At 37.7% G+C, this 288,358-nt stretch overlaps 7 protein-coding genes, 2 long non-coding RNA genes and 2 pseudogenes across 17 annotated transcripts; 6 read left to right on the forward strand and 5 right to left on the reverse strand.

Annotated features, from left to right (window-relative positions):
• Positions 1 to 2,963: 2,963 nt before the first annotated feature.
• On the reverse strand, positions 2,964 to 6,705 carry LOC113077631 (uncharacterized). The gene is made up of 2 exons (XM_026249949.1): positions 5,120 to 6,705; positions 2,964 to 3,919 (listed from the first exon to the last, which is right to left on the reverse strand). The coding sequence occupies exons 1-2, from the start codon at positions 5,765 to 5,767 to the stop codon at positions 3,386 to 3,388; spliced, it is 1,182 nt and encodes a 393-aa protein (XP_026105734.1). The 5' UTR covers positions 5,768 to 6,705; the 3' UTR covers positions 2,964 to 3,385.
• Positions 6,706 to 8,364: 1,659 nt separating this feature from the next.
• On the forward strand, positions 8,365 to 13,800 carry LOC113077643 (uncharacterized). The gene is made up of 2 exons (XM_026249957.1): positions 8,365 to 11,084; positions 13,427 to 13,800. Exons 1-2 carry the CDS (start codon positions 10,731 to 10,733, stop codon positions 13,766 to 13,768), a joined length of 696 nt encoding a protein of 231 aa, XP_026105742.1. The 5' UTR covers positions 8,365 to 10,730; the 3' UTR covers positions 13,769 to 13,800.
• Positions 12,935 to 16,340, reverse strand: LOC113077649 (uncharacterized). The gene is made up of 5 exons (XR_003281377.1): positions 15,814 to 16,340; positions 15,179 to 15,306; positions 14,781 to 15,002; positions 14,541 to 14,667; positions 12,935 to 14,261 (listed from the first exon to the last, which is right to left on the reverse strand). It is a non-coding gene; the product is annotated as an uncharacterized LOC113077649 (long non-coding RNA).
• Positions 16,341 to 25,661: 9,321 nt separating this feature from the next.
• LOC113069171 (uncharacterized) lies at positions 25,662 to 28,858 on the forward strand. Its single transcript, XR_003279663.1, has 5 exons — positions 25,662 to 25,797; positions 27,015 to 27,185; positions 27,304 to 27,512; positions 27,769 to 27,796; positions 27,960 to 28,858. It is a non-coding gene; the product is annotated as an uncharacterized LOC113069171 (long non-coding RNA).
• A 1,407-nt stretch (positions 28,859 to 30,265) lies between these two features.
• LOC113077658 (C-type lectin domain family 10 member A-like) lies at positions 30,266 to 44,722 on the reverse strand. Of its 2 annotated transcripts, XM_026249970.1 has the most exons (13): positions 44,590 to 44,722; positions 40,126 to 40,215; positions 39,740 to 39,835; positions 38,991 to 39,086; positions 38,795 to 38,890; positions 38,599 to 38,694; positions 38,403 to 38,498; positions 38,207 to 38,302; positions 38,011 to 38,106; positions 37,414 to 37,485; positions 37,067 to 37,221; positions 36,857 to 36,972; positions 30,267 to 30,945 (listed from the first exon to the last, which is right to left on the reverse strand). In XM_026249970.1, the coding sequence occupies exons 1-13, from the start codon at positions 44,693 to 44,695 to the stop codon at positions 30,807 to 30,809; spliced, it is 1,350 nt and encodes a 449-aa protein (XP_026105755.1). In that variant the 5' UTR covers positions 44,696 to 44,722; the 3' UTR covers positions 30,267 to 30,806. The 2 variants fall into 2 exon arrangements, with proteins under 2 accessions (XP_026105763.1, XP_026105755.1); XM_026249978.1 differs by lacking the exon at positions 38,991 to 39,086 and having other exon boundaries at positions 30,266 to 30,945.
• A 4,854-nt stretch (positions 44,723 to 49,576) lies between these two features.
• LOC113069181 (uncharacterized) lies at positions 49,577 to 54,497 on the forward strand. The gene is made up of 12 exons (XM_026242199.1): positions 49,577 to 49,596; positions 50,523 to 50,624; positions 50,798 to 50,896; positions 51,067 to 51,168; positions 51,463 to 51,534; positions 52,226 to 52,292; positions 52,399 to 52,596; positions 52,690 to 52,889; positions 53,194 to 53,286; positions 53,459 to 53,503; positions 53,973 to 54,036; positions 54,143 to 54,497. Exons 2-12 carry the CDS (start codon positions 50,562 to 50,564, stop codon positions 54,160 to 54,162), a joined length of 1,023 nt encoding a protein of 340 aa, XP_026097984.1. The 5' UTR covers positions 49,577 to 49,596; positions 50,523 to 50,561; the 3' UTR covers positions 54,163 to 54,497.
• Positions 54,498 to 72,694: 18,197 nt separating this feature from the next.
• Positions 72,695 to 73,931, forward strand: LOC113077722 (interleukin-8-like). Its single transcript, XM_026250021.1, has 4 exons — positions 72,695 to 72,856; positions 73,141 to 73,276; positions 73,526 to 73,606; positions 73,717 to 73,931. The coding sequence occupies exons 1-4, from the start codon at positions 72,793 to 72,795 to the stop codon at positions 73,721 to 73,723; spliced, it is 288 nt and encodes a 95-aa protein (XP_026105806.1). The 5' UTR covers positions 72,695 to 72,792; the 3' UTR covers positions 73,724 to 73,931.
• Positions 73,932 to 74,038: 107 nt separating this feature from the next.
• LOC113087675 (CCR4-NOT transcription complex subunit 6-like) lies at positions 74,039 to 85,697 on the reverse strand (annotated as a pseudogene).
• A 227-nt stretch (positions 85,698 to 85,924) lies between these two features.
• Positions 85,925 to 88,571, reverse strand: LOC113087691 (CCR4-NOT transcription complex subunit 6-like; annotated as a pseudogene).
• A 32-nt stretch (positions 88,572 to 88,603) lies between these two features.
• Positions 88,604 to 196,203, forward strand: LOC113077671 (extracellular matrix protein FRAS1-like). Of its 7 annotated transcripts, none has more exons than XM_026249999.1 (74): positions 88,604 to 89,003; positions 89,882 to 89,913; positions 123,431 to 123,538; positions 123,880 to 123,972; positions 124,415 to 124,574; positions 125,746 to 125,879; positions 126,063 to 126,146; positions 127,618 to 127,719; positions 129,268 to 129,459; positions 132,293 to 132,454; positions 133,090 to 133,128; positions 133,237 to 133,384; positions 135,778 to 135,924; positions 138,074 to 138,208; positions 140,457 to 140,600; positions 141,840 to 141,980; positions 142,608 to 142,748; positions 145,844 to 146,011; positions 148,905 to 149,045; positions 149,149 to 149,292; positions 152,190 to 152,345; positions 154,258 to 154,404; positions 154,480 to 154,626; positions 156,326 to 156,466; positions 157,277 to 157,417; positions 157,585 to 157,725; positions 157,838 to 158,108; positions 159,317 to 159,401; positions 161,024 to 161,344; positions 164,492 to 164,651; positions 164,775 to 164,950; positions 167,050 to 167,166; positions 167,693 to 167,807; positions 168,124 to 168,261; positions 168,748 to 168,780; positions 170,053 to 170,184; positions 170,512 to 170,640; positions 170,733 to 170,980; positions 171,075 to 171,226; positions 171,715 to 171,877; positions 171,974 to 172,106; positions 172,662 to 172,843; positions 173,368 to 173,524; positions 174,037 to 174,300; positions 175,226 to 175,414; positions 175,516 to 175,635; positions 175,734 to 175,913; positions 178,063 to 178,187; positions 180,004 to 180,144; positions 182,229 to 182,474; positions 183,355 to 183,468; positions 183,605 to 183,755; positions 184,202 to 184,361; positions 184,448 to 184,610; positions 184,708 to 184,954; positions 185,583 to 185,927; positions 186,634 to 186,794; positions 186,910 to 187,057; positions 187,142 to 187,347; positions 187,497 to 187,653; positions 187,845 to 188,045; positions 188,150 to 188,337; positions 188,864 to 189,139; positions 189,341 to 189,573; positions 189,879 to 190,039; positions 190,423 to 190,637; positions 190,768 to 190,918; positions 191,029 to 191,136; positions 191,675 to 191,834; positions 191,922 to 192,038; positions 192,192 to 192,358; positions 192,439 to 192,644; positions 193,322 to 193,468; positions 194,498 to 196,203. In XM_026249999.1, the coding sequence occupies exons 1-74, from the start codon at positions 88,937 to 88,939 to the stop codon at positions 195,071 to 195,073; spliced, it is 12,090 nt and encodes a 4,029-aa protein (XP_026105784.1). In that variant the 5' UTR covers positions 88,604 to 88,936; the 3' UTR covers positions 195,074 to 196,203. The 7 variants fall into 7 exon arrangements, with proteins under 7 accessions (XP_026105784.1, XP_026105790.1, XP_026105805.1 ...); XM_026250005.1 differs by having other exon boundaries at positions 135,781 to 135,924; positions 172,659 to 172,843; XM_026249990.1 differs by having other exon boundaries at positions 88,605 to 89,003; positions 172,659 to 172,843.
• Positions 196,204 to 198,121: 1,918 nt separating this feature from the next.
• LOC113077738 (BMP-2-inducible protein kinase-like) lies at positions 198,122 to 229,555 on the forward strand. Of its 2 annotated transcripts, none has more exons than XM_026250022.1 (16): positions 198,122 to 199,043; positions 213,153 to 213,271; positions 213,352 to 213,457; positions 213,951 to 214,093; positions 215,234 to 215,355; positions 216,180 to 216,261; positions 217,211 to 217,343; positions 217,598 to 217,701; positions 217,793 to 217,872; positions 217,968 to 218,116; positions 218,202 to 218,401; positions 219,756 to 219,881; positions 220,829 to 220,989; positions 221,619 to 221,773; positions 221,922 to 222,041; positions 227,045 to 229,555. In XM_026250022.1, exons 1-16 carry the CDS (start codon positions 198,899 to 198,901, stop codon positions 228,421 to 228,423), a joined length of 3,324 nt encoding a protein of 1,107 aa, XP_026105807.1. In that variant the 5' UTR covers positions 198,122 to 198,898; the 3' UTR covers positions 228,424 to 229,555. The 2 variants fall into 2 exon arrangements, with proteins under 2 accessions (XP_026105807.1, XP_026105808.1); XM_026250023.1 differs by having other exon boundaries at positions 198,123 to 199,043; positions 227,048 to 229,555.
• The last annotated feature ends 58,803 nt before the right edge of the window (positions 229,556 to 288,358 follow it).

Raw genomic sequence — 288,358 nt, forward strand, 5'->3', positions numbered from 1 at the left:
TTAAAGCAGGCAGGGTTAATGTTACATAAATACAGATTTAAAATCATTAGATATAGTTGAATAGCTATGATACTGTTTTTGAAATCAATGTTTGTATAGCTATGACAGGAAACATTGGCATCTAACAATGCCTTGGAAAAAAGGCAGTTAATCTAAAAATAAAATAAAATAAATAAATACATATTAACTTCCAGGACGACCCTCACACGAGCTTCCCAAAGAACTCCTGCTCAAGCTCGCCGTCTCTGCAAGTTTAACGATGGCAGTTTTCACACACAGCTACTAGAAGATTTACATCTGTCAGACAGGTTGCTGATGTCATCAAGCTTAGTTTGAGTCTGCGCATCAGAAACGGAAGTGCTAAAAAACACAAAAAATGGGCTTCACTTGTCTCAATTGAGTTCCAATGGGGTTGCTGTTTCCATTTCTTTTACTGTCTATGGAGCTGAGCGGCATTTCATCAGATTTTAATTCCTTCAGGAAGCGAATCATCTGTTGCCCATCGGAAAGAGATTCTTTTGTTCTAAGCCATCTATTTATACAGAGCAGTTGACTCCTCTAAGGCGGATACAATGAGTTTTCCGGTATGTATCGACTCAAGAGTCCGCTTTGCGGCCTTTATCTATTGTTGTATCCGTGATATCTGTGTTTGAAAATAAGTAAGTTGCACTCTGGGCTCGCTCTCTTTCTGAGGAAGGAGAGATGTTCGTTCAACCCCCGCTGTTCTAGTTTTGCGGTTGCTGAGGCGCCGCACGAGCTCGGCGCTTGGGGTGATGGCGATGAGCCCGAGTGTTCAGTGAGTGAGAGAACGGAATTAATCCCCCTTTTCTCTTGCTCTATTCCCCGGACCGTGCGCTCAGCAGAAGAGTGCCTCTTGAGTCAGGTGGTTAGTCATATCTGTTTCCCACTCCGGAAGCTCGTAATCGATTCTGTCGGCTGCGGATTGGATGACGCCAGGCGGGAAGGAAGTTGACCGGAAGTTGAAGTCGGCCAGGTGCCGCCATCTTGTAGCAGAACTTCACTTGCGTTAGCATTCCTATTGACTCCCATTCATTTTGGCGTCACTTTGACAGCGAATAACTTCACATCTGAGGCGTTTAAAGACTCCATTTGTCCATTATTTATTTCTAAAGATACACGACAATGTATAAAGGGCTCCATTACCTTCTATGTTACATTATGGCCCCGCAGAAACAGTTTTTTGTAAAAAATAGGCTAACGATTGCGTCATAACCACTCAACTCTCTGTCGCACAGTAGAGAAATTACCGTACTGACAGGAGGAGAAGCTCACATGGCAATTAACTTGATATGGCGTACTGGCATAACATTTTAAAATACTATACAAAATAATTAATCAGAATACTTACTCCTGCTCACTCATGCCAAAGAACTCCTGCTCAAGCTCGCCGTCTCTGCAAGATTAACGATGGCAGTTTGCACGCACAGCTACTAAAATATTTACATCTGTCATACAGGTTGCTGACGTCATCAAGCTTAGTTTGAGTCTGCGCATCAGAAATGGAAGTGCTAAAAATGGGCTTCACTTGTCTCAATTGAGTTCTAATGGGGTCGCTGTGTCCATTTCGTTTAATGTCTGTGGATGACGCATACTCTACAGCAGCCCCTGGCTCTTGAGCTCACAGGCGACACAAGCTGTAGATATAAGCTATGGGTTAAGGGGCGAGCTTACTTTATAATATTACTTTTACTATTTATTTCAGCTCCGCTGCTGCATTGAGCAGAAACAAATAAGTGGAAGAGCTTGTGTGTTTCAGAGTATTTCTTATAGCAAGCTATAACAGTGAGCAGGCATTTCCCCCCTTTCTCTCTGTTATCTGCTTAGCTGAACTAATGCAGACAGATTCGTTTGATTTGGCGCTTACGCTTCCAACTCTTGTTCGTGTACTGTTTTTAAATGCAGACTCTAAGGAGTCCTGCAGCAGGTGTTTGTGCATTATGATTTTGCCGCTTCAAGCTACCAAACATTATTTTGCCCGACTAATTACTATTTATTTCAGCTCCGCTGCTGCATTGAGCTGAAACAAATAAGTGAAAAAATTCACGTGCTTCAGAATATTTCTTATAGCAAGCTATAACGGTGAGTAGGTGGCTAAAATTCCCCTTTCTCCCTTATGTTACCTGCTGCACTGTACTAATGCAGACATGTTCATTTGATTTGGCGCATAAGCTTCCAACTCTTGTTCGTGTACTGTTTTTAGACGCAGACTCTGAGGAGACCTGCACGGATGTTGTTATGCACTGTGATATTGGCGCTTCTCCTACCAATAACTTGTTGCCTGACTACTTCCTTCAGCTCTGCTGCTGCGTCGAGTTGAAACAAGTTGAAGAGCTCACGTGTTTATAGCAAGCTATAAAGCTCCTTTAGGAATAGCCTCCATGACAATGGAAAATTCTTTGGGAGTTATTACTGGAAAATTAAATTTACATAAAAATTCTTTGTAACTTAAAAGAAGACCTTCTGAGTTAAATAACTGGGAAACAATCAGAATGTTTTCTCAAACCAAATACTAAAAAAACAAAGATTTTCTCTTATATAAAATTTCTTGATTGTTCCAAATGCCCGTAGAAGCATTTTTTTTTTGTAAAAAATAGGCTAACGATTGCGTCATAACCAGCGACTCTCTGTCGCACAGTAGAGAAATTACCGTATGGACAGGAGACTGTCTAAGAGGCTATTGCAGGGTTTGTGCACCATTTTAAAAGTAGAATTTAATGCTTTTTAAGACCTTTTTAAGACCTCAACAAATATAATTTAAGACCCAAAAATTTCATAATTTCTTTGGAACAGGCTACTCAATTTATTGCCTCCTACAAGAGAAATCAAAATTTTTCCATTTGGTATCAATTATGTGCAATGTGTAAACTTGGTAAGTAAAAAAAAAAAATGAGTAAAAACTCTTTTCTTTGAAACCTTTTTATTTTCTTTTTTTTTTTGTTCCTTTGTGATGTAGAACAGAGAGAAGGTAACATAGATAAGTTGAAATACACTAAACAACACAATGCCTTGTATGAAGGAACCATGTAGAATAGAATACTGAAAATAAGCTCAATAATGAAAGTCCTCAAAACAGCCTTTCACAAGCCAAAAAGTTGACAAATAATCTACTTAACTGTTAGAAAACACAAATGTTATTACATGACTTTTAATGAGAGAAACCCTTTGTTTTGTAACATCCCAAATTCTCCTCAAGACATGTGCCGTAGCTCTGCTGCTCTCTTCTCAATTTCATGGTCTAGGTCCACCAACTCTCTTCTCTTTTCCTTGCATCTTTTTCTCATGGAATTAGATTTAGTGATAAGTTCTGCCATCTTGGTACCTGCTGTATTCTCAGCCTTCTCTGCAAGGCCATCTGCATCCTTTTCTAGAGTTTCACACACAGTTGAGATTGTTCTTCTTTTCTTGCGTAGCTCTTCAAGCTCATCTTCAACCCCTTTTTCTCTTGTTCATCGGTTTTGTCTTTTCCTTTTTCATATGATGATGACCTTGGATTGGGGAGCTTCTTGGCTTTGACCTGATCCACATAGTTGACAATATATGGCCAAATTTCAATGACTCGCTCCACTGCTGGAAGGTTTTCCAGCCATCGATGTATGCAAAATGGCAGAGGAAATGTATCACACTTTGTCACTACCACAAAGTCCTCTCTCCTTGCAGGAGCACAATGAAACAGGTAGTGCAGGGCTTTCAGGAGTTTCTCAACTTGCCACACTGCGAAGCCGTTCTTGAATGAGTTGTGCATCGTGTGAATGCCACAACTCCCAATTATTTGTAGTTGGGCTCCACCACACTGCTCTCTGTGTTCTTCTTGTAAGAATTCAACAAACTTCCAGTTTACAGCGGGCCCATCCATTGATAGTGAGAGCATGTTGTTCAGATTCAGCTCCTTTGTACCTTCCTGCACATTTGAAAAAAAAAGAAAAAAAGAGAAAAAGATCAATTCAATGTGCCAAGTAATCCAAAACAATAAAATGCAAACATACACAAACGTAATTATAAACTAGGGGTGCTCCGATCACGATCGGCCGATCGTTAATGCGCATCTCGTCAGTAAAGCCGGTTTTCTAATCAGCGGTTAATTCCATCAGGTGCCTGATTTCACATAGAGCAGCTGTTACTACACAGAGCCGTTGTTAACTGAGAAGATGCGCCAATAAACGCTTAAAATGAAGTGGATTTGCGCATCTTCTCTATTAACAACGGCTCTGTGTAGTAACAGCTGCTCTATGTGAAATCACGCACCTGATGGAATTAACCGCTGATTAAATAACCAGCTTTACTGACGAGATGCGCATAACGATCGGCCGATTGTGATCGGAGCACCCCTATTATAAACATGATTAACGTTAATCATTATATAACTGGTAACATTATATGGGTATATGTTCAGTGAGTTCAATTCAGATTTGTTTTATTACAAACGACAGACATTAGTTATGATACAGGATGCCTTCGTACATTAAAAATGTGAGCTTTGACATTAAAATACTTTATGCAGATTGTAACAGTAGTACTGGTTAATATGTGCTCTTTTCAAGTCAGTAATTATATGGTCACAGTGTTCTTTCTATGTGCATGGCCTATAAATGTAATGGTAAATTTTGCCAATTAAATTAATTATTTTCTATAGGTTTACTAACTGGTAAAATCATGTATTTTGTTGTAAAATACAACATATCTAATGTGTATTTACAAACATAGCTTGTTTCTGCATCTCTATTTACAGCTCATTAACCCTTAAGTGAATGTTTACTGTTGCTATGGCATTAAGTGACACCCTACATTAGCAGCTACATTTGCCCAACAGCCCATAAAACCACAATTTGGCATATTTAAACTATAAACCACATATACCAACAGTTATACCCCTTAAACTCTGAGCTAAGTGTTGTTACCTGTTAGATTGTCAACGTGACCATAGACCTGTTACCTGACTGGAGCACATAACCAGTCCTCTGCCCAGAGTGGGAACACTGAACACCGGGGGAGTGTTGGTGTTTACACCTCTAGCATATGAGCTTTAAACCGCACTAACATTACACCACACTTAGTATGAATAATAGTATGCGATTTCAAACACAATCGTAACGTTACTTACATTGAAATGACCCAACATGTCCTCGGCTCTGGAGTGACTCATGAACACCGACCCATAGTAGCGGGAGATGACGTAGTGTGTGCCAGTCTCATCATCAGTAGTCCAGAATCGCAAATGAAGGTCCATTTGTTGGTTCTTTGTCGTTTTATTCAAACTTTCGTCAAACATGACGACATATGGCTTCTCACTAACGCTGCACGATAGCTCCTTCTTGATGAATGAAGCGATGCCATATTTGGCGACATATGCAGTTTTATTTTCACCACAGGTGAATGACTTGGCAAGCTGCGAATCGGGGAACATGGCAGCAGAGATGTCACGTATGTCCTCGTTAGATTTAAATGAATTGTGCCTCGTCACAGTATGGAGAACCCACAGTACCTCTGCCTTTTGGGTGTCAGTTGGTGAAATGAAACTTGTTATAGCCGACTGTGAGGTGGCGTCTGAACTAGTAACATCGTTAGGTCGAGCTGCAAACAATGCAGGGATTGACCTGGACCCGCTATGACTAGGTGCTGCAACGTACCGCTGGTGCTTTCCTCCTTTCATGTGCGACTCGACGGCTTTGAGCCCCATGGTCCCTAACAAAAAGGTCTTTTTGCAGAATTTACACATTGTCGTTAAATTTACACTTTCCCATCTTTGCATTTTGAACCTCACCTCGACAACCAATTAATGGCAGCACGCAGGCGCAGACCCACGCCAGCGTCTGTAAGCCGACCTACCGTAATAAGCTAATAAAATCGCGGAGACTGTCATTTCACACCTGTTTCACACATACTAAATTGATCAACTATTAGATGTTTTGCGGTGGATCACTGTGCTTCCCTATCATCATTAAGCACACCGGCTGAAAATTTAATACCTACAGCAACTTTACGGTAAATTTAAGACAATTTAAGACCTTAATTTCCCGGATTTTAATTTAAGACATTTTAAGACTTTTTAAGGACCCACGGGAACCCTGTATTGGGGGAACGTGGACGCATAAAGTCAAGGGAGATAATTAATCAAAATACTTACCAAAATGTGCTCCTGTTCACGCTCGCCTTCTCTGCAAGTTTTGGTGGGTGATTCAGATTTCTCTTGGCACAGCTGTTAGAAGATTTACAAGTTGCTCAGGTGACATCTACGTCATCAAGCTCAGTTTGAGTCTGCGCAGTATGCCCGACCCCCAGGAAGTGCATGCTCCTAATTTACTTCATTTTTCTCAGTTGAATCCAATGGGGTTGCTGTGTCCATTTCTTTTACTGTCTATGAAAAAAAAATAGGGTCCTAGAAATCCGCAACTGCAGGATTATTATTAGAAATGGCGATTCTTGACCTATTCTCATCGAGGCCTATGGAATGATATTCCGGGCTTTATTCAAAAGGAATTGCAAATTGTATGCAATTGCGTTTTCAATTCATGGACGCATAAAATGTGACATAATCCAAACGCAAATGCAAATCGCACATTAACGTTTGCATCTTCGTTTAAGCGAATGCACAGTGTCTGCCAAACTTAAAATGGAAATGCAAAGTCTGTTTGCAATTGTGTTTCCCATATCTTACGAGCTATGAGCCGGTCATATTTAAATAGCAATATTAATAACCACATTTGCCTTTTTTTCACTCTCTCTGCACTGTGCATGTAAACTGCCAAAACTCAAATGGAATTGCAATTCCTTTTGCATTTGAATTTCCAATGTCTACACGGAAACCTGTCAATCAAGTGACAGGGGTGGGGCCATTTTATTGGGCGTGTTTGCATTGGGAAGTGACGTCACTCACAGTCGACGGTAATAAATAATTATTAATTAATTAGTGTGGACTTTGTTATCTAAATACTTAATAACCAATAAGGTTAAGGATGTGTCTTACAAATTACTTCATCTTTTCTATCCTGTGAAGCTTTACTTGAAAAAGATGTTTCCTGATATTGACACTTTATGTTGTTTTTGTGGTGCTGAACACGAATCCATTTCTCATCTCTTCTGGGAATGCAAGGGACAGAAAGCGAGGGACAGAAAGGTTGTTGTGCGAGGCACATGTTTGAGAAATGTGAACGAACCGTGAATTGTTGGAAAGTGGAGGCAGATAGGAGAGAAAGGAGAACAATGCAGAAAGAATTAGCAAGTAGAAAGGAGGAAAAGAAAGTTGAAGAATGCAAAGAAAGTGTAAATGCCTCACATAGACCTACTAACCGCTCTGATGTTTGTGTTTCTAAACATGTACCTCCGCCATACACACATTTCCCGGTGACTGAGGTGCAAGCTGCGAAAATGGACCCCGACCTCGACTGCTCTCCACCGAGAAGACCAACAGCACCGTGGCCAGATCCAGAATGGAGACAAGAAACTGCGGAAGACCCAGAAATCATTCCTGAAACCCCCAACAAGGAAACAGAAGAGGAAATAGTGTGCAGAACACCCCTGACAAAGAAAAGAAAAACCAGACAACCAGCGAAAGAAGAAAATGTGAGTATAACAACTCCAATGATTGAGGTTTCAGGCCCTGACGGCCCTATTATGGTCTGTAGACCATGGACTATAACGGACATGAAGGAAGTGATGGCTCACTTTCCGAGCCCTGACGAAGCAGGTGATAAATTTTCTACCGAATTAGTCACCTTTTGCCAAGAATTCAGCCCCACCGTGTACGAACTGAGAAGGCTGCTGGCAGTGAAACTGGTGGCTACAAGCAGGCATGAAGTGAGTGGAGAGCTGCAGAAAGAGGACTGTCGGAGAGGACACTGTATATGGAAAAGTGGACAGCTATCTCCTGTTTTAGCACACGCTTTGCATGCAGGGGAGATACAGACGGCGAAGAAGGAAAGAGTTAAAGCTGTGGTAGGTAACTTTTGACGCTCTAGCGGTTAATAAACAGAACTGCTTGCGTCTTGCGGAAGAACATCGTAGCCGGAACTACTTCTCTCTGTTTATCTCTATGAAGAATCACAAAGGAATTGGGTTACTAAAATAGTCCGAATATAAACATTTATTATAGGTGCACCCTAGTGATTCAGGACAAGCTAAAAACAAGGTTTGGAAAATGGATTCATGGTGTACTCGCTTATTATATACATTTTTCTACATTTTGAACACAAACAAAGTTACGGACCGCAGCTCTGATTGGTTGTTTTTTACCGGGAGCGATGGAGTTTCTGCAAATGGCAATAGGACCACTGGGAGGAGCCAGAGGAGCTTGATTTTTTTCACAGATTATCTGTCTAATATTCTACTGTCAGGACATAATGACAGGTTTAACAAATATGTAAAAAATATTTTTTTACAAAAGTTCCCTACAGCACCTTTAAAGCCAAGACCAACAGAGAGTGGCAGCTGGCGTTTGTGCAAGCCGTGTCGAAGACTGGGGGCTATTCTGCGCAGCGAAACCAGCAATCGAAAGGGGGAAGATGGAAGAGAAACTCTGAAAGATGGGGTTGTTGGATCTGCGAGACAGATGAACATAAGACATTCAGGTGTACAAGATGCAGACGGTTGGGCAGAGGATTGCCCGGAGAACCGGCAATATCAACAAGCAGACTGAAGCGAGGGAGACGGAGAGCAGAGAGGAGGGGTCCAGGCCGAGCAACCAACGGTCACAAGTGAGGGAAGTGAAAATTTTCTGCTCTCTGCAATGAAGAAAATGCTTGCTTTCCTTTGTGTATGTCTGATTCTGTTGATAAGCATTCTGACAGATGTGCTATTATGTTTAAGAGTGAAGCTTTTATGAAAATGCCTAAATATCCTATGTTAGTAGAGGGGATATTGGTTGAGTTTTTAGCTGATTCTGGGGCCGCACAGTCACACCCCTGCATGTCCAGTGCCTTTGATGGGGAGAGATTTATTGTGCAAACTAAATTTGACACTGATTGCAGACTCTGGGGGTGTCTGAGTGGCAGAGAAAGAGCAGATTTGTTGTCTGCAAGCAGAACCAAAATAGGCATATGAATGGCACATCAGAAATTCTGAATGGGCTGGAATGATGTGTGAACTGACAAAAAATCGAGCAAAACCATTTGACAGAGAAATCACGTTGCCTGACAAATTGCATTGCACGTCACATGTTGTAGTACAATGAGATGACCAGTATGAAAATGACTGGTTTGAAGGAGGAAAAGGAGAAACTTTGCGTTTTGAGAAAATGTTTTAGACAGAAAATGTGTGTGCAGTTTCAGTTTGCCTGACAGAAAAACAGCTTCAGTTTTACTCAATGGCAGAAGATTCTGTGCCTCGCTCTCCAAGGCCAGCAGACAGGGCCCAGATTAGAACTGTTTGTGAAAAGCTGTGTTTGTGTTACAGACAGAGACAGATAGGGGAGGGAGTGAAACATAGTGAGAGTCTGGGAGCGTTTATGTCAGAGTGCAAGCATGGAACAAAAGGAAAAGGGAAAATCATTGCATGACAATTATTTGTGCCTCAGATATACATCAAGCATTAACAGAAGTGCCATCAGAGTTATGGGCAAAACACAAATATGATGTGGGTTTAATTAAAGGATGTGAACCAGTTGTTGTCACCCCAAAATCTGATTACAGACCATGTCAACGTCAATACCCTCTAAAACTAGAGGCAATTCTTGGTATAAAACCAGTATTTGAGTCACTATTAAAAGAGGGAATAATGGTGCCATGTAATGATTCTCCAGTTCGCACTCCAATTTTTCCTGTAAAAAAAATAAGGGATGAGGGTCAGCCCACAGAGTGGCAATTTTTACAAGATTTACAGGCGGTGCTGTCATGCAAAGAGCTCCATCAGTACCAAATCCATACACAATTTTATCACAAATACCACAAGATGCAACATTCTTCTCAGTGGTAGATTTGGCAAATGCATTTTTTAGTGTGCCAGTTGATAAAGACAGCCAATTCTGGTTTGCATTTGAATTTGAGGGCAAAGGTTACACCTGCGCTCGAATGCCACAAGGGTATTGCAATGCCCCTAGTGATTACAACGAAGCCCTAAGGAGGAGTTTGGAGCTTTTGACCCTGACAGCAGGCACAGCCTTGTTACAGTATGTGGATGATCTTTGCCTGTGTGCTCGTGATGAGCTCACATGTGTGACTGACACTATGACCCTCTTGAACCATCTGGCTTGGGAGGGCCATGAAGTCAGCCTGACAAAATTGCAGCTCATAATACAACAGATTACATTCCTGGGGCATGTAATAACACCAAATAGCAAATCACTGTCTGAAAAAGGGGTTAAATCTACAAGAGAAGTCCCAAAACCAGTAACAAAGAAACAAATGCTTATTTTTGGGGGAATGTGTTCCTATTGTAGAACATCTATTCCAAATTATGCAATTTTTGAGCTGCCCCTGAGAGCCCTGAGAGGGAAGGGGTTGAATTTATATGACAGGATTGAGTGGACAGAGGAAGCGGCACAAGCATTTCTGAACATGAAAGTTCAGCTGTCTGTTGCGCCAACTCTGGGCTAACCCAGGCCGAAATAAACCCTTTATTCAGATGGTTGATGAGGAAAAAAATGGGTTTATGACTTCTGTATTGTTGCAACATCATGAAGACAAGTTGAGACCTGTGGCATATTTTTCCAGCAAATTAGACCCAGTTTCAGCAGGCCTGCCACACTGTCTGAGGGTGTGGCGGCTGCTGAGAAGGCCGTAATGGCTTCTAGAGAATTCGTAGGCTACTCTGATCTGACATTGATGGTGCCTCACGCAGTGTCCATGATTTTGCAGGAACAGAAAACATCACACTTATCAACAGCTCGATGGTTAAGATATCATACTATTCTGCTTGATATACCTAATATCACTGTTAAGCGATGCACAACCTTGAATGCTGCTACTCTCCTTCCAACAGATGAGGATGGGGAGGAGCATCATTGTTGTTTAACAGCACTTGAACAAGTGTGTACACCACATCCAGACCTGTCTGACGTGCCACTTGAAAATTGTGAAAATGTCCTCTTGGTGGATGGTGCAGCTTTTAAAGATCCACAAACAGGCCTGAATAAGGTTGGTTATGCAATAACAATAATTATTCAGCACAAGCAGCTGAGCTTGTGGCATTAACAGAAGCATGCAAACTAATGACAGACAAATGTGTAATGATTTACACAGATTCACACTATGCAATCGGGGTTACTCATGATTTTGGTGCGCTGTGGAAACACAGAACGTTTTCAGAATCAGAATCAGAATGAGCTTTATTGCCAGGTATGTTTACACATACGAGGAATTTGTTTTCGTGACAGAAGCTCCACAGTACAACAGAATGACAGCGACAGAACATAAAACACATAATAAAAGAATAAAAAATACAAATAAGTAGATAGTGAATGACAATATACAAATAGACAATTGTAGGCAGGTATATTACAAAATGCAGTTATGTATGTACATGCGTATTATGTGCAAAATGTAAGTATATACTAAGTATGTGTGTTAGATAAATAAAGTGTATGTGTATATAAATATAAAGTGTAGTGTGTTCCACAGTTATTATCAGCTGTTCATAAGATGGATTGCCTGAGGGAAGAAACTGGTCCTGTGTCTGGTCGTTCTAGTGCTCAGTGCTCTGTAGCGTCGACCAGATGGCAACAGTTCAAAGAGGGAGTGTGCTGGATGTGAGGGGTCCAGAGTGATTTTGACAGCCCTTTTTCTCACTCTGGATAAGTACAGTTCTTGAATAGAAGGGAGGGTTGTACCGATGATTCGCTCAGCAGTCCGGACTACCCTCTGTAGTCTTCTGAGGTCAGATTTAGAAGCTGAGCTGAACCAGACAGTTACTGAAGTGCAGAGGATGGATTCAATGATGGTGGAGTAGAACTGTTTCAGCAGCTCCTGTGGCAGGTTAAACTTCCTCAGCTGGCGAAGGAAGTACAACCTCTGCTGGGCCTTTTTCACAATGGAGTCAATGTGAATGTCCCACTTCATGTCCTGAGAGATAGTGGTGCCCAGGAACCTGAATGACTCCACTGCAGTCACAGTGCTGTTCATGATGGTGAGTGGGGGGAGTGCAGGGGGGTCACCGTCACCGTCCTGAATGAGGCCAATGAGTGTGGTGTCGTCTGCAAACTTCAGGAGCTTGACAGAGGGGTCCTTAGATGTGCAATCGTTGGTGTACAGGGAGAAGAGCAGTGGGGAGAGAACGCAGCCCCGGGGAGCTCCGGTGCTGATTGTACGAGTGCTGGATGTGTATTTTCCCAACCTCACTAGCTGCTGCCTGTCTGTCAGGAAGCTGTTGATCCACTGACAGATGGAGGTGGGCACGGAGAGCTGATTTAGTTTGGGCAGGAGGAGGTTTGGGATGATCGTGTTGAAAGTGTTTACTTTTGAAGTCAGATGGGCGACCAATATTAAATGCACCCCTCGTGGCAGATTTGCTAGACGCTATTTTACTGCCAGAAAAGAAAGCGATTTGTAAATGCGCAGCGCATACTAATAACAAAGATTCTGTATCTACAGGAAACGCCAGAGCAGACGCAGCAGCCAAGGCTGCGGCATCTCAGCAGACAAAATCATCAGAGTGTACTTTGTTATCTGAAAATAACCCTGACATTTCTTCATCTTTACAGGGCATGCAGACATTTGCGACAGGACAGGAGAGAGAGAAATGGAAACAGTGTGGCTGTGAAGTGGTGAATGGAGTATGGATGAGCAGAGATGGAAAGCCTTGTTTACCTAAACACTTCTTTCCTCACTATGCTAAGTGGATGCATGGGAAAGACCATGCATCGAAAGGGGGAATGATTATGCAAATTCAAGAATTGTGGTTTACAAAGGGGTTCAAAAATTATGCAGAAAATTTTAGCAAAAGATGTGTCATTTGTAATACACATAATGTGGCAAGAGGCATAAAAAAAATGTCTCAGGTATTCCAGCAAGCCCCGATGGATTTCATTGAACTGTTCCCATGTGAAGGGAGGGAAACATGGTTTGGTATTTGTGGACATGTGGTCCAAATGGGTAGTGGTCTGCCCAATGTCCAAACAGGATGCAGCAGCAGTAGTAAGGGCTCTGCTGACTGAAATAGTCCCGAGATGGGGAAATTCCACGAAAAAGCAGTTCGGGCATTGAAACACATTTTGTGTAGGGGCAATAAAAATCTAATTGGTTAAGTGTTGTAAGAAAACTGGACTCACATGGGTTAAGGTGCTCCCAATCATTCTCATGTACATGAGAATGAGAAATAGATCCAGAGTAAACCTGAGCCCTTTTGAAATTCTCTTTGGCAACCCACCATTTGTGAGTATTGAAGGGGGTTAAACAACAGCTACCATCTACAGGTGTGTGAGCATGACACGTTGAGTTATTGCAAGGAAATGTCTTCTTTATTGTCTCATGTCTGTGTTCAGGTGAAAGCTGCTCAGGGGAAGGTTGCTGAAACACCGCTGCACGAACTGAAACCAGGAGATTTCGTGGTGGTACGAGATCTGAGGAGAAAGAGCTGGAAGGCGAAAAGGTGGCTGGGACCGTTCCAGGTGCTTCTGACCACTCACATGGCTGTGAAGGTAGCAGAGAGAGAAACGTGGATCCAGGCCAGCCACTGCAGGGAGGTCCAACAGAAAAGATCTGGAGACACACACGTCAATAAGGCCAGAATCCAGCCTAAACATCAAGCGTCCTTATCAGCGGGAAGAGCAAGGTTAAGACTGAAAAACAGCACCGAAGTAGTCTGTGCGCAAGTGAAAAGATAAATATGAGCATCATAGTTGGGTACATCATGTTGTTTTCATACTCCAGACTACAGTGAGAATGGCCGTAAAAGAGCCTGAACGTACACATAATGCTGCTAAATGATTTTTGCTGTTATTATGTCTACCATGTATTTTTTAGTTGATATCCAGCTCAGTACAGAGACTGGTGAAGTCTAGTGTTACACATCAAATGGTTCAAATGACTGTGTACAATGAAGACGCTATCATGGATTTGAGTAGGGAGAAAACTACTGATGAAGGGACAAACAGTAGTGGAAGCTACAGTGAAATGTGTTAAACTTGGCATTAAAGAAAATGCTCGCACTGATGCACTGCAGGCCAAACAGAGTCAACATTCTTAATGTCTGGGTGGCCAAACATCCAGTGAACTGAATGGCCCCACTTAACAGGAGGTTGCAGGTCGGCATGTTCCTGTGGAGCATTGGTTGGTTTGGTTTTGCCAGAAACGGTGGTAGCCACATGATGCACAGACCTAGATATGTAAAAAAAAGAAAAAGAAAAAGAGTAATCAACAGTATATCAGGATTCAATATAGATTAAGTACTGTACATTACTGGTTTCATGTTTTCAATGAAACACACATGACCAATACAGTATAACATTCAAATATGATGCCATCACAAACCAACAGACTAAAGCCAGCCTGGTACATACATTGTAAATTATCTGGCAAGACAGTCAGAGCTATCAAATTGTAATTAGATATTCTGATTTTCTAATCAGATGGCCTGCTGCGCAAAAAAAAACGTACCTGCTTGATCTTAACAAAAGTTCCTTCCTGCTGCACGATGCTACTATCTGACCTCTCACAACAGGCCGGACAGATGGCAAAAAGGCCCATCAGCTCCTCTTGGCAAACAATGAATTTGTCAATGCCACTACAACAACAAAAAATTAGGGAGGGAGGGAGGTGTCATTCAAACTACCAAAGCTACAGTACACAATAAAATGAGCATTCAAAATGGTCTATGTTGGTTTTAAATTATCTCACTTGTGGTGGGGGTCACACACGCGTAAGGTGGCTCCTCATCAAACAAGTCCTCCTCATGCATCGGCTCTTCGGGCACCCACGATAAGTCACTAACGACAGAGGCATTATCATCATCTTCATCATCTGTCTGTTCAGGACTAGCGATGGGAGTGGAGGTTTGTGGGCTGAAAGACATCTGTGTGCCCACGCTGACCATCTTGGGCTTCAGGTTAACCTGCACAGCTGTGGAGAGGCAGTAAACATACCCAAACATGTGACAATCATGGCAAATCTAAGCGGCTATGTTTTGGTGTAGGCTATGTATTAATATAATCGATTTGTATGGAAATGTCCTGCTTGCATAGATACTGGCAATGATTTAGACAAAATATCTACCCCTTAAAATACCCAAGACTTACCGCGAGACCATCGGGGGGAGGGGCTTCAAATAACACTGTGTCACAGCGTCAGAAGTGGAGGAGGGCAAGGGCTGATCCCCAGTATCTACACTGTGCACGGTCTCCTGCTGTGAGGTTTCTTTCATCATCTTGCGAAAACAAATATAATAAGTGTTTATAAATGTCTAGAGTACATGTGGTGCATAAACTCTATGAGGTAGTGAATTTACTGAGAGGTAGCTAAACTTTGAAGTGAGAAGTGGATAAACTGTTTCTGACATTTCAGAGGTGGGTAAACTGTGTTTACTTGCGTTTAGCCTCCACTACACGGTCACGGTCAAATATATGTGAAAGAGAACCGTAGCAGTCTAACACAAAACGCAAACACACTATTGTGAAAGCCGCTTGATTATCATCACCACTGATCCAAACATTAAACGATAGCCATGAAGCTTTCATGACGATTCCCGATGTCCATATTATGGACATTTACTTTTTGTTTTGGCTCATATTCGTGAATCACGAAATATGCTCTTCTAATGTCAGAGTGATCATGCTTGTAGTAGAGGCTGTGTCAAAGGGAACACGGTATGCAAAATACACACAGAGCTAGCTAAAACGCAGCTTGTAAACATTAACGTTAGCATGATGCTTACCGTGGCAATATATCGCTTGCGGCAGACGGTGTCTCTCGACCTCGGGACAGGACAAGCAGAGAGGTTTGCATTCACAGACGGCACGGCGGTAGGAATTAACTTAGCCATCCTCATACTTTTTAAAGAAAGTGCGACCATCTTGGCATCCCTTGAGTGGTAATCCTCCTCCTTGAAATGCGCGCTGCATATTCTCGAGTAGGCGGTGACAGAGCTAGCTGAAAAATCTGCCTGCCTAATCTTGACAAATTGCACCCAGCTTCGGAAGATCCCTTTGTCCTTGGAGAAACAATGGACCCTATGTCCAGTTTTGCTGGAGTTCTTGCACCCGCCACAAACACAGTAATAAACCATGTTGTCTATTTATTATCTACTCTTTCTCTAAGCTATCTGTTATGCTATGCTATCTCTCACTATCTATTTATGCTATGCTATGCTATGATATCTATCTATCTATTTCACTAGCTACTACTCTCACTAATCGTCTCACTCTCTCAATGGTAGCTGTGTCCAAATTCAGGGTCTACATCCTTCGGAGAGGACGCATTTGAAGGATGTTACGTCACAGCGCCGCGACGAAGGCTGTCCAAATTCGTAGGATCCTTCAAATGCGGCCCACAAATGCGTCCTCCTTTTCCCCGAATTCGAAGGATGGGTGTGGTGGATCCTTTCGCGTCCTACCTATCCCATAATTCTTTTCGGCAGGACGAAGCGAGCGGTAGCGGAGTGGGGGAGGAGTATTATTTTCGATGTTTTTTAAAAACTGGCTTTTCAAAAATATATATTTTCAGTGGTTTTCTAGTTAGGCATTTTGTTTTAGCGTTAAGCATTTTTTTTTTACATGTGTACGTGTATATGTAAAAAAAAAAAAAAAAAAAAAAAAAACGTTTACTTTTGTAAACTAGCTTCTTCCTTACTGCCTGTGTGAATATCCCCTTACACACAGCTTATTTGTTAGTGATTGAAGCTGTTTTTAACGCTTCTAAGGACGAAAGAGCAGACAGAAGTGTTTATAAAGCTCCGGGGAGAGAACGATGAGCTCTTCACCGGCGTCTTGCTTGGCGCTGTCACGGTTGCTAGGCGACAGGATATGAGCAACGGTTAAGGGAGGGAACTGAAAGAAGGGTAGGCTGTCCAAATTCACAAACACCGACTTCCGGTTTTTGCGGTCGTCGGAGGACCCATCCTCCTTCAACCGAGTAGGAAGGATCCTAAGGAGGATGCAGACCCTGAATTTGGACACAGCTGGTATCAAGGCGGGCGTTCTTCTTTTTCTTCTTTGTTTCGTTTAATGGCGGGTGTCAACCAGCATTATGGTGCATTACCGCCACCTACTAAGTTGGAGTGTGGGCCAGAGTTTTCCTTCCCTTGAGTAAAAAAATAAACACATCTAATAATAGTACTAATAAAAATAATAAAATATTTCTTGCCCCTAAATTCTATTTATCAATCCAGTTTCTCTCAAATAACAGAATAACTTCCCTACTTCAATATCAAACACATTTTTTAAACTTAATTCTTCCTGATCAAACTTTCTACCTTCCTCCCTTAATACTTCCTGCTCTCGATAGAATTTTTGACAGTGAAGAATTACATGCTCGACTGACTCCTCTATTTGGCAGTGTTCACACACTCCTGAAGGGTGCTTATTTATTAGGTGCAAAGTTTGTTTAAGCCTAGTATGTCCTACCCTTAGCCTTGTCAAAATGTTCTCCTCCTTATTGTTTCTTCTGGCTATCCTTCCTGTACCCACATTTTGCTGTAATATATAGAGATGTCGCCCTGTGTTTCCTGTATCCCAACTGTTCTGCCACTCCTTAATGATGTTTCGTTTAATTATTCCTTTTGCTTCAGACTTACTGAGTGGAACGTACAAGACCTCCTCCTGCATCAGCGCCTGTTTTGCTAATGTATCCACATCTTCATTTCCTTTAATCCCTCTGTGTGCCGGAATCCACATAAATGTTACCTGAATGTTCATATTTTTAATTCTGTACAATATTTCATAGATCTCATTTACTATATCTTGTCTGCTGTTAGATGTAAATGACTGCAGTGACATTAATGCAGAGCATGAATCAGTACATACAATAACTTTTTTAATTTGTAATTCTTCTACCTTCTCTAATGCTATTACAATTGCCAACATCTCAACTGTATACACAGATGGATGATCTGAAGTCCTTCTCTTACCAGCAACATGTAATGTAGGAATACTAAAACCAAAACCTGCTTTCCCTGTATTAGGATCCTTGGATCCATCTGTATATATTTGAACATATGTTTGATATTGTGTTTGTATTCTATCTTCCACCTGTACTGCTATATTTCCAAATCCTTTTTGTCCCTGCATTTTTTCCAGGAAATATAAATCTACTGACACTGGAGGAAACAACCAGGGTGGTGTCACTGATAATGGCACTGTCGGGATATATCCACCTTGATTTAATGTAATCTCTCCAGCTATTTCTTCACATCTCCATGCAAAGCATCCCCATTTATCTCTTTCACTCTCCCAACATGGGAGAAGTATCTTAGTTGTAGGATGTCGATCCCCAGAATGCCCCTGTAAATTTATCCAGTAGTGCATCATTAACTGCTTACGTCTAATGTGCAACGGCATTTCCCCCATCTCAACCTGAAGAGCAGCCACAGGAGTTGTTTTCATAGCCCCACAGCATAGTCTTAAAGCTTGAGCTTGCACCACATCAACTTCTTTAATGACGTTTTTGCTGCCGATCCATAAGCGATGCACCCGTAATCTAATACTGATCTTATCAATGCAATATACACATTTTTACTTGCAGGCCTACTTGCCCCCCATTCTGACCCTGTTAAGCATCTCATCACTTTTAGTATCTTTTTACACTTGGTATTTACCCTTCTGATATGTTCATTCCATGTTAACTTGTCATCAAACCACATACCCAAAAACCTAAAAACTTTTACTTGCTCTATTTCTTGCCCATACATCTTTACCTGAGCTTCAACCCCTCTGTTTCTAGTGAAAAATACTGTCTTGGTTTTCCCAATTGCAAACTTAAATCCCCATGCAATTGACCATCTCTCCACCACATTAATTGCCTCTTGTATTTTACCTTTAATATGATTAATGTTCCTTCCCCTTTTCCATAAGGCTCCATCATCAGCAAACAGTGACTGTCCGATATCCCCCTGTACTTGCGAAAAAACATCATTAATCATTATGGAAAAGAGTATAGGACTAATAACACTGCCCTGAGGAGTACCATTCTCTACCATGTATCTTCTTGAAACAGCTGTCCCAATTCTTACTTGTATACTTTTCTCATCCAAGAATCCCTTAATCCAATTATATGTCCTACCTCCTATTCCTATCATTTTTAATTTTATCATTACTCCCTCCTTCCAAACCATGTCGTAGGCTTTTTCTACATCAAAGAACACTGCCATTATGGATTCTTTATTAACTTGAGCTTTCCTTATCTCGGTTTCCAAACACATAACAGGATCCATCGTTCCTCTACCCCTCCTAAATCCACTCTGATGAGGTGATAAAATTTCTCTACTTTCCATATAAAAAGATAATCTATCTGTAATGATCCTTTCCATTATCTTTCCTACATGTGATGTAAGTGCTATTGGTCTATAATTCATTGGGCTTGATAAATCTTTCCTTGGTTTCCTGATAGGAATAATTACTGCTTCTTTCCACCCAGCTGGCAATTTCCCTAAATCCCATACTTTATTATAAAACCCCAGCAACTTTGTAGATGCTAAAACACCTAAATGTTCTATCATTACATAGCAGATATCATCTTTACCCGGAGATGTTAATCCAGATCTTTTTATTGCCCTTCTCATTTCTTCCATTGTAATTGGTGCATCCATTATACTGTTACTATCCTCCCTTCTTTCAAGTAAATCTCCATATGCTAATCTTGTCAATGTCCTTCCTCTCTTGCCCTCCTCCGTTAAGTTATCGGAACTATGAATAAGAGTAAATGCCTTCGCTATCATCTCTGCCTTCTCCTGGTCAGACACTGCTGCTTCCTCCCCCATCTTCAATATTGGATACTTCCATTCCCTTCGAATTCCTTGCATACTCTTAATCATGTTCCACACATCTCCAACAGGTGTTGCTCTACCAATTTTGTTACAGAAAGTCTGCCAGCTTTGCTTTTTTGCTTTTCGTATAATTTTCCTAACCTTTGCTTGTGTTTCTTTATATTTAATCAAATTAGGAAAATTATGTGTTTTTTTAATAATCTGAGTGCTTTATTCCTTTCTTTCACTATTTTCCCACACTCCTCTGTCCACCAGGGAACTGCCTTTCTTTTCATTTTCCCTTTGCTTTTAGATATCGATTCTTTAGCAACTTGTAGTATTGTTGTTCTAATATTTTTATCAATCTCCTCTATTTCCTCATTAAGATCTATTTTATCCATTTCTATCTCACACATATATTTATATCTTTCCCATTTTGCGCTACTAAATATCCATTTCCCCACTAATTCCCTTTGATCCTTATTTATTTCCAATAAAACACTACACCATACTGGAAAAGGATCACTACCTACCAATGATTCTTCAGATAGATCCCACTCACATATTCCCGCTAAATTCCTAGAAACTAAAGTTAAATCTAATGCTGAGATGTTCCCTGTATGTACATCTATTCTAGTCCCTCTCCCATCATTTAAACACACCATGTTTCTCTCTTCTAACAATTCTTCTACAACCACACCATTTACATCTGTTTTTACTCCTCCCCATAACGTACTATGTGCATTAAAGTCACCACATACCACCACCTTGTTACCATCCAACCCTACTATTTGTGTTATCTGCCCCAACTCTAATTTCCTACATGGATTATAATAATTTATAATTACACACTCTCAATCATTGTTCCATATCACTACACTAACATATTCTTGTTCGTTCCCCCCTACACTCACTTCTCTGAATGAAATATCATTTCCAATAAATGTAGCACATCCTCCCCCTACTCCATCCCCCCATCACACCTTACAGAAGCATATCCATCTATCCTGAATTCTAAATGTGGTCTCAACCAAGTTTCCTGTACACAAATAATGTCTGGTTTATTGGGAAGATCATCAATGTACTTTTTAAATTCCTGTCCGTTGGCCATCAAGCTCCTAGCATTCCATTGTAGCAAGAGGACCATTATTAATACTATCCAGTCCCTACTTGCTCCTGGCTTGCTTGACTGTTTAGCTCATTCCTCACCTCCTCCCATGTCAACTCCCTGATATCTAGGTGATGAACTGCTGCTTTTACAATTATTTGTATTCTCTCCGTTTTAGATTTAACCTCCATAGTTGCATTTATCACCCCTGCTATGAAAGTGACTAACTTCTTTAGATCAACCGTTACTATCTCTTCCTTATCTTGGTCTGGTACTTTTGTATTTTGTCTTTCCTCTCGGTTTCTTTCATCACTCTTACTAACCATTTTCACAGCTTCTGCATATGAGATCTTATTTTGAATTTTAGCTCGTTGTACTTCCATTTCCCTTTTCATCACCTCACATCCACCGTAAGCCACACTATGACTACCCCCACAATTACAACACTTTGGTTGCTCGTGATTACAATGACCATACTCATGATCATCTCCACATCTTGCACACCTTCTTCTGCCTTTACATGTTATCGCTGTATGTCCAAACCTTTGACCGTTATAACACCTCATTGGCTTTGGAACATAATCTCTTACACTATAACTCAAAAAACCTAGTGTTACATTCTTTGGGAGCACTTCCTCCTCAAACTCCAGAATCACAAGCTCACTGTCCTTCCTCACTCCGTCCCGAGTTATCTGCATCCTTCGGACACCTTTTAGATATCCTCCTTTAAGATTTGCTTTGATTTCCTCCATTGTAACCCCGACTGGTACCCCCCATATCACTCCCTTACTCCACATGTTTCCTTTTTTAATTTGACTTGTACTTATTACTTTAAACCTCCCAATTTATTTAATCCTTCCAGCCCGCTCTCTCTGTTCTTCATTTTTACAACCGATCATTAGATTACCATCTCTCAAAACCTTGGCTACTATTATATCCCCGATCTGGTTTCTCAATACAGTTGTTAATTTCACCGGACTTATTGACGAAATTCCCCTCTCCTCACCAAATCTCAATATGATTTTAAACTCTATTCCTTCCATACCATTATCGTTTATTACTTTCCCATAATCCTCATTACTCCTTGCCCTCTTTGTACTGATCCCAGCAAAAGTATTTCCTCTTTTGTCCCTCTTTTTTTACCTTCTTGACTTATATCCATACCCCCCTCACTATCACCCATATCAGTCCACTCTGACCCATTCTCAACATAGTTGTGCCTACCCGCTGTCTTCTCCCTCTTCTCCATTTTTAGTTGACCTCTTTCCAAACTCCCACTTCCATACGCTCCTTTCTCCCAGGATCATCCCCAACCAGCGTTTCCTGTAGCAGGTCGCGCCAAATTTTGACGCTTTGTGTAAACGTCACCTTCGCCTTCCTCCACACAGAAACCCTGGAAATCAAGCAGCGCGAAAAAAAAAATCCAAGGCGGGCTTTCGTTTGTCGTCCAAAAGCAAGTACCTCATGTGACGTCATGCAATGCATTGTGGGAGAAACAAGATTCATCGCTAACCTGTAGCTAACCGCTAAGATATCACCTACTTTTCCTTATTATATTTCTTTTTTGTAATACCCTACAACATCAAATACAATGGATAACTGTTTAGATGTTTATTACCAAATAGAAAATTGCCAGAAAAGAAAAAAAAAAAACCTGCAACATAGCCTTTAACAACTTTGTAATGTAAACAAATGACAGGCTACAATTGTTATTCATTTCCTTTACACTGCACTTTGATGTCAGGTATATTATGCATTTTTTATTGACATTGATATTTTTACATTTATTTCCAGAGAGATATTATTGAGTTTACAGGCTAAAGTGGTCTTGCTGTTGTAAACACTGTTGCGATTGTAGAAAAAAAATATTTGCGTCACATTTAAAATATAATTCATTTCTGAATTGTTTTTTTTTAATAATGATAATTCAGAGAATTAGAAAATCTGAAGAAGCCTTACCAGTGTTGTGATAATAATTTTTAAGGCACTCAACGTGTTAAAAAAATAAATAAGCACTGTAATATAATACAAGTTTAGTCAAATAACATAAAAAAGACCAGACGCCTCGATGCCTGTGAAACTTTTCTCCCTCAAACAGCACTCTAGTGTTACTTCTACACTACAGGCTGCACACAGCAATATAAACAACATATCTGCATGTTCTCACATCACGTCATTCTTGTAAAATAATAAGTAAATAAACATCAAAATCACTTCGCTGAGAATGAAACACCACTTACCAGCTGCCATGGTGTTGAAAATATCTTTTAGCAATTAAAAAATGGCAGGCGATGAATTTTCCCAGTCAGGTGAAAGGTCATCATGTTGGTCATTTTATTTACGGCTAAATTATTATTAATAAATTGAAATAATATTATGATTGGGTGTGGGCAGGCATTCACAAAAGGGTATGTTATTACAAAAAAAAATTCGAGGAAATTTTGCTTTGACAAAAGGGCAGTTAATAAGGGGCAAAGGAGCAGGTGCTCAAGTGAGCCGGTTCTTTCAGACAATTCGATCAAATAAACCAGTTGAAAAAAAAAAAAACGGCTCACCGGTTCTTTTGCGTTCGATGTAATGTCATTAGCGATGACTGCCCTTAATTCAGTTCAGAATCAATATGCCAAAAGAATCAGTTCGGTTCAGACGAGCTGTGAGTCAGTCTGCTTCACACCGAATCACACATGCGCAGCATCATCGGCTCCTCGGTTCTCGAATCAGACGCGTCTGACAGAAACGGTTCTCGAGGTTCAGTGTACGAATAAATGTCAAAATAATTATTATTTATCATTATTCTGCGTAGTTTGAAGATATTTTTTTTAAATCTTTATCCCGGATATATATATATATATATATATATATATATATATATATATATATATATATATATATATATATATATATATATATATACATATATATATATAAAAATCAGGAAGAGGATGGGGGGGGGGGGTCAAATGGGGGGTAAGAGCGTTTTTTTGCAGGGTCAAGAACCCCCCCACCCACCCCCCAAGCGCCACCAATTGGTAGAAAATAATATTTATTGTTGGTTTCCTGACGCTGTATCCCTTCTAGATACAACCAGTGTTCGAACTATACCGTGTCCTTTGGGGGAGCCCACTTTTTTTTTTTTGGGGGGGGGGGGGGGGGGGGTTGGGGGGGGGGGGGGTTGGGGGGGGGCGTAGAGTTCGTCCACATGCGCATGCCTCAAATAAGGACTTACAACAGCTACAAGTGTATGCACTATTGTACATTATCGACACGAGTGCCTCAAAAAAGGACTTATAATGACTTACAAAGCTACATAACAGCTACAATATGCACTATTATACTTTATCGACACAAATTGATAGGTCAGGAAGACAGCCTTGAATGATGTTGCGGTCTCCTCCATTAATTTAGACCTCAATTACTTTATTTGGCAGAATCGCCTTTTGCTTAGTTAATGCCACTTCAATGGCCATCTTGTGTGCAATGCTGTCCCTGTATTTATATATAATTTTTCGCGACTGGTTCTGAGCATTAATCATTAATCCACTCCTCAGACAAGTGCGTGCCAGGTACCTTGTCAGACAGAAGAAGGTTTTTTGCGCCCTTACAAGTTGACGAGTGGGAAAAAATGTGGCCCCTTTAAGAGCTGCGCGCTCCCTGTAAAACGGTATGCACTCTGTATGATAATGTATACAAGCGCGACTCGAATCGCCCATGTATACGGGTAATCTCTGTTTGGAAATCATTTTGTTTTAATCTTGTTTGTTTTGTTTTGGTTACGCTGTGGACGGTGGAACATGGGACAGACAATTGCCCGAGTTCGATTGGAGAAATAAAACGCGAGTCGTTGTTAAATGTCAATCGCCTCCGTGAGTTTTGTCTGGCCTAATAACTTTGTGAGCTACTCATATTTTTTCCCCCTCCTGACACAACGCGTTACAAAGTGATGCACCCCAAGCTTCCATCCTTAACACACAGCCATGTATATTGGCTCTTCCAGTCTCTCCACTGCTGGCTGTTCCAGTTTAACGCGAGAGAGGACTCGAAGCAAGAGGGTTTAGGATCCCAGAGATTACTTTTCTTCAGCTTCATGCGTTTTCACAGTGGGCTTGGCTTGAGGTTTACCAGTGCTTGCAGCAGGTGAATCAGTCGTGCGTCATCACTACACAATTTCTTAATAAAACCAAAATTAATTGAACTAGCTTGTTTTCTTTTTGCCCTAGCTATGATGCTATAACTGCATAATGGAAGGACTTTGCGCACGATAAATGGCCTCCAACGTTTATTTTGTTTCTACGAACCTATGACATACTAACATGTGGAATTTGCAGCGCAGCGCCCCCACACCTTCTGTAATCTTAATTGAAGTTAATTAGGTTTTAATCGCCGTCATGCATGAATGAATAATATTTTGCCATCATAATCACATTTACAAAACTGAAATTGCACTTAAAAATATTCACATTGTCAGTATTTTTTGAGACCCCCCAAAATTTCAGATTTCTCGTTTTCAGGGGAGCCCATGTCTTATTAAGGGGAGCCGAGCTCCCCCTAGCTCCCCCGTAGTTCGCACTATGGATACAACCGCGAATATAACACATAATTACTGTATTTGCAGTACTGTAAGGGTATGATTAGGGTTGTGGTAGGTGCAGACGTTAATAAACCATAACTTTACAGTAGCATTTTTCGTTGTGGATACCCACTGTTTTAGTGGGAGGTGGGAAATTTTTACAGCGTAGGAGATGAAAGTGAAAGAAGGTTGAGCTTTTATTAGATGAAAGGGAAAGTGTTGGACAGTGACTCTTGATTTGAACGACCAAGCCGCAGCACTTAAAGCCTCTGAAGAAACACTTACGGTGAGTAGCCTATACGTGTTACTGTGTGCCCAGGCTCAATTAATTTCCATTATTTACAGAGAAAGGTCTGTTAACGTTACCCTGTAATTTGTGCGTGTGTTTATTAGTTTTTAAGTGCATAATCACAGAGCGTAGAGTGAAATATCAAATTAGGGGTGTTTATTAGGCTATACGTTGAATCTGTAAAAAAGGTTAGGCTAAAAATGTGGGAAAATTATCGACAGTGTTTTAGAGTAGGCTAAATAAAATATACTTTAGATACAAAAACAATTATGGGATTGTTAGTGCATAATCCCAGAGCCAAGAATTAGGCTAAAACTGGTGTGATCACACATCAGTGCTTACATCAGTGCTTCGCTTACATAAAAAAAATCTAAATATTAGGTCAAGATGAAGTGAAAGCATTACGCGGCGCTTAAGCAAGATGACAAAGCGAAGACACATGTGTGCTCGCCTTGAAGCAGCGCGAGAGCGATTCTAAAGTACAAGGATCCTTTTGCTGTACTTTAATGTCATACAACGATCGGACCAACGCCGAGAGATAGCCAATAGAGTCTGTAGGAGGACTCTCTCTCCCCTCCCTAATCAGAACGTGACGAATTTCAAAAGCAAAAGTGAAAGCGATTTAGGTGCCCTGGTCTCGACACTGCAATCAGCTCAGAAAAAATGTTTTTCGCTTTCGATTCGTCATGATCTTTTGCAACTATAGCCTACGCTGCAACAATCTTTCGACTGCGTCTATCTAAAAGCAGAGGCAGCATTTAAAATAAGGAGGCCTGTGTCAAAGAAAAAGCTGAGAGATCTTTTTTCGAGCGAAAGCAGAGTCTTCTTGCGATGTATTTTCAGCTGAAACGGGTGAAACATAACAAAGGCAACTGATTCAAATCAATTTAAAAAAAAAATGTGAAAAAATGCCTTCAGAACTGGATCAGATGAAGGCAAGGAAAATATGAATAGACAGGACGTGACAAACTTGAAGGCACTTGTAGGATTAGAAGATTTCCTGCCTTTTTAGATACAGCCCTTTACAGTATTTTGCAGTTTAAACAGATGTTTTTTTTTTTATTAAACATATAGTTTCTGTTTTGTAAGGCACTATTTGAAGAATTTGTCTAATAAAACAACGTTTTAAGTTTGTATCCTTAATGCAATATGTAGAATCCATTTTAACCATTCTTCAACCATTTTATGTTTTTTCCCCCTAATTTTGGATTCAGGACATACAATGAATCGTGCTGTATATGACATCAAGACATCTCTTAAAAGGAAAGGCTTCAAGGAGGTCTCTTCCCTTCAGCAATGTCATTTCTTACTGTTTTTCTGCCCCATTATTTCTCGTGCTGGAACTGATATTGACGCTGCAGTGAATCACATCAATCAAGTGAAAGGTCATTTACAATTGTGAAAAGCTAGATTAGGCTAATGATAAAACATATTTAATTAAACTTATTAACCAAATTAGTTTTTTATGATCCAGTTAACAATCCACTTATAATTGCCTTACAGCTTCCAGTTTTCACTTATCATTGCCAGTCATCATGGTGGTGCTCCATCACACTTTTGACCCAGAGAAACTTATACTCGACAGCAACAATGTTATAGCGAGCGAGCACATATCTGCAGTGGACTGTCTGTTTGATGACAATGGATTACTGAATGGATGTCAGAAGAATACGAATGCAATCAGTAAAATTGCAAATGACTCAAAATTAAAGGTACCTACAATGCCCTTTACACAAACTGATGTGTTTCCACAGTTATTAACAAAAAGAAAAGTAAAAAAAAATTAAATGTGGGTTTTTCTAATACAGTGGCTGAGGAAATTAATGTGAATTTGTCAAAAAAAAAAATTTCTGTCTGCTGTAGTATATATATATATATATATATATATATATTATATATATATATATATATATATATATATATATATATATAAATACAGATATATTGATTTATTAATTTCCCTTTCAGAACTGGACTTTATATCATTGCCTGAGAGGTAAGTATTCCAAACCTTACATTCTTCATTATTCAGTGAAATTTTCACTTTTACAATCTGACACTGTAATTAATAGTTACAATTATAAAATAAATATAGGCATATGATATCATATTCTTTAGCATTTTTGCAGAACATAATGTAAATCTACGTCTATCTACAGACCAGTATGCAGAAAACGAGCCCTTAATCCATGAGAGACCAGTGCGGGTTCTGAGCACAACCATTAATTTATTAGGGCATGATGTACCCATAATTTGTATTGCTATTGTTGTTGTTTTGGCTGTGATTGTTCTGATTGTCCTGCTACTAAGTTTTCTTTAGATTTAAAACAAAGAATGAAATGAAAATTTTTGTGATTTTCAGAAGTAATTGTTCAGTGGTAATTGTAGTAATAATGCACTGCATGAAGATTAATTAAACGCTGAATATAAATAATTAACAAGTTCACAAAACACTTAAAGTAAATTTAATGTATAGGCTATTTCCCCTATATAATTATGTTTTACTTACCGTATTTTCTGCACTATAAGGTGCACGTAAAAGCCTTTAATTTTCTCAAAAAACGCTTTATAATCCGGAGCGCTTTATATATGGATCAAGGCACTCTGTCAAAATGTTGACATTCCCTTTAGCACAGTTACATCTAGTGGATGCATAACGCAAATTCAGTCAAAAGTTTGACTGCAGTATATTTCATTCCATGCGCTTTATAATCCGGTGCGCCCTATATATGTAAACAGTTCTAAAATAGGCCATTCAATGAAGGTGCGCCTTATAATCCGGTGCACCTTATAGTGCGGAAAATACGGTAAGTAAAACATAATTATATAGGGGAGATAGCCTATACATTAAATGTACTTTAAGTGTTTTGTGATTAAATAGTGTATTGTGATTAAATAGTGTATTGTGATTAAATAGCCTAGTTTATTGTGATTAAATAGTGTATCACACACACTCAAATATTTGCATGTCAGTCTAACAAAAATGTTGTTGTTTGCAAAACATAAATAAACAGCTGTTTGACCCACTTCTGACAATTTTTCAGTGTTTGTATACCACCCCAACTTCTCATCTTTTTATTTAAATTCATGATTCTTTCCACACCAAAAAAAACAAAAACAAAACAAAACAAAAAAACGTTTAAGTACTCACATTATTTTAATATATACAAATAAGGTTTATGTGACAGTGAAGACTGTATGGCTGATGAAAATTTAGCTTGCCACCACAGGAATAAATTATTTTTGAAATTATACAGATAAACATTATTTTAAATTGTAATAATAAAATAATTCAGAGATATACATGCATATAAATGTGTGTGTGTGTGTGTGTGTGTATACTAACATGCAAACGTTTGGGATCAAAAAGGTTTTTAAAGTCCAAAGATGCATGTACATGAATATAAGTTAACTCTTGTTTAATACTTCATATTTCTTACTTTTCATATTTCATATCTGACCATAGCAAATGCAGATAAAAACTTTTACATACAAAGAACAAAGATAATAGACGCACAGTTATGAAAGGATATGGTTTGTATGTGTTTTGCTTGAGATTTTAGGGATTTTTGAAAATCATAAAGAATATTTACATATGAAATTCTAATTTGTGCAGGGATATAAAAGGCTATAAATAGCATATTTTAACATGTGATGGCAAAAGGAAGTTATTGCAAACACTAGTTGGTGGTTCAAAGTGAAATTTGGGTAAAAGTGTAGGCTACTTATAATTTTGTATATTGTCGTATGTACCTTGATGCTAACGTTAGCTCTAATGCAGCTACTGTACATAGCAGGCGTGGTTCTTCTTCCAAATGCATTTTGTCATAATAATTCATGTGAGGTCGTAAGAAAATGTTTTGTTGTATTTTTATAGTCAGGCTTATGATAACAGTGGGGTAAATGTATACTGGGAAAGAAACGATGTGGCTTGGTAAACCTTGAAATAACGGAACAAAGTCTAATAATGGCGGAATAAAAACAAAACAATAATGATAAAGAATAAAGCGGATTATATCTCATACTGGCTGATGTGTGAAAGGCTTGATTTGTAAGAACAATAGAATCATGAATCGGGCAGTTTGTCAAGCTCACAAAATAGCACACAGGATTACAATAGAGCACAGTAGCACAGTAGAGTTTACAAGGGTCATAGATCAATTTTGTTAGCCTTTTATTAGCCTTCTCTAAAAACACACATGACATGGTCTTAGAAAATGTTTCATAAAATTCACAGTTTTAGAAATTTGAATTTTCAAATGAAGCATTAATAAACTTCTGGCTTTGCTTCATTACGTTTCTAAAATGATATCCTACATCAATCATTATTTTTATACATTTTTGTTTTCAAGTTTGAGCTTTTTGAGTAATTCTGATTCTTGAACAGTAAACTTTAAAGTGTCAGCTTTGTGAACATATGCAGATTATGTATCTAGTCAGAAAGACTCATGCAGCAACCTTTTTATTTTGGGTGTGTAATTTGTGTCTCCATTCTGAAAATGTGGGGTGACAGGTAAGGGGTTTTAATATTTTATTTTTTATGATGCTGTATTTTAAAGCCAATTTTTAAAGTTAAATAAAAATCCAAATTAGCTTTAGAAATCTTTATTGGAAAGGGTTTAAAGAATTTGTAATGCTTGTACAATGAAACATAACACTTATTGCACATGCACCTTTGGAACACAAACAGGCAGTATGTAATCAAAGTCACAGTCATATAACAGTAAGCAACCTTTCTACTGACTCGGGAAAACACTAAAAGAAAAATCCCCAGGGCTCCTGCTCTCCTGTGTGAACATGCCATAGTCCTGCTGCAGTATAGCAGGTTCAAACATTGTGTATTTAATATAAAAGCCCCCCCACCCCGCTCACTTATTTACTTATAAGTTGTACATTCAATGTCATATACTGTATTTAAAAATCTTCCACTGTCCCACTTGTGCATATTTCTCAGAATATCAGCAGGCCTACTTTCCTACTGTTTATAACAGAGCCACATTAATAGGTTAGTTTTCACTGGCTGGTGCTTTACAGATGAATCTGAAATTCTTTGAGCAGTTGCCATCATTCAGTTTCCCAGATGCTGTTAGTTCTCCACAGTCCTCTTCACCCCTCCAATTATTTGGTTCTCCTGGTTCCCACTGACTGCAAATAAATAAACAAATAAAATCAAAAAGTAAGTAAAATAACATACAAACATACATGCATACCTCAATAACATTTTGCCATTACAAACAACTGGTAGTATGTAATGCCCCAAAACATTTTACTCACCCTCATGTGGTTACAAACCTGTATGAGTTGCTTTCTTATGTTGAACATAAAAGAAGATATTGGCCTAGTGGTTAGAGAGTTTGACTCCTCAAGAGTCAAGAGGCACTTATTTGTCATTTGCATAGTTAACACTGAGGAAAACTGGGCATTGAAATGCTTGTGAAGAGGCTCAGACATACAGTGACAATAACAAGACATAAGACATAGACGTACATGAAGAGCACTGAGGTTCTTGAGTGACTACAGTGCCCATAGACAGAAAGACATGGACAGAGCATTATATGCCCATAAGTGGAAGTAACAGGTACAATAAAGGTAATCAGTGTTTAGAGTTGTAGTGTACATAAGAAGTCCTGAGGTAATATTATGATTACTGGGATAGAACGGTGTCTAAAATGTCATTGTAGAGTGACGTAGAGCTACGTGGAGAAAAATTAAAGTGGCAGTGCAGATGCAATAAATAAACTTAAGAGCAGCACACATTCAGATGTATTCCTGAGTAGAGCAATGTCCAAAAGTCATTACAGAGTGTCACAGAGTAACACAGTGCAAGTATAATGAAAGTAAACATAAGAGCAGCATGTATTCCGGTGTTTTTTTTTTTATTTTATAGATGGAGGACAGCTGATTGTTAAGTAGTCTGATGGCTTGGAGATAGAAGCTGTTCTTCAGTCTGGTTGTCCGTGATCGGATGGATCGGTAACGTCTGCCAGATGGCAGTGTGGCAAACAGGTGATGAGCAGGATGAGTGTGGTCCTTGATGATGCTGCGAGCCTTTCTCAAGCAGCGAGTCTGGTAGATAGCAGCGAGTCTGATCCTAACCCTAAGGTTGTGGGTTTGACTGGGGCCAGCAATATCATGACTGAGGTGCCCTTAAGCAACACAAATGGCTGCCTACTTGCCTACTGCTCTGGGTGTGTGTGTGTGTTCACTGCTGTGTGTGTGCACTTTAAATGCAGAGGTCAGACAGATATCAAAATATATAAAAAAGATACTTTGTCTTTTTTTGAAACAATTGATAGCAACATTTTGGAAGAAATAGTGCATTACCTAAAATCATCAACCTGTTATCTTATTACACTTCCCACATCTTTTTTTCAAAAATGGGCTAAAATGTTTAGAAACAGATCTCTTAAAAGTGGTCACTTCTCATGCCTCACTTCTTTCTGGGAATTTTTCAGACTTTCTGAAAACTGCAGTTGTTAAGCCCCTTCTGAAAAAGAGCAATCTTGATACCACCATTTTGAGCAATTATAGACCAATATGAAATCTTCCTTTTATAGGCAAAATTATAGAAAAGGTAGTTTTTAATCAGCTTAACAAATACTTTGTCACGATCATCAGCTGGGGTGCCCATGAACTCCAATAGAGGGTACTCCACTCACTCCACTCTGGCATCTTGTATTTCCATTTCGGATATCCCCTGACATACCTGACGCTGTTTTCTCATCTCTGCCTGTTTTGACCATTCTCTTTAATAAACCACTGCATATGGATCCGACCGTCTCTGACTCCTTTTTAAAACCAGGATCCTTGCCAAACCAGGATCCAGCAGCCTTAAGGAATACATCAAGGTCAGTCATACATCCAGTAGCACGACTTATGTGTCTACGTCAAGGAGATCGGCCCATCGAGGACTATTTGATGGACTTTGTTGAACTGGCTCATTTAATATCTATGGATGAGATATGCCACATGCTATTTTTCAAAGGAGGCCTAGTTGAACGGCTGCAATCGATAGACAAGATGGCCTCCAGCCCAGTGCCACTGCACAAGATGGGCATGAAATGGCAGCTGCAATTGATCTTCCAGAGTCATGTCAGGTCCCCGCTGATTTTCCAGAGTCAAGTCAGGTCCCCGTTGATCTTCCAGAGTCAAGTCAGGTCCCCGTTGATCTTCCAGAGTCAAGTCAAGTCCCCGTTGATCTTCCAGAGTCATGTCAGGTCCCCGTTGATCTTCCAGAATCAAGGTCCAGTCAAGTCACCGCTGACCGTCCAGAGTCATGTCAAGTCAACACCGACCGTCCAGAGTCAGGTCAAGACACCGCTGACCGTCCAGAGTCAGGTCAAGTCACCATTAACACCCATGAGACAAGTAAAACCACAGTTCAACTTCATGAGTCAAGTCAAGTCACCGTTGATCATCGTGAACAAGGAAAAGTCACTGTTGATCTTCAAGAGCCCAGTCAAATCACTACAGATCTTCCAGAACTTCATCATATCACAACAGATTATCCAGAGCCTCGTCATGTCTCAGTTGAACTTCAAGAGCCTTGTCACGTCTCAGCTGAACTTCCAGAGCCTCATCACATCCTGTCTGTTGGACACTGCAATGTTCTCTCAGCCTGTTGTGTTGCTGTCAAGGAGATTGTTACTGCTGTGGAACCTCCAGAGGTGGCAGCAACTGCTGCAGAACCTTCGAATGTGTAAGTAGGATCCATCCATGAACTCTCGTCCTATCCTGTCATGGCAATGGAGACCATCCATGAACTCCCCACCTGTTCCGTCACGGCTATGGAGGCAGTCTATGAACTCTAGTTCATTCCTGTCATGGCTATGGAGGCCATCTGTGAACTTTCTACCTGCCTTATCACAGCCACAAAGGCCACCACCAATCTGTTTATATCATCTGTTCCAGTCCCACCTAACCACACTTGCTCTCCTGTGCATTGACTCCACTGTGGTGGTCCTTTGCTGCGCCCTGGTGGGCTTCTGTCTCATATGCTCGGCTGTGGTGGTCCTCTGCTCTGCCCTGGTGGGCTTCTGTCTCGTCTGCTCGCCTCTGGTGGTCCCGTATGCTCCGCCTTGGTGGGCTTCTATCCTGTCTGCTCAGCTGTGGGGGCTCCTTGCTCTCCCCTGGATGGCTTCTAATACCATCTACTCAGTTTAGGGGCCATTGCTCCACCCTGGTGGGCTCCCACGGCACCTGCTCAGCCCTGGTGGGCTCCAGCTACCCTTGCTCCACCCTGGTGGCCTCCAGCCCCACCTGCTCCGCCTGGTGGGTTCCAGCTCCGCCTGCTCTGCCCTGGTGGGCTCCAGCTCTGCCAGGAAGGGCTCCTGTTCCCCATGTTAATCACAGAAAGGGCCACTGTTTCATTCCTGGGGGGAGGGGGGGTCTTGTTTAGTTCTGTGTGGCTTTTTCAAGCATTTCCTAGTGTTTGTTCCTTCCGTGTTTGACTTTGGATTGTTTATAACGACTGTGATTCTCTGCTGCCTGCCCCGACCTCTGCTTGTTACTGGTGCTGATTTTGGATATCCCCTGACATACCTGATGCTGTTTTCTCATCTCTGCCTGTTTTGACCATTCTCTTTAATAAACCACTGCATAAGGATCCAACCATCTCTGACTCCTTGGTACATACTTAAACTCAAATGGATACCTGGATAATTTTCAATCTGGTTTCCAACGGCATCACAGCACAGAGACAGCACTAATTAAGATATTATATCTTATAGACATTATATTTGCTTAAATTCTGATTCTGGCAAAATATCAGTGCTAGTATTACTAGATCTTAGTGCTGCGTTTGAAATTGTTGATCATAACATACTTCTACAGAGTCTGGAAAACTGGGTCAGGGTTTCTGGGATGGTACTCAAATGGTTAAGGTCATAATTAGACGGGAGATGTTATCATGTGAGTCTAGGAGAGCATAAGCCTAAGTGAACGTCCATGACGTGGAGTTCCACAAGGCTCAATTCTTGAACCGGTTTTGTTTAGCCTGTATATGCTCCCACTAAATCAAATAATGAGAAAGAACCAAATTGTCTATAACAGCTATGCTGATTATACCCAAATTTACCTAGTCTTATCTCCAAATGACTACAGCTCCATTGACTCCCTCTGGCAATGCACTGATGAAATTAACAGCTGGATGTGCCAGAACTTTCTTAAGTTAAACAAAGAAAAAACTTGAAACTGTGAAAGTCATTGCATTTTGAAACAAAAATGAAGTTCTCAAGGTGAATGCATACCTTGACTCTATGGGTCAAACAACCAAAAATCAAGTCAGCAATCTTGGTTTGATTCTGGACAGACCTTAGTTTCAGTAGTCATGTCAAAGCAGTAACAAAATCAGCATACTATCATTTAAATAAACATTGCAAGAACTAGATGTTTAGTTTCCAGTCAAGACTTGGAGAAACATGTTCATGCCTCTATCACCAGCAGGGTGGACTATTGTAATGGTCTCCTCACCGGCCTTCTCAAGAAGACAATTAGAAGGCTGCAACTAATCCAGAACGCTGCTGCCAGGATTCTGACTAGAACCAAAAAATCAAAGCATATCACACCAGTCCTCAGGTCCAATTACATTTAGGATTGATTTACTTTTGCTCGTCTATAAGTCACTCAATGACCTAGGACCGAAATACATTGCAGATATGCTCACTGAATATAAACCTTAGAAATACCAAGGGGTTCAAACAAAACAAGAGGAATCTGCTTTTAGTTATTATGCCACTCGCAGTTGGAACCAGTTTCCAGAAGAGGTCAGATGTGCTAAAACATAAGCCACTTTTAAATCTAGACTCAAACCTAATCTGTTTAGCTGTGCATTTATTGAATGAGCACTATGCCATGTCCGAACTGATTACACTATATTTTATACACTCACCTAAAGGATTATTAGGAACACCTGTTCAATTTTGCATTAATGAAATTATCTAATCAACCAATCACATGGCAGTTGCTTCAATGCATTATGGTGTGTGGTCCTGGTCAAGACAATCTCCTGAACTCCAAACTGAATGTCAGAATGGGAAAGAAAGGTGATTTAAGCAATTTTGAGAGTGGCATGGTTGTTGGTGCCAGACACGCCAGTCTGAGTATTTCACAGTCTGCTCAGTTACTGGGATTTTCACACATAACCATTTCTAGGGATTAAAAAGAATGGTGTGAAAAGGGAAAAACATCCACTATGTGGCAGTCCTGTGGGCAAAAATGCCTTATTAATGCTAGAGGTCAGAGGAGAATGGGCTGACTGATTCAAGCTGATAGAAGAGCAACTTTGACTGAAATAACCACTCGTTACAACCGAGGTATGCAGCAAGCATTTGTGAAGCCACAACACACACAACCTTGAGGCGGATGGGCTACAACAGCAGAGGACCCCACCGGGTACCACTCATCTCCACTACAAATAGGAAAAAGAGGCTACAATTTGCACGAGCTCACCAAAATTGGACAGTTGCAGACTGGAAAAATGTTGCCTGGTCTGATGAGTCTCGATTTTTGTTGAGACATTCAGATGGTAGAGTCAGAATTTGGCGTAAACAGAATGAGAACATGGATCCATCACGCCTTGTTACCACTGTGCAGGCTGCTGGTGGTGGTGTAATGGTGTGGGGGATGTTTTCTTGGCACACTTTAGGCCCCTTAGTGCCAATTTGGCATCGTTTAAATGCCACGGCCTACCTGAGCATTGTTTCTGACCATGTCCATCCCTTTATGACCACCATGTACCTTGTTGAATCAATGCCACTTAGAATTAAGGAAGTTAAGGAAGGGGTCAAAGTCAAACACAGTATTAGTATGGTGTTGATATATTAGTATCGTCACCCCTATATATAAAATACATCTGTATTTTAGCTGCTGTATTTTATCACCTTTGTTGCAGTTCACTAGTTTGATGGCCAGACAACACTAACAGTCGTCTTGTTTTTTGAAATGGCAAAAGTTAACAAATAACAACTTAAATAATCAAAAACAGTAAAAGCTGTGATAAAATTATACTTTATGATCTTACTGATAGGCTAGGGAGGAGCTACAAATATTTACATGCCTGCTGTTCATGGTGTAGGGTGTTCCATCAACCCATCTCCAATGTCCAGTTATCATATCTGTAAGACCAATCCAGTAGGATTCAGATGAACGAACAGCGTGTTGCACAATAAAATCCTGATTGAAACAAATGAAACAGACATTACATACAATTATATTCAATTACTATACTGTGTATGTGATTGTGACTGTGTGACTGTGTATCACTAACCCACTCCCTGGAGTCATTCCCCAGGATGAGCATCAGAGTGCCCTTTCCACTGCAGTATGAGCGTGCCTTTTGCCAGCTCAATTTCTGACTGGAAAATTCATAGCAGTTGGAAAGAAATGGTTGCCACCCAGCTTTACAGCTCAGAACAGGTTTATCTAAGAGAGAGAAAAGTTTTATATATACAAAAATCTAATACTTTGACATTATATTGTGAAAGTCAGTTTTGCCTCGTCAGCTACATGTATAACACACACACATACACACACACACACACACACACACACACACACACACACACACACACACACACACACACACATATTATAATTTATAATGATACTGCTTACGTTGAGTCAAATTTGTTATTCTGCTATCCAGATCAGCTTTCAGTTCACCGACCATCTCCATAAATCTGTCATCTAAACACACAAGAACTGAGCCTTCACATTTTCATGTTCCTTTTTGTTTATACCATAAATAGGCTTTAAAATAAATTTGTTACCTCCCTTTATGGACTCTTTGGGTTATGAAAATATAATTTTGTACATATATGTAGTAAGTTACATGATACACCATTAGGTAACAATAAATGACTTGCTGTCTTTATGAGTGAATCACTGAGTCATTATCAACCGATTCATTCAAAATAAGCAATTAAATCAGAAAGAAAACTCCACAAAACTGTGTTTTGGTCATAAAGGCAAAGGTTGTTTCTTGCTTTGACTTATTTTAGTTATGTATTTGATACTTAAAGTACAAAAATACACAAAATTACTGGCAACATGTCTCTGAAATGCAAACTTTAATTCTTGTCCATTGCCCTGCAATATTATATTAATTAAAAAGTATGTTCATTTATGTTTGAACGTGGTTTAGTATTTAATTAACAGTCACAGTTATTATAAAGTTATTTATGAAATATAAACCATTAGGTAAAATCTCACATGTATCTTGTTGGTTTGAAGAAAGCAAAGCTAAAGAAGAAGTCAGATTGGCCACTTCATTCTCTACCTCAGTCAGTTTACTGTTTTGGTGTTGCACTTTGAAGAAGAACACACATAAGTTTAAGCAGTATTTAATGAACAGTTACAGTCATTATAAAGTTATTTATGAAATATAAACCATTAGGTAAAATCTCACATGTTTCTTGTTGGTTTGAAGAAAGCAAAGCTAAAGAAGAAGTCAGATTGGCCACTTCATTCTCTACCTCAGTCAGTTTACTGTTTTGGTGTTGCACTTTGAAGAAGAACACACATAAGTTTAAGCAGTATTTAATTAACATTTACAATCATTATAAAGTTATTTATGAAATAGAAACCATGAGGTAAAATCTCACATGTATCTTTTTGGTTTGAAGAAAGCAAAGCTAAAGAAGAAGTCAGATTGGCCACTTCATTCTCTACCTCAGTCAGTTTACTGTTTTGGTGTTGCACTTTGAAGAAGAACACACATAAGTTTAAGCAGTATTTAATTAACATTTACAATCATTATAAAGTTATTTATGAAATAGAAACCATGAGGTAAAATCTCACATGTATCTTTTTGGTTTGAAGAAAGCAAAGCTAAAGAAGAAGTCAGATTGGCCACTTCATTCTCTACCTCAGTCAGTTTACTGTTTTGGTGTTGCACTTTGAAGAAGAACACACATAAGTTTAAGCAGTATTTAATTAACATTTACAATCATTATAAAGTTATTTATGAAATAGAAACCATGAGGTAAAATCTCACATGTATCTTGTTGGTTTGAAGAAAGCAAAGCTAAAGAAGAAGTCAGATTGGCCACTTCATTCTCTACCTCAGTCAGTTTACTGTTTTGGTGTTGCACTTTGAAGAAGAACACACATAAGTTTAAGCAGTATTTAATTAACATTTACAATCATTATAAAGTTATTTATGAAATAGAAACCATGAGGTAAAATCTCACATGTATCTTGTTGGTTTGAAGAAAGCAAAGCTAAAGAGGAAGTCAGATTGGCCACTTCATTCTCTACCTCAGTCAGTTTACTGTTTTGGTGTCGCGCTGTGAAGAACATACACATAAGTTTGCAAAACAAGGTTAAAACAATAAGTATTTAATTAACAATTAAAGTTAATATAAAATTCTCTATGAAACATCTTAATTAATCACTTACCCCCATGTCGTTCTAAACCCGTAAAAGCTTTGTTCGTCTTCGGAACACAATGTTAGATATTTTGGATGAAAACTGGGAAGCCTGTGACTGTCCCATAGACTGCCAAATAAATAACAGTGTAAAGGTCCAGAAGGTATGCTCTTCTGTGTCAGCCGTGTTGCACTGATGCGCTGTTTTCTTTCAAACCAAAGCGCAAACATGTGTAGAAAAATATCCTTGTGTCTCGGCTGTCACAGAAGAGAGTATATGTTTCACCTGTGTACTGCTCAGATTCTCTAAAATGGTGTTACACTGATTTGGAGAGAAAGAGAGGAGATGAATTATTGAATAACGTTGTTATTTTTGTTTTCTTCATGACAAAAAGTAATCTTGTCGCTTCATAACGTTACGGTTGAATCACTGATGGAAGATGGATTTTCTTACTATGCTTTTCTGGACCTTGATAGTCTAACATACGGGTTTGGAATGACATGGGGGTATAAGTGATTAATGACAACATTTTTATTTTGGGGTGGAGTATCCCTTTAATGTTAAATCTCACATGTATCTTGTTGGTTTGAAGAAAGCAAAGCTAAAGAAGATGTCAGATTGGCCACTTCATTCTCTACCTCGGTCACTTTACTGTACTGGTGCTGCACTGTGAAGAACACAAATATTAGTTTGCAAAATGATGTCAAAACAATACAAAAACACCAAGCACATAGCTTAACTTGTGCAAGGCCTTAGACATGTTAATTCTGCACATGATTTTCCTATTTACACTTAGTAAATAGACAGTTTTTAATGACTAATTTTCTCATGATCAAAATCACAACCACAAGAGCTTCTGGAAAGAAAAAACAAACAAAAATAAAAAACATTCATGGTCTGGCTGCTGTATTTTTTGTAGATGATTAAGCTTACAATCAAAGCATCTGTGAAACTTACATTTTACAGATACTGTAATTAACAGAGCCATGAAGAGTATGACAGTGCCACACATCAGAAGAAAGCAAAACTTTTTATTCCAAAAGCGACCTGCAAAAGATAATATGGAGAGGTGAATTACTGTTCATGTTCTGATTAACAATCAGACTTATTATTGCTCTTTGCTCTCCCAATAATATATTACATTTTTAATGGAATTGTGATTCCCTGTCAAGGGAACTTCGAACTGCATCCTCTGAAGGGACACTATGGGGAACACCTCGCCGTGACCCGTGTCTGAAGCATACTTTGAAAAATGCCAACATGTTGGCCGGTGACAGCCTCTGACGTTGCTACCGGCATGACTATAAATACACGCCGTAGGACCCGTCACTCATCTTCTTCGTCTTCATTTACTGCTTTGTTTGAAGCGTGTATCTGAGAAACGACCAGAACGGTAAGAGCGATCTATTATTGTAATCATGGCATCCACTAGCAAGGCGTTTAAACAGTTTGTGCATCCGGGGCGGCGTTATTTGACACCTAATGACATACACAGATGTCATGCACTCTTTGCATCTCTCGTTTGGGCGAAGAGCACCCGCGCGATGTCCTTGAGGGGGCAATCTGCGCGCACTGCGAGCGTTTTTCTGTGAAAAAGCTCCGCTCTTGTTTGTCTCTCTTTTCGAGGAAAGAGGGACAGCCATCTGGATCTCGCGGCTCAGGACCCACCGTTGCCGAGGCACGGAGGAGAATGAGCTTGTGGGGATCACAGGTGGATCTCGCTGAGGAGTGTAGAGAGGGACTTTTCGAGAGCGAACTTCGGGAGGAAGATGCGTTGTCATTAACCCATTCTGACACTGAAGTTAGTGCTCTGCGGGGTTCTACCCAGAAAGAGCAGGAGATATTTGAGAGTGGCGAAGAAGCTGAGGCTGAGCCGCTCATTTCTCCTGCACTGCGTATGGGGAGCTGTTAGGGGTAAAAAAAAAAAAAAAGCTTGCCATGGAAACATGCCAGAAAGGTAATGTCGCGAGGACGCCTTGATGAGCGTTATTTGTCTGACCATAGCCCGCCAGCCCAGGTGAGCCTCCCATTCTTGCCTGACTTACATGCAGAAGTCGTAAAGGAACGGAAGAGGCCGTTTTTCTCTCCCATCCATCGGTTTCAGCATACGAGTTATGCTGATATCGATGGCATGCACGAGAACGGCTATGAGAGGATGCCCCCTGTAGAAGAGATGCTGGCTAGCTATCTCTCAGTGGGGGAACATCCTCTCTAAAATCTCCCTCTTTGCCATCTAAGCCCTTCCAGGATACATCCCGCTTCCATGGTAAATCATACGCAGCAGCAGAGCCCGAACAACAAAGGGGTCCTGGCCCATCTCGATCTGAGGATCGAAGACGGGCGCAGAAGGCTAGTGCCATGGCTCGCGCTCCCCCCCCCCACCTGAGGGCAGGGGCAAGAGGAATTGCGGGTCACGAAGAGGTAAGCAGGGTCTGAGGGATGTGATTCAGACGAAACAGCGTTCTCGTCCGGATCAGAGCGATACCTAGGAGTGAGTCACTTCTTTTTGGATGTTTTTAACTTCTGTTTTATTTCTCCCCTGCCTAATTCCCCTGTAGCCATCAGCGCTCCACCTGATCGGGGTTAGGTGGAAAGTTTCTCACATAACAGTCTCCTATCCTGGACCTGTTATGTTTTGGTTGGTCCTATTTTCATAGTGACCACCTTACTGACGGTCCGGACCAAAAGGGGGCGCCCCGTAAAGCGGGACTCCAGTACAGGAGGGTGGGTGAGTATGTAACCCTTTCTGCTTATGGGTGTTATGTTGCTGGTGGTTATATGTCTACTAACAAACTCTGTGCTCAGTTCCAGCCTCGTGCTCTGGCCACGATCACAGGCTTTCAGCAGGCGGCCGTGCTGCATGGGTTCGCCCCCCCCCCGGGTCGCGACACCCACCGCGGAGCGAGTCCCGCATGCGGGAAGCAAGCGCTCTGCGGTTGCTCGTCCCACACCCCTTCTTGAGGAGCCTGGCTGAGACCACTGGCACAGCACTGCAGGGAATTTCATGGATGTCTGGCCAGGTCACCCTGAGGGGCCGCCTGGCCGCTAGGCGCATCCGGGGAGGTGGTAGTTACGGAGTCCTTCTGTATGTACTGCCTCAGGTGATGCTCCCTTCGCTTGAGGGTTGGAGCTCGCCTCTCCTGTGCGATCCAGCGCCTCTGCGATGCTTAGGAACCTTTCTGTACACACGCTAAGCCTGTGTACTTTCTCAAAACCACATGGTGGTCAGTGTGCATGTGAACACTTTGCGCACTGTCTCAAATCCACGTAAGTGGTAAGTGTGCACGCAAGGCTCTGCGCAATTTCTAAAATCCTGTACGGTAGGGGTTACGCGCTCTGCTTTGTTCCCTTTCTGAAGATGATTAGCCCTGGGGTCCATGGGCTTCATTCAACCAGTGTGTATTTGTTATACACCCCAAGCATCGCTTCCCTCAACATGAGGAGCTGTGTGGACTCCCACATAGTGTGGTTATCAGGTAGTAGGCCTCACCAGGCCTCCCTGGAGATTAAGCTCCCATATACTTTGCGTTTCCACTAAAAAACGAGCTCCCACGGTTTGTGGTTGTCAGGTAGTAGGCCTCAACAGGCCTCCCTGGAGTCGAGTTCCATATTACCTTCCACTGAGGTGGTTATCTGGTAAAAGGTAGTAGGCCTCTCTGTAGGTGAACTCCCACATATTGTGGTTATCAGATAGTAGGCTTCACAGGTCTCTCTGAAGGTGAGCTCCCACATACTGTGGTTGTCAGGTAACCTTTCAGTACACACGCTAAGCCTGTGCACTTTCTCAAAACCACATGGTGGTCAGTGTGCACGCAAGGCTCTGCGCACTTTCTGGAATCCTGTACGGTAAGGGTTACGCGTTCCGCTTAGTTCCCTTTTTTAAGATGATTAGCCCCGGGGTTCCTTGGCCTTCATTCAACCAGTGTGTATTTGTTATACACCTCAAGCACCACTCTTCAACATGGGGGGCTGTGGGGGCAATTCTCGCTGTAGTTTAGCAGTGCTCCCCTTTTCAAAAAGGGTCGCCTATGAGCATGCTGCTTGGAGCTCGGAGTCCTCTTCTCATGGGAGACTGAATTCTCGTTTTTTTCAACAGAACGCTCCAGTACTACATACTGTTTTGAGACGCACTGTGTGAGCAGAAATCCTGCTGAGGCAGGGGCTGAGGCTCGGGGAATGGCACCTTCGCACCAAGGTGTTGAAGCAGAGTTGGAGAGGTTGGCCAGACCTGGGTGGATCGGTTTTGCGGCTCAAGAGAGCGTCGCACTATCCCCTCTGGCTTCCTCTGACTCATCCAGCTCCATTGGGGCTGGATGCCATAGTACAGGCATGGCCGAGGCTTCATCTGTACGTTCCGTCCTCTAATTGCTCTGCTCCCGGGCCATTGCATCTACGAGCTGCTCTATCAGAGTGCCACGAGAGCCCCTCCTTTGTGACAGGCAAGACTTGGTAATAATCAGTGCTAGGTTCTTAGCCGTATCCCTTTTAAGGAATCTTTCGTGATTCCAAGCCTTCAGCTTTACCCCGGGTTGAGGCCCTACAGGTAAGTTGGGTATGTAGCTTAGGCCTTTGGCCATAAGGGATAATGTCAAGGACAGCTGTCGAACCATCCCAGGAGCAACTCCCGGTGAAATGGTAGAGTTGGTACTTAGTGTTTGCCATGATTCTGGCCTGCACTCCCCTCAGCATGGCGGCGTGGGTATACTGTTCCCCATAGTGTCCCTTCAGAGTACGCAGTTCGAAGTTCCCTTGACAGGGAACGTCTCAGGTTACGAATGTAACCATGGTTCCCTGAGAGGGAACGAGACACTGCGTCGTCTAGCTCCCTGCCATGCATCGGACGCAAGCTTCACAAAGAAGATAAGTGACTGGTCCTACGGGCGCGTATTTATAGTCGCGCCGGTAGCGATGTCAGAGGCTGTCGCCGGCCAACACGTTGCTGTTTTTCAAAGTATTCTTCAGACACGGGTCATGACGAGGTGTTCCCCATAGTGTCCCTTCAGAGGACGCAGTGTCTCGTTCCCTCTCAGGGAACCATGGTTACATTCATGACCTGAGACATTTTCTTTTTTTTTTTAGGAATATATTATTTGTTAAAAATCTGAGATTTTTGATTAAATTGATTTGACTGAACAACCCTGAATTCAACACACTGTTTCAAGATGTATTTCTATTGATATGATTACAAATACAGTGATATGATTACACCACCAGGTTTAAAGGCTATCACTTTATCAGAGGAAAAATCAAAGCCTTCAACTAAAGTCCAAAACATGAACAATATTCACTCTATAACTGTAAGAAAGACATAGAACAACTGTGAGGTCTTCAGTAAGCACTTAAATAAGTTTTTTTTTTTTTTATCTATGAACTACAGGTAAAGCTTTCATTAAATTTAATGCAGGCTGGTATAAGCCATACCTTTCAGTTTGTGTGATGGTTTCTTGTTAATGTCCTCATTTAGTACACAGAAAAGATTGTTCTGTGAACTGTGCCTGGAGTCCTGAATGTGCATAAACTCTGCCATAGCTAGCCTCTGAACGTGAGAGGAACTGCGGAGAGTTTATATAGTGAGAGAATGATGCGGATATCACACACAGGGAAGAATAATTCTTTCATCATCCCAATCCTAAATAGGAAGTCTGTACATGAAATAAGGACTGTGACTAACGACAAAATATAATGGCTCCATCTGAAACAGCACATCTGAACCCAATGGTCATCACATTCTGTGTACAGAGCAGGCAGCACACTGTATCCGTTCCTATGATATTTTGCTATCCAATGCACGTGAATCTGTAGTTTCAGTTTTTTTTTTTTCACTTTTGTCTTGATTTCTAGCAAGACAATATTTTTGGTAATTAAACATTTGCTTGGTTATCATCAAAGCTCTCACTATTTGGTTAAAGATCATTAAACCCTTATGCTGCCTCAGAAGCTTGTCTGAAATCAGTTCTGGGAGGTACCTTCCAACACAAACATTGCTGTAAATCATTGGCTTATAGGGCAACAAGTCAGCTTTCAGGCTGTGTGGTTGATGCATTGCCTTATTAAACAACATACATGAGTAAAGTGCAGGACAATGCACAATATCTCTGTCTGTGGTCATTATAGTTTCTAGAAAAATGATGGGAAAAAAAGGGAGAAATGAGAGCTTGCTTGCCACAAAATACAATACTTCTCTATTAAAGAGAATTAAAACAGCTTATACAGCAATTCTTCAAAGTTCTTCAAACGAAACTATTTTATAAAGATACTAGATGAAAGCCTTTTCACTGGAACAAGTCCTGAAGTGTGAAAGCCACAGGCGGTCTTGTTGTCATGAAAACAACATTGCAAAGTCTTGTGCAGTTAAACCTGAGTTCAGCTTATAAAACTGTGAAGTTATTAATATAACATCTGCTTTATATTTGCATTTTTACGTGACCTTACAACTGCAAGGCAGCTATGCAAGCTATCGATTTTACATGACCTTACAACTGCTAGGCTGTTATGCAAAGTATTGGAGGTTGGGTTGAATACAGCAGAGCATTTCCAAGAAATTGAAACCGAAAATATTATACTTCATCTTACAGATAGAAATAATATGTCTGAGTTCCATAAAAACCATGCTTTGGAAATGATACATTGGACCTCAATGGTGTTATAAATAGCATTTTATTTTCATTAATATTAGCACATTAGTATATTTATATCATTCATATAGAAAGTATTATGAATTTTATTTGTATATATTGTTTATTAATATAGATTTTTTCACCCGTCTATCTGCCTCATCTTATAATATCTTTCAGCCTGTATTAGTGTTTATCTTTAAAAATAAAACATCAACAACACCACAGTTTCAATTAGGTACTTTAATTTTGTTAGTTTTTTTACATGGCATAGTAGCAAAAATGACAGTGCTCTAACAAAAGTTACAAGCACAATAAATTAATAAATGACAATTGACATTGAATATAAATAAATACTTAAACAGTAAAACAAAACAGAAAAAGAAATTAGTATAATGAAGTCCAAGTTCTAGTGAAAAATTGTCTATTAACAATCTGACAGTTTTAAGTCCATCATTCTGTGTATTTTGATGTGATTGAGTGGCAGCTTCTCTCTGCAGATGACGAGGTTGTGGGATGTGATGCATCTGAAATACACAATTAAGTTTAGTTACAGTAAGCCTCTTCCATTTGTTTATGTATTTATGTAAAAACAATTATGTTCATTGAAAGCCAAAAGTACCAAAAATGTACATAATGTGGCGTTTACAATCTTCAAATGATAAAAGTGATAGAAAGTCAGCTTTTTAAAGATAGCTTTAATGTTTTTGTGACCAGGTATGTCTAGGCATAAACCCAAGTAATAATCACAAATATATAAAAAAAATAAATAATAATAAAAAAATAAATCTAACAATATGGATAATAAATTCATTGTAATTTGTAACTTACTAAGTGGAGAAGAGGAGAAAAGTAATCTCAGCTTAACAGAAATGCTCACGCTTACACGTGACCAAAAAAATTAAAAAGAGAAAAGAACATGTTTGAGTGGAAAACAATTTAAATTTGTCTTTCAATTTTAGAAAGTAATCTTTTACCTGTTGGTTGTCTGTGTATGTGAATTTATGAGCTCCAGAAAATCAATAATGAGGTGCTTTGACAGCTAAAGGGGAAAAAAAAAGAAAAAAAGGGGGATTAAAGAACCCTAAACTCTATATAAATAACTATTTCACCATAAAGGTGTTCTTCTCCAGATAGCACACGCAGGTCTGCAGGATGTCTATTAAAGATTGCTTCACATGGAAAGCATCTGCTGTGTACAGACATCTGATTTAACATTAGAAATTCTAGATCATAAACGTCTTCTAAATATCTATTTGACATCTGATAGGAAACATCCTATAGACGTATTGCAGATGAGCAAACAATTTAATAGCATGACTCCCGTCAGCCTGGTCATGGGGGAGGTGCTGCAACAATATATATTGATATTCTCAATGTTACCCAGAAAACAGGTTTAACTCATTCAAAATACTTCTGCTTAATGTTACACTGTTAAATTGTCTCTCTTGCTCTGGCTACTGTGTAGACCACCAGGGCCGTATACAGAATTCCTAAAAGAATTTGCAGATTTCCCATCAGACCTTTTGGTTAGCATTGATAAAGCACTAAGGTCACAAAACGCTGGACTTTTGGTAGCACCTTTGATAACAAAGTCCACTAAAGGAAGTACAGCTTTTACACATTTGGCTTCCAAACTCTGGAATATCCTTCCTGATAATGTTTGGGGTTCAGACACACTCTTTGGCCAAGCATTCAAATAATGCATCTCATCTTGTACTGCAGTTATATCTGATCAAATTTGCATTATTATTCTTTAGCTTGGGTTAAACAAATAAATTTTCCTTGGTTGGAACCGCAGCTACGGTAATTATGTCTCTATTTGTCTCTCTGTTTTGCCAAGGATGTAACTAAGATTTTGAAAAGCTTTAGTCTGGATCCAGAACACCTGAGAAGAGATGATGCCAACCCCTCAGAGGACCTCAAATGAGGCTAACCCTGAAACAACATACAGAACAACTAAATTTTTGCTATACATTTGATTGCATAATAATTATTGCTGCTGATAGTATTCATCGTCTGTTTGATTACATCTTTTATAGATTTGTCCGTACATTTCTGCCAAATGAATCTGTACAATACAAATATTAAGGAGAACAAGGTAGGTTGGCTTAATTTATTTGCTATATTCTTTATGTTTATTATTATCAAAAATGGTAATCTATTTAAGGCGAAAATAACCAGTCAACATATATTTTAATATGTAGTTTTAAGTACTATAATATAGTTTTTATGGTTGTTTGCTGACTGTAAAATGTCCTGATAGCAGTGAACTTCAAAGGGAATCAAAACTATTTATTCAGCATTTCTTAAAACCAATGAATGAACTCAGGATTTTATCATGAATTTACAGGTTTTGTTTAAAGGAAAGAGGAATTTGCACGGTGTGTTACTTAATACTTAAAGGGGTCATAGACGAGATTACAAGTTTTCCTTTCTCTTTGGAGTGTTACAAGCTGATTGTGCATAGATAAGATCCCTGAAGTTGCAAAGATCAGTCAAACCAAAACCAAAGAGATATTATTTATCAAAGTTATGACTCTGCCACCCCCTAAAGTGCATATGTCTTTCTTATCTGAACTGTATAGGATAAATGTTATCTTTTTATGTTGTGTATATGCACATTGAATTCACATTTATGTGCGAGTAGGTGTATGCACGCGTCAAGTTTATATGTATACGCAAGTTATTCACAAGTGTGTATGCATTCATTGCTAAAATTATACTATATCTGGTATATAGTATATAGTATACTGGTATCAATTTCATATTACAGTTTTTTTCGATTGCTAAAGACAGTGGGCACAACTGGAGTCAAATGTGCAAAACTCTAACTACAGTCTGCAGAGCAGCAGTTCATGTGGACCAAACTCTAGTTCGTTTTTCATTGCTTGAACACGGTTTTCAAAACTCTACACACTTATCCCACGACTTTAACCACAACCTGCACAACACTGTGGATTTACAGTACTTTGTTTAACACACTGCTGTCAAAACTGTGAACCACACATTCAAAACAGAATAGATTTCAGCCTTTTGCCTTTCAAACACTGCTGATTGCAATTTCAGGATTAGCCCTGAAAATTATTTGTTCGAATTACAGTATGTACTTTTAGTTTCTACCTTTTTTTCCTCATTACTGTAACTCTGTAAATTACTGCAGACTATTGAAGCAAACTGCTAATTTTCATTTACCTTAAGAATTATGTTCTAAAAATGTAAATAAATCGTGTGAAAGAATGTCACTCTTTTTTTTTGAAGAAAATATGACTTTGTATTAAGTGACTGAAATTGTTCAAACTGTAAAAATGAAAAGTGAGTATTTTCTGTATTGTTTGATGCCAGTGTTTTTCCTCTTAGTGTGTTGTGAGTAACAGTGTTTGTTATCGCTGTGAGGGTGGTGTGTGTTCTGAGCCTGTTTTGAGCCCTGTGTTAAGAGCTGTGTTGCTTGGAATGAATTTTGCAGGTGATGTGAACTGTTTAGCTCAGGTGACTGTTGGTAGTGCAGACTGTAGTTAGAGTTTTGCACATGTAGCTCCAGATGTGCTCACTGTCATTTAGCAATCGAAAAAAAACTGTAACTGTGCACCCGTATCTTATATTAGTATTTTTGAACATCCAGTAGTATGCATGTAAATGTACGTAATTTATAGGTGTATACGCACTTGGTTTATGCATGTATTCATAAGCGAAGTTTGATTTAAATCCTACGCGGCGCCATAACCAACTGTACCATGTGATCCCGTCGACCAACAGAGCAAGAGCAACAAAGTGAAAGGACTTTTACTCAGCGAGACAGCGAGCAGAAGGAGCGGTAAGTAGACCCAATGCAGTCTGCATAGTCGAAAACTTTGACAGCTCCTTTAATAAATCTTGGTCTAATTATCGGATTTTAAAAATGTTATTTCATTTTACAATACTTATTATATTATGTTATCTGGTGTTTTTAGTAAAAACGAAAGTGGAAGCGATAAAAGCACAAAGCAACATATAGTCTGATTTACCGTTTTAATGATTTTTCTGATCATTTACCCTTTGAAGTGTGTATATTAATTAATGGCAATTTGTTGAGTAAATGCTATAATGCTGTATATTGTTTATTTATTTATTTTTAATAAAATGTTTAATAGTTTTTTTAATAGACTTGTTTTAAAATACTTTTTAGGGTAATATTCGACTAGAACACGCCATTCTAGTTCAGTATAGAAACAATGCTTTACATTTGATTTTAAGCAACTACAAGAAAACATTGTATGTTTCTGAACAATAACTGAAATGTGTTATATCTGAAAATTGTGACATAGAAAGTATCAGTTGTCGGCTGACAGTGCTAATAGTCAACATGAATACATCTAATCAACCTGACCATGCATTCAATCACTGTACACATCTAGCAACACCTAAATGAAAATTTTAATTGCTTCGGTTACCTCATGTAAAGGGTAAAATCAAACAATCAAGTGATAATCAAGAGTGAAAAAAAATACTGAGACTAAGATGACCGTACAAACCAGTACAAATGAACAGTTTTTTCAACAGGAAAAAGAAGAGAGAAAAATACCAGGTCCAGAAAAGTAGATGGTGTTATTAAAGTTTTGCATAATTTTAGAAGGCTGTGTATTTTTCCAGATTGAATGGACATGTTTGGGTGGACCATGCAGACAAAATTAAGCAATGCTGTGCAGTGAAAAATATTTATTTGAATTTTACTTAATAATATATTGCTTGTTTCCCCTTCAGAACCATTTTCTTGAAATTGTACAGACGTCTTTTAGTAATATGTGGCACATCTTCCCAAAGGATCTGTATCGTGGATGCTGTTGGATATTTGACAAAGTGATGGTGAGAAAACCTGAACACAATAACTATGACAAAAATAAATAAAATGTTAATGTTAAAGTATTTTTCCATTTTATTTGGGTGGACCATGCAGACAAAATTAAGCAATGTTGTGCAGTGATAAATATTTATTAGAATTTTACTTAATAACATATTCCTTGTTTCCCCTTCTGAAGCATTTTCTCGAAATTGTACAGACATTTTTTCATTATATGTGGCACAACTTCCCAAAAGATCTGTATCGTGGATGCTGTCGGATATTTGCCAAAGTGACGGTGAGAAAACCTGAACACAATAACTGAGACAAAATTAAATAAAATGTTAATGTTAAAGTATTTTTCCATTTTATTTGGGTGGACCATGCAGCCAAAATTAAGCAATGCTGTGCAGTGATAAATATTTATTTGAATTTTACTTAATAATATATTCCTTGAATCCCCTTCAGAACCATTTTCTTGAAACTGTACAGACGTCTTTTAGCAATATGTGGCAATTCTTCAAAAGAAATCTGTATCGAGGATGCTGTTGGATATTTGCCAAAGTAAAGGTGAGTAAACCTGAACACAATAACTGTGACAAAAATAAATAAATAAAATGTTACTGTTAAAATATTTTTCCATTTTATTTGGGTGGACCATGCAGACAAAATTAAGCAATGCTGTGCAGTGATAAATATTTATTAGAATATATAGTGCACAAGAGAAAATAATAGCTGAATTTGCAAAAAATTACCCTGCTCAAAAGTTTTAATACATTATAAAATGTAATGTTATTCCTGTCATGCAAAGCAGAATTTTCTTCATCATTACTCCTTCTGAAACATTTTCTTGAAATTGTACAGACGTCTTTTATGTGGCACATCTTCCCAAAAGATCTGTATCGTGGATGCTGTTGGATATTTACCAAAGTGATGGTGAGAAAACCTGAACACAATAACTGACAAAAATAAATAAAATGTCACTGTTAAAGTATTTTTCCATTTTATTTGGGTGGACCATCCAGACAAAATTAAGCAATGTTGTGCAGTGATAAATATTTATTTGAATTTTACTTAATAATATATTCCTTGTTTCCCCTTCTGAAGCATTTTCTTGAAATTGTACAGATGTCTTTTTGTTATATGTGGCACATCTTCCAACAGTATCGATATCGTGGATGCTGTTTTTTTTAAATAAAATGTTTAATAGACTTTTTTTTTAATAGACTTATTTATAAAATACATTTTTAGGGTACTTTAGGGTATTTTAGGGTACACAATACTAGTTCAGTATAGAAACAATGCTTTACATTTGCAACTACAAGAAAACATCATATGTTTCTGAACAGAAACTGAAATGTGTGATATCTGAAAATTGTGACATTGTATTGCTGACAGTGCTAATAGTCAACATGAATACCTTAATCTAATCAACCTGACCATGCATTCAATCACTGTACACATGTAGCAACACCTGAATGATAATTAAAAATTGCTTAGGTTGCCTCATGTAAAGGGTAAAATCAAACAATCAAGTGATAATCAAGAGTGAAAAAAAAGACTGAGACTAAGCTACTTTTAGATGACCGTACAAACCAGTACAAATGAACGTTTTTTTTTTCAACAGGAAAAAGAAGAGAGAAAAATGTACCCGTACCAGGTCCAGAAATTTGAGCCATTCCAACCCAATCAAGGTAAAACCATTCAAGTTCAGATTTTGGATTAGTAAATTAAATAAATAGGCTTATTGGTATATGGTTTTCTAAGTCACACCTTAATATTCTGTTCTTTGTCTTAAAGGAAAATACTATGTAATTGAGATGGGCAAGTCAGGCGATTTGCGAAAGCAGATTTTAGGTCATCTCCAAAAGAAAAGAGCTTATTTGGAGGAGGTGCACAGTGTGGACGATTGTAATGTGATTCTGGTTTTCTGCCCCATTGTTTCACGGGCAGGAACTGACATTGATGCTGCACTGAATGAACTCAATACATGTTCAGGTAACTTTAAGTTTGCGCACCAGATGGTTACTTAGCTATTAAGATATGAGTAATACTTTTCACACATTTTTGACTTATCTAATTGTTTAATAGAAACAGCATCCAAACCAGCTATTTTGATGGTGTTCCATCACTCATTCGACTGTTATAAAACTGTACCAGACAGCAGCAGATCTATAAACAGGAGAAATACACTCACAGTGGACTGTCTTTTCAATGAAGATGAAGGATTGTTGGCATGTGAAAGGAATGATGAGGCACTGGCAAAAATTGTTCAGTGTTTCAAAAATCAGGTATTGTCTTCCCTCTTTTTTTTAATTCATTGAGGTGTGCCAACACTAATTTTGCAAATATGATTTATAATTGGTAACTTGGTCAGTTTATGTCCCCGTTTCACCTCAATTACTACATATACATGCCAAATCTAAATTGATGGTTTTAATAAAGTTTTGCATAATTTTAGAAGGCTGTGTATTTTTCCAGATTGAATGGACATGTTTGGGTGGACCATGCAGACAAAATTAAGCAATGCTGTGCAGTGATAAATATTTATTTGAATTTTACTTAATAATATATTCCTTGTTTCCCCTTCTGAAGCATTTTCTTGAAATTGTACAGACGTCTTTTATATGGAACATCTTCCCAAAAAATCTGCATCATGGATGCTGTTCGTTATTTGCCAAAGTGATGGTGAGAAAACCTGAACAAAATAACTGACAAAAATAAAATGGTGCCCCTAAAATATTTTTCCATTTTATTGATCTTTGTTGTTACAAAACTGTTGCTCAGAGGATTAATTATAACCATAGAGCATAAGTCTGAAATAGTTTGTTACTTGAGTGTTGCTGGTATTATTTCACAGACAATATGGCCAGGAAAAGATAGAGGAACGTATAAATCAAGTACAGTAAGTACAGCTTTAATTCTATAATATGAGAAAAGTTATGGTAATAAAAAAAGCAATTTGGTACTATGTAAGTTTCTATCTCTACCGTGAATTGGTTAGAGGTTAGTTAGGTTAGGATTTGAACCCATTGTTGTTGGGTCACAAGCAAAGAGCTTTAATCACTGTGTTAGGAAACCGTATAGGTTCCTCTCAGAAAGCAGTTATCGTCCATGGAGGTATTACATATATTGTTTGTATAATATACACACAACTATTATGAAGAATCCCCTGTGACAGAGAGTTCTTACAATAACAGATTGAAGATATTTTCAAATATTTCCTCCTTTCTGGAGTAATGCTGGCTGTATATTTAACTGTTTAGTGAGATATAAGATTATTAATAGCCTAAATGATGGTCAGATTTGCAGATCTGATAAAAAAAAAAAAAACACAGTAGAGCCATAAATTGTTCTTCACTTTGTTTCATCAGTACACTGAAAGAAGCAGACTGATATATGCAGATGAAGAAAGTAAGAATGAAAACCTAAAGCATGGTAAGTATCACATTTTTTGACATGCTTACTTGTGGAAACTGGTCTCTTCAGTAGTGAAAGTATAAACAATTAACTGCTAATTAAAAATCTGCATTTTTCCCCACAGATGTTGAAAAAAATGAATGATCCAATAAAATAAACCAATCGACAAAGAAGTAAAATGATGCTGGGAGATTGCATCTTTTTAGTATGATGAGTGTCATTGCAACTTTAAACTATAATAAGCTCTAGAATGTGTTAAGTTCTAATTAGATACATGCAAATAGATGATTGTTGTGCTTCATAGCCTGCATGAACATTAATATTGAGACTTTAGATTGAGAAGTTCAGCATGACAATAGAATTACAGCTGCATTATTTTGATTGTGGGCTACTGTTCCATTGTGTTGGGACATCAATCTATGATACCGATCCTTGTAACATCACTCGCTGACATGGATATGTTAATAAAAAAAATTAAGGTACTCTTGACTGTGAATGTGTAGCTATTGGTCTTGTCTATTGTCTTTGATCTCAGAAAAAAGGATTGAACTTGGATCCAAAATTTAGTTTGGTGCATTTTCCAAAAGCATCATTAAAAGCATCATTAGCTAACTTTGGTTGTTAGTTCCATTGAACTCTATTGGTAACGACGGAACTCATGACCTTTGCTTTTGAGAAACGCACCCCGGTAAATCCTCATGCGTGGAGAAATGAAACCAGACAAGGAAGAGAAGTGGAGAGTAAGTGCTCTTATGCAGGGCCGTGCAGAGACCTTTGGAGGGGCAGGTGCTCAAAGTATAAAAGGGGCACATGGAACAAGGCTTTATAGCGCGGTTCAAAATAGCAATACAGCAATATATTGTGATGCATTCCTTGCCAATTCGCATATCGATATGGATGATTATGTATTGATATGGCAGCAAATGCTGTGATGCAGTTTTGAAAAAGAAACAGATTAGAAGAGACAATTTTAAGTTTAAAAGTAAGAAAAATATATATATATTTACACCTAATAATAACTCTGGGATTAGAAACTGAAATGTCTTAAATTCTCCCAATCTGAAGGCTTTTTCTTATCTGTTCTACAGAATAATTAAGAACAGCTGTTATAGTTAAAACTATAGAAAATGCTCATGCCTCTACATTTCCCTCTTTCTCACCAGCGTCTGTCTCCTGGCTTGCTGTTACCTGCTCTTTCTGTCACTTGTGCCTCTACATTTCCCTCTTTTTCTTCCTCTATCTCCATCTCCTCATCTGATCTATTACTTTCCACTCTCTGTCCATCTAGGAACAAGGCACAATCAACTATTTCAGCATCAATCTATTATTTTAACCATCACTATTATTCTTGCACCTAATCAATAAGTCCACCTTAAATATTGATACAAAACAATAAACAACAGTCATGCTACAAAAGCACTGTATAACCTATATAGGCTTATGTTTTATTTATTTTTCCTTTTTATTCAAAACAATTCCAAATATGCTTAATATATCAGGAAATATCTTGATTCTCAAACGTGTAAGTAAACGCGTTTTGCACCTTTATAGATTGTTATTTGATCAATATATGGAAAAATAGTGTAATCTATTAATTACACATAAAACCCCGACTTTTTACTTAAGTGCCATATCATGCCATAAAATATTTTTAAACGACTGAATTTGCATTTAATGTAAATTTTAATGACAATATTTTAAGTTACTTATTTCAACACTTTCATTTTACAGAGAGTAAAGAACAGTTACATTATCAAAGAACATTTTCATTCAGTCTAGCCAGAGTTCAGAAACTCTCAAAAACTACCATTAAAATCACTGAAGCACTTTACATTACATTATGCACATCAGGATTTTTTTTCTGATAAAAGAATTTGCTAAATAATTCAGTCAGCGAGCAAGTGAACAAAACTCTGCCTTTCAGTGATGACTCTTCTGCACGTCTCGCGCAACAGAACCGTTGATTGGTTATCATGAAGCTTTGTACCAAGGTCTCTGGCTCATTGCCAGCCAGCGAACACAGATTTGAATTAAGCAGCTGATGCTGCACTGAACAATCTATTCACAACAGTGTGATTATATCAAATATATACAAAATATTATTCTGCAATTTTTTTTAATTTTTTAATTTTTTTTGTCGTTTGGAAGCTGAATTTAAAACCCACTTGGCTCAGAAATCTTTGAATGGGCATGACGCCTCTGCCCTCGATGCTTCTGAAACGTTTCTCCCTCAAATAGCACGCTAACCTTACTTCTACACACAGGCTACACACAGCAATATTAACAACATATCTGCATGTTCTCACATCACGTCGTTCTTGCAAATTAATAATAAGTAAATAAATATCAAAATCACTTCGCTGAGAATGAAACACCACTTACCAGCTTCCGCGGTGTTGAAAATATCCTCTAACAATTAAAAAATGCGCGTGTGGCGTGACGAATCGTCGGATGAGGAGGTCGTCGTCGTCAGGTGAGGTCATGTGGATCATCTTATTGACGGCTAAATTATTATTCAAAATGTTACTAATATTTAGATTTGGCATGGGCAGGCATTCACAAAAGGATACGTTATGACAAAAAAAAAAAAAAAAAAATTGAGGAAATTTTGCTTTGACAAAGGGGCACTTTGGGCACCACCAAGGTGCAAAGGGGCAGGTGCAACGTCTCAGGACTCTTTTTTTTTTTATTAGACTGAAGGGATGGATCAAACCGTGTGACTTTTCTGCTTGATATGATTTGACTTAAATAAATTAAAACAAGTTCTCAATTCTGGTCCTGTGAATCATCGCTCTGCACATTTTGTATTTTTCTCCTTTATGTCACACTAAGCTGAGTTCATTGAGCCCGGACATAATGAGCTGGTGAACTTAGTCAAGTGTGTTTAAAAAGGGAGATATACAAAATATGCAAATGGATGGATCCCAGGATCAGGATCAGGAAAACCACTGAATTAAGTTACTTTATATTTGCCTACATAAGAACATGTTTCATCTTTATGTCTTAAATGTCTACAAACAAAATTCAGGTATACATTCAGGTAATTTCAAAATCACACAAGGTCCCCAGATAATGCGAATAGTGTTTTTGGTATAAACTGGTAAAAAAAATTCCTCCACCTCATATTTTCCCCACCACTATGTCCCTTTAGGGGGTCTCTGTATGTTTTAAAACTAACCAAGAGAAACACAGAATTAAAATCTTTTTCATTACAGAATTAGCATATTAACAAATATTACAAACGTATACCGTTATTTATAGAACATAGAGACAGGGGCGCTGGACTGGAGCTAAAACCAGTACTGATTACCCTTGCCCCAAAGGAAGAGAGGGCCCTGGAAAAGTCTGGAATGTATATTTTCAAGGGGAGGGGGCCCATTAGGACTGCCTATGCATAGGGCCCGGGATCTTGCAAGTAGGTGCAGCGCCCCTGCATAGAGAAGAGGTCATTTAATCATATTCAAAACAAGAGAAGTTGCGCCCTATATGTGGTGAGTTTGCGTTCAACATTTTTACATGTCTGCAGCTCTACATTCCTGCTTTGCAGAGTTGTGACGTTATATGTTTCTCACTGAACATTATACTGTATTTTCTTGTATATCCTGTTTCTGAAATAGTGAAAGTGAAAGAAACTGGAACATGATAGAGCGCCTGAAAGAAGAAAGTGAAAAATTGTTATTGTTTTAGAAAATAGAGAGGAAGGCAGTTAGGGTGCCTAGCAGCAGATATTATGTTTTTATTGAGCAACATCCACCATAAAGTTATTATAAATATTATGTCGCATTAGATTTATTTGAGTAAATGCACGCCTGATAATCTGTTGTGTAGGTTATTAATATAGCCTTTCATGCATAAAGATTATTTTCATAAGACTAACTATGCTTAATTAATATAGGCTTAAATATGTCGACATCAGAGGACGCATTTTTCGTACACATCTGAAGGACTTGTAGCTCAATACAAACACAGCAGGGTATATTACTGTTCAAAAGCACATTGTATTTGGACAGTTATAAAGGCAATAGTATTTGATTATAGTGTAGCAACGTCTATTGGACATTTTGACGTCACACAACCGACGTCACATAATTGAATAATTTGAGTATATTTTAATGTTTTAATTTTGTCCAAGATCCAGGCTATTAAAATGTAAAATGCTGAAATATCTAAGAAACGTACATATTAAGAACAATCACTCTTTTCTGACACAATAGGGTGGAACAGATACAGGGACGTCCAAAACATCTTCCTGTGAGTATAATTTTTACATTCAAATAAGATTTTTAATACTATACATTTTTTTTTGTTAATAAGTTAAAAATAGAATATAGTGTACTTGATTTCAATAGTTTTTATTATATATGATACAGAAAAAGAAGAAACCCAAATTATCCATAAACCTTTTTAGGTATCAGTATATTTGAACAAATTTTTGACTCATTTTCATTGTCAAAATGAATTCCTTTTTTTGGTTTCATAATGACTTTGGTTTGAACCCTAATGATTCATTCTTTTAACAGTTGAAACAGATACTAAAGCTGCATCAGAACTGACACTTGTCCTGCTGGGCATGTCTGGGCCTGAGAAGACCGAAGTTGAACAGATGATATTTGGTAGAGAGGGGAGTCAAGCTGATACTTCTCCAGCCATCCAGAAGAAGATCACAGCAGATATGGGAGTGGTGGATGGGAGGCAGATGGCTGTGATCAACACTCCTGACTGGTTTAGCTCTGGGCTCTCCACAGAGGAAATACAACCAAAAATATAATTCTGTATCCGTCTGTCTTCTCATAGACCTTATGCTTTCCTCCTAGTCATACCAGCAAAGCAGTCTATTGAAGAGAAGAGAGAGTTAGTGAAGAAAATGGAGATGATTTTTGGAGAAAGGTGCTGGAAGGTCATGATGATTTTCACTGTTACTGATGAACAACAAAAGCAGAATAGTGAAGAGTTCAATAATGCAAGAGAGAGCCCAGAAAACAGTGAGTCTTTTGTATTTTTAGAATACATGTTATATTAAAAGATTCCAGATATAAAAAACTTAGGTAAAGGTTTAGTAAAACTCAAATAAGCCAGCCAATTTAAGTTTATTTGCAAATTATACAAATTTATGTGTATAAAAAACTATGTCCCTATTTAAAGTTTTTGCTGTTAAACTGATTGTGCTATAAGATGTATGTATTCAAATGTTACGTTATAGCAAAATTCTTAAGTTCCAGTGTAGGTATATAGCAGATGATTGTTGTGTGAAATTATCTAAGAACATCTTACAAGTGACTTTTTTAGGGGCACTATACATTCTCCCCTTTGTGATCAAAAAAATGTGTGTGTGTGTGTGTGTGTAGTACTCTCAATCCATACATTTACTACATATATTTCCTGTTAAGCAGCAGAATATAGTACACAAACCCTGACACGGAGAATTTCAGAATATTGAAGGCTTAGTTGACTCAAAGTGAAAAATTTGCTATCAAATAATCCACACTAATATGACATTATTTTTTCTTTTTCTTTTTTTTTTTTTGTGCAAATCCAGTGTATTTGAGCCTAACTGTTTTTGTCCGGACACTGATGTATTAAAGGACCTATCAATCTTTTTGGCAGAAACTTCCTGAACTGAGCACTAGAGTCTCTTTAAAGCATCACTGTAAAACAACAATCATATACATTTTCTTTTTAAATGTACCAGAATTAATCAGTGCATTATGTGTATTATTAGGGATCATTCCTCAGTGAACATTAACGTCTCAAAAGGTTACTGAAAAGGCCTATTCTGAAACTAGTAACTGAAAACTGTTTTCTCTAGTCCATTTAAAAACAACTGCCTTGTGACAGAGCTTCTCTTTACATTTAAAGTCTTCAATTTCTCAGTACAGATGAAGGAAGCTTTAATGAAACAAAAAGTGACAATTACCTCAGTTGCTGAAATCCCATTATTCATGATATCATCCATCCAGACATTTGAGAGATTATACAAGATCAAAAACAAAATGAAAATTGCTACTTTCATTGATCTCGTCTTTCTCCTTCTGGTGGAGGTGAAAGGTGAGCTCTATTATATAAATTATGTTTTATGTTTTATATTTATGTTTATGAGGAGCAGGACAGTGCTCTCTTCCACCCTCAATATCACATGACTGAGGGGAGACCCTTGAGCAAGGCAACAAACCCCCAACTGCTCCCCAGGCGCCGCAGCAAAATATAGCTGCCCACTGCTCCGGGGTTAAATACAGAGCACAAATTCCGAATATGGGTACACCACACTTGGCCAGACGTCAATTTCACTTTCACTTTTTGAAAAGGTACTATTAATTCTGTCTTCTCTTAGCAGAAACACACTGCAGTATGACTCAAGGATAGAGCATTTGTCCTGATCCACGGACCGGTCTGTGTTGACTGATCTTGAAATCAGTAACCAAATCTCTAAAAATCATCTGCTTTCAATCCATAGTGCCTGAAAAACTGGAGACTAAATACTTTTATTTAACTGACCTCTAAATGATCTGACATATTCAATTATTCATATTTGACATTTGTAATCAATGCACTCAACTGCTGTTCATGATTTGTTCTCAAATTCGCAATTTATCCTATTCTCACAATGATGGATATACTGTGAAAAAGGAACTGTTGAGATCATGTCAATCACGTCATGTACTTTCCCATCTGAGAATCGAATATGAAATAAAATATCAGTTTCACTTAGCTGTCTACATTAAAAATTACTTTGATGGGAGGCACTTCTGTCTTGAACATTATGTAATAACTGTAATTAAATATTTTCTCTCGCTCTTTCTTTCCATTGCTCTCTCTCTCTGAAAAGTATACTGCCTCTTTATAATAAAACATAGGGGTTCTCAGAAGTACTTTGTTCTAGAAGAAGTCTCACTTTGCTTTGTGGTCAAAATACTGCAGCAAACACCGAAAGACATGCATGAAATTCCTGTCCTGATTTCTGCTCTGACTATATAAGTGTGAGTGCAATTACAACTCTGATGCAGAGCCTGTTTATTGATCTTGTGTGTTTAAAGGGAAACTCCTCCCCAAAATGAACATTTTGACATTGATCACATACCACCATGTCGTACTGAACCTGTAAAACTTTGTTCATCTTCGGAACACAATTTAAGATATTTTGGATGAAAACTGGGAGGCTTGTGACTGTCCCATAGACTGTCAAGTAAGTTACACTGTCAAGGTCCAGAAAAGTATGAAAGACATCATCAGAATAGTCCAACTGCCATCAGTGGTTCAATCTGAATTTTTTGAAGCGTCAAGAATACTTTTTGTATGCAAAGAAAACAAAAATATGACTCCTCTGTGTCTCTCCACCTCTCTGAAGCACCATTTTGGAGAATATCTGCTTAACGTAAGCAGTGTATGCACTTCTGTGTCTTTTTTTTTTTTTGTCTTGATTAAAGAACTTTAGGAGTCAGACTCTGAGCCTCTTGGTTATTTCCTCTGCATCTGGGTTTGACCTAGAGCAGTGGTTAGTGCCAAGGTTATACACGCCACATACCCGAGTTAGATCCCCATCTGGATCATAACAGTAGGACTGAACTATGGATACAAGCCCAGCAGAGGAGAGTCAACCTTTATCAAATGCAGAGCACATCCTTGCTGCTGTTTCAAGCCAGGCAGCCACCATGGAATGACAAGAGCAAGTCCTTGCACAACAAGAGGTGGTGGTTTCAAAGCTGGGTCAGGCGATCACAGAAATCCTACAAACCCACAGCAGGAGGCTGAGTCTCAACCCCAGGTCCCACCAGCACCTATCACTGCAATGCAAAGTTCAGATGTCCACCTTCCTCAACCTGAAAGGTATGATGGAAGCCCTGGCAGATGTAAAGGCTTCCTCTCCCAGTGCTCCTTGAACTTTGAATTGCAGCCAAATAGATTCCCAACAGTTCGTAGCAAAGTGGCTTATATTATTACTCTTTTAACTGGGAAAGCCCTTGCCTGGGCAACTGCCTTGTGGGAGCAGTCTCCACAACCAGTAGTTTGTTCGGATTACAGGCGCTTTATTGAGGAGAGGAGGCGAGTGTTTGATCATCCTGTGTGTGGACGTGAGGCTGCTAGCTGCCTACTTCAGTTGACCCAGGGTTCTCAAAGTGTTGCTGAACTAGCTGTGGAATTTCGAACCCTAGCTATGGAGAGTGGCTGGAATCAGGAGGCACTAACTGTGGCATTCACTCGGGCACTGGCTGATGAAATTAAGGACAAATTGGCAGCCCAGGACCCTGTGACAGACCTAGAATCCATGATTGATATGGCCATTAGACTAGACAATCACCTTAGAGGGAGGCGTAGAGAGCACAAGGAAACGTCTAGAAATGTGTCCAGTCAAAAATCCTTGGCACTCCTCATGTCTCCTGACCTCCCTGCCTTGTATGAAACATGCACTGAGGAACCCATGCAGCTGGGCCGGTCACGGCTCACCCGTTCCGAGCGGGACCACAGAATGAAAGAGAGGTGATGCCTGTATTGTGGTGTGTCTGGCCACTTTCGAGCTTCCTGCCCAATTCTTTCGGGAAAAGCCAACTCTCGTCCAGGGAAGGGAGGACTGTGACAAGAGAAGCAACCTCTCCCCGCTCAATTTCTTCTGGGGCTCTCATGAATACTCATCTTTTATGGAAAGATCAGTCATATCCACTAAAGGCCTTCATAGACTCTGGGGCAGCTGGTAACTTTATACAGTTACCCAGGACTTCTCCAGAGTTTTCACATGTGCCTCTAGACTATGCGGACCTGTTAGAGGTATTCCGTAAAGAGAAGGCCTTGTCCTTGCCACTACACAGACTGTACGATTGTTCCATTGACTTGTTGCCTGGTACGTGCCCCCCAAGAGGGAGATTGTTTACCCTTTCAGCACCATAGAGGAAGGCCATGGAGTATTACATACAGGAGTCTCTGGCATCTGGATTTATTTGCTCCTCAACATCACCAGCAGGAGCTGGATTCTTTTTTGTTGCTAAGAAGGATGGTGAGCTCTGACCTTGTAAAGATTACAGGGGTCTTAATAAGATTACCATAAAGAACCGTTATCCTCTTCCATTGATGTCTACTTGTGATGGTGGGGTGAAGGAAGGACTGGAAACAATAGCGAGTTTAGACGATTTAATGAAAAATAAATAAACAAACAGAAAAAGACAATGAAGCTGGGAAGACAACAATCCAAGATGGTGGTGAGGTGGTGAGGAATCCGGATGATGACGGTGAGAAGGCAGCAGGAGAGGATGGCACAGGAACTGAGGGGAATAGAGCCAAAGGTAAGTATTTGTGGCTGAGTGAAAGTGCGTAGAGTGGATGAGGTTCCGGGAAAACACGAACTTCCAAACGCAGACAACACTAAAGCCAACAAACAGAGTAAACGACATTAAACAACGATCTCACAAACACAAGACGTGAGACAAGCCAATATATAGTGAATGAGTAATGAGTGACAGCTGCTGCTGATGACAATTAATGGAGACGTCCACAGACTAAACAGTGCAGACGCGAAACATACAGACTTCACCACAAAGTGCAAACACCAAGAGATCACGGTTTACCAACCGTGACACTACTGCTTTGAGTTGCTCCTGGGGGCTACTATATTTACTAAACTGGACCTTCGCAACGCATATGGCAAGGACAGAGTTTTTTTTTTTTTTTTGTCTTGAGTAAAGAACTTTAGGAGTCAGACTCTGAGCCTCTTGGTTATTTCCTCTGCATCTGGGTTTGACCTGCTTCAGTGGAGCAGTAGTTAGTGCCAAGGTTATACATGCCACATACCCGAGTTCGATCCCCATCTGGATCATAATACAAGCAGTAATTTCTAGAGGTTGCTGATATATTGAATATTAGTGGTGGTTATAATATCGATTATGTAAATTAAATACTACAAGATCAAGAATTTATTTAACTTTACCTGATTCGTCGTCTGCAGGCTGCAGTACATAATGTCTCATCTGTAATCATCCAAATGTGATGCTCTGTTGTCCTCTTCTTGTTTGTCTCCTCTCACATCGCGACGGTTACACAAACATGGCGCACGGCGGATTTTAAAAAAACTGATAGTGTGCCGTTGTGACGTAATATTTTGGCTCATGTGCATTAAACAAAAGAGACACTGCGTGGTTACGTATTATTTCAAGCTTTCCGTTTCTACTCAAGTTTAAGTTGTTCTAATTCATTGGTTAGACTCATTCACCTTACTAAATTTTTACAGTGCATTTTAGCCTGTATTAGAAACCAAATGTAGGCTATTTGAATCCAAATTACACAAATGTAAATTATGGTTCTATTACATACAAATACAGAACTTTCAGAAAATATTCTATAGGAAATGTAATTTATAGAATTCATAGAGCAGGAGCTGGTGATGAAAATTTCAACAATTCAAAGTTTTATTGGAATATACTGTATAAGTAAGTGTATTGAAGTTTATTTTTATTAATTGCATTAATGCACACAGTAGGCTATATACTGTATTATAGTCTAAATAGTAATACATTTAAAATACATTAACAAATGTAATTTTGGAGAACACACTTAAGTTTAAATTAAAATCAATTATTTTACAGGTGCTTTAGTTTATTGATAAATATATATAAATAAGTTTACTTATTTAAAATACAATAAAATCATAATTATGTCAAATGTATGTTTAAGTAATACTTAATTAGACCTTATCATAAAGTGCTTTTTTTATAAAGTGCACTTAAGTATGTTAAGACCTATTTTGATTTAAGTACACTTAAGTGGCCTTTAATTTAAACTATATGATATTATCTGCAAATGCACTTTTAAAAAACTATACTTTTAAGATCGGAAGTACACAACAAGTACACTTTTTTAATACAATTAAGCACACTTCTTTTTCACGAGGGTTGACCCTTAATGTAACTAAATTATAGTGATAGCTGAGAAACTGTTTTTACAGAGCTGTTACTTACCAAGAATTTCTATTTACAATTCATAAAAAAAAAAAAAGTTTAGATTTAGAAAAAAAGAGTTTAATTCTTTATAATAATATAATTTATAGCTAATATGAAAAAATAAATAAAGTGGTTATTGCTTGTGAATTCCCTTTTTGAGGTCAGTTATTTATTAGACATCTATAATATAAAAAAAACAAATAATTGAAATATTTTCTAAAAGCGTGAACATTTTAATTATTTTACAGTTTTCGAAACTTCCCCGTGTTGTAAAGTTTCACACTACTGTAAATGTCTCAGAGTTTCACCCGTTCTCCCATCATCTGCAATTTCCATCACTTAATCGTGACACTCTTCTCTACGTTTTATTTTACGTCTTTGCGTTTGCGTTGGCTCTCGTGTTGAGCTACTTCCTCCACAACAATTAAAGTGTTCGATTTATACACCATGTTGCCAACTGATTTTCAGAGAAAGTTTCTAAAGGAAGGTCGATTTGTTGCTAAGTCACTTATAAATGATGATAAATGATGTTGTGATGCCATTGCTCGATGACATAAATGATTTTACCAAGTACAACATGTTCCTGGATCAACATCCTCGTTGATCCTGGAACAACATTCCAATAAACAAATCAGAATTGAGGGATAACTTTTCAGGAAATATCTCTTTTAGGTTTACAATCATAGTTAGGTGCTTCTACAGCCTTGTTAATCAGCTATCATTTCACACTGTTTTTAGGAATAAATTATGGATAGGGTTTAAGTAGATTGGGTTTAAGGGTAGAGATTGGGTTTAGTCTTTATATTTGGTCAGTAATGTTGATCCAAGATCAGCAAAAGATGTCGATCCAGGAACATGTCTTGGCAAAAACATGGCGACCTCAATCGCACGGCTTTCCCAATTAATTTTTTGCATCTGTCCTGTGGGTGGCATATTATTTCTACTGCACATCGATAAATTAGAGGGAAAATTGTTGCATAATTTCAATTAATAACTCCTATTGTCTTCAAATATGATTTAATTATAGATCCAGGGTTTAAAAAAAAACGTAACTAACTAAAAAAGTAAAGTAAAAAAGTAACTAACTAACTCTAAGTAAACTAACTAACAAAAATGTCTGTAAGGAGTAAAAGTGACCATAAATTAGCAAATGACCTATGCTCCTATTATCTAAAAATTGTTTGTTGTACATTAACATAACATTAATCTAATTAAATTAAATATAAAACAAGCCATTTGTCACTGCCAGGACATTAATGTTTTTATAGAAAATATTTTATAGTTTGTTCTAGAAAAACAAGTTATATCGACGTTAATCAATTAATGTGATATATATAATGCACCTAAATGCTGTTTGTTACATGTATCAGTAGATGGCAGTGTTTTATAAGGTGTCAAGGAAGGCAATGAAGAACCAGACGAGAAGAACAGTTATCTTAAAGGGGTCATATGATTATCTCTTTGGAGTTTACAAGCTCTTGGTGCATGAAGAAGAACTGTAAAGTTGCAAAGACTAAAGTCTAAAACCCAAAGAGGCCACACTCTCCTAAAATGCCTTGTTTAACTTAAGCTCTCGTAAACAATCACATGTTCCCTGATATATATAGAATTGATATGCATGCTGACTAACTAGTTCTAAAGTTTCTTACTCTTACTAACATTTTATTCACTTTCACTTTACTTTAACGACTAACCTTGACATTGAAGAGACTGTCAATCACATTTTTACCATACGTGTAAGACATAATGTATTACAAATTAAGTTTCTCAACTGGTTTACTCACTCTACCAGACCTTGTTACTCTCCATCCTTCACTAATCTGTGTAGGTAGTGAGTCATTTGTTTGAAGGGAGTCCTCATCACACTTTGTTTCTGACTGTCCCTATTGGCATTAGCACTGCTCTCAGAGGGCCTAAGTTGTAGGTGATGCCGATTTCACCTTTTCATTCCCCCTTACGGACTACTGATCATGTAGGAGCGCTCGGTTGCACTTGGTCTCACTACCGTCGCTGGAGTCCTCCACTGTTTTTCCTCCACTTTTTTTCCTCATCCAGCTTAACAAGGACTGAATCCCCAGGCCTCAGTGGAAGTAAGTTTCTCACACCATGCCTTCTATTTAAATAAAATGTGTTGTTGCATAGCAGCAGCATCTCATTTTTGTATAAGTCTCAGATCCGGCCACTCCAGACTGAGGATGCTGCTGTCCAGAGTTGGTAATGTATTTCTGGGACTCTGTCCCATCAAAAGCTCTGCTGGGCTTACTATAGTGCATGTGCAAAAGCATGTGGGGTCGTTCTAGCTTAGCAATGCTAATACTGGGTCTTTTTGCCGTAGGATGGTTTTTGCTGACTGGACTGCACGTTCTGCATGTGCATTGCTTGAGGGGTGATTTGGACTTTGATGTTACATGCATGAAGTCAAACTCACGGCTAAATGACTGGAATGTTTCACTCGTGAATTGAGGGCCATTATGCTGAATCGTGCAAATGTTGCTTTGAGCTTAATGACAACTTTCTCAGCTGTGGTGTTCGATAAGTGTAGGATTTCCAAGAATCTGGAATAATAGTCAGAGAGTACAATGTAGTTTTTCCCTTTGTACTGACATAAAGGAGTTTCTCGATGTATTGCAACATAATTTATCGCAACCCCGGTACTGTGATATGTGTCGTATTGCCAGATTCTTGGAAATACGCAGCCCTAGAATGTTCTGAAGTGAAGTAAACTCAACAGATTTCCCCTGCTCAGGGAGTAGGAAGCAATGATCACTGTGTAGGGACCATGTCTATGGGAACACAGTTCATGCATGGAGCTCACTTCTAATGAGCTGATTATCTGAATTAGGTGTGTAAACAAAGAGAGACATGCAAAATATGCAGAGCTGGGGGGGGGGGGGGTACGAGGACTTGAATTGAGAGCCACTGAGAGTAGAGCTTGTTAGTAATTTCTCAGATCACAAATGCAGACATGGTTTTATGTTTATGCAGCGCTATGAAACACCAAGTCATTATAATGTCCCCACTTGATTGTTTTTGTCTTGTGCCGCTGGTGTTCTGACCGTGACATGCATCACAGTATGGTGAGGGGAACTAACATTTACATCACATGCTTTTAGCATTTGACCAATCAGAACACACCTCGTTTCTCAGAAAGATGAGCTTTTGACACATTTAGAAAGGTGGGGCATAGAGGAGAAACAATAATGTACAGTATGTGGAAATGAATGTGTTTTTTAAACCTTAAACCACATAAACACATTTTATTACACCGAATACACAGAATGTTCTTTTTACCAACATCATATGACCCCTTTAAAATGAGGAGAGAGACAAAAGTAGTTCATAATTTGTAAAAGGCTTTATATTTGGGCTGCTCATGGTTACAAACGTGCATATGACTATGACGACAATAACAATGGGGGAGTGAGAACAGAATTTGGTATTAAGTAGCTTAATCTCATAAAAGACCTTTTTGTTTATTAGGTTCCTGATGAGTAATCTGTGAAGTATGAGTCATATGTTAACTGGAGAGATGAGTAGAGTCTCGTGTGATCAGAATCCATGCACCTATTGCGCCCCCACATTCTATTCAGCACGAAACCTTGAAGGCTTGCAGCATCTACAGTATTTTGTGATCGGAAAGGAACAAAAGCCTCAATAGGCCTAGAACCCACATATATGGTCTATTAATGAACTTTTTAAACCACTTGGTTTGTGCTGTGGATATTGTGGATGTTTTTGAGAAAGTGACTGAATGTCAAACTGCTATTTGCGATTCTAGCTGGAAAACCCCGTTTGTGATTATTCTGTTAATGCCAACTGAATAATTCCAGGTTAAAGCCATGTTTTAATTTCCCTGTCGTACTCTATAGCCTATAGGAAAAAAATTAATAGAGGTAAGAAATGGCTATAGTCTGGTTAAAAAAAAAAAAAAGGGGAAAAAAGGGATCAAGAGCATTTCAAAATCTTTGCAGATATGACAAAAAGTGTACAACAAACCTGAACTGTAATGTCTTTTAGGCCAAGGAAAGATAGTTCTACTTTTTTATCTGGTTAACCTTATAAAGATCTATTGGAATCAGCTTAATATGACAAAAGAACTGAAGAGGAATTGAAAAGTGGAGTCACAGCTGCAACTTTAAATGTAAAGAATACTTCGAATGAGTGAAGAAGTAACCAAAATAAGCAAAGTATTACGAGAATAAAATATTAAAAAACTGTTTCCAGGATGTTGGTGTTCATTTTACAAAAACTAAATTTAGATCTGTTATATGAAGGTCACATTCAAACTTTCTTGACTACCTTTCAGATGTTTTGAATGTCTGGGTTTTTAAAGAAAATGTTTTCCCTGAAATCCATCATATAAAAAAAGAATATTTAACATTTTACTTTTTTAAAGTGTTAAAAAAATTATTCTATTTTGTAGTTACATTTGTCCCACAGTTTTTCAGCATAAGACATTTGAGACATGATGTAAAATCAAGGTAAAACTGTTGCTGTTGTGCATGATAGCTAAAAAAGTAACAAAAAAATAAATAAAATATTAATAATCGGGAAGAGGAAAACCTCCCTCAAAAATAGTTACAATGTAATCTCCACCACAATTTTAAACTAAACATATAGTACATAATTTGAGATATGATAGAAATGTTCATGACTTTTAGAAAAATGTCATTTACTCAAAAATGTATAATTGTTCACAAAAATCGGCATACACATTTGGTTTACAAGAACAAGTTGCACATGGAAAACAAATGTTCTTTTTCAAGAAAAACAAAACCAGATGTAAGCTTGAATTCCGTCATTTGTATTTCCATTCTAAAATACACGAGAGGATGTTTCTTTTTCCTGATAGATTTATAAACATGGAGACAAAAGGGTTACTGTAGGTCAAGGACAATTTAAAAACAAGATATCTCTTGGGAACCAAAGACAAAGACTTTAGAGAATTTAAACAATCAGGATATTTAAAAAGTATTAATTTTACAGAACTTTTATGATCCTTACTAATCAAGTAGGCTAAGTGTAGTTATAATTAAACTAATATAAAATAATGTCACTCATTGAAATCCTAAAATGGCCTGTGTAGTATTTGTTTGTGCTGTACATTTAAAGGTCCCAAATTGTCAAAGTTGAAATTTCCTGGCTTTTTTCACGATAACTAAGGTCTAGGGGCGATTTTACTACCACATACATTTCAAAACAGTCAGTCCACAGTAAAATGCACACAGCCTGCATAAAGTAGCTGTGATTTTTCATGAACCGTTGTGACTTCTGTAAAAAGTTGACATCAGGACTACACAGTTCAGTCACCACCCTTAGCCCATCGTCCCACTCTCCTTGACCTTCTGTCAAAACCTCAGACAACATCACATTTGTGCCATTGCAAAGCAACAACAAAACGGAAACATGTCAAAAAGGTTAACTTAACCACGAAACCAGATCGGCCGAACTGTAACATTACACTCTCACTCAACGGATGGATGATCTGACAGGATTGTTACTATGAAGTGGATCACATCTAACTTGTATAGTAAAGACACATTTCATCATTTCTAACACCTCATGTTGAAGATGTATTTCAATTTCAGCAGGCAACTATTTTTACAGCTACATTATTGTTCCAGCCACAGTAAATCAAAACAATGTATTACCCCATATATACAGTAAATCGTCAGTTTATTGCTTTACACACATGCTCAGACATTTTTTCATACACAACATCAGATGCAAGAAACACATGGCAAGAAATCCGTAGACTCGTCCATAACAACAACAAAAGACAATACTTTTCAATAAGTGTGTGCTGCAAACACAAGCATTTCTGACGATTGTCCAGTCCTCTCATTTTACCGCATTTAACCATAGCTGTCATCGGTTTGTTTGTCTGACAGTGGCAGCAGATATGCGATTAAAATTTCAAATATGAGGCTGTATTACGTTGATTCTGGCACCCAGCCTCACAAGATGATATTTTAAGCTCCTTACGTAGCTGAATATGCGCTGGTTTGAGTGGGCTGCCTCCAGCTAGCGCCGTGACGTCGGCTGACCCTAGTTACCTGTGGTTGGCCTGGCCGGGCATCACTCAGAAAAGAACAGGCCAAGCAGAAGAGAGACTCACGAATATTAATTAGGCAGGCTAAAATCGATCTGTTCTTAGCAGACCTCCTGAGAAAGGAGCTGTAAAAATATAATGAGATGGTTTTTGGTAATTATACTGCAAATATATATTCTTAAGGACATCAAAACCTAAAATAAAACTCCAGAAAAGTTTACAATATGAGACATTTTTAATCTAATAACAAAGCATTTGGACTGTATATCTGTAATTATATGTTTCATATAGGAACCAGTGATGGTAGTTTAGCCTAATTCTAGTCTAAAGCCTAATTTAGTAAAGACTGTCTTCCAGTTGTTTCAAACTGCTTTCAAATCCCTCCTTTGTTATTCAGTGGGATCTATATCTGGACAAATTGCTTGTCGTTTCAGAGCAGTTTTGGAAGTGTTAAGGAACATTTTCTTGCTGTCCATGTCTTTTGATGTATAGCGCTAATAGATGCTGGGTTCATGATGGCAATTTATATATGGTAAAAAAAAAAGGCCATTACGGTAAAGAAATGCCTGAGCCAGCACTTGTTCAGGGCTGTCTGAAAATAGACAAAATATTCAGCTTGACAAAGGCAGCATTTTCTGTTCCTTATTTTGCAATATCTGTCTGTCCAACAAGTCACTTGTGTTTACCATCAAACTATTTTGGTAAACAAGTTTCAGCAAAATGTTCATACACTGATTATTCAAACAAGTACTCTAAAATTCCCATCTTAAAATGCGAATCTGAGTCTAAGACTAGCTTTTTATCTTCAAGTAATTTACTCTTTAATATAAATACTATATTACTTGCATCAAGACAAATGTTTTACTGCAGATAACTTATGTGCTGTTTATAGATTCTGCACACTTTTTTTTTTTGGATTGCCTTTTATTTAGCGAGTTATTGTTTAATTATATATTAATTATATATTTGTGTACAGCACATTTGGGGGAGAAGACAATCAGGGCCACAAAATGTAGATCAAACCACTTGGTTCTGTGAAGATGAGGGAACATCACCCTTTAGTCTCCCTCAAGAACTAAAACATGAAACAGAAAGCTATTCACATCATTTCAACAGAATGAAAACCAGGATCCAAAATGAAACTGTGAAAGCCCTTGTTTACAGATAAATGAAAAAGACTGCACAATTGTGATAAGAAACATGCAACATAAAAGTAACTTATTAAATGTATTTATGCATTTGTGCATGTATCTCCCCTTTTTTATAGCTCATTGATTGAATAATGTATGGGTTATGTATCATGTATATGAATAATGTATCTTTTCTAATTATTTCTATTCTTGAGTTTTTTAATCTTATAGTGCATGCAGTAGGTTTTATGTGAGAGGATGAAAGATCTTCTAAATACTCTTTGAGTTTTTATTATTGAGGAGATTTAACTAGTCCAATATACTAATCCCCAAATAAATAAAATAAAATACAAATTCAAAAGTTTCTTGCCATGTGTTAATTATGGCCAGTGAGTTAACAAAATCCAATATGAGATTCAGTAGTACATGACTTTAAAATATTCCATATTAAATTGCGAATTTATGTGATTATATTTCCATCTCCTTTAAGAGGTAAAGCTATAACTATTTTCCTCTGACATAAAAATTCCAACTCATATACATATATCTTTTTCACCCACTTGCTATTATAAGTTTCTCACTTCCTCTTCCGAGCATCAATATAAACTGGGCAGAAGACGCCTCTCATCCTAGACTTGCTTCACTCCTTCACTCAGCTCATCTCAGCCTCAACATGTCACTGCTCTCTTATTTGCTGCTGGCAGCTACTGCATCTTACTGCTTCACAACCCTCTTTGGTAAGAATATAGAAATGTATTTTATATTTTATTTTTGAAATTTAGCTGTGCATCATTCTCTGTGGTCGCCATTTTATTATTTTATACAAAGATGTCTGTATAAACCAGACGCTTTCTACTTTTAAAAGGTGGATCTGTTAAAGGGTAAAGTGTGCTATAATTTATAGTAGGTTAATTATGCACTCAACTGTTGTCATAATTATGTTTTATTTCTTATGGAATGGCTACAGCATTGTTTCTTTAGAGAAATGTCATTCTAACTGTTTCTACATGGCTTCTTTCAGCATTTCCAATGGAGGGTTTGGGCACCCACAGGAACTGTCAGTGTGTGACCACCTCCACAGCCCCCATCCCATCTCGGATGTTCCAGAGGATTGAGATTCTGCCTCCGGGAGCACATTGTCGCAAAATCGAGATCTTGTGAGTCATGATGTTTTGCTTCTACACGTCGGTGGCTCACACACTTTAATTACAGACATGAGGGAAATGTGCAAGGGGGTGCATATTTCCTCTGTTCTGACAAACCTCAGTGCTCTCGAAAATGTTACATTATCCACAATTAACCCACGCAGCTCTCAGACAAATGTCACTTATTGCTCATGCATTTGTGTAAGACAGGCAAATATTGTTGCATATACAGTATTTATTAAACCCTTTTAAATTTCTTAGGATTACCAAAAAGGACAACAAAGTAATTTGCATAGACCCTAAAGCACCATGGATCAACAAATTCATCACAAGAGTAATGAGGTAGGGTCCCAAAATCAAGACTAAGCTGTCTAAGCTACAATTGACCTATTTGTTTTATCTTTCTTTGCATTGTCTAATGGTCTTCTTTTGTCTCTTTTTTTTCTGTACAGCAAATAATCTGAATAGGAATGTTCCGTGCCCACTGTGGCATAGATCAAAGCAGACAAGAACAACTGTGATGAAGATATTTTCCACTTCCTTTTCGTTAAATAGGCAACTCAAGTGTGCTCAATGTTTTTAAGCCATATTTACATAGTCACATTTGCTACCATAGGCTATCTAAAAAATCTGTCATTATCATTTTGAAATAAAACGATCACAAACTTATTCCTTTTAAATGACATCTTTATTGCTTTTAAGGTGAGAGACTAGGACAAGACTTTGTTGAGAATTTCTTGTTTAACAAATGGGCCACATGTAGCACCATTTTCATTTACAAACAGAAAGGATTTTCCCCCCATATTATCACCATATATGTTCAGAGACTAAACAAGATTTATAAAATCTAGATTCCTCAGCGGAGGAGAAACTGCATCAATGAGAAATCAATGAGAAATCAATGAGAAAATCCACTGATAAAGTTATCTCATTACATCTCTTTACATAAACTTACAATCATGCAAGTCCTTTATTAATTTGAATTTCTTATCAAGACTGACCTCAGACTGTGTGCCATTATCCATACTCAATGAAGTACTACTGCTATTAAGTTTTTAGTACTAGTTTAAAAATACTGCATGTTCATCCATTTGGATTAAAACAGCTGGCCATTCAGACCATTTGCCATGAAGAAATCTATTCAGTTTGTTCTGTGGGAATTTCTGCGATACTGATTGCAAATTGACTAACGGTTATAAAAACTGTATCACGGCCACTAAAGTAGTCATCAAGTCTCTCTGGTGTAGAGAAGAGGTGGACCGATGAGTGGATGGAAGGGTACAGGGATGGATGCTGGTGATGGCTCACTAAGCGTCTTGCTTTCCACAGGCAAGGAATGCTCTACTTGTCGATCAGTTTCTGCAAAAGTGACAAAAAGTGTTCCCCTTTTAGAAATTATGTTTTGATGAATAAAAATCTCAAATGTGAAGGTGTTGAATGTATACAAAGCAAATGTGTCATTAAATTTAACAGGGATGGGAGTTAATCAGTGAGGTAATGGTTTATTTTCTGAAGTCGGAAGGCAGTAAGTGATAAGTAGCATGCAGCACACATAGTCCAACACTAAATGGTCCATTTCACCTTCCTTCTGAAACATATTACTCACACCAGTTCAACATAGAACAAGGCTGCTGAAACATGCAAAGTTATAGGAAAGTTATAGCTTTGTACAAAAAAGACATTAAGTTTGCCTGGATGTGTCAAATAGACAAGAGCTATCAACAACCTACGCTCCTCACAGGTTAAACATCACAAAATGCTCCAGAATTTTAACTCAAGACCTTGCTTTATACATTTTGAGGACTGCTCTTTTGAGCAAAGGACTGGTTTATAAATGTTTGAATTCATGCAGGAAAATGTTCTCACCGTAGTCAACACTAATGCCACTGACATTAAATAAATGTTTTAGAAAATTTAATAGTTAGTCCAAATTCATTCAGTTTGAGAACAAATACACTATAAAACGTTTACCACAGTTTGCACTCTTGACACTAGCTGCCTAAAGTCCTGACTTTTTTTTTTATTTTTTTTATGCAGATTTGAGTTGACAGATTTCATAGAAAAATCACATGATGGGCACAGACTTTTTTTTTAGTTTTGGACTATCTAGTTGGACGATCTCAAACATTTCCTAAATGATTTTACAACCTATTGTATTAAATAGTTATTTGTCTCCTAGCAATGACAGATATGTTATGTTTCTGTGTCAGTTTGCCAGTCGTATTATAGCTTTCCGAGAAATTTAGCGAATGATTGTGTTTAGCTTGCAGACCTTGAAAACCATAAATATTTATGCATTTAGCAGACACTTTTATCCAAAGAGACTTACAGTGCATTCAGGCTAGAAGTTTTTACCCAACATACAGGTCCTTCTCAAAAAATTAGCATATTGTGAAAAAGTTCATTATTTTCCATAATGTAATGATAAAAATTGAACTTTCATATATTTTAGATTCATTGCACACCAACTGAAATATTTCAGGTCTTTTATTGTTTTAATACTGATGATTTTGGCATACAGCTCATGAAAACCCAAAATTCCTATCGCAAAAAATTAGCATATCATGAAAAGGTTCTCTAAACGAGCTATTAACCTAATCATCTGAATCAACTAATTAACTCTAAACACCTGCAAAAGAATCCTGAGGCTTTTAAAAACTCCCAGCCTGGTTCATTACTCATAACCCCAATCATGGGTAAGACTGCCGACCTGACTGCTGTCCAGGAGGCCATCATTGACACCCTCAAGTGAGAGGGTAAGACACAGAAAGAAATTTCTTAACGAATAGGCTGTTCCCAGAGTGCTGTATCAAGGCACCTCAGTGGGAAGTCTGTGGGAAGGAAAAAGTGTGGCAAAAAATGCTGCACAACGAGAAGAGGTGACCGGACCCTGAGGAAGATTGGGGGGGCGACCTTGGGGGACCTGCGGAAGCAGTGGACTGAGCCTGGAATAGAAACATCCAGAGCCACCATGCACAGGCGTGTGCAGGAAATGGGCTACAGAGCACTGGACTGTTGCTCAGTGATACGAAGTACTTTTTTCGATGAAAGCTAATTTTGCATGTCATTCGGAAATTAAGGTGCCAGAGTCTGGAGGAAGACTGGGGAGAAGTAAATGCCAAAATGCCTGAAGTCCAGTGTCAAGTACCCACAGTCAGTGATGGTCTGGGGTGCCATGTCAGCTGCTGGTGTTGGTCCACTGTGTTTTATCAAGGGCAGGGTCAATGCAGCTAGCTATCATGAGATTTTGGAGCACTTCATGCTTCCATCTGCTGAAAAGCTTTATGGAGATGAAGATTTCGTTTTTCAGCACGACCTGGCACCTGCTCACAGTGCCAAAACCACTGGTAAATGGTTTACTGACCATGGTATTACTGTGCTCAATTGGCCTGCCAACTCTCCTGACCTGAACCCCATAGAGAATCTGTGGGATATTGTGAAGAGAAAGTTGAGAGACGCAAAACCCAACACTCTGGATGAGCTTAAGGCCACAATCGAAGCATCCTGGGCCTCCATCCTCAGCAGTGTCACAGGCTGATTGCCTCCATGCCACGCTGCATTGAAGCAGTCATTTCTGCAAAAGGATTCCCGACCAAGTATTGAGTGCATAGATGAACATAATTATTTGAAGGTTTACTTTTTTTGTATTAAAAACACTTTTCTTTTATTGGTCAGATGAAATATGCTAATTTTCTGAGATAGGAATTTTGGGTTTTCATGAGCTGTATGCCAAAATCATCAGTATTAAAATAATAAAAGACCTGAAATATTTCAGTTGGTGTGCAATGAATCTAAAATAGATGAAAGTAAAAATTTTATCATTACATTATGGAAAATAATGAACTTTTTCACAATATACTAATTTTTTCAGAAGGACCTGTAATATGTAGATATAACCGTGAGAACAGCCTTTAACTACAGAAATGCTCTATAATCATATAGTTGTGCCAAACAAATAAAATGAAAGAATCATGTAATTTTTCTCTTCTACCAACAAATCACAAAATGACTTATAAATTAACATTCATCCTGTACTGATGCAACTGACAATCTATTAGCATCGAAACAAGATAGTTCACCCCAAAATGAAAACTGTTACACAGAAGAAATAATGTCATACCGGTTTTGGAACAGGTTTGGAACACCATGAGTGTGAGTAAACTTAGTTTTAGGCAAACTATGCCTTAAACCCCAGGTAGTCTTGTGTAGCAATTATAAATTGTACCAATAACGTCAACCACCTGCCAATCAGAGATTCTTTAGAGACGCTCGCTGACATGAGATCACTGAGACAGGGAGGACTTTGTATTGTGTAAATATACATCAGTACGGTGTTGTGATTTAGATGCTGATGCAGGAAGAAAGGGAGAGCAGCGTAGCTGAGTTATGATCAGTAGGGCTGGGATCCTCTTTAATAGTGTACATTTTTGACCAAAAGACAAGTTTGCATAATCCTTTACATTGCACTATTAAGAATTTTCAATAAAAAAAATAGATTGCTGTTTTCCAGTTCATAAACTTAATGCAAATCCATCCTCCCCTAACATTAAATAGGGGAACTTGAGTTTGTAATGCACAGGATGCAGTCACTAATATTTGATTGAATAATAAAGAGACAAATGGGGTTTTATTGTACTGGGAAATTTAGACTGAAATGCACCAAAATTATTTCTTGTCAAATTTATGAAATGCTGAAGGGGAATTTAAAAGAGGATGCTAACTGGAACATCTTATTACCCTTTTTTATAATACTCTTTCTGACATTATGCTAAATGATTGGTCTCTGCTTAAGTTACACAACTCTACCATCCAAATACTGACACGTGGCTTATGCAATCTCACATTCAGAGAATCCCAATCCTAATTTGGTATTAGGCTTTTGTTTTCATGTTGGAAAATGAAATAATAAGATCATATAATCGTGTGCAAAGGTTAAAAAATAGAACAAAGTATGCGAGTACTTCACTCATTAATATGTGTGCCTATATTTCAAGGCATCATTCGTCCATGGTTTGGGGAAGGGGGGCTGCACTACCTGTGGAAAGGCTGATGCAGCCGTTAAGGAGGTGGTACTCCAACTGAGCCAGAAGGGAAAAGTGATTGGAGGGGATGTGCGGGTGGGGGCAGCCGGTTATGTTGCTGTCCTTCAACCACTGAGTCTCCAGTAAACCCAGAACACGCATGTGTGTCTTAGAGAAGAAGATGTAGTCAATCATGCACTACACGCCCTAAAAAAATGATAGAAATCTGTGAGAATAATATAAAAATTAAGGTCCTAGTGCATAGGTTTCAGTGCAATACAATAACAAAGCAAATCACATTTCACTAAATCCTAAATCTTATCTCTTCACCTTGAAGTCATAAGTGTAGTTGGTGTAGGGCATGAGATTCCCCTCATAGGCACTCTTCAGCTGGAAACTGTGTGTCATACTCCCATCGGGGTTGCCGTTTTTGCTGTTACAACTGAAGTTGGTTAAGCAATAGCTGTAAAGCAGTTCCTTAAAGTCTTTGTGATTTTCTGCAACTCCCCTATTACTTAAGATACTCCACCACACCTGTGAAAGGCCAGGAAACCTAGTAATGATGAGATATGACCGCCATCAGTTCGTAGCAGTGAATGAAGATGTATCATATCGATCACAAGTGCAGTATGGAGTACCTCAAGGCTCAGTACTAGGGCCGCTACTCTTCACGCTTTATATGTTACCCTTGGGAGATATCATCAGGAAACATGGTGTTAGCTTTCACTGTTATGCTGATGATACTCAGCTCTATATTTCTTCACGGCCCGGTGAAACACACTAATTTAAAAAAACTAATGGAATGCATAGTCGATATAAAAAATTGGATGACAAATAGTTTATTACTGCTAAATTCAGAAAAAACAGAGGTGTTAATTATAGGACCTAAAACTCTGCTTGTAATAACCTAGAACACTGTCTAAGACTTGATGGTTGCTCTGTCAATTCTTCGTCATCAGTCATCAGCACCTAGGTGTGCTATTTGATCGCAATCTTTCCTTAGAAAGCCATGTTTCTAGCATTTGTAAAACTGAATTTTTCCATCTCAAAAATATATCTAAATTACTGCCTATTCTCTCAATGTCAAATGCAGAAATGTTAATCCATGCATTTATGACTTCAAGGTTAGATTATTGTAATGCTTTATGGGTGGTTGTTCTGCACGCTTAGTAAACAAACTACAGCTAGTCCAAAATGCAGCAGCAAGAGTTCTTGCTAGAACCAGGAAGTATGACCATATTAGCCCGGTCCTGTCTTCGCTGGCTCCCTTTCAAACATCGTATAGATTTTAAAATATTTCTTATTACTTATAAAGCCCTGAATGGTTTAGCACCTCATTATTTGAATGAGCTCCTTTTACAATATACTCCTCTACGTCTGCTACGTTCTCAAAACTCAGGCAATTTGATAATACCTAGAATATCAAAATCAACTGCGGGCGGCAGATCCTTTTCCTATTTGGCACCTAAACTCTGGAATAACCTACCTAACATTGTTTGTCTGGTGACCCATCTCTTTAACCTGGCATACACATAACATACTAATATGCTTTTAATATCCAAATCCGTTAAAGGATTTTTAGACTGCATTAATTAGGTAAACCGGAACCAGAAACACTTCACATAACACCCTATGTACTTTCTACATCATTAGAAGAATGGCATCTACGCTAATATTTGTCTGTTTCTCTCTTGTTCCGAGGTCACCGTGGCCACCAGATCCAGTCTGTATCCAGATCAGAGGGTCACTGCAGTCACCCGGATCCAGTACGTATCCAGACCAGATGGTGGATCAGCATCTAGAAAGGACCTCTACTGCCCTGAAATACAGCGGAGACCAGGACAACTAGAGCCCCAGATACAGATCCCCTGTAAAGACCTTGTCTCAGAGGACCACCAGGACAAGAACACAGGAAACAGATGATTCTTCTGCACAATCTGACTTTGCTGCAGCCTGGAATTGAACTACTGGTTTCGTCTGGTCAGAGGAGAACTGGACCCCCAAACTGAGCCTGGTTTCTCCCAAGGTTTTTTTTCTCCATTCTGTCACCGATGGAGTTTCTGTTCCTTGCCGCTGTCGCCTCTGGCTTGCTTAGTTGGGGTCACTTCATCTACAGCGATATCATTGACTTGATTTCAAATAAATGCGCAGACACTATTTAAACTGAACAGAGATGACATAACTGAATTCAATGATGAACTGCCTTTAACTATCATTTTGCATTATTGAGACACTGTTTTCCAAATTAATGTTGTTCAGTGCTTTGACGCAATGTATTTTGTTTAAAGCGCTATATAAATAAAGGTGACTGATTGACAAGAGCTTCATGCCAAATCTAACTGAGGAAAAGTTTTTATGTATTTCTCTTAGCAAGGGCATTAAAGAGTAATTCACCCCCCAAAATTAAAATGATGTCATCATTAACTCACCTTCACGCCGTTCCAAACCTGTATGACTTTTTTTTTTTTTTTGTGGAACATAAAAAGATATTTTGAGGAATGTCTCGGTGGGTTTTTGTTTATACAGCGGAAGTCAAAGGTTACCAGCATTTTTTAAAAGATCTTCTATTGTGCTCCACAGAAAGTCACAGAGATTGGAAACAACACGAGGGTCAGTAAATGACGACAGTTATCCCATACAAGGAATGCTGAGCCTACTGCTTGCCGTCCACTACATAGGCATTGAATTTTGGATTGCTTATTTGAACTGATTGACCTCCTCTTAGTTGGAATTTACACAATATAGATTGCTTAAGGGAGTTCCCCATTCTCTCTAACTATTATCTCTAATAAGCAGTTTCAAACATCACTTACCAGAGCCTGCGAGGGAGTTGCGGTCAGCGCACAGGACTATAGGGATGGTGCTGGTGTCTGACGTGGGAGGTGCAGAGTTGATAGAGCCCGATGCCCTCTCAGCGATGCTCTTCAGCTCAGACATAACACCATGGTCTGGATGAGCTTCACATCGGAGTACTCTGGATCCCAGTGCATGTGGGCATTAGCTACCAGCAGGAGCCGTTTCTCTGAAGGCTGCTTTGAACCTGCATTACAACACCAGTAAAATGAATTGGATTAAAGTATTTTATTAAAGAGGAAGCAAATGGAGCTGTGACATCAAAAAAAGATCTTTTATAATCAAGGTCATTGCTACAAGCTGAACGTGAACAGGGAACTCCTTTTTTTTTTTTAAAGTGTAATCACTATTGCAATATTAAGAAAACAGCGCAGGGGAAAACTGAAGAATATGCTGAGAAAGAAGAAATAAAGCAGAACTCATTAAAAAGTGTGTATACTTAAGAAATTGTATTCAGCTGTATTGAGGCATTGTGAAGGAACTAAAAAGTATGTTATCACTGAAATCCAACATTCAACCGTAGGATTTCATTTTATGTATCAAAGCACCACATCACTGCAGGGTTTCTGCAGGATTTTTAAGATCAAATTTAAGACCGTTTTTAAGACCTGCATAAATAAAATTAATACTTTATGAGTGGGGTAGGGCAATGTCTATAGTACCATATTAAACTAACATTACTGTAAAAAGCATAATTTACAGTTCAGATGAAAGTTTTCACAAAAACAAAATGTTTTATAAAATGATCCGCTTTAAATTTCAGCCTTAAATTATTATATAAACTAAATAAATAAAAAATTAGGGGTGTGCGATACTGACAAAAAGTGATTTCTCCATACATTTTTGCGATTTTATCAATAACGATAATTGGACAATATTTTGCTATAGAGTGTGTTATTGTGCTGATCTTTTTCCTCTAATTGTGCTGAATCCTGAATTTTTTGATATTCTTCATTTTCTGTGTGGTCAGTTCACAGCAGTAATGAAAATGTATCATTTCCAACAAGTTTTATGGGCATTTTTACCTTAAGTCTTTCTATTCCTAAAAGTCTGCACCATCTTTTCAGTCAAATTCTTGCATTTGGTTACCAAGCAGATTAAATCAGTATCAACAGAATTTATCTTTGCAATGCAGAGCATTAGAAGTGGCATTTAGATGTATTTACACACTGTTTAATGCAGCTCTGGGGGACACTAAATACTTTAATCTGCAGTTACAAATGCATAAATAATGTTTTGATATTTTAAATATTAAACGTCGCTAGGTCATTTTAGAAGGGCTATAGCGATTAGCTACATATAGCCTACTGTACACAAATTCGTGATCGCCCCAGTCAGTGCACTTTAAATTTCATATGTAAACGGCGGCAGACTTGTCTCCTCTGTGTTTTCCGATTGTTACAATATCTGCAGTCCTTTGACATAAATACAGTTCACATAAGGTCACTAAGAAGAACTTGCTGTAAAGCAGGGTTCCTCAAATCTTACCCTGGACTGGATCCAACGCGCTGCAGAGTTTGGCTCCAACCCTGATCAAACTCATCGACCTGTGGTTTTCTTAATGATCCTGAAGAAATTGATTAATATGCTAAGGTGTTTTTGATTAGGGTTAAAGCTAAACTCTGCAGGAAAGTGGATCTCGTGGGCCAGATTTGAGCTAGGATCCCTGTTCCCCGCTCATCACACAACTGCTGTTTCTTACAGCGAAAATAGCCCTTAATGCATATAGGCCTACTTTATGAAACGATCATGTTGCTATTTCATTTAAAAATGAAATATTGCATGTGGCATAGCATATAGTTATTCGCAAAACAGATAAAGACAGTGACAGACCGCACTCAGTCTATCAACTAATTTTAACTTATTTTGATTGACCGAGATAATGTACAGTAGAAACATTACAGGGCTCCTGACCGTTCTTTCTGTACGACTACATTTAGTGTTTGCAGTCGCACTGTCGCGAACACCGCGTTGTTCAACCCTTAAGAGCTGTCATTTTTGTTGCATATGAGAAACATCTAACGGCAAACGATACTGAAAGCATAACGACATTGAACTACTCATTTGAGCTGCGCATCGCTTCGAGTTTAGAGCCTGTTATACTCGCCCCGTCAGCATGAGCGCGCAGCAAAAATGACACAAATATTGAGGAAACGATGGATGGTTTTCAAGCTAAAGTAAACCAGAGAGGGTGAACATGTTGATATTCATGTGTGGAAAAACATGCACGCAGCATCACCGACAGCAGGTTTAGTTTTACTTTTATTTTTGTTTTCGTTTTACAAAGCTTGTTATCTTTGTGCTATTTACCTCATGTAAAGATAAGGAGGATCTATTTTATTTGATTCCTCATTAGCCAGGTTTAAACCCAAAGTTGCCAATTTAACTTATGTTCAAAACAAGGTTCAAATCTGGAATATTGCACAAAACATTTGCGAAAAGCAGCGTTTCCATAACGAGTCAGAACAAAATCGTCACTTCCTGATACACTGGCACTATACATCAAGTTTCTTAATATAATCATGTTCCTATATAATTAATTCCTTGAACCTCAGAAGGAGGAGACGAAACACTTTCGGATGTGGATGCTGCTGTTTGGGAACGCAGTCCTTTAACAGTGTTAAGATGCAATTACACAGAAATACTTTGATGACATACTTTGCTCAGGCATTTCCGAATGACCATGTAACAACATTTCTATTCTGTGGAATGAGATCAGTCCGCTGGTTAGTCAGGATTTACCGTCCACAGCGCAGTCACATGACATGACTTTCGCAAAATACACTTCCAACTCCCATTTTTCGCATTAACCCTTTCACACAAGTCAAAAACCACCTCAAGCGAGCGTGTATACAGTATTGTGCAAAAGTCTTAGGCCACTAGTATTTTAACCAACAAAAAATTTTTTAAGTCAGTTATTTCTCTCTTTTACTGTAGTGTGTCAGTAAGAAATAACGGTTTACATTTCCAAACATTATTTTTGCCATTACTTGTATCAATTCACTGAGATTTTTGCACAAGGAGTCTGACAACAGCCAGTGCTCCACACAGAGATCTGATCTCAGTCTGTCTGGAATAACATGTATAAGAATAACATAACATCTCCTATTATGAACTTCTTACTTATTGAACTAAGAAATCAATATCACATTTGTAATAATGCTGACTTTTGGAGAAGAAAAATGACACTCTCCAGTGATATTGACTATTTGAAATGATATAAATATATAAATCTTCTGCCCCATATCTTGAAATATGTGATTATTCTACATGTATTTTAATAGACTGATTAATGCAGTGAAAGAACACACTCTAAATATGCACGTCCACTGAATAGTCTTAACCTTCTAGACTTCATTATGTTATGTATGTGGCCATTCTGTAGGTGTTTCGTTTGCTCGATAATATCAAATCGCACATCCTTAAAACAACAATTATGATATTATTATCATAGGCCATACATTTCGCACACCCTGATGTTTAGATTTTTATAATACATTGTCTTCTTATTGATCCACCGGTTCACATTTAAAGCTCTGCATGTTTGCTGGGTAGAGACATGGGTCGAGTTTTGCTTTTGTCAGATCTCTGAACTAGGGATATGCTGCTATCAGATTATCCAGTTGCGATTAATTGCTAATGCTTTTATCACGGTACATGGTATTATCACGGTATTGTAATTTAGTTTTAACAAAAGTGGCCATAATACAATATAACCGGTTAAATAACTTTTTTTCTTATAACAAATAACTGTTAAAATAAAAGTTACAAGTTTTACACAGATCAAAGTGCAAAAGAACTATAAAGACCCATAGGTATCACTTTACAATAAGACCTCATTAGTCAATCTTAATTAATGCATTAACATTCACAATGAGCAATAGCTACATTAGCTACAGAAGTTATTAATCTTTGTTAATATATATATATATATATATATATATATATATTAACAATATATTGATAGACATAAATGTTTAATTTCATTTAATTGCAGCTGCACCTTCTAAAACATTCAGAGAATGTTATTGATGTTATTTTCAAAGTGGTCAGTATCTAAATATCCAGCTTGCCTCACATAGCCAAAATGTAAAAAACTAAAATAAAATTATTGAATTAATAAATACTAATATACTCTATGTTAAATTCATTTCTGGGCCCTAAATTACTCTTCTCATGTAAACATGTTTAACTTTGTGTTTTACTGCCACCTACAGGACAGAGCTAAACAGGAGCTGTGTGTCAGTGAAGAACAGGAAACCTAAATTGTGCTATTTAATATGAACTACAGAATTATCATTCAAGGTCCTTACCATTAGCAAACAAGTCTTTCTTCACCTCCAGCAGGACAGCTACTCCGGTGTTATCTTTGGTCATGACTCTGTTTATCCCTCGAATATGCCATGGCAAACAGATTGAACTCCACTGTGTGTTTCTGCACCAGAGTAAATCTAGAAAATAAAAAGAGTGCACAAGATTAGCTTAATAATATTTCACTTTGAGCCTTGTAAGAAGACAGAAGGAGATTCTCACTTCTCAGTCTGCTCCTGTTCTGACATGATTTTGGCATGAGACTTTGGACAGAAAAATCCATCATATCTACGCTCTTTCAGTGTTTCCAGAAAGAAAGTGTAGTACTGCTCTGTCTCCACCTCCTGCACATGAGTTCAGTAAAATATGGCAACATATTCACAGATTCAAATTTCTCAGATCATTAACTTGTGAGCTAAAAGTTGTTACTACACAATTAACACCTACAACGAGCTATAGCCTAATTTTCCTCAAATTAAATCTGTGAATATGTTGCCAAGCCAACTGTACTGAACTCTGCACATGCAGTAGTAGAATGTAGAGTGTTAGAGCAAATATATATATATATAAAAAAACATCTTTACCTTTGAGGCCAAGTGTTTGCAACTGGAACAGCCGACCAAGTTCATAAGCTGTAAACAATTGCTGTTCAAAAGCAATTCCCTAAAAAAAAATACACTAAGTAAGAAACAAATGTGACCATATAACAAGGCGTCTGTTTAGTGGATAAAATTGCTCAAAGCAAAAAAAAATAAATAAATGGCTGAAACTATATGATACACATATGATGTCATAGTGTATCATAGTGTACTTGTCAATAAGTCCAGCTGAGTCACATCCTAATTAGTTGTATTGTGTGTGTGTGTGTATAAATTTTATAAAAAAAAATTTTAATCCATAGAGATTGACCAATTTGTCACGTACCTGAGAGTCACCATGTTGCCGAGTTCTGCTGGCAGGCAGCGCTATGATGGGGCAGCTTTGCAATTTCAGGAGGAATCCGGCTCAGGTTGTTGTTGTTGATGTGGAGAGCAGTCAGATGGGTCCGTGTCCATAGTGAGCTTAGACTTCTGACCCACCCTGTACCATGGAAGCACAGGCAGAGTGCACAAGTATTTTCCAAATTTCTCAGAGAATACGCATATTTATATACTCAGCAATGCAAGTCACTTCGGATCAAAGCATTTGACACTCATGTCAATTAACTGTATCTTTAATAGCACATTCATAAAAATACATTAATTATATGAGTTGAGGCGTGAGGAATAATACATAACCAGAAATCTCCAACTCGGTCCAGTATGACTTCTTCCCAATGGCCGCTTCCTCTGCTGACATGATGGTATATAATCTGCGTGAGTCTGGAGGACCATATTTTTCCTTTGGCATGTCCATTAATCTGGAAATACATGAAGAAAATTAACAATATATATATATATATATATATATATGTAAAACGTGAAACAGTTTTTAGGATACTTTGATAAATAGAAAGTTTTAAAGAACAGCGTTTATCTGAAATAAAAAGTTTTATAATAATTATTAATGCATTTACTGTCATTTTTGATCATTTATTGCATCCTTGTTGAATAAAAGTATTAATATCTTCTTACATGAGTGATGCTGAGCTTACCGAGAGACAGGCAGACAGCTGATTTTTACACTGATACACTGAACTGTCTGAGTAGTCGACATCTCTCATGCGGAAAACAAAACATTATTGCAGGCCAGGGCACTAACAGAGTTTAACTTAGTTGAACTTTAGAGATGTCGCTGTAGGTATTTTTTATTGCTTTTTTTTTCAATCCCTTGTAGCTGTAAAAGATGAAAGCAAAACACTTTCACATTAAGCCCTGTTAATAGTTAAAACTACTTTTAAAAAGACAACTGGTCTTATTATTTGTGGTGTGCTGTAATCATTCAGTCACAGCTGTTACATAGACAACTGTACACTGCAAAACTCTAAGAGCTTGTAAGAAAAAGTGATGAGGACATTGAAGATCTTGATGAAGATGTTTATTGCAGCATTGCAGTGACAAAGTACATGTAGTACCATGGAGTCAGAATGAATGAACCCAGATCATCCTAAGATAAAACCTTTTATACGTTTACTTCCCTTCAAGTGAGGGTTTGCACATTAAATCAATTAATTATTACCACAGGAAGAGAAAAAGGCATGACATTTTTGCTTCGTATATATTTGCACTGCAAAAGCATTTAGACTGTAATAAAATGGTAAATGTGGTATTGTCTAACTGTGTGGTTTTATGCTGAAGTCGGTTTATATAGTGGCTTGTTTTAGGAATGGAAGCAACATGGTTGATGGGCCATTGTGGTCAATAAGGATGCCCTCATTTACAATTATGCATTTAGCAGATGCTTGAGGCCTTATTTCTGTGGGGTATCTGTTTTTTTCCCCAAGCTTTTTTTCTTGCCTTCCATCCCCTACCTACAACAGCAGGTGGCAGTAGAAACTCACTTTTTCTAAACTAATTAAGCTCGGATTGAATGGAAATGCAGTACTTTTATCTTCATTTTCGTCTTTTTCTAAATATCCTTGTTAAGGTCAAAGATGACCAAGACAATACATATTTATGTAAATATTCAAGTGTTTTATTACAAGAAACATTGGTATTTAAGGAAGAGAACAATTATGATTTTATAGAAATGCTTACTGTATGTGAAGATATTTTAAAACAACATGATTTAAAAGGTCTGAATTTATTCAAGTTTACAAATGTGCAAGATTTTTCTGTTTTTGTCCTCGAATGAGCACCGAGCAAGGATCGGATTGCACTGCTGCACGTGACCCAGGAAATCTTTGACCTCTGACTATTTTAAGTAGTCTCTAAATAATGTTCAAACAATTATATGTATTTCTATTTAATAATTATATTATATAAATGTTGCAGCAATATAATTTGCATGATTCCACCAAGTTTAGCCAGCATTAAAAAAAATGCAATAACCTAAAAAAAAATTCGCAAGAACGTTAGTTTGGCGCAGCATTCACAGAAGACTACCTCAAAATCTTTTACCCGTCAGAACTTTGAAGTCCACAGGTTTTGTTCCCACAGTGGTGGAGGGGGAGGAGGAGGGGCTCCTCAACTCGTGAATGCAGATGGTCGTGTCTCCTGTAACTCTCTTTAAAGAGCGGCTCGTACGCTCAGTGTTTGTTACTGCGTGTTCTCCTGTAATTAATCGCGTTCAAGTTGTCTTTGCAATGGCCCCGTACTTTTAAGAGGAAGGATTTTCGTGTGGGAACCGCTCTCTCTGAGGAAGCTTCGCTGGAGAGCGCACTGGACTGTATCTGCTCGGGGACTGGATGCTTCCCAGTAACTACTGACCGTCAGCCAGACTTCAAGCTCAGGCGCTGCTGGTCGATCCGAGTCCGCAGGAGAGCAGCGAGGATGCGCACTCATTCACATTCAAGTTAAAGCCATTATATTTCTGAGCATTTTGGATTAATACGGTTTCTAAAGTGAATATGGGTCCTGTTTGGATCATTCTAACCGTTTTAATTGGATACATCACTAGCTTGCCCGGAGCACAAGGTTGGTGTGTTTCTGTTATCGTAATTTTTCTGAATTCATTGGTATTAAATAATAAAGATAAAACTCCCAGATCAGCGCTCATGCAATAAAAAAGATTTACAAATGTGGATAAATCAGTTTGACCCGTAGGTAGAAATATGCGATAAAAAAAAAAACATTGTGCAATAGAGAGTCCTATAAAATTAAATAACTGAATGACCATGATGTCTCGTGTTGTTAATGAATCTGTGCCCGCATCCTGGATCTGTTATCTTGATCTTCCCTCATCAATTTGATGCATTTGCATAAATTCACTATAATTCACTAGCTAATGGTTATTATTGAGAAGTTGTTTGACAGTAAACATTATTCCCATCCTTTCTCAAGATATACCTGTATTTCTTGAGGGAAGCATGCTTTCTTAAAAACTTAATAACACACAAGTTAACTTCATCAACACAAGATTTTTCATGATTACCTTGTTATCTATTGCATTTTTTTTAATGTAAACTTTTATTTTAAATATTTGTTTTCTGATTTGCCTGATTTTTTTTGTAAATATTGTTTAACTGCATAAAAACTGTATTTAAATATTTAAGGGTCTTTCAGTTATTACTCCCATCTGTATTTGTGTTAACATTAAAACTGAGCACGATTATAACATGCTGACATCCTTTTCTCTTTAGAGCCTTTTGAGGGTCAACTAATAAATTAAATTAATGATCCTTGTGACAATCTTTTATGTTCTTTCACATTGAGCAACAGCAAGGGCATGTCCAAAGCATTGTCGAACACATGTTTGCCATGACTGTGACATTTGTCGACTAGTAGCCTAGTCATGAACTTGTCAATTAGACTGCATTTTCCACTCTTGTTCACCTCATTTTCTTCATCCACAGGAGCATGTGTCCATCAAGGCTCATTGTTTGCGGTATGTATCCATTCCTTTTCTTATTTTAATTTCCTTTTAATCTGATTAATGTACTTGTGTTGAGATCTGGGGCTTTAAATAATAATTCTGGCCCATTTATGCAAGACATTGGGTTGTTAATTATTTAGAGGCCCATTATCAGCACTGGCATTGAAAGGATTCACATGATAAAGTATCAGTCAGAATAGGTCTCACAGTCACTACACATGTATTTGAGGAGAAGTGCCTCATAAATAATGAGCATGTGCTGACTTTGTGAATGGTAAAGATGATGAGAGATGGTCTAGAATCAGGGATTCTCAACTCTGGTCTTCAAATTCCACTTTCCTGCAGAGTTTAGCTCCAACCCTAATCAAACGCACCTGAACAAACTAATCAAGGTCTTTAGGATTGCTAGAAAGATACTGGCAGTTGAGTTTGATCAAGGTTGGAGGTAAACTCGCAGGAACTTGGATCTCAAGGGCCGGGCAGAGTTGAGAAATCTTGGTCTAGATTACAGTATGTCTCTTGAGAAATGGAAATAAACCTTATATTCAGCGGTCTCTTCTACAGCTCAGTGTAAATTGCAAGGCAACTCTCAGATTCCCATGCTGTTTGTGGTTGTGAATGATGAGACTGCCCTTTTGTTGTTCCTTCTGCAGAACTAATGGTTTGGATGTTAACGTGTGTTTATTTGAAATTCATCCATGGTTACTTGCAGGAATTGTAAGTGCACAGAAACACTTTCTTGTAGAACACAACCTTCATTGAACTGTTGTGCACAACAGGTTTTCTCTGTGGTTTAATGGAGAGTAATGACACATCTCTGTGGCTGCTATTGTGTAATGACAGTAATTAAAAGTTTACACACAGCAGGCTGCTGTAAACACAGCAGCAGGATTTCTTCCTTCGCTCCCTGAGAACTGGGAATGGAAGTGAATGGTATGTGTGCATTATTCTCTGTAACATAGCTCCTCATGGGGTTCAAGAGGATTTGTGGGGAAAGGGGGAGGGATTTGGGATGTCGGTCATGGACAGGTGGAGACATGCTGGAGGGAGTCAGGAAGAGGTTCTTTGGAGTTCAAAAGAAAAGTCTGCCAAAACACCTGGATAAGGAGCCAAAGAGTCCTGATATGGAAAAAGAAAGGATTTAAGTAGCAATTATGACTCCAAACTCTTTTCAGAAGTTCTTAGCAAAATCAAAGCACTAATTTAGATGACAAGTGAATGGTTAAACCCATCAAAACTTGGTATGCAAAAAAAAAAAGAAAAAGAGAAAAATCATTGGTGTATTAGAAATATTGGTAACACTTTCTGTGAAGCCCGTATCTATAATAAATTATAAAATTATAAGAGTATTCTTAAGGCATTATAATGAATTCATAATATATATATACATCTCATTATAACAGTTATTGTAACAACAGTTTTTATGAATTATAATATTGACTTATTTGTGGTTATAGCCTTTAAAATTACAATTTATAATACACAATGAACACAATGCATCCACTTCATTTGCAATGGATTATATTTCCCAAAGTTATAATGCGTTATAAGTCTCATGTCTTGCCATTGTTAACTTTTTACTTCACTTAAAACAGGCAAGACCACTTACAAACAAAAGTTTTATAATGCGTTCTGCAGTCATTATGATGTCTAAAGAATACCCTTGCATTGTGTTGCAAAATGGGACTTACAGAAAATGTTACCAAAATGTTAATAAGAGATTTAATTCTGTAATACAGCTTTCTTCAGATTGCTAATTATGTGTCTTGTGTTCACCTTTTAACCCTTTGTTTGATGACAGTGAAGGAAAGTGAAGGTACACCATACTGTTCAAAAGTATGGGGTCAGTATAATTTTTGTTGGGAAGAAATACATGAATTCAGCAAGGTTGCTTTAAATTGATCAAAAGTTACTGTAAAGCATTTATAATGTTACAAAAGATTTCTATTACAAATCAGCTATGTTCCTTTGAATCCTTATATATATATATATATATATATATATATATATATATATATATATATATATATATATATATATATATATATATATATATATATATTTTTTTTTTTATCACAGTTTCCACAAGAATGTTAAGTAGTACAACTTTTTAACATTTTGACAATAAGAAGAAATGCTCCTTGAGAACCAAGTCAGCAAATTAGGATGATTTCTTGAGGAATCATGTGACACTTAACACTGGAGTAATGACGGATGAAAATTAAGCTTGGCTAACACAGGAATAAATTACATTTTAAAATATATTCAAACAGAAAACAGTTATTTCATGTTGTAATAATATTTCACAAAATTACAGTTTTATCTGTATTTTTAATTTAAAAAAGCGGCCTTAGTGAGCACAAGATACTTTTTTTATGTTGGCAGAAATGAACCATTAGTTGTGTGTACAGTGAAGTGGATCAGTGAAGTTGAACATGTTTATGTAATTATTGTCATGTGACATATAGCATGCAAATGTAATTTGAAGAGCCTGTTGAGAGTTATTTGGCAGTTGGTGTAAAGTTTTTCTATCATTAATTATGACTGTACTACTTCAGCCTTCAGGGTTTTGAAAACAGAGTGTTGAATACAACTGTAGAAACAGTAAAAAAAAAAAAAACACAGTAGATGATATAACGGATGCTAGGACTTCTCAAGAGTGTTAATTTAATTTTAGCAGACCCTGGTAGACAACAGCAGTTTTGTGCGTTTCTGCTGTGAAAGACCTTGCAATGAATACAGTATAAAGATTAATGAGAGCCAGTGCAATAGCGCTCACCCGTTCCATTCAGCAGCACATTCTGAAACAAGGTACAACACCACATCTAAACATATCACTCGTGCCCTGGGGCTCAAATTCCTTGCATTGCAAGTAATCTGCCTCCAAGCAATCGAAATGTAGGGCAACTCAAGAATAGAATCAACTAAACAGAGGAATGATAAAAATTTTTGCTTGTTTGATTGGGTTGAAAAGAAAATATTTAGCTAATTATAACATAGCGACTATTAATCTGGAGAACAAATAGAAAGTAATGGGAGTGAAATTAATTTTAAAATTGAACAAATTGGTAATTACCTACAGTCTTTGAAAGTTACTTTGTAACTTAAGATAGATGGTTCAAAGCTATTTGAACCATATATCCTTAGTTATCTTGTTTAGGGATTTTATTTCGTCAGTTAACCTACAATTGATGTTCATTCTGGTGCTTTCATGCCACCCATGATGTCTTTCAGTATGATAGTCATGATCTTCAGAGGATAAAGCCCTGGGCTTCGTGACCTCAAGGCACATGGTGGTCCTCCCCATTTTAAACCTCATTAGGTTGTTTTTCTAATGTTCACAGGCCATCTTTACTTTTACAGCTGGTCATTTATTACTTGACCTGTTTTATAATTTCTCAATGCACCTGAATCTGAAGTTGAACCCTAATCCTGCAGATTTGTACATGGAAACATGCATGAAACACTTTTTACTGTTATTCTCTGTTGCTAGTAGTTACAAACCCTTTTGGATTTTATTTCTACAGTTATAATTTGTGGTGAGCAGCAGAGCCTGTCTATTCATGCTCCGTTATTGAGTGAGGTGTTCCACATGCTTTCCTGCTGTGAATTACTTCACATGGGCTTTAATGTGTAATACTGCACTCCTTTAGGTACCAAATTGGCTTTGATCCCTTTCTGGTCTACTGAACACATAACATTTTGTCACACTGATTGAGCTAAACAGCAGTATGACAAAGCAGTTGGGCAAAAAGCATGCAGGGATATGAAAAGTGGCGTAGCAGTCTTTAAATTCCTGGATCCAGGATTTCCTGGATGCTCAAACGAGAACAGATTTTGAATGGCTCTTCAAGCATGCATACAGATACTTGTTTAAAGCAAATACCCTTCTTGACTGATAGACAAACACTCCAAACTGGCTGAACTGTCTGACACCTCCACAAACAGCTAGTTGCGGCTTGACTATTTCTGAGTCGTTTGTCATTGCCTTTTGTTCCTCAGTTTATTCTGAGTGATAATCTTACAGCTCTAAGTTGAAGTGTGTTTGCTTCTTTGTCTAACTCTGTGGACAAATTGCTCGTTTTTAGTGGTGTGCATTCTTTAACATGCACAGGTAAACTAAACTAAACTAACTTTGGTCTAATGTAATGTTAAGGTGGTGATTAACCATTTCTCCAAGCAGCTTTTCTGCCTCATTCTATCGTTATTTTTGTAACTTGTTATGAAGTAAAAATTCTTGCACCTCAGAAAAATGAACTGTCTTGTCTCACTCTTCAATTGCACGTGCAAATGTGGCGCACACTGTTTATCACTTCACTAATGCACAATAGAAACAAGCATGCAACGTGAAATAACAGTACCAATAACAATCTCATAACACTTTGTGTGTTAGTTGGTTAAGGATTTGGTAAGGTGTGCATGTACAAAAAAAAAAAAAAAACCTCATAAAGTGGGTTGCGGTTGATGACCATGGGAAAGTGTGGGTCCCACGGCCAAACCAGTTTAGAAGCACTGATTTAAAGGGATATTGCCCAAAAATTTAAAATCAGTCATCATTTACTCACCTTCTTATTGTCACACTACACTCAGGAACAGGAATGAAGGAGTGAGGAGACAGAATTACAGGAATCAAACCAGGAATCACTCGGAATGCAGAGGGAGATGACATTTTATAACAGCTGACAAGAAACACAGGGCTTTAATGCACAGACACCAAGGGGACAAACCTGGGAGCAAATTAAAGGGGGGGTGAAATGCTATTTCATGCATACTGAGTTTTTTACACTGTTAAAGAGTTGGATTCCCATGCTAAACATGGACAAAGTTTCAAAAATTAAGTTGTACGTTTGAAGGAGTATTTTTGTTCCAAAAAAACCTCTTCCGGTTTGTCACAAGTTTCGGAAAGTTTTTTTCGAGTATGGCTCTGTGTGACGTTAGATGGAGCGGAATTTCCTTATATGGGTCCCATATAGCAGAGCACTGAGAGGCTGAGCACAGCCTGATCAGAGCGAGAGCATCGCGAAAAGTCACAAAAGAAGTGTGTTTTTGGTTGCCAGGGCAAGACAGATTACCAAAAGAGAAACAGCATTAAGGGACCAATGGATGCAGTTTATTTTTATAGAGCATCAACGGAGTTGTGCAAGTGTTTTTGTTTGTTCCCTGCATTTCGGATTGCACATCGTTTATTTCTTAAGGATAATGCAGTCCCAACGGAAAAGGGTCACGATTGTGTGTTGGAACCACATGCGGTGAGTAAAACTGCTTAAAATATCTCTGTGTTGTTAACTTAGCTATCAGCGCGTAAGCACATCAAGTAAACAACATGCGATGTTGTCATCAAACTGCACTTTCCACATGCACAGCTTAAAAAAAAAAAAAAAAAAAAAAAGACGACATAAAGTGGAACTTAGTCATTTTCCAAAACCGCTAAGCAAATATATACAGTTTCAGTACATAGCACATAGCATACCGCCTTTGCTGATGCTGCTCTTGTTAAATTTCAGCCTCTGGATCTGTGTCACAGCTTCCACATGTGCTCAACTCAAAAGCCTACTGGCGCTCGTGATTCTTTAGCTCCGCCCACACGTCACGCCTCTAGGCGCTCGTGTTTTTCCGGGGAAAATCGGTACTGACTATCTTTCTCTTATAAATATAATAAAACTAAAGACTTTTTGGAGTTATGAAGGATGCAGTACTACTCTATAGGTACTCAAGATTAACAGGATATTGAGTGAAAACGAGCATTTCACCCCCCCTTTAACTAATTAAACAGGTGGAAATTAATTCACATAACGTGGACAAGAACAGGGAAGACCAAATAAGGAAACATGTGAAAGCATCCCGCACCATGACAGTATCACTTTTGGCAGGGGGCGGGGGGTTGGAGGGTTGGTTGGTGGGTCTGGAGGCCATGTAGGATCAGGAGACTAAAAAGGTTTAGCTGGTTCGGCCACGGGTATATGCAGCCCCCCTCCCCAAAAAACTAAACAGTCCATTCCTCCTCACCCTCCTCCCTTGGTTACTGGTGAATTGGGTGGCCGGTGGGCCTGATTTAGGGAGGGCCGGCCGAGGGGTTCCGGATCGAGGGCTGTCCAGACACTGGAAGACTGCCTCCTTTCAGTTGAGGTTGGTAGTGTCTGGGAGCTCCGTGGGGTGATGGCAAAGTCTTTCGGTTTGGGGTTGCTTGAGCCATGGTGATGAACTTCGCTCATTCCTCCATTTGGGGCAGGGAGAAGCAAGCAGAACAAAAAACAAAGACCAATTAAGGAAAACAGGAACACTATTATGTAATACTATTCTGAACCGGAACATAAAAGAAGATATTTTTTAAGAATGTTGGGAACCAAACAGTTTTGGTGCCCACTGCCCATTGACTTTCTTAATACATTTGAAGTAAATGTGGATAGAATGTAAATTTTTGGGTGAACTATCCCCTTATGATTTGCCAGGTAGGAATTTCAACCAGAATTGAACTGAAAATGTCTTTTCCTGAATTTAATTCCTGGATTCAAGTTGAATTTCAATTGAGGATGTCATGAGAAATGAACACTTGAAGATAACTCCTGAGTTTGGCTACCTGTCACTCTCCCTTAAGTGCAGCTGCTGGCAGAAGTCAAATCACCGGCAGTCAGAATAATTCATGTTCAGGCACGGTTCATTATGACATATAGGATTCAACACACTATGCACTACAGTTTCATCTCCTGGTGATCCACCACAGGCTGGAGCTTTCGGCAATGGAAGACTACTGTTGTGCAGGATGATAAGCCTCATTTGAAAGGTCAACCTGAAGGCCGTTCCACAGTGAGCGCGATGCGAAAAAGCAAGGCGAACCGCAGACGAACGATGCTTTCACACCGAGCTCGAAACGATTGTGTGCCTTCGGCTAATTCATGCCTACATGCTAGGTGGCGGTGACCAGCAATGCATTTTTTCTTCATGTAGTGTATGTATTTCATCTTCATTAATTCTATTTGCTTTCTTATTTCATGTGTAGACAAATATTTTTCTTTTTTAATATATAAGGAAGAGCAAGAGATATAATTACATGATTGACAAGTCTAGAGTGAATGCACTCTAACACTCGCGCTTGTGGAAGAAAATGGACGGTGCTCTTCAGATCACATAATGAAGTGTTCTTTATACAGAATACCATGCGAGAATTAGTATGTTCTTAAATATCACCAAGAACTCAACATCCACTCTTTTTTCTTGCGGGGAAAAAAATCCTCTACTTTGCTTTTTCTTTTTTTTAACGCTTGTGCTCAATACAGTCTTTTCGACCTTTTGGGTAACACCGGTTGCTCTGGCCACGTGATGTCATGCTCAAATCTTATTGGACGGCCCATGTTTTCGCTTTGCGAAACTGAAAAGATTTGTCGTACTGGTTAAAAACAAAAAACAATTGCATTTTTAGTGTGCGAATGTTGGTGTTCTATGTGGTTCCATAGAAATCTATTGCATCCAATATCCAATAAGGCCTTAAAGTTTAATTACTCGTAAAGTCTTTAATATTAAGATGTGCCACGTCATGTCAGAGATTCCACATCTTCTTGTGGTTATCTGCACATCTGTGACTTCACCTTTGCTATTGTTTCTGTTGTGTTTTTGAACATGGCTCCCTCTGTGAATTCCATGGAGACAAGCGGAGGTGAAGCAACAGAGGTGGGGAAAGATGGTAGCCTGAGGATAGACAGCCAGACGGGGCCTGTTTCTGTCTCCAGCCTTCTCCCCCCTCAAGTGCCTAATTTTGGATCTTGCTCATGTTCTCCTGTTCAGTGGTAAAACAAAGTCTTCATGGTGTGTCCCGCCACACAAGACGTCAGGACTGAGTTTGCACTTGTTTTGTTGGAAAAAAGGGATCTTCACACATCGAATCTACAGGTCTTGGTGAAAGTCCCAACTGATAACAAGGGATCTAACATCAAGCCTCAGCCAAGGAAACGATCTTCCAGTTCCATGTTCTTTAGCAGTGTGTGATAATGAACTTAACTAGAGGCAAGCCCCTGGCAGGTTCATGCAACAAAATAAGTAGTTTTTATAATCAGCATAAATTAAATCCAGGCTGGCATTTATGAGAGTAATTTAGGCATGATTTGTGATAAAATGAAGGTGCGTGATCCTTATCTTGATGGTGTCCCTCCTTCCTATAAGCGCAGTCTGCTCTGATTGGCCAACTGACCCAGTGCTTTATGATAGGCCGAACACAACAAGCACTCATCAGAAATCTCTCTCGGTCATCCTTACAGGAATTTGTCCATAAAATGCATTGCTGTTCTGTTATAACTTGGAAGTAATCTTAAAGATTCCTAAATTGCATCTACTTTTGGAAGGCCAAATAAAGTTCTTTTGCTTTCACCTAGATACACACAGCATCTCCCTGACATGTCTGCTTCAACACTGACTGAGGTTACTGGAACCACACCTTCTTTCTTTGCGTGAACATTTGGGCACCATTACGCAAATATTTCGACGTAGTTACGCAGATATGTGGGAGCATCTTAACTTTGATAAAGAATATCTCTTTGGATTTGAGACTTTAGTCTTTACAACTTTACAGATCTTCTTTATGCACCAAGAGCTTGTAACACTCCAAAGAGAAAGGAAAAATTGAAATCGCTATTTTTTTTGACCCCTTAAAGAAGCTATTAAAAATGAACATTTCTGAAATTGAATGTAAGAAACTGAGTTTGTCTTGTGTTTCTCATTAATTAACGTGTGCTGCTATTCAGAAGTTCTCTTATCATCCAGGCATTTATTTGAGTAATTTATTTGCTAGACCACCTCCCCCATCAAAAAGACCCCAGGGTGTTTCTTTAAGAGTTGGATGAGAATTAAAAAGACATGGGGGGTTCAGATCAGCTCAATGGAGTAGGCAGGTTAAGTGAGTGTCTAAAGGTTAGTGACCTTTACACCATGGACCTTCTCGTAAACCACTCTAATGTGGGGGTCAAACTTTAGCAGGAAGTGTGTAAAAGGTGACTATGTACTGCCTCTGAGGAACAAGTTTGAACTCATTAGTGAAGTAATCAGTCTCATTCTCGTTGTTGTGGTTTTGTAACTGCCTTTTGCTCACTTATCAGTTAATTGAATGCAAGTATTTAATAACCATCTTTTTATATTAAGATTCCACCGGTTTACTTTTGTCATTCAACTTTTCAAAGATTAGGAAATCATATGCTCAGCTACAGAAGCTGTCTTTACAAAAATGAAAGGAGATCAAAGCTTGTCCTCAGCTGAATTAGTTGTGATTGGGTTAAAGTTAGAGGGTTTTTAGCAGCCAGCCGCCCAGTTAGCCCTGAAGCCTCTGCTTGTCAGTGGTGTGTAGATGCTACAAACAAACCTGTGGGTGTATTAATAGAAGTCAGTTGCATCTGTTTGGGGTCGTGCTGCCCATGCCTACCCTTTGGACACAGGCATACTTTATCTTGTCTGCTGGAAATAGCAGACGGCCTCCAACTCCTATCTTATGTGGACTCGAGTCAGCAAAGTGTGCTTACATTTGTGGCAGGCAGGCGGGGTAAACAAGCCCCTCCGATTGTTCACTGCCCTCCACAAACAGAGATCCAGAGACACCATTAATCTCATCAGTTCAAAGCTGCCATCACCCGCAAGCACAGTTCAACAGCCAAACACACTTGTGTTTTCCCCACAGTTTTCACACTTCCAGTAGGATAAATGAAGATAGACAGGTTGGAATTGTTCACACCTGGTGTTAATGTCTCAGGTGATCCGATAACAGGTGGCCAGCCAAGACCGATTGCACTAATGCCAGACATAAAAAGCCGTGCATTATTGGGCATTAAGTGTGGCTTTTTCATTGTCTGTTAAACGTGACATTATTTCTAGTTGGCCAAATTATTGTCGAATAACTGATGAAACTAGAAGACAATAAACATGCAACTATGACCAATATTTAGTTTATCTGTGTTCTTAAAGACATCTCCGATCCATCTTTATCTTATACATTTTCATAATAAAGTAAATCTATAATCCACTGCTAATAGACATATTATTTATTACAGTATAGAATATGTTTTCTGCCTCATTCTGTGATTAAGAAGCCACATCAGATCAGAAAATTATCTGGATGCATTTATAAATGCATTTTTTCCCTCTGTGTTTTGGTTATCTGTCCACATTGAGACTGCGTTTATTTAAAAAAAATTTGCTTTTTGAAGACATGACAGATACATTTGAAAACGACATTTTTGCATTGTTATATGGACTGTGAAAACGGTGTGTTTAGTCATGTCACGCATATTGTTCTGATAGTTACCTGTTAATATCTTTATTATGTGATCTGTTATGTGCTATTCCCTTTCACACTGTTGCTAACGCTATGTTTCTTTTTGCACTTTTATCAAAGTCCTGCAAAGATGACCGAAAGTTACTTGCAATTTCTGTCTTGTGGCAAAAACTTGAGGGCATTTGCATTTTTACAGTGAACATTTAATGGTGATTGTGTGCAACCAGTATGCATTAGTGAATAGTGAGATATTTAGCTAAATGAAATGAAACTGCCTGAAGAATAGCTTGAGAACGTTATAATGTTTGTATCATCTCAATCAGCTCAAGTTTTTTTCTCAAGGTTTCATATGTAATCATAATCATAAATGAGTGTAAGGCCGATGAGTTGTCTAGTAGTTCAGGCAACTCACTCAATAGCCATGCAAGAATCCTTCTCTATCTATCCTTTGATATTCTCTTTCTCTGGCACAGTGCTCTCCTGATGTCTCTGCGTTGAAAGGAATGTTCTTGTTCTTTGTGTCACCTGTCTTTACTCTCCGGTCCAGGGCTGGCTAATGGCCAGTCTCTGTGCTACAGGATGATTTGCAGGTAGAATGCGTTGTGGACTGCTAGTGCTCAATTTCTTTGCGTTCCCTGTGGTTAACCCACAGCTGTCTTTGTCTCACCACCTGTCTTTTCCTCTGCTCCTCTCCTGTCATCCGTTTTAACATCAAACGAATGCTACACTTAGTGTTATGACAGTTATTGTAAGCAGTGCAAAACACCTGGATGGAGTCTGTTGGGAGTCTTAATGGGGAAAACTGTCATTTGCAGCGGAAAGATTATGGGAAAAAAGAGAAGTACGGAAGGGGAGGGCAATCCTTCAAGGTATTTTCAGAGGCAAGTGCTGATCTGTCATTAGCTCTGACTCTTTTGTAATTTCACAGGCGTGTGGGTGAAAATTACCATTTGCGTGATCGACATGGTACATGGTCTGAGAATGTTTATGGGGAATGTAATACATCTATAGAAGATTCGCTTTTCAGTTATTTCACTTGCTTCAGGGCTTCATAGAGTAGTTCAAATCATATTTTAGGGGTTATGGATGGTGACCAGAAAATCAAAACCTTGCAAGACTCATATTTTCACTTTGATATACTCGGTTGCTCGGTGCTGAACAGGTGTTTGAAGTAAAATGTTGCTGAAATGATCAGTGTAGTGAAAACATTTAAGGTTTCTCTGCAGAAAGTGATGAAGAACAAGGCTTCAGCAAACTCTTTTCTTATGAGGAAGACTTTGACAACACGTTTACTTGATATGCTGGATCCAGGTGTGATGCAGGTGTGTCATCCCTTTCAAATATTTTTATGGAGCAGCTCGATGACTCATGTCATGCATATATACGTTTTTTTTTTTTTTTTTTCAGCATGGCCAGTAAATGCCAATAAAGACATTTATGAAGTTATAGAATAATTCAATTTATATACAAAGACTTTCATTATATGTATCATAATTTTCCCAAAAAATATTAAGCAGCCCAACTGTTTGTAACATAAAGATAATAATGAGAAATGTCTCTTGAACACCAGATAAGCATATTTATGATTTCAATGTGACACTGAAGACTGGAGTATTAAATGCTGAAAATTCAGCTTTGCCATTATAGGAATAAATTATGTTTTAAAAAATTATTAAAATAGAAAAAAAGTTCTTTTAATTTGTAATAAGTCTTCACAATCAGTAGTTTTACTGAATTTATGATCAATTGAATGCAGGGTGAGCAAAAGAGATTTAAAAAAACATTTAAGCCTACTTCTAAACACAAATATTTTAATGCATGTTCATTCACATATATATGTAATTCTGATGTTTTCTACTGCTGTGGCACTGTAGGTGATGCAGCTATGGTGCAAAATGGCGCAGGAAACACTGATATGCTTAATTTTAATTTCAGTTTGTTTAACTTTCGTAAAAACATCTCTTTAAGTTTATAATAAATTCTCATCCTTCATGTCAAGCAGTAGCTCAGAACCTAAACTGGGTTTAAGAACCTGACAGACGTTCCACTCCCTGCCCTCAAGTCATACCATAACAAAGCCAAATTAATGAGCACCAGAGGTACTCAAGATAAGCCATAAACAAAAGCCTCCTCTTTTTGTCCCCCCAGAGGTAAGATTTAACTTTTGGTACCCTATTTTTCTTCACTACTCTTCCATGGAAAGGGAGTGATAATGAGTGAGCAGAGCTTTCACCACCCCCCTTCTTCCTCCTTCATTTGTGTGTGAGGATTACCCAGGCCCTGCTTACACCTAGTATTAAAATGTGTTTTTGTTGATAGAAAGAAGGGTTGGGGGATGGGGTAATAGAAGATTGAGCTTTGAGAGGGACATGTTGCTGTTTTTTGCTTATTTAAGAATTGGTCAGGATGTGGACAGGTGTAAGCTGTTAAGAGGCATGTTTTATTGGGCAGACTCCCTCTGAAATATAAGTCTTTTACCACATGAACTGACACTTTAACAGACAGATAAGCTGTCCACTGTAATGCTAAATATGCAGACTTAACCTAAATCCACACAGAGAAAAGAGTACTTACTATAAGTACTGACATACTAAATCATGAAGCATTCACCTTCTTTATGAGTTGATGTAATTTGACGTAATTCTATCAGTCACGAGTTCTCTTTCCCTGTTAGCGATTTAGATTGTTGTATTATAGGGTCCTGAAGTCACACTGAAGAGTAGTGATGTAAACCAATGAAATTAAATTGATAGAGTCGCCCTAGATCCTTAACCACTGTACTATCTCTTTTATGTGTTATTTCTTTTGAATAACCATTTTGACATCAGAAATGCCAACATGGCATGAGGACGGTCATGGTCAATCCAAGGCTTAGTCAAGGTTTAAGAACCAGACAGACGTTTCACTCCCTGCCCTAGAGTCATGCCATGACAAAGCCATAGTAATGAGCACCAGAGGCGTTCAAGCTAAGCTATAAAAGCCTCCTCTTTTGACCCCCTGAAGAAAGACAAGATAATGCTTGGTAACCAGTGTTGTTTTTTTCAACTGAACAATGGAAAAGGTAGACTCATCAGAACTTCCACCATCCATCTACTTCAGCCTCGATGGTTGTGTACAAGGATCACTGAAAAACACCTGTTGAGCGTCCCACGTGGAGAAAGTGTAGCATATCACTATATTTGACCACTTTACCAGTCCATTCTTTTTGTTGAGATGTTTTGTAATGAACATGGGATGGCACTTTAGATGTGTGCAATACAAGACAGGTGCCTCCAGGCAGAGGAGGTTAAAGAGGTTGTACAATAGAAATACAACAGTATTCTTTTCACATCCTTTGCTTTTCGGGGTTAGGTCCAGGTCAGCACATTGTTTTGTATCAGTTTTTTTATTCTGATGAGATGTGTTGTAACTCGAACAAGCACTTCACTTAAAGTGTATAGTTCTCCAAAAAAAGAAAGAAAAAGAAATAGGGTTAGGGTGAAAAAAAGGGAAAAACGAAGTGAAATGCATGGATCAGAGAGCAAAACAGTAAATCAGCATAAAAAAGTAGAAATAACTAGTTCTGTCCCATGTGGTTATGCGTACATGAATGCAGTTTTTTTTTAAATTGTCTTTTATTCTGTGTGTATGTATTTTTATGTGTGTGTGTGTAAAGTATAATACACAATAACTATATATAAATATAATTATCCTCCTGAAACCCTGCATCCTTATGAGGACATTTATATTTTAGTGAATTTCTCTGAGACTATACATGCCACAGGTTTAATGTCCTGTACAGAGCACATTCAGGGCTTTTCAGAGATACTAAATGTTTGAATGTTTCACCATGATCACTCCCTCTCCTTGGTCTTCAAAATGTCTGATATTAATTTATTGACACTCTTATGGAAATATAATATTTTGTAATAATAATTTAAATCTGACTAATTTTTAAACTGCTTCATAAATTAACGTCTCAGGAAAATGTTATAGGGTTTTTAAATCAAAATATGTTATGAAACAAGGCATTGAATTCATACATGACACCAGGACTAAAAGCATTTTGGGGAACACAACAAATGAATAGTGATAGAAATTATATTTAAATATTTACATTATATATTATTATGAAAATCTTGACATAGCATAACTTATGAATGAAATATTATATATATATATATATATATATATATATATATATATATATATATATATATATATATATATATATATATATATATATATATATATATATATTCTCAGTATTTTGAATTTTTTGCACACTTAGATTCAAGATTTTCAATTTTTATTTTGGCCAAACATTGTCCTATCCTAACAAACCTTACATCAATTGAAAGCTTATTTATATAGCTTTTAGATAATGTATAAATCTCAATTTCGAGAAATTGACCCTTAAGACATATCACATATTTGCAGATTCCATTTAAATTTAAGTAGATAATTTTATAATTTATACCTATTAGGATAACGATAAATGTTAATAAAAAGAAGACAACTCTCAAAGTTAAATATTCATTCTGCTGGGGCAACACATTTTCAATGGCCAAAACTTTAACCTTTTGATTTGCATCGCCTTTTTAATAAGAACCTCAACAACAACGGCACATCCTCCAAATTAGCCAAATGTGTTGGACCAGGTCACTTTTTGTTGCCTCCATTCAGATTAGTTAAATAGGAATGTGGATGCCAGAGATGAGGGGTCCCGGGGGGCAGAAAGGGGTAAAGGCTTTTGTCACTATACACTTGCTGTGCGCCCCCACAAAGAGATGGCAAGGATGAGTTATGTGCGAAATCCTGCTACAGCGGGTCGGCTGGTCACCGTGAATGCGTCCATTGTTAGAAACCCCTCACTGTGTTCTAAAGGAACTGACCTTGTTCCAAAACCTGCAGCTCCATCCTCACGATCCACCCTCCTTGTCTTCCAAGTATTTGTGCTTTGTTCCCTTTCGTCGAGGTTCAAAGAGTTAGGGCATTCTCAGATGTGGCAGCCAGGCATGTATGGCAGAGACCCATTACTTGTGTCTTCAAAGTCTGTCCATAAAACCCAAGTCAACATCTTGATCTCCAGTAATGAATGTGAGGAAAATCATAAAAGTTTTGGTCTGTCATCAGCTTTGTCCCTATTTTTGACTTGGCTTTGATTTTCATTTGTTGCACTGAGAAGGCGCCATGCCTTCTCTGAATGGCTCCCTAATGAAAAGTGTTTCCAAGCACTATTTCAATCAATTGCATGGTGCTTGTAATAGAGTCAAGCAGGTTTTTTTTAAGATTGATTTTTAGCAATTGCACATACTGCCCTTGCTCATTCTTCACAACAATATATAGGCAATAAAAACTGTTAGTTAGATTGATATGCAGGATCCAGAGTTTTGTTTCAGTACTTGGTTTGTCCTGGTGTGTTCATCAAAAAAGACACATTGCTTTCCTTCAGTGGGACACAGGTTTTATACATTTTATACACTCTTAGAAGTTTTATACATATATCTACATACATGTTATGTCTAACAACACCAAAATTGTAGAGCGGGAGAGTCAAGCACCTTTTATATAAATATTTTAAATAAAGTTGCTTTTAAAATCTATTTGGCTCAAGGGACACACGTTTCATTTTTTTGGGCCTAATCCATTGCTCAAGTAGAATGCAGTTATAGTATTTGGTCACAGCCCTAAAACTCTCCACATCAAATACAAAAACACCAGCAAGGTTTTTTCTGTCTATAGTGGTGTGCTTTGATGTGTCACCAGTGGATTGCTGTGCTCTTTTGTGTGCTTGGGCTGGTTAAGATGCCTGCAGTTCTCTGGAGGGCAGCCACTTATCCTGCTATGTGTGTCCAGGGACTTGCCCAACGTGCAACACATGCTAGGTACTGTAGCAGCAGCTACATTGCTGACATTTGGCGCCACGCTTCACTGCTGCTCTCTGGTATTTTTTTTTTTTTACTTGAGCTCTAGAAAAGCTCACAGGATGTCTCTGGAAATGCACAACAACAGAACAACTTGAGATTGCCTCATAACAGGGCACCTCCAAAATGTGGGACTCTGTGGTGTTTATTCAGATTGTGATTTCCATCCTCATATTTTCATGCAAATTTTGAATATTTGGAACACATTTGCTAAAGCAACCACGCTGTTTTAATGTGCTTCTACAAGTCTTTTATTTCTTGTGACTTTATGGGCCAGAGACCCGCGCGCTCCTCATGCCAAGTGTAAGTACCAGGCGAGCTACCAAGCAAGTTTACTACATTAGAAAAGCCATACATATGGAGCTGATTATGCAATGCAAATGTCAAAATGTATTTGTTCACAAATCATTCACTGAAGTAAAAATATTTTCAGATTGTAACACAGCACTTTTCAAGGAACCCCACTAAAATGAGTCTTTATTAATTGATAATCTGCCCCTGTAAAGTTCATTTGTGAGAAAATGAAGAAAAATGGGTGTTTTACTGCCACTAGTGTTCATTTCATCTGGAAACTGCAGTGAATTGTTTGTACGTTTTTAGAGTTTTGCAAAAAAAAAAAAAAAAATAGGGTGAGGCATGTTTTTTCTATGGATTTTTAACAACTTGAATGGAAACACAGCTAGAGACTGAGAGACTGCAGGAGCATTATAGTATATAGAAATAGATTTCTGTTTCTGCTTCTAATCTATTGCACATATTATATACCATAGCATCAGAGGTCACTTCCATTAACCTTTTTCCATAGCTGCTTTATCCTTATTTGTGCACAATCGATGCTATAGTGCAACTGTTCAGAGCTATTTGTAGAACATCAGGTCAGGGAGATATGTAATAGCATATGTTGCATTCAGTGTTGTTTCTCACAGGAAGCTGATAGACCTGCTTTCTTGTCAGACTGAGTAAGCACAGAAACAAAGACATTGCCTGGAGCCGGGTCCATTTCTCTTTTCTCTTCTTGTGGTTCTCTACCACTGGGCTTTTCTGTTTTCATTTGTTTGGACCTCCTAGTTGTAAAAAGCACCTTTCCAGTTCTGGTGACTCGGTGTGAAAGAAGTGCAAGGGAAGGTCAGATGTTCTCTAACTTGAACGTGATATTGCGTAGCTTATTGCGTAGCTTGTAGCTTGTATATTAAGTGCCGCTCCATTTGAAAGCAGGTGATGGACATTTACTACTAATCACAGAACTGGCTTTACTGACGAGACACGCATGACAATCGCATGCGATTAATCGCGCAGCCCTAATAATAAAATAGGGTTATTATAATTAAATATATCATATACATACAAAATAAACAATGGAACAAAGACATAAATAAATCAACTGAACTTGTAAGCATAAAAAAATCTTTGTGGTCTTACTTAAAGTATGTTTCAGCTGTTTTTGTCTGAAAGTGAAACATTATTCAGAATATCCTTCTTTTTTTTTGTCTTCCACAGAATAAAGAAAGTCATACAGGTTTTAAACGGTGTGAGTATGAGGGGGATCTTTCCCTTTCCCTTTAAGTTTATAGTGAGGTGAAATGTCAGTGTGATAAAGAAAACTGAGTTTGAGGATGTTTATATGATCTTTAATATGAGAATTAATTCAAAGAATTAATTTGTGTTTTTTGTGTGGGCTGTAGTTCTTCATGTTTACTTATAATTAGGCTGTAATGTCTTTATTTGATTTTCACCTTCACCCACTGAGCTACAGTGTGTGAGTGCATGTGGTGACATCTGCAAGAGAAAATGATTATAATATTGCTTGCTTGATGCTAGGAGTATTGTATTGAGCACACTGTAGCCTTTGGCTTGGCTCCACCAACACATTCCCATTATTTACTTGATCTTTAGTGCTAGCTCCTATTCCCTCAAGTACCTAACTAGCTCAGAGGTCTGCTAACGGCAAAACAGACAGGAACTTGTCTTTCAATGTTACACCAGGATTACTTCTCCTCCAGCTGTTCGCTTTTTTTAAGATAAGGTCCTTTTTTATTATTATTTATTTATCTGTTGGTTTATTAACTAAAAAATGACATACCTTAGAGGGATTTTGTATTTTAGAAGTCCGAATGTACGTTGTTATATTCGCACTTGCTCTTTTTATAGCTCTTCCATGTACGCAATCTCTTATTTAGAAATGCTGTTTGAAGCAAGCATGCAGTATTACTGTTGCACTGGGTGCTGAATACAGCACAAGGCATCTGAGGCATAGAAGTATTTGCTGTTTTCTCTATGGAGTCACTAATAGCTGGCCGGTAATATCATATTTGCTTTTCAAATTAAGGTCAATCCTTGGCGACCTCACTATAGTCATTCGTCTGCTGGCACCCAGCAATCAATGAGAGGAATGCTATACATGCGCCGCTGTTGTTCAAAGGGCATGAGTGTGTTAATGGAATGCAGTATATACAGTAACAATAACGCATAATCCAGCTATATGAACTCTAAAACTAATGTGTGTAGTTTAGGAATGGTGATGTAGGGAATGTTTCATATTCAGTCATTATTTTCACCTACAATATACAGTTTCGACAAAGTTAATGGCGCCAGGGTCAGCTGATTTTCTGATGGATTCAAAGCCAGTATGCTAAAAAAAAATCTCGGATATTAACAAGAAGATTATAGAGTTTGCTAAATTCGGATGGGACATAATTAATTATATATAACAACACCTGCCTTATCCATCCAAGGGGTGTAAGTAAAGCATACCTGCAAAAATGCATGAGCTCAGCATGTGGTTTGATGTACTAAAAGAAGTCAAGATTACACCAGGCTGAATGGAAATTGGTAATGTGTTTTGTTTTTTCTTGGATGGTGGTAGGATGTATTGATTTTAGCCTGACCTTTTAAAGACGAGACTGGAAGGATTGAAATAGCTTTGTGTGTTTCAGACCGTCGAGGCTCAAATCCATCTTTGAAAACATCATCCCGAAATGTTTAAACCTACCCCTCATATTCGTAAAACTTTGGGACTAACTGGCCTGTAAGCTTTAAACCAACCTGCAAATACCAGAGTCAGTCTGTTCTTTCATTTCCAGACTGACAAATTGATTGAAACGAAACACGTCTGTGTCCATGAGGAGGCTCAGTTCCTACAGGATAATGCACTGTAACAGGAAGGAAATGACTGTGCCATTCAGTGCCCCTCAAGCCTTATTTATGTCCATGATCATCCAGTATGGCCTTTTCTCTCATGGGGAAAATTTAGAGAGTGGGAAAACTTGCTTTAATTACCTTTTTATTTTCTGTTGTCAGGTTTCATTAAACAGGATATTAGTATTAATAATTATAATTATAATAATACACTATGCCATTGCCAAGAAAGATTTTCCTGAGAAAGCATTATTGTTATTTTTGATAATAGCAAATACTAATGTACATTTTTTATTCTTGAGCTTCATATTTAAGAATGTACTGACTCTTTTAAGTATGTTCCATCATATTCTTGTATATCTGAATAGAGAAAGCTGTTGTAATAATAATTCTAATAATACACTTTGAATAGATGTAGATGCATTAGTACAGAAATCTAAATGAGTAGACATGAATCTTCAGGAGTTAATAGTAACTCTGTTACGTTTACGTAATGCTTCATTCCTTAATCCGCCTGCCTATGAATGCTGATTTACGAGGGCTTACTCAAGCCTTTGGAAATCTTTAATTGAAGCTGCATACCTGAATCCTTCAGGACCTGTTGTGTCACATGCACATACTCCTATCACTGCAAATGCATTTGCCCCATTAAGACTTCCATGCTTGTACAGTCATGCTGGTCTGTGCTCAGCATCCACAAACAAACCTTTAAGTTAAACGAAAAGGTTCCACAATCAGTCTAAACCTCCAGGGAGAAGGTATAGTGAGAGAGGGAAAAAAAAAACAGATTACTGTGGAATACTGTAGCAGAACAATCACCAGTTCTCTGTGACTTCTTACTCAGTTATTTATGAAATGTGTTATATGCTCGCTTTTCAGGGCATATAGCAGTCATGGCGCTTCCAAACCACAAGTTCTGCGGCCTTTTGTATAAATGTTTTATACGTGCAAAATGGGCTTCAATAGTGTGTTTGCGGTTTTGTTTGCACATATTTTGAAGCATAAATAACAAACTTTGAAATGGGCGTATCTATACAAACATTTGACCATGCATTTGCACACTTTACTGTTGTCTGTATTTTAGGAATTAAACAATCAAATGTTTTCGAAATGTGCTAGTCATGATCAAATAGCAATTTAAAAATGTTGTCAGCACAATTCACTGGACTCATGTTGCAACAAAAGCACTAAGGAATGATCTGAATATTTACTTTCACCAGTCTATATCACTTTAATTGCATCTGCATGCAGTTCATATGCAATATGCAAACATCTTTGACCAACATGGTTCTGAGGCATGCTGGGCTATGATTCCTACAATTTATCAGATGGTAGTGTTGGGAACTGACTTCAAACTCAAGCTGTGCATAACATCTTTTATTCATTGAACTCTAAGATTCCAACTCCTCACATCCAGACTGAGTGAGAGAGAAGAAATTGCCAGCCACACATGGTGATTAAACATGCCAGTGGTGTAATGAACTCTCAAGGACCATGTTCGGACTCGGTACAGTTCTGTGCAGCTTTTTGTAATGCCCGGTTTAGCACAGAAGTTACAACAGTTAATTTTATTTTATAATTAATACTTTTTTTATTTTTTTATTAATTATTTAGATTTATTTTATTCGCTGTATTCGTTTTGTCTTTGAATAAACTCCAGACTCCATTGTTTTGTTACACTGAATCTGCTGTGGTATGCAAACTTTTATGCATGAGTTCTTAGCTTTTAGGTGCACTGCTGATTAACAATCGAAGTATTCTCTGGAACAAGTTATATTTGAGCAGTGAAAAAAGTGAATTGTACTTACCACTGACCTGGAATAACCTTTTTAATCCAAAACCTATGCTTCTAATCCTCTTAGAACAGGCCTTTTTTTTGTACAATGTCTAGCTCCCCTTCCAGTCTTTCGATGGAATCTGGAGGGAGCAGAGATAGACTCATTGCAGTAGTCCTCCAACTTTGACATCCATCTGTCTCCAGCTCTCTAGTCCTCAGTGGGGTTTGGCTCAGCCGCAGACCCCTTGAGTGCTGCTCAAAGAGTTTTTGTGACTGACGGCAGATTTTTCCTCACAGTCGGCCTGCTTGCTCTGATAGGCTCCTGCTGGCCTCCAAAGCTGCCAAAGCTCTTGGCAATTTGTAATCCATACATCCTCATTTCCACCCCATGGCCCAGTCCTGGCCCGGCATGACACTAGGTACAGTTCCAGTGATAATGCCTGCAGGAAGTGGCTGAAATATCAGCATTATTATTTTTAACTCAATGGCAATGGTGAAAGTCTCAAACGTTATTATAGTTTCGTTTATATATGATCATCAAACACAAAAAAACCATTGAGACTTTTATATTTGCTTACAGCTTTATAAAGCAGAGTGACAGCAACCTGTTCTAGGAAATATTGATTGCTGAGTGCAAATATGAGGGATTTTGTTTTGATTCACAAAAATGGCAGTATGTCAGAAGAAAGGTTGGTGAGAGCTAAATCGATACCTATATAAAGTGTTTCTCAACAGGGCACGGTTTACACAGACCATAGTCTAAGGGTGCATTTTAGTCAATAGTCTGGGGCATCAGGGGTCTTCAGCAGTGTTGTCAAGTGTTTATTTAGTTAACTTTTTTTAAATACATAATAATAAACACCCTTTGCACAGCTGAGTGGAAAGGCATCATAGTCAACAAAACTAATATAAAAAGTGTTGCAAACGGTCAAAGCTTGCAAAACTTTTTCTAAATAATTTTATAAGCTTCGTCAGGCATACATAAAAAAAAAAAGAAAAGACAACTGAATCTGCCATTGGCATTTCTGTTGCAGTTGTGCATCTGTGTCCCCCAGCATTTTTAATACAGCTTTTAAAATGTAATTGATTTTAGTTCTTTCAAACACAACCATTTGAAAACATTAATTTATAATATTCATTTGGTCAAAATTGACAGTAAAGACGTTTGATATTTCTATTTTTCAATGCTGTGGTTGTGTGCTTTCTGTTCATCAAAGAGTCCTGAAGAATGTTTCATGGTAACTAAACTAACTAAATTGACTATTTTTGCAAGTAAAATAATTGACCAATATAAGGGAGTGAATGGAGTCCCCTGCTGGAATAAATCTGTTTGATCAACCGTCCAGCACATAAGTGTTAACCGTTAACAGACTTAACAACCTGGAAACAGCCTACTTAAAGCCATTGCTTTTCATGGCAAATCTCCCACATACTTTGACAGAACCCACCTTAAGAACCGGTTATCCCACAAAGCCATTTTTGTAAATAATTGACCATCACTCTTTCATGTGTCTAGAGGAATTTCACTACCTTCCAGAGAGCAGTTTTGTTTTGCACAGGTGAACAGATTTACCTGGTTGGATTGCTGTGATGTTGTTGTTCCTGGCATCTTTCAAGGTTTTTAGCATTAATAATTCAATGGTTGTGTAGAGCAAAAGTGCTCAGAGAAAGGAACTTTGATTTTAGAAAAATGTCGTAGTTTGTACACTGCGGGGCTGAAGTGCCATGCATTTTGTTGTAAGGTGTACAAATAATGTGAAAAAATCTTGAAAAAACCCCATAAATAAATCATTGCTGACAGAAAGTCATATTGAGCATCATTAACAGGACGGATATAGTTAACATGCACAATGTTTGCAACATAAGTTAAAGCTTTTGCCTGCCAGAAATAACAAGTTGACAGTAATGGTAAATTATTTCTATATATTTATATATATTTTACATTTTGACCACAGCCAGAGGAGTTTCTCTCAAAAAGCGTTTGATCATGTACCTTTTCCTCCTTAATTTAATTTTCACTTTCATTTTGTCCTTTACTTTTTATCTTCTAACACACACCAACTATAAGAATGGCTCCAGTATTCAGCTTTCCTCTAGTAAAACTGAAAACTGCTTTCTGCAGTAATATATTGTATTATTTAAATGAAATCAACTAAAATGTCCATGACACATCTTGACTGATCTGTAAATAAGAAAACACAATCTTATAAAAGAGTTGAGTCAAATGATGGCCTTTGAATTGTTCTCTTGGTGACATGATACTTACAGCCTCTTTCACTCGTGGTTTTTCTTTTTCTCCTGAAAAGAATGACAGTATGATCTTGTTATTAAGGTAATAAAAAAATAAATAGAAATTGCTGAAAATGTACTCACCCTCAGGCCATTCAAGATATAGATGGGTTTGTTTCTTCATCAGAACAGTTTTGGAGAAATTGAGCGTCTATAAAATCATTAAAATAATCCACAATCCACATGACTCCAGCCCATCAATTAAATCTTATGAATTCAAAAGCTGCGCATTTGAAGAAACTAATCCATCAAGGAGGCGTTTTAACAATAAACAGTTGCTTCTGGCCAAAATATGAGTCCCCAATCCATAATAATGCTTACTGTGGTGAAAAAGTCCATCCCCTGTTGTCCTCTTAAATTAAAACTGTTTTGGATTGTTTTATATTTTAAACAGTGCTTGATCTGTGCATATTTCTGTCCTGATTCAGATGAGATGACTTCTTTGCTGGAAATAATGGTTTGCAGTTAAAATTCTTAAATTATGGATTTGTTTCTTAGAAACATGCAAGCTATCAGTGATAATTATTGGGCTCAAGATGTTTTCAAATCATTTTCAAAATGAAATTTCCAAATGCACTTCTACATAGATGTGGGTGGGAATGGAATGACACGACATAAAGGTGAGCTAAAGCTAGTATTGATTGGTTTCTTTACATGTTGGAGCTAAGCTATGCATATATCTTGACAGCCTTCATTTCATAGTCATAATTTCTGTGTTTACAAGTGGGGAACTAGATGGTTTTGAACTGCGCATGGAAAATTGTATTCATACTTTACGTTCCCGTTTTTCTGTATGAGACACATCTCTGCTCATTCACAAGACAGTAATTATCACATTTGCTTTTGGGAGAACAACACCATGTTGTATTTAATGCAGGCTTTAAAAAATATCAATTGGGGAATAAAATCCACCCTGGGGCATTTAAATTAGTATAAATATAAAAAGGAAGCATAATTAGAATATTCTTTATTTTTTATGATGTTTCTATCTGCTTTAATTTCTCTATGCATTTGAGCATATCTGTGCAGTGATAAATAGATTTAGTCGTACTTTTTTGGCAACCTTTTAGTCTCACCGCTTGCCTTGCAAGAAATTTGCATATAATCATGCTTGGCTGGCATAAGAGGGAAGTTGTGTAGAAAGCAATGGAAGTGCAGAAACAGAATACATTTGAATGTATTGAAACCCAGATTTATTCAAAGGAACAGCAAACATAGTGCTGTGTCTTCAACACACCATCCTTTCCTGAAACATGGTGCCAGATGTCCTTCATGCATTTTACATCATGTTGTTAGGGTCACCCAGGATTTTTTTTTTTTTCACATATGCCCACTCTGCCCAGGAATGTCAGAGACAATGTTCTGTAACAGGGCAATAACAAATCTGTTTATTTTTACTGGGATTTTTGAACATGTGGATCCATGAATGTTTTTTTTTATTTTATTTTTTTTATGATGATTTCACATAAAGAATCCCACATTGTATTTTTAGCTATATATTTTTATATTTGCTAAACACACACACACACACACACACACACACACATATATATATATATAAATATATGTGTGTGTGTGTGTGTGTGTGTACATGCACATTAGAATTTTATGGAAAAGTTCTAATCTTCAAAAATCGCAAATTAGAATACTTCATAAGGGCCATTATTAGGGGTGTGCCGGTTTCAGAATTGGTGATGACGGTTATGACGTGAGTCAAATGTGACGGTTCATAACATAACCGTCGGGGGGGGTTAACTCCGTGTCAGCGCGCGCTCTGATCGGTAAAGGGGCAGAGATTTCAGACCTCCATTTATTAAGGAGATCGGTCACAAAACTCATCATCCGAGCCAACGTTTTTTGAGCAAATTTCAAAGCCGCACCCGCCTGCCATCCGCTGATTGTTTTGCGGTCTATGGCCATCCAATGCTTTGCTGATGCGAGTCGCCAAAAAATGCCATAGTCTGTTCTAGAAAGAATGCAGCAAAGATATTTAATGCTAATGTATGAGGCATAGGCCTACGCTGAGTTTCATTTGCGATGAGATGCGCTCTAGTGCAGTGCAAGTGAACGCGGCGCGCTGGTGCTTCCATGTCGGTTATCATTGTCTGCTATATTTGCTTTTTATTTATTAAAATACACGCAATTGGTTGATGAAACATTTATTAAAATTAAGACAAAATTTGTACAAAACGAAATTCGTTTTTAAGAAAGATTTTCTACAAAGCAAAATTTTATGAAGTGGTAAATATCATGTCTGACGATTTACAAAACTTCATTAAGTGGTAAAAACCATGTCTCCCGATATATTGCGCATCTTATGATCCTATCTAAAAAATGTTTGTAAAAAATATTTTAATGACACGGTTTTGGCGGTTATAGAGTTCTAATGACGGTGTTCAACTATAACCGCCGGTCTCACGGTTATATACGAACCGTCACACCCCTAGCCATTATATATATATATATATATATATATATATATATATATATATATATATATATATATATATATATATATATATATATATATAAATATTATTATTATTATTATTTTTTTTTTTTTTTTTTTGTGTGAATTGTTGTCCTTCTGGAAAGTACTGTACATTTACTGTACATGTACTCAATAAATGGTAGGTGCTCCTTTTGCTGTAATTACTGCCTCAATTAGGGCTGGGCGATATGACGATATATATTGCGTGCTGTCTGTGTTTAAGCCGCGGGATCAGCTGCTAATAGAGCTTGTGAGCATTTTTGTATATGTATATATTTGTATATGTATAAATATATTTACCTAATTATTTATTTAATTTTTTTCCATAGATAGCCAGCGAGCTGGAAGTTAAATGTTACTAAATATTTGGGGTCAGTAAGTTTTTTGTTTTTGAAAGAAACTAATTATTTTGTTCAGCAGGCTTTATTTCACATTAAAATGATCAAAAGTGATAGTAAAAACATCTGAAATGTGACATCTGATAATAATAACAAATGTTTCTAGAGTGTCAGCATATAAAATGATTTCTGAAGAATCCTGGGACACTGAAGACTTGAGTAATGGCTGCTGAAAATTCAGCTTTGTTGTCACAGGAATAAATTACATTTTAAAACTTTATTTACCATATTACTCTTCTTACTGTGTTTTTAATCAAGTAAATGCAGCCTTGTTCAACATAAGAAGTCATTTTTGTAAATTTGACAAAACCTTGTCTACATTAAGTTGTCCGGCTAGAATGCGCAACAAGAATGTAGAACACATTACAGAAAATCAACATTTAGGTTTGCAAGGTATAAAACAAAATGAATTTACAAGAATGCACTTCTTGGAACAATTTCAACATTTCACAATTTTCACAGGCTTCTTTGTCGTCTCGCAATACTAATATCCTCCATTTAGCTGATATGATAGGATGAACTTACTCAAGATTTCTCTTAAGATCTTTCATAATGTTAAGTTGCTCTGGTGGACTCAATTGGCCGGGGATACCATTTAACACATTTTCTAATTTAATTAGTATGCGCCATGGCTCGGTTCTGGCTGATCTCTCAATTCCTAAATCAAGGCCAACTCAGTTTGAACTCAATTACCTTCTGCAATCTTGGTTACGAGTCTTTAACTTATAGAATTGAAATAGGAACATTTACACATGACCTTGAGAGTTTTCAGCTTTAATGTGATGTTTTCACCTAGACAGTCTTTTTTACTTCATCAAGATAGCCTCTGTTGTTTTTGCTTATCGAGTAGAAAGTCACATGATACTTAGAATGACACAGAAACAGAAGATAAATTGTTTCCCTCTCTATAACCCTAGTCTTGAATCATCCAGTGCACATAAGAGACTATTTGTCTGTGGCTAATGGTGTGTATCTGAACTGCACCTGATATGGCCCACCAAATATGTCACATTACATCCTCAGCTGATTTATCAAAAATGTTCTGTCACACAAACTCGCGTGTATCCTGGAGATTGTGCCGGTACACCTTACCCACAGTATGCTCCTGTTAACCCAAACATGTCAACTGGACCAAATCCAGACCTATCTTTAGCTTCACCAGCAAGTTTCCTTATTTGTCAATTCTTCTCATACGTTGTTTGGAGCGTGTCCATGGGCACATTCAAGCATACTTTGTGTTTCGGACAACCCAATACATCAACCAAATAGCTTTTTTGACATGCATACCCACTCTCTTCACTTTTTGGGGAAGGCGTGAGCAAATCTTTAAAACCACCTTTAGAAAAAACTCAACTTTATTGTTTAGTAATAGATTTAAATCAAGACAAAAGTATTTCTTCTGATAGAAAACTTTGAGGAACATGTTTATAGTAACTGTATTGGTCCATACCTGTGGCTACAGTGTGAACTTTATATGTTGACAGTGACCTTGAGACTGCTCATTGCAAATACAGTATAGCTCCGAATAGTTGTGAGGTAAAAAATGCATTTAAATTAAGTGTCCAAATATGTTCATATTCATTTTGGGGCCACTGTATATGAGGTGTTGATGAAACTCAAATGACTTGTGAAAATTTTCAAAGAAATCATGGAAATGAGTTGAAAATGATAAATAACTGTATCATATGTCATCATATTACGGATTTATAGCTGTCATAACTTATATATATAGTTTCCAGTTATTATTGCAAAAAAAAAAAACTTCTGTGTCCTATTTTGTTGAGGTAATAAAGATATCATTATCTCAAATGTGTTGCTTGCTCAGAAATGCTCCAAAAGTCTGCTGGAGAAATACAACCTGCTCTCAGTCATTGCTGAAACGAGCGATTAAAAATGCAATACTTCAGGGCCTTGCTTACTCATAATGCAATAGGAATGTAATCTCCATGAACAAGAAGCAGAAGTTTTGATGCTAGAAAGAAATGTCCTTAGTTCCACCTAAGGTGCAGACTTTGTTGATTCAAGCTAGCTCAGGCTAATGAAAATTCATTTTGTTTTGATTGGTCTGATAAGATTATCATTTATGAAATGTCAGGAAATACCTGGAGGTTTGTGGGTAATGTCGTTTAGAGGGTTTTATCAAGTTTATGTTTCGGCTGAGAAAGCACAGCACGCTTTTCATTTTAATACTGCAGCTGTTCTTTTATATAGCTGATCAAAAACAGGCTTTATCAACACAATTTCCATTACATTGACTTGGTTTTATGGCTCTTGCTTAAAGTTCATCTCAAAATAAAAATTCTTTTATTTGAAAATTGACAGCCCCAGCCCTCATTTATTTTACTTCAGTGGAACAGAGTGGCTAGAATTTTTTTCAAAGACTAATATTTTGTGTTCCACAGAAAGATATGTGCTTGGAACAATACAATTTTACATTTTTGGTTGAACTATTAACATTAACATTTTAATGTTTACAATACTCTTTTTCCCCATTACATTGGTCTTCATAGGTTAAATTGGGTGTATTTGTTCTTATAGGTGCAATGTTATATTTTCACAGTTATAGCTGAATGTGTTGCATGTCACAGATCGCATGCGATGTGTTTCTAGAACTCAGACTGAGATTGTATCACCACTCAGGGCCTCTGGATACCACAGACAGTTTGCTGAGATATTGACTGTCCTCAGATCTCTTCAAGCTGGCCATTCAAAGCCACATTGGGACCATTCCCCATTAAGACATCTGTGCAGTGTCACTTCAGAGCCTCCGTGCTGCGCCTGAAATGCGCAACCCATCAACACTTGCTGAAAGTGTCACTTTGACAAGATGGCTCCTCAGGATAGCTGTCACTGTGTGTGATTTATAACACAGCTGAACAGAATTTATGATCAGAAAGAGCAAATCAAAGTTATGTGTACATACTGTATATCTGATTTGTCACATACATTTTAAATAAGCCTCTGACATAGCTCACATCTTGATGATTTGTGTGGATATCTATAGTATGAAGGTCCTCTAAAGCAGGGGTTCCCAAACATTTTCATTCTAGGACCCACCTAGACAAGTATAATCAATCTCAAGACCCGCCATAAAATGTTTAAATGGAATTATGGGGAAAACACATCTTCATTTAAAAGTAAGTAGAGAACCGTTTTTATTTTCCTATTAATTTAATTTATTTTCATATGAATGAAAAATACAATTGATTTTGCAATACCAAAAGGCTTGAAAGAAATACAGAAAGTTATAACCATTCAGATGTGAAAACAGCAGCCTAATGGATATGTTAAGGTTATGAGAGGAATAGCTGAGTACTGCTGATTAGCAAAAACATGTACAAATCTCAAGAACTGAAATATTGTGTTTATTAATAACTACTTCAAGCTTAAGAGTAAGCAAGTGAGATGTATTAGTGTGAAGCGTGTGCATGCTTCTTTGAACACGACACATCGAATCTAGGAATTATTTCCGATAGACTGACACACATGTCTTTTGATGGTTGTAGCTGTGATCTGTATTTTGTTTTCATTGCAGTCAGAGCAGAAAATCCACTCTCACATAGGTAAGTGGTAGAAAAGGGTACCAAAACTTTGAGTGCAGCAGCTCCTAATGTGGGGTATTCATTGGCAACAAACACCCAGAACTGTCCGAGACTCTTTGACTCTCTGAAAAGCAGTTGAAGGCACATCTATCAGCTCCTCCTCTGCTCTTCCTGTTCGGACACAGTGCTCTCTCGCATCACTACAAAAAGGATCCCGTATCCAGTCCCATTCTGTCATTTCTACAGATGATTGATTTGATAGAAAAAAATTAAATTACTATTACAATTAAGTCAACTGATGTAGAGTGTTTAAAAAAAAAAAGAAGAGTGTTTAACGTATAAAATAACAATAATAATAATAATAATAATAATAATATAACCAAAAATATATATCTTACCTCTAATATCAGGAAAATACTCGAGGAATTTCTGAGTGAGTGCACCGAGGTGAGAATGTACCTCGGATGCGTTCACCGTCAGTGGCGCACACTCCGCACAGTGATGGAAACATGTCCCACACTCCTTTTTCCATTCGGGATCTCCACAATTTCAGCTTGCTGGTGAAAGCTGTGATCTTATCCATATAGGTCAGGATGGATGATGCTGGACCTTGCATGCTTTCATTCAGTACATTTATATGAGTGAATATGTCCGACAGATTTTTCATCTGACAGATGTACAGCAAGAGGAGAATTAACACTTGCTAAAAACTGCGAGACCTCTTCTCTCAGCCCAAGCAGATGAGTTAACACATTAACCCGTGATAGCCACCTGACCTCGGCGTGAAGCAGGAGGTGCTGATGTTCTGAGCCCATTTCAGTACATAGCGATGTAAAAAGTCATGAGGAGAGTGCCCCAGCCTTGATAGCATTTGTATCTGCAACACATCATTTAATTCCGGGTGCAGTTTCTTCCTAGCAAGGGCTTCTCGATGTAAAAAAGAGTGGGTAAAAGTAGCTAATGGGGCCAGCTCCCTTACTCGAGCAACAAAACCACTTTTCTTGCCTGTCATTGCAGCCGCACTGTCCGTGCAGAGGCCCACACAGTTATCCCACTGGTAGCCCTCAGACGTTTGAATCCATTTAAGCAGTCAAAAATATCTGCCCCGTCGTTCGTTCTTTCAGTTCTCCACAAAACAAGAAGTCCTCAACCATGTCAGTGGAGTCAACATACCTGACATAAGCCAGTAAATGTGCACATTTTGCCACATATGTCCTTTCATCCAGTTGTAGAGCAAATGCAACACTACTCCGGATTTTGTCACTTGTCTGTTTGCGTAAATCAGAGGACATTCACTCAATACGCCGTTGTACTGTTTTATCAGAAAGTGGAACTTTAGCGATCTTTCCTGAAGCTTCTTTACCCAGCATTTCCTCAATGATGTCTATGCAGGCTGGCAGCAGAAGCTCTTCTCCTATGGTGTGTGGCCTTTTGGATTTTGCAATTCGATATGCAGCTAAAAATGATGCTCGCATTGCTTTTTCAGGGATGCTGGTTGTACCTTTAATCAGTTTTTGCTGACGAAGATACTCTTCGATCGCCCCTTGTTGGCATATGCAGAGTGTTTTGTTGTGAGGTGCCTTTTAAGTTTTGAGGGTTTCATGCTAGCACTGGCCAACCTTTCTAAGCATAAAAAACATTGAGGGACTTCCTCACTGTCTGGACCTCCACAGGCAATAAAACCAAGATCAAGGTAGGACTGGTCATATTTTCTGCATGGTTCCTTTTTAGAATTTGTTGCTTCTGACGACTTCTTACAGGTCTGTGATGCCTTTAGTTTTAAAAACTTTTACATTTTTTTACATACGCTATGCGCTACTGCTCTAAAGCAACATTACTACGTTTTCTTCTTAACATCAGCTCTTATAAATTAAATTGTCTCACTGTATTTGTGTCATTTAAGGCAAGGCATGTTTATATAGCACATTTCCTACACAGTGGTAATTCAAAGTGCTTTACATAAAAGAAAAAAAAGAAAAGAAAATCACAACAATAAAAAAACAAGCAATTTTTTTTTTTTATTATTTAAAATTTATTTAAAAGGTTTCATTTTTTTTAGAATACGTTATTAATTCAGAATTCAAAGTGGGATTTCTTTTTACTAACTTATTAAAAGGAATGGTCTGTAAGAGTAATTTTTTGTTGTGTGTAGGAAACACTGACAAAACCACTTTAAATGCGCACAAACCTTTACTAACTTTTACCAATAATGACTGCTTTTTACATTATTTTTAAAATGTTTTTTTTTTTCATTTGCATTCATTTTATTTGCAGTCTGGCTTGGTTGGCATTGAGGCAGCTAGAGTCAAGTTAATGTCATCAAATGACTGTAAGACTACTAAAATCAATGCTTCAGTGGCAGCACAGTGTTTCATTCCCCCTCACCTTTCTAAAAGAGGTCATGAACTGCCTGTTTATCCTTTTATACTGTTCTCTGAGGTCCTGTTCTCTGTTTTTTATAATGTTTTTACATAAAAAAACATCATGATTTAGAACAGACTTTTTCTGTCCTGCTTTGACCCCCTCATCTGAACGCTCTGTTTGAATAGGTGTAGCAGATTGTAGACTTGGAAGTAAATGCCCTAGGGTATGATTAGCTTACAGTTGTGTATGTTTGACAGCCTGCATCAATCACAGATGGACACTGTTGTGATTTAGGTTAAAAACCCATAAATGCATATCAAACGATCTGTATTAGCAGAGAAAGCAATAGTGACCATGTAATAAAAACAGTAACTCACACTTGTGTGGTGCGACATTACTGTCAGATTCCAATGTAGTAGCACAGCATCATCTTTTAGGTTCAATCTTACTGAAAATTGTGCCTTGCTTGTAAATGAATCTCTCTTTCCTAATGCTGGGATAAGAAGGAAGGCGATGCAACAGTGTTTTTCCACAACTTGGTATTGAATAGCATCTTGCTGTCTTCTAGCCATCTTTAAAAAAAAAAAATCTTAATCTCTCTGCACATTTCTAGTTAGTTAAGCTACATGCTTGAATCAGTGGGCGGGGCTAAACAGGCAGTGATGTAGAAGCAGCCGCTGATCTTCTTCTGCGGAGGCGGTGTTTAGCCACACTATTATGTCATTAAGTGTCATTTTAACAGATTGGCTTCAATATAAGCTGTGTTTAGACTGACAATACAGTTTTTATAATACAATGACCTCTTAAGTGTCAAAAGATCAAGTGAATTTGTTTTAGGTCCAGTCCAAACTGTCTGGTTATGTCTGCTTGGATAAGCTCAGTCAGTGAAAAGGCAACATTGACATGAAGGAGGCTCCTCCTCTGTTTTACCTGTTCATCCGATACCCTTGTAAATCAGTATGTTCCTCAGGCAAGACTGTTAATACATCTTAAAATACCATAGCAGCCTCTGTCAGTCTTATCTGTTGAGGTTCTAACATTTATTGTTGGTAATGGAGATGTCTCGGGTTAAATGCATAATGTTGTAACCATTTCCAATGGCCTTGTTAAAGCCCTTTCAGCTTAGAATTTATAAAAACACAACAAAAAAATCTGATGCTGGTTTGAAAATTGATGATTGTAAATGTTTAGTAAGAAAATGTTGAATCTTTATTGGGATTGGAGACTGATCCTTCTGACATGTTTTTATGTTGTCATCATCTCCAGATGTTACACTGTCAAGGTTTTGCGTCATTCCCAATGCATGCATCATAAACTGAGAGATGACGGCATTTGGTGTGTATGGATTTATGTCTGTGTACCTTTCTTCCTGTTATAGAACAATACATCATGGAAACCAGACACCTGTCAAGACTGCTTCTGCTACAGTGATATTGTCATCTGCAAACCCACTCGCTGCCGAAATCCCCAGTGTGACTTTCAGAGAGTAAGAATGAAGTATTTGCTCGTGTGCCTTTAAAACAGGGTGAAAACAGTGCGTGTGATTAACTCTAGAGTGCGTGCACCTGAAAGTGTGACGTGCAGCAAACAGCCAATTATGTGAAACATTGAGAGTGTCGGTTTGACTCGCTTCTCACAAAAGTCAGTGCAATTCACTGCTCTGCTGAAGATTAAGAGATGCCATTATAAAAAATATAATGAATGTAAATGCATTTACGAGAATGGCAATTTTGTCTCTAAATTTCTTTTACTGTAAACTGCTTTAATTTGAATTTTTTCTGAGATGTTAATGTATCTGTTTAAATGTTTTTCTGGATGTTTTACTAGGGTCAACGCTTGAGAATCCCACCCAACAAGTGCTGTCCAGAATGTTTTGCACAGTTGCCTGGCATCTGTCAGCATGAAGGAATTGTTTATGGGGTAAGTAACACTGCTCATGACACCACTCCAATGAAAAGAGGCTAAAAGCCCCTTCCTGTCCCTTGGCCAATTGTCCCACTTTTGGTCAAGCACCCGAATCAGTGATTGCCTTGTTTTGTGCACAACAGCATTTTTGGTTGTGTTCCACTCTTCCCTGACTGAGCAAACTTCTTTTTTGTTGTCCCAATCATCCCTGCTAGAGAGCCACTTGGTGCCCTGTTTAAGATTCTAGCAGTGTAGCTTTCAAGTCAAGTAGCATTGACTTTAGGGAGCAGGCTGTGTTGGTATTGGGGCTCAGAACAATAAGTGATATTTGTGATATTATGTTTGCTCAGATTTAAAGATAACAGTTTTTTCATTCATTATTGCAGTTTAGTTTTGCAATCGATATTTCTCTTCATCCATGTCCTGATTTACCACTCTCCTGCTTCCACTCACTCAGCATGACAGTCAGTGGAGTGACTCCAAATGTTCAGTGTGCACATGCTCTCATGGGAAGGTGACCTGTGGGCCACGAGCTTGTCCTTCTCTTAGTTGTGGGAAAGACCAGACTCCTTTCATCCCAGACGGAGACTGCTGCCCTATATGTGCTCACAATGGAGGTACAGTAAGCTGCAACTTTTTTCATGCACAACATGATGGGCTACTTGCTCTTTGTGAAAGTGATTTGTCTTAACTTTCCTCAAACATTGCTTTTGGTTTTAGTCAGTCATTGTATTTTACATTATGGAAAAAAATGGGTAACACTTTAGAATAGGGAACACATATTCACAATTAACTAAGAGTTTTCCCTCAATCAATTCCTAATTTGCTTCTTATTAATAATTAGTAAAGTAGTTGCTATGGTCATGCAGAATAAGGCATTAATATCTGACTAATAAGTATTAATAAACAGCCAATATGCTAGTAATATGCATGCTAATAAGCTACAAGTTAATGAGAACTGTTCTTTAAAATGAAGTTTTACCAAAAATTGTGATGGTATGTTTAGGACTTTAGGATCCTGTAGAACACGAGACAAGACATATCTTTACTCTTTATCAGTTCCTAATATAATTTATACATTTATTTATGTATTTATTTATTATTTAACTATTTATGGAATACAAAATAATTATTTTTGTACAGAAATGTTTTATTTTGTTTCCTCTAATTATTTAATACTTTAGTTAATAATTTTTTTTAAATGTAGTTTTTCTAGGACAAATACACCGGATATTTGTTTATATCAATATTTATATATTTTTTCTCATTTATTGATATCTGCTAATTTATAATTATTCGGAATCTGTTTATTTATCAAATATATTAAAACAATATAAATGGCCACAGTGAAGCAAATATAAACTGCTCCTAAAAAAAACAACAACTTTATTTAATCTTAATTTGCATGTTAAAGTCAACATTAAAAGTAAATTCCCGATTTTCAAAGTGCATGTTACTGAAGTTACTGTAAACAGTTCATCCATGCTTATGGTTTATTGTTAAACATTTTTGACGTTGTAATTTTTGATCAAAATTAAATGTTTTTGACCAAAATGTAACAACAATTATTTTTTTTACACTTCAGCTTTTACTCGCGTGTTGTGATGTTAGTAGCAATCATATGTTTGTTTTGCTGATTGCTTTAAAAAATGCATGCTTTTCTTAGCTGTATGGGTCCCATGAGAGTTTTATGTACTTCATACTGTCAAAGACCAGTGTTGTGCTTTTTTCTTTTGGAAATTCTTCATCTGCAGTTTTGCAATTAAAATGCTCTTTTTGATTCCATAGCCTCCTGCTCTTGGGAAGGTCGTCAGTACAGAGATGGGGCAGAATGGACAACCAGCCCCTGTACAAAGTGTCGATGCAGAAACGGTCACACTGAATGCCTGGTCGCAGAGTGTCAGCCTGTTACATGCAAAGCGGTCAGTAACAACCCTGAACTGTGCCTTGTGTTTTGATCTCTTAGTAATGGTCAAGGTAAAACACAGTTCTGTCTGTCTTGGTGTGTAAAACTACCACATCATCTCAAAATCAAGATGTTATTATGAATTGAAAGAGTGATTCTAGCTATTGAAACCATGTTGATGTTTTCATTTGACATACAGAATGTGAACCTGGTGGTCCAGGCAGGAAAGTGCTGTCCTCAATGTGAGCCAAATCCCTGCATGGAGGCTGGGAATGAGCACAAGGTAAGCCAGAAAAGAGATTAGAGAAAGGTGAAGTATGCACAGAGATCCGAGGACAGAGATAGATCGAGGGTGACAGATGGGATAATGCATGGCTGTATTACGAAAGACCTTTTGAGGGAAGGGGTGGTAAGTGTGGGTTAAAGTGTGTTCATCTTGCATATTGTGGCAGATGGGTTGAGCAGAGAGCCGTGTCTGAGTTTGGTATGTGTGTTATATGCTTGTCACTCTTGCTTCTGTCATTCCTCCACACTTCTTTATTGCCTCATATCATTCCTTTTTCCTCCATCCGCTGTTCACACACATAATACACATCATTCCCTCAACTGACTTTTCAACTGTTTGCTCACTCTCTCTCAATTTAAAATTTTAGTCTAACATTAAAAAAAAAAAAAAAAACCTATGTTTTTTTTTTTTTGCCAAAGCATTTATAGCATAGCTGCATACAATGAAAAGTCTGCTATATAAAATAAAGAGGTTGCATAAACATTACATTAATTCATTTAGCTGACGCTTTTATCCAAAGCGACTTACAATTGCTATATATGTCAGAGGTCGCACACCTCTGGAGCAATTAGGGGTTAAGTGTCTTGCTCAGGGACACATTGGTGTCTCACAGTGGATTCGAACCCGGGTCTCTCACACCAAAGGCATGTGACTTATCCACTCCAATAAAAATCAAGCAAAGAAAATAGTAGTAATTAATAGCCTACTACATATATTTATATTCCTTGACCAAGTATTTAAGAAAGGTAAAGATAAAGTGTATGGCTAAATGTGCTAGTAATAGAAGTAATAAGCTTATTGTTGGACTTTATTAAGTTTATTGTTGGAAACATGCATATACAGTTCCTCTATAATTCGGAGTTGTCACAGTGCCAATATAGACTCAGTATTACTAAAGACATTGCATATCCAGATGATCGTTGAATCATGTGAGTTTTTAATGGTTAATTCTTAAATTATTCCAGTTGATCCCCTCAGTCTGGAATATATGGTTTCATCCTTGCAGTAGTGACACCTCTCTTTAGACACTCAGACGTCACAAGTGTTCCTGAAATCTCTCATCAGCATGTCTTTTAGGGCTGTTTCTCTGTTCACCGTGCTCTCAGCAATCACGTCCCACTCAGCGGAATTCAGCTCTTTTGATCACAGTGGATTGTGTGAAAGCAAAGCAAGGATAACATTCACCATTCTTTTCAGCTCCTTCTAGTACTTGTCTTGTTCACTACAACACTGGCAGAAATTGTCATTCATTTTAAATTAATTATGTGCTGTAATGTGTTCTGCTGCTAAAGCTTTGAACAGCTTTGAGATGCTATCTGAATCCTGAAATTGAATCGAGACATTGTTGGTGGAGCTCTGGAATTTTAAATTGGAATTTTACACCCATTTAAAAACATAGTATTGATGACATGCAGTAGATGTTTCCCTTTTCTCAGAATTCTTTTATTGTGTGCGTGTGTGTTTTTAGCATGGCGAGCAGTGGCAGAGGGGCAGCTGTACCACCTGTGTGTGCGACCGCGGTCATTCTCGCTGTCAGACAGAGAAGTGCCCTCCTCTCCACTGTGATAAGGTCAGCAGAAACCCATTACACCCCAACATTTCATGACAAATACCTTTCTTGACAAGAAAACTTACTGAGAACATCACAAAAGAGAAGCTGTTGGCTAACTGACTGTTGCCATTTACAATTTATCCCTCTGGAGTCTAAGGGTATTTTTGGGGCCTGGAGAAGTTTCGTCATGCCCTCACATTTGTGCTTTTTTTCAGTTTCTTATACACATCTAAATGGCTTAAGTCTAGTCTCACTGTAATCAGCACAAACTGGGCTATAATAAAATGTGAGCAGCATGTATGTACATGATTGTATTTCTGAGAAACAAATTTAATGCGTGATTACTGAAAAACTGTAAATCACTTGAATAAGGTATATTCGCGAAGCAAACAGTAAAATAAAAAAAACTTGAAGAACAGTCTTGCTGCATTGTCTTCAGTTGTGTGGGCATATTCAAGGTGCGCGCTTCAGTGAAACATTATAATTTCAAAAGCGCATTAAGCGCGGGGGCGTGGTCTCATTAGAAGATAATGAAGGGAGATGTGAAAAACAGACATCGCGTTGTTTTCATATGGATTACTTTATCACAGAATATTTGTTTTCGGCAGCACTTGTTTAGTTTAAAAGTGGTCAAGCTTTCTATAGATATCTCTCTCATGTCTCTTCGTTGAGTATTCACAGAGTTACAGTTCATTTTAATGACGTGTTTGTAAATGAAGATCAGCACAGACAAAGGATGCAGACAGCACATTGAGCACATTGTTATTTTGTCTGTATAGAAAAAAAGTAGACCCTTTACAGATTCGATTGATGTATTTCTCTTATCTGTACGATCAAAACTGAGAGTGTAATTAAAGTTCTTTTCGGGGTTATCAGGAGAAAATGCCTCATAACGCATATACGCGTTAATCAACTCCAGAGGGTTAATACAGTCTCCCTTTGATTCTTGCAGCTTATGCTTCTTTGGTCTGAAAGTGACAGTTAGGATTTTTCGTCATGCAGGATTGTTTGCACCATATATTTCACATTTTGTCTGTAGCTTCAGCGTGTTTTCCAACTCAGTCTTTTGCTTTCATGCAAAATTCATAATCTTATGTAACTGTGCTTTAGAACAATTCTCAGCAGGAACAGACATTTCATTTTTATATCTTACCTTAATAAGTGTGAATCTTTAAAGAGCGTGAAATCACCCCATTAAATGAAAATGAGTCTTTTATGGCTTTTTGTTCCTATTTAATAGCTAGAGTCCATCTATATGTTAAAAGTTGGCATAATTACAGATTTACTAGCTTTTCTTTTCCAGTCTTCTGGTTATTTTCCTAAAACAACAGGCACGAGTCCTTCAGTAGGTCCCATCCAAACTCCTAATTTCTCATTTCTAAAACCTCCACATAAAAACAGTTGTGAGGTTTTTAAAGAAATATTCTGGGTTAAAAACAAATCCGTCTCTGTTAAATGGATCTTGTCGTTTACAACAGATTTTTTTCCCTTTTACAAACTGAAGCAGAAGTAAAAATGATTTGATGTGCATTATAACAAGTGTGTGCTAACGTGTGTTGTTCTCAGGGTCAGATGAAGATCAAGCGACCTGGGCAGTGCTGCCAAGATTGTGTCTCGTCTAAAGGCAGCTGCCTCTATGAGGGCATGGTCCGTTATCATGGTGATATGTGGAATGACACCGGTTGTGAGTTCTGTATGTGTGAACGGGGTCAGGTCCTGTGCCAAAGGGTCGAGTGTACCAGAATGGAGTGCCCACAGGTATGTGTCCAAATTTTATAATCAATCAATCAATCACCTTTATTTATGTAGTGCTTTAAACAAAATACATTGCGTCAAAGCACTGAACAACATTCATTTGGAAAACAGTGTCTCAATGATGCAAAATGATAGTTAAAGGCAGTTCATCATTGAATTCAGTTATGTCATCTCTGTTCAGTTTAAATAGTGTCTGTGCATTTATTTGCAATCAAGTCAATGATATCGCTGTAGATGAAGTGACCCCAACTAAGCAAGCCAGAGGCGACAGCGGTAAGGAACCGAAACTCCATCGGTGACAGAATGGAGAAAAAAACCTTGGGAGAAACCAGGCTCAGTTGGGGGGCCAGTTCTCCTCTGACCAGACGAAACCAGTAGTTCAATTCCAGGCTGCAGCAAAGTCAGATTGTGCAGAAGAATCATCTGTTTCCTGTGGTCTTGTCCTGGTGCTCCTCTGAGACAAGGTCTTTACATTGGATCTGTATCTGGGGCTCTAGTTGTCCTGGTCTCCGCTGTATTTCAGGGCAGTAGAGGTCCTTTCTAGGTGCTGATCCGCCATCTGGTCTGGATACGTACTGGATCCGGGTGACTGCAGTGACCCTCTGATCTGGATACAGACTGGATCTGGTGGCCACGGTGACCTCGGAACAAGAGAGAAACAGACAAATATTAGCGTAGATGCCATTCTTCTAATGATGTAGCAAGTACATAGGGTGTTATGTGAAGTGTTTCTGGTTCCGGTTTACCTAATTAATGCAGTCTAAAAATCCTTTAACGGATTTGGATATTAAAAGCATATTAGTATGTTATGTGTATGCCAGGTTAAAGAGATGGGTCTTTAATCTAGATTTAAACTGCAAGAGTGTGTCGGCCTCCCGAACAATGTTTGGTAGGTTATTCCAGAGTTTAGGCGCCAAATAGGAAAAGGATCTGCTGCCCGCAGTTGATTTTGATATTCTAGGTATTATCAAATTGCCTGAGTTTTGAGAACGTAGCAGACGTAGAGGAGTATATTGTAAAAGGAGCTCATTCAAATACTGAGGTGCTAAACCATTCAGGGCTTTATAAGTAATAAGCAATATTTTAAAATCTATACGATGTTTGATAGGGAGCCAGCAAAGACAGGACCGGGCTAATATGGTCATACTTCCTGGTTCTAGCAAGAACTCTTGCTGCTGCGTTTTGGACTAGCTGTAGTTTGTTTACTAAGCGTGCAGAACATCACCCAATAAAGCATTACAATAATCTAACCTTGAAGTCATAAATGCATGGATTAACATTTCTGCATTTGACATTGAGAGCATAGGCCGTAATTTAGATATATTTTTGAAATGGAAAAATGCAGTTTTACAAATGCTAGAAACGTGGCTTTCTAAGGAAAGATTGCGATCAAATAGCACACCTAGGTTCCTAACTGATGACGAAGAATTGACAGAGCAACCATCAAGTCTTAGACAGTGTTCTAGGTTATTACAAGCAGAGTTTTTAGGCCCTATAATTAACACCTCTGTTTTTTTTTTTATTTAGCAGTAAGAAATTACTCGTCATCCAATTTTTTATATCGACTATGCATTCCATTAGTTTTTCAAATTGGTGTGTTTCACCGGGCTGCGAGGAAATATAGAGCTGAGTATCATCAGCATAACAGTTAAAAACTAACACCATGTTTCCTGATGATATCTCCCAAGGGTAACATATAAAGCGTGAAGAGTAGCGGCCCTAGTACTGAGCCTTGAGGTACTCCATACTGCACTTGTGATCGATATGATACATCTTCATTCACTGCTACGAACTGATGGCGGTTATATAAGTACGATTTAAACCATGCTAATGCACTTCCACTGATGCCAACAAGGAACACATTTCTATGCAGATCCGTTAGCAGAGACACATGCTTATTCTACTCATTAAAAGACACAATTAACAAGCTCAGCTGGTGGGGGGATCCCTTATATACTGCCATTTGAAATGTGGATAATTATTAGTCACTGTAATTAATCACTGTAAAGATTATTCTTTAGAGAGGAAACTCTGATTTAAAAGTCCTGTGAATCGCACTAGGGTCATGGTAGAGTTCATAACTGAAGTTTGAAGGAGTACACGAGTCTGATCAAAAAACTCTCAAGTTTTAAACGTGACATATATTCTGGTGTGTAAAACTATTATGCATGCTGTAAAAAGCGGTAACATGTAGTTATTTTGAGCTATTTCTACTTGTTTTTCTACTAGTCCCATTTTTAGGATAGTTTTGTCATCATTCACTCACTCTCAGTCCAAACCCATATAATTTTTGTTCATCTTTGAACTAAAAAAATAATATTTTTATTATGATTAGAAGCCTAAATGAAATATGTTCATCATATTATTATTTTTTATTTATTTTTTTGTGTTAACTAATCATTTGGGTCAGTTTGGTGATGCTGTGTGTTTTTTTTTTTACTTGATTTAAACCATGTTCTCACATGAAGTACATTTTAGGTAACTTTTTTTTGTTTCAGTGCAGTGGTTTAAGGTCCTAGATTAACTAAAATAAGAGCTGATGTTCAATGAATTTATAGCAATAGAATGTCTGATTTAACAAGAAACACAAAAGATGCTTCTGTATCTTTTAGAAAACAATGATCAAACCTTCTTTCTCATCTTTAGCATATTTTACTGACATCTGCTGATTCATTTGTAAGACCACCATGACTTTGGTGATCAAACTGTGTTACACATAGACAACTAAAAGATTTTCTCATGAATGTAAATGACTATTGGTAATGTCCCCCTATAAAGAACCTCAGAGGTAGAATTGGAAATGTGATGTAATTAGAGATTTGTGGCTCTGTGTCAGACAGCTAATCATTCCCCTGGGGGTGTTTTCATGCTGAAATTAAATGAGCTCAAATTTCACACCTTGTGCCAGGGAGAAACACTGGTCCATTTGCCTGGGAAGTGCTGCCCAGAGTGTAAGACAACAACCAGTTCCTGTACATATTCACAGCCACATCAAAAGGTACAAAGCATGCTTCTTTAAATATGGTTTTGGTTAAACATACATTGGTTTTATATCCATGTTCACATGTGAAATACATATGCTACCATTCAAAAGTTTGCGTTCGGTAAGATGTTTCTGAAATAAGTTTCTTATTCTCTCCAATAGTGCATTTATTAGATCAAAAAACACTGTGAAAACAGTAATATTGTGAAATATGTTTTTTATTTTAATATATTTTAAAATACAATTTATTTCAGCATAATTTCTTCAGTGTCTTCAGTGTGACATGATCCTTCAGAAATTATTCTAATTTGCTGATTTGGTACTTAATTAACATTTTGTGTTATTAATGTTGAAAACAGATGTGCCGCTTAATATTTTGTGTAAACGAAGACACATTTTTTGCAGGAATTTTTAACGTAGAGAAAGTTCAAAATAAATATTTTTATTTTAAATCGTTTTTATCTAACATTATGAGTCTATTCCTGTTACATCTTATCAGTTGCGTGTCCTGGCTAAATAAAAGTGTTACTTTCTCTCTCAAAAAAATACAAATAAATACTGACCCCAAACTTTTGAGCTTTTGATAGAAATAAAGAAAAAAGACAAGCTAATCAAAACCACCACCATTCAAACGATCTTTGTCCATTTAGGGGCAGAAAGCCAGCATCAAGAGTTTTAGACGCCTCACTGTAAGTAAACATGAGAACATGGTTTGCAAAAATTTATAAATACAATTATATCCGATTGTTTGTCTAAGCAAAAATGTCTGTGTACTGTTCTTTTGTCTCTGGTCTCAGAATCTAGAGAGCGTCAGAGAGGGGCTGTGTCATGAGTGCCAGTGTCAGGAGGGTCATGTGACCTGTTATCAGCACTCCTGTCCCACCTGTCCATTGGGCACCCTAACTATACCTCACCCTGAACAGTGCTGTCCGGACTGCAATCCAGGTGAGCTATGTTGGTGTTCATTTCCCAAACGGCAATGATGTATGAAGCTGCTGTAGTTAATTACCATGCTCTCTTGTGAATATATTGCAATATAATCAGTGAAAGTGGGGTTATACTTTGATTTATTTACTCCAAAAGAACATTACATCATTCTATTCCTAGTTTAAAAGCATTTCTTTATATGATAAAAATAAAACATGATTCTGAATTGTTCTGAAAATCTTTCTTTATCAGCCCTCCAAGGAACAATTCCTTAACCGAAAAGACAAAACAGTTGATCTCAGTGGGAGAGAGAGTAGAGTTATAGTATTAGATTATATTCTGGTTAGTTGATGTGGTTATTTAGCTCTGCAGCACCCATAAGACTTGGGTCTGCTCTATATTCTAAATTTCCAAGGTGACTTCAAGAGATGCTGCAAGAAGGAACATGCATCTTTCACTCTCTCTCTTTCTCTTGGAAAATGCCAAAGAGAGAAAGCAAGCAGAATGTGAATTTGCTTTTATATAGATATGTACTGTATGTTTATCTGAAGAGACGGTAAATTGTTTGGATGTTTAAATGTATGTGTGTTGACCGTTTGGCATCTCTGTGTTTGTGCTTATTATATAATGCTAATGAATTCTCTAAACACAGCAGTCAAAGAGTATATTATCATTGAAACTTTTTCACAGAAATACGACTTTCCTGTTTACATTTAAAAAAAAGTTTTCCCTTATATATTTATCATATGTATTATAAATTATATATGGTAAGTAGCATCTTGTGTGGTTATAGTGCTTGTTAGCCGGTTAATTTCCAGATTTTATAAATACGGAAAAAACAGTGTGTATGCATTCACAGCCACATAACCATTTGTTAACTCGACTGCCTGTTGTGAGGAACAGAAGGAGCCCAGCATCAGCATCAGTGTTTTATCAGATGACCTGCAGTGTTACTGTGAGAAATGCTGTGATCCGGAACGATTTACTAGCTAGTGGCCATATTATAATACATTGCACTCAAAGGTGCGTAGAGTACCCAGAAACTATATTCAAGTAAAAGTAAAAGTACTTATAGAAAGTTTTACTCAAGTAAAAATAAAAGTAATAGTCTGAATAGCTACTAAAAAGTATAGGATAAAAAAAAATACTCAAGTAGTTAGTTACTAGTTACTTTGGATCATATACTGTATCTCTATAGTCTATTTTTATTTAGATATATAAATGTATGTATTGTATATACTATATTGATTTACTATCAGTGATGTTCTTTTTAGCTTTCTATTTATCAAAGAATCCTAAACAAAATGTCACAGGTTCCAAAAAATATTAAGCAAGAAAACTGTTTCCTGCACTGGTAATAGACCAATACATTAAAATGATCTCTGAAATCTGATGAAAATTCAGATTTGCATCACTGAATTAAATTATATTTTAAAGTAGGGCTGTACAGTATATTGAACGATATGATCATGTGCATCTCGTCAGTAAAGTTGGTTCTGTGATTAGTGGTAAATCCACATCACCTGCTTTCCAATGGATCGGCAGTTAATACACAGAGCCGTAGTTCACTGACAGACTATGCTATATCAAGTTCATAAATAAAGATGAATCGCCTTCGATAATGAACTCTATATAGCATAGCTTGTCAGTGAAATTCATTGTTTCCACAGAAGAAGATCAGCGCCTGCTTCTACATCACTGCCTGTTTAGCCCCGCCCACTGATTCACGCATGTAGTGTAAATAACGAGAGATGTAAATGAAGGTCTATGCAGAAACCAAACGATAGAGATGGCTTAGAAGACAACAAGAAGACAATCAATGTGTTCTGAGTATTTATGTGTATTTAACCTAAATCACATCAGTGTCGATCTGTGAAGGATTTGGCTTTCAAACATACACAAATGTTAGCTAATCATACCAGTGAGCATTAACTTCGGAGTCTACAATATGCCACGCGTATTCAAACAGAGCGTTCAGATGAAGGGTCAAAACAGGACAGAAAATAACCTATTACTTCTGAATAATGATCTCTTTTGGTTATACAATTCTTGATAACACTGTAAGTGGACTTCAGAGAACAGTACAACATAATAATAAAAAAGGCTGTTCATGACCCCTTTAAATATTTTAATTTAAATATTTTAAGTTTGAGAAGTTTTGAGTTCTCAAACTCATTGATTACTCACTTCTTTGATTGTTCTGGTTGGTCTTTAATAGGTAAATTTGGCCATTTGTGACATTTGGGTTTGCGTGGCTGCAGGTCAACTGGTTCTTTCTTATTAGAGCAGAGGTTATGTATGATAATTATTATCAAACTCTATGACTGATAATTTAAGTTAGTGTTTTTAAACCGTAACTTTATCTGTCCTCTGAAGAGTTTGACTGTGTTTTTGTGTGTGTGTGTCTGTAGCAGTGCAGTGTCACAAGGACTGTTTGACATGCTCTGGCACACCAGATCACTGTGACAGCTGTCAGAATCCTTCTGCCCTGTTGATGAATGGACGCTGTCTGCAGTCATGTCCTGAAGGCTTTTTCGCTCAGGGCAAAGTTTGTGCAGGTATAAACATACTTTTTTTCTTCTTTTTTTTATTGCGCTTTATCGTTGTACTTCTACAGCCCACACTGGTTTTGTTACACAAATTGCTATTTCCTCCTCCTCCTATTTTCTCACCAACATTCACACGCGTCTGACTTAAACATAATTTTACACCATGGTATTTTAAATCCTCACAACGCCCAGTGCTTTGGGTGACTTCCACAAATAGCTAATCCTATAGTGTGTGTGTGTGTGTGTGTGTGTGTGTGTGTGTTTTATGTGGATGTGCATGTACATGTACAGTATTGTTCAAAATAATAGCAGTACAATGTGACTAACCAGAATAATCAAGGTTTTTCGTATATTTTTTTATTGCTACGTGGCAAACAAGTTACCAGTAGGTTCAGTAGATTCTCAGAAAACAAATGAGACCCAGCATTCATGATATGCACGCTCTTAAGGCTGTGCAATTGGGCAATTAGTTGAATTAGTTGAAAGGGATGTGTTCAAAAAAATAGCAGTGTGGCATTCAATCACTGAGGTCATCAATTTTGTGAAGAAACAGGTGTGAATCAGGTGGCCCCTATTTAAGGATGAAGCCAGCACTTGTTGAACATGCATTTGAAAGCTGAGGAAAATGGGTCGTTCAAGACATTGTTCAGAAGAACAGCGTACTTTGATTAAAAAGTTGATTAGAGAGGGGAAAACCTATAAAGAGGTGCAAAAAATGATAGGCTGTTCAGCTAAAATGATCTCCAATGCCTTAAAATGGAGAGCAAAACCAGAGAGACGTGGAAGAAAACGGAAGACAACCATCAAAATGGATAGAAGAATAACCAGAATGGCAAAGGCTCAGCCAATGATCACCTCCAGGATGATCAAAGACAGTCTGGAGTTACCTGTAAGTACTGTGACAGTTAGAAGACGTCTGTGTGAAGCTAATCTATTTTCAAGAATCCCCCGCAAAGTCCCTCTGTTAAAAAAAAGGCATGTGCAGAAGAGGTTACAATTTGCCAAAGAACACATCAACTGGCCTAAAGAGAAATGGAGGAACATTTTGTGGACTGATGAGAGTAAAATTGTTCTTTTTGGGTCCAAGGGCCACAGGCAGTTTGTGAGACGACCCCCAAACTCTGAATTCAAGCCACAGTACACAGTGAAGACAGTGAAGCATGGAGGTGCAAGCATCATGATATGGGCATGTTTCTCCTACTATGGTGTTGGGCCTATTTATCGCATACCAGGGATCATGGATCAGTTTGCATATGTTAAAATACTTGAAGAGGTCATGTTGCCCTATGTTGAAGAGGACATGCCCTTGAAATGGTTGTTTCAACAAGACAATGACCCAAAACACACTAATAAACGGGCAAAGTCTTGGTTCCAAACCAACAAAATTAATGTTATGGAGTGGCCAGCCCAATCTCCAGACCTTAATCCAATTGAGAACTTGTGGGGTGATATCAAAAATGCTGTTTCTGAAGCAAAACCAAGAAATGTGAATGAATTGTGGAATGTTGTTAAAGAATCATGGAGTGGAATAACAGCTGAGAGGTGCCACAAGTTGGTTGACTCCATGCCACACAGATGTCAAGCAGTTTTAAAAAACTGTGGTCATACAACTAAATATTAGTTTAGCGATTCACAGGATTGCTAAATCCCAGAAAAAAAAATGTCTGTACAAAATAGTTTTGAGTTTGTACAGTCAAAGGTAGACACTGCTATTTTTTTGAACACACCCCTTTCAACTAATTGCCCAATTGCACAGCCTTAAGAGCGTGCATATCATGAATGCTGGGTCTTGTTTGTTTTCTGACAATCTACTGAACCTACTGGTAACTTGTTTGCCACGTAGCAATAAAAAAATATACTAAAAACCTTGATTTATTCTGGTTAGTCACATTGTACTGCTATTATTTTGAACAATACTGTACATGAGTCATGTTTGTCACAGTCATTTCAACAAGTCAAAACAAATTCCGGATCCTATACTGGAATTTCCCCTCACTTTGAAGGGCTATAGCATCATTTGACATCTTACTGTCTCTCACATTCAACTTCAGTGTTAATATATCAGTGTTTGGTGCCCTGTGTTTGCAAAGTGTTTGCCAGTGTAGCCACAAGGTGAATCCCCCAGCCCCTATCATCCTTCTTTCTGTTTTTCTACCAGCCTGCCAGCCGTCATGTGCCACCTGTGAGAATGACTTTGAATGCACAGCATGTGGTGGGTCCTTTCTCCTCAGTGGCAGGCAATGTGTGTCCACCTGTGAGAGAGGTCTGTTCCAGGACCACACACGCTGTCTCAGTAAGTCAGCTGCAGTTTACTGTACATTTCATTCACTTTTAATGTTTTGACTTTCTGTGATGCTGTTTACTTCTGCTTTTACTTTTTATCATTCTTAAACAAGAAAGCATGACTTTTATCATGCAACCTTAATCAAAGTGCATGTATTGCATCTTAGCAGATAGCTGAATAGGAAAGATGGCAGTAATACTTAAACAATACACTATTGATGTGATTGGGGAGCTATCATAGAAATATTGCTCAAAATCGTTATACTTTTATATTTAGATATGTCTTTATATAAAAAAAAGTTGAACAGATATTAAATATAATTATGTATGTACATTCCATATTACTATACCATATTTATTTCCTCCTCATTTTGATAGAATTTCATTGTTATTTATTAATTTATTACTCAATGCTATATGATAATTGTGGAATGAAGCTGTATTAACTGTATTTATTTATTTAGATGTGTACTTCCTATTATACAACATTTTATGTTATCTCTAAAAGGTCAGAGTTTTTTTTTTTTTTTTGCTATTAAAGCCAGATGGAGCATTACTGCACCTGCAGTGCATTCACTCCTTGCATAAGAATCAACCTCAAGACACGGGTACCTAGTCTTGTCAGGCTACCTGACTATAGCAATCCAATCTGGAGGGAACCATGCATTAGTGACCTGCTAACTGGTCTGTGACTGGGACCACTAGACTGTACAGCAATTACCTCAGTCCCCACTCTCATTCAATTTCACACTTTAATAAGCCTCTTCCACAGATTGGACCGCATTGTTCTACAAGGGACAAGATGGGAAAGAAATATCGGTTTGAGCCCATTATGGTGGATTTAGCAAGAATGAGTCATACTGAGTAACTGAATGTGGAAGTTTTTTTTGTGTCCAAAACAATACGATTCATTCTCTCTGACTGAGAGCAAAATTTAAATGTTCAAAAAGTTAATTAGCTAAGCTGAAAAATGTGGGAATCTTAGAGGAAGCTCTTAGATGTTCCTTCATCATCTGTTCTCTTCTCTGTCTCTTTGTGTCTGTGTCTATCTCTTTTACCTTTTAAACAATGTTATAATGGAGTTACATTATTTTGTTTTGTTTATTAAATCTCATGTAACACATTGCTGTTTTGAAACAGACCACCAACAGACCTTACTGAACCCTTCTTACAGTACATGCCATAACTTGGATATTTTCAAATATATCCTTTCACATCTGCAGCGTATCAAGAAGTCATGTAAAACCTTGAAGAGTTGTGCTGACAGACAAGCCCAAGTGTGCTGTCATTCATTTTTCTAGCATGGCAAGCTTTTCCAAATCCACTAAACATGGTTACCAGTGTCTCTTGTTCACACTTTGTTGTTGGCTGTCAAAATATTTGGTTCCATTCCAGCTTCTCAGGGTTCGGGGCCAGTTTGGTGCCAGTGTGTGTGAGTCTGTGGAGAGGTGCCATGTAGAAGCATGAATGTTTCTCACTGGGCGCTGTGCCCAGATTTGTAGTTTAATCCTGAGCACTAGACTCACACAAAGAATGAGAGAAGGTTTATTGTGACTTTATTGCTCCACAACATAATTAGAGATTAGAGGTTACATTCTGTGGTGTTTTTAACAGTTTATGATAATTGATTATTCATAAAAAAATAAAAAGCATTTTAACCATATTTATACATTAATCTGAGACAAATTCTGACACAAGTCATACTTTTATGTAAAATAAAATATTACATATTAAAAATAAGTGGTTCTTACTAAGGAAAGTATCAGGATTTGACATTTTAATGTGTCACCATTTTCGCTCTGGACATTTATGATACAAACTGTGTGACTTAATGAGAGTTATGATGTTACTTTTCTTAGTAAATGCTGAATTTTCAGCAGCCATTACTCCAAACTTCATTGTCACATGATCCTTTTGAATTCATTTTAAATGGTGATTTTGTGCTCAAGGAACATATATGTATTGTTAGTGAAGGTGCATTTGTGTTATGTTTTATTGTGTGTTTTAATTCAAATATTCAACATCTTATGTACAGTATGTGCTTCTGTACATGTCCTTCAAATCATGAGACTCTCTTTATATATACAAGTGTGGTGTTCAGCCTTTTTTGTACCTTTTACAAGCTCCCTCATCTTTTGTTCTTGTCTGACTGTCACTTTAATTCCTCACAGAATAGCCACAACAGAACTCTAGAGCATAAAGTAACCTTGTGTTGTTTAGTTTGATTTTTAACACAGTATTTACTTCTTCCTCTTTAGGTTGCCATGACTCCTGTTCATCTTGCCAGGGGGCGGGGCCTCAGGATTGTTTGACATGCTCAGACCCCTCCCACTTACTGAAGGATGGATTATGTGTTTTGGATTGTGGTCCAGGCTTTTATGCTAATCAGGGCAGCTGTTATGGTATGATGGGCTGAATTCACATCTTAGTTAATCTGTGTGGTTTGTTTGTTGGTCAGTAATAAAATTAAACAGTTTAACAAATAAGTAATCGAACAAAACAAGTTTCAGTAAAATGTTTAAATTTCAACTTTTAATAAAAACTTTAGTGTTTTTTTGTCACGACTAAACTGGAATACACTACATTTTGCCTAGTTTGGTCCAGATTTGCAGTCTGGAGGAGATGTCACTAGTTACCAAAAGTCAGAGCCAGACTGCAAATTTTGGGCAGATGGAGCTGATAGATTTTATAGAAAATACAGTGTATGATGAGCACAGATTTAGTTTTTTAGCTTCATATCATGACTCCATCCAGTCAGAGCATATCAGTCACGGAACGCATATTGTTTTTATTTGTCACACGTTTTCTATAAACAACGCATATATTTCTGCATGTGTTTGTTGTGTGCAGAAAATTGTGAAATGTCCTGTAGTGTATGTGACCCACAGTCGTTTATGATGCACTGTTTTTGTGAGTGGCAAGTTTATGATCCATGTTGTTTTAAAATCTGTTCAAATTGTAAAAGGTATATAATGTATTCCATCCTTACAGTGCACTCAATATATATATATATATATATATATATATATATATATATATATATATATATATATATATATATATATATATTTCTTTTTATATTATTTGAATATAAATACTAAGTATTTTGTATTGGAAGGGTGTAGAATGTACTAATTAGACTGTCATAGCATTGTAAGTGGCCTTATTCATTGTCTTACTACTCTTGATGATAATATCTTGGCAAGTAGAGACAAAAGCCTGCTTCAAAAATGTCACCTCGAAAACATTTAAGCTTCACCTTCATCAACACTACAGGAAATGTAGAATGACACTCTAAATGTCTATTTTACAGTGAAAGAATTTAAGCTCCACAGATTCAGCTTGTCTTTTTAACATAAGAGAAAATTGTGTTGCTGGGAGTTGTTTTGGGTTTCTGACTTTGGCTAAAAATAACTTGTGGTTTGAGCATTTCAAATTTTTTAATTGCCTTGATGACTTTGAAAGCCCTGAGTCTTTTCTGCATTCATTTGTGCTTTTTTGAATGTGATCGTTTCTCATTTTGAATGTGATATTTTAGTCATGAGGTTGTAATAGTTCGTTAAACCAAATGTTAGTTCAGTTGTCTTTTTTATATATCTATATATACAATGTTTTATAACATTTTTTATATCCTTTTGAAGCTTGTGACCCTTCCTGTGCAACGTGTCAACCTGACAACCCCAGTTGCATGAGCTGCCCCCCTGAACATGCACTGCATCATGGGAAATGTGTGCCACGATGTCCAACACAGTATTACAAGGATGACCATGGCCGTTGCCAAGGTGAAAAGTTGTCTTTTGCTCATTTAATATTTATTTTCAACACCTCCGTGTAGGTTTACTGACCACCAAAAACTCATCAATCTCTTTTCTAGTGAATTGAAAAACCATTCATTCTGAAACCCATTTTCCTTTCCTGAGATGCTTCCTTGGAAAGTTTCCCTCTCATTTGGAGTCAGTCACTTGAAATGTCTTACCTACGTTTTATCAGCAAAACCACATGGGTTAGAAAATTGTATGTCTGGATGTTAGTTTGATGCATGATTTTGAATTTAAAATGATATATTAATAGTAAAGCCTAACCCTCTGGTGTACAGTCCATTTGTATTTGTTTTTGGCAGGCACTTCTTACCTAACAAGCTCATAAGAAAGTCCATACATCATGGTAGCTAATGATTGCAGTTGAATGCTGAGAGGACATTCTGAAATAGCAAAACGACCACAGAACCAGTACTTGAGATGTATTAAAGTACTCAAGCAAGACAAGTTGCTTTTTTGCTAACCGACTTTGATTAAATTGGCCCTTAAAGGTTCTAGGTTACAAGAGGTCCAGTTTGGTTATTTTTGCTCACATCTCATGGGATTTCTACTTGATCCATCTCCTGAACTATGCCTCTGTTGTTCTTCCAGCCTGCCACAGTTCATGTGCATCCTGCTCAGGGCCTGCTGTGTCTCACTGCACCTCCTGCTCAAAGTCTCTCATCCTGAACCGAGGCCAGTGTGTGGAGTCCTGCGGAGAGGGCCTGTTCTCCAGAGGGGGACACTGTCACAGTACGACTGCATTTATACAACTCTGATATTCCTCCCACTGTTACGTATGTATGTGGTGAAACTGGGTCATGATAAAAGAGAATAGATCATAGATGAGCTGTCCAAAAGAATTCTAGTCTAATACTTGGATTCAATTTGATTCATCTGCTCACTAAATGATGCAATGTATCATTAAAAATGGATTTTAAATTTGGGCCGCATTTTAAAGAGACCCACAACTAAATGGAGGGACAAGTTGCATGTAATTGAATCAGTGTTAATTTTGACACAAAATTTTAATTTAGTTTTAGTCTTAGTCTTTTGACTATAATTCTTTTTAGTTTTAGTCAAGTTTTAGTCATCTGATTTGTTTTAATTTTAGTCTTATTTTAGTCGACTAAAATTGCTTGGTATTTTAGTCGACTAAAATTGCTTGGTATTTTAGTCGACTAAAATAAGACTAAAATCAATAACAGATTTACTAGACAATTTTTTACAGCTGGTATAGGAAACAAACTTAACCAAAATATATAAAACACAAATTCAACTTTATTTCAACACAACTGTGTCTTTATTTCGATTCAAAAGCTTTTATGCAGCAACAAACACTGTCATGATAATGTAAACAATAACTAGCTGCCAATTGACCATCAATAAAAGAAAAATAACGTTAGGTCCAGGACCTTAAAGCTTACAGCTGAGCTGAACAATAAGTGCATACATTTAAAGTAAATATTTAATAAGTTGGCAGCTAGGTGGATAAAAAAAGTAACAAGATTTTATAAGGTATTCATTTGTCTAGCAATATTGTATGTTTTAAATACTACATTATTGCTAGATTTGTATGTATAATGATAGGATGTGAACATTCATGTTTCACATGACTAATATAGAAATATTTGTGATATTGTCAACAAGTAGAACATTATAAAATATACTAAACATTAGTATTAATCAAATGTATTTATCATGATATTACGTATTAGTATTGTGCTCGCATCTAATTTGAAGAAGGGGCTATTTTACAGTACTTTTCAGTTCGTAATATTTAATGCTACAACATCTACGCACTGCACTATTCCAATTTTGCTTAGCTCAATAAACAAAAGAACATCGTTGTAAAATTACATTATTAAATTACATTAGAAAATGTCCGGTGGCTCGTCTGTAAATGTCTTTTCAAATTGGTTGTGTTCTTGCCACGAATGAGCGCTCTGCGTGCTTTACACTTTGTTTTGTTTTGTTCGTCGTCAAACGTGAAGTGAGCTGTGGACATTTTGTCGCTCTTTTAGACAGTAGGGACTTTAAGCAACAGCTGCGAATGGAACGGCTACAGCGACCGGAAGTTTGCCGTCACACCGCTGTAGCCAAGAACGTAAAAGTCACTAAGCAACGGTAAAACAGAACAGCGCAACGCAGCATTAATTCATTTATTGAGATCCGAAAAAATATATAATTTAAAAAAGCAAGAGAAGGATTGCTTTTGGCGTTAAATGACAATCTTTTGTCAGAAGAGGAGTTTTTAATATTGTATGATGTAAATAAGTCTAAAAACATAACATTTATTTACCTAACCTCTCACGTTGTAGCGACTCCGGCAAATCAGCTGTTCTCCCGTAGTAGACCGTTAAATTAGAACGTCACAAAGTAGCAGTTAAATTCGCGCAGGCGCAATACAACGCCAGAATGGCGTTGCCGTTCCACCAGAGGCTGTTGCTTAAAGTCCCTATCACCTCTTCGAATGCCGACTTCCCGGGAGCTCATAAAAACTGAAAACCTTCGCTTCACGTCTCAATAAGTCAGGCTCTGATTGGTTCTCTTCTCTCATGCAGTCTGTTCTGTTTTGCCGGTTCTTTTGCTCATTCCTCGCATCTCTCCCGTCTGCTGATTTGATTTTCGTCACAGTCTATTTTCGTCTCGTCCTTTATTCGTTGACGATAATGTCAATCAATTTAGTCATAGTTTTAGTCTCCATCAGTGCCTTCTATTTTAGTTTTCGTTTCGTTTTCGTCGGCAAAAATATATTCGTGACGAAAATAATGACGAAAATATTTAGTCAACGAAATTAACACTGAATTGAATATAGATAGATATATAGATAGATGGATGGATGGATGAAGAAAGTGAGTATTTTTCTTCAGTAGGGGTTATGTGTTACCTGTAGCCTTTTAAGTGTAGTTGTCCCCTGAACTATGTCAATCAGTTCTGCATTGCAGGTGTGTGTGTGTATCCTGAATACAGATAACCTTCTCTGATTCTGTTGATAGATTCAGACTGTTTGTTCATAGAATTGTGTGTGTTATAGACTGGAGATGCTGTATGTAGATATAAAATATATCTACACTGTAGTGAGGCTGTAGAGAGAAAAATATACACTACACTTCAAAGGTTTGAAGAAACTGCTGCTTTTATTCATAAAAAATGCATTAAAAAAATGTAGTCATGCAAAACAAAAGATATATCTATTTCAAACAAAGGCTGTAAACACGCTGTATGACGGATTTCACAATTCATTACCAACTGTGGTGTTACATGTTTTTGAGCAGCAAATCAGCATATTAGAATGATTTCTGAAGGATCAGAAATCCATGAGTGGAGTAATGATGCTGAAAATTCAGTTTTGCCAACACAGGAAAAAATTCTGATATTAATTTATAATAATATTTCACAATATTACTATCTTTTTTTATCAAATAAATCTAGCCATGGTATACAAATAAACTTTCTTTCTAAAACTGGATACCAAACTTTTGAATGGTAGTGTACTAAAAATACCTTTAAAAATTATAAAATATCATTAGCTCAGTTTAAAAACAATAATCAGCGTAAAAAGTCCCCACTGTGATGGATGTATGAGAAATGTCAACGACAACGTGTGGATATATACATGAAATCTGAACGTTATAAATCGTGTGGATGTACCTTGCGTTCCACTTGAATAAGCAGCCTTAAAGCGTAAATTGCCTACTTATATTTATGAGGTATAAAATTAAATGACTAAAATGTAGGTTTAGTTTAAAATCTTTTATGAAGCATAAAGTTAAAGAGACATTCCTTTTAGATGCAAAGCTGTTTGTACATTCAACTCTTTTCAGCACATTTCCTTCTCTATTCAGGGTGTCACGCATCATGTCGGGTCTGTGTGGGTCCGGATTCCTCAGACTGCATGCAGTGTGTCAAACACGAAGAGGTTCTGCAGCCTCAGAATGGGCATGTCTCTCACGGGTCCTGTATGTCTGCCTGCAGGCCACAGCATTACCTTGATGCAGATCAGACCTGCAGAGGTGAGCAAACAAGAAGACATATTCTTATATTTTTCTCTGAAGATGAAGACAGATATGCTTTCATTAGTAATTCTCAGTAGCTCCCTGATCATGAAGTGATGGCAAAGTAAACACTGGAAAAAAGAATGCGCACACCATCGTGTTGAGTGACACACTGCAGGTTGTTTGCACGAGTTATTCCCAAAGTTAATCCTTTAACAGAAGATCTGCAGTTCATTCCTAGATACACCAGGGCTGTTCAACACCCTGTGGAGAATGCGGTTCATTTCGAATTTAAATCCTGACCAAATCCTGCCAAAAGGGATTAAGAATTATTTATTTTGCAAATTAAAAGAATAAGCTGTTCTTTCCAAAAAAAAAAAAAACGTATGGGCGAGAGCCGTCATACAGGAACATGGAAATTAATTGCACTAAAACAGTATGACAACATCTGCTTGTAGCATATTCATAAAGGACTGCAGGCACTCCCACAGCACTGAATAAAATTTACAGTTGAATAGTGTCTGAATTTTGCACAGTGAATCATTTCTGTATTTATGAAGTTCCCCCACATGCTGAGAGCTTCACAGTTATGGAATTGGCTCAAGTCTATGTCAAATGTGGTGTGTAAAACCATGAAATGCTATGCATTTTATTTCATTTTGCATTTGTTTCTAAAATTGTTCACAATTAAATATTTACCGGTAATTAAATAAACAATGTCCAGTTGGTTAATGTTATCATGATGTATATCATTTAAGGATGTTTATGTTATTGTTAGTTTCTAAAAATACTGTAGTTCATTTTTTTATTATTTTTGTTCATACATCTTAAAAAAAAATTATATACATATGTACAAATTAATATTAAACTAGATTAATAAATGCTTTAAAATGATGGTCCATTGATAAAACACCATACAGAATGCATTAACAAATTAAAGTGCTAACAGTTCATTTAAAAAATAATACTGTTTTAGTTGACTTGGAAGCAGTGAGAAAGTGGCCAGTGGGCTGTTCATTCACTGTCATGAAGCTTACTGCTAGAATAATGACAAGTGCCTCTTTCTTCAATGAAGACCTTTGTGTTGAGCCAGCATGCTCAGACAACATATTGAGCTTCCTCAGGGCTACTCGTCTGGAGTGTGTGTGTGTGTGTGTGTGTGTGTGTATGTGTGTGTGTGTGTGTGTGTGTGTGTGTGTGTGTGTGTGTGTGTGTGTGTGTGTGTGTGTGTGTGTGTGTGTGTGAGAATGTGTGTGAATGTGTGTGTGTGTGGATCAGATATCATGCAGAGGAAATTCCAATCTGTAAAACCCTCTGAAGTCAGACCTTCTGACTTCTGCAGACCTCTGTATGTGTCTTTGTTTTAGTCACACACAATGGGATGATGAGAACCATAAATAATTACATCGGAATATATATATTTTTTGAATCCTTTTTTATTATTATATATATTATTATATTATTTATTATTTTTTAACATAGCTAGAAATATCACAGAATGTTGATTCAAACAGTTCTATAAACTGTGACCCCAAAAAGTATTTGGATGCTTAAGTTACATTTAACAATATGTGAATGTTTTTGCAATAAATCAACTGGTTAAAGGTTATTGTAAGGAGCCTAGTTGGTTACAGGTTAGAGTTGGAAAATAGTTGATTAAAGGTAATTGCAAAGATAATTAGTACATTTGAAGTTAATCTAATATCTAATGATATTTTAAGTCTGGTTTTGGGTGTCTAAAAGGATCCCAATACCGTTTAGGCTTTTTCATGCAATAGCTTGATAATCAAAGTAGAAATAGTTGCTGGAATTGTATTAAAATGTGAGTAAAGTTAGACAACTATTTTAAGCACAGATTCAACAGTATCGTCTCTCAGACTCAAGTATGGTGTGAGTTTCATAGATTGATTTAAAGTGCATTAAAGAATTCAGCCCATCACTGTGAACGCTCACCTCTAAACTGATGTAACATTTCCAGTATCCTGGCTTCATTTCAAAACACACCCCATGGGCTTAAAATGCCATTTAAAACAAAGATATGTGAGGCCTTTAGGCATGTGTATTGTGTGTCTGAATTGTATTAAAAGAAAGCTTAGCCCTGTCTCCAATTCACTCAATGGAATACAGATTGCCTGGGTTAGTATTTAGCACACCTACTATCCTTCTTTGGGCAACGTACTGAATTACAGGGTAGATAAACCCTTTTGTTCTGATTGACAATGAAACCTGGCTGGACAGACAAATCATTTAAAGACAATCAGATGACTTGGGTCACAGTGGAGGATGGCTGTTGACAACTGTGTGCCAAGGCTTTACTCCAAATCGACGAGATTGTCAGGAGCCTCTGCATGTTTGTTTTTTCAATGATTGTGCATATTTGTGCATGTGTTGTCTGCATGTGTCTGCCAAAGTCTCTCACATTTAATCTGGTGGAGAAGTGGAGACGAGTCCAGACTTCACACCAGCAGCAGGCTTTCTTTTTGGAGCCCACTGCTTTCATTCAGCTGTGTGCACATGGCTCAGCTCTGTGACTGGCAGCCTTTTTAGAGCAAACGTGTTGTCTACATATATACAGCTTTAAGGCAGATTGAGCATCATTGCTACAAAACAGCTGTCCTGATCCATGTGATGTGTGATGTGGAAGTGCTCACTTATGAAAGTTTTATGTATGTCAATATTTTACATTTATATAAACATTTATTTAAACAATTTAATCTTTAAACCTTTTAATTTGGGGGAAAAGTCTCTTACGCTCAACAAGGCATGTAAAAGTGTATACTGACTTTTGTGATCAGTTATGTTATGTTATGTTATATTATGTTGGGTTATCTGGTACACAGTTTAAATTTGTTTCAACTATGGAAAAAATATATATAACTAATATCACTTTCTCCCTCTTTTTCGCTCTCAGAATGTCACATCTCATGTTCAGGCTGCTCGGGTGGAAGTTTCCAGAATTGTACTTCCTGTATACGTCCCAGTGTCCTTCATCAAGGGCAGTGTCTCGATAAATGTCCCCATGGTTTCCATGTTCAGGACCGTACATGCCAAGGTGTTTATGGATGTTATTCTGTTCTGTTCTGAAGCCAGTTTAAATGTGGATTAATACGATTCAATATAAACTTTTATGAATGTGATGTTTTGTCTCCCTTCAGCCTGTCATCCATCATGTAAGGAGTGTACAGGGCAGTCTCAGGCTGACTGTTCTGCTTGTCCGGCCCATGCCAGTCTACATAACGGCTACTGCCGAACCAGCTGCCCTGAGGGACAGTACCTGAATGCTGTAGGCTACTGCATTGGTGAGTGAAAAACTAATTCTTCCAAGTGACACCTTTGATCTCAAGACATTGCATCAGTTTGGGTTTAAGGTGTCATATGGGTGAGGATTTGCTGTTCAAAGAGCATGTCAGCTATTGTTGGAAAGTCAATGCCAAGAGTGTGGAATTTCTTTTGTCAAATGTGCTCTGAGTGTTTCTTCTTTTCTGAAACTGGATTATACTTTTATCCTGTTATTTGAGTCTTAATAAAGTGGTTGTAATACCAGTCTGTGGGCCCTATTTTAACGATCTGAAACGCAAGTGTCAAAGCGCAAAGCGCAAGTAACTTTGTGGGCGGGTCTCGGCGCTGTTGCTATTTTCCCGGCGGAATAAATGGCTCTTGCGCCCGGCGCAAATCTAAAATGGGTTGGTCTGAAGTAGCTTCATTATTCATAGGTGTGGTTTGGGCGTAACGTGAAATAAACCAATCAGAGCGTCATCCAACATTCCCTTTAAAAGCAGGTGCGCAAGTTCCATTATGGATTGCTATTATTATGGCGTATTTACCAGGCGCACGCCAGGAGCGGTTCACAGCCGAGGAGACTGATGTTCTTGTAAGAGCAATGAAAGACAGAGAAGTTGTGTTGTATGGGGATGGGAGAAACCTACCCAAAATAGCGTCGGTTAAACAGGCGTGGGAGGAAATAGCCACAATTGTTTCATCGATTTTTTTTTCCTGGTTCTTGACGGACAAACCAATTTGTCAGATGTCCTTATATACATATATGACCTCAAACAGGTCTGATCCTTAATTACTACAATTAGCCTGAATAATTTGTAAGCTAGATTTATGCCTATTTTTTTCACATCTTCGTGGCACACCACAATGATTTCCGTCATCTCATGTGTTAATATTTTTTTAAGTGTAACAATTTATGATTTGCAAAAATAACTGTTGCATCTGTGTAGATTACATGAGCAAAGTGTATGCGCGTTGTGCACGCTATACATTATGGTCAAGCATGCGCCCTTAAAATAGCATAAGAAACAAAGCGCAACGCGCCACTGACTTTAGACTAGGTTTTTTCTGGTCAGTGGCGCAATTGGCTAATGGAACAGCAAAATAGCACCAGGGATTGTTTGCGCCGGAACACGCCTCCTTTTTTGCGCTGAACCGCCCAGGGAGCGCAAGTTCATTCACTAGTTTAGCGACGTGCTTCTGTGGAGGGAAAAGCGCGCTTTGCGCAGGTGCAAAATAGGAATGACACATGCGTCGGTGTACAAAGTCAATTGCGCTGGGTGCAAGATAGGGCCCTGTGTCTCATATAAAGAGGAGGTTTTGTGCAATACAAATGAGGTAACAAATAGGTCCTCCTTCACTAGAAGATAAACATGACCATCAATCAAAGCAGGCATAAAATAAAATAGGCATAAAAAAACAACAACAAAAAAACAAAAACAAATTGCAATGTAGAATATTTTACAATCAATTAAAAATTCTTCTTTAGATTCAGTTTGACTTTAGGGCTGAGATCAGAGATTTCTTAAGATGGATTCCTGGATTTTGCCATTAAAAGGTGAGATTTTCAGAGAGTTTCAAGGCCGGATTTATTTGATCACAAACACATTAAAAACTCTAATATTGTAAACATTATTAGAATTTAAAATAACTGTTTTCTATTTTAAAATGTCATGTATGACTGTCATGTCAAATAGTAGCTATTACTCTAGTCTTCAGGGTCACATCATTTTATGTACAGACTGATTTGGTGCTCAACAAATATTTCCTGCATATTATCAACAGTTGTGCTGTTTAATATTTTTGCGGAAACTGTGATAATTTTTTAAGAGGGTTCTTAAATTGATTGATTAAAAAATAGAAATTAAAAAGAAGTTGTTATTAGACAGAAAAATCTTTTGTATCCTTAAAAGAAAAGTCTCTACAGCCACTTCTGTTTATTTGAATGCATCCTTGATAAATCAAATAGAATGTTAAGTCTGACTGACCCCAAACTTTTGAATGCTAGTGCGGTTGCAATAGAGACAGCTATTGCACATCTTAGATGAATAAAAAAGAATTTCTTCATGAAACTTATTTATGCTTCTCTTACTGCTCTTTTTAGAAAATAAGGGTTATTAAAATCATTCTTCATAAACGTCTGATGTGAAACTTTCCTAAAACTGTTGTAACCTGTATTGTGATGTGTTGTTATAAGGTGACCTGGATGATTTATATAACAATAAACGGCTCTTAAATGGAAGCTTTAGGACTTATATTGTAATGGCTCAGGTTGGGTGAGTTTATGTTTTATACCGAAATATCTGCTTGCTGTTGTAAAAGTGCTAGCGAAATCATTCAGAAACACTTTGACATTGAAATCTCAAATGCATGTGGCTTATCTGAAAACGATAAACATCCACAGACGATAGTTAGAAGGATTTGTTATTGTCAACATGTTGAAATAAACACAGTTTACTATGTAAGAACATTTATAATAGTAACCTTATTCTCATTTTTACGTGTTTTTATGATGTGGTGAAGGTTACAGCAGCACTTATTTATTGTTTGAGTAACTGCTTTTCCTCAGAAACATTTCACAGGCCTACTTTTTTTGTTTATATCTTGTTATATGAGTCAATAAAGCATGAACTATATGTGTAATTCAAAGAATCTGTACCAATGCCTCATTGCCTGCATATCATCAGTGAGCCTGAGAAAAAAAGATTTTTATTGGTTGATATGCAATGAATGGCAATGAAGCCAGTCTGTTCTCACAGCTGATAAGGAGTGAGAGAGGATATACAGATAACACAGTGTTTACTTTTACACCTTTAGAATCCGATAAGATCTTTTTTAATTCTTCCATTTCAGTTCGGGGTTTTCTTATGGATGTGCATAATAATAGAATATGTCCTCCGTCTGTTTGTTTCTCTATCAGAGTGTGAGGAGGGATGTCAGCGGTGTGTGGCAGACCTGCAGTCTGGCTTTGGCACTGTGTGTTTGTGGTGTAAGTCTCCCAGGATGCTGCTGCTGGGAGATCACTGTGTACCTCAATGCCCTCCCAAATACTACCGGTGGCACGGAGCTTGCAAAAGTAAGTTCAAATGAATTCAGAGCAAACAATTAAGCACATTCCCACAACCAGATGCAGACAGAATTTCAATCGAACCCTCGTAAGGCTACATATGACCCACTGCGTTATTACGCAGAACTATCCTATATCTAACACCAACACATTTCAAATTGTTACTATGAAATATGACTTATTCTAGTTACGTGTTAAATTTATAGGAAATAATTTTGTATTCTAACTATAATGTACAAAAAATGTGATTCGCAATGAATTTGTAAATAATGATTGATAGTTCAGTGGCAATATGTGATGCTATAAACATACTGTAAGATTAATGCTTGAAATGCATGTTCACATGACATCTAGAGCATCTTTATGAATAAATAATGGGAGCAATGAAGCTTTGCTATTCTTTTTTTTCACACAGCTCCCCTCACACACACACATTCCTCAGATTGCTTATTTATATAGTCATAAATAAATCAGAAAAGTAGGCCTTCTGAGCAAACGGTACGGTATTGTACGGTAGATACTAATGACTATTTTGATGAATTGATTGTGATTTCGCAACCCTGGCGATAAGCTTTCCAAAGTATGTTCAAGCGCATCTCTAATCTGCATCACACGATGCTAATTCATTCCATCTTTCAATATCATCTCACTGTCTTCCTCTGAGAAAACCATGTGCTGTTGTATTTCATGAAGTTTCAATATGTAGATTGAGCATCATCAGTCTCACACAGCGTCTCATCTCAGCACCAGAATCCTCTTTATGCACCAGTTTGTCATTCTACACGATCTCTCAATGTAGTATAGCTGGAGCCTCTGTTTCCATAACCCTGATGCAATTACCTGTGATGCTTTGAAAGTGGCTCCTTTGCTGACAGTGTAGATGAGACGGTGCATTTGTTTTTATTAGGGAGTATGATATAGTGCTCGGCTTTAATGCAGAATCTTTTAAGATGCTGATGTGATTTATAAACTGTGATGACCTTCTATAATTGCCTGGTTCTCGCGAATGTGCAAATGTGCATATATAACGCTCTATTTCCATTAAAGGCAAAAGACCATTAATGCAATTCACTTGCACTTAGCATTGTCAAATGTGTTTGGCCTGTTTGAAGATGATATGTCAAGTTGACAGCAGACTAAAAGTCATGTGAATGGAACTTTCTGAGTACAAGTGTAGGATGTCAACAGTATTCCTTTTAAGTCTTCTGTCTTTATAGTGAAATGTGAATGTCCTTGGCAAAAGCACTGATTAAAATGTAAAAAAAAAAAAAAAAAAATGAAAATGTTGCTCTGTTTTTCAAGATTCTAAGGTTTTAATAACTTTTATCTGCAAAAACGGAGTCCTGTCTAAATCAATTATGTGGATCTTTTACACATATTAAAATACAACACCAGTTCACAGTGTATATATGTCTCGAATGTACACACAAGACCAAGAGATCCAATTGCAGTGTTTAATAGGGGAATCCAAAAATCAACATCCAAAACAGGCAAAAGGTCAAAACTGAAAAGCAGTCCAAAACAAGAAACACGAAACCACTAGGGAACACGAGAAAGCAGGGTGACAGAAAACAAGAACTCCATGAAACAGACCGGGTATATATGGACAAGTGAAAACGATGAAAGTGGCGTGGGAACAGCTGAGTGGAATAAACAGGGGTGCAATTAACAGTGATGAATGGGACAAAGGCTTGTGGGAAATGTAGTACCTGCAGTGGGTGACTCTAAGGGAAGTGAGACCGCTAGTGGAAACCCAGGGAAACACAGACCAGACACTGTGACAATATATAGTACACCTTTGCATAATGTAGTATTAAGGTGTAAATGGAGCCTTGCTTGCTTTCCTTGTATCCTAAGTTAAGAACCATTTGTCATAATTGTCTAGTCTTCATTCTTACCGTTCTGTGCCTGTGTCCTCCAGAATGCCACTCTTCCTGTGAGGAGTGCAGTGGGGATGGTCCTCACTCCTGTACTTCCTGTCTGGCCCCTGAGGTTCTGGCCTCATCCGGTCTCTGCAGCCCTCACTGTCCACATGGATATTACGCTGATGAAAACAGGGTGTGCCAAAGTAGGTACACCTTTACTTGAACTGCATCTGTCTGTCTGATAAGTATTGAGTGAATGATTGTTGTGTGTGTTTCAGTGTGTGACACACAGTGTTTGAGCTGTGAGATGGCGGGTGTGTGTACGTGGTGTAGAGATCCAGCTAAAGTGCTTCTGTTTGGAGAGTGTCAGTACGAGAGCTGTGCTCATCAGTACTACCTGAACAGCACCACGCGCACATGCAGAGGTGAGTCTCAGCCCAGCTGCACTGTCAAACATGGAATACTCTTCATTTAGACTAGAAACTACCCCTCATTTCCTTCCCGATAGTCATCCATTGTTTAAATGACTGATCCTGTATTGTTAAACTACACTATTAGTTTTACTTGTCCATAAACACGATTCTTTGATTTGAATGTGTGTTGTATGTATTGCCTTTGAACTGCTTGTCCTTTTTGGTTCTTTCATAGACATTAAACATTCCTCAAATCAAGGCTGGTATACACTACACAGATCTCTCAGAAAGGCATATAGTGTATGATGGACCCAGACTATGAATTAAAACATGTTTGATATTTTGAGGCGATGTTGGAACACATATTGTTTTCATTTGTCACACATCTCCTAGCACTAAGGCATGCGTCTCACATGGACAAATGAGCTACATAGACGTTTGAATTGGATATAGTGTTAAATTAAGTTAGCCAATGTTCTTTTCGATTGAATGTTTGAAATACTTTGGGAGGACGGATTTGGAGCGATGATGAGGTTATATAGCTAAAGCGATGACAGAAAGAGCATGATGGGGCTTTTAATGAGCTGAGCTGATTTAGAGAGCAGAGGTCTGCTGGTGGGTTATCAAATGGTGCTCTCTGTAATAGATGACTTGAGAACTGAAACATTGTCTCTCTTTCTCATTGTAAGTCGAGCAGCGTATTGAAATCCCTCATATTTCTTTTTTGTACAGACACTATTCAAGCTTGGTTTTGCTGCTTTAGGTTTCAGGCTTAGGTGCACTGTTCACAGTTTAACATATTACATATTAACCTCAAATTTAAATAAAATGTCCCTCATAAAATGTGTTGTTGTTGTGTTAATAGCTTTTCATTTGTCAATACAATTTTGCCGCCACGCTAAAATCAACAGTAAAGTAACAGCTATGATATTTTTTTTATTTATTAATACTATGATTATAAAAAGGATGATCTATTCTGATTGGATGAGTTGTGGTGAAGCTGTTTTTAAATGACACTTTCTATATTAATTAAATATTAAGTTGCTACCTTGCCAACTGTAAACCTTTTGTAGTAGAGTAATGAGCTATATTACTTGGTGGACAAATTGTTTATTAATGTATGCAACTATGTACCTATTGTTCATTGGTCTCTTTTGTCCAATGTTATGGAAATTCATCCTATTTATTTTTTTTAAATGCATCGTGGTGATCTTGTTTTGATTAATGCATATGGGTTCTTTTTGTAAATCAAATATAGAATTTTGTAATTTTTAATCAAAATGTCTTTGTAATGTCTTATTAAAAGATCTGTCACTACTTCCACTACAGTAACACATTTGTGGGGTATTTAAGCACTTCACTTTGTGTTGAACACTCTTTACTTTACAGAATAATCACTATAACACACAGCCTCTATTGTTGTTTTGCTTCATTAATTAACAATTGTAGAAAGTTCTCCATTCCTGCATGCAATAATGTTGTTGGAATTTACATAAAGAAGTGAAAGTAATCATGCATTGCCTTGAAAGCGCTTGTATTTATTTTTTCAACAAATGCAAATCTAGTTTCTTCATGCTCTCTCATTACTGTGTTGTGGTCTTTCTTTCTTTCTCATTTGCTCTCACTTTACTCTCTTCCTCAATCACACTCCAATTTATCATATTTTCTTTTTTTATCCCTCCCACTCACTCTCTTTTTCTCTTTCTCTCAGAGTGCGACTGGAGCTGTAACGCGTGCCGCGGACCCCTGCGTAGCGACTGTCTGCAGTGCATGGAGGGATACGTCCTGCAGGATGGCATTTGTGTGCCGGGTTGCTCACCGGGATTCTACCAGGATGCTGAGAGATGTCTGAGTCAGTCATCAACAAAAATAACAACCTTCATTAGGAGTCCAACCAATCAATTTTCTAGCTCAATAAACTTTGACATTTCATTCTCTCAGTCAGTTGTCACAGTCGGGGAGGTTGAGAGGACCACTAATGTCTGCTGTATAGTGCCAACATCAGGCGCTTTAATGGATTGATTTCAAATGAGATTGAAAGAAAAAGTCTATCAGCAATGTCGTAGTTTTTGACTGGATTGAAGAAGCTTACATTAAATTTGAATGTTAAATTTGAATTAACCAGCATTATCCAGTTATTGTAGCATGTAGTTTTTAACTCGATATTAAAGCAGTTTAGCTGAATACAACACAACCAAAATTTTATTAAAATGCATATTTTATTCGTTTTTTAATGTATTATAAATTAATAGTAATTGTAGTAATAATACAAATAATGTAAAATTATTATATTATATTTTTATTATGAATGTAAAAGTCTGGGGTCTGCAATAAATAAATACTTTTATTCAGCAAGGACTCATTAAATTGATCAAAAGTGACAGTAAAGACATATGTAACGTTATAAAATATTTCTGTTCCAAATGAATACTGTTTTTATGTACTCTCTATTCAAGGAATGCTGCTAAAAAATTAAACAAAAATATTAAGCTGCTCAACTGACTGTTAAATGTTTCTTAAGCAGCAAATCAGTATATTAGAATGATTTCGGAAGGATCATGTGACACTGAAGACTGGAGTAATGTAATGTAGTAAATACAAAAAATATTATTATGTCAGATTTTGTCTTCAGCTTTCTCTACCTTATTTTTCCCATGAACAGGCTGTGATGAGCATTGCGAGCAGTGCCAGGTTCATGGCCGATGTCAACGCTGCCAGCTGCCATATGCCTTGTTGAACGGGCAGTGTGTGCTGGAATGCGGCAAGCGCTACTTTCTAGAAGCCTCGACCCGTCAGTGCACCGGTGAGTGCTGTGTATCTGGTCAGAGCGAGTGGTCGTGATTGCCTAGATTGGCCATTTTGGCATCTTTACAACCCTGCTAATTTTAGAGGCGCTCAGTATGGCGTGACGCCGTCCCCTCTCGTGTTCTACCTGAGTCTGATGACAGATTGTTTGTGATTATTTCCCAGCATGCTCAGCTGGTTGCTTGGAGTGTGCGAGTGCAGGTGAGTGCCGTGTCTGTGCTGAGAACTCCTTCCTGAAGGGTGGCCAGTGCATCGTGGACTGTGGTCACGGATACTATGCTGACCGAAAAACAAGAGTCTGTCGAGGTAACCAGGACCTTCTACTTCACATATCTGATAGAAATAAATGCTATAAATACCCTTCATTTTTATGCTGTTATTGAGGATTTGAACATCACATCCACCTTTGTTTCTACAGCAAACAGCCGTGCTCCATCTCTTTACATCAACGGCTCTCTGCTGGTTCCTATTGGTGGAGTTAAGCCTCTGGATCCGGCGCTCCTGTCAATCAAGGATGCAGATAGCCAGTCAGAAAGCATGTTGCTCCAGCTCCTTCAGCCACCCAGTAACGGCCGTCTCGTGGTCCTGGAAAATGACAGGGAGAGAGCGCTGGGCAGAGACGACACTTTCACCTTGACTCAGCTCAAACGTAGAGCTGTGCGCTTCATTCACGACGAAGAGCAGCCCAAGTGAGTATGTGTGCCGCAGGGAGTGACGGAATTAATCCAGGCTCGTTTCCCCAAGAAATGTATTTTATATTCAGAAGTCATTTAAAACATATCATTCATAGGCAGACCGAGAGATATGTCCTCTGTCACCGATAGCATTAAAATACATCACTGTCATTAACAGCATTACAGTGCATCCCGTGAACTGAAGAATGAGTGAATGTCTATGTGTATTATGTGTGTGTTTGTCTGTTCAGTATATATGGACTAGATGATATACGGAAGTCTACAATCATTAATTACATATTGTTTACTCACTGTTAATAGTTCATGTCAAATATTTCATTCCTCATCTCTTGAAATATCACTTCGCAGGAATGACTCCGTTTGTCATTCCTGCGGGATATGGCCCATTTCTGCTTAGGCAGACAGATTTTGCATATGTAGATGGAAAAACAGCGTTATATTAAGGCAGGAGGGTTTCGAGTGTGTGTGTGTGTGTGTGTTTTGGGGGATGGACTGAGTTTGAGTAGTGTGTGCTAGTCATTAGCTTTAATTAACTGGGTGAAGTTGGTGAGGCGTTTGACAGGACACACACACCCCACAGTGCTCATGAGCCGCAGCATTTGTGACGATCACATTAGGCAGTCACTAACTGCTGACCTTCAGTTTTCTCTCCACTTTCTCACAGTTTATCTCTTTAATGGCTCCTCGCGCTCCCTTCAGCTCTGTGGTTTAATTAACAAGTGATCTGTGTGCCCTTACACTCTCACTCCTATTTTAATCCACTTCTCTCTTTTTTTTCCCAGATGTATCACTTTTTTCAGTCGTTATCATTTCTCTTTAAAAGCCACTCAGTCTTTTTTCTAATTTTGCTCTATGCCTTTTGCTTCTCTAAGTCTTTTATTCATTGTGTCTTTTTCTGTTGTTTTCGTCCACTTTGCACACAGACACACCTTTGTTTTTGTCACAGTGTGAAATGGAAACTATTACTTACCATTGACTTGTATTGTTTAGAGACTGAGCTAAAAAATGTCATTAAGACACCATTTGCTGTGGATATTTCAACAGTAGGAAATTATTTAGTATGTTTACCAAGTCGTTTTCTTTTAGCCGGTCCCCACATTATACATGGTTTCAGATTTTGTAGCGAAATGTAGGCAAACCCTGACTCATTATTTATATCCTTGGATCTGTTCACATCAGTGTAATGTTGGCTTGTTTTGCAGAAGTGGGCAGTTCATGTTAAGGGCAGCAGATCCTCAGCTGTACTCTCAGCCACAGAGTGTTCCAGTGCAGGCACTCTCCCAGCAGGTAAACACACACACACAAACACACACACACACACAGCTTGTGGAAGAACGCTGAGTAATGGCGCTTCATTCTGCAGTCACAAGACAAATACAACAAAAAAGAGATTAGAGGAGTATGTGAGGACTATGCGTCTCATTTACTAATAATTGCATGAATTATTTCGTATTTGTCTGCACAAGAGTAACCTTGTTCTAATGTTAATGAAGTTGGGATATTCTGAATGAGTGACCGTGTGCCCAAGGTTAGTCATTTGCATAAAACATGACCAGACTATCTGCATATTAGGGCTTTTCGCACAACCTTTTCTTTAAACAATCTCGCCTGTTGTTGCTTAGATTACATCAAGGTTGAGGCACCCTACATTTAAACATACACCTTTACGTTAAAAAGGTTTTAAGAAAAATATAAATTAAGTCAAGGCTGTCCAAATTGGTTGTCGCAATATTGGGTGTCATGATTCCTTTATTAAAAATTTCATGTTATGATTTCGCCTTTGTAAAATAGAAATGTAAAATTGGACCCATACTGCTGTATACTCATCTTTGCTTTCACCCATAGTCCGCATCCTTAATATAGACTGATCTTCCATTTCCCTCACCCTGAGAAGGGCATTATGGCTCATCTCTTCCCATTCTCTCTCTCACTCTCTCTGTGTTGCTCATTCCTCTGCAGCATTTAGTTACACTTCATAGATACAGTCTCCAGAGAACGACTTGTGTCTCACTGTCTAACCTCCACCAGCCACACACACACACACACACACAGAGAAACCTGAGCCCCCTTACAGAAATCGAATGGATGTCATTGCAACAAATAACACCCAAAATACATTCCTGCCCCTCCTGGACTGATAAGTTCCCTTCCTGCCGTTGAGTGAGCAGTTATAGCTAAAATATAGAACCTGTAACTTGGAGCGAAGAGAGAGAGAGGACAGCAAATCTATTCCTACAAGGGAAAGAGAGTGAAAAAAATGCAATAATCGCTCCTTGAGGAAAAATATTGTTTTCGGAAATGTACCGTTTGCTCATGTCTTCCCTGTGAAGTGGTAAACAAAAGTGGCCTGATTTTCTCCACAGCTCTGTGCAGCAGCAACATCATGGATGTTCATTAGTGTGAACTGCTTTAAACTTAAAGCATATTGTGTGTAAAATGCTTTGGTGCTCATGTGGACGACACAAGTTCGAATCTGCATGCGGCATTTGACATCTATTTTCTTTGACTATAAATTAAAATTAGGCCAAAAATAACAGAATTAAGTCATGATAGATAAAGTAAGGTTGAATCCTTACACTCTGTCCTGGAGCAACTGTAACATACTCTATTTGTATTCATTTGTGTCAAAATCAGCCTTTCATTTCCCTCATTTGTCTTTTATTTGAGCAACAGTAGTCAATCACTGATAGGACTCTTACCACTGCATGTCTTAATTTACTAAATAAAAATGCACAAATATTGTATGTAGATGCAAAAGAATTGAGAATAAGGACATTGGGTCTAAAATATGAAATATTTTCTTACAATATTTTCTCTTTCCTCTGATTTATTGAAACTGTGGTTTGAATTCTATCTTTCTATCTTTTATTTTATTTTTATTATAATTTCTTTTTGTACCCTTTTCACAGCCACCCACTGTGATCACCAACCAAATTCTGTACATTAACTCTGGTGAGACAGCCGTCATCAGCAGATCTATTCTTCACATCAGTGACGTCGATAATCCACAGGACGTTTTCATCACGGTTCTGGATCCACCTCAACATGGCCGCCTCACGCACGTGCATGGTGGTGTGCAGGTGACCCATTTTAAACTGGAGGACCTGGAGCGTGAGCAGCTGCAGTATGTACATGACGGTTCAGAAGGAGACCAGGACAGACTTCTGCTGCAGGTCAATGATGGGCACAACTACCACAACATCCTGTTTCACATCAGCATTGCACAAAAGGTACAGACATGACAGGTTTTACTCTAAAAAAAGATTTGCTAAGTGACAGTTCACTTGATCAAAAAGGATTCTTTCAAGATGAAGTAATCCTTCATGAAACTTACCAGAGTTTTGTAAAGTGCTAGACTGCTTGTCGTGGAGTCTTATATTCTTTGAAATTACATGCTCTGTTATTGTAAGGGTTAGCTGAATGTGTTTAATTTCTCATTTTTTCTGTGATTGGGAATTAATTTAAACATCATAAATGTGCCGTTTTTGCCAACTAACAACAGAACACTGGTTACCTATGATTGTTTAATGGCCTATCAATCTGTCATGTACTTTCATGTAAGTGTAAAAAATATTAATAGCAGGTCATCAGCTCTTCTGCATTTTGGCCTTAAATCAAGGATTTTTTGGCTAATTATGGATTCTTCACTCCACCTACGCTGTAACATCTTGATAATGGAGCCTTAGGCTACTGCTGCATCATTTCTTGATTTTGGTTGGATTTATGCTCAGTCATGATAAAATCACTCAAATAGAGTACACTGAAAAAAAAAATATAACAAAATTTATTAGACCTAAATAGATTTTTCCAGTGGTTTTTAAACTGAAGTCTGGAAAATTCCAAGGTACTCGAGTGTTGTGGAATCTGTGGAAATTTTTAGATTTAGACTTCAGTTAACTTTTTAATATATTATATAAGCACATTTTTTGGACTGGTCAGAAATCTTGGGATATATCGCAGATTGTTTTTAAACATTAAGAAATTATAAAAAAATGGGTTTGTATTAAAAGTTTATAGGGTTAATTTTTAATGATGTGCTTACAGGGATATTGCAAAAAGCCAGTTATTTGATTTTGGAAACAAAATGTTACAAAATGAATACTTATATTATTAATAAGTATTAATTAAGTATAATTAATTATAAATAGGTCTTTATACATAAATGCTTTCAGCCCCAGACACTGAGATAGGCCCCAGCATTCAGCCCACAGATTTTTCTTTTTGCATAAAATTATATAGCTTCCGTTATAATTTAAGAATGGAATCCTTTGCAAGTGATGTTATTATTTAGGCTTTGAAACCTGATCAATCAAAGGGTTATAACTTATAAGATAGAAAAAGTTCACATTCAGTTAAAGATGACCACTTTGTACTGTTGGGGTCTGTTTGTGATCACATAGCATACGTCTACTGTCTCTTTTCCCTCACAGGATCATATTTACACCTTAATGTACTATGTAACCTGTAGAAGTATCTATGGTACAGATATGCATCATGCAGCAACTTTGCATCATTTGCATCATTTTTGCTCAATTGTTCTGACAGAGCAGGTGCATTGAAACACAATGGGTGCAGTGCGTCTTCATGACAGGGTGAACATCTCTCATACCTCTTTCCATCCAAACACACTTATACAATCATCATCACCCTTTTTACGCTTGAAATAACTGCTTTCTGACTGTTTGACGTGCCCTCAGCCTGCTGATGTCTAGACAGATTGCAGCACTTTGTTTGCTCTTTTGAAGCTCTGTCCCCCTTCCATACACCCTTATCCTCACATCTCTCTGTAGTGTCATCCGATTACACCTGCAGCCTGTTATCTACCATCTTAAACGGCTTTTGACTAATGGAAGCCCTGCTTCACAGTAAACACTCTGTTTTTTAATCAATAGCACTTTTTTTTATTGCTCCTGTGCAGTAAGTTTTATTGGACAGAATTGCATAAAGGCCTATTGCACTCACACTACTACCAGTGAGTGGAAAAGTCAAGTTACATCTGCAACACAAGGTGTTGAGAGCAGACAGAGGTGAAGGCTGAGTGGGCAACATGACGACTGTGGGTTAATGACCTCTTTATTGATTGTGGCTTTGGCTTTGGTAGCAAGCTTCCTGATCTCAAAAGATCTATAATATGTGCGGATTTCGGCAATGAAGACAAAGAGGAATAAAAGAGGAAGCTGGCTTTCAATTAGCCTTTTCGAGAGAAGTTATTTGGTGTTTGTAGTCCCTGATCCATGTAATTGCTCAGCAGTGGTGAATTGTCCTTGATTCAATGTGGTCTGGAGACCTCAAAAACTCACTTTGTCCACCACTTAAAAAAAAACTTTGCTATGTATCACTGTACAAGATGTTTTGCTGGTAACCTAAAAAAATGGTTTCATGTAGTAACATCGAATTCCGATTGAAGTCAGAAATGTTATGTAATATGAATGAAACAAGCTGAGTACAGAAGGTTACACCAGCAAAAGTCATTTCTAAGGATCAGATCAGGTAGGATTGTAGCAAAACTCTGAATTAAACTTTAGAAACAGACTATAGTTTTGACCTCTTAGTGAACTCTTCCGTGAACACCTTGCTTTATAAATCCGTCCCACTCTCAGAGGGGTGATCAGGATCAGCAGCAAGGTGGTGGAAGGGTGCCAGGGTGTTTCCTCTGTGAATCAGGGCTTTCATCTCCCCACGTTCTTGAAGGTTATCTGTGAAGCAGAAGATCTTATTCACCACAATGAGCTCCTCAGTTAGCGCTGGGATGTTCAGAGCCCTGTTAGCATCTAAAGAGTCCTGGCATTGCAATAGCTGACTATATATGATTAGCATGTGTCTTTGTGATTTTCTTGTAGCTTTGATGTTTTTCAATGTAAAATAAAAGAAAGATATCGTCTTGTGCTTTTATAATGATTAAACCACTGCAAAAACGTCACAACTGTAAAAACCTAACCTAAACTTCAGCCTTTTTTTTTTTTTAAAGGAAGTTCTTTTTAAGATTATTCTTTAAGAAATTAATACTTTTGCATAGAAATATTTGTACAATTTTCTTTTATTGTTTTTAGCTTTCTATACATTAAAGAATCCTGAAAAAAGTATCAAAGGTTCCATATAAATATGAATAAACTGCTTCCAATATTTATAATAAGAAATGTTTCTTTATAACAGCAAATCAGACTGTAACACTAAAGACTTTTACATTTTAAAATATATTAAAATAGAAAACAGTGATTTTAAATTGTACCAATAATTCATTACCATTTTTACTATTGTTTATCAAATAAAAGCAGTCTTGGTGAGAGGAAGTTATAACCTTAACTTATTTTTTATAAGGTACATGCTTAAAATACACATTCCATTAATCCTAATTGTGCATGATGGTCTCCCTGTAGGTTGGATTGAGTCCTCTCCTGCGTTCAGTGCCCAGGACCTGGGTGAGAGAGGGAGGAATGGTGCGGCTGTCTAAGAAGTGCCTCAATGCTCAGTTCCAAGGAACCAGTGACTCTGAAATCCTGTACACCATTCATTCTGAGAGAGGACAGCCCAAATACGGTATCATCAACATCTGTCTCTAGCATTCCTTGATGTCTGTCTTTCTTTCTAAACTCAATTCAGTGCCATGAACTAAGGTAAAGTGCTTTTTTCTAAAGGAATCTTATATGTTTATGTGTCTAGGAGAGATTGTGCTGGTGTCTATGCCTGCTGATGGTCCTGTGGAGGCATGGCAGTCCTTCCCAGATGCTCAGGACACCACACCAACCAGCTCATTTACACAGCAAGATGTTAATGAAGGGACTGTCTGGTACAGACACTATGGATCCGGATCACAGAGAGACACTTTTCAGTTTCAGGTGAGACACACAAAGTGAGCATTAAATTTAACAAGGCAAATGGTGTCGCTTCGGCAAAAGCCCTGGGGCTCAGTATGTAAATCCATAGGTTCCACTTAACTTCTGGGTGGTTCGAAATAATTATTTTTGTGTTATATATTGATTTGCAGTTGAACACTTGTGCAGTCTTCCATCACATCTGACCGGAGAATATTGCATTTTGAATTTTAAATAAATCATAGCTTCACCAGAGTGGTACAAAACTTGGTGACTTTTATGACACTTGGTATGTGCACACACACACACACAAATTGAGGGCACTATTCAGAAAAGTTAAGTGGTCGTAAAAAAAAATAGTCACACTCATGGTCTGCGGTCAAAAACGACTGGCCATAGGAAATAAATAGGAAATGGGTAAAAAAATCTAAAAGACAGACATTTTTGTGTGTACAATCTACAGATCACCCACAAGTGCAGAAACTCTAAAACATCTAGAGTGCAAAATCAACACCCCAACTCATGCGCACGGACACACACACACTTGTAAACACACACACACACATATGCACACACACATACACACCTATGAATTGGTGTGACTGTAACAATGCAACTATGTAAAATAAAATCAATAATTCAACTACAATACAGCAAAAAAAAAAAAAAAAAAGTGGACAGCAAGAAAGGGGTTACACTCTAAAACTTCAAGAGTGTAAAACAGAGACATCCACTCACAGACACACACATACAGAATTATACATACTCAGATAAACTGGTATAGTTAATTTACGTTTAAAACAGCAAAAAATATAAACGTCTTTGAGAATGCCTTAATATACATTTAAATCCACAACCCAATAAAAGTAAACAATTATGCATAAAAACAACTAGGGAATTCACAATCCTCTCAATATACTCCTATAAAGGAATCTAGTGGTTACATCATGAAATTACAGGGGTTTTTTTGCTCTCATCAGGAGGTCCTATTCAGTCTTCAAAAATTGGATTTTAAAGACCAAGTCTCTATTTTAATATAAAATACTGCATTGATTGAAAAATAATTGTTAAAATTTAGAAAAATGTTTGTACTATTTTCATTGGGAGAACCATAAAATAGTACCATAAAATTATCTCAAAATACAAAAGAAAAAATATTATTGAACAAAAATATATTAGACTGATTTTACTGAAGTAAAGAAAAGTTACATTTCAGGTGGGTGTCTGGTCACTTTTGACTGCGAAGACCATGAGCGTGGCTCCCAAATGAGGAGCACAAATGGCAGTGGTTCATGTCTGAATCTGTAGAAGTTCTGCTCTGTTTCATTAGCATGTTTTTTGTTTTTGTTGTTGTTGATTGGCCCACTCGTTGTGGATTATCCCTGTGATTTCTCTCTCGTTCCTCCTCGAGTGAAGTGTGACAACTGCACTATTTTCTCTATTCTACTTCAGCTCTGTTTCACACCCTTAGGCAAATTTGTCCATCTGTTCTACCTCTCCTTAACCAGCCTCACTGCATTACTTGGGTATAAATGAGCTAATTTGTCTTCAAATGCAGTTTCAAATCAGTGTAAGCAGCTTTAAAGGACATTCAATCACATTTAATCCTGCAGCTTGAACCCCTAATGGCTCTTGACACAACAGTTTTTTGTCGTCCTCAAGAAAATAGCATTTTCTTCTTGTTTGTTCTTTTCTCTTCTCTTCTTTTGCCTGAGGCTACATCCTGTGCCACAGACTTAATTAAATAAGATTTGAGATTTAATGGTTCAGTTTATGTCCTCAGGGGTGTTTTTGTGACCGTGAAGTGCTTCAGCCTATTTGTTAGCTGTCGGCTCAAGACTTCACTATTGAAATTAATTTGTATTTGAATTAATGACAGTCACAGAGTGAATTAAAAATCTCAAAAATATGATGGGTATTGATGAACTGATTTTAGTTATGTAGAACATTGATGATTGCCAGTTATTGTCATAGAATTGTTAAAATTTGTTTATGAGACAGCTTATATTTTATAGTGGGAACGAGTACAAGTACACTGTGGTATTGTATTTATTCATGTATACATATTTATTCATAGATTTATAAACATCTGTTAATGCATGGGCATGTGCTTTTGTTTGTAGGTTTCAAGTGAGGTCTCTCCAGAAACTCCGAGTGACACGCAGACCTTCACTATAGGAGTGATGCCTCAGACCCCTGGCCTGCCTCAGCTCGCACCTGGAGCCGACCTGCAGATCACTGTAAGATGTCTCTGTAGATTTGAGTTAACATCCAGTGTTATCCAAACTTCTAAGTGAAATAGAAGTGTGTTTTTATTTTTCCTCTGTTAAAATACTTTCTCATTCATCAAAGAATCGTAAAAAAAATGTATCATGAGTTCCACAAAATCAGTTTGCTGTGTGTTCGCGCTCTTCCGGGAGAAGTGCCCATATAGGGAATTCCACTCTTTGTGATGTCATACAGGGCCATACAAAAAATAAATAAAAAATTCTAAAACTTATATGAACCCTGAAGAAGTGTATTTGGCACAGAAGGGGTGTATTTGGTGTATTCCCAAATATGTTTTTTACTCTTTGGGATTCCAACTCTTTAACAGTGTAGGTAAATCAGAATGCATGGAATGGCATTAGCCCCCTTCCTCCCCCAATATACTTCTTTCAAAGACATAAAAAACACTTGACTCAACTCATACAATATTCAAACTTTATTGTCTTCATGAGTGTAAAATGTTTTTGGTTCTGTGTGTGTGTGTGTGTGTGTGTGCAGGCACTGGAAGATCGTGTGACTGTGATATCTCCTTCGGCTCTCTCCTTCACTGACTCTGAGACGCCCAGTGACAAGCTTGTCTACAACATCACCAAAGCACTTACCTCAGGCCACGGTAACTAAACCTCCATTATCGTCATTGGGTAGCACACTTACAGGCATAATGGAAGCCTGAGAGTTTTGCTTTGTTCTCCTTTTTGTACCATTAAATAGAGAGTAGAGGATTCCAAAGTTCAATCTTGCTGAGACTTTTAATGGAAGGGTAGATATTTCACATCTAAGATGATTATGAGTAACTTCAAATTATGCATATGGAAGCTAAATAAACTTAATTCATCCAACATTCTCTATTTCATTTAATTTCTAAGGTTGTAATACCGAACTGATTGTTATATTAATATTAATATGATGATGTCACTCTCCTTTTTCAGGTACGCTGGAGCACAGGGACAGACCTTACCATCATGTGCGTCTCTTCACACAGGCTGATGTAGACAGTGGAAAAATAATCTACAGACCCCCACAGGCCCCGTCCCACCTTCAGGAGCTTTATCAGTACTCATTTACAGGTTAGGCTTTACTTTATTACATTTTCTTTTTTTTTACTTGATACTGAAGACTGGAGTAATGGCTGCTGAAAATTAAACTTTCCATCACAGCAATAAATTAAAAAGTTAAAATATTAAAATAGAAAACAGTTACTTTAAATTGCATTCACAATATAATTGCCATTTAATTCACAATATTGCAGTTATTACTGTAATTGGATTGTAAGTTTTCAAGGAAGCCTCTCAAATTCATTTATTTATAGATATTTTAAATCAACAAAAAATTTCAGTCACTAAACATTTTTTAATTGTAGAGGTTTTTTTTCTGCAATGGATATAACAATAGTAGCATGCACGAGTATAATGAGTGATGCATGAGTCTGTAAAACTCATCTTTCCAGTTTAACCATTTAAATATGACATAATTTCTCATCCTGCGCTCTAATCATTGTGTTTTGTTAGCAGTTGATTGTGAAAGTAACCACTAACACTGTTTCATTGCTGCAGGTCTACCAGAGTCAGTGAGCCTCCATTTCACAGGTATATAATCACTTTTGGCCTCTCTAACCCCCACTGTGCGACTCTGTCTTATTCTCCCTTACCTTACATGCTTCCAGCAAACCCAGAATTCATTTCTTCCTCTGAAACACCATAAACAGATCCCTCTGTGCTTCTGATCCCACATTCCCTGGTGTGTTGCTGTTATTTATATATGGGACCTTCTTTTTCCTAAAAGGGAATATGATTCCCTCTCTCTTTTTGATGTCCATCCATATGCTTTATTCCGCCTGACAGCAGGATATGACTGTGCATCCATCTTCTTCTCGCAGTGCCCATGAATCAGAGCTGTGACTGCTCATATGCCCTTCTGTGTCTGGATGGAAACAGGGCACTGTAGGGCAGACAAACTCCTTTTAGTGCTGTTAGTAATAGAGTGACATGGATGAAGAGTAAAAGTAGACTGGAGAAAAACACAGCAGCATCAGAAGTCGATGCCAAAAGAGCTTTTTATTCCTTATACAAATACTCAACCTATATACTCAGCTGAAGGAAACCAACAAACACAGGGTCATAAAACGTTGAAGATCTTGGCTCAGAATCTGATAACTTTTCTGATATCGTTTTAAATTTTATTCCTTTTTGACAGGATCAAGGTCTTTGTTTTGTAAATTGTAACTGATTTAGATAACAACTTCTTCTACTCTTAAATTTTTTTTACTACTGGTTACTACCATTTTTTTTCTACTGTAAAATCATAAATTAATATGAGTTATCCTTTAGTAATGGCAAAAGACTAATACTTAATGTTACTTTAATGTTAATATTAAAGGTTTATAACAAACCCCTTAGCAGAATATCAGGAATATCAATGCAGTGTAATGCAGTAAGTGTTATGTTGGAGGATACTAGGTTACAGTACCATGGTTACAAATTTATACACGTCACACAGCTGCTTGAGCTCTGAAGGTTACAGCAGCTAAACGACTGATTTCGAAACTTATAAAAATGGGCCCTTCATTGCTGATATTTATGAAGAAATAATATTACTAGGAATGCTGAGTAGTTGTTGAATAGTTGCTTGTGCCCCTGTAGTACACATCTAATGTTCAGAATGAGATGATGTTAGATGTCTTTTTAGCTCTTTCTGTTTTCTTTCCCTCCTACTCTTTGTCTGATTCATTCATCCTGCGTCTAAGTTGCATTCATTCATCTGTGCTGTATTGAGCTGAAGTGCGGAAGACAGAACTGGCCTGAAGGTCATCAGTGCTCTTGTGCATGTGTGACTTATTGCTGCTCCCTTTCTTATGTCAGTTTCTGATGGAGAGCACACCACTCCAGAGATGGACTTTGCTATTCTGCTGTTGAACAATCATCAGCAGCCCCCGGTCTTTCAGATTCTGGATCCGGTGCTGGAGGTCAGTCTCGGCGGCAGGGCACCAGTGGGTAAGGACACGTGTATTGGCTTAAGTGCTCAAATGAATACGTATTTGAAAGGCCCAGTCAGTATTATTAAAAAAGTTTTACACACACATAAAAACTGATTAGTGTTTTAGACTTCAATCATGTCACATGAGATCATATGTCTAGTCGCTCACTTTTTAACACCTGATTTTTGGACAGTTTTTTTGCATTGAATAAACAGATACCGCTGTTCTTGAAAATCTTTGTTGCATCCACACTGCTAGGTGCCAGGAAAACATCAGTTAGCACAACATAAGCATAAAATGTGTCCCTTTTAATCTTACATGGACTTGTTTCCATGTCATGTAGGTAGGCAACAGTTAGCAGTGACAGATGCTGATACGGCCGCTGAAGAACTAGAGTTTGAATTGGTGGAGGGGCCGCTACACGGGACCCTCCTGAGAGTGGACCTTGGTTCCCAGGTCCAGATGGTTAATGGTAGGTACAGCATTTTTGGTTCTTTCAAATGTGTTGTTCTTTAATACACTTCCTGGCTTCAGTTATTTTAGTTTATTTATCAAAACTCTCAGGGGACACCTTCACCTCCAGTGACGTCACCAGGAATGTTCTGCAGTATGAGCATGCGGGTCTCACCACTGAGGAGGACTCCATGACTTTCTCTGTGACGGACGGGATCTCCATGACCTCCATCGTGGTGCAGGTCTTGGTGTCAGAGGTCAAAGGTGATGCACCCAAACGTGACCCTAAGGCCCTGCTGTCAATGGAGGTGGCGGAGAAGAGCAGCACCATCATTAGACGTTCCCAGTTAGCTTATGTGGTATGGAATGATATGTTCGGATAATAACTGAAAATAAAAGTTCAAATTGGTTGACTCCAATATGCTTAAAAAAGGAATTGCCAATGTCTTGTAGGATGTTGAATCTCCCGATGAAAAAGTTTTTGTGCAGTTAATTTCTGTACCAATGTATGGGATCCTTACCAAAACCAAGGCTGAAGCAGACCATGAGGAACTTAGTGAATATTCCTCCTTTACAATGGAGGACATCAACAACCACAAAATCAGGTAAACACCCTGCATTTTAGAATGCTCTGTTACTTTCATATATTTATTGATAATTGAATTTAAATAGTATTACTTTCATTTTTATCACAATTTTGCTGCATATCAGTGTGTCAGTGTGTTTTTAGATCATTACCAGTAGTAATGTGCCATTCCTAGTTCAGCTTTTGTTAATATTAGACTCTATAAATGAGGCATGTAAAATGTTTGGCGAGTTGAAGTGCTTGGGGAGCCTCAACATGTATTACAACACAAGCTTCTTTAATTGCTTTGAATTGTTGAGCCCTGCTGAGAAATGCTGAAATGTAAAACAGTTCTCTCAAGCGATTACATCTTTGCCCTTATTTGAGCGTTAACCTCTGGTGGTTTGGATAGAATATTTACCTTATGTTTACAGCAATTTCTCTATTTTTTTCCCAGCTCTATTTCTTTCAGCATTTGAAAAAGGTTGAAAATAGTCTGAAATAATTTTTTTTTATGTATATATAAAGGTATGTTACATCCTTTGAAACGGGTAACCAGCCTGTCACTGACATTTTCCACTTCGTTGTCTATGATGGTGAAAACAATCGTCTGGAGAACCAGATGTTCACTATCACCATCACGTCTGCCCAGCGGCAGCCACCTGTTGTCACCGTGCACAGTGGCATTAAGGTGAGAACCGTTCCCACTTCACCTCCACCAATCAGCTAGTCTTAGATCTGGTTCTTTTAGCATTCCTAAACTCTTTATGGTGTTTCTTTTGTAAAGGTTCAGGAAGGAGGGAGAGCCCAGCTCTCAGCCAATCACATTATTGCATCTGACCCAGACACACCCAGAAAGGATCTGCTAGTGTGGCTTATCAGCCCACCAAAGTACGGCTTCATTGAGAACACAAAACAAGGTGAATCACCCAGCTGTCTCCATTTGTAATATATCACCTTCCATCAATGTATGTTAGCGTCCATTTCCCAGTCACTTTGTGGATGTTTTTTTTTTTAAACAGTTGCTGATGGTGTAATTTTATTAATGAGATAAGCACTCATTTGCTGTGACAGAGATTTGTAGATGTGTGAATGTTTATTCAGGCTGAGTGGGTTAGATAAAAAGAGATCATTGTGGAACATAAATAAACAACAATAGTTGTACAAATTATCGTTTTTTCACCCAAAACACTAATGCAAACTCTGATGTCTGCTTTGATGTATCTACTTTAAGAACACACTTGTTTTATCTTCAGGATTTTGGGTTTCATAGCCATTTATTCATAAATATGATCAATTTCTTGTTTTGCAGCTGAAAGTCACACTCTCTTGTTTTGTCTAGAAAGTTGCTTATTTGTTCAAGATCAATTACTTGTTTGGATATTGGGCTCAGAAACGTTATTCCCAGTGAAATGCAGTCTCCAGAATTACTAGACAACACTCAAGCTCAAAGTGTTATGTTTGTTCAACAGCAGCGATTGGTGGATCTAGCGCGATCAGCACCGACGTCCCTTTCACTATAGAAGACCTCACCTCAGATCATATCTTCTATGTTCAAAACATCCGCCAAGCTAACATCCGCCAGGATGTCTTCAGCTTTTACATCAGTGATGGATCAAGTCAAACTGAGGCTTTTGATATCACCATAGACATTCAGGTATAATTAAAACAATTTAGTCCAAAGTATACAGTGTACTTCACTGTAGTTCAGTAGTTTTAGCCAGAGCTAGTTTTGTCACCATGTGGTCAAAAAGAATGATTGCTAAAATTCAAGGCGCACATGTCAGTCTACAAAGTTTACAAAAAAAGAAAGAAATTGGACTGCACACGTCATGCGCATACTATGCCATTGACGATATTAACATCACTGTACGCATATCCTAGTGTACGGGTAAAAACCAAAGTATTATTTGGGCTCAAGACTGCATGGTGTTCCTTTGATGAATGTGTTTCAGAATACCTTTACAAAATGCATTTTGCTGTTACTTTAGATGACTTACAAGTAATTTGATTTTTCTCCATTTATCAGTCTTTTAAAATGGATTGATGTTTGGAGCCGCTGGCTCAGTGGGAAGCAGATTCAAAGCTAGTCTACATCATTTCCCCATTCCCCTCTTTTTCCTGTCTCTCCTTCCTGACTGTCAAGTTTATATATGAGATGTTATTTGCTGTTTTTTATAGCACACCAAAGAAGATAGAGTCCCAATTATCTCAGTAAACAGCATCCACGTGGAGGAGAACACTGGTGTGGTCATCACTAACTCCTCCCTGAATGTGCTGGACCAGGACACACCTGAAAATGATCTTCTCCTCACCCTCCTCAAGAAGCCGTCATATGGTCAGTGCCTGTCTTCCTCTCTCTATTACGCTTCGTATGCCCACTTCATTCCCCAATCTGTTGCTCATCGATGGCCAGCCTTCAGAAAACATCCATTATTTGTCACATAACTGCTCCGACTGGCTCCTGTGTGGCTGATTCATGTTCTTGTCATTGTGCCTCTGCCACTGATTAGAGAGTGGGTGGAAAGGCCACGACCCACAGGGCTTCATTGGTTAAACTTTTATGGACACATGTCAAGGTGTTCACAGCAGTTTTATTACGAGTTGCAAGTGAGGAATGGAGCTGACAGAACTGAAATACAGTCACTGCGTCATTGAGTGTTATGACAGCAGTGCAGTTACACAAAAAATGACATTGAGCGACCATTAGAGGTCAAGTGCACATTTTATTAAAAAAATTTGAAGCAGAAGCATTATTTTATATGTGTTTATACTGTGTTTGATGAAAAAAATAAGGAATGTAGCAATACTGTTCATTTCTTTGTAATGCTTCTGTGTGTGTCCCGATAGGGAAGCTACGCAGAAGGCAGTTCTACTCTCAGCCTTTAGAGAACGGCAGGATTCTTCAGCAGGGATCCACCTTTACTTACCAGGATGTTCTAGATGAGCTGCTGGTCTACACCCCAGACGGACGTGGCCCTGGGACAGACGAGATCCAGTTTTCAGTAACAGATGGCATATACACAGAGAGCGGCCGTCTGGAGTTCAGCATGGATACTAGGAAGCGAGAAGGCCCTAGAGTCACAATCAACCGAGGACTACAGATTGCAGCAGGTCAAGAAACAGCTACATTAAATTGTCCTAGCACACATCCCAAACATCCCTGATTGGTTAGGTTGCTAATTTTAGTAGTAATCATTATATCAGACAACTCAGCTTCATCTGAAATGAGTGAAAAAACAGACTAACAAAAACAGACTGACATTATGTATGTATTATGTCTTTTACTCTTTCTAGCATACAGTAAAATAAAAATCACTTTTTTTTCATGTTCCAATTTAAAACTGTTTAAAACTATTGCACCTCTTAACTGCCCCAACCCCTCATTAGATGATGATCATCAATCAGTGTTATATACAAATGTCTCTACTTAATAGTAAATATTGGAAAGGAAAAGAGCCAGTGATATTAGCACTGAGGTTATGTTCAAAATTATTAAAATGTAATTTTTATTGAATTACAAAAACAGTTGTGTGAAGAATTAAAAACACAACGAAAATTTCATTTGTTCTTTCGGTTTTACATTGCTTTGTTAAATAATAAAAAGTTACATTCTGCAATTTCCATTTTGATTTTATTACAAAAAAACAAATTAATTGATAAAAAACAAAGCTTGATATCACTTTCCTGGAGTCATTTTAGAGGAACAGTTCACCCCAAAATTTAAATGAATAATTCACTCAGCTTTATATAATTTCAAACCATCTGTCAAACACAAAAAGAGAAGCAAATCAAATTTACACAAAAGAAGCACATGCACATTTTTGAACAGCTTTGTGTGCAAACCAGACCGAAGTGATGGCATTATGCATTGATAATCTCTCTCTGCCAGACTCACACTCCAGTCCAAACAGATCTCACTTCATTATGATGCACCAATTGAAACAAAGAGGTTCTTATCTAGTTAGACTGAGTTGATGTTAATAAATACTTAAATGCCTGTATCATTTCTGTTACCGTTGCTCATTCCTCCAAACAGGTTCCTCATCTAAGATCACAGAGCAGCATCTGAAAGGGACGGACGTAGATTCAGATAACCTTAAACTGCGGTTCACCCTCACTAAAGACCTGAGCATGGGCTCCCTGCTGCTGAATACAGGCAGAAACAAGGCTCAGATATCCGTCAAAGGACCTGTCACCAGCTTCACACAGGATGATATCACCAAAGGTTTTTCCTCCTTTGCTGTCTCTTTCTCATACATAATCATCCACAGGGAATTTCGAAGCAGAGATGCCTTGTCTCATGTGGTTTTGCGCCTCATCTGTCAGGACATGTGGAATACATTCATGAAAAGGGAGAAAGTGGAGGCAGCTTCTCTTTCAAGTTCAACCTGGAAGATCCCGAGGGAAATAGAGCCATTGACCAATCTTTCTTCATTAGTGTTCTGGGTGAGCCGAGAAAGTATTTTGGGACATTGAAAGAGTCGTGTTCAGGGATGTTAGAAGAAAGTTATTTAGGTACATCCTCATCTTTTTTTCTCTCTCAGAGGACAGACTTCCTCCCACAGTGGTGGTTAATAAGGGTTTGGTTATGGATGAGAACACCTTGAAGAAGATCACCACACTGCAGCTGTCCTCTACAGATCAGGACAGTCAACCAGATGAACTCATTTACCGAGTCACCAAACAGCCCCAGCTCGGCCATCTAGAACATTCCAGCAAACCAGGTACAGACAAAACGTGTTGGGAGTGACGAACCAACAGTAAAACTTAATTATTCAGTAACAAAACAGTAACCCAGCTTTCAAAATAATGTGACTATTTATAACAAGTTACTTTTTCCATCTAGCATCACCGTATAGTAACAAAAATTGTAAATCACTCTTAAACAGTGTTGGGTAAGTTACTCAAAAGAAGTAATCCACTACAAATTACTAATTACTTCTTTAAAATTGTAATTTGATTACATTACTGATTACAGCATTTAAAAAGTAATCAGGTTACTAATTACTTTACTTTGTTACTCTCAAGTTTCCTTTACTTTTCAAATTATCCAACCTACAAAATACACTACAAAGAGAAACTAAAGTTCAAATTTAATACTGACTGAGAAAATACACAAGTAGCCTATTGTGTTTATAGCCTACACTCCCAAACACTTTTGTTTTGTTTTGTTTTGTAAAATAAAGAAAACAAATAGGGTGTGCTTTCTGTATTTAGTCTACGTGAATATCTTACTGAAACGGTTCACTAAAATGAAAGAAAATGACCCGAGAAATACAGTTTATACAAAGAAAGTTTGAAGTGTCTATTATTAAATGAAGTCATGTCAAAAACAAATATTGTCTGCTAAAATAATCCATATGAAACCAATGTGAGGTTCAGTCTTTCCCGTCTGAGCTCACCTGTAATGTGTCCACACACATCGCTCGTATAAGATACATGAAAACAGGCTTGAGATGTGTGTACATGTAAATGTCCTCATCCCCTCCGTATACAAAGAGAGATTCAAGCTCATCTCGGCTACTTTTTTTTTTTGGAAGAAGACGCACTGTGAGAAATAATCATTGAATTGTGATGATCTCATTCTAATGAGTCATTTATTTTTACTTTTGTTAATCTTACTGTGACATATTTACTTGTTAAAATTTTCCCAAACTATAATGCCAGACTAAAATATATTGAGTGCAACATTTTCAAATATGATTTATACGATTTGAAATACGACCTTTCATTGCATCTAAATGTTGTAGGACTCGTCTGCATTTTAGCTAACATTCTCCGGTGATTTATTAAAGGGCATACTGATGCGCAAAACATGATTTTTACTTCATAATTTTAACACTGCATTTGTAACATAAGTAACGTAATTTTATTGATATAAGTAACTGTAATCAACTTACATAAATTTAAAATGTAACTCATTACTTTACTGCGTTACCAGAAAAAGTAATTGGATTACAGAAATGCATTACTGTGTAACACGTTATCCCAACTCTGCTCTTTAATGTCAAATTCTAGAACCATTATCACGGAACAAGTTAAAAAAAAATACAGCATAGCAATTCAATCAAGTGAATCCGCTGTGCAGAATGTCTATTATTCATTAAGTTAATTAACAGTAGTATTTCACTGGGGCTTGTGTCCTAGTAAAAAGGGCTTAGCAACTGCCCTGGTTCTACATATAAGATGTTGTCCCCTTATGTAGCTTCAAAGCAGTTAGGTACTTTTTATTTGAACCTTTTAGTGTCAAAAGAGTAGTTTAACTAAATTATGGATAGCTTATATGTTGGCAAGCAACAGTTTGAAAGTTTCTTCCCCAACACTTCATCTTATTTAGCCTGTATCTTATACGTATCTCTACTTATCCACAGATACACATACTACACCGTCATTGTTATTTGTGTCTCTATCAAAGACTGATTAGAAAAAGCCTTTGAGATCATAATATATATTTATAGTCAGGGGTCCTGGTTCTGTTTGGGCATAGGAATACATTTATAAAAGCAGGCCACAACTGCCAGGCAATGCGTGGAAGATATATAGTGTGTTTTATATCTAAACATCATGTTCAAATGAAGACTGAGAACTCATTAGATGAGATCTAGCCTATAGATCTCTATCAGAGCATCATATAAGGGGGTTTCATGGGTGAAGATCTGTTCTTATTTTCCTCTCTGTCCCTCTTGGTGATGCCCGGATCGCACTCAATTGGATTTCTGCAGTAGTGCATGTTTTATTCATCCATTTCAGTTGACATGTGGGATATTTTTAATGGTAGCAAATGAGTTTACATTATTGTTTAATACCAAGGGCAAAATATGAAGTGGTGGACATGCTCACTGGGGAGTTTTTCTCGGTTTGATGTCTTTGCAGGAACACGGATCAGCACGTTTACCCAGGCTGACCTGGCCTCCCGCAACATTCAGTATGTTCATACCAGTGAAGAGGAGATACATTCTGATGACTTCACCTTCACTGTATCTGACGGGGGCAATGAGGTGCATACATACACACACAAACACACACACACACACATTCAGTGGGGTCCATTTATATATATTGCAAGTTAACCTATTCATATCGCATTAACTTATTAATTGATTAACGCCAACATTTATTTTATTGTGTATTAACGCAGTTTTTAATTATTATGAAAGTCCGTTGCTCACTGACTCTGAATACACATACAGACAGATCATGGGTCATAGGAGGGGATGCTTCTGATCAGATTATTTAGGCTAAAAAGCAACATTCAACAACTACCAACTGTCCACTGTTATTTTTAACAGAAAAGAATGCAACGAGTTCATAATCATGACTTTATAAGTTGGAAATAGGACATTTCCGATAGCACTTGAAGACAGCAGAGAAGCGCTCTCCCTCAACACAGTGGAATGAATCGTTTTGTTAACTTTGTGGTTTATTGTTTTGAGTTGATGGGACGTGGTAACACACGGCCCTCTCACAATATATTGCGTCACAGATCTATCGCTTTTGCTGCTCAGAAAATTTACTCAATCATGCAGATTTATCAGAAGATCCGCACTACATTAAATATTTTAACTGCTACTATTTGGAACACTGCTGTAAAAAGCAACTTATTTATTTAAAGTGCTTGCAAATTAATTTTTTCCAGCACTTATACAGGAGTTGACCAGAAGACTTGGATTCAGAAAAATAATTCAATTAGTGTCATTGATCATGTGACTCTTTGTATGGACACTCGGATGTTCTTCTGCCATTGAAGCACAAGATGCTCTTCTCAAATTGTGCTGGAGAATATGATCATCTGTTTTACACAAACGTGTGTAGTATCTGTAGCTCATGTACTGCTCAGTGTAACAATCAGTTTTTAATTATTGAACTGAAATAATAAATCAAATAAAAATAATATACAGTAAATATTGAAAGAAAAACTAAATCTTAAAAAACAGAAAACTTCAAAAATGAATAAAAGTTACTGAAATTATAAAATAAAAGCTAATTCAAAATATGAATAAATACTGTAGTAATATATACATAAAATAAAAATAACAGTGACTGTAAAAGAGGCACAAAATAACTACGAAAATATTTCAATAATTCATATGATTTTTCACTCAAGTTGTTCTGCTAATGATATAATTTGTCATAAAAAATTATTGAACACTCATCATTCACTGTACCTAACATGGATATAAACACAAATGTGCCCTTCACTTTCTATTTTTCATTCTAAACATGAACAGAAACACTTCCTCCCACAGTAATCACAATCCTCCCTCTTGCCTTTTCATACTCTCTTCCTTTCACCCCTTTTCGTTTCATTATAAACACGTACATGCCCACACACGCACTAATTAGGGCTGAAAGAGTTTGAATAAACACAGTCTGCTTAGTGTGTGTCTGAAACAGATGAAAACACAGTTATACTACAATGGACTTTTCTCTGCGGGAAACACTCTTCTGCCGTTTTGAATGGAAAATGATGCGTAAATACACTTTGCTGCCGAATTAAAGGTACATGTTTTATTAACGCTCCACTACGCCATATGGCAGTTGTCTTAGACTTATACTGACACCTAGTGGTATGGATGCAGAAGTAATAATGTGGTTACACAAATAAAATTAGTAGTATTAATTAGACCTGCCCCAGTGTCAAATAATACTGACATGGTCTTTTATGGTCTCTGTTACTCTGATAGGATGATTACATAAACCTAATTAGTGGGAAATTAGATTATGTGCTGCAGAACATTTGAGCTCATATCTAGATTCAGTTACTGAGCACTGTGCGTTTAATTATTTCATTAGTGTTATGCTGTTGTCCTTTAGATTTCACAGACATTCTATATCACCATCCGGCCGGTGGACGACTCTCTGCCCGTCCTGCAGGTGCCAGGGATGAGGGTGCAGGAAGGAGTGAGGAAGACCATCACTGAGTTTGAGCTGAAGGCTACTGATGCTGACACAGAGGTATCTTTCTAACTGTGCTTTCAGTTTTGCTCTTGGTTGTGCTTTATTTGTTCTTTGAAAAAAAAAAAGAAGAAGATTTTACTTAAAGGGGGGGTGAAATGCTCGTTTTCACTCAATCTCCTGTTAATCTTGAGTACCTATAGAGTAGTACTGCATCCTTCATAACTCAAAAAAGTCTTTAGTTTTATTATATTCACAAGATAAAGATAGTCTGTACCGATTTTTCCCGGAAGAACACGAACGCCTGGAGGCGTGACGTGTGTTATGACGTCTTTTTTTTTTGTTTTTTTTTTTTTTTGATGACAACATCGCATGTTGTTTACTTGATGTGCTTACGCGCCGATAGCTAAGTTAATAACACAGAGATATTTGAAGCAGTTTTACTCACTGCCTGCGGTTCCAACACACGATCGTGACCCTTTTTCGTTGGGACTGCATTATTCTTAAGAAATAAACGATGTGCAAATCCGGCGTCAAACTGGGCCTTGTTTGTAAAACAAGCATCTTCGAAATGCATGGAACAAACACAAACACTTGCACAACTCCGTTGATGCTCTGTAAAAATAAACTCCATCCACTGGTCCCTTAATGCTGTTTTTTTTTTTTTTTTGGTAATCTGTGCAGGGTTGTCTTGCCCTGGCAACCAAAAACACACTTCTTTTGGTGACATTTCACGACGCTCTCGCTCTGATCAGTGAATGTCTGTGCTCTCAGTGCTCTGCTATACGGGAGCGCGCGCTCTTCCGGCAGACGTGCCTTAGGACCCATATAAGGAAATTCCACTCCATCTAACGTCACACAGAGCCATACTCGAAAAAAACTTTCTGAAACTTGTGACAAACCAGAACCAGAAGGAGTATTTTTGGAACAAAAATACTCCTTCAAACGTACAACTTAATTTTTGAAACTTTGTCCATGTTTAGCATGGGAATCCAACTCTTTAACAGTGTAAAAAACTCAGTATGCATGAAATAGCATTTCACCCCCCCGTAAGGATTTACATCAAAGCTTGTTATGTGGTATTTAAATGCCATACATTAGATTTTAAAATGAACTGTATGTTAAATACTACTGTAACCAATTTCTATGCAAATTTAATATAGTGCAGACCAGAGATTGCACTGGTGAGTGGAAGTGGAGTGTGGCATTACACTATTTTGCCTGGAGCTTTTTTCCCCCCTATATCTTTTTGGAAGTCAGAGCTAAATGTTTTCTTGATCTATCTCTAATACATGTTAACAGCAAATATTACATTTGATAATTTTATTTGACAGACTATGAGAGGTCAGAATGATGGAATTTGTGAAATATTATTGTAAAAATGAGCATCACAAATACAGAACGAGTGTGAATGTGAGAGAAGATGGTTTTTTAAAAGAAAAACACGTTCCTGTCACATATGGAAATTGGTGGATAATACATACACAACCGTTTAAATGTTTGGGGTCAGTAAGATTTTGAAAGAAATCTTTTACAGTATTATCTCCAAAGCTGCAATCATTTGATTGAAAATACAGTAAAAAAATTAATATTGTAAAATTTAAAATGGCTATTTTAAAATCTATACAAGGATATAGCAAATCTGTGACATGATCCTTCAGAAATCATTCTATGCTGATTCGGGCTCAAGAAACCTTTCTTCTTGTTATGAATGTGGAGACAGTTGTGCTTCTTAATATTGTTTGTGAACACTGAAATGCATTTTTAGGATTCGCTGATGAATGGAATGTTCAAAAGAACAGCATTTATCTTTCGTAACATAATTAAGGCCTTTACTGTCACTTAATGAATTTAATGTATCCTTGCTGACCCCAAACACTAGAGTAACTCTCTCATCTCAGATCTTTGGTCTATGTAGACAAAATGATGAACAGTCATACAAGTGTAGAGAGTGAGTGAGGAGATGGAAATGGAAAACCCTTTGAACGAGAGGGAAATTACTGCCGCCCTGCTTGACTCAAATATTCTGGTGCACACAGCTGATATCCGTTGCATTAAACAGTAGTGCTCTTTTACTTCTTAGTGGCAATTTCATTTAATTCCGTACCTGTTTGATGATCTCTCTCCCTTAAATTCTCTGTCAGGAGGATTCTGTTACGTTCACTATCGTTCAGGCTCCTCGTCACGGGACCATTGAGCGCACAAGTAATGGTCAGCATTACCGTCAGACCAACACCTTCACTATGGACGACATCTATCAGAACCGCGTCAGTTACAGCCATGACGGCAGTAACACCCTCAAAGACCGATTCACCTTCACTGTTGGTGATGGCACCAACATGTTCTTCATCATCGAAGAAGGTGGAAAAGAGGTCAGTAGACTTCCTGTGGTAAGTTGTCACCAGTGTTGTACTAATAGCTGTACGTAGAGGGCCATATTTCTGAAAATGTCCTCCAAATATGGGAAGTACTCATAGAGGTGATTTTTTTTGGTCAGGATTATACACCTTCTGTACTCTTTTCATGAAACATCCTGGGAATTTTTAGTGACCACAGAGAGTCTTTACCTCAGTTTAGCATGTCATCTGAAGGACAGTGCATTTTTAAAGCTTTAAACAAAAAATGTAATTTACAGTAATTTAAATAAAATAAATGCAGTCTTGGTGTAATAATAAACTTAGCATAATACACTTTTTTTTCAAAAACATTAATAAATCATACTCAAACTTTTGAACAGTAGTGTATGCACACAAACGAACATTTTTGCATTTGAAAATGGCTAATTTCTTTATATTTATAATGACATGAATATAAATGTACCATATGAATCACCTGAAGGTATCCTGTCCATTTGTTTAACATTAGCCATTTAGACAGCGTGCCAGCTCTCACTCTCTCTCTCCATCATAATAACTCCATCCATCAGCAGTCATTTTCCCCTCTTCCAGATGTGTCAGCTGCCAGTCAGTTGTTCTGGCAGGTAAAAGATCTCTCAGTGGTCACTGAAACAGGGGCACCTCGTCTTGTCCTAAGATGACACAATAGCAGCCCTATGACAGTGCTTCATCAGGAAGGCCTAGAACACCATTACTCAGCACTTTAGAAACTTCGACTTCACATTAGAATTTAAATAGGTTTGATCTGACATGGAATGGATATTAAAGTGAGCATTGTTGGTAAATGAGAAGCAATAACTCATATGGAAATACACGAAACAGGGTTTGTACCAGCCAGGAGGTTTACATTGTGTGTAAATATCCTTTGTTTCAGGTTGTCACCGCTGCTCCACAAAAGTTTAAAATCGATATTTTACCTGTGGATGACGGGACCCCTCGTATCGTCACCAACCTGGGTCTGCAGTGGCTGGAGTACATGGAAAATAAGGTCACTTAATTTAATCTCAACTAACAGTGCATTTCTGCCTCCTACTGGCTTTATCTTGCATTGGCGCAAAAGTGCTAGAATTTATTCTCTTTAACCAGAGCATAAAATTACATTTTAATGTGAAATTGGATTCTAGGCCACCAACCTGATCACCAAGAAAGAGCTTCTCACTATTGATCCGGACACAGATGATGGACAGCTGATTTATGAAGTCACTACAGAAGCTAAACACGGCTACCTGGAGAGTAAACTCAATCCTGGCAAATCGGTCACCTCTTTCACACAAGGTAGTATTGACAAAACCACCAAAATCATAACCAGAAAGACACGTTTCAATCCACAACAAATTAGATATGCTCTGACTAAGGTCCACTGAGAGCCAAAAAAACATCTGCACATGTCGTCCACTGTCTCTTGTGCTTGTTTTTCCTGTCCGTGCAAAAACAACCTCAAGCCTTCCTCCATATTGTTTGTTGACCTGTTTTCAAGAATCACCTCTGGCACTGAATTAGGTATGATAAATAATTTTAGGATAATAACCACAGTAGGTAGGAGAATCATTTTGTAATTGACGCACATAGTCTGTGATTCGTTTTGTACAAAAAATAAAAACTGGGGCTCTAGATGTGTGCAGTCTTGTAGTGCTTAGTGTTACACACTAAATGCACCTTCATCAACTTCTGCTAGTGCATTTGGAGTTATAAAAGGTAACTTAATTTACTCTGTTTTGCAGCTGACATAAACTTGGGTCTGATCCGATATGTTCTGAGTGAGGACAATGTTCAAGAGACCATGGACAATTTCAGGTTCCTCGTGAAGGACAGCAAACCCAACATCGTCAGTGACAATGTGTTCCACATCCAGTGGTCTCTTATCAGCTTTGAGCACAAGAGGTGCGGCTGCCTCAGTTTTTGTTCGTGATGAAGGCTTCATATAATCAGCTACTCGTTCTCAGTAATGTGTCGTCATCTGTCTGCAGCTACAACGTGAGTGAAAAAGATGGGACCGTGGCGGTCACAGTGAAGAGGAGCGGGAATCTGAACCAGTATGCTATTGTGCTGTGTCGTACCGAGCAAGGCACTGCCACCTCCAGCATGGGCTCTCGGGCCGGACAACAGGACTATGTTGAGTATGCTGGACAAGTATGTTCTTTGTTATTCTGTAATAATCACATTCCCTTATATTTGATAGACTGATTAAGTCAGCAACATTCGAATGCTCTTTAATGTGGTTCCCCAGGTTCAGTTTGATGAGAGAGAGGACACCAAGGTGTGCACCATTGTGATCAATGATGATCCAGTCTTTGAGGACATAGAGAGCTTTAAAGTGGAGCTGAGTATGCCAGTCTACGCCCTGCTGGGGTCAGTGACCCGCGCTAAAGTCATTATCAATGACACTGAGGATGAACCCACCCTGCAGTTTGATAAGAAGACCTACCATGTCAATGAGAGCACAGGCTTTATCTTTGCTCCTGTTGAAAGAAAGGGTCAGTGGAACCATTTTTTTTATTTATTATTAAAATATCTTCATATCTGCTTACGCTCGAGAATGTAACTACATATTAAAGATTGAGGATGGTAAAAATGTGTTAATTTTAAGGATAAGCCCCTAATCTGAATATTGGGGGTGGTGTATCAGTTAACTTGTATTTAAGGATGCAGGATATATCAGTGTCATAATTTATTAACACTGTTAAATGTAATCTTTAGTGAGTCTCAAAATAAGTATGCATTTTAATACTGGACATTGGGTTGGATATAGTGCTGTACATAACATCCAATATAATAAATAGTACACATTATCAGCCTATAACATGAAAGTGTACTGACCAGAATTTTACTATTGTCAATTTTTTTTTTTTTTTTTTTGCACATTCCCTTTACATGTAGACCTATAAATGTACAAATGTCTCAGCTAAATTGCTCTTTAAATGGTTAATCCATTAAAACGTGCCACTTTTTCAGAGAAGCTTCAGGATCAAGTCAGTGAAAACTAATATGTACTCGCTACTTTAAAAAATAGTGTATTTCCTAGAAAGTATCATCCTTTTAAAATGATGATCTTCATGATCATGTTTTATATGCTAAAGGTCATCTCTCTCATGTTTTAATTAGGTGACACCAGCAGCACAGTCTCAGCCCTCTGCTACACTGTGCCTAAGTCGGCCCGGGGCAGCAGTCTGCATGCTCTCGAGTCCGGCTCGGACTTTAAGACCCGTGGCATGAGCAGTGACAACAGAGTCATCTTTGGCCCTGGTGTGAGCATGTCTACCTGTGATGTAAAGCTGATCGATGACAGCGAGTATGAACTCTCTGAGGAGTTTGAGCTAGTGCTGTCGGACGCCTCAGACAATGCACGCATGGGTGATGTCACTGTGGCTAAAGTCATCATAGATGGGCCAAATGATGCCTCCACGGTCTTCCTGGGCAACGCGTCCTTCACCTTCACTGAAGATGCAGGTTGGTGGAGTTTGGCTGTTCTAGGAAGTATCATGGGCGTTAGTTTTGTTTTAAAAATGTGGTAGTTGATTTATTAAATTGGAAATATTAATGTAAAATATAAAACAATAATTTTATGATCTGAAAAAAATAATTTCACAAATAGAGTTTTTTTTAAGATTTTGACCATTATTTATTATTATTATTATTATTAAGGATGGAGAGCAACAAGAACAATTCAAAAACGAAAATACCTCTTAGGGGTCAGTGAGATTATTAGTATTATTATTTTTTTTTTTAAGTCCCTTATGCTCACCATTGCTGCATTTATTTAATAATTTAATATACACTAAAAACAGTAGCATTGTGAAATATTATTACAACTTCAAATAATTGTTGAATATATATTTTAAATGTAATTTATTCCTGTGATGGCAGTGCTGAATATTTTCAGTGTCAAAAGATCATTCAGAAATCGGTCAAATATGCTGACATTTCTTATTATAATCAGTGTTGAACAGTTGTGCTGCTGAATGTTTTTGTGGAAACTGGGATATATTTCTTTCAGGATAGTTTGATGAATAAAAACAGAACAGAATTTATTTCGGTATAGAAATATTTTGCAACATGATAAATGTCTTTAAAAATATTACTAACCCCAAATTTTTGAGTGTCCAATCTGTCCAATACTTATGCGATACTGATAGTCTGAAATATCGTCCCACAGGCACCATTGAAATCCCTGTTCTGCGGCAGGGCAGTGACCTTTCCTCAGTGACCTCTGTGTGGTGTGCCACACGTCCTGCTGAACAAGATTCAGCTACGCCCAGCATTGACTACATCCCGAGCTCCAAAAAGGTGGAGTTTAGACCAGGCAAGACTGAGGAGGTAATGAAACTACACTGTTCTGACATTCTCTAAGACGACTGGTGTTTACAGGCTTCATTCATAGTAAGATTTTTTCCACCAAAAGCACTTTTATCATTTGTTTACTCTTTCCTAGACATGTAGTTTGACCATAATGGATGACATTCAGAACCCGACAATTGAAGGGAAAGAATCCTTCATTGTGTTTCTTAGTTCTCCAAACGGAGCGGTCCTGACCGAACCATATGAAGCCTCTGTCTACATCACTGACACCACCCAAGACAGTGCGTTTACTTGCCCATCACAGTCGTAACGTCCATATAACATCATATTAACATGCTTATAGAGTCAGTCCTTTTTTCTTACAGTACCTAGCATGCAGTTTGAAAAGCTGGCGTATACGGTGAAGGAAAAAGATGGTGTCCTGCACATCCCAATTTTTAGGACAGGAGATCTGTCCTATAAGTCTTCTGTCCGTTGCTTCACACGCACGATGTCTGCTGTGGTGATGGATGACTTCGAAGAGAGGAGAAATGCTGATGATTTCAGGATCACCTTCCGAAAAGGGGACAAGGTGCGGTTTCTTTTTGTCCCTGATTCATTCATAATTACTTCACCGACATTCTGTGATTTTAGTCATTTTATGATATGGTATTGTTTTCATATGGCCTCAGTTTTTTGTAGTTTAGAAGAATTTGAAAGCCTCTTGCTCCTGATTGGCAGGTGAAGAATTGTACCATACTGATCCGAGATGACTCTGTGTTTGAGCCTGAAGAGGAGTTCCAGGTCCACCTTGGAAGCCCACAGGGTGACCACTGGATTGGAGCCATGATTGGAGTCAACGACATTGTGACTGTGACCATCACAAATGATGAAGATGGTCAGCAGTTAGCTTGTTGCTTGACACACAATAAAAAATTAAATTTTTACAAAAGGCTCTAGTAGAGCAAGGTTCTTGCAACATGAAGCAATGCGTTTGATTCCCAGGGCGTGTGTTTACTGATAAAATGTATAGCTTGGATGCTCTGTAGGTTGCTTAGCATGAAAGTGTCTGCCACATTCGCTTTTCAGCACCTACGATCGAGTTTGAACAAGCCTCATACCAAGTTCGTGAGCCCCCTGGTCCAGACGGAATCGAGGTTTTGAATATCAAGGTGATCCGTAAAGGAGACCTTGACCGCACATCCAAGATCCGATGCAGCACAAGGGATGGATCAGCCCAGTCAGGTGTAGACTATAACCCCAATAGTCGAGTCCTTAAGTTCAGCCCTGGTAAGTAAATTTATTCATTTAGCACATGTCATCCTTTTTTTATTTTAAAATTATACCTTCATTCTAATCTGTGATAATTCTGTTGTAATATTGTTATTCCGCAGGTGTGGACCACTTCCTGTTTAAGGTAGAGATCCTGTCCAATGAAGACAGAGAGTGGCATGAATCTTTCTCATTGGTCCTTGGTCCAGATGACCCTGTTGAAGCGGTGCTTGGAGAGATCACCATGGCGACAGTCACCATCCTCGATCAGGAAGCTGCAGGAAGTCTCATCCTTCCAGCCCCACCCATTGTAAGAGATGTACAGTACAGGCTTGACATTTACTATGTCAAAATTTGAATACTTGTCATCTTATTAATGAATCAAATCACAAACACTACTGTTCAAAGGGTTGGGAAGTCTTGTTAAAATAGTTATATTGTAAAAATGTAAAAAAAAAATTTGTATGTAATATTTTATATATTCTAAAATGTAATTTATTCCTCCGATGGCAAAGCTGAATTATCAGCAGGGATTACTCTTTTCATTCTTCAGTGACACAGTTTTCTTTTTTTAGAAGAAATAATAATAATACTGACCCCAGACTTTTGAATGCTAGTGTATCATTTTTTTGAGAAAAGTCCTGAAATTTAGATCATTGTGACACTGGCCTACGTAATTTCGACAAACAAGTAAAATCATTACAGACACTTTACAAAAGTTTTAACCAATCGATTCCACTAAATGAATAAAGATCCTATTAAATGAGAGCTGTAAGATCTCCCAACTCTGTTTTGATTTTGAATCCAGTTTGGTTTCATGTGGACTCTCCTCACAGGTGGTGTCTCTGTCAGACTATGACTACGTCCAGGAGGTCACTAAAGAGGGCAGTAAGAAATCTCCATCTCCTGGATATCCTCTGGTCTGTGTGACTCCCTGTGACCCCCATTACCCCAAATACTCAGTCATGAGAGAGCGCTGTGAGGAGGCTGGCATCAACCAGACCTCCGTCCACTTCAGCTGGGAGGTCGCGACTCCCACAGACACCAGTGGAGCTCGCTCACCCTTTGAGACAGTGACGGATAACACACCTCACACCACAGTCAATCACATGGTTAGTCTGGTATTTAGATTGGTATTGTCTGTCATAAGCAGAATATTACCAACCAGTGTTTTTAATCTAGCTGTTAACTAAAACCTCACATACTGCAATCAGCAATGTGGTTTGCCATATGTAGTATATTCGTAAGTAATATGTTTTAGGAGGCACTTTTTCTGGGTTTCCTGGGGTTAAATAAATACTTGTGCTCCACAGGTTCTGGACAGTATCTATTTCAGCAGACGTTTCCATGTGCGTTGTGCAGCTCAGGCCAGAGATAAAGCCGGGCACCTGGGAACTCCGCTGAGGAGCAACATTGTCACTATTGGGACTGATGGATCAATATGCCACACCCCCGTCACCACAGGAACCGCTCGAGGCTTTCAGGCCCAGTCCTTTATTGCCACTCTAAAATATTTAGATGTCAAACACAAGGAGCATCCAAACAGGTCAGAAGCAAATGATTGAATAAAGACGTGTTAGTATTTCAACTCAGACAGATCCCAGCAGAGTTTTGAGAAATTTAAAAACATTTTTCAACTGAAACTGCAGCTGCAGGGTTTGTATTAGATCTTTTTTTTCCTCTGGGCAAAGCAAGATCAAAATGAATTTATATATTTGAAGGAACCGCAAGAAGTAAACTTGATAGACAACTGCAGATCCAAAAACAACACAGTTCCCAGCCTATGTTCAGTACTTCAAAGAAGAAAACAGAATTTTATAAAGTGTGTAATACTTATTTTTCTCTGAACAGGATCCACATCTCGGTGCAGATCCCTCATCAGGATGGAATGCTTCCATTGGTGTCCACCATGCCTCTGCATAACCTACACTTCCTGCTCTCCGAGTCTATTTACCGCCAGCAGCACGTCTGCTCCAACTTGGTCACACTTAAAGACCTGCATGGCATCTCTGGTGAGAGAGACCCCACACTAGATCAGACCAGATCAAAGCAAGGACAGCACATACAAACCTATCTTACTTACCTTGTTATCAACAATAGCCGGCGTGAACTTCTTTAACTTCTTTGAGCTGTATAGAACTGTCTGGTACAGCCAACCCAGGCATGGGTCGACTCTGGGGATAAGCCTCTTTCCTGCACGGCCCATGCTATGTATTCATATATATATATATTATTTTAATGTAGTATTGTAAACTTAAATACATTGGTTTGTAGTGCAACTAGTTTCACTGTTCACTGCACTTTGTTGTTATTATTAGTTATTTACTTATAGCAGCTAATGAATCAGAACTCTGAATCATTCAACTCAGAAAATGTGTTGTAACTTCTCCCCCAGAAACGGGCTTCTTGGATGATGTGTTGTATGACAGCATATCCCTAGGTCCTGGATATGACCGTCCATACCAATTCAACCCTAGTGTTCGAGAGCCCAGAACCATCCAGCTATACAAGCATCTCAATCTGAAGAGCTGCATATGGACATTTGATGCGTATTATGACATGACCGAGCTTATTGATGTTTGTGGAGGATCAGTAACTGCTGACTTTCAGGTTTGTGTGAACACATGACTTGTATCCCACCACAAATGACATATAAATATTCTCATCCAGACAAAATCTGAGGTGGCAGATTTAGTCCATACAGCAGTTTCAAATAGGTGTGTGGCTGCATTTTTGTCAGGTCAGAGACTCTGCTCAGTCGTTCCTGACGGTGCAGGTGCCGCTCTATGTGTCCTATATCTATGTGACGGCTCCTCGTGGATGGGCCTCCCTAGAGCACCACACAGAGATGGAGTTCTCCTTCTTCTATGACACGGTCCTGTGGAGAACAGGTACATGTTGCTTCATCGCCAGCCCCAAAGCCAATGGACATACTCAGCCATAAACTGCTGTGTTAATGTTGCAGCTGATGTGAACTGATTGCTTATGAACATTACTCTAGGCATCCAGACAGACAGCGTGCTGTCAGCTAGATTACAGATCATTCGGATCTTCATTAGAGAGGATGGACGACTGGTGATTGAGTTCAAAACCCACGCCAAGTTTAGAGGTCTGCAACTTCTGTATTTTTTTAGCAGTTTTTTCTCATTTCATTTATTAATGAACCTGTTGTTTTACCTGGATTGTATTTGGACACTATTCACCATTAAAAAAATGAATGAATGTCATTGCATTAGAACAGGATTTCCCAAACAAGGTTTCATGAAGGAACCTCAGGGGGTTCGTTAAGATTTGTTTGTTGAACTGAAATAAATAAATAAATGCAGCTGCACAATCAATAAAAAAAAATGCATAATAGCTAAGTGTAAATCAAAAAGGTAAATAACCTTTAATAAGTCAATGTCACCTTTATTTATTTATATAGCGCTTTATACGATATTGATTGTGTCGAAGCTTTAAACTGTCAAACAGGAAAATAGTTTGTCAATAATGCGAGAGGACAATAACAGAGTTATTTTCAGCTAAAGTCAGTTCATTGATGATTCATTCAGTGATGACATCATCAGTTCAGCTATCTTGCAATAGTGTCTGTACAATCAGTCAAGTGTCCCCATCTAAGCAAGATGAAACTATCGTCCCCCTTCTAGGTCAATTTGTCCCTGAACATCACACCCTCCCTGGACAGAAATCTCATCTGATGGCTCCAGATCACTTGGGAGGCATTGAGTTTGACCTGCAGCTGATGTGGAGCGCACAGTCCTTTGATTCTCCCTACCAGCTCTGGAGAGCCACAAGCTCCTACAGCAGGTAAGCAGTGTGAAGTCTAATGCTCTTACATTAAAGAAGTGTATCCATCTTAATTCCACTGACCGCGTGCTTTCTGCTGTGCTCTAGGAAAGACTACTCTGGGGAGTACACAGTCTTCCTCATCCCCTGCACGGTACAGCCAACCCAGGCATGGGTCGACTCTGGGGATAAGCCTCTTTCCTGCACGGCCCATGCTCCAGAGAAGTAAGTTACCATGGTGCTTTTCCATTGATAACTCCTTGAGGACACTTAAATGGGCTGAGCAGAGCCAGCAGGGTTGAATAATAGACTATTTGTGTAATGCAACAAGAATATTTAACAACATGCAAGGGTTTGTAACACTCCTTCAATCGATAGATTCCTGCTGCCCATCGCCTTCCAGCAGACGAACCGCCCTGTTCCTGTAGTCTACTCCCTGAATACTGAGTTCCAGCTTTGTAATAATGAAAAAGTCTATCTAATGGATCCTGCTCTCGCAGACATGTCGGTTGCTGAGCTGGACTATAAAGGAGCCTTTTCGATGGGTAAAATGATCAAAGTAATGAAAACAGTGAGCTACCTCCACTATTATGCTTTCACTCATTCATTGTTTGATATTATGCAGGTCAAACACTGTATGGCAGAGTGCTGTGGAATCCCGAGCAGAGCCTGAATTCGGCCTACAAGCTGCAGCTGGAGAAAGTATATTTGTGTACAGGGCGAGATGGCTATGTACCCTTCTTCGACCCCACAGGCACCCTGTATAATGAAGGCCCTCAGTATGGCTGCATTCAACCAAACAAGCACCTGAAACACAGGTTCCTGCTTCTGGTAGGTGTCCAGACCAGTTTAACCAGTCTAAGGGGCCGTTCACATATCGCACCTAAAAACGCGTGAAACGCTATGATTTGATAGCAGAGAATTTTAAAGATTAAAATGAAAATGAATTGTGAAAAGAAAAATGATGGTAGCCATTAATAATTAGTTAATAAGTAAGATATAATGTACATTCATAAATTTTGACAAAATAATTTCAAATATACACTACCTTTCAAAGGTTTGGAATTGTTTGATGTCACTCAAGCTCAAGAAGGCTGATCAAAAAATACAGTAATATGATGAAATATCACTACAATTTAAAATAAAAATGTTCTATTTTAAAAGATTTTAAAATACTGTTTCTTTGATGGCAAAGCTGAATTTTCAGCACCATGACACCAGTCTTCAGTTCTACATGATCCTTCAGAAATCATTTTAATATGCCGATTTTGACCCCAAATTTCTGAACGGTGAAGTATCTTAAAGCTTCCTCTAAGAAAGACAGTTGACTAAGACAAACACGTCATTAGTATTACAGTAATATTAACACTGGAATCCTCTGAGGTCATTTACAGTGCAAATATAGCACAAGTTCAGTACAAATAATAGATCACGGATGCTTTGATTGACCAATCAGAATGAAGTATTCCGGAGTGCTGTGTAATAATAGTGAATAATGTATCACATAGGACCGGAAGCAGCCTGATGTCTGTGACCGCTACTTCCATGATGTTCCATTCGAAGCCAACTTTGCATCAGACATTCCTGATCTCCAGTCCTTGTCTGCGATGCCAGGTGTAGATGGCTTCACAATGAAGGTGGATGCCCTTTATAAGGTAAGTGGCTGCAAGAGTCAAGTTGTTAAACAGACTTTTTCTTTGACACGTATTAGAAATCCTGGCAAATGTCAAAGCTGAAGCTGTTCGGTTGTACCCTTCAGGCAAGTGCCTTGATGTGTTTATTTAGGAAAAGATGCCAGGCTGACAGTGTGCCATGACTATAGGGAACTGGGCTAAAGGACAAGATTAAAACGGGGTTATTTTTTTTAATGGAAGTTATAATCAATAGGGCCGGGAGATTAATTAATTACACAAAAAATAACGCGTTAAATAAGATTAATTAATTACACAAAAAAAATTACCGCATTTTTAATAACTTACTTTTGCACCGCGAAACGTTTCTCACTGGATGAGTTTCGGCGGACCGATTATACTGGAGCACCAACTAGCGTTCGCATATCACCGCAGCAGCACATTGAGCCTCAAGTATCACCTCAACGCAAAACATAGAGCAGCTAGCGTGGACTTTACACTTTATGTTGAACTATGTATTATTTTGTTGGTGCAACAGTTTATATTGAACTCTTTATTGTTTTGGCCAAGGTTATTGAGAGTTGGACTTAGTATGTTGTGGCCTCTGAAGCAACAGAGAGATGTTTTCTAATAGTCAGTGTTTCCAATGTTCTGAATGTAATTGACAGTATTGTGTTTTACTTAAAAACACTTTACAGAAGGTTCCAGCACCTATAAGCTTCCTGAATTTCTGAAATGTACTATTTCTAAATTGTTTCTAAATATGCTATTGCTACACTTAATGGCAAAAATTGCACTGGTCTGCTAGACATGGTTGAACAAAAATAAACAATATTTTGTTGCTTAAGCTTATGTATTCAGTCATTATTCAATGGTATACTATAAATCCATGTGAAAAAAAACTACTTCTCACTGTTCTCAGGTCAAATATTTATATGCGATTAAAATGCGATTAATTTCGATTAATTAATTACAAAGCCTCTAATTAATTAGATTAATTTTTTTAATCGAGTCCCGGCCCTAATAATCATATTTGCATTTGCTGTTCTTTAGGTTGAGGCAGGACACCAGTGGTACCTCCAGGTGATCTACGTTATTGGACCTGAGTCCATATCTGCTCCCAGAATCCAGCGCTCTGTGAGCTACGAGCTCAAGCGAAGTCGAAGAGATCTGGTGGACCGCTCAGGTCGTCTAATGCTGGATGAATCCCTGATCTACGACAATGAAGGTGACCAGGTAAAGAATGGCACCAACATGAAGACCTTGAAGCTTGATGTGGAACCATCGGGCACCTTCAATCCCCAGATGGGAGGATCCATTGGGGGTGGCATGGCAGCCATCGTCCTACTTCTCCTGGTCCTTCTAGCCTTCTGCTTCATGGTCAGAAAGTGCCGCAGGGTTGTAAAAAAGAGGCCTGTGAAGGCAGTGGAGGATTATCCTCTGAACACAAAGGTGGAGGTCTGTATAGAACGGCTGGAGAAAAACCTCAACAGCAAGCACTGCTCTGTAAGAAATGTCAATGTCCTCAACAAGAACCCAGAGACCTACAAGATAAATGGGGTCAAGGTCAAACAGGTCAATCTGGAGGTCAAACTACACAACAACCTGAATGACGGCACTGAAGTCTGACCTCTAGAATATTTAATGATAAAAATAAACATTTTCTATGAATATTTGTAATGACGTTAATGTATTTTTGTATGACCGTGAGGATAAAAGGGAAAGTATGCTTGCCAGCTATGCAGTGTACAGTAAATCATTTCACAACTGAGCTACCTCAAACATTAGTGAACAACAAAATGGTGTCATCAGATCTTTTTTCAAACCTAAATCTGTTTAAGAATCATATAATGGCTCAGTGGTAGCTCAGACACTTTGTATAAATGGATGGAGAGTTTGTATCGCTGCACCTGATGTTTTGTCATGTCTGTAAAAACACATGAAAGTATTAAAGGAAGGATGAGTGCCAACACTTTGGACAGGGTGAGTGGTGTAAATACGTTTATTAAGTGCAATTATTGGATGACATGGTCATCCCTGTATTTTAATTTGGCTTTTGATGCTCTGCCTCATTGTGTCATTTACTTTTGGCCTGATCACCGGTGTGCCATGATGATATTTGTCAAGTGCGATTTATTTAATTCCAAATCCGAGTAGACTGCCCAAAGTGATGCATTTGTTAGTTCATGTAAGCCTTTTGTACATGTTGATGGAAAATGAAAAATTGTATGAAAGTAGATCACAGATTTGATAACCATTATTAATTTATTACTCTGCTGACTCTATTGAAATGCTGTAGCCTCTATTATTTTGCAACACTGGACAACAAAATATCATTTTGTTTTATATGACTGCTGTCTATACTGATATAACGAAACACTACCAAAAATCTTCATATGGATTTTTTTTACGATTCATGTTATCCTTTATTATTTAGTCTTGTATTAATGTCACATCATGTATTAAGTAAGGCACATCTATAGTTTCTATCATTTATTTCCCCAAATGTTCTGTAATGTTGTATCAAGTCATCACTTATTACATGGTGCTGATTTGATCAAGAATATCCAGCATCTTTAAAGCGCTGTGTGTAGGGTGGGAAGAGCTACGATTATTACTTTATGATCAGTCTAAGTGTCTGAGAGTGTGCCTATCAAACAGAATTGTTTTGGATATATCAGATTTTGGTGCTATAATTTATGGTAAAATAACATGATGCCTGTATTTGTGCCTTTCTAGCAATAAAATTAATAAACCAATTCCTTATGTGTGGCACACTTTGTTCAAATGTATGTGAGGTGAAATAACTAATAATATAGTAAAATACCACTTATTGATTTCTCTAACACTGGCCTAAATGTCAATCTGTTCTTTCCACGTCTGTTTTCCGGTCATTTAATTGAATTTACCTGCCACACTTTAATTATCTCAGTATTGATGGCAGTTTGCCAGACGTAAATGTCATTAAGGAAAACGTACTGAGTCTTTGAGACTTCAATAGCCTTTTTGCTTTCCTTTTCACCTTCTAAAAAGCCTTTACTCTGTCCATATGGTTCCTGCTTGAGCTATTTATTATGAACTTTACCCTTTTCTTTGCACATTTTAGATTAAATTTTAGCCAGATTAGTTATTTGGTAAAAGAAAAAAAACATTATACTACTAATAATAAAATTTTTACCTGGGTTAATTTAAAAATATGACAATAGATTCTACTTTTAATTAAAGATGATAATAGTTATGCATATGCAAAATCACAGCTCCCAAAAATATATAAATCATAACTTCACACATTATGATAAAGATAACCAAAATATCTGTGGATTCTTGTGATGTGCACAGCATTGAGTCATCTGTTTAGGAAGCTGCTGCTGATGAAACCGCACAGTCAGGGGAGTTGATCTGTACTGAGGTGGAGAAGTGCCTGAGGGAACAGAAGATCCTCATTAATCCCATGTAATAATCCCAGACTCCAGTTCGGTCCTCTGTTTCCTCATCGACCTACATCTGCAGCTATTATCAGATAGCTGTCACATTTGAACAAGCATTGTGTACATTTGCTTTTACAGCCTTATGATGTTTTTCTTTTCTGGATAGCACAATTTAAACAGGTTATGATTGTGCATGTTCTGCAATTAATTAGTCATTTTTCATATGTTGTATTACATATATTGATATACACTTACAAAGCCAATCTCTACACTATTTCCACTTTCCAGGGATAAGAAGGCACCTGCACATTTTGCAGGGTTTGACCATTAGATGGCAGGACATTTTCATGAACTGAAGAGCATACAAGACTCAATCTGATCACGGTCATTAGAGTCACTTTCTCAATCTGATGTCCTCTCTGACACATTATGTGTCCAGACGGCAAATAAATTAAATTATGAGTGTCATGTTTACATTTTTTTTGTAATATACATGTAGAGTACAAAGGAAGTCTCAAATTAAGTATAGGTGATTTAATGTTGAGGTCCCTGGTCTGTGTGATTTTGTTATGACATGTATCAGACATTTATTAAATATATATGAATGATAACAGTAGAGACTGGCAAATGATAGCTTGTAGTTATAATCTAATATTACTCATAAATTGAAAAATGTTGGCGTGGTTGAATTTAACAAATAATATCAACACCATACTTTGTTTATTAATTTAGAAAATGTAATGAGATTGTGATCCTACCATCCTGTAAAAAGAGTCCACATAATGAACCCTTTAAACAGCAATAAATAAATAGATAGAATGTTACACTATTACAATTATTCCATTAGTCTATTTAACCGCAATTTTAAAGGCACGTTAATATTTTAGTTAAGTAAATGTTATGTTAAACGGTTTATCCAATAGTTCTAACAAGAAAAGCATTGGATTCGTGCCTCTGATGCTTAAAAAGGTTTGCCTTATTTGTGGAACGTGCCAGTTGCACTTCTTAAGCATCTCACACTCCCAAACAATCCATTCACTTCTTTCAACTGACTACAACACGTTGCTTTATCAATCAAACTGTTAAACAAAACGCTGAGAGACAGTCATCCGCTTTATCCCATCAGAGAAGAGTATCAACAGGACGCATCTCGCGCACACCAATCATGACAATGGAAAGGAATCGGACAAAACCAAAGTTAGGTTGTCAGACAGGCGGATTGGGTAATAACAAACCTCCCACCAATCTGACGGCGAGTCACGAGAGTTCGAACTTTATCAGTGTGACGGGGGACTTCCAGAGCACGAGGAAGAGCAGTGTAGTTTAAAAAAAAATAACCGACGCTGCTTCGCTTATCACCCTAAACGTTTGGCCGCTAGGAAGATTTCTGGTTTATTTTTTGTAGTGATGCATTTTACTATGATACACGGGTCCTCTTCGAGCTGATAGGAAGCCAGTCAGCTAGCGAGCTGGCTAACTAAACTATCCGAAGGTGAAGTGGTAGCAGTCATCGTTCAGAGTTTCGCTAGCGTAGCTTCCGTCTAACACACCCACTTTCTGCCTGTTTGTTGTTCACGTTGGTTTCAAATAACTTGGACTTCAACCAACTTCAACACAACAGCATGCTTTGGCCAAACAGAGCGTTTCACCGTTGTTAGCCAGCTAGCGAGGCGAATGGTCTCTTCAGCGCCCGAACAGGCTCGCTAGCCAACCGAAACTGGAGTCGGCCTGAAAATACAGCGGCGTGGACGGTCTCATTTGTGTGTTTACCACACATTTAAGGACAAAACGCTACCTTGACGGTTTACTTCTATGCAGTTGCTTAATCGGGCTTTGGGGGAAATAAGGAAGCATTCAGCTACGCCTTTCTGCGTCCCTGGAGCACTGAAGTGCCTGGCGCATCTCGTGAGAGCAGCTCTCTCAGCATGCTGGACAAAAGAGCGGAGATGAGCAGATTGGATTTCTGAGCGTTTTAAGATTGTTTGGAACTGTCCGTTTGGGGAAGCCGGGAACACGAGAGGCAAGAATGAAGAAGTTTTCGCGGATGCCGAAGTCCGAGAGCGGAAGTCTCGGGGGTGGATCTGGATCTGGTACTGGAAGCAGCAACTACATCGGGAAGGTGTTTGCTGTGGGTCGATACCAAGTGACGGTGGAAGAGCTAATCGCTGAAGGTAACGTTAATGGATCCATTTCTTTAGGCCAATAATAACGAGATGGCAAAATTTATAAGAGCCCCCCAAATCCCTCAGACATCTGTTTCAAAGAGCCATAAGCAGTTCAGTAAGGATCTATCAAGGTAAACAGGCTGTTTACTACAGGTTGCAGCTAGCTTTATAACTGCTGTAGGTTCTAACAGTTATGTTGCTCCTTGCCATGAAAAAAGAAACTAGCTTGGTGCTTGTCCTTCCCATAAATTCACAGAGAGATGATGCTTCCATATAATCTGATGTAATTTCTGCCTTTGTCACTGTCCATGATCACATGGTTTCAGATCAGGAAGTGTGGACTGACCCAAAGTTCTTGTTTGTCACTGCACACCAAACTATGAAAAAAAAGCTGGTCGGTATCTTTCAGCTTGTCCTTGCTGAACTTTAAGCACAAGAGTTCATGAAAACCCCGGCCCTTTTCAAACATCCAGTTGTTTTACTGCCCTACAATCCTTCTACAGCCCAGAGTTTTTTTTTCTTTTTCTTTTTTTAAGTTACGAATTGAGTAGTTTGATGTCTTGATTATTTCTCCCAAACAGTTATATATATTATATAGTGAAAATCCTAAATTTCTTAGTTGATGCACATTTAGTTTAAATGTGACTGATAATTTCAGTATGTCGTAGTGTTTACTATGTTTTAGTGTATTGTTTTGCTCGGCGTCATCTAAAATGCTCAATCTTGCTCACAGTTCTGTCATGTAATATGACTGTAATACATGTACTAGAGTGACTGTATCCCATGCAAGTGTTGTCTGTTCTGTGAGTTAACAGCAACTTGGCAACACCAAACTTGCTGACTGGACACAATTATGTAATTTGCCATTGGTGCAAAAGTTCACCCTCACAAACAACTGTTGAGTTTGAAAAGTGATTTTATTCTTGATTTCCACTGGGTTGTTTTATTCAATTTTTACATTCTCACATCATTTACTCACCCTCATGTGGTTACAAACCTGAACTTTTCTTTTCTTTCTTTTCATTTGAAGGTAATAAAAAGTGTTGGTAACTAAATAGTTTTGGTGGCCATTGACTTCCAGTGTATGAACTTAAAACATTTCTAAAAATATCTGATTTTATGTTCTACAGAAGAAAGTAAGTCATGTCTGAAACAACATAAAGTTAAGTAAATGACAGGTTTTTTTTTTCTTTTTGGGTGGACTAATCCCTTTTAATTTGTCTACCTGTACAAAATAACTCCACAATCCAAAAGTGTCTTCTCAGTGTCTCATTAGTGAATGTTCTCCATAAAGCCTATTTTATACAGTATGTATATTTTGTGTCATGCATGGGCAATATTTATTTTCGTTACAATAAACACCCATTTAGCTGCAGTCAACAAACCTGGCTAAGTTATTAATGTCTACTGTTAATTTGACGGTCTTAGGGGCCGTTCACATATTGCGCCTAAAAACGCGTGGAAAACGCTAGGTGCGCCGCTTTCTCCTTCTTTCCAAAGCGCTCCGGCAAAGGCGCTCCTGAAGCGTCTGCCTTTGCTAAGCAACCATGACGTGCTCTCTCCATGAAGACGCGGAAATTTCAGCAAAGGATAAATGGATTTGCAGCACAAAAAAATCGCCCTCAGTAGCTCCGCTACTAAATTTATTTCAAAATGGCAATCCATATACAGCTATGAACAGCTCATCTTGGCTGAGTTTTCAACGTTGTTACGGGAAAGGATGAAGCTGATTGGTTAGTTCTTGTCACATGACCTGCGGTGCGCTTGCAGCATTCTGAAAAGTTGATGTTTTTAACTCGATGCGGTGTGGAAGCGCCTGGAAAAAAACGGGCGTGTCGCGACCGCGTCGCTTCCATTATGAGCGCGCATGCCGCACGCATACATTGGAAATAACGAACTTGCGCACGCAAAAGACGCGATATGTGAACGCTCCCTTAAAGGGATAATTCACCCATGAATACAAATTCTGTCATTTACTCACCCCCATGTCATTTTAAATTTCATTTATTCTATGGAACACAACAAAAGATTTATTGTATGGAAAAAGACAGTGACATTCTGAAACAAAATGTTACTAAGTGATGATTTTTTTTTTCATGTTGATGACTCACATTATCTGCATGCTGTTGGAGTGATGGATAGGTGGTTTGTGGCCCTGTTGTTGTTTTTTTGACCACCTGTTGAAAGGTGCAGCACTCCATCCTGTGATGGAAGTTGATTCTTTTGTGTTTGCTCATTGAGCCTCACTGTATTTCCCTCTGATGACCACCATGCTTCCTTATTATTATTCCAATAAATTATTTCAAGTAACTCATTAAAAACATCTGGGGCCAGAATTACTAAACAGGGCAATTAGAGTGAGGGCGCAATTCCAATAAAGTGCCAATGGGAGTGGAAATTTATGCGTGTGATTTACTGACAATGTGCAAATTAAAGAAGACCGATGCAGTCAGATCATTTCCATTATGATTAACACAATCTACCAAGAGCAACGCAAATTAGTGTCTGTTTTAAGACATTCTTTTTTGGAGCGTTAAATAATGGCACAAATCCTGACTGTACTATTTTAACATGTTAACTATTTTACTTTTGATATAGTCCAGAAATGAAATCTTTAATGCAGTAAAATGGCTGATTTTCATCTGTGTTAAATGCAGTATGCATCATCAACAAGCTTTGTGTGGTTTCTTAATGGTCAGTAAGTCGGCCACCTGCTCCCTTTTCTCTCAATGAGCCCTGTAAGGACTGCTTTCTTTTGTCAACAAACCTGGTCATGACTCAAGTGTTTTGCCTTGTTTCACTTCTTTATTATGTGGCTGGCAGAATCCGCTTTGGTCGTTGATCTCTTACTAAAACAATATCTGTTAGAGTCATTTGACACCAAACTGGTTCTGAGCGGTTCTAAGGACATTCTGCTGCACTTTTGATTGGAGTAGTACTGGTCTGACCTTGAGTTGTGTGTGGAGGTGTCACCCCACTCACTGAGCATGTGCTGGGTGAATGACTGTGCTAAGAGCCACTCAGTTTTCCTTATCGTCCTTCGTACTCTCTATAGGGTCTGTATGTCCTACTGACAGTTGAGGGCGTTGATGGAGTTCAGTTATCTGTCAACCCAGACATTTCAGCCTTGGTTTCTTTATGTTGATGTTATGGCCTCTGTTGTGTTGATTTATTGATTTACTGTTTCTCAGAATGGAGTGCATGTGTGTTTTGTGACATGGGAAGGCAACTTTGAGTATCAATACTGGCATAGACAGTCCCTGTCAGTTTTATTTTTCTGGCCTAGTTTCACTTATCACAAATAACTTTGACCTTTTCTCTTTCATCAGTTTAAAGGGGTCATGAAAAAAAAAAAATATATAATATATAATTCTACCAATTTATTTCAGAGCGGTAGAAAAGAAAAAAAATCATAATTTGAACTAGGGAGTCAATTTTGAGTTTTAAAGGGTAAAACTTGTTTTTATTGTACAATTATGTTTTATATGTGTAATTATCAAGAACATTTTTATTCTCCATTTCATGACCCCATTTAAAGGGGGTGTGAAATGCTATTTCATGCATACTGAGTTTTTTACACTGTTAAAGAGTTGGATTCCCATGCTAAACATGGACAAAGTTTCAAAAATTAAGTTGTTCCAAAAATACCTCTTCCGGTTTGTCACAAGTTTCAGAAAGTTTTTTTCGAGTATGGGTCTGTGTGACGTTAAATGGAGCGGAATTTCCTTATATGGGTCCTAAGGGCACTTCTGCCGGAAGAGCGCGCGCTCCCGTATAGCAGAGACATTCACTGATCAGAGCGAGAGACATTCACTGATCAGAGCGAGAGAGCGAAATGTCACAAAAGAAGTGTGTTTTTGGTTGCCAGCGCAAGACAACCCTGCACAGATTACCAAAAAAAAAAAAAAACAGCATTAAGGGACCAGTGGATGGAGTTTATTTTTACAGAGCATCAACGGAGTTGTGCAAGTGTTTTTGTTTGTTCCCTGCATTTCGAAGATGCTTGTTTTACAAACAAGGCCCAGTTTGACGCCGGATTTGCACATCATTTATTTCTTAAGAATAATGCAGTCCCAACGAAAAAGGGTCACAATCGTGTGTTGGAACCGCAGGCGGTGAGTAAAACTGCTTCAAATATCTCTGTGTTGTTAACTTAGCTATCGGCGCGTAAGCACATCAAGTAAACAACATGTGATGTTGTCATCAAACTGCACTTTCCACATGTACACCTCGCGCTCATGATTCTTTAGCTCCGCCCACACGTCACGCCTCCAGCCGGTCGTGTTTTTCGGGGAAAAAACGGTACAGACTATCTTTCTCTTATAAATATAATAAAACTAAAGACTTTTTGGAGTTATGAAGGATGCAGTACTACTCTATAGGTACTCAAGATTAACAGGATATTGAGTGAAAACGAGCATTTCATCCCCCCCCTTTAAAGACCAACCAAAATGGTAAAATGTTTTGATCTTATTGCCATTCATTTCTTCATTCATTAACATTTCTTCTTAATTTTTTTTTGTTCAAAAGGCATCACAGCCAAAGAATGAGATAAGATTAAATAAAAATGCCTTTTGGATATCAGTCTTTCTGCACGTGTAGCTTCAAGAACTAGAATTTTGTGATATTATATGATAAAATTAATACATTTACCCTAAAATCCGGCCTATTCTAAGAGAGCTCCCACTTTGTATTTGATGTGCTTGAATATGTTAAAGTTGTGATGAAACAGAAGTAGCAACAGATCTTTTATTTCGTCTTGTGACATCTGAATAAATCGGATTATTGAAAAGGAAAAGAAAATGTGTAATGCAGACTCTATCCATTGGCTTTTGAATGGATAGAGGCCCATGTGAATGCGTGCCTACGATTGATTATTAAAAAGTGGGGAGCAGTTTAGGACGATTAAATAATTGGGGAAGTCCAGCATATATCACCAGAGTTTGATTTAAAAAAAACAAAACAAAAAAACAAATAAAGAACAGAACACTTACACAATAAAAATTAAGGGGCTCTATATGCAGACTATTAAGGGCTAAATTCTGCAAATCTAATAGAAATGATCAGTGATGATCCAATGATCAGTTTGGCATCACAAACCTTAAGCAGTCCTCTGTGAAAAAACAGTAGTCCTTTTAAGATTATCTAACTGTGATAGCTCTAATCCCTTTGTCTAAAACAGTATGTTGCGTGTTGTTAATGGTTTTGGCAACTGTTTAGTGTTTTGTCTGGCATCTGACCAGACCCACTTGTCCTCCTAAATAATGCAGATTGCTTTGATGGCAGAGTGAGACTGCTAGCTTTTTTTATTAGATGTCTTTTAGATGTGCTTTATATTGATGGTGAGAGTATGTGGAGTTATAGCGAACACGCGTCCTATCAGTTAAACGCTAAACATTTATTCTGTCTTTCTGGTATGTTTTATGGTTAAAAAAATAAATAAATAAATAATAATAATAAACAAGATGGACAAGTGGCTTTAAAAATAAAAGATGCATGCTTGTTATGCATTGCATGGGGTGTGTGCATTTGTTGAGGTCATGATTTTGAAGCTCTTCTCTGGAATTTGGGAGCAAATGATCACCCATTCCTAATAATAATAATAAAAGAGCAACAGCTAACACTAACATGAGAGACTGCCTTGTATATAAACCGTATAAAGATATTGAGAAATAACACTTGTCCCTGTGAAATGGCCAATTGTTCATGAGTTTCATTTGTTTGAAAATCTGCATCCAGTCCTTATTTATTTTAATGATTATACTGTAGCTGAAAAAAAAAATGCTTCGTGTCGTAACTATTACGTTTTTAAATCTGTTGACCACTTTGTTGATCAGGTCAGGCTGAATAGTTCTTCTTTAGCCACAATGGGTTGCATCCATTATTAAGCAGTTTTTCATGTAAACATACAAGATGAAACAGATGTGACAGTTGCAAAACATCTTGCTGTCTTTTCAGCATTGTAATCAAGTTTTTTTAATGTGTTTTTTACTTGCCACCTGAGGTACCAGCATTCTGGGCCATTTTCCAGTGTACGTGATGTTTTTTTGAGTGCAGATACATTTAAAATGTCTTTTAGATCTTGGCCTAAGGATGTGGCCTTGCATGGTTTAGTTCCCCAAAATCCTTCCTTTTATATAATGTTAAAAAGGTTAGAGGCTAAAGGCCAATAAGATCAGGGCTACATGTTTGAGAACTATTTGAAGTACATCAACAAATATTTGCCAAGGAACATAGTTTTCAAAAAAAAAAAATTCTTATACTTTCAACCAAATGTTTATGTTGATGTTAATGAATGCTAATTTGTTAGTAATTTGCTAATTTCTTTCTTTAAGGCCCAATCCCAATTCTATTTTATACCCCCTTCCCCTACCCCTTCCCCTTGGGACACCACTACTATACCGTCACACGTCATTATACTTAGTGTAGCTCATACAATACACACATATACTGGTGTGCATTAGAGCCTTTAATTATCATTCTGTATTAATGCGCTGCTTACTGACACACACACACAAACACGTTGGAAATTACGCAGCTCACACATCCAGGAGAAAATAAACTTGTCAACACTGCCCCACAACTTTTAATAAATACAGTTTAAATACTGTGTCTCTACATTATATTATATTTTACAGCAACAAGAGGATGATATCACTGTTTTTAAGTGAACTCGCTCTAAAAAGAGAAACGCACAGATGTGCATACATGCAACTTCCATCTCTCTCTCTCTCTTTCTCTCTCTCAAATTGGCAATATTTGAGAAAAGGGTTTAGCGATTTCTAACTATTGGGGGACTACTCCACCTCGATGTCTATGGTGGTTATCGCCCTGATCAGACATGAAAATATGATGACGTTAGCAAATATTAGCAATTTTTTGCAAACATTTCTTTGAGTAACATGACAATATAATGACGCCTGGCTCTTCCCCTTCCACTCCAACCAAAAGAGAATCGAGACACCCCTACCCCTTCACGTTAATCACGTGGGGAAAGGGAAAGGTGTAAGACAATGATTTACTCTTTTTGTAATTTGCTTTCTGATTTTTTTGTTCATTGAAAGCAAAACTATTTTTAGTGGTAGATGGACAGCTGTTAATTTAAGAGTCTCATGAAATTTCTCAGCAAAATATTGGTTTGCTGGTTGTAATAGATACATTTACCTGAATGACATTTCTCTTTGGGGGAATGTTTTTGCTAGAAATATGCAGCACTTCTAAGTGAAAGTTTTTTTGTATTCATAAAGTCTGTGAGAAAGAAACAAGAGTTCCAAGTTCCAAAAAGAAGACAACCTCATGTTGCCATCAAGGAGGTTGTTGCAAAGTGCAGAATCTCTAAGCTTTTCACCAAAAGAAGACATGTCTCTGTTTTTAGGTCAGCTTGTGTCAGAGATAAATTTGTGAGCATCATTGTGGTGTAACTTGGAGGACTCAAAGGAAATTGATTAGCCAGTGTTTTTAACAGCTATGTGTGAGCTGCATGTGGGTCGTTGGTTTTTATGAAAGATTACTCTGGTAAAATAAGATCCGGCTTACCGACCTGGGGTATGTCAGGCAGGTCTGAAAAGACAAAAAAGGACAACTGCTGTATTTCAGTAGTATAAATGAATATTATACAAATTCGTTTTTACTGAGCAGTTATAATCTTGTTTCAGTGTCTGTTTGAGTGTTGTTGGTTCATCTGATTTGATAAAAATCACCCTTTTGTGCCAATATGGAACATACATATTATGCAGTACATAAATATCAAGATCTATATTAAATTCTGTCAAACACCTGAAAATATTGATGTTTTTTTTAAGCTATATTGCTCAGCTTTAATGCGGCGTCATCAGTATTGCTGTAGTATGAAATGACCCAGAACAAGCAGGCAAATGTCCTCTGTTTGCTCTCTTCTGCACAGCAGTATAAACATTTGTGATCGTCAGCACATCAGGCTGCTGTGGGGGGATTCCATTTCTGGCTCTATTACTGGAATGGAGAAGGTCTAAACTTAGGCTAGATCTGCAGGAACATCCATGCAGAACAATGCCATTTGCTAGGGACTTATTGTTCCTTTGGATTTGTCCATCCTTTAAATTTTTCTGAAAGGATGGGGGGTTGAAAAAGTAATAAATAGTACATCTAACTTTTTTTTTTAATATAAATATAAACACAGCATACCGTTAATTCAGGGAAGTAGGCCATTCCTTTGTTGTATGGCTTTTCTTGCTTTAAAATGTTTCATGCTGTTCTATAAAATTACAGAAATTACGCAATCATAATATATTACAAAATAATATTGTCAACACTTTAAAAAAAGTTGATGTACATTCATGTATGCTAACTCTCAAACCCACACTGAGCCATGGGAAGTGTAGCTTTTTATTTACATCCTGTTGGGTTTCATCCTGTTCAACATCCTGTTCTTTTCTTCATTTCCATTCTGTTGAGTTTAATCCTATTCATTTTCCTGCTAACAAAATAAAAATAATTAAATTAGCTGTGCTTCACCAGAGCACATTTCTCAAAGTCTTGCACACCTTTGTATGGAATTGCTTAAATATGCCTGTTTTTTATATATATATATATATATATATATATATATATATATATATACATACACACACACACACACACACACACACACACACATATATATATATTTTTTTTTTTCAATGATAACCAAAACCATTGAATTTTCAGAATTTTCATTTTTAGGTGGAAAATCTTAAGAACATATGTACAGAGATTAATACAAGCCTAGATTCTCACAAATGAGCTTCACTTCTGCCAGATTATGAGGTGACTAATGCTGACATCCAACTAAAAGAGAGGAAGCTAAACCACTGGCCTTACACTGGCCTGCTCCATCAGCAGGAATCAGCAGCACTTACACTGCCAATGCTGTGGATTTCGTGTGAGGAATCGCATTCGGATAGGCAGCTGACAGCTGTGTGTATGTTTTCCTGATGTCCCTCAGATTAACTAAATGTGTAATTGGCCTTGATACTGTTTTAGATCACAGGAAGAAGTAACGGAGTATGTCAGAATAGCACCTGACCTATATCAGTAATAATCCAGTGTAATTTAGGCCAATCATCAGTGTTACGAGTATGATTTTATGGCAAGGCTACACTTCCTCTTTCTCAATAAAAACAGCCTGCTTACACATCATTTCTTGTCATGTTATTCAAGACACTTTTTGTTAGTGTCAGTGTATTTTATTGTCCTGCTAACACAAAATATTGCTGTGTATGGGTCTGTAGTTCACCCATCAATTCTGTGATCACATTTTCACCCTTATAGCATTCCAAACCTGACTTTTAGCAAAACACACAAGAATATGTTTTATGTTTTAAGTATTTTTGTCTAAAAGGGTGAATGAATATACCCAAAACATTTTTCAAAACATCTTTTGTCTTTTACAGAAAGATCGATGTCAGCCACTCATGTTATGAAGGTCATGGGGTGAGCAAATTATTACATAATTGTCATTTTTGGGTGAAGACTCCAATGCATAAGAATATTTTTGTGCATTTTTACACCTCTCGAGCCACTTGGGTTTAGTGATATGAAGCATGTTGGTGTGAGACTGAACTGTTCCTTGTCTGTATTAGTCATCAGCAGCATGCATCTGCTTCCTTTGCTCAATGTCAGGGTGAACCCTGACACACTTTTTTTTGAGATGTGACTGAAATCTCTATTCAGTGCACTTTGTTCAGTCTTTGCACTTGGATATGGTTCGTGGTACTGTTATTGGGTTTCACACTATATGTGCAGCTCATTGTTACTTAGGGATGGAACGATACATGTATTTGTACCGAACCGTCACAGTACAGACATCTCGGTTCGGTGAATGAGGCCTTATAATGAATAGAAACAATTCACCCCCACTCCAGAAGGGAGCGCCCGCACCAATGCAATGCTGTTTGATACCCAAGGCAAGGAACTCGACCGCAAGTTGAAGTCCGGTGGAGGCTGCCATCTTTTAGCAGAACTTCACTTGCGTTAGCATTCCCATTCATTTTGGCGTCACTTTGACAGCGAATAACTTTACATCTGAGGCGTTTAAAGACTCCGTTTGTCCATTATTTATTTCTAAAGATACACGACAATGTATAAAGGGCTCCATTACCTTCTATGTTACATTTATGGCCCCGTATAAACAGTTTTTGTAAAAAATAGGCTAACGATTGCGTCATAACCACTTGACTCTCTGTCGCATTACCGTACAGACAGGAGGAGAAGCTCGCAGGCAATTAACTTAATATGGCGTACTGGCGTTACATTTTAAAATACTATACAAAATAATTAATCAGAATACTTACTCCTGCTCACTCACGACAAAGAACTCCCCGCTCAAGCTCGCCGTCTCTGCAAGATTAACGATGGCAGTTTGCACGCACAGCTACTAGAACATTTACATCTGTCAGACAGGTTGCTGACGTCGTCAAGCTTCGTTTGAGTCTGCGCGTCAGAAACGGAAGTGCTTAAAAAAGCTAAAAATGGGCTTCACTTGTCTCAATTGAGTTCCAATGGGGTCTCTGTGTACATTTCTTTTACTGTCTATGCATGAGTTGCGCACTTGAAAACAAAGCCAGTAGGACTGGGCAAAAAAATAGATTTTTCGATTAATAGTTTTTTTTTTAAATGACGTCGATTCGATATTGATTCTCAGAAGCCATGAATCAATCTTTTCCATCATTTATTTCAGCAAACATTTAAAATAAGATCTGATTAATGCGAATCTTTTCATTGGTCTTCTCCACCAGATGTCACCTATGTCGCCTGGCCCATTTAAAGTACTCGCTTGCACTAGCCCGAGTGGATAAGCGGCTATTCAGTGCTTATAATGACGGAGCTACTGCTGACAAGAAAACAAAGCAATATGCACAATTTGCAGTGCTCAGGTAAAACTATATAGGAATACAAAAAAAAACCTGCGGAAGCATTTGATATCACTCGTAAATAAGGTGCCTTCATTTCCGCAATGAATGGTGGATGGTGCAACGCACTGTTGTTTACACAAGCGAGGACGATTTTTTTTTTTTTTTTTTTACCACTAAATTACCATTGTTACATTTTAAAACATTTTAAATAAGTTACAATAAAATATTTGAAAAAATATTCAATTTATGTTTAAAAGTGTACCTGGGCAAAAACTGAATTTTTACCTCCGACCTCGCATGAGTTTTCTTCATGTCAGTCCAGTCAACTGGAGCAATGCGTAATTATATCCAATACAGGCATGAAGGCGTTAACTTGGAGACTATCAAAAGCCAGCTAATTTCAGTCACGTCATTCACTGCGATCCCAAATAAAGACTAAAGACCCATTTCGGTGGTGCAGGATGTCCAGGTGCTTTCTGAAATTCTGTTGGTGTGCTTTTCGTTATCTCTGCGTGCCTGCGAATTCAGTTCCTGCAGAGCATGATTTTGTTTAAAGTGCAGGAATTGTTAATCACCTCAGGTCCTGTCTGTCTTTTTGTTTATGTTTTTAGATGATAGCCAACACTATGAAGTATGTTTTTAAAAGCCATTTTAATGCTATTCCTTGATGAAATTTCATTGAACATGCATCATCCTTTCAGTTTCGTGGTTCAATCCGATCAAGTGTTTACATGCACTCTGAATCGTTTTAGAAGAGGAATAAAACCACCCCCTTCAATTCGATCAAAATTCCATTCTGATTAAGTTCAGTTAGATCGATTAAGGTGTTTACATGAAAGTCTTTCAATCTGATTGCGCCGTCAGTCCAGTTACAAACGGATTATTTGGTTGCGTAAACATAGCCACAGAGCTCTAGTTCACCGACAGTCTCTAAAAAATTGCTTTTAAAATCACATTAGATTTTTTTGCACAACCCTAGCCGACTCTGAATTCGTTCTCTTACAGACTGGCAAAAATGTCCATATTTGTGATGTATCTGAATGCTAAACTATTTTATTTATTTAATAAATCGTTGCATTGACACTGTTATCGATTAGCAATGAGCTCTTTTACTCAGAAGCGGTGCTTCGTTTAACAGAGCGGCCATATTGAGCATTTCATTTTTCTCCATTCAAAACTATACTCGTGACAAGTCTTGTTTATTTTACTGTCTTTAACATCACTAGAGTGACGTTTACCATTTTAAAGATTTAAGTTGATGTTTTGATAAAAAAAAAAAAAAAATGAAAAGGTAAAAAAAAAAAAACGCATACAGGGATGAATATTTTACAACAAAAACAATAAAAATGCATAGTTGTATTTAGAAAATAGGTAAGGTGAATTTCCATATTATGTTAATCTGAAGTCTTTAAGTCACAAACGCAATTGTTTGGGGGGATTTCTTTGCAACACTGTTTTTCTCCACCTCTTCAAGGTCCCGATTAGTTGGTCTCCATACGAATACTTTTTCAATTCAGGGCGGCTAAACAAGCATGAGTTTGTTACGCAACAAGGGCAGCATTGTGGGTCCTCCTTTGTGTCAGGGCTGAGGGCCGCTCCGTGACTCAGCATGCTGTTAATGAGAAAAGACTTGCCAGTCATACGTTGCCAGGATTCATTCACACTGGAACTGATGGGAGAAGTGTTGTGGAGGCATGGCGTCCTTCTTCACTGCATGTTGTTTCAGAGCTCTTCGCCACTGTGTAGGCAGTCAGTACTCCCATTCATTGAGTTCTGATGAAGCACAGAGGCTTAAGCCAGGTGGCTAGATCTGAAAATGTTGGGCTTTATTTTATAAAGTGCCTTTAAAGTAGCTTTTCAAAGCACTGATATATATCAATATATGCACAATATAATCAATACAATAAATAAAATCAGCAAGCAATTGCAAGTAAAAAAACAAAAAAAGGTCTTAAGTAGAACTTTAAAAACATCATAATTCTGAACTTCCCTAAGTTCAAGAGGCAGAGAATTCCAAAGGACAGGAGCATAGAAAGAGAAAGCCTCATCACCCATAGATCTTAGACGTGTTTGAGGAACAACCTTTGAGCTTTGTAAAAATCGATGTGTTTCAGAAAGGAGGGGTATCAATGTCATATGGCCCTTTTAATCATGACAGCCATTATTGTGTTTTTTCCCTTTTATCTTAATATCTGGTGTATGGCTTCAGAGGAGTTACAATTTTAGCACACAAGTTGTGTGAATTACTTTTATGGAAGTTTAAAGATGCTTTTTTTTTCTTAATTTTTGAAGTTGTGTTCCACAGAATAAAACCGGTCACATGCATGTGGAATAATACTGAGAAAATGTCAGAATTTCATTTTTAGGTGAACAAACCTTGTTAGGTTGTCTTTCTCCTAAGGCGACTGCCAACAGTGAGCCAATCCCTAACTTGGCTTAAGACTGCCTCTATTCCATCATACTTTCCTCCTGTAAATGCATTTCATGTATTGAGCCACGCTGGAAGGACATTTTGAACTGTCTGTCTCGTTAAAAATGAACAAGAGTAACAGAGGGTCACACAGAAGATGCCTGAACTCATCTCGGGTTGATACAAAGTTCAGCCTCTTCTGTCCTTTAAATTCTGTCAACTCATTCATCCAGGAGCACTTCCAGCTTTCGACGAGAGAAAAAGAAAACTAAAGCAGAATGAAAGAACTCCATTACAAAAGGTGACTTCCATGTTCTTCAAAAATGAGACGTGGGCAGTAGTAATGGGTTTTAAATTGTTCATTTCCGACTCTCGTTTATGGTGCACAGTGCTACCCACAACTCGTTCTGTTGAAATGGCAATGCAGTTTCTGCCAGTGACATCAGCCATTTTGCTATCCATCACCATCTCTCCAGATCCCCACCCTTTATAGACATGTCAATAAACCCACACATAAAACATGTTCATATTTTTGTTTTATATATTTATATTAAAATAGAAATAAAATTGAGAGTAATAAAGCAATTACGTGTTATTTTTATTGTTTACCTTATTTTTTTTTGTACACATTTTTATTTAATGTATTGTAGAACCCTCCTGAAGTTCCTCTTTGAATTAACTTTGTTGGGGAAACTCAAAATGTGTGTTTTTATTTGTGTGTACATCTGTCTTTTGTCAAGTAGATGTTCTCAGTGTCAATTGCTTGATGTTTATCAGTGGGGAAATGTATGGCGTCTGAACTAACCATCTGTATTTGTGTGTTTGTGTATCCAGGAGGTTTCTCCATGGTGTTTCTGGCCCGCACACACAGTGGAGTAAGATGTGCCCTGAAAAGAATGTATGTGAACAATGTCCACGATTTGAACATCTTCAAGCGGGAGATCACAATCATGGTGAGTCGAGCTGGGGTGTGTCATTTGGGTGAGTACACCAGGATATCACGTTTCCAAAAGCTTTTTTTATGTCCCCTTAGAAAGAGTTGTCGGGCCACAAGAACATTGTGCGGTATCTGGACTCGAGCACCAATGCGGTCGGAGACAGTGTCTGGGAGGTTCTGATTCTGATGGAGTATTGCAAGGGTAAAACAGCTTCCAGTTAAACTATGTTCTAAACATTTTGCGCACTAAACATTATCATTTTTAATCAGATTTCCACACAACTTTGTAGAGACAGCTGTTTTAAAGGACTGTTAACAGAACAAACATCCTGAATTTAGAGTATTTCTGATTAAGAGCCAGTACTTGGTTTGAAGATTTGGTTTTTGAGGCGTTGAAATGGATCTGGTTTCCGCAGCCAACTGATCAAACTGTTGCTATGGTTCTAAAAACTAAAACAATCAAATTTAGTTTTTTGTTATTTTTAAGTAAGCTTTATTGCTGATTCAAAATATGAATACATTTTGAAGCTTATTTAAAATATGAATAAATACTGTACTAGTATATAAATAAAACTAAAATAACATTGAACAATTAAACTGGATTATTTTAAGACCTCGGTTTGCCCGCCAGTCTCCTGAAATCCCTAATCTGATCCTGCTTTGTGTGTTGACTGAATGAATGTGTTGCCATCCAGCTGGTCAGGTGGTGAAGCAGATGAATCAGCGGCTGCATATAGGATTCACAGAAGTGGAGGTGCTCAACATATTCTGTGACGCATGTGAAGCTGTTGCCAGACTCCACCAGTGTAAAACTCCAATCATTCACAGAGACCTAAAGGTACAGGAAAGAAAATTGCTTTATATTTCTAAGCAATATAATGTAAATGCCGTTATTTTAAATGGTTCACTGAAGGTGTGAAGTTGTAGGCACAAGTACAGACACGTCTGGCGTTTTCGTCCGTGTGATTTTATACATTTTGGAGAGCAAGTATAAGGCACTCTGGCTAATCACTCGTATTCTTTTGTCTGACTGAATTAGCCTGGCTGAAAGGGTATATTGAAGACACTCCTTGTCAGTTTAGGGAACCATGTGCTGAGCGTTCCAGTTCAACACACTAATACTAGACATGATCTCTCAAACCAATTACTCTGTTCACAAACATTATTAATGGCAAGCATTAGCGCAACACAGGCAAAGACAGGCATGCAATGCAGTGTCTGTGAATAACAGCAGTGCTTGAAAGAAGCAAGGCCGCCCTTTTGGCAGAAAAGTGTGGGAACAGGCCAGTGGTGCCATTCAAACAAACACTTTTTCCCACCAGTCAAAACCAGTCACAGTCTAAAATAATTGGCAAATTATTGAACACTGAAGTGGAAGCAATTTGTTCACTCATTTGTCATAGAGGGATTTCCTCATATTGTTGATTTTCTTATGACATAAGGTGATGAGGACCACTGGTTGTCAAGAACAAAATAAATGATGTTAATGTACTGTAATAGTCAGTTCAGGTCTGCTGAAGACATACGATTTGTGTGGACAATTTTGTTTGATGTTTCTGTCAATATAATATTATTTTGCAAAGAAGCATGCATGTTCTGTAAATACTTGCTCAGGATATTCCAAATTGACTAGTTGTAACTGGTTTACTTCCTCTTTTTGTGTCTTTGTGCATTAACCCATTTAATCCCATGAGTGACATTTGTGACATTTAGTACTAAACGTACTAAAAGGAATTGACGTTTTTTTTTTGGCACATTGTCAATAAAGAGTGCATACTGTCTTTAATGTAAAATATCAAGTTTGTGCCTTTTAAAAATGTCTGTGTATAATGTAATAATTATGTTTAAATGAAGTACTTCATTAAATGTCCTTCTTCCTCTCCTGCCTCTGTCACTTGACCTATAAAAAATTATAGTGCTTCTACTTAAAGATCACCAACAAGTGTGTGTGTGTGTGTGTGTGTGTGTGTGCTGACAGGTAGAAAACATTCTCCTAAATGACCAGGGAAACTACGTCTTGTGTGACTTTGGAAGTGCCACACATAAAGTTCTGCTTCCACATAAAGATGGAATAGCAGCGGTGGAGGACGAGATCAAGAAGTAAGAATTTCCACAGAACAGTGTGGAGTTCTGTAATACAGTGGGGAATTTTTTACAAATATTTTGTTGTGTGTGTGTGTGTGTGTTACCTACAATGATTGTATAGTTTGGGAAAATGTCAAGCACTTACTACTTACGATTACATCTCTCTGGATTACTTAATACATTTAATATACTTTCAAAAGTAATTAATTCCTGTGGCAAAGTTTAATTTCTGGCAGCCATTATTCTTCAGTGTCACATGATCCTTAAGAAATCATTCTAATATGCTGATTTGGTGCTCAGGAAACATTTCTTATTAATGTTGAAATGGTACTGCTTAATATTTTCATGAAAACCGTGATCATTTCTAGATAATATATACAATGTTTAAAAGAACATAATTTATTTAGATAACAAACAAACAATTTTGTAACATTGGAAATGTCTTTACTGTTACTTTTAATCAATTGAATGTGTCCTGATCCAGATTTAATTGTGTGTGTGTGTGTGTGTGTGTGTGTGTGTGTGTGTGTTTTGATAGAATGCTATGTATTGTAGTTCGAGTGTCAAACTTTTTTTTTTTTTTTTAGAGAAAATTGGTGTTTTTTTATTTTTTTTTTACACCAAGTTACAGAAAATGGGTGTTGCCCCAGAGCAGTGGGTGGATTTGCGGTTTTGTGAAGCTCATTGGTGCATCAGATTTACAATTTGTGCCTGTAATCTTGAAGAATTTACTAAATGTTTTAAGCTTGTCTAGATGATGTAATTTCTTATTACTAGTTCTGGTGTGTCAGAAAGTTAAGTCTTTTAAACCTTGGATTATTTTCATTCTTCTCTGCTAGGTACACAACTCTGTCATACCGTGCCCCAGAGATGATCAACTTGTACCAAGGGAAAGCCATCACCACAAAGGCTGATATCTGGGTATGCACTGAACACAAACATACAAACACACGCGCAGTCGCACACACAGAGACACAGACGCACATTCTCCCCTGTCTCTCTCTTCCTCATCTCCACCCACTCATTCTCTTTTATGTCCCTCTTTCTCTCTCTCTCTCGTCATTCTCCAGAACATTACACAAGCTGGAGAGCTGGTTTGGTCAGACTGACACAGCAGACACAGAAGCCAAACCGGTTTGCTGCATAAATAAGGGCTCTTAGGAGTGTGCTTTACAGCCATCCTTGAAATCCTGGCTTTGTTTCAAAGTTGGTTCCTTTGTTGTTTTGCTTTGTCATGAAAAATCGAGGCATGCATCAGGGTGCGGTGGTGTAGAATCGAGTAGATTTTAGTTTTTTAAGTTACAAGATGCAATCAGTCACATTTCAGACATGTTTACTAGAGATGGGGAGCAGTGTTATGAGCATGTGGACCTGATGGAAAGCATTAAAGAAAAGAACTTCCTGATTTCTGTCAGTGATGTAAAGGCAGAAATGAGGACCTCGTGAAGGCAAACTTCCTCTTTAACTTTAACATGCTTTGAAAGGTATCTTAGCCTCATTTCACAGCTCCTTCTTCCAAACTAATGCTGGGCAGAAAAGAAACGGTCCACCCACAGTTCCATGATAGTCCTTCAATGGAAAGGTCTCATTGTGATAAATTTCACCAGTGCAAATGGTTGCAGTTCTTGGTCAACATGTCAGAACTTGCTTGGGTAGGACGAGGAAATGTATGGCAGTACTTCCTGCCCATTTGCAGCATCTGAAAATAGAAGGAATTCTCAGAATTCATCTTATACAACATAGAGCAGCTGTCAGCCTTTATAAGTGTTGTCACGGTCGGTGCAGTATTTGCTTATTAGAGCAATGAAACCTGATGTGTTGAATGGTTTTGTGTGGAATTACAGTTTTTTGTTTTCTCTCTCTTTCCCAGGCACTTGGATGCTTGTTGTACAAGCTGTGTTTCTTCACACTTCCATTTGGGGAGAGTCAAGTTGCCATATGTGACGGAACCTTTGCTGTTCCGGACGGTTCAAAATTCTCCTCTAAGTTGCACAGTTTAATGAGTAAGCAGCTTTTAAATATTCCCAAGAGGTTTGGAATTATTTTGTGGAAGATTGTGTAATATGAGTGTATGAGGGCTGTGGTAAAGTTTTGATGTTAAGTTAGACACTAGCTCCACCGTCTGGTTGTATAGAGGTACTGAAAAAATGGCATGTATTAGTGATTTTTTTTTGGTGAGCTTCTCCTAAAAGCACACTCAGGTTGAACATACGCACCCATAAGTCATCGGAGAACTGTTTATTTTTCTTTGTCACAGGATACATGTTGGAGCCTGATCAAGAAAAGAGACCTGACATCTATCAAGTTTCTTACTTTGCCTTTCGCTTAACTGGAAAGGAGTGTCCAGTGCCAAATCTCTTTGTAAGTTACTCACGCAATTTAATTGAATTTAAACTTTCATATGATTTAAGAATTATGAGTAATTAACAAGTTTTTGTTTTTGGCCTCACAGAGCTCTCCCCTTCCCACCTCACTTCCAGAGCCCCTTACTGCTAGTGACATTGCTGCTAAAAAGAGCCTGACAAAAGCCAGGTAACATTTTAGAGCTTTGTATGTGATTTTCATGCTGTTTGAATCCAACTAACCATTTAAGTAGCCTGTTTTCACCTTATTTATTTTATCATTAGAATAACAGATTCAATTGGACCAACCGAAACATCAATTGCACCCAGGCAAAGACCCAAAGCTGCAAATAGTAATGTTTTACCTTTGCCCAGCTCTGTAACTCCTGTGAAAATGACTGTATCCTCAGGTACAGTTAGCAACGGTCAGAAAGGTGAGCAATATAATCCACATTTTGGATGTTTGTTTTTTTTTCCATTTAGAGACAGTAGCTTTGACTGTATTTGTTCTTATCTTAGCTTCTGGAAACGTGCAGCAGTCAGCTGCACAGATGCCAAGCAGCAGTCAACAGAACCGAGTGTTACAGCAGCTGCAGCCTGGAGACCTTCGACTGCAACAGCTACATCATCAACAACAGCAGCAGCAGCAGCAGCAGCAGCAGCACAATATACACCATCAACAGCAAGTCACTGCACAGCAGCTGCAGTACATGCAACAGGTAATAAGAGGCTCAGGAAGTCTAGACCAGTGTGAAACAGCTTTAATTAAAAAATGATTGCAGGTCTTTAAAAATGACTGTATTTGGGCACAAGTGCATTTTCAAGGGTTTGAATTTTTTTGTGATTGTTGCAGGCAAAAATCCTTGATTTTGCAGCAAGTTTTCTTAAAAAATGCGATGGAATATGCGGGATATTTGTGCAATTTTATGCGATGAACTTGCGAAAACTGCGGTTTGATGAAAAAGAGAAAAAAAGGTGATTCCCCCAACACCTTTTTCTCACTAGGCTACTACCTTAAATGTAAAGAGCAATTTCTTATTACTTCCTATGATAAGCGAGCATACTAAATCACAGAATATTTAAGTTGCAGTCTCTTACTGCAACGTAAATAATTTTACATACTACTAATATAATTACAACTGTAGGTTTTTGGTACTGTTCTGTAACAAAAAAGTGCAATCTTACAACTGTAAAGTTGCATCAACTTCTGAATGAAACTACAACAGTGTTAGTAGCCTGGTGAGAAGGGGGTGTTGGGGGAATCACCTTTTTTTCTCTATTTCATCAAACCGCAGTTTTCGCAAGTTCTCGCAGTATAATTTGGCTCCACTGTCATGTAACAAATCGGGAAACTGCTTCGCAAGTTTTTTTGCTCTTATTTTTGTTGGCAAATAAGAATGATTTGCACGCTTCAAGTTTCACCCTGGTTTCACCGCGGAGTTTGCAGATGATGTTCACGTCACGTAATTACGTCACTTCATAAGGTTCCCATGGCAATAGAGGGAAAATGGTGCTTTACATGTGTGAAGTAAACACAAAATTTTTCAACTTTCTGCTAATATATATGTGAGTTTTTTGCAACGAAAATACAGGGATTATGAAATCATGCTAGCCCCACATATTTTGCTTTCTGAAATTGGCAATTTATGCGGCAAAAGAGCGGCATATTTGAAAAAAATGCGACCCCGCATAAATATGCGGCCTTTGGCTGATTATGCATTAAATCAGGCGATCGCATAATCGCGTTTTTCTGGAGGGACTGTCTTCAGCGTGTTATAAACATTAATCTATCATATAAATTGTTATATTTTTATTGTTTTGTTTTTAAGGAAAGACTTACTAATTTGGGAATATTTGTCTGTATTAGATTTAGAAATAAATGTATGCCATTGTCAACTATAATGTAAATTTGTAAATCCGCAATTATCCATGGTATAAACTATCCTGTTACTACTCGGTAGAAACTGGCATAATTAACTGCGTTACTAAACATTAAGAAGCATAAATGTAACCCCCACGCTCATCACAACAGATTGTTCACTGACCTCTCTCTCTCTCTCTCTCTTTTCACAGTATCATCAGGCCATGCAGCAGAGCCTTCAGATGCAGCAACAGCAGATGCTTCAGCAGCAGATGATGATGCAGCAGCAGCCCATATATCAATCTCAGCAGCAACAGCAGGCCCACTACACTGCCTTGGTGAGACACCTCATACACCTGGGACATTAATGGCTGGGTCATTTGTTTACTATTTAAAGAGGAGTTGTTCCAGATTTTAAATAGATGCAGTTCTAATGTAGGAGAGATTTATAAATGAATGCTGTAAAGGAATGTGAAATGCATTCAGGAGGATAGTGCTGCTTTAAATATAAATGTAGCCAGTATGTGTATGTCAGTAGGTTAGGTTGTATATTGTATTTAATAAATAATTTAAAGTCTGAAATGAGATGTCTTTGCCTTAAATATTCATTTAGCCCTCCGAACTAAGGCAGTCTTCTGTGCCAGTCGTATCCGTTAATAATTCCTTTGAATTGTATTTACGTTAAAACAGGAAATGTTGCTAACCGACTTTTGCTAAATACATAATGTTAAGGTGGAGCAGTTTTTAGCTCATTTTCCACCGAACGATTACCATCTGTTTAATTTCAGATGCAATCTGCTCCATGCAAAACCATCAGGGGATTGAATGGGGTGGTGAAATCGACCGATTTTCTTTGTTAAATCATAGCATATGAGGCTATTACACTGTAGGGAAATTCGAAGGCCTCTGTGGTACTCTTTCTGTCTGTGTCGCTTTCATTGTGTCTAGAAAAAGCACACTTTTCTCTGTGTTTAGCAAAAGTTAAGTAAGGGGTGATGCACAGCCATCTATTTAGTGATTATCACAAAATACCCAGGATGACCAGGTCTTGTGTTTTGCTGAAGGGTTTAATAATATGCAGTATTGGATATTATATCCTGCTTATTACACAGCTGCTCGCCAAATAATAAATAATAATGGACATGAAAGTAGCACCATTATGTTGTCAGAGTGCTGATCTGAAGATTGAGGAGCATTCGCACACCACAGCAGGCACTGTTTAAACCTGCTTAGAGAAATAGGGTCACAGTTTACTAAACGGAGTTTATTTGTTGTCTCCTTACAGATGCTTCAGTACCAGCAGGCCTTTGTTCAGCAGCAGCAGCAGCAGCAATGTGCTCCAGTCCAACAGGTGACCTATATCTCCCCTCTGGAGTTCCAGACCCCACTGGGCTCCTATAACCCTGCCGGACCTTCTCCAGTAGAGATCCCCTTTGCTAACATCAGGTAAGCGTCTTGGACATTATTACTGATGTACATCTCTATAGTCAGTTTGTCACACTGAGTGAAAATGTACTGCTGTCATTAAATTTCACAGTAGAACGTACACTACTATTGAAATATTTGGGGTTGTTTTATTTTTTTATGTTTTAATTTTTTTTTTATGGTTCATTTAATGGGTTATGCTCACCCACGATGCATTAATTTGATCAATAAAGCAATTATATTTGCTTTGCCAAAGATTTGTATCGTGAAAAGCACTATAAAAATAAACTTGAATTGAAAACTTGAATTAAATATTGTGAAATATTATTATTATAATAATAAATAATATATTATAAATTTTAGCCATTACCTCAGTCTTCAGCGTCATATGATCCTTCACAAATGTTATCATCATCAATGTTGGAAACAATTTTGGTTAATGTTTTTGTAGAAACCATTGATTCAGAAAAAGAACAGCATTTATTTGAAACAATTTTTAGTATCGTTTATGTCATTTTTGATCAATTAAATGTGTTCTATCGGGAATAAAAGTTCTAATTTCTATACATGAAAATCGCTGTCTATATATTGACTCATTAACGTGTAGCTCTTAAAGTGTCTTGACATTTTTCTTTTTTCTGTTGTTGTAGAAACCCAGTGTCCACCGGGGGTGTTATGAGCCCTCCTCCCCAGACTGTCAATAACCCTCTTGATATGTCTGGTTGGAACCCATTTGGAGAAGACAATTTCTCCAAGCTCACAGAAGAGGAGCTTCTCGATCGAGAGTTCGACCTTCTAAGAGCAAGCAAGTGTTTCCGTTTTTGAGTCTGTTTTAGAATTGCATCCACACCTCCATCCTCTTCTAGTATTCTATTCTACACCCTCTCCAGCAGAGGGCATACACATCCTGCTTTATTCCTGCACTAACCTTTTAGTTCCCCTGTTCCCCACAGAAAAGCCAGTAGAGCGATCTCTCGGCATGGAGGCCAGCAGCATAGACAGACAGCAGCCGGTGCTGCAGCCCTCACTCCCTGAGGATCCATTTGGCTCTGTGCCGTTCCTGGCCAACGCAGGCAAGTTCTAGCAGCCGGCTCTCAAAGGACCCTCGCCAAAGTTCCCTGTTTACCGTCCTCCTCTCTCCTCATATCTGTGCTCCCCTATTCCTGCTCTTCCCGACCCCTTTCCGTCTCTCTGCTCATTGGATGTGGCCCCTCTACACCACATATCAGTCACATCTGGAGTCAGGAGACAGACAAAATCAGTGTTACCATTTATTCCTTTAACCACTTTAACTGCATACATTTTTTAGAGGCTTACAATCTTGACATTGTTTAAACGAACCCTGTATTAGTCTTAATGAATTTTTTTGTTTTTATTTCTCACTGTTCATTAGATATAGACAAAGATTATGATTTGATGAAATGTGATTAAATACTATATCTCTAGTACCATATACAAATATTTAGATATTATATATAGCCAGCCCCCCACTCCCCCCAACAGGCTGGAAATAAGAAACCGTAAAATGCAAGCATAGAAATAGGGAGAATTTGCAGATTATAAATTAAAGCATATGTATCAGTTGGAACTATAAGCGATAAGAAATATAAACTTGCATATGTTGTTTTTAGTGTTATTCTAGAGATTTCTACTTATCGAATCACAGCTTTATATCAACTCCATGCTTGTTGCTGGTGCCTTTATTTTTTTTCCTTACTGTTATTATTTGTTGCTTCAGCTTTTGTTTGTCTTTGCACTGGCTATATTATTATTGTAAATGATGCCATGTTCTTTTCACATTTTTGCATTTTTAAACAACATTTTAATAGGTTGAGTTTTAATCAGATAGTTTGAGGTAACTCTTATATAGTGGTGCAGTTTCAATGCATTATGTAAAAGTGAATTTTACTCGACTTGTTTAGATTATTTTTTTTTTCGGGACTAACATTTTTAACATGAAAACTTGTTTTTCCTTTAGTTAAGAAAAGAAAAGTTTAAGGGAATTTTCTTTCTTTTTTCTATTATTTTGGCATTAACATTTTTTGTCAAAGGCATCAGGTTGGCATGATAGAATAGATTTTCAGATTCTTGAACAGCCTTTTCTTTTCTTTAGATCAGTTATTAGCAATGTTTTGTGCTTGATAGCAAATAGTTTGACAGAAAAAGTGAGTGCCAGAAGATCTCAGGTACAATTTCCATAGACCTTAAACCATAGAAAATTTCCAGCCATCCTCACATTCCCTTTGTTTTCTTTTAACATGCCAATATTTCATGGAGTTGAACACAAGAAGTCTCTCTCCTCCAGTGTTAGAGTTGGCTTAAAATTCCTCATTGAGACCTCATTCCTCATTTTTTCCTTTCTGAAATTTACTGTGAAAATACTTTAAGTTGCCAATTTAGGGAACATTGGCAGGTTAACTTGGAGTGAGGTTAGCAGAAACTGTTGCATCTACAGAAGCAAGGAAGAGTTGGCAGCCCTTTTTTTCCTTTCTTTTGCATAATTTGTTTTATTATTATGTAGCCTATGCTAGAACACTTTTCTGGTCAGACGTGATGTTTTCCATAGAAAACACTACGTCTAAGAATGTATGAGCCTTTTTACATGTTAACACTGGTTTTCACACCACAGATAGATCACATGATTTGTTGCTGTCTCATTCATAATGGCAGCATTGAGCCTTAATTAATGGCAAATGTCACATGGATTTATTGTCAGTGCATGCATTCAGAGGTACTTGCTCAGTGAATTAAGTGATGGTTTACATAAGGGCTTGCCATAATGTTTACTTAACTTTTATTTTCCCAACGGTAAGTTGACCAAAATGTTAAGCGAATCCGTATTCTGGATTCCTAATTGTATGTACTCATTCATCTCATCACCCACTCAAGTTACTTTGCTTTTTCTGGTAACATTTTGTTTTCTTTTTAAAGTTTAATGTTTTTGTTTACCATTCTGTATTAGATAAAGACAGCCAGTTTCAGAGACCTCTTGACTGAGTGGGATATTGGTGGACAGTCAAAGCTGACAGACTTGTGAACACATAACTTGTATTAAAAGACTTTTGAGCCATATTTTGAACTAATTGTGCAAGTGTAAGCAGAACAGTTGTTGAGAGACTAATTCTACTTGAGTATACATTGGAGTTAAAGGTTCCTTTTTGTTTTTAGCCTTTCTTCGTTTTTTTCTTCGTTTTGTTAACGCTAATACTAAAATTGCACAGGTGACAGTTTCTCCTACATCAGCTTTAATTTCAAGCAATCTGTTGCACCAGAGATCATGGTAAAGGAGTCTTAGCTATGTAACACTCTGTTTATGTTGCATATGTTCCTATAGATGACAGGAGTTGATAGCTCCTCCATTCCTCAGTGACTTCTCATCTGTACATGCATACATACAGCATCCGTTGCATAAGCTGTTAATGATAATTGACAAACTGATGTAAATACTCATGTATCAAAATGTATTACTGAATGTTTCTTTATACAATGCTAATTATAAATAAAGCTTATTTTAAAGCGGTGTTATATTTGTTGATTTTTGTTATAGAAGCTCTCATATCGGGACCGTTTGACAAATGCTTTGAGAATAAGAAGTCTGGTGTCTTTCTTCCACCTTTATGCCACGAGCAAGAAGATCCTCCTTTCATATAATAGAATGGCTGTCTTTGTCTAAAAGTTTATTCTGGACATATGACATTGATCGGTTTCATTTTTATTTTGGAAAAGTAATGTTAAGACCATGTTCATACAAAAAAAAAAAAGTGTGTGTAAATGTAAGGATGAAGATGTTGCTACTCCCATCCCTTAACCCTTCAACTGTCACCCCCATTTTTGAACATGGACATGAAAGTAGACTATTCACACTTAAATTGTTATAATTCTAAACGCTTTTGAAAGACAATCTGCGGATTATTGCAGAAGTGAAATAATAATAAAAAAATGAAAACAAAGTTATATACATTTAAATTTACTGTAAAGAAAATGTACGGTACAATTTTTTAAATCATATTTTATATATAATAAATATTTTATAAAATGGTTTAATCCGAAAGTGCTATAAAATTAAAGCCATATGTCTAAATAAGTTGCTCCAAATTTTAAGTTGATATAAAGAAATGTAGGTTCATATGCAATTTTGTTTAGGCGTTATACCACAAACAGCCACCGGGTGCCATTGAAACTCCATTTAATTTTTTCAATGCATTTTTCTGTCACAAATGTATCAATTTCTTTCTCAATATTATTCCTTTTACAAAATAACCACCAAATATAGAATCCTGAGACTCAGACCTTTCCAACGATATGTATTTTGTCAAGATTTTGAAAAGTTGTAATTCTAAAAGTATAATTGTAATATGACACCTCCCACTAAGGGGGAGGAGCACGCTAAAATAATTTAAAGTATGATTTCCATGGTAACGCTGTGTCCGATTTCAAAATGGTTTTCTCAAGATGAATTTGGAGTGTTTAAATGAAGTGGCTTAAACATACCACCTTTGTCGCTGAACTTATATATATATATTTGAAGTTGATAAACTCTACATAATGAATCACTTGCTTGTACACTTTAGATCTGATAATGTTGAATGGGATACTATTGGAGTATATATAATTATTAGAATATGCTAAGTATTTGATGATGTATAAGGACCAATTATGTTTTGTGGTTGTATGCTTAATTATTTTGTTAAGCGTTGATAAAGTATGTAACTGGTTTTTGGAGGGGGAATTCAGATATTCTGTTTGCCTGGTAAAGTGGAATGTAGAACAGAGGCAATTGGACGTAATAAGGTAAGAGGGAACATGAACTATTGAAGCATATCACAGCTGTGACTAAATCATTTGCATATATTGCGATGACAAAAAGACAATCATCTTAGCATCTGCTGAGCTGGGGAAGGGAGGTGTAGCTTTCAGAGCAATATGATATTTCCATTCGTGCAAAGCGGGAAGAGGTCTGGACAGACTAGAGCCGTGATCAGATGAGCCTGGAAAAGAACACTCAATAAATGTCGTCTTCTGGTTGCGATCTTCTTATATGATTAAGGATGTTCCATTGTGCTGTGCTGTGATTGTTGTGTTCCAGGATGTAGGCGTGATTAGATGTGTTGTAATCCGGACAGTCTAAACAGTCTGCTCATATATTTTTTCCTCTAAGCTTCATATTTCTTTGATAAAGCACTACAGTTTCTTTTCCTCCTGTGCTGTTCTTGCTCTACTGCCCCCCATCCCCCGAGTTGCTGTTCTTGCTTGTCTTGTTATGACTATAATTATTGTAGAAGTAGTAGTTGTTGTTGTTGTTATTTAATTAGTTGTTTAACTTTGTTTTATTTATATATTTTTGGACTTGGTCATATTCATAGAACCGGGTTTGGCTAATTCTGTGTCTGGCTGTGCCAGTTTGGATGGATCTGATGATAACAGATCTGCAGCTCTGTCTGCTCAGCAGGGGGAGGATGGCAGTGCCAGTGCATGTTGAGAATTTCAGTCTTTTGAAATTAGACAAATACCTCAATAATTATACATGTTGACAAATATTGTGATGGGCTGTAGCAAGATAAACTGACTTGAAAATGTCTTTTACATTTTCCAAAATCCTGCCTGAGGTTAAAAATGTGTCTTTCAAGTACTGTCAGGTGAGACTGAAATATAATACAGTTTGTCATCTCTGCTATGTTTGTCAATACTCAAAATAGAAATTAGCTTTTTCTTAAAAATCTGTAATTGTAAAATTTAAAGGATTAGAAGCATCATTACACAAAATAATAATTATAGCTTTAACTGTATTATATAATGATGAGGCTTAGCTTTTTTTTATTTTTTTTTATTGTCATTTATTAAATTCCAAGACTTCTAATCTTCTAGTTTCACTTTGTTTACTATAAGTTTTTGTATTTTTAACTGTTAAGTATTTTCATGGTTTTAATATTGTACAATTGTCATGGTAAAGAATGCAAGTTTTCTAATTGAGTTCAGTAAATTCAGTGTGGAATAATTTTAAGTATGTGCGGTTTCTTAGTCCCATGTTGTGTACTGTATATCAGACATTCATCGTCCATTTTCTATGTTCAATCAGCAGGAGCTGGAGTGCTGACAGCAGAGCATCCAGTTGAGAAGCTCAGTGTTGCTGTGACTGTTCAAGCCTCACAAGACACAACCCGGCAATCAGTCAAAGAGCACAAACCTGCAAAGAAAAGTAGCTCCAGCAGTTCAATGCCTCAGGAATCAGACAGTGATTTTGAGTCCGACCCGCCCTCTCCCAAAAGCAGTGAAGACGAGGAGGCCGAAGAGGAGGAAGGTCTCCACAGCGAACGTGAAGACACTGAACCTGAGAACCTGGGTCAGAGGCCGTTACTCATGGACTCTGAGGAAGAGATAGAGGAAGAGGAGGACAAACACAGCTCAGAATCAGATTGTGATTCGAGCAAAGCAAAACTTGGGTCGTCGAAGGAAAAGGCTGAAATTTTGCCTCCTAGATCTTTGGAAGCTGAATCTGGACCCAGTGTGATCCCTCCTCTCAGTTCGCCAAGTATAGTCATGCCCGTCGCGAGCATTGTGGATGTGTTTGGTGCAGTTCCTTTTGTTGGCAGTGGTCAGCCCAGAGTGTCACCGGAGAGCTTAGATATTTTTGGCAAAGCCCGTTTTAGGCAGGCTAGCCAGGAGGGCGCTACAGAAGAGATTGACGTATTCACCAAAGCTCCTTTCAACAGAAACCTCTCCAGGTCCAGCAGGAGTGGCGATGGACCCAGCGGCCAGACGCCACCCATTTCTCCCGACAGCGTGGATGTATTCGGATTCTCGCCTTTCCAACCTAGCCATGTAATACCTGCTTCTGGAAATCAGGAGGCGATCTTTGGCCAAGCACCTTTCGACGAAGCAGATAGTCCCCAGCAACAGAGGCAGAAGCAGCGCAGTCTTCAGAAACTCTCCTCGCGGCAAAGGCGCACCAAGCAAGAGGCCAGTGGCGGGAATGGGAAGCGACACCACAGCACGCCCACTAGCGGCAGGAAGAGCAACAAACCCAGTTTCCGTACACCCGAACGGGTTCGAAGGCACAAGAAAGTGGGCAGAAGGGACTCACAGAGCAGCAACGAGTTCCTCAGCACGTCAGACTCCAAAGAGAACATCAGTATTTCCCTGGGCGAAGTGATGGAAAAAGGAGATGTGTTGTCCTCGGAGGAGGTCTTTTTGGATCCGTTTGGAGCCAAGCCTTTTCATCCACAAGATGGCAGTCGACACGGTCAGCACCAGAGCTTGGGAGACAACAAAAGCGAGATCAATTCGACCAACGGTAGGCCGAGAACCAGTTCCCTACATAGCGTGTTTGATGGAAATAAGATCGATGACTTTGGAGCTGTACCTTTCACAGAACTGGTGGTCCAAAGTGGAGCTCCGCAAACTCCACAAATGGATCTCGACCCTTTCGGAGCTGCACCTTTCCCCTCAAAGCAGTGAATGTCTTGTCTTCCAGCACACATGCAGAGATGATACATACACCGCAACATAATGCAAAGTCCATGCAGCCTTTTGAAATGTCTTTTAAGCGACGGGAGCTTTGTGCTGTGATCTCTGTGTATGTGCACTCCATTGGGACATAGGCCTTTAAACTAGGTAACATTCAACTTTTGTATTTTTTCATGTATTTTAATACCTAACTGGACAGCTAAAACACATATTTTCCTTTTGGTGACTTAAGCCTGTGGTAGATGGACGTTTTCAGAAAGGCTTTCGAAGCATATTCTTTAGTCTTTACATGCTAGAAAGCATTATATGCTGCAATACAATAAGCCCTCTGCTCATTGGAAATTATAGTACAGCATTTTGTAATTTGTACTCCATTGTTGACCACTGAGTTGGTACAACTCCTATCTAGCAACATGAAACACCATAAAGCCTTATCTGGGGATTCCCCACCCTGCTTAACAATACCTCGAATGCACAATGACTGTAGTTGCCTGTTTGTATCAATGGAATATCAATGGAGTGTAGGCCTTCTCCATTTTAATGTCATTCGCATAGATGATTTTATGCATATTTTTACATTTTAAATGCATTGTGTTTTAAAGCCTAAGTTTTCAATGTCTACATGAAAAGAGACTTGATTTAATGTTCCCTTTAGTAAACCGACCACACAAGAGAAGTTAAACTTGCAGTTTATTAGACAATAGTTATGACTCGCATAGAAATAATTCCTCAACCTGAAATAAACATCTTAATGTTATCAATGATTATAATAATAGGTGTTCCACTATGTCTGTATATACCAGTAACCTACAATCATGAGCAGTTAGCTCTTGTGGAAAGGGAATAGAATGAATGAATGTGTTCAATGCAATTTTGCGTATTTATATATCAGTCATTTGTTTGAAGCAATTTTTAACATTGACATTTTAGTCATGAAGGGTATCACAATTTAACTGATGAAAGGGCCATATAGATTCAGTATTTACACTAACTGAATATCTGCAATTTGAGCATTCAAGACCAAAAATCTACTTATTTTTGTTTCAGACGTTGCAAGATTTTTTCTTATGTAGTACTGTGCTCTTAACAATGCAATAAAATAGTTTTTTTGGAGGTCATTAAATTTTTTTGTCAGACGTTGTCATTAAAAGAACCCAAAACTGCAGTTGAACCAGGACAAAGTAAATGTTTATTCAGATGTACTGAAGAACCCATATCCCAACATGTAGTAAAAAATTCAAATAGTGTTACTTAATGCAGCATCATGATTCAATAACAGCTAACAAAAATAACATCATAAAATTAAGCATTACAAATGCACATTGCGCTGTTTAAAAAAATGAAGTATAGCTGTACAATCACTGAAAGTTAACTGAAAACATGTAGCTGTATTTCACATTACAGTCCTAACTTTGACTTGATACCTCAACTGAGACAACCTGATGAAGACTCATACAGACTGGTGTGTTAAATGCATTAATTGCATGGAAAGATTTTTAAATTGCAGTTTGTTGGCAACAAAGTAAAAAATATTAAACAAGGACTCATCTGTCTATCAATACAAAAAAATACTGATGTGTTACAAAAAGGCAATGCTGTGCAGCCACCCGCAAAATATATTTTCCACTTATGCAAGACATTTTACCAATCTCTGAACAATTCACTGAACAAGCCCTATCAAATCTCTTTGGTTTATTCCATGTTGTAAATGAGACTATATGACTTAAGTCTCATTTAAACTATTACATAATGTACGTTTGAAAAAACATAAAAAATTAATGTTTGCACAAACCCAACATAAATCAAAGTACAATTAAGCTTGTGAATGACTGAATCTTAGGTGAAAATACAATATTGAACAGACAGATAATAATACTATGAATGCTATTAGAACCATTAGTATGTAACAGACTTATTGGCCACATAACCTGCATGTTACCCAACAAGTACATCTGTATAAAATAGAAATGCACACAGACCCAGTGAAATGGTGCTCACCTTGATTTTTAAAAGCCTAACTAATTACCTCAAGTGCCTTTAATTTGTATTTAGACTGAAACCTCACTTTACAAAATGCATAAAAACATTCAAAATAGATGACAAAAAAAAAAAAACACCTCAATCTTATTATCTAAACAATATGTTTAAGCTTAAAGATCATTTAAAATGGTATACAACAGTCCTCACTGGTGTCCCTCGATCCCATAACTCTAGGAATGATGAGGGTAGTCCGGGCAAGGGTGAGAGTGACGATAGTTGGTTATGAAAAGTGCAGACTGATGCCACCAGTAGAACATGAGCACCACTAAAATATGCCAGACCTGATGGCTGGAGCCCAAGTTCAGTTGACCTAGAGATGACAAAAGGAGCATTAAAGCGTTAATTAACTTGTCTGAGGCTGGTCCTCTCACACCATTTAATTAAGGCAGATGTGGCCCTTGGTTTAGTGCATTACTCTAAAAACTTCTCTCCTTGGACACAAAAGTGACATGCAACCCTGCATTCATGTCAGTGAAATAAAGATGAAAGAGTAAGAAATATTATAATTCACAGTACCTGGGAAATAACGCTCTGGAACTTTGGACATGTAGAAGATGATAGCAGCTACGGCAAGTACATACATGATCAGCACTCTGGGGACAAATTCCTACCAAAAAATAAACATACCAATACCATCAATACCAACATGAATCAGTCAATCAATCAAGAAGTCTCTCTCTCTCTCTCTCTAACACTAAATATAAATATATATGCTTGTATGTATAGTAGTTGTGAAAAAATGGGTAAAGATCTGATAAATATACATTTTAAAATATCAGTAATAATGATAATGTTGTAACTTCAAATTATATGTGTGTAAAATGTAATATATAAAAATACATATGGTAAAATATATATAAAAACGGTCTGGTAAATATATTTATCATAATAGTAGTAATAATTATACTGCTTATATTTTCATAAATTACAGCTACTAATATTTTGTTTGGCACGTCCTGATTTTGCCAAGTCCGAAGTGTTCCTAGGTCAACATATTTTGTTGACCCTGGAACAACATTTTACTCCAAAAATATATTCTTAACCATATCCCTACACCTAAACCTAACCTTAACCATGAGTAATCCCTAAAATCAGAGGAAATGATAGATGAATGACACTGATGTACAAGCACCAAACACTGATTTTAAGCATAAACTTCACAAAATCTAAAAACTGGTTCTTCAAATCTGATTGGTTAATCACAATGTTGTTCAAGGGTCAACAACAATGTTGTCCCAGGAACATGTCTCACTTGGTAAAATCAGGTTCTGCATATACACACACACACACACACACACACACACACAGACATATTTGGGGGGGGGGGGTTGTCTGGCAATACTAATTTTTATTAATACGGTTGTTGTTTCTTAAGAATATCTATTAAAAAATAGTGAGGATGCCTTTTACCTGGACTATGTCTGAGCTGAAGCCCCCACTGAGCCAGATCCAATGACAGGTTGGGATTAGGCCATATCCCGTCACAGCACAGAATATAACTGAGCGAAGCTTCTGCCACTTCTTGGTCAAGTAATGAGGGTGTATCTGGGCAAAGAACACTGCCAACATCATGGCCAGAACGGTTACCAGGTACACCTGCCGCCAGTACTGCAGACAATTACACAAACCAGACAAAACTACATGAACCACTAACACATGGAAGTCATCTTAATGTGCACAACATAGACACAAAAAATCAGTTGTTCTGAAGGAGGATTAAAAAGAAAAGTGTGTAAGAAAAAGCAATGGAGAAAGCGGTCCCTCTTTCTCTTGGGGCACTTGGCTGATTGAGTAGTCATCTAAAAAGCAAAGCTAAACACTTGGCACGGGGAGAGTGGAGATGGCTCACCCACGTGTGAATGTCATATGGTGGGGAACAGGAGTGACGGAGTGGGTCCACGAGCACCGCCATCTGCTTTGGGCTGGAGCAGATTTCTGCCGCATTCTGGGGCACAATAAGCCAGCACTTCCAATATGTGGGGCCAACCATGTGGAGCAGCATGGCCAAAAGCGCTGGTGCTCGGCAAACAAGTGGGAGTAGAGGGGACGAGAGCAAGCAGCTTGCTCAGGATATCCAGGATCCAAGCTTTCAGAAAACTGCACCAGAATCTTGAACAAAGAAGATTCCAAGCCAAGCGGCACCTCGTCGTTTTTATACCAGCGGAACAAATCTGCTCCACGGGGGATCCATTGTGCAAACTAACAGCAAAGGAGGAATAAACTATCGTACAACACAATCAAAGATACTCCAGCACAGTGTTACAGTAATCTCATGGGAAATGTCAAGATGCGACAGCTCTCAGTGTGTGCTCTTCTAACTTTCCTATTAAATGTTTAAACCATTCCTCGCTTTTAAGGGGAAAGTTAACCCAAAAATTAAAAAGCTTTTATCATTTACTCACCCACGTCATTTCAAACTTTCTTCTGTGGAACACAAAAGTTGATATTTTGAAAAATGTCAAAGTCAATGTTGGCCAAAATTAGTTTTTAAATATATATATATATATATATTTTTTTTTTTTTTGCAGAAAAGAAAAATTCATACGTTTAGAATGAAATGAGGGTGAGTAAATTATGTCCTAAGTGTCCTTTTCGGTATGTGTACTACAACTGAAATGGTGATTTTTCTTTACTAAACGCATAAAAACAGCCTTTCCGTGTAGTATTCATAGCACACACACACCAGACTGTTTTCCCCAGGAATAGGTGAACTCTTGCACTGTATCTGTTGCACAGGTAACATATGCCCACAACAAAAGCAGAGCAACCATCTGCTGCTATAGACCACTGTGGGACCATACACCTCAAGCCACCTAATTAATCTACCCCTGTCCACATTGGCCATAGCCACCTATCACACACAGTGGATCAAGCTCTACCCATACACATATTACTTCACTGATTAAGTTATGGGAAGTTCACCTCCAGTACAGCCCACATCTCCACCTCCCCATGCCAAAATGGTTTAGTTTCAATATACTTTGGTAGTTCAGTACATTTCCATTCCACAACAAATACACAGTGACTTTTCCCATCAATACACAGACATTAGCAATCGACTCAAACATCACACCAAAATATGAAAGCTTATATTCACCACTGAATAAACATATTAGAAAGGTAATTGAGAATTTTTAATCTAACAATCCTGACTTCTTTTCTTCCAATTCTGAGATTTGGGCTGGAGCAGATTTCTGCCGCATTCTGGGGCCCAATGAGCCAACACTTCCAATATGTGCTATAATTCATGTTTACACAGAGGTGTCAAGTAACGAAGTACAAATACTTCGTTACTGTACTTAAGTAGAAATTTGGGGTATCTATACTTTACTTGAGTGATTATTTTTCAGCCGACTTTTTACTTCTACTCCTTACATTTTCAGGCAAGTATCTGTACTTTCTACTACTTACATTTTAAAAATAGCTTCGTTACTGCTATTTCATTTCGGCTTGTTTTCAATCCGGCTTGTCATCATTCAAAAAAAAAAAAAAAAACCTATCCAGATAAATCGCGCCATCCGGATGGAGTGAATTTGACTGTGGTTGGATGAGAAGTATAAACATATACCATTCCGACACCCTATAGAGCTCGGGCGTAGACGTCATGGAATGGTGCATTGTGGGTAACGGCGGCCATTTTAGAGGCATCGCAAAGCAGGTTTGTAATAGAGGTCGGGATCGTTGCGTCACGTCGCAATGCATTGTGGGAATCGCGGTACAGAAGTAGATGTACTGTATAGTAGGCATTAGGTAACGTTGGTCATTTGGTCATTAATTTTGATTATTTTTTGGAAAATGGTTCAGTATTGCTGTATTGTGACCTGCTGTAATCGGTTTCATGATCGACAGGGCAAACGCCTCGTGAATCATATTAGTTTTCAACATTTTCCTACTTGGAAAAAAAACGCAAGGTGTCTGAAATCACCAAGAGGCGTCAGATGGCTTGGGTCACCACTGTACGGAGGGAAACCATCACCTTCGATAATATTATAATACATAGTTATGGTGAGACATGTTGTGTATGGTCTCTCTCTCTCTCGCACATACACACACACAAACTCAGACACAAACACATTACGTTTTCTCTAGTTTTTGGCCAGTAAGGGAGTCAGTTTAGTGTCTGTATTTTTTGTTTAAACATTTTCTTTTGACCCAATCCTGAACTTAATTTGCTTTTTAATATTTTTGTGCTGACTGTATTTAACAAATTTGAACAACTTGTTTAAAAAAAAATAAAAAACTGGAACGAACTTCAAAATAGGAAGTTAAGCGTCTTGTTTTGGTGAATGGTGGGTTGTGTCTGAGGTGAATGTTCGTCAATATTATACCGGATTACAGAACTACCGGAGGAAAACAGTGGATTTTTGCAAGTATGATAGGTGAGTAATTACTCCTGAAGTGTAACAAATCCGCATAGACAAGCTTCATAGCTCGCAGAATCTGATAAGTGTGTGTGTGTGTGTCACCACTGATGCTTGGTTAATGTTAACATTTCCTTAGTGAAAAAGATTGTTTTCTCCACGTTTAATTTGCAGATCCATTTATGATCTGCAGGTGAGCCTCCAGTGACTTTTTGAAAAGTGAAAGTGACATTTTTAAATTGATCGGAGGTGTAAGCGCTCACTCCACAGACCCGGTAGGATAAATTATCAGGGAAACTGAGGCTTGGTAAACTTTCATGTGTTCATAGGGATCGATTCCGCCTACAACCTCTTTTTTTTTTTTTAAGTAGCGTTGTTTGGCTTCATTATTAAGTTTGTCCGTATAGGTATAGGCAACTTTTTTTGTCACGTTCTATAACTTTTTCTGGATACTGGCTATTATCTTATTACAAACCTGCTTTGCGATACCTCTAAAATGGCCGCCGTTACCCACAATGCACCATTCCATGACGTCTACGCCCGAGCTCTATAAGATAATAGCCAGTCTCCAGAAAAAGTTATAGAACGTGACAAAAAAAGTTGCCTATACCTATACGGACAAACTTAATAATGAAGCCAAACAACGCTACTTAAAAAAAAGAGGTTGTAGGCAGAATCGATCCCTATGAACACATGAAAGTTTACCAAGCCTCAGTTTCCCTGATAATTTATCCTACCGGGTCTGTGGAGTGAGCGCTTACACCTCCGATCAATTTAAAAATGTCACTTTCACTTTTTAAAAAGTCACTGGAGGCTCACCTGCAGATCATAAATGGATCTGCAAATTAAACGTGGAGAAAACAATCTTTTTCACTAAGGAAATGTTAACATTAACCAAGCATCAGTGGTGACACACACACACACACTTATCAGATTCTGCAGCTATGAAGCTTGTCTATGCGGGTTTGTTACACTTCAGGAGTAATTACTCACCTATCATACTTGCAAAAATCCACTGTTTTCATCCGGTAGTTCTGTAATCCGGTATAATATTGACGAACATTCACCTCAGACACAACCCACCATTCACCAAAACAAGACGCTTAACTTCCTATTTTGAAGTTCGTTCCAGTTTTTTTTTTTTTTTTAAACAAGTTGTTCAAATTTGTTAAATACAGTCAGCACAAAAATATCAAAAAGCAAATTAAGTTCAGGATTGGGTCAAAAGAAAATGTTTAAACAAAAAATACAGACACTAAACTGACTCCCTTACTGGCCAAAAACTAGAGAAAACGTAATGTGTTTGTGTGTGTATGTGAGAGAGAGAGAGAGACCATACACAACATGTCTCACCATAACTATGTATTATAATATTATCGAAGGTGATGGTTTCCCTCCGTACAGTGGTGACCCAAGCCATCTGACGCCTCTTGGTGATTTCAGACACCTTGTGTTTTTTTTCCAAGTAGGAAAATGTTGAAAACTAATATGATTCACGAGGCGTTTGCCCTGTCGATCATGAAACCGATTACAGCAGTTCACAATACAGCAATACTGAACCATTTTCCAAAAAATAATCAAAATTAATGACCAAATGACCAACGTTACCTAATGCCTACTATACAGTACATCTACTTCTGTACCGCGATTCCCACAATGCATTGCGACGTGACGCAACGATCCCGACCTCTATTGGTCTTTACGCGATCCATCGCACCTGCACGTGATCCATCGCACCTGCACGTGACACAAATCACATCACAGTCCAGCCAGGACATAGACAGTTTTGGGTTCGTTTATCAAAATATATATTTCTTAAAAGTAGGGTTGAGTATGGAACCGGTATCCGATCGCCTCAGAGTCAGTCCGCTTAAATTTCACATGAAACCAGCGTCAGACCGGTCTCCTCCCGTCTTTCAGCGCGCTCTTCAATCCGCAGAGGCGCAGACCGCGAACGGAGCAGCGCATGCGCACTTAAACAAACAGAGGACACAAGGTATGTGTTTATCGATAGATTGTTAGAATATCCATATATGTGCAGTTCTTTGTCATAAATACAGTTTACAAAAAGTCACGAGGTAGCAGTCGGTTTCTCATCTGTAAAGTTTTCGCTCATCACACCACAGCCGTTTCCTCCAGCGAAAATCTAGCCTTTAACACATATGAACGAACACATACTTTAATTACACTTACTTAAATATACTTAATTTAATCATACGTACTTTATACATACACTACTGTGCAAAAGTCTTAGACACTTTAGTATTTTCACTTAAAAGAATGGTGTTCGGACAGTTATTTATATATTTTGCTGTAGTATGTCAGTATAAAATATCAGTTTACATTTCCAAACATTAATTTTGCCGTTGTCAAACTGCTTGTGCATTCAAAATCGCACTAGATTATTACTAAAATTAATGACCAACTGATATTTCCTACTGACACACTACAGCAAAAGATATAAATAACTGGCTTAAAACCCTTTTTGGGGAGAAAATACTAATTTTTCCATAAGACTTTTGCACAGTACTGTATTTTAAAAACGACATTGTTGCTACTTTATAAAGAATGACCATACAGTAATTCACAGAACTGATTTAAGACAGTGCCAGACAGCACTCATGTTAACTTTTATATCAGAGTGAGTGACAGATACAGTAGAAACATTATGTGTGCTTTTGTATTAAATAATGACCCAGATTGTGAAATACATTTATTAGCCTTAGATTAAGGGAAGCACAACTTGCACAACAAGCTATGGATTTATTTTAAATATTTGTAATGTTCTTTAAAGTTATCCATAGTTTTTTTGTGTTTCTTTTTTTTAAAGTATCGGTTCAGGCACCGTTTAGGAGCCGGTACCATTTTAAAAGTATTGAAAAGGCACTGGACCCTATTTAAAAGTTATTATTGTTTGATTTGCATAAAGTATCTGTCTTGACCTTACTACCTGTATTGAGAGGATAGAAACATCACACACAGCTGGATCTTCTCCAAACTCTTTACACTCATTCGTTTTTCCATTTCAATTCACCCTCTCATCCTCATGTTTCCTGTAGCAAGCCAACCTCCACACACGGTTCTCCTCTATAGTGCCCATCATATGGCCCCCAACCAAGAGCAGGCATCAAATCCAATAACAAGGACAGAGTCATTCTTAGAAGAGGATGGCCAAGTTTCTTGCTGAGAAACTGAGTAAAAGACTTTGCCACCCTGGCAGCGGCCTCGCTAAGGCCCGTCAGTGCTCCCTTGCTCGGTCGCTTTTATTTATAATCTCCACCACGAGACATCTGCTGCCGTCGTGCCTTCTGTCCTTGCCGTCCATACAGAGGGAGCACATCAACATTTCCACCACAACCTGCACCAAAGTCCAGCTCACAGGCAGGAGACACCACACTTTGCTCCAATAGAGGTCGGGATCGTTGCGTCACGTCGCAATGCATTGTGGGAATCGCGGTACAGAAGTAGATGTACTGTATAGTAGGCATTAGGTAACGTTGGTCATTTGGTCATTAATTTTGATTATTTTTTGGAAAATGGTTCAGTATTGCTGTATTGTGAACTGCTGTAATCGGTTTCATGATCGACAGGGCAAACGCCTCGTGAATCATATTAGTTTTCAACATTTTCCTACTTGGAAAAAAAACACAAGGTGTCTGAAATCACCAAGAGGCGTCAGATGGCTTGGGTCGCCGCTGTACGGAGGGAAACCATCACCTTCGATAATATTATTATACATAGTTATGGTGAGACATGTTGTGTATGGTCTCTCTCTCTCTCTCTCTCTCTCTCACATACACACACACAAACTCAGACACAAACACATTACGCTTTCTCTAGTTTTTGGCCAGTAAGGGACTCAGTTTAGTGTCTGTATTTTTTGTTTAAACATTTTCTTGTGACCCAATCCTGAACTTAATTTGCTTTTTGATATTTTTGTGCTGACTGTATTTAACAAATTTGAACAACTTGTTTAAAAAAAATAAATAAAAAAACTGGAACGAACTTCAAAATAGGAAGTTAAGCGTCTTGTTTTGGTGAATGGTGGGTTGTGTCTGAGGTGAATGTTCGTCAATATTATACCGGATTACAGAACTACCGGATGAAAACAGTGGATTTTTGCAAGTATGATAGGTGAGTAATTACTCCTGAAGTGTAACAAACCCGCATAGACAAGCTTCATAGCTGCAGAATCTGATAAGTGTGTGTGTGTGTGTCACCACTGATGCTTGGTTAATGTTAACATTTCCTTAGTGAGAAAGATTGTTTTCTCCACGTTTAATTTGCAGATCCATTTATGATCTGCAGGTGAGCCTCCAGTGACTTTTTAAAAAGTGAAAGTGACATTTTTAAATTGATCGGAGGTGTAAGCGCTCACTCCACAGACCCGGTAGGAGAAATTATCAGGGAAACTGAGGCTTGGTAAACTTTCATGTGTTCATAGGGATCGATTCCGCCTACAACCTCTTTTTTTTTTTTTTTAAGTAGCGTTGTTTGGCTTCATTATTAAGTTTGTCCATATAGGTATAGGCAACTTTTTTTGTCACGTTCTATAACTTTTTCTGGAGACTGGCTATTATCTTATTACAAACCTGCTTTGCGATGCCTCTAAAACGGCCGCCTTTACCCACAATGCACCATTCCATGACGTCTACGCCCGAGCTCTATTGAATTTGTGTCGTGTCGACCCCACTCCCTGGAGACTGATCAGCACGATACGGGGGATGGAGGGAGGCTTCACCAGCGCTCAGACTGATACTTACACCATCAGAGTGCCTTTGTTTGTTTGGTGTCTGTAGTCTGGTCTCAAGACTATTTTTAGGTGACACTTTGAGAAAGCTCTGTAGCCATCTGACAAGGCCTAGTTTGCAGCCAGTTCCTGAACAGTGGGAAGTCAAGCAGGCCGCTGCACCAGCCCTTGATGCAAAAGGACAGGCAGTTTTGTGTTTTTTTTTTTTTATGCAAAAAGAAGACCACATGCAGCTTCAAATGCAACCACTTTTCCTCAAAATATAAGTAGACTAAATAATTTATATTTTTACCTCAGAACATCCTCAGATTACAAATATTCACTTTGTATGTGTGTGTGGTGAGAGAGGGTTATTGTCATAATTTCATGAAACAAAATAAAAAAGTTTTATGTCTGACCAATAGTATTACATTGTTACATAGGAGGTATTATTATCTAAAATATTTCCAATTTAAATTCACTTCACCTTAAAAATGTTACTTTAATTGACATAACCCAAATGATGTACTGTAGTGTACTTAGTGTACTTTTTCATATTTAATATTTTTTACTTTATTAAAACTAGTTCTTTTGGATGCTACCACTTGATATACATTTCTTCACTATGTACTATTGTGTTCACCATTTAGTTTTTCGCTTCAAAGAAGTTCAAATGAGGCAACGATTGGAGATTTCAGCTTAGTGAAAGTTCCATCTGCATAACAATATTGGGAGGAATTGAGCTTTAATATAAAGGCATCCTCTTTCTTCACTTACAGTTATCTCTTCAATAAGATGTACATCTGGCCCCAAGACTATAATTCCCCAGGGGCCAAAAGAAAGGGAACACAATTTCCACAATAAGCAAGAGATTAGGTCATACAATACAATTGTTCTTCTGCATTTAGCATTTGCTGGAACGAGATTAATATCTTGTGATATTAATGACTGTTTGCTGTGTGTCACTTTTGCTGTCAGCGTGACATTCTCTAAATCTTCATTTATGGGGAAAATCATAAGCCTGGCTAAGAGACATGCTAAGCTTTTTGGTACTGGGTACTTATTATTTTTTAACCCCTCTGCAGTGCCAAATACGCACTTTGTTATAAAACCGATTATTATTATATATTGTCCTTACAATGCCCTATTGTTTTTTTTTTTTTTCATTTTATTTTTTTATTATGTAAAATTAATAGATTACTCAGGGATTCAAAGAGCTGTTGAGGGGGATTTTGTTCACTATAAAGTTCTGTTGTGTGTGTCTTTTACATTATTACAGTTTTAGAAATGTTTTGATGGACCCATTTATTTTTTAATACTAAAAATGCTTTTTTAATACTAAAAGTGCTACATTTATTTGAATAATGTATTTGTGTTATTAAAAAAATGGTATTGTACTGAAAATACTACAATTCGAAGAGAATACTAAGTGAAATATTTTTTTCCTCCTGTAGATGTCACCCTGCATCTATTTTTCTGTCACGAAATAAAATAACTATTTTTGTTATTTTAAATAATTAAAATAACAGTAATTCGTCCAATAAATTGTTTCGGTTTACTATACATTCTTATTTCTAAAATAAAGTCAGGGAGAACATAAACTGTTTGGAAAGCATTTAACCAGAGATAGGCCGATTCATTTAAAGCTAATACAGCAAAAATAGATTTTTGACATGAACATTTAATAACTTTGATTAATTTAAGCAATTTTTACTTTAACTTTACACTATTCCACAATTCAGCGAAAAAAGAGAGGTAAAACAGCTAATTTAAAAAACAAATGTCCCGACAGAACTGATCAATCTCTGAAGTGTAGTGATGATTGTGGCAGCAGGTCTAAAAGTGTCCACTAGATGGTACTGTGGTCACTCATTTTGTCACTGCTCAGCTCGGCTGTTTAAAATGGCCTAAAACACTCCATTTACTTGATTTCATACAGTCAAAATCAAGTGGAAACATTATCAAACAGCATAGGGGATCTGAAACGAAATGTATTAATTAGTTAGTAAATGAGCTAAAATAAAAGTGAATAAAAACCTGCTTAGACGAGCTCAGTGCAATGAATGAGTCAACTCAAAAAACAACAACAACAAAAAAATAAAAATAAAAAAACAAACCCCTAACAGAAAAAAAAAAAAAAACATTTGCTGGCATTTAATAGCTTTTTATTTGAGAGTTTTGACCCTTTTCACAGTAATATATTTTGTCATTCTGTCCTCAAAAACCACAATTGAATTATTGTTTTTATTTTAGATCCTTGCCCATTGTGATTGAGGTAAATTGTCTAGGACCTGCTGCTTTTTCCCTGATATGAAGGAGAGAACAAGACACAGTACGCTGGAGAGGAGGGAGGGCCGTCTGCCCTCTACGGGCCTGAATCTCCTCCCGCCACAGGACTACCCAACACTCAGGCTTGTTTGTAGGATTGGCACTAATTCAGCAGCGCCAGCGTCTGACCTCAGCGGCAGCAGCACTCCGAGCTCCGAGAAGAAGACCCAAGGCCATGCGAGGGATTCACCTTAACTGGGGAGGGGAGAGGAAGGGAGGGATGGCTGGGTAGGTAGGGGTGTCTCAAGGTCAGTTAGGGGGGTCTGGGAATTGGGGTGGAAGGAGAGACTAATGAGATTTTCATTCTCGCTGGTGGCATCACCTTGCAACCCCCTGTCAATCTACCACCTTTCATCAGCTGAGAAGGACAGAGGGGTGTAAGCAGAAAAAGATATTGTTTGTTTTTTAACAGGACTGTTAATCTGTTTGGACTGGAGTAATAGAACATTTGCCTGGCACCTGCAGACAGCTGTCTGCGGAGACGTGGGGTTGTGACATTCCCCCTAAATATGCTGAGCTTTCTCTCACCTCTCATCAAACAGTGTGATCTTTATGGACTGTATCATATTGTGCTGTAATGTGCTTTATTGTCCCCAGAATAAGCTTTTCTTAAAGGTAATTGGAAATCTGGAAATGGCTGTTATCGGCTGATTTTTAAATACATTATTTCGTAAATGTGGCCTGGGTAATGAAATGTAAAGGTAAAATGTAAGATTTATCTTGGCAGACAAAATTAATCCATTTCACCTTTGTCTAATGGGAATTTTTATCAGGGATTATCTGTTTATGTAAATGAGCATTGCCTTGGAACAGGGAAATAAAAGGAGCTTGAGAGGGCAGTTAATCTAGCACTTGACACGTCAATGTGGACATAACACATACAGAGCCTTCTCTCTCTCTCTTTCTCTGTCAGAGTTGAGATGATAGGAGGGAGTCTGTCCCCGACCTCACCAGAGATTTGAATTGGGACCTTCATTTCTATATTAAGAAAAAGAAAAAAACACAATGGCTATGAACAAGCATTAAGATAATTTCTTGGGACATTAGATCAATAATAAAAATAGAATGCAAGTGAAATCTAATTATGATTTTATCATAATATTAGACCTCAATTTGTATATTACATAAAATGTATATGTAATTATATCTATATTTAGATCAATAAATCAAACTGTCTTAATATTATATAGAGAGCATATGCTTTAATACACAGTACATAGGCTGTACACACATCTCCCTCTCCGAGCGCAGGACAATAATCACTTCCCCTGAGAAAAAGAGATCTTCATGATTTCATGCCGATTTTAAGCCATCAGATTACCAAATGTCTCATTGTTCTGCACAGTTTTACTTTTGTGGGCTCAAACACATTATATCATTATACACATTTTAAGTGTTTAGTAATGGCTTTTGGCCACAAGGACAACTTCAAATCACCCATGATGTAAGATTGCATTTACAGCTGTATTACCCACGGTGCAGGTTGCATCATGGTCCAAGTCGTATTTTCAACAGGGCAACCTATCATTTCCCCCTGAAATGTGTTTATGTGGTGGCTGTCCTGTCTCTCTGAGAGAGTAGTCACTTAAGGCCGTTTGGATTGACAAGGCCTTCTCGGCCGCATCTTTGGTGCTCCTTCGGATATGATGTTTTATGAGCAGCCTCGTGTTGTTGGTAGCATCTCAGCATGACAGCGATGCTATGTTTTGAAATACAGCCCAGGATCTCCACTGAGAGAGACAAATGGAAATTTAGCATGTGCACAGCTAGTCCCAGGGCAGCCACATTGTCAGCTTTACTGAGGCAAGCAAAGCCCTGATGGAGTGTCAGTTATGCCCGTGTACTGTACGCTATGGGGAACTCCATCACTGTTCCCAACACTGACTGGTGTCAAGGGGCCCAAGCCTTTCTAAGCTCATCCACGAAGGGCCAGCAATTATTGAACAGATAGCAGATAAATAGCAGTGCTTGAAGAGCCACCTTGAGCAGAAAATGATCTGAAGTGCATCCTGTGCAATAGTTTTTTTTAATTATTATTATTTAGTAATTGAGAGATTTTTTTTTTTTTGCTACTGTAGTTTGTGTGCATGTTCATTTTGGTTGTCATAGTAGTGATGAAAACTGACATAGGTTTATCATGAGTGAGATTTTAGCAATAGATATTTCACCATTGATTGTTTTTCATAAATACAATATCCAAATTCAGTGCAGACAACAGTGTTAAAAATGAAAAAAGGGTGATGTATGCAATTTTTAAATGAGGTCCTGTTGTTGGTCATTGTTGAGTGATGCATATGTTTAAAACACAATAAATATGATCTTATTTTGGCAAATTATTATTATTATTATTATTTTTACTTGAACCAGATTTACATTTGGCAGAAACTTTACATATGGCTTAAAATACAAAGTGGTTTACATTGCATTCAGCATATACATTTTTCAATGCATGCAGGCATGGGAATTGAACCCATGACCTTTTCCATTGTCAGTACTATGCTCTACTGTTTGAACTGCAGCTAGAGAATTTCAAAGCACTTACAAAATCTAAACGTTTTGTTGTTTAAATTGTGGTGAGAAAGAAATACAATTAAAAAAAATGCATTTATATATTTCAAACAGAGTTCATGTTTGTCGATATTTCTCTTTATAATAACAGAGAACTCAAGTCAAGGGATTTTGCTCTTAAGGATAAAACAGTTGGTTGGTGGGTATGCAAGACCACTGCAACAGTGAAGTGTCTTCATGGGCTTCAAATAGAACAAGAAATCACAATCAAGGCACTTCCATCACTTCAGCTCAAATTCTAAAAGTTAGATGAAAAGCCAATTGCACTTCTCCACTTTAGGTGCAATGGGAGCTTTGTGCAATTAACAGAGTCTGAACTCACCAGAGGCATTAAAAATGAATCCCAGCCACTAAATGGACTATTGCCACTCATCACAGATCATACGGCTCCTAAAGGAAAACTGTGACAGCTGTTAAGAAAAGACTGAATGCAGAATCATTTTTTTGGTAATTCAACAAAGGTCTGAACATACTGGATGGATAATGATTTATTAAAACTGTCCCCTGACTCTCCTGATGAACCTTCAAATAGAGGGATACAGAACACTGATGATTTTTGATCTTTTTTTGACATTCTCCATTTCCTACTATTTCAGTAATCCGGAATATACCAAATACACTGTAACAACAGCAGCACTGGTTGTGAACACTTTCAGTAAACAATCAACATTATCATTAGATTCATGACGCATTCAACACCTACCGCTGCAGCCCTATTACATCAGACTCTTTAGCTCTCGTCGCATTCGTTCCCCTCTGGATGTCAGAGCAGCGTCCTGATGGTAATTTGTTGCTAATCAGCTGTCAGCTCACAAGTGATGATGAGCCGATCATTTTGCAGTGGGGTTAGGTAATGGCCTTAAAAGTAACAGAGTCAATGTCAATGGGATCTCTCAGATTCAATCAGGAAGCAGCCATGATGGATGGCCCCTGCTGACATAACCACTCAATTTGAGCCCAAGCATCTGGGCCCTAGTAAATAACCATCAGAGGGTGGGTCCAAGGGACAGGTCATTAGCCCTGGGAAAATACATATCTCTTCTCTATGAAGGCTGCAAGTCATTTAGCACAGACTAGGAAATTTTACTCAAGATTAAGTATGATGAGCTAATATGAGTCAGAGGAGGCTGTACTGCACAGCACTGTGATGAGACAGAGTAGAAATTTATACACAGGAGGTACACTGGTGAACAAGATTTTAAAGAGCTGATGTGTGCTTAGGGGTTGGACAAAAATCTTCTTTTCCCCTGCCCCCTACGCACTGCACAGAAAATTCAAGTAAAAGCTTTTATAAGGGGACGGTTGCTTCTGCCCTCCAGAATGTTCCTTGTTCAGCATCTACATGTGGGATTACTGGCAGTTAATAAGGTCGGCGGACATCTGTCCTCATTTTCCTCATTTTCCTCAATGAAGAAGAGCTTTAATTAGCTAATTAAGCTTGTCTGGGACAGAAACTCCCACCCAGCAGGTTAAACGTTCAGTAACTTTGAACTATCACTGCAAGAACTGAGCAAAGCCATTTATCAAATACATGCAGAGGATCAAAATGTAGCATTGTGGATAGTAATGCACAACTGTTCTTAAAATAAACCACACTTTTTCACAGATCAGTTCTGACTGATTTGTATTACTAACCAGTGCTACTTTCAGTTATCTAGTACCACACTGCCAACTTGAATCAGTTGTAATGGAAAACTTTTCCTTTAAAGTCTGTGAAAACTGGAAGTTGCAACCAACTTTACATTAGTACCGATGCATTTCCAAGTTAAACTGAATATTTAGAGGGCATAGATTGATTTTGGCGTACCTCCAGCTAACAGCAGACTGATGCTTGGAGAGGAATGGTTAAGGATGTTCTGCGCAAGCTGTCAAACTGATATCATCAGGGAAAGAACACCATTCCGGAGAGGAAAACTAATTTTAGATCTTGACTGAAGTTTACGGAGACAAACTTTTTTTTTCTTTCTGTAGATTGGAGGGCTTTAGGTTATAATTTTTTTTTTTTGCATCAAATAATTCAAGCTCAAATAAAAAAAATTCAACATATTTATTGTTTTTGAGAGTAGCATGTTATACAATACTTGCATATAGTGCAATAGGCTACATTGCAACATACACGTCTCTGTTCTGTCATTATTTCAATTAATAGTAATGACTTGTATCCATCACGCCACACTCAATATAAACATTATCATATTAACCTCCTAAAATCTATTCTTATACTATCAACATAATTAATTTTGCCTGCTAGTGGGGGTCATCTGAATAATTGACACCAACTCTAAGATATGACATATTCATATTCTCCCTGCACGCCTGTAATATGATTGTGAATAGCAGGCATCTGCTTCCAAATGACTTTCGGACATTTGGGCAGGAGGTGGGTGGCATGTCTGCAGTACAGGGGGACCTCCGGGGTTGAGCACTGACCTTCATGCTGTGGTCCATCTTCACAGTTGAGTTCATGCATCGTCTCAGTAACACAGACATGTCGGTCATATATCTCTGTTTCACGCCAGGTCTCACACTCAGCAACTCTGAAGGAAGCACCATTAGGTATAATGCTCTCTCTCTCTCCCTTCATTTTGGCAGCCAGTGTCCAACTGATCTTTAGAGAGGAGCACAATGGAGGAATGGTGGTGGTGGCAGGAGAAGAATAAATTGGTTGTTCAGCAGGAGTAAGACAAAGGATAGTGGATATAAGAGAAAAGGTGAGTAAATATACAGTATATTGCATAAGTTACGAAAAATCTGTCTTGTCATTATAGAATATAAAGTGTAGTTTGATGTGGAAAAAACATCTTAGTATAAGGCTGCAACATAAAATATGCAGGGAAATAGCAGGTAAAAAAGAAAAAGAAAAACACATGCAGGTCTTCAATGACATCACTTCCTCAAACAAAGTCTTCTGGTTTCCAGCTCATTACATTAGACCCTGAAAAACATCTCCAAACAACGACAGCTGAAACAAAACTCTCTCTCTCCCTCTCTGTTTTTTTTTCATTTGGATATTGTAAGCCCATAATTAATTAGCATTTTGTGCTGATGTTCCCCAATACTTGCCAAAAAATCCAAAATCCAAAGCATCTCATGTCCAAAAGCCAGACACACTGGTGGAAATAATGGTGGATATTTATCTGTGTTTCAGCAGTAGCCAAATCCCTGTTACAACCTGTCAATGGCTTCAAAATGCCTCAGGTGGTGAAATGCTTCTCTCTGCCACACTGAGCTAATTACATGAATAAATCTTCAAATGAACTCAAATAGTAGTATAAGAAATAATACATTCATTTTCAAGTCGATTGATTTGATTAAAATGCATTTGTGATATTTCAAATGCAATACAACACATTTCAGGGACTCCCACTCTTCTTTCCACAGTCCCTCAGTATGATGCAGTGTTGTTGTAACTCCATCTGCTAGCGTTAATGCTTTCCATATAACAAGCGCTTGTCAATTTAAGCTGTTTTATTGACTCATCTGTTGAGTTCGGCTTCAAACACAATAATCGTTCTCTTCTGCTCTTATTTTTTATTTATTTTTTTAATAAATGCATTTTTATGAATATATCTCACCCATGTGGTGGGGTGTTGTTTCTCACAGTTAATCACTGGGCAGATAAATCATGCACATATTTGGTGTCCATCTGCTGGGAAGGTACTGCAGCCTTTCCATTCGGCCTGATGGACAATAACACCAATGGAAGGCAATGAGATTCAGTGCCAGTAGGCTACACCTCTGCACTGGGACATGTTTGCACTGGGCCAGGATGTATTGATGTGGGGGCTGATTGGTGTGATTGAGCAAAATGTTCTTTTATTTGCCTGTTTCTACCCCATCCCTTCATTTTGTCATCCATTCATTTGCTTTTTTTTTTTTCATTTAATCATATTTTTGTACTAATTGCCTCTTTTGATTCTCATATCAAATCAGTAACTCTTTTTTTTTTTAAGAAGTTTTAATGACATCCATATCTTGTTTTTGAATTATTGGTAAAAGTACTTCATGTTAGCATCTAACTTTATTCCAATAAGTGTCTCAGTCTATTTAAATCAGTCATTAATTAATCGAGGTCCAGATATTCATTACTGTCATTATTATTCTCCTCTTGTGGCACAGAGAAACTCATTGAAAAAAGCCCATTATCATGTGCAGGCACTCACAACATCATTTCTTTTTTAGGTTAAATGTGAGGGAGTGGATTAGTGGGTCTTTATGACTCACTAAAGAGTGAATCACGCATCACATTAGAACTGCTTCTTCAGTGGATGCTTAACAGCTCATCGCCTTAAAACACCCAAGCACCCTATCAATTATTTCCTAAGCAGCCATACTGAAGACATCACTTAGAATAGTGTGATGGGCCGGAACTGTCACCATCATGACAGATGCACTGGAGGCAGAAGGGTCCCTGTAGAATGCATTTGGACCATTTGAGATTTGCAACTTATGTGGAATGGGTGAACAGGAAGAAACGAGGCTGTAACCCATCCTGAAGTGATGCCTCTTCAAGCCTGACAGTGCAAAATACTGCACAGACTCAGGATGTCTAAAATGTACATTTTTGATTTCAGCATTAAGAGAAAATTTTAAAAAAGAAAATGTTTAATTCCTGCAGCTGTGTATATGCACATATATTGGGATTAGTACACCAGGTTTGTTTCATTCCAGTGTCTCTGGGGGTACATGGGGGACAAGCGCCAAATTCAAGGGTGCAATGGCAGTGGACAGAATTGGATTAGCTTTGTCACATGCATCTGTCCCCAAGGGTCAACCCTGATGACTGATAGCCCACTTCTTTAACTGTGAAGTGACATGCCGACAAATCAATTAATTGAGTGATTACTGAATGAAGACAGATTACAAACTAATTGTGCTTTTTAAAATGACCAGAATTACAGGATATTTTTTATAAATGATTTAATTGGTGTCAATAATTTATTAATAATACTTGATAATAATTTTCCTTGTGTGTAAAATATAATTGAATTTGTAATGCTATTTTATGTCCAAAGATTTAAAACATTCTTATGCCACTAATTATACAACCGGCACTTTGATGTCCAGTAGTCATTAAAGACTCATTTGGGTCTGGAGGAAATGAATAGTGCATTAATCAATTTGAACCAATTAGCTGATAACATGTTAATTAAATCTCTTATTTAAAGTTCTGAGGCATGAATTTCTTATTCTAGTATGCAAACCTCAGTCTTCAAGCAGCATAAACGCGTTCTCACTGTTGTCAAAGTACAGTATGACAGAAAGAAAAAGAGAGAGATAGAGAGGAAGAGAATTTTTGAAGTGTTCTCTTCCACTTATTTACTCCCGTTATGTTTAACACACCACTCCTTCCTCTGAATGTGACGAAATCAAAGTGATTTCCTGAGCACTGATCAATCATTGTGTGTTAGCCAAACAGAGTAGTAATAAATGAAGATTTGATCAGTCCTGCAGATGGGCATTTTATCCACCATATGCTTCCTCCTTCTTTTTGACACAGAGATCTAACCACATAGTGTTGAGCAGGATCAGGAATGGCAGAAAGCCAATACAGACTCATGTTTGGAGTCCCAGATCAGTGAGTTATTTTACTCTGGGCCATTATTGTTCCTTAACGTGAAATCAATATACCCCTGTGGAATAAAACGCTTGACCTGAAGATATGCTTTCTTTCTTCTTTCACTCTTTTAGGTGGAGGAGCATCGTAAGCCACGGGCATTCACAGTTAATTAGATACAAATTAATCACTAAAGTCTTTTTGTTCCTTGCTACTTAATTAAATTACTAAATTTAAATAAATATTAATTGTATATATTTTAAAATGTTGCAAAATGAATTATTATTTTTATAATTTTATATTTATGGTGTATTTCTCCTGTTTGCACTGTTCGACTATTCCAATGAGGTATCATCAAGGTCTAGAGCCACAGATCAATACTTTTGATGGAAAGTTAGAATCAGCCCTATTAAGTGACAAAGGTTCACTCTGTAACAGCTGGGCTGGCGAGAGACGGGAGCTTGTCTGACTAATGAATCGTGAAACAATCAGGCAGTAGCCATTTGTGTTTAGATCTGTAAATATGGCACGGAACAAGTGCCAGACCATCGCCGGAGCTCCAGCTGGGGCCACAGATGGTCTGGATTCAGAGCAGCGCAGGAGCCATTAGCTCCTCCGTCCCACACTGCACCTCTGCTGTCGCTGAGTGACAACTTCACTTTCACACTAACTTACCCGTTTGCCCTGCGTTGGGCGCCAAGCCTTCCTAAAGTGGTTGAAAGGTTCTCTGAGTGGGGGCTCCCCGAGCTCTGGCACTGGCCAGGGGAAAGAAGAAGAATGGAGGAGAGAGAACACGAAGGGTGAGAGAGAGAGAGAGAAAGAGGAGGTATGAGGAAGAGCAATGTGATCTTGCTATTTAAAGACACAATCACCTAATTAACCTTGTAGGGCAGTGACTAATTCTGACACCTCACCCACTACAACTGTGGCAAGGTCTGCAATAAATTTCATTAAATGGCTTTTTTCCAAATACTTACACCGAGGCCAGACACAGACTCACTTGTGCTTTTTTGCTATTTTTGCTACAGGTTTTTAAAATATGCACTCTGATTATCAGCACATCCGTGAAAACCGGCTCGTCATTTGTCTTCATGCTTGACAGCCGAATAAATATACTGCAACGTTAAAGCAGACAAACAATGGCTCTCCTCAAAGGCTTCTTGACATTCATCTGTGCAAATGATAGAAAAGGAGACAGAATGCATTTAATCTGAGGGGCGAGGGACACGTCCTTGAGGATAGAGCCATGAAAAGAGATGAAAGGTTTATTTAATCTATTTCCAAGGTAAATGATCCCACCTTACTGCTCCTCTGTCCTGCAAGCCACTGGTTTTGACTGAAAGCTGTGCTGTGCCATTACATCTACTCAAATGCACATAATAGATTAAATTATTTTTTGGTTTGTTTAGGTGTTTCCAAAACTTTGTTGTTACTATTGTTGTATTTCAACCATTTTTGGCATATGTCTGAGTTGATCTAACTACTTGAAGCTTACACTCCACTGTATGAAAAACAACGTTTTTTCCCCCCTAATGTCACAAATGTTATCCTAGCTTAATATGCAGGGACAACTACAATTAAGCCAGAAATAAAGGAGATGCTATTAACATTGTGCATTCTTTCAAGCAACTACATCAGTCTGACACAGCAACAGCACAACCAATGATGCGATTTAGGGGTGGGACTATCTCTTTGTTTGGCCAATGTAGAATAGAGGGTGTGTCCGGGAGACCTATTCAAAAACAATCATTATTTTGGCAACTCCTTAATAGTAATGCCACATGTCACATGCCAAATATACACTTCAGCTTGAATGCAAATAGTTAGCAGAATTATATTACTGATTTTACATTGAACATTGTTAGTAGTTTAAGATTATTATGAGAGTTTTTCATGTAATAAAACCTTAAATGAACACAAGGAAATGGCGACATCCTGTTCACACACGATTGCAAACGAGAGCAAGCATCAGGTGAAGATGAAAGGCTATTTGTTGGCATCTAAATGAATATGACCAGGTCAGACAATGCCTTCAGCACATATCAGTAATAATTGAGAACCGGGCTCTCTCTCCAAACCTTGATGAATACCAAACCTGGCCAGTGGAACTTTTCGCAACGTTAACTGTCATGACCCTGCACGGCCAGGCAGAACGGCTTAACTAAGCTGTCAATTCTAATCTAGTCGAGAAAAAGATCAGATAAATGTTTATTACATTGTGGGAAAAGATAATTTCTATACTGAAATTGAGGATGACCTTTCCAGATTATTCCTAGTTGGCTTATTTAAGTGGTGGATAAATCACCGTCCCTTTGTTTGAGGCTGATGTGGTGGAACCTCGCTCACAGAGGGTATAAAACATTGTACTCGGTACTTGCTCTAATACGCTTCCCAATTTAGTAATACAATCAAAACTGTTATCTCAGCAAAGTTAATGGTGAGTAAGGGACATATTACATATACAGTAGGTCACTCTGTGCAGTGTAGCTTACACTGTAGCTGAGCTGCTACCATTTGACTGGATCCCCAGGCAATAGCAACATCTGCTTACCTGTGTACCTTGGGAATAGAAGAATTTCATTTTACTATGGATTTAATACAGTACTTTCATATTTGACACTTTTTACTGCTTAATATTTTTTTGTTTGTTTTGTTTTGTTTTTTGAGGAGATGTGATTTTTTTGATAAATAGAAAATTTAAAAGAACAGAATTTATTTGAAATGAAAACATTTGTAACATTCTCTTTATTGTCATTTTTGATCAATTTAATGTGTCCTTGAACATAATTATTAATTTATTTTCTTAGCTTTTTTCTTCTTTTTTTAATCTTACATACACCAAACTATGTTTTGAATAGCAGTGAATCACGGTTTCCAAAAAAAATTAGGCAGCAAAAAAAAACAAAAAAAACAGCATTTGATAATAAATAGAAATGTTTCTTTAGCACTAAATCAGCATATTAGCATAGTTTCTCTGATGCTGAAGACTGGAGTAATGGCTGCTTATACTTCAGCTTTGCCATCACAGGAATAAATGACATTTTTAAATATATTGAAAACGGCTCTTTTAAACTGTAATAATATTTCAGAATATTACTTTTTTTTTTAATCAAACAAATGCAGCCTTGGTATAAGCATAAAAGACTTCTTTCATAAATATATATATATTTTTATTAATTATTACAAATTTTGACTGGTAGTGTACAAATTTGTATTAGTAATCCATATGTCACACATAAAGACCAAAATTTATATTATATAATCTATTTATTAGATTATATAATATCAAAAACCTTGAACTGAAGACCATGATCGACCAAATACTGATCGAAATCATGTTTAATATGTGCTCTCAATGCATACACATTTATATTACAGCTCACATATGCGCTAGATACCGCATGCTGAAATGGAAACACATTATCTCAGAACCCATTCTCTAGAAAGCTGTCTGTTATAGAGAAGAGAAAATAAAGACTTATGGAAAATCAAATGAGGTATGAACTGCCATAAGCACAAAGAAAATTATTCCCATGGGAAAATAGTGTATTTGCAGAAGATAATTTCTTCTGTGTCTCAATGCACTTGACCCTCTGTGATTATCTCCTCTATATGCTTGAACTCTCCTTGAACTTAGAATAACCATCACGCAAGTGGGATATGGCCATCTCCTTTGCATCTGGTTATTCTAGCTCCAATTTGCTGCCTAATACAGCAATTACCTTGATCTATGGTTGAAGTCACCCCTTCATGTATTAGTATTGGAATCAGCACATTTACTGAAAGAAGCATCTGACTGTGACCCTGCTTTTGCTTTTTAATGTCCTGATTAATGTGAATAGCAATTAATTGACTTTACAGATCTGACATTTCAAGTGGACAACCCCTGACACTTAATCTTGTCATTTGGAAAAGGGAGTTTTGTGTGGGATGAAAAACCCATAAGGTTCATTCAGAATGCTGATTTATTAGTAAATATAAGAGACTTCAGAATCTGAATATAAAATTATTTAAAAAAATGATTCAGATAATACATTTGAAATTTAAAATTTTCTATAAGCAAATAAAAAGAAAGAAAGATGATCAAATATTCAAACAACAGAATCAAGAAAAAGTTGTTTTACTATATGTAACATGTAGTGTTCTAATGCAAAAAAATGTAAAAAATTATTAATGTATATTTTGTGTATCTCTGACCTGTCCAGCAAAGGCAGAAAGCTGTGTGCTAACAATATCCTCATACTTGAAATACAGTGATAAATTAAAAAGAGAGAGACAAACACTGTGAGGGAGATTACAGATTCAGTTTCACCAGGAGATGAACAAACAGATGGCCACCCTCAGCAAGACATGAACAGAGGAGATTTAAAAACATCTTGGGCCCCAGCAGCTATAAGGTTCTCAGTCTGAAGAGCTTCCACAAGGGCAAGTAGAACAATCACAAACAGCAGAGGTTTGCTGCATAAATAGACTTTAGACAAAATACCTAAAGTCCAAACTGCATAAACAACCGTTATTCAGTTTTTCTACAACAAGACAGAAAATGTTCAGATTTACATAGTTTAGGTGGTGCCTTCCCTTATGAAACAAAAATATATTGCAGTATATTGGAAAATATCATGTAATATATTAGGCATATATTCTTATATATATTTATTTTTTCCAATATATTGCAATATATTGAAAGTGGCAATCATTTGTATATTTTGCAATATATTATATAATATATTTATCATTAATATATTATTAAATGTATTCAAATATATAAAATATAAGAAAATAAAAAGGGAAAATAATATATTACAATATATCACAATATATTTTAAGAAATATATTGGTAAATATATTTTCCTTTCGTAAGGGTTGAACATGGTGAGCACGGTGGCTCTTGAAACATATTTACATGTAAATGCCAGAACAGATGGGAACTGATTATAAAATAAGAAAACTACTGCAAGTTAGTGCTTGCAAGCTGCCTTCATCTCATGTTCTGTTTTGACAGAAAAATTAACTTGGGGTTAACTGAGGCCAAGCACTTCAAAGTAATAAAACAAAACTCTTTAGTAGTGAAATGCAGAAAAGCCTTGATGAAGAAAACTTTAACACAAGATAAATGTGTAGAAATAGCTGTTTTATAAAGCTGAACAGAATGAGTCTTTCTTCAGTGTCTGTGTTACATATTGCTGGGATGTTTAGACCATGTTCCACCAATCATAACCTGCACCTCCAGGGGAAGGGATGAAATTCAGTGTCAGCAATAACACAAAGGACCTTGGTTTAACATTTCACCCAAGCCATGTCCCCACTTACAGCCTAAAGCTTGCACTTGCTATTCTGGCAAGCTGCTTTAGTCCACAGACTGACAAAACCTCCTCCGGCAGTGCTTGACCATCTGAGACTCAAGCTCACTAGCGCGCACAAACACACACTCTCTCTCTCTCTCTCTCTCAAGGGCTTATATTCATTCATGCTTTAATTGATAGTTGTTGTAGTGATTTTACTGATATTTGTCAGCATACATTTTCAGCTTTAATATTACAGTTAATGAAGACAAAAAAAATTACATTTAGATCAGATCAAACATTCTTAGCATTATAAGATACTGCACAGAAAATAACTCATTTCCAAATGAATTCAGCTATACTCAAAGCAAGTGCTGTCAAACACACATGCAAACATTTTCTTTGTCTCTTTTTGCAGCCCGCCAGTCCAGCAGATCTGCACATATAAACACCCACGCATTTCTCCCTCTTTTTCCACAGCTCTTCACAAGCAAACTGTTCGAGCCTCTTGTCTGCCAGCCAGTCAAGATGGCCCCCCAACCCCTGCAGCCAACCCTACGGTCTGGCAAACAGAAGAAAACCGCAGGCCAGCTGATCGTCTCCCTGCCTACCTTCATCTGCTCCTTTGGAAATTTTTGGAAATGCATTAATTTTTTTAGATCTTCATGGTATACTGGGCTGGAGCATTTCGGGAAGGAAGGAATGGGAAGAAAGCCCTTGAGTCACATTCAGGCCTCAGAAATCGTTTACTTGACAACCCTGCTTCAACTGATCAGTGTTTGTACAAAAGACAGAGGTTATGGCTTGAAATGAGGGGAAAGGCCATGGTTAAGTAGCGTTTGGCAGCTAGCGACTGTTTAATTGTCTGTTGCATGCTGCATTTGGAGATTTCACATGATTTAGCCTCAGTCGGCATGGAGAACATTGCCCTAACAAGATTTTATTGTGACTGTAAACATTCCTTCATAAACAAGTTATTGCTAAACAGCCAAGTTTCTTGAAAGCAATTAATATTTTAATTTTATTTCAGATTTTTTTTTGTGAAGATTCACATTAACTGTCCCAGAAAGTGCTCATCTAGACTCATCTCTCTTCCTCATTTGCAGCCTTGCTACCTCATGGCTAACAAGCTAATGACTGAAACTTCCAGCCTCCCCTTCCTAGAAAGAGGAATAACTGTCTCGTGCAAATAGATTATGATGAACTGCTTGAACTGCAATTAAGCCAGAAGGAAGGGAAGGAGATGACAGCAGTTTAGACAACAATTTGGGCGACTGCAGCTGCAGCAACTTTGTGGTGTAATGCAGTAATTGATAGACTCTGCCTGTCACTAGACGGATCAGAATGCAAACTTAAATTACCATCATTAGGGTTCCCCTAATTGCTGCATTACATGCAAAGCCTGTTTTTGTTTGTTTTTATAAAACGACTCTTCTGTTATCTAATTTGTTCGGGCAGATCTTCCCTTCCTTTCATACAGAAACAAATTAGAATTCGGATTTGGCACTCAATGGTAAATCCAGACAGGGGTCACTCTCCGATTCGTGGTCATAATATGAACATAATCACAGCTAAACATTATTTCATTAACCAGGTGCAGTGATTATGCGTCTTAAAGTGTTTGTTTTCAAATTTGAATCAATCAAATGGATCCATTGAAAGCATCTTGATGCAACTGGCATAATCATCAATTTATTCTCACGTGCAATGAAACATCTCATTATTCTAGCATTGTTAAGATACGTCGAATGTCATGAGTATGATTGAATTTCTAGCACTGTATGTAAATCCATTAACTCAACTAGATGTTAGTGTGATTTCTATGTGTGTGTGTGACCAGTGTTTCTCATTGCCCCCAGCTCTTTCTAATTAAGACGTCAAATCTAAAGTACCAAGGTAAAAAAAAACAAAAAAAAACCACATTGGTGTATTGCACTTAATAAGACGGACAAGGTCTCCGGGTGCTGGGAAGATCTTTGTGCATGTACTGTATCACCATTCCCCATGAACCAACACACACCAGCCTCACCGAATCATCCAGAGGGAAAACTGGAGAGCAACATAAAAGGATAAACTGTATTGTGCCTCTAAGCGAAAAAGTACATGTACACCCACCAGCGACATTCAGAGATCAGTGCCAATAATCAAGTATTAATGATTATTAAATGCGCATATGCAGGTGTTGGGTAATTGGAAGGTTAATCGACGGGCAACGTCAGTAGAGTCACATTTATCAGTTTCTATTTATCTCTTCTGGGTAGGTGGCAGGTCTACAGTAAATACCTTCTGTCCCCCTAATTTCCTAATGATGGGGATAATGATGGAGAATGGAGCAGCCATTAGCAGGGACAGGCTTTGTGCATCACTCTGTCAGCGCTGTCTCTTTGAGGCCCACAATGAGAAGTGATGGGACCCAGCTAATCGAAAACCCACCCAATGGATAATCATCCAAATAAAGCTACATAGCTCTGAAATACAAGAGAGGGAATTCAATAAAAATATATCAATGTTTTCAGAATCAGTCCTACACTGCACTATCCGCCACAGCAAACCATGTCTAAACGCTACACAAGAACATGTCCTATGAATGTTGCTTTTGGCAAAATGTGACTGACACTGTGAAGGTGTCATGATGATTTTCTTCCCATCCATCGGCCTTGCGTAGATCTCACACCTGACTGTTTTTACCAGCTGTGATTGACATTTAAGCCTCCTGGAGACACCTAGGGATGAAGATAGCTAGTGAGAAACTGTAGCTTTAATCCTCAGGCCTTGGCTCAGTCTACGAGATCTGTCTCAGACTGGCCTCTGTCTTGTCAGCTGAGTAACGAGATCCTGAGTGACTTCAGTCCTCTGGTGATGTCAGACCTGAAGCTAAAGAAAATTCTTGTCTCAGTGATCTTCGACCACCGTAGCAGAAATGTATCATTCTGCTGAGAGACAGAAGATACAACTGATGTATTCAAATGTCTCCTGCTTCTTTCCACTCACTACTTTACTCTTTACTCATTACATTATTATTGTTTGTTTGCATTATCCACACATTATAAAGCAATAAATAACATGCAGTACTCTTGTACCTGCAAAATCTCCACTCTTCACCACAATGGAAATAATATAAACCAAATGGAAACTGTTCTATATCCCAACATGACAAGACATTCATTAATCATGTCTCCCGTTTTGTCATCTTGCTCAAAAAGACTCATATTCTAATATTTTTTATTGTCCCCTTCAAGTCAAACCATGCAGGGAACTACAAATCCCCCGCTTAGTTTAAGTTTACGTATTTAAGTGAGTTGCAGATAAAGTAAATTGTAACAAAAATATCTAGAATTATTCTATATATAGAACAACCTGCAGAAATCTTTCCAGTGGATATGTAAAGGATGTAGTTTACAGTGCAACAAAGTCTGTAAACGTAAAGCCATTACTAGTTTAAAGGCATATTTTGAAAATCTCAAAGCTTAATGATACGAATAAGGAAATTAAATGATCTGTTTACTCTTTTCTGACAGATGTTCACAGTGCTGCACTGTCTTTTGATTTAGTGAGCACTCTCTCACTCACAGAGGCCCATGCATCTTACTTTAATCAAGAACGTCCTTTCCATTCTCCCTCCCCATCCTCCTCTTCTCAGCAACTCTCACTCAGTTTTTTCCCTACAACTCAAATTTACTGCAGGAATATAATCAGTTTTCTGACAGATTATATACTTTATGGGTGATGATGGGTTAGGTAGATATTTGAAAAATTGAGCATTCAAAGCAAAGCTCAATAGACCGTGTAAAAGCTCGTAGTGAGAGGGATTCAATAGTCAGACACTCTCATGAGGGGAAACCAAGGATTCCATTTAATGCAAGATTTCTGCTCTCTGAACCCAACCCTTGCATGCCTTTATTGGTAAATTGAGACTCCAGCTCAGTGAATTTTTGGTATTATCATATGGTTGGCTACATTATGTTTTGTTTACAAATGAGCACAGCTTACAGATTGAATAAACAATATGTGTTTTCTAAGCTCTCAGATTCAGGCAACGGGATATTAATGGGAACAACTATTATGACTGCAAAAGTGTATATTTTACAGCAGATCTACCAGAAATTTGTTAGATGACAAAACAAACACCTCATTGTTAGTTTCCTTGCATTTTGGCTGCAAACTGATTAATATAGCATATAATTACGAATTACATTTAAAAGTTGATATAAAAAAATTATAGTAGCAAGAAAGCTGTCTAAAACTAAAACATATTAATGTAAAACCCAACTTTTGGTTTCAAACTGCAATGTTATTGGTTGCGTGTAGGTTGGGTGAGTCTGTGTTTCTGCTCATCCGTCAATAGAGGGCTTGAAGACACAAGTTCCTAAGATTAAGTCGAGGAAGTTCTCTTGACCTTTCTATCAAATGCCATGCAGTTTAATGTGCACAAGCATAATTAAACACCACAGTTTTGCTGCCGTCTCATCTTTGTATGCCCGCCACACACCCCTTCATTGCTGTTCATTAGCCAAGTTTAAGATGTTGGGGCCATAGGTTAATGATAGTGACCACCGAGGCCTGAATAATATTATTTATCTTCTATTTATCTTTGCTTTATTTATTTATTTTTTTGTGCTGAATGTTCACAACTGTTGCCGTTGCTTCCGACACATCGGTAATGAGGAGATGTTGACATTGGGTCTTATTAGTTGCATACATTGTCAGGAAAATTAAGCTCTCTCCAGGCTAACGCAGCTTGCAATTCTTAGTGACATTTAGCCATTAGCTCCATGCTGAATTGGACAAACGAACAAAAGCAGAAGCACAAAACGCAAATCATATCCAATTAAGCGAGGCAAGAAACGGTGAAACCCTAGCAGGAGATTTTACAGGCAGTGCACGAGGAAAGGTCAAGCAGAATAGGGCACAGTTAGACGACTGATTACAACTAACGAGCCCTTTGCTTTAGTCAGAATTAGCTGCATTACACAAAGAGCCAAAGTCAATACTGCAACCACACAGTTATTACATGGATCTAAGAAAGGGAAGATTTGTTCCATATATTTTAGCAATATAATGTGTAAAGCTAATTAGGTTCATTCATTTAACTCTAAATCTGCCTTTTTTAAATCATTTTCATAACAAAATAGTTCACATAGTGAACAATTACATAGGGGAAAACAATCTACAAAATAACAATATAAATATTATGCTAAAACTACTTATTTTAATAATTTTTGGAATTATGGTTTTAATAGGGATTATTAATAGGGATTATATTTACTCACCCTCATGTTGTTCCAATCCTGTACGTCTTACTTCTGTAGAGCATAAAAGAAGATTTTTGAAGAATGTTGATAACAAACAGTTTTGGTAACCTCTGACTTCCATTGTATTTTCAGTGGGAGCCAATTGGAACCAAAACATTTTTATTAATTTTACGGATATGGATAGCACTGCTATCAATAATTGCCTTCATGTCATTGACAGAGATCAACTCAGCCAGCATTTTAAGTGGCCATGAAATGATCTCCCTCCATGAACTGATAAATAAAAGTATTCCAATATCAAATAAATATTTCAGTGCATTCCATATAGTTACAATCTAAAATCTGAAACGTGTGTGGTATGCTTCTTTAACTGGTCCCCTGAGCTTGTGCATGTTTCGGGGGTAAATCAGCTGAGACCTCTGACCCAGATGCTCTGATGTGACTCTATCTGTGTGTGTTTATGGAGTAGATGAGCCTGAGATTGCCTGTAACAGTGGCGAAATGAGGCTAACAAACAGTCTAATGAGGATGTGCAAGCAACACGCCTCCATTTGTCTATGTATATATATATATATATATATGTATATGTATATGTATATGTATATGTATATGTATATGTATATATATATATCCACCCTTCTACAATAATTAATCTAATGGGACTGTGTACGCAGAGCTGCTCAGAGTTGGTTTCATCATGGAAGGGTGTGAGGTCGTGAAAATCCAGCAAGCCTTAAAGTGACCTGAAAATGAAAATTCTGCAGCATCCCCGTGACCCAATATAGGGACAAGAGGTTCCCAAAAATGTATTTACTCACCCTCATGTCATTTCAAACCTGCACGACTTACTTTCATCTGTGGAACACAAATACAATACAATCTCTCATTCTCTTTCCCTCCCTTTCTTCCATTCTCCTGGCAGGCTGGCCAGCCATAAGGTGGGGTGGTGCCTGAGGATAATGGCAGCAGAAGGCAGAGGAAGGGGACATCTGGCAAATGCTGCCCCAATATGTTTCTATGAAAGAGGCGAGGAATTTTCAGAAGACACAACGCTTACCCAGCGACATGCTCTGTGGCAAAAAGAGGAAGATTAAAAATAAAACTAGTTAACATCTTGCCCGTTTCACCCTGCGATGCACATTTCAGTGTGCAAGGTCTGATTGCAGCTGTCATTTACATTACAAAAACGTAGTGGGAGAACGTGTATCGTTAATTAGGAGAAATCATGTGTTGCCTCCGAAAGCTAATTCAGTAAGCACAGATGTGGTCCAGCATTATTTAACCCACTCTCTAGATTTCCGTCTTCCCCTGTCACTGTGATAAACTCACTTGCTGCGTTCCTTTTTTTTTTTTTCAGAGGAAGCATATTGTTCATTTGAAATGCAAATGCACCCCCCCCCCCACCTCGTCCAATCATGTTAGTTTCTAATGAGGTGTAAAATATGTACATTAATTACAGAGAGTTTTTTTTAGAAATTGCTCCTAATCATTGCTTACATTGTTGAGATAACAAACCACTTCATTCTGCTGGCTCATTAGGATAAGAAAAAAAGGCATTCAGAGGTACAGAATGGTCTGACTGTTACCATCTTGATGCACTACAACAAGAAACACTACAACTGTGTGAAGGTCCAGCTGAATTAAAGCTTCAAGTATGTGCATTAAATTAATTGCCATTAACCTACAGTACATGTGACAGTGTGTGATTATCTTTCTATATCTATCTATCTATCTATCTATCTATCTATCTATCTATCTATCTATCTATCTATCTATCTATCTATCTATCTATCTATCTATCTATCTATATATATATATATATATATATATATATATATATATATATATATATATATATATATATATATATTGCCCTGGAAACCGAGCATCATAAGCCCAGCAGATGAACACAGAGGTGAGAGATGAGAGAGAGACATTGGTTATTTCCAACTTTATTTCTAACTCTTTAATAAAAATCTGTTTCTTTTTTTATTATAATGGTGTAGTTCCAATATCAATCACCAGGGGCTAATGGGATTACGCTAACAAGCTAATTCTCCATGCCTGGTCTCTCAGACAACACACCCATAAACCACTGACTAGTTGGTTGCTTCATATTTCAAGGAGGTAGTCTCTTCCTAAGTAGACAGTTCTTGGCCACAATAAAACAACCGGTCAACAACCGGCTACACTGGTCCAGTGTCAAACTATTCATTTAATCAATAAAGAGATTTATACTACTTACACAATACATATATTGTTAGTTATATCAAAAATTATTTAGCATATTTTTTTATTATTTATTTTTTGTAAATATCATACATAGTATAAAACAGCCCTACATGTTGGTTATATTGAGTATTTTTATACCATATGTGACAGGCCACAGGTACACTGAGCTCCTCTCCCTTTGTTGCATATGTTCTTGTGTATTTTTATGCTAAAAGGGAACCACTCATAATGTATACTTTTTCTCTGTTTAATCCTGCACCCAGCATATATTTTCTGACAAATGCTATGAGCCAGCCAGTGACTGGCACACTCTGGAGCTCTATATCTGTTTAGTCTCATTATTATGCATAGTGCCCAGAGCTACACATTCCCCAGTCATCCATAGACTCAGATTGAGGCTAGGCTAGCCAGCACTGACAGTTTCCATTCCCTCTTACTGTTTAGTCTGAGCCATTGGGCTAATCCCTCTAGCAACAGCTGTCTTTTAGCAACATAGATGCTAACTTCCCTTTTGACAATAACAAAATAGGATCATCAGTGTCAACCATGATTTACCAACAGCCATGGCTAAAGTCTTCTGACTTTACATATCCCTGGCCACTTCAAGCAGATGCTTTAAATCAACAATAGCCACAGTGCACTCAAACAGTATGTATGCTAATAGAGCTTTTCCTCTGCATCCGTATTCCTCTTGATCTGCACATGAGAGGAATAGGGAATGGGAAATGATGCAGATGAGGCATGAGGGGAGAAAATAAATCTGGTAAAAAAGGGTTGGGAGAATTGTCTGAAAGGACCTGAACAGTCATCGATTGGCACCGTAACACCTTGTGAGAGTCCAAAGTGTCCAAAGTCTTCTTCATCCACTTAGTGCATCTATCACAAAGCGCTTGAGGGTCGCCCAGGCTGTGAAGGGCTGGGACTCATGGAGTGACCTCTGTGGCCTACATCTACTCCAACACTTCAAAGTTCAACAGCCACTCAAAAAAGCTGGCCGGCTGAAAGAAGGTACTAATTCGGGTGGTGAACATGGATGACAGAGTCCCTCAAGAGCTGGCACACAGTATGAGTGTATACTAAACCTTGTCATGTAGGTCAGTTTGAAGCTTTTAGCAAAGCCATGCATATTAATAGGCCCTTTTCCTCTCTCTCACACACACACACGATCACAGGAGGCTGAATCCCCTAAATTATGGCCCTGGAGGCTTTGGATGAATTAACTGTGAACTGTTTCTAAAAACATATGCATTGTACATTGAGATTACTGCTAGACAGTGGCATGCACAAGGGGGGATGGATCCTTGAGCTCCTGCCCCTTTGAGGTCCAACGCTTAAGTGCCCTTGCCTCCAGTCTGCCCCCGGTCCGTGATTTCTGCCGAGGGAAGAGGTATGTGATGTGAAGATTTTTGATTGTGGATGATAAAAATGTCTCCACGATCTGCTTTTGAAGAAATATCGCTCTATTGTGCTACAATCAGCTGCAGTTCTGGTGCCATGGAATTAATATACTGCGACAAACATTAACATCAGTGTTAACTCAGCGGTAGAGTTACTCTCACGGGACACTGCACTTACTTTTTTTTTTTTCGTCTGCTCTAAAGCCTTACTGGTTATTTAAATGTTTAATTTGTGTGCTGTTCGGACGTGCAGTTTTTCTGAGCACAATCAAAGCATGCACACTAAAACGAAAAACCCCTTCAAACTGTGCCTGATTACTGAACTAAGTTATGTTTTTTGTTAATACTGTCAAAACACACATGGTTTATGTATAGCCTATAGTCGTTTATGTCTAAAATAAAAGTAAACAACTGAAAGAAACAGATGCATGTCTGTATATTAGATGCATGCAGGTCTTAAAGGGACAGTAGGCTACATGCTGCCGACTGTAATTAAAGGGACAGTTCACCCAAAAATTAAATTTCTGTTTCATTGTTTATTCACTAACATGTTGTCCCAAAACTATATTCATTTCTTTTTTGTGGTGCACACAAAAGAAGATATTTTGAAGAATCTGCGTAACCAAACAGTTGTCAGACACTGACTTTGATAGTACTTACTATGTAAGTCACTGTGAACCAGCAACTGTTTGGTTTTCTAAATACTTTTGTACCTGAAAATAAAACACTGTTTATGTTTATTTGTATATTACAGTATTTGTAATGTCTATCTTTGTTCTAAATTTTAATAACTAAGATAAAATAATGACAAAGATTTTTATCTTCTCCCACTTTGAACTAAATATCCGCCTTATACTTTTTCATATTTTGTTACCTTAAACTTTGTCTTTATAATAGGGAAATTAGTTTGGCTGTAATGCTCAAACAGCTTGCAAAATAGATAAACCAACACTACAAAGAATTGTGATAAAATTATGATTTAAAAAAAAGACATACACCACCCATAAACCCTACCCATCCCCTCAAACACACCCTTGTGAAGAAATTAATTAATGAATTAACCCGCTGGTTTCTTTGCTGATTTTTAGAGGATGTTTAACCATTTCACACAGGTGTCTATGATCCACTAATGACAACCACAAGGTGTTCAAAAATCATTAATATCTAAATACTATCTAATACATTATCATAAGTTTGTGTTCAGTATGCAATATTCTTTTAAGAAATGAATACTAGCATTTCAAAAGTGACAGTAAAGACCTTTTTAATGTTACAAAAGATTTAGATTTTTAAATAAATGCTGTTCTTTTGAACTTTCTGTTCATCAAATAATAATAATGCTGAAATACTTCTGCAGTTGCCTCATCTACCTCAGCCATGCTGATCAAGACCTGTCCCAGTGACCCTGATCGCGCGTAACCTGCCTTCCGTTTCAACTATACTCTCTCTTGCACATACATACATTCTTCTCTTATGTACATACATTCTATATATGTATGTATGTGAAAGGAGAATGTATGTGTGTGTAAGAGTAGAAATGTAAGCATGTGTAAGGAGAATTATGTATGTGAAAGGAGAATGTAAGTGTGTGAGAGTGCCAGAATGATTATAGTTGCTCATAGTTGCTTGTAGATTAGAAGAAGTAACACAGAGAGTGTTACCCGAATGTTCATTGTTCAAGAAGGTTTGCTCACTGCATGTTAATGTCCTCTCTGATTTCCTCACATGGACAGTGGGATGCAGTTGGCACGGATCTTCAGCTAGGCCTCACGCATCGTATGGTCTGCTGTCACTCACCAACAGACTTGTTTACTCCAAAACAAGGATCTTCCCTTCTCTCCGGCCTTTCTGCACTATCCCCTCTTTCTGATCCCACTGATATGTGTCTCTTTAAAAGTTGCACTCTGGGGATGTGTGATGTACATCGGTGGTTATCGGATAAGTTGGGCAGCATCCTCCTGCTATCTTTCCAAAACAACATCTCCACTCAACTGAGTGCCAGAGTGCAATTGTCACATTACAAGCCAAGGAAATGTGTTCCACAGCTCTGAGCTGTAAACACAAATTGGAGGATAAAAAAGGAAAAAAAAATATCTAGCAAGCTGCAAGATGTTTTGCATGATAGAAAATTGCTAACGCATTCAGACAAGGCCAGGAACAAGAGTTGGGTGGTAGGGGGGTACAAATCGACATTCTGTTGTCTGTTTGAACTCTTTAACCAATTAAAATGGCAGAGCAGAATGCATATTTTAATATGCATGACAGAATGGCAGATTAGGAGGGGGAAAAATACTACGGCTAATTATGTGGTCAACAGTCTGCAATGATACCATTGTACCTTCCATTTAATTTGCACATAAAACCTCGCCTTCATGATGGCAACATGCGTTTTTGATCTTGCAGTCAAAACTTTCAAGTGCATTGTTTTAATGAGGCACAGAACATTTGGAGTTGTTCTCTGGGCTAAAAGAGCACTTGGGAATTTTTACAGCACCATTTGTCATTCTTTCATAATGAGCAAATAACTCTATCATGCCTTTATTTATCTATTTGTATTAATTGAGTAGGTCATTATTGTTTAGGTATCAACCCATAGCTATGTAAACTTATGTGTACATTTATTTTTATTATATTATGATATGGCTTCCAGCATGTTTCCAAATTATTAGAAAAAATGTAACACTGAAAAAAAATTAAATGCAGTTTTTCTGGTGAAGTGTGAAATACCAACAATTATGTCAATATTATAAAATTACTTTCTTAAAGCAAAAAAAAAAAAAAAAAAAAAAAAAAAGAAAAAAGAACATTATGATCAATAATTAAAATCCAATTACCAATAGCAACATTTTGATTTATTTGTTTTTTTTTTGTTTTTTGTTTTTTTTGGCTTTGTTTTAGCAAACTCAAATTCAATCTAGATCGGTGTAGCAGTCCATTTTTTACAAGCCCATTCTATTCCCTTCCCCTCATCAGATAAAATAGACTTTTTACTTATTGATTATCCTGTTGCAAATGGAACTATATTCAATTATGAAAGAAAAATGTTTGCAAATAGTTATATAATGTAACTTGATTTTACTTGACTTCACTTGACACTTCAAGGCAGCAGTGTATATTTCAACTATTTCTGAAGAAAAATAACAAAAATAAACTTAAGAAGAGCGACAAGAATAAAAACAGCTGAATAAACTATTTTCACTGTGGAAAAACACTTTTTTTCATATAAAAAGGATAATGCACGTTTTTGGGACTACAACTAAGAGACAAAAAACATTAAAGCTGCTTGTCATTATCAGTGGCCCAGACCAATCTAGTCTTTCATCACTTTTCTACACACATCAGGGCCAGCAAGCGATTCATCTCGTAACCAGTCAAAACAGAAAGAGACAAAAAAAAAATATTGCTGCCGATTCTGCAGAGCTTGCCAGAAGCGCAGCTCATCCAAAGTCATTTTCAGCAAAGTCCATTATCATCATCACTTCTGGTGATGAATTCCCCGTGATGGTGGCACAGTTCGCTGCAGCCTGCACACATAATGACATTCTGCTCTGTCTGGCAGGGCTCCCGTACAGATAGCTCACTCTAAACCATCTGAGTGACAGACAATGCACCACAGCAATACAGTGAAGAGCTTATCTGTCTGAAAAACAGGAAAGAGTTAATTATAAAAAAAAATAAAAAAAAATTTAGTGCTGCTATGTTAAATGTATTTGAGGGAAAAGAATAATGTACATATTGAATCATTTTACACACTGAACAGTGGTGCTCATACGGTGATGTTAGTTTGAACCAGGCTTGCAACACTTCCCCATTCCATCTGGTTACTTTTTCTTCTTAATGACAGTGAACGTTTTATTTAAAGGAAAGATACTTTTATTTTATTACTATTATAGTTATTTCTATAGGGTTAAGCAGGGAAGATATCAAGGTCAGCACATTCCTTAGCTCGAAGTGAGATACTTTTACAATATGTTTTGCCATGCTCATTTGCCCACAGTGCATTGTTAGCACCACACAGCACAGATGTGTTCCCACCCACTGTGGTTCAGTTTGTAGCTTTGGAGCATGCTCAGCTTTAGGCTCAAGGCCTTTGCTGCACAGTTAGAGTAATGGAAGAAGACATCTCACTGCAGTATTGTGAACATGAAGTAGGAGAACTGACTTCATCTCTGTGATAGAAAAAAGCAATAGTGAGGAAAAACAGTTTCGTAAGCATCAGGCTGTCAGCGATAGAAGAAATTAAAGTTTGGGCTGTTTCTCACCCGAATCAGTCACATGACTTTTGGAATATAGTGCTTGAAATACACTTTAATGGTTTGTTTACTTTTTTTTATTTTGTAGCTGTAAACCTTGAGTTTCCATTCATTTTATTTAAATGGAAAAGAGTAACCAGTACATTCTTTTAAATTCCTTCATTTGTTTTTCACTAAAGAGAGTGAGTCATACTGGTTTATGACTATGTGGGGATGAGAAAATAATAACAGAATCTTCATTTTTGGATGAAATATCCCTTTAAAAGCTGCTTCTAGCACCCAAACATATTTCGGAATGTGTGGAATAAGATTGCTGAAGGTGACACTACAACTCATCAAGAGCACTTTCTAACAAAGGCATGGCAAAGTGTCCTTCTCTAAAAGCTGACAACTGGTGATGGTGGCCAGGTGGGATATGTTATCCTAACAGTCTGGAACTCTGTTGAATTATTTGCTGATAGATATAAACAGCTGTTATTCTTGATAATGGAAAACAATTAGAAACATCTGCACACTTGGCGGTGAGCAATGCCTTTCTAAGCCGCCCTGTTCCCAGGTGCCACTGGGAAATAATTACATCATCAGAACAGCACCGGGCCTCCAGGACTGGTACTGATCTGTGAAGAACACAAATACAGCCCCTCCCATACTAAAAGATTACAGGAGAAAGGCATAGATAAGGACAGCTATGTATTCAGCTTCCCTTCCTATACAGTCATAAGCAGTAGCATATTTATAGACTTCAATTTGTTTACAGTTCACAGTATTTTACAGTAATGTTATTTAAATGGATAGTTCAGAAAAAAATAAATAAATAATTCTTTCCAAACCTGGATGAATTTCTTCTGCAGAATAAAATAATTTACGTTTTTTTCTCAGTGTTTTTGTCAATATAACAGAAGTCATTGGTAACCAAAACTGTATGATAACCAACATTCTCTCAAACTTTTCCTTTTGTGTTCTACAAAAGACAGAACATCATACAGGTTTAGAACGACATGACGGTGAGTAAATTATGACATAATTTGGATTAACTATCCCTTTAATGCCCATTGTCTTTGTATTTAAAAGGATAGCCCAGCCAAAAAGAAAATTCTGCCATTATTTACTCACCCTCATGTCATCTCATAAATATTGTAGTAGGTAATGTGTTGCATTGAGATTTTTATGAACATTAAGTCCATACAATCATAATCATAAAATTAGCTCATAACTCATATTCCAAATTTTCTGCAGTGATACAATTTTATTTTTATTTTATTTTTTGTGCTGAAAATACTTAAATTTAAGTCATTATTAATTTTATTATTTGCTCTAGCACCTAGTATATTCATGATAAATGAAAAAATATCATATTTGTGAACTAATCATTTATTTGAATCAGATATGTTCTGGTGACAGTATTTTATGGTTTGGGTGCACTTTCCCTTAGAAAATAATGGACTGTAAGTTTCATGTAATCTTAAATCTTTGTGTCTTTCTTGTCTCAGCTTCCACTTCAATAAATATATTTTCTGTTCTTGAAGCTCAGGTATGTAAGGGCTGTGCCACTGACCTTTACAAATAGCCGCCTCACCTCAGTGATATAAGGTCTGTTGAATTACTCTCAGAGATGCATGTCTGTGGCTTTCCCTGGCTCTAACAGCAGCCACCCGGTGAGAAGTTTCCTCAACTGTAATAACATCAGTTTCTGTCACCCTGGAGAGAGCCAGACGAGGCATTCTGGAGGGTTACAGATCAGCAGACAGATACAGCTGTTTTGGTAGCAGGGAAATTTTTGAATGTTTAAAATTAATTTTGTGCAGGCTGCTGCCACATTCACTTATACATACACTACTGAACAAAATAATAAATGCAACATTTTTGTTTTTATCCCCATTTTTCATGAGCTGAACTCAAAGATAAAAAAAAAAAATCTATGTACACAAAAGGCCAATTTCTCTCAAATATTGTTAACAAATATGTCTAAATCTGTGTTAGTGAGCATTTCACCCTTGCTGAGACAATCCACCTCACAGGTATGGCATATCAAGATGCTGATTAGACAGCATGATTATTTCACAGGTGTGCCTTAGGCTGGACACAATAAAAGGCCACTGTAAAAAGTGCAGTTTTAATGTATTGGGGGGTCTGGGGGTCTGAAAACCAGTCCATTGAGAAATTGATTCACGCAGTGCAACACATCTCCTTTGCATATGTAGAGTTGATCAGGTTGTTGATTGTGGCCTGTGGAATGTTAGTCAACTCCTCTTCAATGGCTGTGTGAAGTTGCTGGATACTGGCAGGAACTGGAACACAATATCATATACGCCGATCCAGAGCATCCTGAACATGCTCAATGGGTGACATGTCCAATGAGTATGCTGGCCATGCAAGAACTGGGATGTTCTTACAAGAATTTGGGATTATCCAAGATGACGCCACCGAGTCTGGTCGCCGTCCAGGTCGCTCCGCTTAGATTGTGTTTTTATTCACAGTCCTCCTCTACCGAGCATTCTGCTTGATGGATGATGTTAAAGACAGAATAAGTTTCCAACGGGACCTTAGAGACTGTAACATCCTTTGTTTGTCGGAAACATGGCTCATGCCCATGGTCCCGGACGCTGCTGTACCGGCGTCTGCAATCTTCTCTGTTTTACGTATGGACAGGAAAGCCGAGGCCAGCAAATCCAAAGGTGGAGGAGTATGTTTCATGATTAACAAGAAATGGTGCGACCCCAGGAATATCTCCACTCTGCCGCACTCCTGCTCTCCTCATCTGGAACATCTAAGCAGTGCGAGTCTGCCGATCAGTGCATCAGGAAGCAGCAGGCAGAGCAGTGATCATCATGTCATCACCGTGTCGGAGGACGAGGTTCGGAGGGCACTAAATCGAGTGAATTTAAGGAAAGCAGCTGGACCTGATGGAATTTCTGTCCGTTTTCTGCGGTCCTGCACTGATCAGCTTGCTGGATTGTTTACATGCATTTTTAATGAGTCTCTTGCTACATCGGTGGTTCCCACCTCATCCAAAAAATCTGTCATCATCCCTTTGCATAATAACAATAAACCCTCTTGTCTGAATGACTATCGTCCAGTTGCCCTCACATCAATAATCATAAAGGTCTTAGAGGGACTGGTTAAAAACGTCATCTGCTCCGCCATCCCGGATACTTTAGACCCTCTTCAGTTTGCCTATCGCCCAAACAGATTCACTGATGATGCCATCTCTCACCTCCTGCACTCTTCTCTCACACACATTGACAGCAATAATGGGAACCATGTAAGGCTGCTATTTATCGACTATAGTTCAGCTTTTAATACTATTGTCCCCATAAAGCTAGATTTTAAACTCATGGACCTCTGCCTGAATTCTTCACTCTGCAACTGGATTCTTGATTTCCTCACTGGTAGACCTCAAGTGGTGAAACTAGGCCAGTACACCTCTAATTCCATCACCCTGAATGTAGGAGCCCCACAGGGCTGTGTCCTGAGTCCCCTGCTATACTCTCTCAACACACATGACTGCGTGTCTTCGCACAGCTCCACGTCTATAATCAAATTTGCTGACGATATGGTTCTGGGCCTCATTCACAACAATAATGAGACTGCATACTTGGATGAGGTAGAGAAATTAACATCATGGCGCCAGGATAACTGTCTCTCTCTCTCTGAATGTGAGCAAAACTAGAGAATTGATTTTGGACCTCAGGAAGAGACAGCAGCAGCCCTATACACCTCTTATGATCAGCGGGACCCCTGTGGAGAGGGTGAGCAGCTTCAAGTACCTTGGTGTAAACATCTCAGAGGACTTAACTTAGACTACTCACATTCAAACACAGGTTAATATTTAAGACTACAGTTTACTTTCATGCACATTATTTTGCATTCTATATTTAATTCTACAATAGACATCTTTTTATATTTTATTCTTATATTTTTATTGTTTACCTTTATTTCATTCTTTCATAGCTATATTTATGTATATTTCATCTGTGTTGTATTCTTTAATAATTGCACTGTCCATGGAGCGGACCTGACTCACATTTCACTGCTGGTTATATATGCTCTATATAATTGTGTATGTGATGAATAAAATCTTGAATCACTTAAATCTTTCTCTTGTTTTCAGCCTCCAGGTATTGTGTACAGATCTTTGTAACATGGGGCCATGCATTATCATGCTGCAACATCAGGTCATGGCCGTGGATGAATGGCTCCACAATAGGCCTTAGGATCTTGTCACGGTATATGTGCATTTAAAATGCCATCAATAAAATGCACCTGCCGACCTGCAACATACACCTGTCCATACAATATCCCCACCACCACCATGGGCCACTCGATCCACAACGCTGACATCAGCAAATCGCTCACCCACACAATGGCATACACGCTGTTTGCCATCTGCCCAGTACAGTGAAAACCAGGATTCATCCGTGAAGTCAGGTCGTCATAACCGACTTAGGTAGGGACCTGACTGCAGTTTGTCATCATAACCGACTTAAAGGGTTAGTTCGCCCAAAAATGAAAATTATGTCATTAATAACTCACCCTTATGCTGTTCCAAACATGTAAGACCTCCTTTTATCTTCGGAACACAGTTTAAGACATTTTAGATTTAGTCAGAGAGCTCTCAGTCCCTCCATTGAAGCTGTGTGTACGGTATACTGTCCATGTCCAGAAAGGTAACAAAAACATCATCAAAGTAGTCCATGTGACATCAGAGGGTCAGTTGGAATTTTTTGAAGCATCGAAAATACATTTTGGTCCAAAAATAGCAAAAACGACGACTTTATTCAGCATCGTCTTCTCTTCCGTGTCTGTGTGAGAAAGAGTTCAAATCAAAGCAGTCTGGATATCCGGTTCGCGGACCAACTTAAAGGTCCACACCTCACACCAAGGGAAAATCTGTTAAAATAATCTGTAGAGCCATCAAGATGATCAGGACATAGGTAGGATTGTCGGAAGGGGGAAAATCGGCCCAAAATCGGCCCGATTATCTTTTGATGTGTATCCAGCATAACACAGATTTAGACAGATTTGTGAACAATATTTGAGAGAAATAGGACTTTTGTGTACATAGAAAAAGCCTTAGATTTTTGAGTTTAGCTCATGAGAAATAGGTGCAAATACAAAAGTGTTTATAATTTTGTTCAGTATATATATAAAATGAAGGTATACACTTAAGCAACACATTCTAGATCTGAATGAATGAAATAGTCTTATTAAAGAGCCAGTAAGATGAAAATTCTAAGCTTCCTATCACTGTTTATAAGTCCTGTAAAACAGGTTCAAATCCATCCAAGGTTAAAAAACATTGTCATTTTGTCAAAATATCATTTTAAAATTACCTCAATTCTCAGAGATCCTCAAACGGTTCGTGCGAAACTGTTCAAAAGATTCAGTTTCCTTAAACCCCACCTTTCGGTAGCATACAGTGTTCTGATTGGTCAACTAACATAGTCAGTTTTGATTAGTTGTTCCGCACACACCTTCATGGTAAACAATGCGTTAGCATCTTTTTGGGGTGAATTATGTCTTATTCTTCTCATCGCGAAGCAAACAGTAAAATAAAAAAACTTGAAGAACAGTCTCGCTGCTTTTTCTTCTGTGTGGGCATATTCAAGCCGCGTGCTTCAGTTTGAATCTGAATAGCGCGTTCAGCGCGGGGGCGTGGTCACATTAGATATAATGAAGGGAGACATGAAAAACAGACATCACGTTGTTTTCATATGGATTACTTTATCACAGAATATCTGTTCGGCAGCACTTGTTTAGTTTTAAAGTAGACACGTCAAGCTTTCTATAGATATCTTTCTCATGTCTCTTCGTTGAGTATTCAGGCAGTTACAGTTCATTTTAATGACGTGTTTGTACAAGAAGATCAGCGCAGACAAAGGCTGCAGACAGCACACCTTGTTTGTTATCTTTATTTTATAAGTGCACAAAGTTATGTCTGTATCCAAAAAAGTAGACCCTTTACAGATTCGATTGATGCATTGCTCTTATCTATACGTTTAAAACTGAAAGTGTAATTTAAGTTCCTTTCGGGGTTATCAGGAGAAAATGACTCATAACGCGTATCCCGTACTCCAGAGGGTTATTAACATATAGTGCTAATGCGACATACTGATAAGACGCTCGGGAGAAAACAAACACATAACTTCATAATCATACTTCGCGTTGTGATTCGGAGATGCTTGTTGGTCCAAATAAAGTTGGTAATGAACCCTCTTTTATGGCCAAATGCTTTGAAAATCCCGCCTTGAAGATTAGAGATTAGAAAAGCAGCAATCAGTGAAATGTTGGATTTGAAATGATGATTCTTCATTCTTTGGCAGTGAAAATAAAACAAACTTGCCTTTACAATTAAAAACACACTGTCTCCTCGACATGAAGCTCTCACACCAACCAGAGCGTCTGTGTGTGTGTGTGTTTTTGGGGCAGGTCAGAGTTTCGTTTCTCTCAAGACGGTAGGCGGAGATTATTATGCAAAGTGCTCTAGTGACGTACATAGAGATGGGCAAAAGATTTGAAATCTATAACAACTAGTTTCAGCGATTCAGAGTCAACTCCTTACTTTAGAAGCCAATAACTTTATAAATCGTGTACTTTTTGGTTTAATTACTTTGCACATTGTTTACACTGATGGACAGCTACACCATACACTGTAATACAGGTAATTTTTGATTTCCCATCTGTGTGGCTCTTTAAATACTTTGGAGTTTGTGTTGTTTAAAGGTACAATTTGTAAGATATATGCAGTAAAATATCCAAAAACCTCTAGGCTAGTGTTATATATTTTGTCCAGCCGATTACTAACAATATCTCTAATGTTTTCAACTACTTGTAAATCATGAGAAAATTCCCATTCTTACAGTGACACGGGGCAGTGCAGTCTCCTGTCAATGACGTTAGTTACACTTTGTTACCGCCTTTACTGACGTAGAAACCACATGACAACAGTGTCATGGACAAATGCGTAACTGTCTGCCACTGGTTCTGTCGACAAGGACAACTCCCGTAAAAGTAAGAGTACGCACCAACCAAACGACCCAAGAAGAGTTTGGGAAAAGAGGAGAGAAAGAGCATGGATTAATATCGGTGTTGCATTCACTAGATGGAGAGAGCTTCGTGACAAACTTCATCTAGAAAGAGATGCCGATCTCGCTTGCGTTACACTCGACAGGTGAGTTGTTTTATTCGTATCTTCACAGAAAACGTATGCTAATATAACGACCAACAAGATTAGTATTATGGGGCATACACCCCAAACGCGGGGCATTGCGTCTCTAGACCCACGCGAGAACATGTCTGAACAAGCAGAAAATATCCGTCACAACGGATGAGTCCAGAGGAGGCCTGATGACATACCCGGCTGGATGTGTTGATGTTGGCTGGCATACCTGTCATGGAAAGTTGCAATTGCAGTTCAAAAAAAGGAGGCTACTGCCACATGAGGCCATATGGTGATATGGTGATGACACACGCACGCACGCACGCACGCACACACACACACACACACACACACACACACACACACACACACACACAGTTTTGAATGACTGACTCTCCAGGTCAGCTTTTCAAGCATTTTGTTGGAGGCATAGTAGATGTAAATAACTGAAGTGAGGACATTAGGTCATGTAGATTGAAGTGTATTTATCTTTCTCTAGATTCAGAACATCCTTTACTTTAACTGTAGACAGAGATTAAAGGAAATATGTAGCAAGTGAGTGAACAGCACATTCAGTTTTTTCTCAGTTACACAAAAATAATATTACTTTAATTCCAATCTCTTGATGTAATTACTTGTGGCTACAGTTTATCTTTTCATACACATGTTCAGAGTGTATCAGACATAATTCATTGAACCATTTCACAATTCCCCTGTAGCAGAACATCTGACTTGATGAAAAGCAGAATTATGAATTATTGGGATGTAATGCTTTAAAAAAAAAAAAAAATTCCAGCGCAGATGGTACATTCAGCCTTTTAATAATAAAATCTGCTTCTGTGTTATTTAAAAAATTACAATAACCTTTCCACTAATCCCCTGACGTTGGGTCCGCTACACCTGAACAACTGCATCACAATCCTACCCCTTCATAACATATTAGGATTACAGCTCAGATTTTATATTTCAGTTTTGGCCTCCATCTTTCTCATAAATATGTTAGATAAGCATATCTGTTTAAATTCATTCTCTTGATCGCAGGATTACACAGAAACAGTTGATTGTGAAGGCAGACAGTCAAACAGCTGCGTAAGAATTTATACATCTGCATCAGATGTAATATTACGTCCATACATTAAAATCCATACAGTATGTGAGTCAGGCAGATGTAATATGTTACAAGATCAGGCCTGCATGTTCATCAGAATGAAAATTCAATCCAAGGATACATGCTATCTAACATACCCATAATGCTTTTACATAAATGTACTTTTCGCAAACAGACCAGTATTTCAGACAGACAGGCAGACAGCTAGATTGCTGAGCAGCTATTACTTCAGTCTGCAATTTCACATGAAATAATTCTAATATACTGATTTGGTATGCAAGAAATATTATGTATTATAAGTGTTGTATATGCGGCTTAAAATTTTTGTGGAAATCTTAAACATTTACTTTTATCCAACTACTGTGCCAAAGCTCCTTTTACCTTGCATGCTTTGCAAAATATTGCAGCACATGCATGTTGTGGCGATTTCCCTCAAACTTGGCAGATGGTCCTCCTAGTCTCCCCCTCATCCACCAGCATCCCATTTCCCAGAATCTGCCACCTGAGTCTATAGGGAGTACTGCCTAGTGTGTGATGCCCGACTAGCACAGCAGCAAAAAAAAAAAAAAAAAACTTACAAAATCCATCTTCTAAATGTTTTCACAGTTCCGAGGAGTCACAGCATAATAATCCCTTTCATGTATTTTATAAATATGTTGATATTTGTGTTTAACCCTCTGAGGTTTAAGGGTATTTTAAGTTTTGTCATGCCCTCAAATTTGTGCTTTTTTCAGTTTCTTATAAATATCTAAAGGGCTAAAGCCTAATCTCACTGTAAACAGCACAAACTGGGCTATAATAATATATGAGCAGCATGTATGTACATGATTGTGTTTTTGAGAAAAAAAAATATTATGTGTGGTTAGTGAAAAACTACAAATGTTAAATCACTTGAATAAGGCAATAAAACACATAAAGAACACTGGTTACCGGGACTTTTAGAATTTTTCTTTCAAAATCATCTTGTTTACTCACTCACAGAAAATAATTAAATTATTGATTTAAATTTTCTAAGATGCTTTTTGTTGGTAAAAGTCATATGTGAGTAGGCGTCAACTATCATGAATATCATTGTGATTTACACCTGAGAATATATAGGTGAATATATATATATATATATATATATATATATATATATATATATATATATATATATATATATATATATATATATATATATATATATATTGTTATAATTATTATTATTATTATTATTATTATTTATTGTCAAAAAGAGCTGAAATTATTTTTTCAGTTTTTTTTGTTGGGGGGGGGGGGTAAATTGAAAGAACAGCGTTGTTTGTTACATTTGTTACATTTACATTTATTTGTTACATTTACATTATATACATCAAGATTTTGAATGTTATAGAACTGAATACTGTTATTGAAACTTCATAATATTTCACTTGATCAACATTTAGTCAGGAATTATAGTTTGGAAAAAGTCTTAACTGGTAAAATGTTTACATGTTATGTGAAAACTAGTACAAGTATGTATATATATATATATATATATATATATATATATATATATATATATATATATATATATATATATATACATGTTATGTGAATGATGTATGATGTAATTATGTTATGTGAAAACTAGTACAAGTATATATATATATATATATATATATATATATATATATATATATATATATATATATATATATATATATATACTTGTACTAGTTTTCACATAACTTGTAAACATTTTACCAGTTAAGACTTTTTCCAAACTATAATACTGATGTTTATCATGAATAAAGCGCTTCATTCTTTTTTTTCTGAGGAAATCCAAATCCTGAGGTAATACACATCACATCTTTTGGGGTGAATTATGTCTTATTTCTCTCATCGTGGAGCAAACAGTAAAAAAAAAAAAAAAAAAAAAAAAAACACTTGAACAGTCATTCTGCGTTGTCTTCTGTTGTGTGGGCATATTCAAGCCACACGTTTCAGTCAAACATTACAATCTGATTAGAAGATAATGAAGGGAGACGTGAAAAACAGACATTGCGTTGTTTTCATATGGATTACTTTATCATAGAAATATTTGTTTTTGGCAGCACTTGTTTAGTTTAAAAGTATCTCTCTCATGTCTCTTCGTTGAGTATTCACTAAGTTACAGTTCATTTTAATGATGCGTTTGTAAATGAAGATCAGCGGAGATCAAGGCTGCAGTTAGCACACCTTGTTTGTTATCTTTATTTTATAAATGCACAAAGTTTTGTTGTTATTTGTCGTTAGACCCTTTACAGGTTGGATTGATGTATTGCTCTTATCTGTACGATCAAAACTAAAAGTGTCATTTAAGTTCTTTTCGGGGGTTATCAGGAGAAAATGCCTCATAACGCGGATACGTGTTAATCGACTCGTAAGCACACCATTATTCCACCCAGATTTCTTCAATCTTCTTTCAGTCTAATTCTGTTTCAATCTATTCCTGATCTGAAGTGGCATTTAGATTGTTTAAATCATGTTTAATATCTGGTTGATTTTGGTGCAAAAATTCTAAGTGCTCATAACAGGCCTATAGATATTAAGTGAAATCTTTTATGCGACTCCAATTTTGTGAGTCAAAAATAACAACATCTTGATCTTTAAGTTATCTGAATGAACTTGACCCACATGTACAGTAAAATTCCAAAAGCACATGATTGTTGTTTTTATTTTTTATTTTTTATAATATATTTTCATAATAAGGAATGTGTGAAAATGTACCATAACAGTATTCCTACACATAAACAATTATTTAGCATGGATGATAATATTTATTATGCAATATCTTTACAAAATACAGAGATGAAAGCCACACTTAGTATCATATGCAGTTGTTTTTTGCTTCCTGTTTCAGACAACAGTCAGCTGTGATTTTTTTATTTATTTATTTTTTAGTTTTTTTGTAAAACCATAAACCGACAGATATCTAATCTACCTGTCAGGCCTAGTTCATACACACATTATTAATTGCATCTCGCAAAATTAGCTTCATTTAATCATTCAGTTCCTGAACTGAACACAATGTGGCTAACGTGATTCAAACGCCTGTTGTGAAGAAGCACAACAGCTCTCCTACTTTTCCAATCTGCCATGTCTGTTTACTCCCACATCGGGAACATGATGAGGTCAGTGAAGACTTTTCGTATAGGACGTCCTCACAGGCTTTGACTCTCCATTGTTCTGAAATAAAACTCATAAGAGTGCGACATACTGAAAAGGGGCTCAAGAAAATTTGAACATTTTCATTGGACGGATTAAACACAGAGTAGACAGATGATGTTTATGAGGGCTTTGTAATATTTAAATAAAAATATAAATAAACAGACCAACACATGGTGTGTGGTAATGGGGGATTTTCCTCAAGGGCCCTGAGGCTGTCGCTGTAAAGGAGATTAGATCACAGAAAAGGAGAGGCCTCATCAGCAGGTTTACACATATGATAATCAAGTGAAAATATATGAGATTCTCATAGACTTTGTGAATTATGTATAATCAGATAAGGTGTATAATGGGGCAGCATTATTTCTGCAGCATATGGTGCAGTATATGTTTTAGTATATTCCCTGCGGAAGCTTGGTATTAAGAACAATGTGCAATGCTTCGTTTAAACAGTCCTGCTTAAGCTCTCATCTGTGTAAGCTTGCACTTCCCTCCTCCTTACGTAAAAATGTTTATTTAGGTTAATTTCCCCTTATTCACAGAATGGGCTTTTAAATACTGGGGCGTGGAATATTCTGCTCTGGCAGATGTCAGCAAATCCAAACAAGGATTGAGAATGTATATTTACTTAAAAACCTGCTGTAGTCTACTGTGGCATTGCAATGCCCTTTCTTTTCACAGCATGATATATAGTTCCAATCACAACTCAAAAATTCACATTAAATCAATATTTCAGCTTCAGTACAAGTCAAGCTAAAACAACATTTGTGACATAATCATAATAACTACTTCTTTTTGGTCTTCTTCTTAAATAAAAACAATAAAAATAAAATATTGTTACAGCGAGGCAATGTAAACAATGTGTTAACATAATTTTAGTAAATTTAGCATAACAAGATTTTAACCTTTTCTGTGTACAGTTATTGACACTTAAAAAAAAAAACATATACAGTATAACCGAATAACCATAAAAAAGTGACAAAAATGATTTAAAATGACTCTGTTTAAAACGTTTTAATAGAAGAATTCACGTAAGTGCTTCTATTTAATTACAAGCTTTTTCTGCTTTTAAATCCTCCACAAATTGGCCCCGTTTACTTCCACTGTAAGTGTATCGTAACCTCCATTTCTTCTTTTTCTTTTAAAAAAGAACAAAGGAAGGGTCAAACTCATTTTTTGTGGTAATCAACATTATGCCACCAATGATGTCGACAGAGCTGGACTTGCATTAAGACAAAGTGGCACAGTAATTTGAATGTGAACAACAGATTGCATACTCCTACTGTCACTCACACCAGACCAATTCAACAGTTGTGATAAACACTCATCTTGAGAGTGAATATGAATATTGACTAACAAACTGTTGGCTGACTGGGGATTAGCATTGATAAAATAAATCCATTCTTCCTAAAAAACAAACCAGTAAACTATAAACAAAGGGCAAAGCAAACAGTAAGTATATTAGCAGCTTTAATGATAGATGAAGCTCATTTCTGCTTTATGTGGGGGCCAGGAAGTCAGGCACATTTCATTTGTAACCATAATGACATAAACATCAATCTGTCTCAACTGCTGCTTAAACGAGTGTGTAACCTTTACGGTCCTGTTAAAAAAAATATATACTGTAACTTCTATAAAAGAAAGAGCTTCCATAACAACATGAATTGCATAACTTTTCTTGAGCTGCCTTGCCATAGCTTTTATGTTGGGTCAAACATATGAACGCACATCCTCAGAAAAAAAAAAAAGAAAAGCTACCAGCATTCTGAAGAGAGGCATTACAGTAATCTGTGAAATTTTAATAGATTCCAAAATCGCCGTGAACAACAACAGATTGAGACCCATAAAAGCAGTATAAAGCGTTTACTACCTACTGACATTCTGGCACAATGAAAATATTTTACAATGCTTCCCCTTTATGGACCTCCATCCACTATAAGTTATATTATGCAAATAACATCATCATCAGGGATGGCATTAACAGTCTTCGCTTAACAGGTTCTGTGAAAAGCGGGTTAGTTTCCTGCATGTGTCCTGGAAAAAAAATTCTATTTGCAACCATATTTAATGCTTCATTTTTGTTATCGTGCAAGCATATGCTGAAATAGCTACCGATGATGGAGCTAACTGCTGGGGATAGTGATCATCATGACTTTTAATCTATATTTGAAAAATAGAATTGGACAAATAATTTGTTAATTTAGTCAAGGGCTCTGCTTGGAAAGGTTATGCCTCTGTGAGGAAAAAACTAGCAGCAAACTGCAAACAAAGTTTGCCCGACAGCAGCAAGCAGTGAATATACAAAGCTCTCTTGTTTTTTGTTCAGGCTTTCAAAACAAAAACAGGAAATTGTTTGGAAAACTTTTGCCTTGTAGGAGCATCACTGGGCAGTGTTGCAGACTGCTTAGGTTTGCAAAAATATTTGATGCCTCTGTTTTAGTGCAGCATATGCCAAAATATGCAAAATATGCAAAAGGCTATTGTTTTTAGAGCCCTTTTATGGTGATGTCATTAAGGAAATACGCACACACACACACACACAAATAGAAGAAAAAAAAGAAAAACGCAGTGCAATCCAGAATAATTTGTGACTCATAGTCCAGATGCCTTTGATATAGCCTGATACTAAAATATATTAGAACAATGCCAAGTGGATGGAGACATGAAAATCAAAAAGATAAAACAAAAGATACAGGCATTTGCATGGACTGTACATTATCTCACTTTTCCACATTTTTATTGCCAGAAATGTATTATGTAATTCATGCAATTATTGTTATGTAAAATGTAATGTAACTATTGCAAGACATTACAGTATTGTATTTGCCTCACAACTGAAAGTGAAATTTAAAGGAATAGTGCACCCCAAATTTTTAATGTGCTGAAAAGCAAATTGAGTTTATTTTATTTATCTATAATATTTGAGATGACAACAGGGATGTCCTTCTTCAATTAAGAAAACCTCAAATCTCTTAAGATGAAGTAACAAACTCATCTACATCTTGGATGGCTTGAGGTTGAGTAAATGTTTCATTTCACACAGAATTTCATTTGGACACTGCAATGAATGAGACATGACGTCTACGCTCTGTGGTGTCTTTAAAATGCAAAAATTCAACATATAACAAATAATAATAAATCCAACATGTAAGAATATACAAACTACTCCACTTTTCTCCAAATGCTGCAAACCTGCAGCTTTAGAGGTTGTGTTTGTTTAATTGAGCTGAGAGGTCAGTTGTGACATTCTATTGGTCACACATCTTTATGTGACGTGAATCTGTAGGTCAGGGTTCACCAAACTTGAACTTCAGAATGCAGTGAAATGCAGATTTCTTCATATGAGCTAGCATTTTCCTATGTCCTTATTTGAATGTGTATGAATGGAAATCAATATAGAAGGAAAAGTGTACAGTGTGGCAGCCCCTAGGACAGGGATAGGCAATGTCAGTCCTACAGTGCAGAGTTCATCTATAACCCTTATCAAACACATCTGAACAAGCTAATTAAGGTCTTCAGGATTGCTAAGGCCACAGACAAGTGCTTTTTTTTCGGGGTTGCAGCTAAACTCTGCAGGACATTGGCACTCCAGGACCGACTTTGCCTACCCCTGCCCTAGGAGGATGTGCCAACAAAAGACATGGAAATATTGGTGGGACTTACGAGGGCTCATATGGACACTAAGGCGGTTTTGACGGATTTATTCAATGCACTGTCACGCCAGGATGATTGGACATAATTACAGAAATATCAGCATGATCGGCTGACACAGATTTAGCTGACATCTGTCTGTGGCATATTAAGAGAGCATAACATTTCTTATTTTAGAAGAGCTAAGACTTTGTGGAAAACATAAATGGGTATTTAATGACACTGTAATCAATACCTGTTTATTATTAGTTTCTGTAAAGATTAAATATTCCAAATGACCAATTAAGTTTGATAATGTGGTTGACCTGTCATGATGATTAATGTAAAAGAGCTAATCTGATGCAGTTGTCAATATGACTCTTTTCTAGCATGAGCTGTCATAAGCTGTTTGTCTAGACTTGGTATCCTTTATTAAAACCAATATCAATGAGTTTTCACAAGATGGATTATTTACTTCAGGATATAACTGCATCGCTTATAACAGCTAGTTTGGGATTAAGAAAATGAATTTCAGCTTGCAGCAGTGGACAGTTTATATACAATTACTGATAAATCAGACTAGAAGGTAAAAAAATAAATAAAATATAAAAATAAGGAAAGCTGGAATACTTTGATTCAACCTTCATCTGACAGGCTCAGATATTGTCTTTTAGCTAAATCCTTTCTTCATTTCATCTTGGAGATCTGAGCAAAATGCTGAAACATATGGCCCTAAATTACTGGCAATAACATGGTAACATAAGTCATTCAGATTAACAGACCAGCTTGCATCATTTTTTTTTCTTCCTTTTCTTTTCAAGCTGTCTTCATACATGATTAAATGTCAGATTTTCACTATCCTGTCTTAATGGAAAGTCTTCAGCCCCTTGGGAATTTCCTTTTAAATTATGCTTAAACTTATCAAATGAATACATCTGCCCCTTTGATACTACATGTATTCCTTTAAGATTGAAGATTACATGACATTATGTTAAAATGCTTACATTGTATTGTTTAAACTTGTAGACTATATTGTATCATACTGCAGAATAGGAGGGCATGATATAAAATATGCAAACAAGAAAAGAAAAGTCATTCAGTAAATACTGTGGCACATTTAACATTCAACTTAAAATTTGAACTAGTTAACGCTGCTGGCCAAAAACAAACATTATGCAAGTATGTGAAAACGGACTCGAGCTCGTAGTGTCAGCGACAAAAATGGGCAAAAAGGCGGGAGCTGGTTCCTGAAGCCACACCCACCTTTTTGTCTATTTTCTATTATCCAGGAGAGTCGCATGGTGACGCGCTGGCAAGATGGCGACGGCCCGCTCTGCACACTTTGAGCTTCAAAAACGCTCTTCAGGAGTCTACGGGTGACGTCATGGACAATACGTCCATGTTTTTATACAGTCTATGGTTGCGACCCATGAACGCGTACTGAACAGTCTCACAGTTTGACAGGTCTGTCATTGGAAAGCATCAAGTGCTGTAATGAATTATTAAAAAGAGTAGGTGTGCTGTGTTCGACTTCATGTTTCGCTGCAGACGCTCTCGCGGTGTTTGCATACTTTATGACAGATGAAATGAATTAAATGCAATTTCAGAGATGTTTTCATGAAGCAACAGAAACACTTTTCATGTAGCCTACTGCTTAATATATCTTTTGTACAAGAATTATTAATTATATATTAATATATAAATTCTGAACACATTGGTTTGTAGTGCAAACAGTCTTACCATTTACTGCACATTGTTATTCTTCTCATTATTTTCCTACAGCAGCTAATGAACCGAAAGTCTCGGACATTCACGTAAAACTTCTTATTCCGTGTTGAAAAAGAAGGTGGATACGTAGATGCCTTGTTTAACAACTGTTTCTATGGGCTGCTATATGTAAGCCATCCACCATATTCGAGGGGTCAACTTGAAGTCATTGTTGTTGTGTAGACCTAACTAACAACATGCCAAAGCCACTACAAGGCAAACCTGCACCCTTTAGCCAAAAAATGCAATGGCTAATGCTAACGTTTCCGCTGAGACAGTACGTGGAAAAGGAGACCAAAGGCCATTTTGTTGAATTGATGTTATTTGGAGGAAAGGTTTTACTATGCTGAATATACAGCTTTTTAGAAAAAACAGCTGATCATTAAATGAATAGACAGCCTATTGGCTAATCTTCAACATGTTTTACACTAAAAATACTTTTAGATTTAAGTGATTTAAGAATTTACACTGACAAAAATGCTGTTTTAAAAGAGAAGTCACTAACTTTTTGCGATAGGTGGGATTCAGTTTATGGCATTTCTTCTTCATTCCTATGGTATCCATCAACGGCGACTGAGTGTTGTGCAACTCATGACTTCAGGGCTGTAATATGATTGGTTATTATGGCACACGTGAACCAAGTTGATTGTTACGCTTTTTCTTCAATAGATAGTAATACAGATCCTCTCATCTCCCTATAGTAAGACAATCTCTGACCATACATCAAGGTGAGTGTGTTAGCTAACACAAAATTGAATTTAAATCCCGGCGGTTTTTACAACCATTGGCTGTGCAGGATTGTGGCATCTTCAAATAGGTCTAGCCTAAAAAAAGCTTTTTTTAATGCTATTTGAGCAAAAGAAACAATATTTATGAGACAGTTGTTGTCAGGTTTCATTGGTGATTTCAAAAATGAAATCTTTTTTTCCCATATGCTCACAGAGGCATTTTTTTTTTATTAAAAATAAACAGTGCAATATTGTGAAATATGTCAATTAAAAATAACTATTTGAATGTTTTAACATATACTGTATTCCTGTGATCAAAGCTGAATTTTCAGCATCATTACTCACTGTCACATGATCATTCAGAAAAATAATCAAATATGCTGATTTGCTGCTTTGTAACCTTTTCAGATTATTTTAATGCTGAAAACAGTTGTGCTGCTTCATATTTTTGAAGAAACACATTTTTTCATGATTCTGTTATGAATATACATGCACCTTTGTCAGATATGACATTGATTGCAAAATTTAATGATTTAAAATATTGTGATTAACATAGTACTACTTAACTAGCTTACTTGCTGTCTAAACTTGTTCAGTTTCATTACCCACCTTTGTACTGATGAATCTGAGGGTGACATATGCCTCGTCATTATTTTCTTGTGTTTTCACCACTGCCCGCGAAAGCAACACCACAACAGCTGATGTCTACTGGACTCGACAAAGTTAATATTGCATATCCAACTCTCTTTTGATACCCCCCCCCCCAGGAAACAATACTAAATATCTTAAGTCATTCTGCTTATCTAGTAAAAGTATCTTGATTTAAGGAACTGTTGATATTTTGACTAGAAAAAATAAAATAATACTTAGTAAGATAAGCCATTTTTTTTCAGTGTACCATCAGAAGTTTTTATGAGAGATCAGATTTGAGCTTACAAATGCATTTCAGTCGAGTTATTTTTGGTTTAATTTATCTGTGAGTCAATTAATTATGTCGTAAAAGGCCACCATAAACTGTGTGCTGAAGTTAATGAGTCTGACATTATCACATCATTACACCAGCTGGCATAATGGAGCATGTGTTGTTTGTCATAATATGCCGTGCCATGCTTAGCAGTTATTGGCTGTTTACATTAGCGACTTTCTGAAGAACTTCAGAACCGTGAATTTGCATTTCTCAGCAAAGTCTTCATGAGTCAGATTTTGTGCTGTAGTCATTTAAGTCATTTAACATTTCTATCGAAAAACAGTTGCCTAATATAAAACGATTAGCTACTTCCACCTTACCACGCTCTTTCAGCTTGTCCCCCTCAATGTCTATGGCGGTTACAGCCATGCTGTGAAATATCAATTACAGCGGACCAATTTGGAGTAGATGTCACAGTTAAATACAGCTGCGCAGGTATTCCGGCTGCAGAAAAACACTGGTTATAACAACTATAGGGAAATGGGTAAAATCCATGGAATAAGAGAAAAAATTATATTGTTGTGCCTTTGGATGTCAGAATTGGAATGCAAAAATGTTTTATATAATGCTGTCATCAAAGACGCCATTTGATTTCTATGATTACTCTGCTTTTAAAGCATAGATTTGATTTGAACAATAGGTCTATACAGTATTCATATAGGGGACATATTGTATTAGCCCTAGAGTTAAAGCATGAAATACTATTTAAACCTATATAACATTTTACATAACCTATTTTATCTCACAATTCTGACTTTTATTTTTTTCTCGCAAATGCAAGTTTATCTAGTTCGAACTTGATTCAACTCAACAATTGCAAGTTTGTCAATTCTCAGGAAAAAAAGCCAGACATGTGGGATTATAAACTTATAAACTATAAAGAAAGAATGACTAGATAATTTTTCTTTCCAGAATTGTGAGATATAATCTCAGAACTGAAAGAAAAAATTCAGACAAATATAAACTCAAAATTACCTTTTTTATTCCTATATTTCATGGCTTGCATAGACTGCTACATTAAAACTGGCATTTTCGGTCACCATGATATAGGCTCTGCCTAAAAAAAAATGTCATCACTGTTTGCAAATACTGAAATTGATCTATAAAAGCTCACTTGACCAAACTGTCTAGTTCAGGCGTGGAAATCCTACAGTGGATATTGAATATGCAAATTCACTAATACCCCTTTTTCTCATAAGACAAAGTATATCCCTCCATACTCAGTCAATCAGTCTTGAAGCAGAGCACAGCAACACCCAGCATGCAGCACCACCCCACACCATCTCTAGGTCACTTCCTCCTTCAGCTTTGAAGGATGATGGGCAAGCGGCTGAGTCTGTCTCTTTCCCGTGAAAGATGGTAGGAGAGGGTGAGGCGAACTCTTGCCGCTCAATAACTGG

This window comes from Carassius auratus, chromosome 5 (assembly GCF_003368295.1).
Source record: "Carassius auratus strain Wakin chromosome 5, ASM336829v1, whole genome shotgun sequence".
In the NCBI taxonomy this organism is placed as follows: domain Eukaryota; kingdom Metazoa; phylum Chordata; class Actinopteri; order Cypriniformes; family Cyprinidae; genus Carassius; species Carassius auratus.

Bases quoted from the DNA above. Each gene is read 5' to 3' on its own strand.
- LOC113077631 (XM_026249949.1), bottom strand. From the start codon at position 5,767: ATGCAAAGATGGGAAAGTGTAAATTTAACGACAATGTGTAAATTCTGC. The intron at 3,920-5,119 runs GTAAGTAACGTT...TCAAATGTGCAG, and splicing joins ACATGTTGGGTCATTTCAAT to GAAGGTACAAAGGAGCTGAA.
- LOC113077722 (XM_026250021.1), top strand. From the start codon at position 72,793: ATGTCACTGCTCTCTTATTTGCTGCTGGCAGCTACTGCATCTTACTGC. The intron at 72,857-73,140 runs GTAAGAATATAG...GGCTTCTTTCAG, and splicing joins CTGCTTCACAACCCTCTTTG to CATTTCCAATGGAGGGTTTG. The intron at 73,277-73,525 runs GTGAGTCATGAT...TAAATTTCTTAG, and splicing joins TGTCGCAAAATCGAGATCTT to GATTACCAAAAAGGACAACA.
- LOC113077643 (XM_026249957.1), top strand. From the start codon at position 10,731: ATGGCTTCTAGAGAATTCGTAGGCTACTCTGATCTGACATTGATGGTG. The intron at 11,085-13,426 runs GTTGGTTATGCA...GTCTGTGTTCAG, and splicing joins CACAAACAGGCCTGAATAAG to GTGAAAGCTGCTCAGGGGAA.
- LOC113077738 (XM_026250022.1), top strand. From the start codon at position 198,899: ATGAAGAAGTTTTCGCGGATGCCGAAGTCCGAGAGCGGAAGTCTCGGG. The intron at 217,702-217,792 runs GTAAGTTACTCA...TTGGCCTCACAG, and splicing joins GTCCAGTGCCAAATCTCTTT to AGCTCTCCCCTTCCCACCTC. The intron at 222,042-227,044 runs GCAAGTTCTAGC...ATGTTCAATCAG, and splicing joins GCCGTTCCTGGCCAACGCAG to CAGGAGCTGGAGTGCTGACA.
- LOC113077658 (XM_026249970.1), bottom strand. From the start codon at position 44,695: ATGGCAGAGTTTATGCACATTCAGGACTCCAGGCACAGTTCACAGAAC. The intron at 40,216-44,589 runs GTATGGCTTATA...TATCTTTTGCAG, and splicing joins ACCATCACACAAACTGAAAG to GTCGCTTTTGGAATAAAAAG. The intron at 38,107-38,206 runs GTGAGATTTTAC...TCTTCTTCAAAG, and splicing joins TTCAAACCAACAAGAAACAT to TGCAACACCAAAACAGTAAA.
- LOC113077671 (XM_026249990.1), top strand. From the start codon at position 88,937: ATGGGTCCTGTTTGGATCATTCTAACCGTTTTAATTGGATACATCACT. The intron at 123,539-123,879 runs GTAAGAATGAAG...ATGTTTTACTAG, and splicing joins CCCAGTGTGACTTTCAGAGA to GGTCAACGCTTGAGAATCCC. The intron at 133,129-133,236 runs GTAAGTAAACAT...CTCTGGTCTCAG, and splicing joins AGAGTTTTAGACGCCTCACT to AATCTAGAGAGCGTCAGAGA.
- LOC113069181 (XM_026242199.1), top strand. From the start codon at position 50,562: ATGTGGCACATCTTCCCAAAGGATCTGTATCGTGGATGCTGTTGGATA. The intron at 50,897-51,066 runs GTGAGAAAACCT...AATCCCCTTCAG, and splicing joins GGATATTTGCCAAAGTGACG to AACCATTTTCTTGAAACTGT. The intron at 53,504-53,972 runs GTAAGTACAGCT...TTGTTTCATCAG, and splicing joins GAACGTATAAATCAAGTACA to TACACTGAAAGAAGCAGACT.